We start from the raw sequence: 256162 nt of genomic DNA, 5'->3' as shown, positions 1-256162 counted from the left end.
TACTGATCCCTGTATGCGAAGTTGTCCCTTTGACGTGTGCCTGAAGTTAGACAGATGCCTTAGTCTTTTGTCGGGTCAAAGATATGGCGATTCCTTCAAATGTTCCTCTCTGTAAAATGTATCACATTCTTTTCAGTGCAGGATACCTTTTATTGTTGGAGTTTTACAAGCTGAAAAAAATAAAGTGTGGACACGTTCTGAAGGAAAATTTATATATATTTTCCACTGGAATAATGTGATGATAACTTTCCTGCACTCTTTAAAACAACTGGAAAAGCAGAGAGAAACTGGAAAAAGCTTCTATGGAAAGGTTCCTGTTGCCTGTGTGTTTAGACGATAATTCATTGTCACTATCGTAGTGCTGAAAATATATTGCATGATTTGTTATGAAGTAGTTACCATGCGTATGAGACTAACAAAATGTGAAGTAAACTAAAGTATTATTAATTGAATTGGGTCAATATTCAGTATATGAACATATGGGAGTACTGAAAAATAGACAGATCAGACAGAACATGAATTGGAAAAGAGAAGATTCACTACTCAAATTTTACTTTTCGCAAAATATTGTATTATGGCATTTTTGGGTACTACATGCAGTGAATGAAATCTGGGCCACGCTGGAGGGAAAGGGAATATTAAATTTTCTGTGGGACCTGGATTTTGTCCAATATGTACAGTATTTCAGAACAGAATGATCGATATTATCAGTTAATTAACTGAATTGGTTCAGGCTGGCCATGTCTCATGTCTCCTAAGCAATAAATGATTTGATGTTACACTGCTAAAAGATGAAGGTGCTTTACTATAGTTGATGCATATTCTTTCACTATTCTAATAATGAGAACCTGTAAGCCACTGGGAGAGTTAGAGCAGATAATAAGTGTAAAGCCAGGAAGCAAACAAATACAGTAGCACTATATCTGACCTAATTTGTTAAAAAAATCCACCAAAATATAAACCTTTTGAAAATACATAACTTCTGTAGAGTTTCAGCGGGTAACTTCATTGACTTTTTTGATGTATTTGTTGAACTGCTCATAGACTTTGTCCGCTGTGCTTATTATCTACAGGGCATTAATCCTGCTATATTATTCTCACAAGACAATTATTGCCATGAGGTGCAGAGTGTTTGCTGAGGTATCGGAGTAGAATATATAGCAATAAATATGACTTTCAAGTGCTCGGATTTGTTTTTTCCCTTAGAAAACAGTACGACGAGTTACTTACACTGGAAGGGAACGAAGTAAATTAACTGTCAGTTTTACAGCCCTGTGCTGGGACACGATCTCCACATACCTCAGTTATGAGAATCGGTGCCCTTCACATAAAAATGTCCCAAATAAAACCGTGTTATCTATGGCCAACTTTGGCCTGCTTTAAAAAAAAGAGAACGCTTCCTTCCAAATGAAAGTTTATGACACAGCTTTCCTTCTTCTTGTACCCTGCACGGAACAGCTCGCATGCAGACGCACAGCCGAGTTCACCGAAGCCGCGTTTTTCCGATGGAAAGGGCGCAGCGCTCCCCGCTCCCCTCGCACAGGCTCCGCTGCCTCTTCCCAGAGGTAATGGCTGGCAGCGGGGCGCGGGGCAGAGGCTCCGCGCTGCGCGTCTCCCCCCGCTCCTGAACCGAGCCGCCCTGCCGCCGCCCGCGCCCTGCAGCGCCGAGGGGGCTGCGAGAGGAAAACGCACCTTCCGCCCCGCCGCTGCAGCCGGGCGGCGCGGGGGCCGCGGAGCGCGCGCGGGGGGCGCGCGCCGACATTCCGATGCGGTGAGGCAGGCGCGGCCCGGCGCGCCCCCGCCACGGCCCCGGCCCCGGCCCGGCGGGCGCGCACGGCGATGGCGCTGGCCCGGCTCCCGCTGCGGGGGACGGCGCCGTTACTCAGCGGAGTGCGGGCGCGGAGCTGGGGCGCTTGGGCGGCGGCGCCCGTCGGCGGGAGGTAGGAGGAAGATCTTCCGCGGGTAGCTCCAGCTGGCAGCTGCCCAGCGAGGGGGGGGCGGCGCGCGGCCCGCGGCGGGACGGGACCCGGGGTGCGCTCTCGGGCTTCGGGGATCCCCTCTGCGGGCGCCGCCTGCTATTTAAGAGCAGTCGCTCGCACGCCGAGGCGAGGCGGTTGGGTGCGTACTTCAGGGGCACTACTGCCGGCAGGGTCACCCTCCAGCCTTGTGGGACCCTCAGTAGGTCAAACGTCGCCCGGAGCGAGCGGGGCGGCGGTGAGCAGCCGCCGCGGGCCACACACCCCCGCGAGGCGCCGGCAGGCGCGGTGCCGTTGCGCGGGGCGAGCGCCTCGCCCGCGGAGCGGCTGCAAAGCCCGCGGGAGCTTCCCCCCGCCGCGCCCACCTCGCCGCCGTGGCCGTGCGAGCGCGGGGCTGCCGTGGGACAGGACAAGGAGGAGCTGCCCGCGGTGGGCTCGCCCCTATCCCGCCTAGTCTCGTGTGCGGAGGACGATCTTGGCCACCCTGCCCGGCGGCAGCAACCCCCTTCCCGCCGCCGAGGAGGGGCGGTCCCGGGGGAACCCTCCCCGGCGGCCCCGAGGCTGAGTCACCGGCGGCGCTGCCCCGCGGCACCTCCCTCCCTCGGCCCGGCGGGGCGGTGCACGCCCGCAGCCCCCGCCCCGCCGCGGTAGGCGCTGGCTCTCTCCGCCGACCCGGGTAGCGGCGGCTGTGGAGCGCTGGCGAGCCGGGGGTGGCCCCGTCGCGCAGACCGCTCCGCCGCCGAGGCCCCGCCGCTGTTGGAGTCACCGGCCGGCCCGAGGAGGAGGAGGAGGAGGAAGAAGATGCTGGGGGGACGCTGAAAGGTGCGTCCCCTGCTCGCCCCCGCCCGCCTTCACGGGCCCCTTCCCCGGCTCGCGAGCGAGGCTGGCGCTTCCTCCAGGAGCTCCCAGGGGCAGGGCCTCGGCCCCGGCGGGGGGCTGCCCGCTTGCGGCTGTGCCCGGGGGCGGGCGGGGGCTCCGCTTTCGGCCATGTTCCTCAGCCCCGGGCCGCCGGCGGCAGGACCCGGTGGCCCCGCTGCCCGCCCCCTCCCCGCCTGACCTTTGCTTCGGGGCTCCCCTCTCCCTCTGGGAGGGTTCAAGAAAATCCCACATGGAACAGCAAATTGGTCTGGGTTAGTCACATTCTGTGAATTGTTACAAATTCATCCCTCACTTTCCCTGTTCTCTTTTTACTCATTGTGACTGTACAAACAGTTATTTTTTTTTTCTACATTAAAACCTGGCTAATCGTGGTCTGAAAAGAGCAGCGCAGCTCATGGGAGACGAGGCGTTGGAAGGAGCCTCTGGGTGTAAGCAGCAGGGGTGGCGGCATCTCTCTGTCCCCCCCACCCCGTGGGTCTCGGCGAGCCCTTCTTGGGGGCTCCAGGCACTCTTCACGGGCACTGCAGGCCTGGCGCCCAGGCACGAAGGGCGAATGCATTCCTTCCAGCTCCAGACTTCTCTTTGGCCTGCTCGGTGAAGTGTGGTTGAGTTACAAAGACTCTTGAGTCTGTAAACAGAGAAGTAGTTTCACTGAAGTGTTAGTAGGATCAGGACCGAAGTGGCTGGGTGCAGTGCTTCTCAGTTCTGCTGCACGCTCTTGGGATGCCACCAGCACAGGTGATACGGAGAAGAGCCTATACAGGTGGCTGCGAGCTAGGCTTCTGATGAAGTGTGAAAGCTGCGTAGAGTGGTAGGGAAATGCGTAAAGGATCAGCTGTACTTCAAGGGAACAGTCAAACGTGTTGCGTTTCATAGTGAGGCACTATGTGTGAAGTGAGAATTGGGCTTGCTGTTGTATTTATATGACAAAAATTTGCTAAATATTTCAATCCTGTATGCTTTATATATTTCTATATATAAAAGGGGAGAGAACCTCCCAATTACAAAATAAGCCATTTGGCAATTACTGCAAAGCAGTGACCATTATCTTGTTTAAGAAGTCATGCATTTCCAACTACAGATAATCATCTTTGATCCATGGTATCGCATCCTGTGAAAAGTAAATGGCAAACAACCAATGTTTGTGATCGTTACAAAACCAAAATGAAAAACACCTAAAGAAATCTGGGAGCAGTGAAATAAATGAGGTGAAACCAGAAACAGATGCAACATTTTGTGTATTAGGAAATGCTTCAGAGAGAAATGCCCAAGTAATGAAAGAGAATGTCCAGTCTGTGCATAAATTCACAAAGGATTACTAAAATCTTTCTTTCTTAGTCATCTAAATAGAATTTATTCATGTTCTGCCATATTAAGGTATTAATCTAGTATACTGTAATGAGTTCATTCCTATTTTCACACATGGCAAGAAGTTTGTTATTAAGACTTTGTGACTGCAGACCAGACAGTGCAGTGCAGTTCCTGTCCTCTCAATTCATGTTAATGTGATGCATCTTAACCAAAAAAAGTCTGGTGTTCAACCCAGAGTTGCAACAATTTAATAAGAAAAAAAAACAAAGTAAAACTTTTAAGTTCAAGAAACATGAAAGCCCTACTGCAGAATAAAAAAAAATTTGAAAACTGTATTTACTGGAAATCATAAAATAGGTTCATGAAAGAAGTGATAAGAAAATTTGAGGTTTGGGAGATTTGTAAAATGAGAAAAAGAAATTCTCTATATTTAGGTTATTCAGAAGAATGTTGTGAAACGATCTGAGCACTATTTGTAAGTACCTATGGAAGAGAGTATTTCTTGTATTGAAGGGCTGTTCTATTTAAGAGCAATATGAATATTAAGATCCAGTAACTAGAACCTGCACCTAAATCCCGTATAGAGGCAAGGCCTGTATTGAAAAGTGACAGTTGTAACTGTTCGAAGGACTGTGGTAAATTTATAGTGGTTGGGAACATTTAGCTCCAGTTAGCAGCTCTTCTTTTTTGGAGAAAAGCAGCTGTAATTTAGCAGTAGTTCTTGGATTTGAAACAGGAATTGGTTAAAGGAAGACTCGAGTTATAACGGAGGCAAAAAGCAACTAATCTGTTATTTCATTAGAAGTCTGTGATTTGCATAAGGATTTTTCATTAAACAGTAAAACTAACATTTTTTTAGTGATCAGCTTAATTTACCTGCACATTTACAAAAGTATTTCTTTTAGATTTTCTTCTTTTAAAACACTAAAGGCCGCACTTTGGAACAAAGGTTGTTGTTTTGTTTTCTGTTTGTACAGCACCTCCCGCAAAATTGGCTCATGACTCTGAGCCCTAAACCTTATAAATGACAATGACAGTGTTATTGGCAATAATTCACATCTTTTTTGTTTTATACGCTTTTCGAAAATACCAGTAAGTGAAACATTGGAACGAATAATGCAGCTCCAGCGTGGACAGACTTACTGTCACGCCTGTTTCCAATGCAGTCATTGGTGGTTTCATTTGAGTAATGGCTATCATTTGATTATGCAGACAGCAGGTTAATGGCTCTCTGTACCTTTAGTATGCAGTCTGATTACTTTTTAAAGAATACTTCTCATCATGGCTGTTTTAGAAAGCTATTAGCATGCTCACCTGAAGTCTGTGTTTTTCCTGTTAATTCTGTCCCTTCTTGAGCCTTCTTAATCTCATTTAGAAGAGAGTTATCGCATGTGCGCTTGAGGGCCTACATGACTGAGTACATACGATATGAGAGCAGTCCAGCTTACTCAGCATACTGCTTTATTTGTCTTGGCAAATGTATACCTATATCTGCTAGTGGATAGGGTTTCCATAGTCATGGTTCTGCCATGGTCATATTTCACTGTCTTGATTTTTTTTTTTTTTTTTTTTCAGCAAAGCATCCATCTACTGAAACGAGACATGTCTTTAAGAGCTGAGGAAAAAGTGGTGACAGTTTTTCTTTGCATTTCCTCTATTGGGAGCTCTAATATTTTTCTTCTGTTTTTGAGGCACAGCATTTTGGTCTTACTTGAAACAATGGAGTTAATTTGTAAATATGTCACTATGGGATCAAAGTCTGGTCCTCGGTGGTTTCATACACTGTCTTGCTGACATCTCTGTGCAAGCATTAATTAATGTCACTGATTTTAAACTAGGCCATCCACAATACTCTCTTCTTAACTGCTCAGTCATTTATAAATAATCCAGCATGTTCAAACAAAAGCTAGACGTGCCATCAGTTATCGAAAACTGGTAAGTTACAAGAACTAGAAGGAATGAGCTCAACTCTTCACTAGAATTATCCTTCTTCCAGAGCCCACTATATTTCTCCAATTTATCAAGTGTCAGTGATGGTGCCACAGGTAATACCAGCTCTTTCAGTGAATGAATGATTTAAAGTAGTGGGGACACACACCTTGTGGAATATGTGACATGCCCCCGGGAGCTGCCTTCTGCATTCTTTACATCCAAAACTCTTACGTACTCCAGCTTAACTTTCGTATGGAGACAGTGCAGGCTTGAGTCTTGTACAAGGAAGTGTATTCTGTAGGCCAGTATATTTACTGTAATATTTTACTCACAGTAGTCTGAGGCGTATCATAATAGTTTAAATAGGCTGTCAACTCTGGGATACTTTCTGTTCTACATTGCTATCAGGAAGTAGGATTTAATAATTTTTAACGACATTTTCAGTGGAGCCACTCATTAAAAAATATATTATTTTAAAATTATTGTAACATTTCATAAATAATTAAAAAATACACAGGTATTTTCAATGTTCTTGATGTTACTCATTTCAGTGTTTTAAATGAGTCACAAAAAATGGAAATGTTGAGTGCAAAGTTGAAGCTACCGTTTGAAAACATTTATTTTTGGCGTAATGGTTTTATTCTATTAGTATGCACAAGTGCTGCATAACTTGCATCTAATAATAGTGTGTTTTCTTAAACGGATGACTCTCCAGTTGCGTTGACCTTGCCTTGTGTAGTAGGACCTTGCTGTCTGCTGTTTCAGACAATGCTCTGATGTGAGACCTCTCCTCCCACAGTATTTGTTGCTGTCTGTGCTACAGCATACAGCAAGAATGCTGCTGCAGTGATCTCTGACATTTGAGATTTTTGTTACACTGCATCTTCTTTCTAACATTTTCATAATGCATTCCTTTACTCCAAATACAAAACTCTGTTGCTTGGATTAGGTTAATTTCTTTCTGTAGCAGTGCAAGTATCTTTCACCAGTATTTGGGGAAACCCAACTTGGTTTCCCTTTGGAATTTAGCAAGATAAAAAGGGGTCATGTAGCTGAGTAGCTACTGCTTTGTGTACTACCAACAATTCACATTAAAGAACAACCTGTAGACTTCCTCTTGAGGAATCTTCTTGATGTGAATGCCTCTTTTTTAATTCCTTTAGGGTTGCTACAGTTGTTTTGGATTAACGCTATGTACCAAATTGCAAGGGAAAAAGAAAACCCAGTGTTGTAATATCCAGACTGAATTGCCTTCTGAAGACAGTATTCTGCTTCTGGTCTAATTTTAGGTAATTGTCATACTCTGACATTTTTTCAAAGGTGTGTTTTCAACCTTAGTTATTGTTCAGTTTGGGCAAGTATGTTAAAATGCATTTATAATCATATTGTTTCATTGGTGGGAAGTAATTTCTAAGAATTGGTTAGTATTTTTCTAACTTGTGCTAGAAAAATTCACACTTCCACTGTCTTTCACATATAGCGGATGTTCTGTGAGCTTATGCATTGCTTATACTGAAAGCTGTGGGAAAATAATCTAATTGCAGGTATTTCTTGTGAAAGCTTCAAGTTTCTGTTCACTCTGTGCACCTGTTTTAGTTGAACAGGCTAATGGGAAGCAGTAAAAGTAGAGGAATATCTATCCAAGGCTGCAACCGGCTAGATTTCTGACTGCAGGAGAGGCTGACAAACAGGCTTCCTCCCAGTTTAGTTTGGTAATTCACATTTGCTCTTTAGCTACACTGTGGGCTGCTTTACTGTAACATCTTTAGTGGCAAAGGTGTCAAAGAGGACCAGGTAGATAGTGCTTCTTGGAGTCCTTTGTATTGTGATACTTCTGCATTTTTTAGATTAAAAATACTTCTTAACATGGCTCGCTTAGAGCCCCTGAAAATTTTCAGTGTAGCTGTTACTTCTGTGAATAGTCTGTTGTTTTCATTTTTCCCCCAAAGGATGAAGTGGACATATGGAAAGGCGAGCCTCTTCCATAATTACTTTTGCTTTGTTGTGATTGTACCTTTTTTTGTTTGTTTTTGCTTTTCTTAATAGTGAGTTTATGGAAGAGACAACAAAAATAGAAACAATAAAATCAAGCCATTGGACAGCTGCTTATGTTGGAAATATTTTAATCTTAATAACCACTCAATATGTTGCTGTTACTATTTATTTGAATATTCATCTGCTCATATTCTGTGCTTTAATTCAGCAAAGTATAAACAAGAAACTCCACTTCGGTGGTGGTGTTCACTCAGTAGACATAGAAATGAAATATGGAGAAAATTGTTATAAAAATGGGTGTTGCATATGTGTCATTAACTAAAACGTCCATAGCAATCCTATTTAGAAACATTTCCAATATCATTAGCCTGGGTAATTTAAATATGTAAGTCCAATTATGGGGCTTTTTTCTTTCTTTATTTTATTTTTGTGGGACAAATTTGTAAAGCAGCTATCACTATGTCATCATCTGTCACCGCGTAACAAGTTATACCTTCCAAATTAAATATACTATTCCTTTGAATAGTCTTGATACGTCTACCAGTATGTAATAGGTACACTTAATGGTTCAGTTCTGTGTGTTTGGCTTTGTTTTGCTTGTTTTCAGAAGAACTTTTCTTCTTGTAAGACATGGCTGGTGGAGGGCATTGCTGGAGGGTGGTAATTACTGCTCAGTGCTCCCTGCCCACCAGTAATTAATCCAGTTTTGAATTTTGCTCTTGCTGTAGGTGTTTTCCAGTTCCCCTCATTCTCCGTAGTGTTGAGTCTTGTGTCCTGTTACCCAGAGTTAGGTTGTAAGAGGGAGTGGTTGATACTTGGGGAGGGTGTTACCATTTTGTTCTTTGACGTCTTTGGTACTTTTTGTTTGGCATAACTGTGGTATGGTATTAGCATATTGCCAGTTGTTACCTGATACTGTAGTATGCAGAGTTACGGATTGCTTTCCACAAGAGAAAATTCAATGGTTGCATGCTTTGAGTGCTCTGCAGTATGAGTTTATGTGTATGGAAGCAAGGAACATCTCTATTTTCAGGGTGTGTTCCTGTCAAAGGTACTTGTCTCAGTGAGAATACCTTTATATTCCTGCAGACTGGACACCTGCAGAACCTACGTTATCAGCTGAAAGGGTCAATCAAATAAAAGGTTGACTCTGTGTTTACCCATATCAAATTCTACCCATCCAACAAGTGTATCACTGTTGCCTTTCATGAGCCAGTATTCAGTAGAACAGCTCAGTCATGCTTTCCCCCCAGTGTTACATGAAATCTGCAGTGTTTCTGAAAAAGGAGAATGACTGTAATTTCCTAAGAAGGGAAAAGTGCAGTTTTTTCTTTCCTAAGCATTAAAACTGCTCTGTCTGTACTCCTGACTCATATCTAAAAGCGGTTCTTTGCCTTCTATATCTTTGAAAATACCGGCTCTTTTAAGTATACCATGTCATAGAAACCTACAAACCTTTGCTACATTTTGGGTATATGTTTTATGTAATATGCCTCTGTTACAGATAAAATTATGAAATAGTTAACATAAAGATGTTGCCATGCAACTAATTTTAAAAATGTATAGCTGCATGTATAGTGTTACCTCATATTTGAAAGGTTGAGAGGTTTCCTAACTTTGGAAAAGTCATGATGTTGACTTTCTATAATTCTCCTCTTTTAAGGAACAGTAAATCTTGGATCTGTAGTATATGTCAGGGTATTTCTGGATAGATTCTTCTTGCCTCTATTGAAAATTATATTAGCTTAGCCCAAATCTGTGTGACATTGGCTGCCGTTGTTTTTATTCCATGTTGGCAGAAATATGATGTGTGTAAAAATACAGTTTTTGCTATCCAGTTGCCTTTTGGTCCCTTATTAAAACAGATTTCAGAGACTGTATTACAAGATTCTACTACATGGTTGAATTAACTTGCAGTATGAAACAGAAATGTTTATTGTTTTTTTTTTTTTTTACATGTGTGAAGTTGAAGGAGAAGGCTTTTTTTGTTTGTGATTTTTATTTTTTTTAAACCTAAGCCAAACTAGTCTTCTTGGTACTTAACCAGAAAACATTTGTAGATGAAGATCTAGAGTTTAAACTTGTTTGGGAATACAGCCGAGTCCCAAAATGCACTATTCAGTTGTTTCCATTGTCATCTAGCTTTCCTGAAATAAAATGAAAGTTAAGTATATAAATAGTAACCTGGTATCAGGATGTGGTCATTTAAAGTCTAGCTTTAGTGGCCAATTTTGTGTTAGAGAAAGAGTATCACTTTAATACTATTCTCTCATGTTTGTGTTAAGAAGATACTGTCAGCTACCAATCTAGTTACGCAGATAAAATTTTTTATGTCTAGTTATGGAAACATTTGGGATTTCCTATAAAGAAAGAATAATCTTCAAAGCATTAGTTTAGGGCCATGAGTAAAAGGGGTTTATGAGACTCTTAAATTATTAAATGCCTCTTTTTTTAGTGGATAGCTGAGTCTTTTCTTGGTCCAACAAATTATGAGCTATGGCAAATGTTTTATTTTTAACTAAATTTCTGTGTCACTCAATTATGAACATTTCTGGGAAGACGTTTTGCTTGTGATTATGTTCGTGCAGCAAGTTCTGAAACTCTGTCTTAAAACTTCTTATTTCTGTGTAATAGGAGATATAATGGCTTGAGGAGATTGGGGAAAATAGAAAGTCTTCATTAAATTTTTGTAGATTCATTTGTATAAAGGAATAGGAATTACTTGGAAATCAGAAACAATCTGAGATGTAAATGGTCCTTCCTAATTTTCCAAGATAAGGAAACACTAAAATTTCAGATTTCTTTGGTAGAATTATAAAAAAGAATGGGTAATATGTGATATTAATAAATTCATAATATCTACAATTGAAATCTATTTTCACTGGTTTTTCTAGTCATGCCAATAAAATCCATTCTGTGGGCATGCCAATGAACTGATTTTATTATGAAAACTGTGTTGTCCGCACTAACTGTTCAGTCCATCAAGTTCCAAACCCTCATTATCTTTCTTGTTCTATGATTAGTTTGGCTTAAAAGTAATAAATGTGGAACCTTCCTTTTTGTCTTAAAATTCTTAAGCCTTTATTGTTCCCATTTTCCTCTTGTTTTTATAACTAAACGGTCTGTTTTTAAAGCTGAGATTATGAGTAATTATATAGTGGTACAACTAGGGGCTTCAAGAAAAACAGTGCCTTTTCTGATTACATGACTGTAAGAGTTAGCAGTATGGTGAAGTCTGTTTAGAAATTAATTCTCCATACTATTTGAACTGTGATTCTAGATTTGCGAGCCAGGTTCGGTAGTGGTTTGTAGAAGTAAACAGTTCCCTAGACAGCAGGCTATAAAACAGGTCAGTGTTAAAATATGCAGTAACATCTTTCAAATGTCTGTATAGTATTGGACTACTATGCCTGCCTGAACCCGCTTTCAAGATTCAGATCATAACATCTGTTTGGAGTTTTGTAACCTGATAGGCATAGGAATGGCAGAGATGCGTAGACAGTAAAGGGCTTTCAGGAGGTCTTCACATCCACCCCTCCAGAAGAGGCAACTTTGCGTGTTCTCTTAAAATTTGCAAAAAAATCATTCTACTTTTGCCAAAAGTTTGCCTCCACGTTTGTGTCATGCCCTCATTTTGTTCCATATACTCTTCATTCAGTTGTGCAAGCTGATAATGAAAATGTTTAACAGTCAGTTGTCCTATTGGCTAGGTACATAAAGCTGTTATTGAGGCTAAAATTCCTGAGGACAAAAGATAATGTACTGCAGATATAATGGTACAGCACAGTGTTATCCTGTATAACAGCTTCCATGCACCCCTGAACTTCATCTCAACTGTATGCTTTATAGAAAGCTTCAGGGACTTCACTTAGGAGTTGGTGGGAGAGCTGTTAAAAATATTTGGGGAAGGCGTGTGCACAGATTTAAAGCAAGGCAAAATTGTTTGGTATAACAGTGTTGGAGCTATGATGGCCAGTAAAGTATCTGATCTCTACATGAACCACTATGCTCTAAACTCATGTGCCTTCCTCTGGCATGACATGGTGCTCTGGTTGTTTTTCTTTTGCTTTATAAAGCCATTTTCAGTCTTCTATCAGCTTGTCTCTGTTCCCTTGACTTCTGAGGACCTTATGAGAACAGCAGAAAGCCCCAAACAAAAAATAAAAAAACCCCACTTAATTTGGTGTTCTTTCTTGAATTTTCACTTACCAAAACTCTCCCAAACATTTCAGGTGCATTTGACTCGATGAAATCAATGGATAATTTTAAAAAACCTGATAGCCTCTGTCTGCTGGTTTCCCCGCCTTACCCATTTTGCTTACAGTAAAGCTCTATTCTGTTAGCAACCATATGCATCCCAATAAAGGTTTTAAAGTTTGAATTGAGACAGAGACTCTCTCAGCTCTTGGCCAGCGAATGTAAAAAAAGTTGGCCATGTAAAAAAAGTTCCCTCTACTTGCCAGAAAAGCATGAAAGCTGGGACCCTTCCTCTGTCAAAGAAAAAGGGAGGCTCGGATCTTTCCGTGTACAGATTTTTACAAGTATTGAGTGCCTGACCTACTGTTGGTAGGACTTGTCTGTCTGTTGCTTGCTAGATGTGGTCCAAAGCCCCCAGAAAAAGACCTCTAATCTACAGTGAACTTGTATAGTTTTTTTCTCTGATTATCAGTTTGACTGATAGTTTTTTCCCCTCTAGTTACAGTCTTAAATATATTAAAAAAAATTTCCACCTCTACAGTAGCACTTTTTTACACATGTGGCTTGCCTCTGTTTCTATTTCTACTAAATCTAAAGACCTCCTTGTTTAATTTTTTAAAATATTTCATGTACATATAAGTGTATAATTAAAAGAGCAGAGATGATATTGTCATCTAGTATTGTGCTATTTATTGTGTGTTTGGGTGCCTGGTCCTCTCCAATACAGGGCTTTAAAACTTTCAGTATTTAGATAATCTGACAATCCTTTGAATGATGTGTGACTACATAAAATAAAGTAAGAAAATTAAGTTAGGAGGGAAATTATCAGTAAAGTTTAGGCTCATTTTTAATATGTACTGGTACAGTTCTAAAATATTTAATTCATTATTGTCAAATAATGTCAAAACATTAAAAATCAGAATCTTGAGTTTAAAAGTAGTACAGTAATAATACCTATTGCACATTCTTCTTACCATAACTGTACCTAAGACTATATAGAGGTTACTATGTATTTTTTACATAGTGAGTGAATCATGAAAATCAAGTAAGTGTTTTGGTTTTTGTGGTTGTTATAGGCAATATTTATGCACACCTGAATTATGTACAACTATTATACAGTTATATAAAAAATGTACCCCTGACTGTTGGCTTTTTCTCTATAGTTATGGCCTATTTTCTGTACTGGGTATAGTCTGTATTTTTCAGAGAGGTCATATGTAAATTAAGAAGTGATGAAATGCATACATTCTATTTTCAAAAATATGTTGAAATGTTATAGTACTATTAGCATTATTACTTCCATAGTTTCTGCTTTTATAACAGCATTAGAATGCTTAAATAAAAACAGCCAGCATTAATGAACAGTTAATAAAGCCAGAAAACTATACAGACTCGACAAAGACCTTAGAGTGGGGAGTGTGCTGTCTGTTTCTAATTTAACCTGTTCTCAGATTACTCCCAGGAACTGTTTGAAGTTAAATCAAATACTTTGAGAGGTCTACAGTAGATTTTGCTTTTAAAGGTAGAGCTTGCCTTTCCTAAATTAAATTTCATTCTACTGATTTTATTTTTCTTAAAGGTAGTTAAAGGGGAAAGAAGTATTCAATAAATAATTTTTGATAGCTTTGGAAGTCAATAAAAAGATGTTTTGAATATATAGGGGGTCTGAATGTGACCCTGCTAAATTTACAGGAGCAAAAGAGCAGGTCTAAGGAGGCACTTAACAGTTTGCAAGATAAACTCATAGTAAAATAAGAGGACTACTGATTTAAAAAAAAAAAAAGAAAAAAAAAGCCCTAGAACTTAAGTGATGCCCGTTGATTTGGAAAGGACAGAAATGAAAAAGATCTGAAGGAGCAGGAGGTAACTGTTTTGAGGTGTGGCAGTGGCATGCCTAAGATGACAGATAAGCAATATTTAATTTGAAATCTCAAAGGACAGGTTAGTCTGCTTTCATTTACGTATGCTGGCTTTATATGGTGTTTCTTCATAGGTCATCTACTGTTATCCATGAACTTTATTCTAGATGCATAGGTACTTGGTTTTTTTTTTCCCCTCCTTACCTCTGTTATCACATGTGATGAGTTTCTTCCTTTTTGGCTTCCTAACAATCAGAAGGTGACTTATGGGAAAGCAACACCATCCACGTTAGAAACTCTGTAGTATTTTAACAAAGAACTTCATATAATATGCAAAATATTAGTTGGGAATAATGGAGAGCTTCAGACTGACTGTTGCACCTTGTGAGTACTGTTGCGGGTGAGGATACCCTCATTGAGTTATCATGTAAAAACACTTTATGTATCATCAATGAACTTGACCAGCTGTGGCATGCAGCTGATGTGCATTGCCTTACAAACTGTTTTGAAACATTACATAGGTTTTTGTTGCACGCAGAGCACTGTTCCTAGCATTGGTCCTTGCTTTGTTCAGAGCCGTGTAGTTTGCACACACCATTAGTTTTTACTGCCGCTTTGCGTCCTCCCTCAGGGATCTTTCCTCAGCGCTCGGCTGCCTGCTAAGGTCGTTGTTGAACGATCAGTCCTGCAGGTGAGCCTCCTGCATCTTAGCCTGCAGTTTTTTCCCTTCAGCAGGATGAAGTCAGTGTTGCCATCTTGCCCAAGAGAAGCCTGATTACAAGGCCTTGGGCTGCTCCTTATCTTTCAGTTTGCTGCCTCAATACTGCCCTGGTAGCGTTAGATTTAGCGTTTCGGAGTAACCTCCTTATCCCTGCTCTTGGCCTTGCTGGCGACATGCACAAGTCTATATTCACTGTGCTGTTTGGGTGTTGCTTGTTCCATTTCCTTGACGACTTTTTGTCGTTTGCGGTGAGAACGTGGTCATGGCTGACAGTGAGGCCAACGATCTCCCTCCCTCGTCGGGGAGCTGCAGCAGGAGACAGCGGGAGGACGAGCTGGGGGCTGAGGCTCTGCCATAGCCCACTCATCCCGAGAGCAGCACCAGCGGGTGAGTCGGGTCTGATGTCGATCTGATGAGTCTGTCCAGAAGGTCAGGAGCAGCAGAGGACAGGGCCTGGGCCCAGAGCTGCCAAGGACATAGCTCAGCCCTGGGCTGGGGGGACAATCCTCAGCTGAAATGGCTCCTAGGCCCATTGATGGGGGTTGCAGGTGGGGCCGTTTATGGCATTTAAGGACTTGGTGTCCTCGGGGCCCTGGCACTCCCTCTGACGGACATCTGCGATGATTCTGTTCTGGATTAAGATCGTGTATCGTGCTAGTTGCAGCATTGTTGTGTCGTTATCGTGCCCAAGTACGTTACAGAAAGTGGAATAGTTTCGTCGTCTTTAACTGTTACAGCAGAAATAACCTTGCGCGTTTCAGCATGTGTTCACTGGTTCGTTATCTTTTACAGGCCTTTTGTGGTTGTCGTCTTTGGCGTGTTTAGCTGTGGCACTGACTGTTTCCTCTCTGGTGCTTTCCCTTCTCCTCTGCTCAGTCGTAGGGTATACATACGCCGCCTCTCTTCCAGGACCTTTTTGAGCTAAATATAAGGCTATTAAGTAATGCGATAGCAGCAGGGGTGTACAATCAAATGGATGCAAACTAATGCTTAACTGAGAAAGTGTAGCCTATATACATAACAGTCATTTTTACAAAATATATGGCTGACGCATATGAATATTGGAACGTACCCTAAACATATCTAGTTTAGTGTAAAAAAACCCCAGCAAGATTCCCTAGTAGCGTTTTCAGATTTTAATGAAACATTGTTTTTTTGGGTACTAGCTGAGTTTCTGGTACATATTGCTGCTTATGTCAAAATAAAAAAAGGGTGTTCCAGAGAAGGAAGTGTCCCTTTCCAAATTACGACTGCATCTTTTTAGCCTGGTTTCTTATGGAAACGACTTTGCAAAGTCATACTGTGTATCTGTATGTCTTTTCTTCCAACTTTTAACTTGGCCTGTAGCAACAAGGTTTATTACAAAAGTGCAGATATCAAAGATGCTAAAGACTCAACAAATTTAATGCAAAAGTTACTCAGGTGCAGAAGAGAAATTCTGTAAATCGTCTGGCTGCGAAGTTGTTACTCTGAAAGTTCACACGTTAGCAGAGGCTCCATGCAGGAGAAAGTGCTTAGTAATACCCCAGCTGGAAGAAAAGCTTCAGTTGGAACTGGCGTCTCCATTATTCAGAATTCATTACTTCTAGATGTAACTGAGGTATATAATGCTTGATTATCATGTGTTTTGTTGTTTTTCAGTGTACCTTTAGGTACTGAATACTCTACATGGACATTAAATATCCTCTGAAATACTTGTCCATTAATTTTACCAACAACTTCCCTGTGTTAAAATTGCATTCCATCTATTTAGCTGAAAGAAGAGGAACTTTCTACTTTTCTACTCTACTAGAGTAGAAATGTAACAAACTTTGAACAAGTGATTGTTTGTGTTAGATAAGTAAAGGATTAGCTTTTGCCACACATTCTTATCCCAATTCACTATATTGTGAAGACTGAAGCAGACTAAAAATCTGGGATAAAGTCCCATCTTATCAAGGGAGCTGATTTTCATGTTTATAATACCAAATTCTTACTATTCTTGAAGCAAGGAGCTTGACCATAGTACCCAAGAGTGAGATGTTCTATGATGACTGCTTTTAAGTTGAACACTTGCTGAAGGTGTTATCCCGAAAGAAAGGGTACAGTCCAAATGCACAATAATAAGCCCCAGGTTCTAAACAGGAATCTCACAACTAGTCAGAAATGCTTAATGGACTACTTTCATAGAGGCTCTGAAAGGTAGCCAAGAAAAGCAAATAAATCTGCGTTCGCTCAGCAAGGATATAGACTTTCATTGCAATCATTTTAAAGATCCTCAAATAAAGGAATGCCTTAATATGTCATAATCATATATGGAGACATGCTATGTTGATCTTCAGGCATGTTTCTCCTTCAAGTAAGTTAAATTGTTGAAGAAATGCAAGTGGAGCTTAAGGAAAATGAAAGTTGCTGTGAACATACAGTTTTCTTTGTGTCTGGTTCCATTTATCTTAGAAGACATGACGGTATATTATAAAAGAAACCTCCTAATTTTGACCCTGGGTGTATTTCCATCCTATTTATTTACTGAATAAGATTGAATTACTAGTATTTATAGTGTGAATTACAGTGGTGCCTACAAGAGTTTTAAAATATTAGAACATTTAATTAAAAATGATCACTTAAAATTGATTATGTTGGTAATGACCTCTTAACACAGTAAATACCTTGCAAGATTGCAAAAAAAAAAAAAAAAAAAAATTTGCAGTTGTATAGTGACTTGCTGCTTGCAAATTTAATTCTGGCAAGAGCCAACACTGTAGAGATTACTTCATGGCTTAAATGAGTCAGATGTCTCCCAGAGGAAGATGAGGTTGATAAATCCATTGTAGGCAAAAAAATGAATGTAGTGGTGTTGTGCTGAGCAAATATTGTTTGCTGTATTTGAGTAGTACTGTTTTCATAGAATCATAGAATCATTAAGGTTGGAAAAGACCTTTAAGATCATCAAGTCCAACTGTCAACCCAACAGCACCATGCCCACTAAACCATATCCTGAAGTGCCATGTCTACATGTGTTTTGAAGACCTCTAGTGATGATGACTCCACCACTTCCCTGGGCAGCCTGTTCCAATGTTTGACCACTCTTTCAGTAAAGAAACTTTTCCTAATATCCAATCTAAACCTCCCCTGGCGCAGAGTGCTTAATATCTAGGAATGTTAGAACAGTAGTAGTAGTATAGAAATTGTTTCATGTGTTTTCAGGGATGCTTGATCAATAGTCTTCTGAAAACGACATCTTTCTCAAACAGATAATTAATTGCTCTCTAAGCAAAAAACCCTATTTTTTTTCTCCTGCAATCTCTATGAGGCATGATATAATATGCAGGTGAAATAGCAGATGTTCAAAAGAGAAAGTAAAAATAATAAGAGAAAAAATATTATGATTCCTGAATTAATGGTATGAATAGGTCAGCAGTGGTATACGAAGAAAATGTATTTTGAGAAAGTGCAAGAGTGGTGCAGTAACTTTGAAATATTTTTCTTTGCCTTTCTAGAAGTAAAGTGTAAGTACATAGATTGACAAATGACTGAACTCTTGTTCACATACAGATTAGCTTTTCATTTTTATTTGAAACGTACTGGGGTTTCAGACTTACTCTTGTTGCAGTTATGACAGCTGGGCAATAATATGTAAGTTATTACTCAAGTAATGTTTTTAATAGGACTGCCGTGGCTTAGCATAATGTGAATAAAAGTGTTAGCTTGGGTTTTACAGAAGATAAACTGTAGTGATGTATGTGCCTCTAACACACTATCAGACATTTTAATAGTCAGAAATATTTTTATTACAGGTTTGTTCTGTTCTCACCAGTGTGGCTAGAATTGTGCACAAAACCCCTCCACTTCTGCTTCTTCACTTCTGTTTGTGGGACTTGACTTAGAGCCCCGATCAGTAGAAGATCCTCCTGTTATTTTCTAACATTGGGAACACTGGGTGGCCTTAGTGAAGGAACTTACTGTGCTTTATCAACTGAGGAGAAGTGGCGTAAATTGGCTAAGGAGAAACCACATGAATGAAGATGGGTGTGTAGAATTTGAGAATTTCTTAAAGGATAAAACGAAGATACGAATGATGGCATTGAGTCCAGGGGAACCACAGCATCTTCAAAGGTGGACGAAGCCTTGAAATGGGATGATGGCTAAATTATTTCCCAGTTTGAAGCGGTAGGTGTTTCAGAGGATCTGAATGATTGGTTGATTGATTGTTGGTACTGAAATACACACAGAACGTATGGCAGTGCTGTGAATATGCTACTTGCTGTTCACTGCAGATCTGTACAAGATCCTCAGTGGGCCTGAGTGAGGCAATTTTGATCTTGTGGCAAGAGGGGTGCATTCCTAGGCTCAGATAATCCCCATATTAAATACTGAGCTAAGAGCTAGCAAGCCGGACACTTGCTCGGGGTTGAAAGAGACATACCTGTTATTTGCCCTTGTTTTTTGGTTTTGTGTCCAGTGCATATGTTCCTTCAAAGCAGTTCAGTTCAGGGCTGAACTGAAGTTAGAATGAAATTAGAAAAAAAAAATAGTTTGTACAGAAGCTGGAAAGGAGTATTGGGGTTTCCGGTGTTTTCACACTGAAAATGACACCCCCCTTTCCTTAGACTGGTAATCATGCAAAGGAGGAGGGCAATGAGGACCCTCTAATTGGTGTAGGGATCAGCTGTGGAAGGACAAATCAACATCTGCATAGTGTAAGTTATTGCCAGTCATTGCCAGAGGAAGATGTTAATAAACTTACTGCCCAGTTAAACCATGCCCCTTGCATCTTGTTTTTCATTTCTGCATGTTTGAGACAGGTTTCAGCTGCTGTTCAGTCACTTGATCTCACATTTGACTTCAAGGTGAAAAATTTTCAGTAGATTTTATGGATGGAAAAAATACGTATTTTTAATCCTGATGAATATAGTGAACATAAAATATTGAGGATGGTGTAGGGCGCATTGACCAAAGCTTTTCTGAACAAGTCTGCGAGATGACTAAATGAAAATGTGTTTGTAAAACTGTAGGAAAGTGGTCCTGCTCAGCTGATGCTGCTTAAGCTGTTAAAGAAGTCAGCTTTCTCATCTAGGCTTGCTTTCTGCCTTTTTTATCCTTTGTTTTTACAAGACACTTCAATTTTATCATAATAATTCTCACTGTTGATCAAAAAGGTTATTTAGTTTATTTTGCTTTACTGAATGGCATTTCATGGTTTTATTTGTTTGTTGAAGTATTTACAGTCTTTGTTTCATTTCTTCTAACAGTAATTCCTTACATTTTAATTCTTAAAGTTTTGCCTGGCTTATGATGCGTCTTCCCTGTTATGATTTCATCTGAATTCATCAATTTCCTGTAGTGAAAATGCAACCTTGTAAGAAAGTCGGAACTATATTGTTCCTTTTGAGGACATATTCTCTCTGTTTAGACAATCAGATACTCTTAAATCTGTGCAGCAGTTGCACTAGAGAAATTGTCATGATTAAAAATTGAAAGTGTGTGGTTAAGATATATGTAATTCTTTTATTAGCTTTACACAGATTTTGTCAAGTTTGTTTACTTCTGCCCTTTGAAGATTTTTGTTTTTAATTCTGTTGCGCTTCCTTTTCCTTTGAGTGTGAGACTCCAAAATCTTTTTCACTCATTTGAGACTGTTTTCATAGTTCTTCAAAAAAGTTCTCCAAAAGTTCTTGCCTTCTGCCCCAGTCCAATAGCAGTTTGCCCATGGAAACCACCAGTATGTGTTTTGTAATGTCACATATATGTCTGTCAATCCCCCTCATTCTCTGCACCTGTAATCTTGGCCCCTGCTGGGCATTCACCAAGTTCCCTGTGAAGCTCCCACAGCATCCTACACACTGAATTGCATTTGGCAGCTCTGGCAGCACGCAACTTCTGTAAATAATCCCCATCTTTACCATGAGACCTATCACCTACTTGCCCCCCATACAGTTGCTGCTTCTTCCCACAGTCCAACCAGCATCCTCAGATATTTATCTAATCATCTTTTCTTTGACAGCCTAGAGTTGAAAAGCTTTCTAACTTACCATATCATGTGACAGTTCTAATCCTTCATATGCCTTTCCTTAGATTAAATAATAGTGTAAATCTTAGCATACTGGTTTTTTTTTAGTCTGAAGCAGAATTCCTGCTGACTTCAAAAGGAAATTAGCTTGAGTAATGAATTACAGGTTAAGCTGGTACCATATTAATACATTTTTATAGTCTTTGATTATGTTGGATGCTTTATCTAGACTGTTGTAGACTTTAATCCCAGATGGCTGGGGAATAAGGAATTATTAGACATTATTAATACTAACTAGAATCAGCTTGCACTTTAAGTCTTAAAGTGTATGCAGCAGTGTAAAAAAAAAAAAAAAGTAGACAAATTAGTTTTGTGTCACGTGTTTTCAGACTTAATACATTTTGTGAATGTGTGTGCTGAAAGGTTACCAGATTGTTTATTTTCATTATTTGTTTGTCTTTGTTGGCTGACCTCTGCATCCAGGATGATTCACTCATGCTGGATCTAGTTTCTTATATTTCTACTTTCCTGTACTGATAGAAGGAGCACATTACATTTCTCACATAATTTAAGCCTTGTAAAATGAACCAGTGTAGTTATTAATGGATTTTATCAGCTAATCTATTGGCTTTAGAAAATGTCAGCATGTGTTGAGTACAGCTCAGGCTTAGCTGTCTACTTCACGTGCTTTTATATTCAGATTTAACTGAATATCAGTGAGTCAGTGTGTTTTGAGTTGAATGTGCAACAGGAAGAATGTGATTTTGAATAATGTTAGCATTGTTGTTATATGCAAATGCATGTATGTTTGTATGAGGATTTTATATGAGGATCTAGGCTTTGGCCACCCATATGCAGACAGGCAAGTAAGGGAAGCCACAGGGAGTGATAATTCTGCAATTTTACAGTAAGTTACAAAATACTGTTTTATTGTTTGAGCTTGTGAGTTTCACACTTGATAGCATTTATAACACTGTGTTAACGCACTTCATAACATGTCTAATGAATTCCAACAGTTTAAGGAATTTTCTGGGAACTGTGAATTGAAATCTGTTGATTACAGTGGAAAGCAGAGACTGAGAAGAGTGTAATGAGGGACATATGAAACCTTTGTCATCTGTTTGGCAGAGCTGCAGCTTCAGATATTTTTGTTGTCCATAGATCAGAGGCTCTGCCATCATGGTTTTTACTTGCTATTTAATGAGATTTTAGCATACTTCTACACTAGGTAACTTTTCTCTGAGTCTGTTACGTTCAGTGTGTGTTTAGACATAATAGCAAACATGATTTAAACTGAAGCTACTACTGAGACGTGTGGTCCCTAGCAGGCATTCCTAATATTTCCTTTTTGTGGAATATAGTGACCATGTGGCCACAAGGTGAGTCAATTCATTTGGATGAAAAGAACAGTTTCCTGACAAATCAGCCAGCTGAATCAACTTAGCTCTGTGGACTCATGATCTCTAGATGATGAGGTGGGGGAAATGGGGACTGAAGATCAAGAATGAGCGGAGGAGCGAGTCTGCCAGCTTTGGTGGCAGCTACCTGCTAGACTGACAAACTAGCTGAAACATCAAATTGCATTTGCAGATTGCAGAAATGTGTAAACCAATGTAAGCAGCATTTTCCTCCCTTCCCCATGCAGCTCATTTTCTCCCTTCCTTGTGCTGTTGTAGCACACGTTAGTGCAACCATATATGAACTTGATTGGGAAAATTATCTAGCTGTGAAGTAACTTGAGCAAAAAATTCTTGAGATGGATCAGTTCCCTATCACGTTGCAATGGTCATGAGAGTGTGGGAACAGCTGGACATAGACAGGGAGCTTCTTAAGCAGACATTACTCTTGATGAGATGGATTTCAAACATAGGCGTGGATAGATAGAGAAGAGTGATGCTGGTATAGAGAAATGGGCAGGCATGTAGCCTCTGGAGTTGAGGAGAGAGGTGACCAACAAAACCACTGATGGGGAAGATTTGAGATAAAGTTTCTAGAGCAACGAAAATGATCTGAGAGAAGCAGTTTGGAGAGGACGTGTGGACACACTTTGGCCTGAGAGGTGGGAGAATGATGTTGAAAGAAGGAGGATTGTGGAAGAGCAGTCCTGGCCTTGGAATGAGCTTTGTGGACAGAGTCTTGGATATAAATGGATCTCAGATTTTAGCAGCTTTCTGTTTACAGAAGCAAATCGATCATATGATTTTTTTTTTTTATTAAGTTCCTTCATAAAGAACAATGTAAAAAAATTCAAGTTAACATGCATGATCAGTTTTGTGATCTCACATTCATTGTGTGATCTTAAAGTTGTATAATGATGTTGTCTTTTTTGCCTTATGGAGTGATGTTGTTTTGTAAGAATTTAATTTGGCAACCAGTGTAATGAGGAGTATATTCCTTGCAATGACAGTCTGTTTCATTAATTTTTATTGCTGGCTTAGCAATATTACAGGGAGTGCATTTGTGAATATATTTTGGGGTTGTATTTTCATTGGATTGCCTGGAATTTTTCTGATGCCGACAGGAAAGATGAACCAGTAGAATGAGATGTTTTGATAGGTGAGAGAAATCCTTCAAAAATCAGTGCTGAAGACTATTACTAATACACGTATGTGTTTATACCTTTTACAAGGTTGATATAGCAACAAAGAAACTTAAGAGTAAGAGAACAAGAAAAAAACAGCTGCTTCGCCTTTTAGGTCCTCCCAGATCTTTCTCCTGTGATCACCATCATTGTATGTAGATTTGGACTCGAAGGCACAGAATGGTTGCCAGAAGAAATAAGATAGGAACATTTCTAGATAGATGAATTGCAGTTTTCTTCAAGTGTGTAGTGGCAAAAAGTTACATAAGCTGTTATCTGGGGAGTTGAAGAGGAAAGAGGACAGGGAAGAGGAATTGGAAATGGTAGAATAAGATAATTGCTGATGTACCTTCCTCTTTTGTGTCTGTGCTTAAGTATGGTGTTTTGCATTTTGTTTTTTTTTTTTTCTTTTTCTTAAAGTGAAATAGTTAAGATGGAAGAAAGTGAACTAAAATGAATTTCAGGGTGCAATTTAATGATGTAGGGACTATCAGGGAATACAGACTTAAAGAACTGCTTGGGTGTTGGTTTCTTGTTGTATCTCCTCTACAGTTGTGCTGTTGCAGTATTTTATAAGGTGCTCTGTGAACTGTCATGGTAACATGACCCCAGTTTAAGTTCTGTCCCTGCCACTCTATCCAACTACTGCAATCTCCTTCTGTACAACTCCTCTATGAACTGTAGCTTTATTTTCCTTTCTGGTGCTAAATCTGTCTCTCTTACACAGGATCTGAGTTTCCCATCTTCACTCTCCTCTGGCTGCTCTGGCATGCACATGCATTTTGTAATGCATGGAAAATGTAAAACTTGTGGCTCTTTGTCACTTTCCTTTGCGACCCTCCCTGATCTCTCTTCTGTTGTTAAAACAATAAAATTGAAATTTTAAATTGCAATTTTGTTTTTCATGCACTTACTGTATTTACTGTCTGAAGAAAGCATGCTGTTCATAGGCTAGCAAGCTTTTAAGCTCTGGATTTGTAGTGAAATGTAACTTTTCTTAAATTTGTTTTTCCTTTTTGATGAGCCTGCAGGAAAAATGATTCATGCAGTTACACTTTTGCATTTCATTGTGTGAGAAAATAGCATATCAAATATCCTGTTAACTAAAGAGTGTGTTTTATCTTTTGATTTATCCTTTTGGATGAAGATGAGTAATCAATAAAATGAAAGCTGACACTCTAGAATGATTTAAAATAAAGTTGTTAATCATAATTACTTGAGATGAATATAAAAATAATTTTACACTTCAAATTACTTTCACTATTAAGCTTTCTTGATTTTATGTTCCTCATCATTCCTAGTTATTTTATCAAGTACAGATGATTTAATTATTATGCTTAGCTAAACTGTATGAACCGAATTGAAGAAGGTAGTCCCTTCTGCTTATGTAGATAGTGCCTGGGTCAACATTTGATTGATCAGTTCAGTAACCTCTAGTTGTTCCACCTAGCCAGTGATTTGCCTCAGTTTCGTGGTATATTTTGCTACTGAAGTTTCGAAGTAATATTTTTTTGCTTGTTTCTATTGAACTATTCAACTGTTCTAGTAAACTTTGGATTTACTATAACTTTCTGCATTTTCCACATTTTTAATAATACACTTAATGTTTTTAAACAGAAAATATGGTAAATTGAAATATAAACATATATTTGTTTAATTCACCATGATTTATCTGTGTCTGTCTCTTATTCTTCTGTTTCTTTTGCTGAACTATCTGTAGCCTCTTATTTTCTGATTCCAATATTTACTTCTACCATGCTATTCTCCAGAAAGAAGCTGAGAATTAATGGCAAAGATGAAGGGCAGGTTAACTTTTCAGCTTAAGGCATATAAGTAAAGGGGTCAAAAAGATTATTGGTGATATTTCAGTCTTTCACCCTACTCTGCCTTCATGCTTTTTCAGTCATAAACTTTTTGGCAATAATACTGTTTTCTTCATGCTTGCACGGTAACAAAATAAAGTTTAATGAAAACAAAAAACCACATAACACCAAAACAATTGTATTTGTGATAGAGTTCAGTTCCTCACAGGAAAATACTGAATTTGAAAAGATGGTGTAGGTTTAAAAATTATTTTATTCTTCAAAATGTTTTAACTTATCCTGGCTATGAGTCAGAAAAATTTAGAAAAGACATCTCCTTACTTCTCTTTGTATGTATCTTGTATGTTCAATTTCAGTGTTACAGCTTCAGTAAAATTAGTTTTCTGCATTCATGTTGCTTTCCACAGTGAAGACAGCTATTTAAATATGTGGAATATGACTGTGATTTCCCCAGATTGTAAAGTGAGACTTTAAGACAGATTTAAATGTATATTTTGGAATTCTCTAGGTCTCAGTATAATTAACGTCTGTTGTTTTTTGTCCCTTCTCTTTACATAAAAAAAAATTCATTTTGTTGTAGTTGTGATGGTGGATTTTGTGCCGTGGATTCTGTTCGATATATTTTTTTTTTCTTTTCTTTACAGAAAACCAACTTTTTGGATGTCCTATGGGGAGATGTATCTTTGACATGGATTATGTGTTTGGTCCTCTTCTACGACCTGAGGCAATAGTGTGTGTGCTACATACGATAGAAGAATTGATTGTGGGAAGAGACAAGCAGAATGGCTATGTCACAATAAGAAGCTGGTTTAAAAGTGTTTGTATTTCGTGCCAGTAATCCAAAGGCTGGGAAAGCCTAGTAGCCCAACAGTCAAAGAATTACTTTGTTTTAAAACACAGTTCAAAAAGAACAATTAGTCAATGTATATTTTACCCTGCGTTCCCTGATTATTTAGTACTGAATCATTTATTACACTGAAATCATGGTGTGAGGATTGGTAGACAACATACATCTAGCAACTAAAGACTGTCAAGATGACCTCTGAGGAAGTGACAGCGTCTGTTCTTGTCTCTGTGGTACAGGGTAAAGTGATGCCTGCTCAGTCAGCTGGAGATGAAAATACTGAAAATGCTTTGGACACCAGTGTTATAAAAAGACATACTGCCAGTCCAGGAAGGCAAACCACACACGCTTTCTCATACTTACACAGACTTGAAGAAGAAAGTCTTCAGGGCTCAGTGCCCAAAATATTCTCTCTGGCAAAAGAACAACTGACTAATGACAATAGCAATGAAAACTTCTGGGAGAGGAACAGTTCCATCCCTGATTCAGTGGAATTTCTTAACATTAACTGCAACATTGTACAGAAAAACTACAAGAGCAATATCCCGTGCAGCCAGTTGTATAAATCTTGTGATCCTTTAGCAGGGAGGGAGGCATGCCTGGAAACTGGAATTCCTGTTTCACTGGAAAGAGCCATGCTTGCTGAAATTCAGTTGAAAATGAATGGACCTTCGTTAAGAAGCCAGACAGCAGTAAATAAGAGTGACAGCAATGATACTGATAAAGTGACCTTTTTTCACTTTCATTGTGCTAGTGAAAGGAATATATCAAAGGCTTTGTGCAGTCTACACAACGGCTTCATTTTGGATGACTGCTTGCATCCAGTAAGTGTTGGCGATGGTAACACTACTGGTTCCCCAGCCTGCACTTGCAGATTAATGCAGTTGACAAATAATTGTGAGAATGAAAATGGACAGCAGTTCTATGAACACACTTTAAGGGATAAATATTTATGTCTGGAAAGAGCACCACGTAAGGTAAAAGTGGCGTGCTCAGGTCACAACTTCTGTGGAAATAATTTTACTGGAAGAATGCCCTCAAAGCCTTTTCTGAGCCATTTTGAAGACTGTAATGATAACTGTGAAGAAGAGATGGAAGAGGATTTTTTTAGAAACAAAAAGGAGCGTTCTACTTTATTAATAAGGCGTTTCTGTAAAAATGATAAAGAGGTTAAAAAATCAGTTTATACTGGAACGAGAGCAATTGTTAGGACTTTACCTTCAGGGCACATAGGAACTGTTGCTTGGAATTATATTGAGCAAAGGAGAAACAACAGTGGCTTGAAGCTTTCTAGGATTACAACAGAACAGCCAGCTATAATTCAGTCCTTAATAAAACTGGAATTTAATTCCTTTCTTGAGAAGTCTTTGTGGTATGAGGTAAGCTTTTCATAGTGCTGTTTTTTATATTTTTTGTTTCATAGAAGTTTTGATACCCTGATGACCTTTTCATTCAAAAAAATACCTTTGACTAGTAAACACTTAGTAACACTGAATAGGATATTTCACTTAACCACATTGAACCTCATGTTGAACACTTGCTTTTTAGAAGAATGTGTTCTCATCCTTTAAAACTCATTTTGGTTTAAAATAGGCAGGGGCTAAAATGTATAATTTTACATCTGTATAAAATTTATATATACATATGTATGCATATACATATATAGCTATGTAAAATGTATATAGATACATATTTATACATAGATTTATGTATATTATTTACATATAAGAATGTAATATACATATAGAATATAAAAATACATACATCTTTAAAAGATACCTATATTTTAAAAAGAAAATTTATAAAATATGCACTTATATATGGAAAAGTATATAATACATATATAATTGAATATATATAGCATATATGTGTATTTAAACATTTGATGGATATATTAATGACATAATAATTCCATGGAATAAATTTTAGAAAATTATAAGTGGCAGTATTAGATCACAGTGAAAAAGTTTGTTGCTCTAAAAAAGGAAGCATAGTATTTTCCCCAAAGTTACCAATATTTATAATGCTTCTACACTTGTAAATAATTTTTTAAAAATTATGTAATAGTTGAGTAACATATATTAATGTGCTGATATTGCCCTGATTTGTATTCTCTTAAATTAGATAATACAAAAAATTTCTAAGTTTAGAATGAAATCATGAATGCATAAATTATTATTGTAGAAATGACATAGCACATCCTTAATAAATTATTTTAAGTAGTAAAAGATTTTCTGTGATGGTAGAAATGAAATAGTTTTCTGTGGAATCTATGGAAGAGATTTTGACCACAGATTCTCATGGATTCATCTGAAATGCGACTACTAAGAAAGAAAGGCCAGCAGGATGATCACAGCAAGAGAAACTCTTTCAAGAAGAGTAAGAGAAGAGAGGTTTACTGAGCTTAGCAAAAAAAGGAGTTGTAATTTTTCTCTGTTAAAATGTGTGAATAAGCTATAGGGAGGGGAAAATAAGCAAGGTAAAGGAGAGTGTGGTCAGATAAGGAATGCTCATAAACTAGTCCTGAATAGGACCAGTAGGTTGAAAACGAAGAAATTTCTAGCAGTTAGTGCTCAGACTCTGCAACAGCTTTCAGTAGGACTGAAATGAAGGACAACTTAGTTACTTTTATAGAATCATTTAAGTTGGAAAGGACCTTTAGGATCATTGAGTCCAACCGTGAAACTGATGAAATTAATTATATGAAGTTTTGTTAGTTTTCCAGATTCCAAAATTCCAGAATAATGGACTTGGTGGCTCAGGAGCTCCATGACAATTGTGCCCTCCAGAAATATCCTCTTATCCTTCTAGAAACTAGTATTTTTTCCATTTAAATAGTTGATTGAGGTCTAGCATAATTTTCATTTATAGAGGTATGAAAAGGGAAGGATGTGTTTAGGTTTCTTCAATGGGCATTTCCAATTTGACTTGAGTGCTCCTGTTTCACCAGGACTGTCGTGGTTTAGCCCCAGCCAGCAATTAAGCACCATGCAGCCGCTCGCTCACTCCCACCCTTTCCCAGTGGAATGGGGGAGAGAATCAGGAAGAACTCATGGGTTGAGATAAAAACAGTTTAATAGGACAGCAAGAGAGAAGAAAACAACAATGATAACAATAATAATACCGACAAAGGAATGTACAAGAACAAGTGATGCCTAATACAGCAATTGCTCACCACCCGGTGATCGATAGCCCATCCCCGAGCAGTGATTCCCGCCCCCCAGGTAACTCCAGTTTATGTACTGGGCATGACATTAAATGGTATGGAATATCCCCCTGGCCAGCCTGGGTCAGCTGTCCTGGCTGTGTCCCCTCCCAACTCTCCGTGCACCCCCAGTCTGCTCACTGGCAGCCCAGCCCGAGCAGCTGGACTGTCCTTGACTCCTTAGCAACAACTCAAAACATCAGCACCTTATCAACATTTTCTCATCCTGAATCCAAAACACAGCCTCACACGAGCATCTATGAAGAAAACCAACTCGATCCTGGCTGAAACCAGGACACACCACTGCTGCATAATACTGAATGTATAGCATTTTGGGGTGTGAGGGCCTTAATTTGAAGATTATTTTTTTTTTTGGTAGTACATATAGAAACTCAGAAATAAATGTAATAAATACTCACTGAATAATTATTTAAATAGGCAAAGTTCTGTCTACAAAAGATTAACAGGCACAGTAAAGTGTTCTGCACTATTACAATGCACAGAACGTTTTTCCATAGTCAGAAAAAGCTTGAAACCACGTTTGTAAGCCTTTCTTCTTCCAAATGGTGACTACAATTATTTTTCTTCTTATCAACCTCTGTATTTAATCTCTTTATGTATAATATGCATCAAGCTTTCTTAACATTATTTTTCTGTTATTTTAATGTCAAATATTATTTCTGCAATAATATTTCTATGTGTTTATGGCTTATATTATTATCATTATAGATGGTTTTTATGCAAACATAGAAATTAAGTCGGTGGATGTGACAAATACATGAACCTGTTCAACATATGCACTGGGTTAAAATAATTTAATGAATTAAGAGCATTTGTAGGAAGCTTTCATGCTAATGATCAAAGGAAGAAGGAGAAAGTAGTAAATGAATGTGGTAATTTGTTCTTTCTTTCCCCTTATCTCACCCTTTGAGCATGCATTCTGTTTGGAACAGCTAAGTGAACAGTAGTTCTGTTCTTCAAGGGGAAAAAAAAGTTGGAGAAATTAAGTTTTCATCGCAGTACTGGTGTAACAGGGAACAATAGAGACCTTTATGTTTTAAGTAGGAAAATGTGGGTCTCATTTGTGCATATCCCTTACATAAAAATTCTAGTGCTAATAAAGGAGAGGCACTGAACTGTTGTCTTGCTGAATATTTTTTTCTTTATTCTTTCCCTACATAGGAGGGTGAGACTGAGGCTTTGGATTATATAGAAAATACATGAATTTATGTATTTTTTAATGTGGCATGATTACTCTTTATAGATATTTTATATGCAGATTTAGACTCCTCTGCTGCAGATTTAATGTATGTGTTGTATGAAGAGAGGAGATTTTTATGCTGAAGATTTTTTTTCTAATTTTGCATGTAGTTTTTGCAGCTATGTACAGTGCAGTACTTACCCTTATCAGATGGATGTGTGTAACATGGCTGTTGCATCTGCTAATGAGAAATTTGCATGTCCGTGTCGGAACAGTGCAAGCCCCTCACATTGGTACACATTAAAACTGTAGCAAATGCAAAGAATTTGCCCCTTGAAACAAGTAATGAGCGTACCAGCTTTGGTGTTGGCTTTGCTTGGCCTGGCACTGCTTGGGTTCAGCTCAGCTGCATCATATTAGCAATCTGACTAATTACAAAAGCCAGAGCTTCTAGAATGATTGAACCATCTGTGTCTGTGAGATGTTAGGTTCACAGTGCTGAAGTACGCTGCTTTTTTTTCCTGATATGATGGTGTTCCTGCAGTATTTGTAATGTAATAGGACAAAAGTAGCCAGGTCCACCATAGACTGAGACACTAAATTTGAGCAGCTCACTAGATTAACCACGGAGTGATTCTCTCAAACCAGGTAAGTAACCTCAAGAGCTCCAGATGACAGCTGCAACAACACAGTTGCAGTGCTTAATAACTGAATTCTTTAGTTAAGCTTATTTTGTGGGTGTCAGTACCATCTTTGCTGTGTCATTACATTCCTGATACCAGTAGTTTGAGCTTTAAGAAGCAAGAATTCTGCTGGCTGGCTTAACTCTGCTAAGATAGAAGTTTGCACACTAATACATCTTCCATTCTTCATAGCTGCTAAGGTGCTACTGAAATGCCAAATACTAATATGGCAACAACTAAAAAACTTAATTGCCCCCACATGTGTTTCCAGATAGAATGATGATTTTATTACAGATTTATCTTGTAGGAGTGTTTCATAGTTAATTTAATGATTTGGTATAGTAGTTCAGCATCTGTTAGCATCAGGTATTTTTACATATGTTTTTATGATTCATGTGTAAAACCAATGCAATGTGAGGATTTTGATTATGCATGGCTAATGTAAAGAGTCTTATATTAATATTTATTGATTTCCATAAAGTTGAGCTATAGTCAATTGGTGGCTTCTGTTGACTAGCAGCTAAAGAGAGAAAAAAGATTTGGAGGTAAAAAATTTTTACTATCCTGTTTTATTAATCTTATATCTAAAATAGTAATCTTGGATAATATTTTAAAGAAACAGAGTCAGCTGCAAGTACTCTTCTGTTCACTTTTTTGTCTGATGGTATTTGTCAGAATTTTTTTTGTTTAGAGTTGGTTATTAATTCTGAATAAATTAAAAATTAAAATCAATATTTTGCAGTTAATATAAATGTTAATTTTAATTCTGAACCTATAGAGAGCTTGCTCTCTTCCACTCTCCTCTCCCCCCACCCTCGCTGGCAGAAGTGTATCAGCAGCTCAGTGTATCTTTATGTTGCATGCTTTTCTGGCATTTCTGAAAATAGAAATAGATTCAATATTTCACTGTCAGTCACAGAAATAACATCTGCTTTGACTGTTTTGACAACCAGTTGTACTAACTAAATACAGGAGCACTTTACATCAAATGCTAACGTATACTTATGTTTATGAACAAAGGAAGGGTTAGTAATTCTTTATGTTCAAAAGAACATTCTTTTGGTTGCTTTTCTCAGGTGTTGGGTTAATTGTAACATTTTACTGTCAATATTTTGTCAGAATGAATAGTATAACCCTCTTTTTTTATCTAGTAGTATCTTGGAGGATATACTTTTCTAGTGTATTCAAAATACAATTTATATAATGAAGAGGCCCTTGTTGATTCTTAAGAAGGGAAACAAAAACGTGAAAGCATCTGACTTTACCCTCTGTGCTAATGATGATGATAATAAGCATAGGAGTCCTTGTGCATGTGCTGTGTTTCACTCAGGTGATTGATCCGATTTGGCAGAACAGACACACAGCTTGTTGGAGTGGTCACATGAAATCACCTGGCAATAGGAATCTTATGAGTGAAGTTACTCTGCCATACTCTGAGCTCACAACCCACGAAGCAGGTGGTGCTTTCACTTCTCGGTTCTTTTTAATTGTTTCTGTAGGAATTTCAGGTCTAGATTTGCTGTGCTTTCATCTTTCTGTTAGGATTATGTGGTTTTCCCGCAGGTTTTTCCTTCTTGCTCCATATTTAAAAAGATTAAATTCTTTAAATGGACTTTTATTGTCTTCCCTCCCAGTTTTGCAAGCATACCTAAAATGTAACACTGCTCTTTATGCTACAGTTTGTGCTATACTTGTACTTTTATTTAAAAAAAAAAAAGGTGGTTTGCGATTCTATATTGTAGATTACATACAGATTTTGGGTTTGAGATTTTTTGTTTTTCCACTTCAAAATAAAATTTCTAGTCCAACACGCTGAAAGGATTTTACAGGGAAAAATGACATAAAGCAAATAATCTGTAAGTGGTTGGGGTTCTCCTCCACTGTAACAACATTTTTTTTGTCTGACTGTTCATGAGTATTGGGTTTATATTCCTATGTTAAAGTAGGTATGGATGAGCTGGTTTTTGTTATACCTGGACCCTGTGTTTCTTGTTTTTTTTGCATAAGAGTTGCAGTCTTTTGTTTAAAGCAAAAAGTTCATGAGCAAAATTGACTATTTGGAAAAAAAATCAGGGAACAAGAGAGAAGCCAAATAGGCATAAAATTATGTTTTCCCTTCAGTAAGAGCTGTAAAAATAAATTGAACTTCGTTAAATGAAGCTCTATACTTATATTTGCTTTGGGTTCAGTTACTCCAGTTTTAAAAGCTTGCTTTAAAAATAGAAAATTTACCCTCTCTCTGTGGAAGCAGTCAGTTTTATTACCATAATGTGTGAGAGAGTTAGAGATAAATCTCTTAATACTTTGTATTATTTTGTAGTTGCCTCATAGCTTTAACAATTTTTTGGCCAAATTATGAACAATAAGTTTTAGCTGTGAGCACACTTAGGTATTTAGAGCCAATAGTGTGGGAGTCTTGGCAAGAGCAGCATATTATGCCTTCAGTTTTTCCACATTTTCTGACTTTCCTTCAAGTGACTGTTCATTAACTGTAAAGAAGCATGAAGATCTGTTTTAGAAAATATCCCTGCAGCACATTAAAGAGTTCATTTCAGAGTGTTAGAGTTGGACAGTCTTCTAAATTCTTTTTCGGTTGAAACTAAGTTATCTACATTACCTATATGAACTGTTGAAAAGTTTGTGTTCTTTACTTTGGTATGAGTGAATAAAAACTGTGCTATATAAAGATAACTGTTGGTGAGTGAATAATTAAAATCTGAATTTATGAGCTTTCATATACATTTTAATTTATCTTGCTTTTCTACAATCTTTTAAGATCTTTTAAAAGAAAGTCTTCTAAAATGGAATAAGCTTGTGTTGACAATAATTGGTAGGCATCCATCTTATCAGTATGAAATTTCAAGAAGGACTTACAGGAAAAATCTCTGCTCTAAAATTATACTTGCCACAATATCTAAGGCATCCTCTATGAAATATGAGGCTATCTGGCTTTTTCTATTTGTGAAAAGGCATTTGGTATAGTATGGTTATGAGCCTCCGGTCATGAAGAATTTTGCTTGAAAATACAGACTGGTGACAGCTTAAAAGAAGGAATAACAATTGAACATAATACAGCTGTTAGGTACTGTCCAAATGCATATGAGCTGGAGTATCAAGGGACAGGAGAGCTCTGAGGGTGCTCGCACACCAACCAAAGCTAATTACATCAGTGCTGCAGTTGGAACCAGCATGACTCAGGGCAGTGTGACAGCGTACAGCTTTCATCAGGAATGTCAGAAGTGGGGCAGCCCTGGAAATATAAACATTCAGCCCTGGCATTTGTAACTACTTTCTACCTTTTTTTTATTTTAATGATTTCACTAGAAAATTATATAGTTAGAAGCTATTCTTCACCTGAGAAAGGAATTTATCAGACAGTGCTTGTGTTGTCCTGCAAATCGTGTGAAAGTATCAATTTTGTAATATTTTTAACTGCAACCAGGTATGATAATTTTTGAACTGGGATTGGAGATTCACTTTTGAGATGCACTCATCGATCCCCTAGCTGAGTATGAGAGAGAAAAATATGTTGGATTGGCTTTTGATCGTTCTTTCTTACAGATAATATTCTTGTCTTCCCACTTGTATGAAGTTCAGAAGAGACTTTTCATCTCTGGAATTTTAACACTTATTGTAAAAACTTAAGATTTCCTTAGTATAGCAATTACTCAGTGATGATACTTACAGATAAGTTTGCTGTCACAAGTTTCTTTTTGTCTTGAAGTCAGCACATGCACTTGTTGCAGGACTGAATAATCTAATTAACTCCTGTGAAAACAGAAGATTTTTCTTTCTTACTCTTCATGATTGTTTTTACTTTATTCTCCTGATACTGTAAAAATTGGTTTCAAGAAATCACAACAGATGTAGTCCTTCATTAATAAAGTGTGAGCAAAACAAAGGAAGTATTATTATTAGCTGCTTTAGTTTCATGTTACAGCAATCTTAGTTCTGAAAGTGCTTAGGAATTCCTTTCAAGTATTAGAGAATGGGTGAAATCCTGGTCATATTGTAATCTATTTAAAATCTCCTATTGGGATAATGTTACTTGGAAGGGGAAAAAGCAGCATGTACAAAACAGAGCTATTGGCTTCATGGGAACCATAACTTTACGTCAAACATTTTAATAGAGAGACATATGCCAAACTTAAAGCAGTTTTAAAACAATAGTTTTAAACTAAAAATATTGTCTATATAAATATGTACAATACATAATTCCGGTGGGATCACTAACTTGATATGTACACCTTCCTTCAGTATCCTTCAGTTGCATAAGCTGTTATGTTCATGTTACCACACTGCTTGGAAGCCCTTCTTCTGGACTTGAATCTGTTGTCCTAGCAGTTTTACAAACAAGTGATGATCTCATCTGTTCTATAGACTTAGAACCAAGCAGTTAGTGAGCTCACTCAGGTTTTGTGGAAGATAAACTTCTCCCAAACACTCTCCATATGCTGTGGATAAATTTTCTTTTATCTCAGCAGGCTTAGTAGCTGTGTGCTGCTCTGTAGTCTGCAGATGAGATATACCCTAGGTTTCCAGCAGGAAAAAAAAAAACCCCAACGTTTTCCTACCAGTTCTGACTGTTAATATTTGGTAATTTTAGAGTTATATGCATAAGAGCAAAGAAAAAACAGGGTTATTTTTCTTAATGTGTGTAGCCCATCAACACTGAAATACTTCTAGGTGAATAAAGGTCTGAATGATAATTCTAAGTAGTTTATCTTTCAGCAAAAACATAAGAATGTATCTGAGCTGTGGAGAATTGTTCTAAATGTGATTGTAAGTTGGATCGAGAAAAAGACTCCTGAGAGAAAACTGTCATCAGTCTGCTTTGTTTTAAATTAGGAATTTATCTTGAGTAACTTTGCAGACTTAGAGTGTCATGCTACAAACTCAAGGCCATTATAGTTCTGATCCTGTTCATATGTAAGATATTTCACTTTATATAAGCACATCACGGTTGCCATGGGAGCCATAACATTGGACTTCCTGTCTGTTGTTTACAATCTTGGGATTGCACTAGGTGGCTTGTGTATGTAAATGTATATGTTTTAAAGGGAAAAAATGTTATTTAATGAACATTCAGAATATTTCCCTTTTATGAAATTAACTTGTATTCTGGCTCACCTATGTATCCTTTTGAAACATACCTTACTTAAAATACAGCCCGGGAGAACTACAGGAGTGCAAGATCTTTTGCTATGTGAAGATTTCATGTCATCTAGTGATTTGCCATCAGCATAAAGGAGGCTTTGGTCTGTTAACACCAAGTCACTCAACAGATTGAGGCTGTAGAAAGCATAGGTAGAGGTTATCAACAAGCAGAAAATATAATATGGATCATATTTAAAACAGCAGTGTATTAATTTTCTTCTTTTCTGTCAGTCCAGAAATAAGAGGGTTTTTTCCTTCTTTTTTTTCCATTAACGAACAAGTTGGAGATGGACTTTTATAATAATTTGGATGCTTCCTTTGAGCAACAAAGGCTTTCATCTTTAGCAGGCATTTGTGAATCATTGCATATTTTGTTTAGCTTGCACAGTGTTTCTTTGCCATTGGTTTGGAAAAACTGCAAATCCAACCTTTGTAAATGATGATCAGTTTTGAGTAATTTTTCTTTGGTTTTGAACACATTTCTCATCACACTTTAGCTTTGACCAGCTGTTTCCTGTTTTTCTTCCCAGTAGTTTAGCTGCTGAGGAGATAAATGCCTCAGTGGTTTGTTTCAGAATTAAAATTACCTTTATAAAATTAAAAGGAAAATTTGGAAGATTAAAACAAATAAATTGGACACTATTACAAGTGAAGTTATGGTGAAATTCAGAAGATGCGTATTGTTTGCTGTACCTAGATCTTTCATAGATGACAAAGCTTTTGCTACACAGGGAGCTCTTTTGATACAAGAAAACTAATCCAGTATCAGAAACACCAGGGTGAAGCTTTGTGTGGGGAATTTGGGTGTGTATGACGGAATTTTTTAAGCAGTTCCAAGTTTTTGTGTTCATATGAGAATATTTTGATTTATCTGATCCATGGTCTATATAATGACCTGACCATTACATCATATTTGTCCCGTTCAAACTCCCCCCTGGTTTTTGGACTGATTTGGATAGAGGATATATTCATTTTTGTAGTCATACACCTATTTTGGAATTTTAGAACCGAGTTTGTGTATGTATTTTTTGCAGAATAAAGCAGAGTAGATTTACCAGGGAAGACAGGGAAGAGTTGGTGTATTACCTGTCTGTTAGGACTGGCTTGTGCAGTACACTTTGTTTCTTTTTGTTCATGGTGAACTTACTCCACATCCACACAGATAGCAGCTACATTTTGTCCTGGCTTGAGACATCTTTCTTCAGGACCTTTAAATGAGTTATTTACTAACCCAAAAGGTGTTTGCATAGATGATAGTGAAAATATTGCCCTCTATCTTCAGAATTGAGTTTGTCACTATGTAGGATTGTGGAAGAATCCCCTGTTGCCTCTTCTTTTTTCTACCCTAGAGTAGCAGGCTGCTCTGTGGAATCCAGCATCACCTGTCCCTTGCTCTGCTTTAGTCCTCCCTGTGACCTAAGTGGTCAGATCTGATTTAGTCTGCACCCTCTGGCATGATAGAAAGGCGCACAATCAGAGACAGTTGGTGGCATGTCAACTCCCATGGCCGGTGATCCTCCCTGGATTGAGGGCTTTAAATATTCCTTACCTGTTAGGACACTTAGTTTCCTATCATTGAGTAGCAGAGGAGGAGCTGGGGTTTTGACTGTGGTGAAGGTCCCAGCTCCAAAACCTTAGAGCATGCATTTGCTCCCCTGGACAAGGTTCTGTATCTCTCAACTATTTTTTATCTTTACCCATTTTTGTAGGCCTTATCCCATACCATTATTAGGGCCTTGCAGACTTCTACAAATGCCAGCCCTAACAGCATTTACCTCAGGGTATAGTCTAGCTGTTGCAGTTTGAAAAAGACTCACCCCTGCAGCTTGCACTGTCTTCATTTCCCTACGGCTTTTCCAGGCTCCTTTTCCCCAGGTTCCTTTTGGTGGATGACTCCAAGATCTGCTCTCTGTTTCTAGGCTTCCTGACATTGGAAGTCTCCATGGGGTTTCTCATTAAATTCTGTGAGGGGGAGTGTTACCCTCCCTTGCCTTGAAAACTCTAGTTTTTTCTAACTCCTCCTAACTAGTTTTGTTCTTTTTCTTCAAGCCTGTCAGTAGCTGTCTGTTCTTGTTCCCTAGTGCCATTCTTCAACTTACCTTCAGCTTGCTTAGTATTCCCTAGACTGGTGGTCTTTATGGAGCCTCCTTTATCCTTCAGTCTTATATAGAGAACATATATTTCCCTTTAGTTCTTTACTACTAGATAGTATTTTTTCATACTATTCACAATCTAAACTTCAGCCAAGTCTATTAGTTAAGGCTGAAGTTCCTTCTTCATGCAATTGTGTGGTCTTAGTGCAAACTCCTGCTTCTATTAGCCTTATGTCCAGCTTTTTTGTGCTCATACAAATTTAAAGGTGGCATCTGTACCATTTAGAAATACTGTATTTCAGTTTTAGGTTTTTTTTGTCCTCTTCCTTTCCATTTTTTTTTAAATTTTTTATTTCCAGTGAAGGTTAATAAACAGCATTTAAGCTTCGCTTTGGATGTCCGATATTCACGTGGTTGTAGTATTAGACTTTTAGACTGAAATTGGCTTTCCAAAAGAGCTGGTATTTTTGGCTGAAGCTAAATGGCCATTTCATCAAACTATCATAGAAAATGATAGTTTTCATTTTTCCTATTGTACTCATCAGGAAGAAAGTATTTGCTAACTAGTATTTATATTAGGCATTAATGACCGGATTCCTCTGATCATAGAATCATAGAATAGTTTGGGTTGGACGGGACCTTTAAAGGTCATCTAGTCCAACACCCCTGCAGTGGGCGGGGACATCTTCAACTGGATCAGGTTGCTCAGAGCCCTGTTTAGCCCTACTAAAAAGTCTGTCCCCATCTTTCTTCTAAGCCCCTTCAGGTACTGGAAGGCTGCAGTAAGGTCACCCTGGAGCCTTCTCTTCAGGCAGAACACTCCCAATTCTCTCGGCCTTTCTTCACAGGAGAGGTGCTCCATCCCTCTGATCCTTTTTGTGCCCCTCCTCTGGACCCGCTCCAACAGGTCCATGTCTTTCCTGTGCTGAGGGCTCCAGAGCTGGACACAGTACTCCAGGTGGGGTCTCACCAAAGTGGAGCAGAGGGGCAGAATCAGCTTCCTCAACCTGCTGGCCACGCTGCTTTTGATGCAGCCCAGGATACGGTTCGCCTTCTGGGCGTGAGCGCACGTTGCCGACTCGTGTCCAGCTTTTCATCCACCAGTACCCCCAGTACCTTCTTGGCAGCGCTGCTCTTGATCCCTTCATCTGCCAGCCTGTATTTGATACTGTATTGATTCTTGCTTAATTTAAATTTCTCCAGTCTGCATAGAAACACAAGGAAAACAACAGCCAAGATGAAAGCAGATTCTCAGGAAATAGCCATGTGGTTGTGACTCAGTGGATCCAAGAGAACAAAAACCAAAAAACCCTCTTTTTCATTAAGTAAAAGAAGTGGAAATTGGTTTAACAGTACTGGGCAGAGTTTGCTAATGAGATATGAAAGGTAGTTAACTGAAAGAACTAGTGAAAAGGAGCCAGAGTTCTATGAAAAACTTGGACAGAAAACAAAAAAGATAGTTGACAAAGAGTTCTTTGAGTTTTGGAACTTCAAAAAAAATGTAGAGAGTAAAAAACAACAACAAATCTTATTTCCAAACCTAACCAAAACTAAAGGTTTTGCTGTTTTTCTGTGGAACTAAGACATATGTAAACCAGTGCTAGTACTGTCATGATAGTTATGTACAAAGCTTGCACTTTAAAGTAGAATTTGGAGAGAGATAGTCATCATTTGATTTCTAAACCATTATGAACTGAGGTACTCTGGCAAGGCTTGGTGTGACAAGGCCAAGCATGTGTGGCAAGGTTCAGTAGTTAGGCTATTTTGCTAGCTTCTTGGATTTTTAATTAGATGTTGTTTTATAGTTTTGGTTTTTTTCTGGTAATATTTTCTACTATGGAAAGTATCTGCTGAAAATAACATGCTTTTTTAAAATGGTTGTTGGTTTTAAAAATTCAAATCTGCAAGCAGAGTTACTGAGTCTCAGGTTTGATAAAAAACAGTTTAAAATTCTGACCTGAAAAACAAATGAAATTAAATAATGAAATAGAATGAAACTTAATTTTGGAAAGCTTAGCATAACAAAGTTACTTAGAAGACTAAGATCAGGCATATAAAAAGAATCCAACACTGCTGTTGATCTCTTGAGTCTCTGTGCTTACCAGAGACTTAAAGACTTCCAACTCTCTCCCAGAGAGGAAGGGCAGAGTTCTCAAATTTATGTTGCTCATATATTACCATTATCACGGTAGCAGTAGTACTTAACATGTGCACATGCACAAAGAGTTGTTTGGTTGCTTAGGTGACATTTGTGTATCGTTAATGGTGTGTACACCACAGCTTGGAAACCCATGACTGAGTCCATGATTTGGCTGGATCAAATTTTGTAGTTTTTGACTGAGATGAGATTATTTGCTTCATGTTCTATTGATTAGATTAATGTTCTTAGACAGGGTTATTCTTCGCTACGTGAAGAACTGGCTGGACGGCCGAGCTCAGAGAGTCGTGGTGAATGGCATTAAATACAGTTGGTGGCCGGTCACAAGCGGTGTTCCCCAGGGCTCGGTTCTGGGGCCGGTCTTATTCAATATCTTTATTGATGATCTGGGTGAGGGGATCAAGTGCTCCCTCAGTAAGTTTGCAGATTACACCAAGTTGGGTGGGAGTGTTGATCTGCTGGAGGGTAGGAGGGATCTGGACAGGCTGGATTGATGGGTGGAGGTCAACTGTATGAGGTTCAATAAGGCCAAGTGCCGGGTCCTACACTTGGGTCACAACAACCCCATGCAACACTACAGGCTTGGGGAGGAGTGGCTGGAGAGCTGCCCGGTGGAAAGGGACCTGGGGGTGCTGGTTGACAGCTGGCTGAACATGAGCCAGCAGTGTGCCCAGGTGGCCAAGAAGGCCAACAGCGTCCTGGCCTGTATCAGGAATAGTGTGGCCAGCAGAAGTAGGGAAGTGATTGTGCCCCTGTACTCGGCACTGGTGAGGCCACACCTTGAATCCTGTGTTCAGTTTTGGGCCCCTCACTACAAGAAGGACGTTGAGGTGCTCAAGCATGTCCAAAGAAGGGCAACAAAGCTGGTGAGGGGTCTGGAGCACAAGTCTTATGAGGAGCAGCTGAGGGAGGAACTGGGCTTGTTCAGTCTGGAGAAGAGGAGGCTGAGGGGACACTTTATTGCTCTCTACAACTACGGTGAGGTGGGTGTTGGTCTCTTCTCCCAACTAACTAGCAATAGGACGAGAGGAAATGGCTTCAAGTTGTGACGGGAGGATTGTATTAGATATTAGGGAAAATTTCTTTACGGAGAGAGTGGTCAAGCATTGGAACAGGCTGCCCAGGGAGGTGGTGGAGTCACCATCACTGGAAGTGTTCAAAAAAATGTGTGGACGTGGCACTTCAGGACATGGTTTAGTGGGCATGGTGGTGTTGGGTTGATGGTTGGACTTGATGATATTAAAGGTCTTTTCCAACCTTAATGATTCTCTGTGTGTGTGATAAATACTGTGTTGGTCCAAATCTAAGACAATCTAGACCGAAGTTGATTTCATTTTTTGGAGAACGGAAGAAGTCGTTTTCATTTTAATTTCTTTTTAAGAATTACTTTTAATGTTAAGCTGCATAAGTATTGTATCATCATCATGTAGTCTAACTCATGCCTCTGCCCCAGCCATGTCCGTATTGTCCTGTTTCATTGCCTCCCTCTCCCCTGCCATACAGCCTGCAGTGTAGGTAACTTTCAACTTCAGATCTTAAACTGCTGCTGTCTTCACTGTTGTCCTCTTGTCAGGCATGCTGATTTCTTTCAACACTGCGAGGAGCCTGAGGGCATTTAAGCCTAGGGTCCAACCCCCCTGAAGCCTTGCTGACCTGGGCAGAGTTATTGCAGGGGCTCACTCACCCTCCACATTCACCATTTTATGCCCAGATTTGAAGTGGGGAGAAAGGAAACTCTCTTCATCCTGTTGTCATACCTGAGTTGCTTATCTCTTAGGCTTGTCCTGAATCACATCCTAGAGCTTCTGTCTGTGCTGTTTGTGCCTGTGTCAGCTCCAGCTGCTTGGGAGGGAATCCCACAGCTGTACCAGGGATCTGGAGCAGCCACAGCTGCTAGGTGAGCAGCGGCTGGACAGCACAGTATCCCTGCAGGACAGTAAAACAGGTTCAGGTTTTCCAGATATTTATTTCTGAAAAACCCCTTGCCATGTTGTTAGGCCAAAATGTTAAGACATTTATGTAGACATTAATCAAGACCCCTTAAGACTGGGAAACAACTTCTGAATGAATTGTCAAGGTTACCATTGTAGGAAAATAAGTAGTTTGGGGTCTATTTGCCTAGAATAGATTATCATTATTGTGTAACATTGAAAACTGTATTATTTTTTATTCTAGATATTTGCCTCATTTTGATTTTTTTTTTTTTTTCCCCCAGGAAGAAAGGTCCATAAAATTAAAAGTAGATTAAGTACGGACAAAGTTATTTACTGGAAATTTGAAACCACGCTGTTTTTAAGTCAGCAGAGTGTTGTTTCTGGTGAACGTTCTGCAGTTTTATTTTCTATACTTTCCTGATTTTTAGCTAATATATTATATAAGCAAGCAAGCCTTATAAGCAAGTCATTGATGCCAGTTTTTCTGTAGCACAAAACATACATTTATTGAAGAACATTATCTGATTTTCTCTTTCATCTGGTCTTCTGTAGTTAGAGGATCTCCTTATTAGTAGATCTGTTAACACACGTGGCCCAGCTGTTGATCCTCTGTGTTTATTCAAGACCTAGGTAAGAATGAAGGGAGTAAAAGAAATTCTATTTTGTGTTTCCTGCCTGAGTCAAATGTGATCGCAGGACTTGCTTGGGTCAGATGGCTCTAGGACCATGAGCCTTTGTAGATCCCTGGTTGAAAGGCTGGCCTATTTACTACTTGTTGCAAGTTGCAACTGTCCAGCCAGCTGTTGACATGATGTCTAACAGGTTCCTTTTAGCCGAATGCCATGGACAGGTGCAAATGATCTGACCGATACCAGTCAAAGAAAGCACGGAGGTTTCATCAGAGCTGGTCCCCCAAAGCAGGAGGGAGACGATGTGAGAAAACTTTGTTTATACAGTAATTCTCATTATGTTTTGAAGGTAGAATTCACACGTTAATACTATTCCAAAAAAGTTGTAGCCAAAATTTTAAAATACAGACATTTAAATTAGACACCAAAAATTTGTTATTAGTCTACTGGTTAAAACTACTATGATTTTAGAAATGTTGAATGCCTTGTATTTCCCATAATCAGACCAGCAACATTTAGAAGTCTTAGGCATTTATAGGTTTGATTTTAGGAGTCCAATTTGAATATTTGTGCCTAAATTCCACTGAAACACTCTCTGAAAGTGTTGACAAGTTTTCTTTCTCTTTGACTTCGGTATCTGTATAACTGTCATCACTGATTTCCACTTAGACCTGGGTTGCATACATATGTACATGCACACACACATACACATATATTTTCAGATCATAAGTAACTGAATATGTGATACGATACCCATAATGATAAAATCTTTGTCTTGCTTTAGTCCTTTTGACAATACAATTTCATTAGAGAGCCTGGACAAACTGTAGTGGTAGAAGAATCTTTACACTATATTTATACTGACCCATGTCTTGCAAGGATAGTTTTACAGGTATAACTTTACTCGTACAACTGTGTTATCATCTCCTTGCTAGGAGAGAAAAGGCTAAGGTTTCAAAACAGCTCATAGATGACTGTGGGTATTGTAAGTGTGGAAATTCATCAAGCTTTCTGTACCTTTATTACAGTACATAACTGTTCATTTGTTGAAACTGTATAAATTCTAAACTATTATTGAAATTTGTACATTAGAAGAAAAAGAAACAGGAAAAGTCTGATCTTAACCCATGCCACTGAAGTTTGACTATATTTGAAGCAAAATGTGAGGCATATGCCATCTGGTGGATAGAATTATTCATACAGTTTTATTGGTAATGGTATATTTAACAAGCATCTTCTATTAACATTTTTAATCCATTTCTTTTCAATGCTGCATTAGCACTTTTAATTTTCATTGGTGGATATTTCTTTAGTCAGAAGCAAAGAGAAAAAAAAATCTGAAAACTGAATTCAAGAAAAAAAGGAATTCCAGACTTGACTTTGGTGTGTAATCAGTGAACTGGATGCTTGGAAGAAAAACCCTAAAACCCAAATTGAAATTTTTTCCAATTTCAAGTATTAATTCTAAAAGTTTAAAAATGTGTGCCAATTAGTCAAAGATCTCTGGCACACCTTTCTTAAGCCCCTGCCATATCGCAAATTATGATCTGTTTGACATAGCCTTTGCAAAAAGACTGGATATTGCTCTTATGTCTGCACCGATGTGGCAGGTGAGACTGGAGCAGCCTTTCAAAGCCCGTAAGCTTATGTTGTACAGCAGCTTTCAGGTTCCTTTGCCTGCAGGTCAAAATTGGTTTTTGCCAGCCATTTGGGACACAGTTTCATCAAGTACTATTTTGTACAGAAAGTCGTGCTTTAAAAAATGTTAGACTGCTAGTAGATGTGAATATAGACATGACTTGTGTTATGTTAAAAACCTAAATTAGGCAGATACAGTAAAGAGTGTGGCCAGTATTAAATATTTTTCTTTTCATACAGTGGTGTCTTCAGTATATACATTTCAGGATAGTTTACAGAGTAGGCATAGCGTGGGATAGCAAGTGAAGCAGTCAATGTATATTGATTTTGATAGAGAATTTCTGTTATGTTGGTCTATAGTTTTTGTTCTTTGGTCTTTTAGTAGACATGGAGTAATCTAACATCCTGTTATCTACTGGAAGACTGATATTGCAGCTCCCTCATTTTTTCTTTAGACTGATCAAACCTAAGAAATTTATTATTTATGAACAACTTAGCATGTTAGAAAAGAATTTTAAAAAGTACTTCGTAATGTCTCTCATACTGTGATTTACTACAGATTGGATCAAATAAAAGCAAGTTTGTGCTTATAGTCTGAAAAGGAGTGAATTATTCAAATACATTGTAATCAATGCACGTGTGAAATGGAATTGTCATCACCATGTTCTGTCATCGTTCCATTAGCTAATGTAATGGCAATGAGAGAGGTGAAGTACAACACAATGGAAAAACCAGGTAATGCTTATTGCTTGCACATGCTCCTGGTTTCACAGAGCTGTTTCAGGTGTCTGCACTGTGCTGCACCACATTCCCAGCTGTGATGGTTTATTAGTTCAGTCATGGTACAGAAACAAGATGGAGATTTAATTGCACATGGAAACATTCATGGTTTGTTTTATTAGTGGAAGTAACTGTCTACTTTAGAAGTATTTTAAAAGATTCTTCTTGACAGTAAATTTACTTACAGTAGACTCAACAGACTTATTATATGTGACTACAAACTTCGTGGCTCTGTTATTCTTCTTGTGACTAATTTACTTCTCAACATTCAAAGATAAATAACATTTAAAAATCCAGAAGAGCAAGTGTTCACGTTATTTGCAAAAATTACAGTTGAGATGTTTTTGCACTGTAGTATAACAGACCTTCTTTCTGAACTAAGCTGCTTTGGCACTTTTCTCTGTCAAATATTTCATGAAGGAACAGCATGTACAAGCTCACCCCCCTTTTAACTGTTTCACTGGTTGGGAAGCACATGTGCAGTGGGGCATCGCTAAAATGGCTATAGGTTTATACTTCTTAACCGGGTCCTGTATTCTTTCAGAAATGTATGTATGCTACATTGGGAGTAAATTACCTGGTTTGTGCTATGAATCTTACTGTGTCTAAAATGTTTTATATGATTATTTACCCTCAAAAAGCCCACAGCACTTCAAAAGGTTCAACAAACACTGGTGTGTAAAGTTGCTTTGAAAAGATCATTTCCTGCCAATTTTTTAAGCATTTTCCACATGCTGCTCTTGTCTTCCCATGAAATGCTGAATGCCTCCTACCATATTATATTAAAAAAAAGTATTTTTCCCAATCTGATTGAATGATGGTCAGCCAAAGGAGAAGTACAAGTGAAATCTGGCCCAAAACAAGTCAAGAGGTTAAAAAGAAAGAGGGGGGATAGATATGTTTTCCTAGTATGGGGTGGGGGGAGGGAGTGTTTTCATGGTATTTAAAAGGTATTCAAGGATTCCTTCTGGCAATTTGTGGTGGAGCCCTCCTCCACTTTCATTAAAAAGCTGGGCAGAAGTTTTCTTGTTTTCATTTCCAACTTAAGAGCACACTTACGGAGGCAGGTCTTTTCCCACCCTATGGGACCAAGCAGAAGAGTTGGGTCTTTTCACAGGCTTTATGATGTCATATAGGTCAATTAGTGTAGTCTTTTTATTTAGAAGAATAAGATCCATGATGTGTATGTCAAACCTTATTTTTCTGAGATTTTTTTACCCCCTTTACCACCTTGGAAATCCTCACAAAATGATTTAAAGTTGGGGTTTGGTGTTCTACTGACTTTCTTCTACAAACCAGACAAAATAGTCTTTCCCTGAGGTGAATTTGCCCATCATGGAGCCAACCTCCCTGGCTTTTTATGCTTATATGGCTTGAACAGAGATGATATTTTCTCTTCGATAGTCTTATGTCATGACAGTTATGTTTCTATGAATATAAACAAAAAGATTTATTCTGAGCAATTATCTGAATATAAAAGATTTATTCAATTTGCTCTGTTCTGTTGCTTAAAATGTCCTCTGTGTTTACATATATATTTGAAAAACATTTAAAAATCTGTATTTATGAAAATGTTGCTCTTGGCAAAATGATGAAAAGAAACATTTTTTTCATTTAAAGAAGAGTGCAAACACTAAATAACATAGATTGTATAACAGAAAAATTTAAAATTACTTTTTTTTTTTCAATCTTCACTGCTATGCATTTCAAACAAGTTTAGGCTTTAAAATCGAAATGTTAAAAAAATGTTAGTCAAGCCTCAGTACAGCCTGTGAATTTCAAAAAACACTGGAATATCACTCCTTCAGGTCTTGAGTAGCAGATTTTTAAATGTTGGAGATCAGATTCCTTATTGGAGAAACCCGATTGCCCATTTTACTTTCTACTAACTGAGTAAGATTGTGGGTGAAGCTTTTTTGTTTGTTTGTACCATTGTCATGGCTATAGAAAACAATTTTCCTACCAGTAGGTGGAATCAGATGAAAATCTTAACTATTAAACACACTGTGTAGCTGTGTTTCCTGAACTCGCCAAAAGAAATCATTGGAGTAACTCCAGTTTTGAAGTTCACAAATAATAGCAGCTTTCTAAAAACCATTTAACTCAGAAAAATACAAATTAGGTTGATATAAAGTTAGCATTTATATTTAAGAATAGTATGGCTTTGATACTGGTTCTTTTGAAGAGCACTCCTGGGTGGATTAAAATGTTCTATTATTATATGATGTTTACCACTATCAGACTGTAATACTTTCTCCTGGATGTCTTCTTATAGTCATGTTCTGGTATTTTTGCATTGTCCGAGTGAAAGAAGATCCTGTTCTTTGTTAATATCCATAGCTGTCCAGTAGGCAGTTTCTTCTGGGCAACTTTTTTTTTCCATAGAAATGTAGAATTAAAAACTTCAGACTATGAATACTGGCCTATATGATGCAAAAAATAAGGCTGACAAAAATATATGAGCTTTGTAGACATTACTTTATAAAATCAGTCTGATTGTCTTTCTAATTTTTTAGAATTAGATTTATTTTCAGACTTCTTATAAAGAAAGTTGACGGTAGACTTTCTTTTCTGTATATGTCTCAGAAGCATTCATAAGAGGAAAAAAAGGAACAGGGAATTAAAATTTCCCAGTTACATTGTGTATATAAAGTTTCATCAGTGTTGAATTTTTGTTGGTTTTATGTATAATAATTACGATAACAGGATTGTCATATATTTGTATCTCCTCTGAGAAATCTGAGTTTGTGCACAAAACTCAGTCTAAGAGTGACTGATTCATACAGCAGTTTTTCTTTACCCAGCTCATAGAAATAGGTATGTAATCCCTTGGAAAAGTGAAGCAGTAGGCAAAGGTTTGTCTATCCTTGTAATTGTGGTAGTTGAGAGAGAGTTGTTCAGTGAAGAGGGAGATGCTGGAAGTTAGAAGTTACAGGTTTTCCTTCGGACTCTTCCTTTGATTAGTTCTTATTTTGGAGATGTTATTTACATACTTGTTTTCTCCCTTTCTGCTGTGTTTGTAAAACTGTAGTGGTATTGTGTAACTGATTTGAGGGTATAGTTTTCCATCCTCCTGGGCATTTTGGAAAGTAAAAGAAAAATTCACCTACCCAGTACTAGTAAAACTTTTCAATAAACTTTAGAAATAAAGAAATATACAGAAAAGAAAATGTTAAGATCTTTAGTGATAGACGTTTCCGGCAAGGCTTTAACACAGACTTTCCAGTTGGTCTTTCTCAGGTATAAAAAGTGCAAGCTAGGCTTCTGTCTGTTTTTCTGATTTCCTCTAAAATGGTCTCCTAAATTTTTATCTTCCTTCCTTCTTACCAGTAATTTTATGAGCTGGAGAGTTCCTATTTATGTTCTTGGAGGAAATAATTTTTCATGGGAATGTTTTCTCCTTTCACCAAGGAGGTTTCCAGGGGTGGTTTGGATCAAATCATTAAGAATATTTGTGATGAAAAGCATAAGTTACTGGAGTTCAAAACATAGCTCACACTTTTTCAGTGAAAGGACTGGAGTACTTAATGTATTGTAAATGCATGTCTTGGTACAGATACAGGTTCCAAAATGTCTAGGAAGCTAAAGCCCTTTGGGAGAAACCTACACAGACAAATTTCATAAAATGTATGTGGGAGAACTTGTAACACCAGGATTCTGCATTTGCGTTTTTCTGCTTTGCGACAGACTTGGCAAGCAGACCAAAGAGGATATGTTGGATGTTGTCTTAATTTTATTTTTTTTTTTTTTTCCCACCAAGCTGTACGCTGTAATACCATTCCTTGCAGGTATGTGCTCTCTCCAGTTCCATTCTTATGTAGAAGTAGAAAGCTAATGAGGTACGTATTTAATGATTTGTAGGAAATCTGGAGTTTGCTTCCATGGTATAGCTTAAATTTTCTCCTTTTTGCAGTGTCAAAGAATGTCACTGTGAAATTACAGCTCTTTTGGAATACTGGCTCTTAATTAAGAGGTCATACAATCAATCTTCTGCAGAGATCATTTGTTCTCTTTGGAAGGAGAACAAAGCTGAGTAATAGTGCACCTTCACCTTTTTGTCAAGAAAATCCTGCAGCTGGGGAGAATGTCATCTTCTGCTAAAGCAGGTTGCACCATTTATGCCTCATGTGCTGGCACAATAAACTGTAAACTGTCATCCCTCAGGCATTTTGTAGTGGTTTGTTTACCTAAAATTCCTTGACATTATTAAGAAAACATGGCTTTTCTTCCTTGGACTGGAAGAAAAACAAATAACAAAAAAGCTGTTGATGTGGGTTAGAGGGAACAACGTTGTTCATCTGTTGGATTCCCCAGATGAGTGGAGTCTCTTGTAAATACACTCATGTCCATATGTTGTGGCACTGAAAAATACAGAAAAAGTGTATTTGACAGGAAAAGCATTTGATTTTCTTGCTAACCCTCTGCTAAGAAGAGAGCAAGGATGCTGTACTTGTTGTGTGCCAAGGATGCTGTGCCTGACTGGTTTAAGCGTGTCAATGCTTACCTTGTGTCCTGCATGTGATGCTTGGAGTTCCTGATGAGATCTTAGAAACAACTCAGGCCTGAAAACTTAAATGAACATAGACTTGTCAGCCACCTTCTCCCAGTCTTTCCTCTTTTTTTTTGTGTAGGGAGGCACTTCAGGGTGCTGTGAATTTAGTTAGTTTCACAACCCTGTTTGTGTAGAAAAGAATATGTCCAGGACCATGGGGACATGATGATCTTAAATTCAACTGATAGAGAGCATTACTAAGCTATACATGGAATTTTGATAGTGTTTTGTTCTTAAGCATAAACCCTAAGTCCCCAAAGAGGAAAGAGAATTTCATTGTTTATCTGCCAGAAGTGCACTTAAATTGTATTTGAACAAATCTGTTAGAATTTTGTTTTGTTGGGACTGCCAAGAACAGATTGACTGTCTTGAAGTATTTCTTTGCATAGTGGATCATGCTGCACATTAAAGAAGCTTAAAAGAGCAAAGCAGTTTCTGTACTAGATGGTATCAGGGTTCATACTATTTGGATAATGACATGGTCATAGGTACTTAGAGTGAAGATTTTATTATGGACTCCAGGAGTTAGGAGTTTTCAGTTCAAATTATATCTTTTGTTCAGGTGCTTTGTTCTAAATTTTGAAAGAACACTTTTGCAGTGATTGTAGGACAGTAGCTATGAAAGAATGTGAACCTTAGAATCATAAAATAGTTTGGGTTGGAAGGGACCTTTAAAGATCATCTAGTCCAACCCCCCTGCAATGAGCAGAGACATCTTCACCTAGATCAGGTTGCTCAGAGCCCTGTCCAACCTGACCTGGGATGTTTCCAGGGATGGGGCATCTACCACCTCTCTGGGCAACCTGGGCCAGTGTTTCACCACCCACATTGGGAAAAATTTCTTCTTTATATCTAGTCTAAATCTGCCCTCTTTTAGTTGAAAGCCATTACCCCTTGTTCTGTCTCTACAGGGCCTGCTAACAAGTCTGTTCCCATCTTTCTTCTAAGCCCCTTCAGGTACTGGAAGGCTGCAGTAAGGTCACCCTGGAGCCTTCTCTTCTCCAGGCTGAACAACCCCAACTCTCTCAGTGTCTCCTTCACAGGAGAGGTGCTCCATCCCTCTGATCCTTTTCGTGCCTCTCCTCTGGACCCACACCAATAGGTCCATGTCTTTCCTGTGCTGAGGGCTCCAGAGCTGGACACAGTACTCCAGGTGGGGTCTCACCAGAGGGGAGTAGAGGGCAGCATATAATATGTAGGTAAAGGTACCGGTTTTAGAGCTGCTTAACGAAGTCCACTGCATATTTTTAAGCCATTGTTTTTTACTTTAGCCGTGTTTCTTATCAATTACCTTTTTTCAAAACCATTTTGCTAACGAATCATTAATGTGTCCTTTAAAATGTCCATGGATTTGAAAATGTCAATGCATTGTGAACTAAATGCCCATAGATGTTTGACAACAAACACCAGATTTACCTTGGAATAAATTCTCTTGCAGTTAAGAAAAGCAATTAAAACTACTTATCTGAACTTTATTATATTCCCTAGTTTGCTTAATTCAGAACGATTGTTGTTCCCCACTTTACAGTGGAAATAGAAGCTGCTGCTGTGACTGGAATGATTGTAGTTAAGATGGGCATCTTTTCATTAAAATCTCCCGTGTAAAAGTGGGGCTACCCGTTATGAAGAAAGTGGTTTCAATGAAATGAAGGAACAGGTTTGTCACGTAAGATGTCCACTTTCTAAATATTAGCAGGTAGAGCATCTGTAGACATTTCTGTTTCCAGTAAAACATTTGGCAGGCTAGCTAAGGAAGACTAGCTGGTTTTTGTAACTTGTAGTTGCAACACATGTCTAATGATGGGGGATTTCTTTGAAGAGCTAATCTGTGCTGCAGACCTCAGCGTGGTTAGAAGTGTATCCAACATGTTTTCTGTGGGTGAGGTATCTTTAAATATTTAGATGATAGTTTCTATCAAAGATTCTTGATTTTGACAGATGCTTTTCAACAGAATTAATCAGTGGCTAGAAAACAGAAAGCAGAGTGTGTGTACGTACTATGTTGGCATTCTACCTAGAAACACACTCATTATTTGGCTTAAAAGTAGCCAGAGAAGAGACTACAGCTATGCCTCTCACCGATTACCCACATGGATTCTCCTTCCAGCCTACTACTTCTGTTGCCCTTTTGATCAAATGTCATTGATTAATTCCTATTTCCAAATAATGTAATAAAGTTGGTGTATGTGGAAGAGGTGTTTACACTGTCTTTTTGTGCTTGGTAATTCCATGTAAAGACTTCTGTCAGTATTGATACCATAAAAAGGGGTTGACTTCTGGACACAAGGAAAAAAGAGCCAAATTTTAGAATATCCTGTAGTCATGCCTTGTCAGGGAAAATGTACTTTTGCTTGACAATAATAGGTAAGAAATTCTTTTTGGCTTCCAGCACTTGAGGAAATAAACCACAACTTAGTATTAGGGAATTTTGTGTACCAAGGCAGGTGTTACTATGTCAAGGCAATACCACAGAATCAGTGATTAAAGATAGACAAGTTATTTTTTCTAAAGAAGAGTTCTCCACAGGCAGCTGTGGTATGGCATTTCATTATTTTTAGTAAAAGTAAAGATTCTGTAGAAAAGTAGATACAATGTATTCTAGAAGGTCTTAGTCAACAAAAACATGCGTGTGAAATTGTCTTTGCTTCAGTTCTGGAACAGTGAGAAAACTACTGTAATGCCAGAGCCTGTAGTACTTAAAATGGCTGCAATATACTGCTCTTTGGAGCATTTAATGACAATGTGGTGTGAATTTTTGTAAAATTTTTTATAGACCTCAGCTGTTTCCTGCTATCTTTACATTACTTGCTAGATGACATGTTATATTTAATAATGATAGTCCCGATAAGTACTGTTTGTACAATAATATTAAAACATTTGTTACATTTTTCTTCAGAAATCATTGTATCTGTTTCCTGTGGATAGGAGAAGTCATGGTCAATGGTCTCTGCCATGTACCCTTTTTCTGTATTTGTTACTGTCTGTTAATTATTGTAAGAGGTCACAAGGAAGCTATCAGGTTTACCAATAGTTGGATGTTTTGCATGTTATTTACTTTTCCGACACTTTAGCATGCAACTGTAGTGTACCTTTTCGTGGTTTTTCTTCCATGTTATGTTTTCCATAAAGTCTTTAAAGACTGTATGGGCTGAGTCATGTTATTTAAAATAAGTTTTCAGAAGATAGCAACTGTCACATTTACTGCACAGTTTCTGCTACTCAGTGGCTTTCCTACTTTTACCTTTATCGTTATTACCTTTATCACACATTTCTTTTTCTTCCAAGACTCGTTACTCTCACCTATCGTTGATTTTCAATCAATGTTTGTCCACAGATGAAGTTATTCAAGAGCAGTATTGGAGGCTAAACTAAAGAGTAACAAGGCCCACTTCTGAGATAGTTACCCAGGTTACCAGATATGGATTTATTCAAGTTTATTTGAAGTGTGACCCACTTTAAGGAATCTGCCTGAGGAGTGTAAGGTCATGAAGACACAAAATAACCAGTGTGCTGTGGTACTTCCATGTTGGCTCCTTCATCTATACTTTAAACGAAAATGGATTTGTAAGGCTGCTTATTTCAGTTCCTGTACTAGGAAAAATTCTCTTTCATCCACTTTGTGATCCTCTGTGACCCTCTTAAGGTAGCATACAGTCACCCTTGGAATTTTTAGGTTTGCAAAAATTACTTGTGAAATAGGCCTTTCCTTTCTAAATTGTGCCCCCTTGTGAAGAAATGTGGTGGGTCAATAGAAAAGGACATTGCAGCGTTACAGCAGAGCAGTGTGCAACAACCTCAGCAGTATGCTTGGGAACTGTTTCAGGAGGACAGTAATTAGAAATAATCTTCTTGTGTTTATATAATTTGGCTCAAAGGTTTTTTTTCCTATTAATCTGTATATTTTCTGCAAGAATGTAATTGAATTAGCAGCTTAGAGATGAGAAATCTAACGTGGGAAGAATTATTTTACTTTTACCAGTCACCTACCAGTGACATTATTTTCTGTATTTCTAAATATATTTTAGAAATTCCTTAATTGCTAACATTGTAAAAGATTTTTTCTATAAATTCATATAATACGAGCAGTCTAAGGCAGTGCTTTCAGATAAATTTAGCATTGCATCATTTCATTTGCAGTAATGTAAACACAAAGTCCAGTATGTCAGCAAAATTAAATATTAAATATTTCAGATTTTATTATCTGTGTGACTGTGGTTAAACTAAAATGCTTATAGAGTTTTTATAATGAACAGATTTCCACTGACTATTGGAAAAGTCGACTTGTAGGAGCTGCAGAGGTGAGGCAGCACCATGTGAAATGCAGCGACGGGATTAAGATTTGGCAATGTACTTCTTTTCTCTCCAGGCTCTTAGGCAGTCTCTGTAGACGAGAACAGACTGTCATCTTGTATTGCTGAAAGCTAACTTGCAGTTTCTGCTTGTGTCTGCTTATTTCAATTTCTGTACAATTTTGTCATTTTTCCTACCAGTTGATATGATATGGATATGGTGAAACACAAAGGGAAAAGGTATGGTTCATATAATATAAAATATAAAAAAGTTTTTCTGACTGCAGGAATAACAGGAAGGCTTTCCTTCTTCAGAAAGAAGAATGTAATGCTGCAGAGAAGTATGTTCTTGATACATTGAGCAGGATATTTCTTACTGGAATGTGCTGCTTTTTTTGTCAGTACTTACCCTGCAGATGTAAACAATTAGTAATTTCTAAAAGTCTGTGGTGTTTAATTTTTATTTAAATTAGGCATACTGCATGTGAATGTTTACTAGCTTATTGTGTTTAATTGATTGTAAAGCCACTTACAGAAATTTAGTACTTAAAGTTATAAAACTTAGAGTAACTTCTGTCTACTTGTTTGCTTAATATTGGGTTCTACTTTATAAATAAAGTAATATAATTACAGGCTTTTCTTCTTCTTTGCTGTTTTGATGAAACACTTAGACACAGTTCATGAAGTCGGCATTAAGCCCCCTGATGAATACCTCACTGTTACTGTAAATTGATGAAGAAATATTGCATGTACAGCAAGGATTTATAGAAAATGCTTTATATTTTTTAGTAAAGTATATTGAAATCATAAAGTGAATATATAAGCTTTGTTTTTTTGAATATCCAGTAAGAATGTAAATGTAAGCAAATTGTGTACATACCACTTCACCCAGTGTAATCAATAGAAAAATATTCAGTAGAAATACAATCAGGATGACATTTGATTATTACATATGTTTTTATAAGTACTAAAAATGTATTTTCTCTTACTCTCCCATCATGTGTATGTGAAACTAAAATGACAGGCAGCTCACTACACAGTAGTGATGATAGTGAGAATTGTTTCCTTTTCTCAAATATATGTTATACTTTTACATAATCGAAAAAACTTGAAAATTGTGTAACGTTCAAGTGTACTGGACTAGTCTTCCAGTAAAGTACTATGTTTCAGGAATTTAAACTATGAACAGTGCTTTTGACTTGGCCCAAGCAGTTTGTTGTGTAGGTTGGTTAATGAAGAATCCAATACCTTCTTTTAAAAATAACATAATAATGTTCTTTTTTGTACATAAGCTCTGATGCTTAGTAAGAGTAAGTTGTGGTGGTTATACTTAATGAACACAAACTCTGTATCTCTGTGACAACTTGTCTCATTTTCACTTACATAGCAGGAGGAGTTTTACCTCTGATGCTTTTGTAGTTTAGTCTTGTAGCTTTACTATATTAAAAGCAAATAGGCCGAGAACCTTATGACAAAGCTTTGAGGTCTTCAGTAAAAGGCCAATATATGTACTCTTTTCTTTGTGCTGCTATGAAGTGATAAAAGGTAACTGAAGGTTGACACATTATGAATAGTATTAAAAGTCATGTATACTGTGATAATGTCTGTCAGCGTTTAGGCTGTGGGTCTTCTTTTCCAAGGAGCCAAATAAATGCATAGTAAGATAAAATTCCCGTTTTAAAGTGTGTACACAGTGATAAAAAAGGGGAGCTGTGGGATATACAGATATAACATTATTGAATGACCATACGGATAAGTAGCATGTATGTGAATATGGGCTTTCGCTGATGTATTAGTAAGTCCAGAGGAGTAATGCCCAGTGAAGAAAGTAAATACAACAGGTAGCCAGTCAGGAGATGAAAAAATAATGACTAGACTAAAATGTTAAATTACAGTCACATAAGTTTGTCAAGTACATATTGAGGGTGCAGAGTTATCAAAACCACCTTAACTTAGTTTATGGAATAGTATTTGTTTCCATCTTTACTACACTCTTCTCTCTTAATTTTTAGAGGCCTGTAACTCTTAAGAAGTGTTGTTTTTCTATCAGTTATTTTAATAATAGTAAACCAGTGCCCAAAATTTCCATCTTAAATTTTGATAACTCAACTTGCATCATTGCTTCATCTTTATTCATATGGTCTTTGATGGATAAATCTTCATAGGCAGGTTTCATTGTAGACAAATGTATTAGTACAGTTTGTAGAGTAACTTTTGGAATTTAAAGGCTCAGAATAGATTTTGGAAGTGCATGTCTCAGATGGAAATTACTTTTTTCACCACAGCAATGCCTTTTTCTATGTTAGTATTATAATATAATTATAATAGGTTTACATATTTTATGTAGATTTGGGGTTTGAGGAGACCTCTGTTATTAAAAGCATATGAAAACTTTACCTTCCATGGGAATAGATTGTCCTCGATATGCTACTGAGAAAATAAGGGTCTGGAAATTATCTCTGCTTGTTTTTTCTGTACTATGGTAAAGATCCATTAGATCTCTATAACCTTTATAAAGTACTTTTTTTTTGTCCCTGATGCCGCCTCAAGTTCTTATCGTAGCACTATTTGAACAAAAAAGGCTTTCTGCTTATTCTCAGAACAATGCTACTGTGACAAAAATGCCCTCTAAAGATCTTAACAGTGTACTTGTAAAATTTGAGTATTTGAGACTTCAGTAAAATGTTATGCCACTACTAGAGTTCTATGGAAACAAACAGTACTTTCAAGGTTTTTCTGTCCTGCTATGATAATTATTTAAAACGAGAAAGCAAACAACCATTTCTTGCTTGGGAGTTAACTGAAACATCCACTACAAATTTTTCTCCCTCAAGTAACGAATACTTTATTATCTACATGAAAACTTGGTGCAGTTAATTCAAAACAAATCTGTACTCAGTTCTCTGAAAGCTGTTGAAGGGCACTATTTCTCATTAAGATGAAGCTTTTGAAAAAGTTCAAATATTCTAAATTGGGCATGTGTAATTATGGATAAATGAGTCAAAGTTTTTTGTTTTGTTTTGTTTTTCCAAAACTAGTGTGATGGTATGAAGGAGAAGCTTATAACAGGAACCTAAGTTTTATCCTTCATTTTGAGAGGTTAAGCATATACATAGGTCACTTACGCATGTAATTCAGTGTAATATAATTGCAGTTTATAAAAATAATTGCACTGAGCAGAGTGGCTATGAATTTTGGTAAGGAAGCTGTTATATATACAAAGTTTAGTTGAAGCTAACGCTAAAGTAAAATAAATCTCATAGATGACTAAACTGTAGTCCCTGGGTCTGTAACAATCCCCAGAGAATAAGGAAAGTTAATTTAAAATATTTTTGTTCTTCTGGTCTTAAGCCAGATGCCTTAAATTCTGAAAATCAAGCCTCAAGTGACATTCCACTCCAGTGGGAAAGAAAGGAGAACATATACTCTGGTCCTGCAGAATCATCATCAACAATTAAAAAGTGTAGTTTAAATATTGAACTAATTCTTGCTCATTCCCACTCCCTTGTTCAATCACTCTCTTTTTCTTTCTCATTCTCTCTCACAAAACAAGCATATTTACTTTAAAAAAAAAAAAAATTCTTTTAACTGTGATGAAGCTATTAGAACTTTTGAAAATTGCAGAACATTAGATTATCTATTTCATGTATTTCAGGCAAGTAGAACTGAACTGGAAATACAATTAATGAATCATTGTCCTGTGTTTAGATCTTAGAATTGGCTTCCAAAATTCTATTTGGAGACAGCAAAATAAACTCCCCAATTTTAATGTACTCACAGTGTTACCATCGTTTCATCTTTTTAGCAGATTTGGATGAAACTCAAAAAACCCTTCCAGTAACAATTATTTCTGTAAATACAGTTTATTCTAGTGTATAGTTGTCTTAATAAAAGTATGGCTATTAGTGTATACTAGCTATCCACCATCAAAGTTATGTCACATACAAAATAAAAATATTGAATGTACTGTGTTCTGCAGGGCAGTTATTTAGTTTAAGGCAGCATTTGAACACACCAGCTGAAAACAAGGAAAAGAGGAAATGATTTCTTTAGGTCATTGCATTGTGTATTACCTGTTCATGCTGTCTTCTTACCTTAAACTCTCCTAAACTTTGGGTACTTTCTATAGATACAGCACAGTTTTCCTTAGCAGCTAATGACTAGAGAAGATGAATAGTGTTGAAGGTACTATGTTACCAACATCAGTAAAATTGCTTCATTGTACCGTACTGGATTATTGTGATTGCTAATTTTAGTTGAGAATTTTCTTCTAAAAATTTACAAGGTGGATTTTTTTTTTTAGGATTATAACTGAGTGTTCATTGTGAGCAACGATGAATGAAGACTCACTTCTTATCAGTAACTTAAGGTTAAATGTATCATTTAAAAATTAAGTTCAGAGTATCAGTACTCTCTTGTTACTTTGGGCAAGGAATGGTGCCTTTTCTATTTCTAGGTAATTAAAAAAAAAAGGTACAGTGGAAAATGCCCTTTATAGAACAAAGTTATTTTGTTTCATGAAATCATGTTCTGTAGCCTGACCTAAAAGCCTACTAAACAATTCAGACATGAAAACTCTGAGAATTTCCTGGCCTCTAAGTACTATCCAAAATAGTCTTATCATTATTCATGTGGCCCTATGAACCCAACAGCTGAAGTACAGGCAAACAAACAGGCATGGATTCAATGTCTACAAAATTAGAAAATGAGAACTAGATTTCCTGTGGTAAGGAAAATGCTCCAAGTTTTCTTTCATTAGCTATATGCCCTGGGTAAGATGCGCACATTTTACAGCTCTGGTAATATGCCTACTGATCTTTTACAACAATATCAATTACAATTATAATTGGTTATAAATGAAAAAATTTAGAGATACAGCAAGGTTCTGTTGCACTTTATGTAATACTTACGTTTCTGAACATAGATCTAACCTGTAGACTGTTTCTGCTATATTTGGAAAGATCTGCCTTTCAATATAAAACCACAATGTATAGTACAATCAAGTCCCAATATGAATCTTTCTTTGATACAAATAATAGTAGTGACTGTATAAACACAGTTTTATTACATGTACTCTGTCTTTGAGCTTTGACACGTTTAGTCTGAGCTCGAGACCTTCATAAGCAATTCTAAGCTGCTCCTTTAGTTGCAGGGATGCAACATCACACTGTGTAAAAACTGAATTAGCCAGTGCTGTGAACTTTAACACCTACCATTGATTATCTTTTGACTTCTAATATCAGAGAGACAGGAAAGGAATAGACTGTATGCTTTCTGCATCAGTTACGTAAGTATACATATTAAAATAATATTTAGAAAGAACAGGTAAAGCCAGAGTTTTGCAGAAGCAGTTATAGCTAACTTTGGCAAATAGATAAGATTGTAGAAAGAGGATGACAAACCAAATATTTAAGGGCTGGTGAGACATGGTCTTCAACAGCCATCATTTTCAGGTCTTCTGTTTGATTCTCTGTTTTTAAGATGGCCTTATTGATAGGAGATCTCTTAAGTTTTTTTTCTGTACTGTGGGTTACCCTTCAAACTTACTGTCAATTTGTAGTTCAGAAATATGTAACTAAGCTCATCTTTCAAAGTTGTTTAAATAATTAATTCGCATGTGTGGGGATGTAGTTATTTTTAAATGTGTGAGTTCTGTGGAAGTGTTTCCTCAAACGGGAAGGTTACCGTTGTTGGTAAGGCACAAAACCATACAGATTTCAGCCTGTATCTGATGTGTGTATGTGGGGTTGGTTGTTTGTTTCTTAGAGAAAATCTAGACTCACTATCACTCCCTATATAGAATAATAGTTGAAAAAAATAGACATGTGGGAAGGGGGCTGTTTAACTCCCTTGATGGGCCAGATGGTGGGTTCCTCTGCATTGAATGCTCGTCATTCACCTGTCTTGAATGCGTCCATCATACCGTCAGTGTTTCTGAAATGAAAAAGGTGAACATGCCTGTTTGAAACCTTTAATGACCTAATTAAAATAATTAATTTATGTCGACATTTGAAGAAAGTAAGCCTTTAAGGATGTATTAAATAGACTTTTTGGTGACTTCTATTAGTATTTCTTGCTATTTTTTACTTGCATTCAGAAAGCTCAGAGATCTCATTTTAGTAGTAGCATCCCATTACAGTTTGATGTTCCAAAGACACATAATGAAAGGTGGAATTTGCGATGAAAATGTGCATCTCTCTTGAGTTGGTATTATTCAATCATGGCACATTTAATATTCTGACTTCTAAGCGGTTTGACTGTGAATTATTTCAGTCTGCTTTCTGACATGGAGTTTTAATCCTACTTACTGTCTATTTTAGATAGTGTACTTAGCTACAGTAAAACTTCTATTCTCTATTGAAAAGACAACTAGTCTTTTTCTTGTTTTAAATCCTTTTTATAGCACACCTGAGAAGTTTTATATGAATGGAATCTTTGTTTTTCATCAGCAAGAGGTATCAAAAGTCATTATTAAAATACATTTTAAAAAGTAATATGATTTTAGAACAAAATTATGTATGGTGCTTATACTTTTATGTTAAAAACTCAATATACAATTTTGAAAGCTGATAACTGAAGAAATTCTAATCCATGTGATCAGATGTTCAACGACATGACCCACATCAGACTAGTAATACTCTCGTCTGCTCAGTAAATAAAGGTGTACATTAGCGTAGTAGTTATGTTTAGAATAGGTAGTTACTTTTAGAATAAAGTTGAAATAACACAGATGTTTGAATAGAATATTTTTATTTAGTTACTAAGACAGCATATTGTTTGTAAGTGAATTTGTTGATAAAAAATTTGGAGGAAGTAAATAAGCCCTCATTTAGAAAACAAAAAGACAATACTGGCTGCATGAAGATTTAACAAGAGTAGAACAGTTAACAGAAATGTAGCTCAGAATACTAAGTTGAGAAGTACTAGAAAAGTATAAAAATTATTATTTAAACTGAAGAAGTTAGCAAGAGAACTTAATAATCAAATAATTAATAACTATTAAGAAAAATATTTTTACACATATACTTTTGTGCCAACAGAAATATAAATAGCTGACCTGTCTGACCAGAAAGTGATATTTTTGGCCTTTTCTGGGTAAGATTACAGAAGTCTCTCTCACTGGCAAGGGCATTGCTTCACATTGCTGAAAAGTGATGTGATGAACTCCTATGTTATGTGTGGTGTCATCCTTTCATTTTCTCCTTAATCAGCTTGAAATTTCAAATATTTATGAACAATCTTTCAAATGACAGTTAATTGATGTCTTTTGTCAGTCTTTGTTTTGTATCTTAAGATGATTCTTCTTAGGAGTTAATTGGTTCTAAATTGTATTACCTGCCATGAGAAGTAACAAGCACTAATTCACTTTCCTTCTCCACCAGACTGACGATTCTTTAAAAGCAGGACTTTCAGCGGGTGGAGATGCTGTCGTAAATCTGTGCCCCATTTATATCACGTTGCTTTTTTTGTCTTCCAAATCTGTGAAGTCCGTCTTTCCTTTGGTAATGGCTTTTAAAATAATTAGTACCGATGCCTTACAGAAATGGACAATTAGTAAATAACAGCAACTCAAATCAAAAGTGAAAATGATGACTTGTTAGAAGTTTGGGCCTGCTGTTACGATTTCTTGTCATAAGTAAATCCAACTCTCAAATGTATTTGGTGTTTTAAAAACTGCATCATAATTTTCTTATGATCATGAATGAAAAAATTTCCCTACTAAAGACACTGGTTATATACTGGAACTGAATGGGGATGGTTGACATCATTTCTGAAAAATATTGAGTTACGTTTAAGGGTTGCCTCTGCAAGACGGTTTGATCCTCATTAAATTCAGTTTCTGCTCCTTGAAATGATCTCATCCTTAACAGGATGCAGTTCACAAGAAGTACCGGCTGGTGAGGTAGTGCACATTCTGTAATTGCCGTTGAAGCTGTAGAAAGTTCACAGAACATCAGTTAATGAATATTAATATTTGAGCACATCTGTGCTTGTTCACTCTTCTGACAACCTTCCAGCTGCCATCAGTACTGCTCCCTGTGTTACCAGGGTGAACTCATCCGTTGTCATGTGTGTCCTCTGCTGCTCTGTGCCATGTTGCCCAGCTACTACAACTTGCTGTGTAAAATTTGATACACAGCAAAAAAATGCTGTTGAGTAAGTGAGCATTATTGCTCTGTAGCTTGGTACTCTGTCTTGGCACTGTAAAGATCCCCATCTTCCTTATCGTTGAAGAGAGAGCAGAAGTTTGAAAAGCCTTTGAGAACAGACATTGCAACAAGCATATTGACAAGACAGTTGCTGGAAAGGAGACCAAAGGGGACAGGCCACTGCAGTGTTTTTATCTAAATTGTTAGAACCTGAAGCTCATTTATAGAAAAGCAAAGGAAAACACCTGGGCCTCCCACAGTGACCACAACACTAGTCATTATTAGAAAAGCCATGAGCCAATTAGAATTTGTTGTGAGGATGCTGGAACAAGCATTGACTCTTATGGTGAAGAGGTGTCTGAAGACCATTATTCCTTTCCTGTGATGTGTTCTTTCCTTCAGATGCGTAAGGGGACTGGGCAGACTCTGTCGCACGCACCTCATCTGCCAGTCATACACACCCTGCCCCAGGGAGGGAACTTCCTTTGGACTCAGTAGATTTATTCCTATTGTAAGGAGAAGGTGATAGTATATGCTAGACTGTATCTCGGCATTGTCGTCCCCCATCCCTCCCCTGCAGTTTCTGGGTGGTGAGGGCGTAAGATACGGTGTTTGATTTTACTCACTGCCTGCAACTGTAAATTATGCAAGCAGAGATCTTTTTTTTTAAAATCACAATCTTGTTAAATGCATTGAAAAAATGCACACGATGCAAACCGCCCTTCCCCCCCTTACGTAATTTTATTGTGTTTCCTTTCTTTCCTCTTTTACCTACTTCTTCTGTTGACTGCATTCAAAGCACCCCCAGTGCAGTGACTCAAAGTTCCTTCTGCCTCAGCTGTCTACTCAGCAATCTTCCCCTTTGTCTTTTCTGATGCTTCCATGCTGGTCTGCTGCTGCAGTAAACAGACCTTTCCATTTCTTGCGTTCCCAAAGTAGTTCCTGGTTTTCTTCTTTATAGTGTCCCAGACAAAAGACGAGCAACACCTGTGAACCGCACCACTCCAGTACTGGGCAAAATTGTAGTGGTATCGATTACTCTGTGATGTATTTTGAGCAAGGTGTCATCCCCCTGCTGACAACAGTATTCCTCGTATGTTACGAGGTATGCTTCAGATTGTACCATGGCACTGTATTCTCTTATTTTCTAGGCATTTTTTCAAATACAGAGCAGCATTTCACCAGTCCAGGGATATTTTAAGGGATTTTTCTATTACAAAAATTAGCATCTCGGCAGTCAAGATCTTCTCTTTAAGCACCATGTGAAAATATCTAGGGAGAGCAAGATATGAGCAAACTAAGATGTGGAGAACACTGTTAACCCCTGATGTTCTGAACAGTCTTTGCACAATTGCGTATATTTCACTGCAAATGTGTGTTTGTAGCTCCAGCTTTCTTGCTGATGAGTTGCTACTGCAGCTCTGAGATTACCTGCATACAGACCTCCCGAGGCTGTTCATTGTCATTCTGACATGCTGTAGTGGATGGTGGCCATGTCACACTGCGCCCAAACAGTCCTCTACTGTTCCATGAAATGCAAATGTGCACCAAATGTCTGTGTTTCCACAAAAGTTCCTTCAAGTGATGGCAGTTCCTTTTCTTCTGTTGGTAAAGCTGCAGGCAGACTAGATGACAAGTGCCGTTGCTGAAACCACTATCAATTCTGCTTTGCAGGGCAGTTGTTGGCTTGCAGAGCCAACTGAAGGGTGAAATTCAAATGCATCTCCAAAAACTGCTGAATAGGAAGGCCATCATGATATGTAACACTTTTTTTTTTTTTTTTTTTTTTTTAAGCTGGGATGGTTGTTAATACTTTAAGAATGTTGCCTGTTAGCCAAAAAAGATGGATCATGAGATGCTGGAAGAGGATTCGTGGGAATTTTTGAGTTTGACCCCAACTTGCAAAACTGCAGTTGCTTCCAGATAGCTGTGTCCGTATTTGCCACAGTGCACCTAGCGAGAAACTCTGCAATAGACTGTCATGAAAAACAAGAAATCAGAGAAGCTTGGGCTAGGTAGTGAATCTCACGCAAATTTGAGTGGCAGTACAATTTACTAAAGCTTGTGGATGACCATTGGTTATGATCTACTTCATCTTGAATAGTAGGTTAGGAATGGAATTTAATTAACCACAGATTTTATCCCTTGTCCTACTTGTGTTGTAAAATACTAAGACACGTAGCCAAAAATTTGATCCACTGTTCTGGTGTGTGCTTATTTGGTCACAGGCTGCTGAGTGCCACCAAGAAGATAATGTTCTAACAGTCTAAATGTCTAGCTTTTGTACTCAGAGTACTGAAAAATACTTACAAAAAGCTCAAATTAGCTGAGTTTCTCAAAAGCTTTTCTGAAGGCCTCACCAATTTGATTGCTAATGTGAACAAGACATGTCAGTGAACAGAGCTAAGAAATAGTCCTAGCAGACTTTTTCTCTTATGAAAGTCACGTAGGCATGGTGATCTTTGATAATCTTTGATCTTTTGAGTGCAGAACATTTACAGTGATAACACATTTGAACCCAATACTTTATCACCTCTAGTCTTTCCTGCTGTTATTTTTTTTATTTTTTAATTGTGATTTTGTAGCTGGAACCCTTGGAATCCATACTTAAGGTATAGTAACATGAAGCTTCTGTCCTGAAACAGATTAACTGTCCTGAAACACAGATGGTATAAAATTGTCTGAAATACGGTCAATTTATCCATTTGTTAAAAAAAAAAAAGTGTATGTATTTGCAATTTTGCCAAAGATTGGAGTTTTTGTAGGAGAAGTTTGAGTTGTAATGAAGTTGCATACAGACGTTCATTAACGTGTTGTTCAATATTAAATATTTTTTCTTTTAGGCATGTCTTTCATCTGCATGTTGTTGCAACTTAAGTAGAATGTTTTCCAAATTGTAATTGGTGACCTTAGCAGTAATGCTAGAAAATATGATACAACCATTTTTTCTGTAGCTTTCGAAGTTTTCTTTTATTGAAAGAGTTTTTTTCCCTTGCCTTTGCAAACATCCATCTGTACAGAACCTCATTTCCTGCTGTCATCCTAACCAAATTTTGTAGTGAATTTCTCTGCAGAGGTGCCTGAGCTTTATGAGAGCACAGAGAGGAAGCTGATGAAGGAAGCACTGTAACTAGATTCTGCAGTGCTGTAAGCAATAAGGATGCACAAGCAAGTAAGCCTTCTCAGAAATGGAGTCTCTGGCAAACACAGTGCTGAGAAATGGGTAATTTGTTTGGAGCCAGCTTAGGTCAGAAAGCTGCAGTGCTTTTCCTGAGCTGGGCTTCAAAGCACCATCCAAGTGTCTTTGTACCTGTAGTGTTTACTCAGGCTAGATAATTGTAAATGAAAACTGGAGAACTGACTGTACAAAATAGTGTGATTAAGTTCTATTTATGCACAGCAGGAATTATTTTTGAAAGTACGAGCTAGATTAAAAACAAGGTCAGTAAATATTCTGTATTGTCTTAGAAATCTGTATGAGTTCACATGACCTGACTTTAAATCCTAGATCAGTGGCAGACCTTTTTTCATAGATTGGTCTTATTTTCAGCATTTCTGCAGATCCCAATTGACAGTTGTTTGTTCCAACGTCTTTGAAAATCAAGTGGGTAGCAACTTAGCATTGTTCGGAGAGTAATTAAGTGACTGTTTTTTTCATGGTGAACTAGGTCATGGGATAAATGTTAAAAATAATTATGTTCAAAATGCCTTTTGCATTTGTACCTATAAGAAATGTTCCTGGACTATGGTCTTACTCCTGCTTAAACAGAATAAAGTTGGTTGGTATTTTGAGGTTAATTAGGTGAACAATTTTTCAGATGAGAATGTTGGGAAAAGTAATTTATTAATAGAAATTTAATTAGGACATTTGTTATTTCCACTTTTACAACAATACCATTTTTTCAAAAGGTGGCAATAGTAAGGAGAGTAGGAGAATATTTTTTCATTTTTGTTTAAAAAAAATGCTGACCCCACAACATCCATAGAAGAAACTGTCCAGTGGCAAGTGCTGGCTCTGGGTAGGCAATGTCTTTACAAAAAAGCATTTCTTAATCTATTCTGTGTTTGTACTTTAGCAATGATCTTGAAATGTTGTGGGCTAATCAGAGTGGGTATGGTCATAACCTGAATGAGATAAATCTTATGCAAGACCCTTCAGAAAATGATGTGACTATCGGCATCACCTTTTTTTTTTAATTTCATTAAATAAATGCTCCGAAGTGTGATGCTGGAGTGCCATTTTGGAAGATATGAAACTGAAGTATTGACTAACTATGCATTAACACCCGATTCTTTCCTTCTGAGCAAATTCTCATTCTGGTGTGTTTCCTCTTTCAGCCCCCTTCCCCTCCACCCAAGTTCACTTTACATTTACCTTGGACAAAAAGAAAGGAATTTTTTTCATAGCAGACTGCTGTTGTATTCCATGCTATAGATACTTGAATTACACTGTTGTGGAATAAATACAGGTAAAACCGATTGGATCGGTCCTTGGTCATGGCTTCCAAGAGATTACTGTTAGCTTCATTTGGTCTATATTAATGAGGGTTTTCTTCTGAAAAACCTGTAGTGCCAAAATGAAAAATCACCATCAGAATTTACTCATTTAAATGAAATTTTTCTTGGACAGACCAAATTTGGAAAGAGCAGCATTTCCTGTGGTGTTATTAATTGTGTTTAGGCTCATATGTTCTGTAAAACTTCAGTGTTTTCAAAGGAGATATTTAAGTGATCTTCAAGACATACCGTCCTGAGAGTTATTACTTGTTAATATACCGTTCTGGTTTACAGGCATTATATTGCTTTAAAAACTTGCAACAAATGAAGGCTTTGTGTCGCAGGAATGCTGCACATGGGCTGTCGGCAGCCCTCCGTAATAGAAACTCTGTAGGTAAACAGCCAGGAAATCAGACTGGAATGCATAGTACCAACTGAGTGTGTCTATATACATATACCTCGCCCCTCCCAACAACATTTCAGTGTTTCATTTTGATCGTCCAGGATATATCGATGGAGGTTTTTAGAAAGAGTATGGACAGAAACAATGCAATAAATTACTAAAGCCCCATTAGGGCCTATTTTCTGGTCTGTTGGTTTGGTTTTTTATAACATAGTAGCAATAAGCATATTTTTTTTATGGCTCTTCTTTACAATGGACATTTTGGGTACACATATTCTTTATTATTATAATAAAGTTAGCAAAATTATCCTGCTTCCTAATAACAGTAATCTTTAGTTGGTTCTTAATTCCAGTTTCTGGGTTTCATATGCGCCGAGCAGCTGCTAGGTGTGTAGCAAAGTGATTACATGCCCCCAGGTTCTAAGGTGAATACCTGAGGCAGAAAAAACATGAAAAGAGAAACACATAAAAGATTACAGTAAAAGGGAAGAGATACATGTAAGTTTAAGTGAGAAATCAGAATAATTATTTTTGTGAACTTCTATATCTAATATTTACAGTACAGCCGAAGCTGTGAACTCCAGCTTCATTTTGGGGGCATCTCTGTCATAAACTGTAGGGCTAAGAATGGCTGTGGTGTTCACGTTTCTGCCACCTGCAGTAATGTGTGTGGAGAAAAGGACATAATGCAATTTGCAACTGTTGTGATGACTAAACAGAAAAAAAGTTTATAAGAGAAAAGAGCACAATAGTTTCAAAGCCAGCATGAGTTACTTAATCTTTAAAAATAACTGTAAGAACATCTTAACAAAATACGTCTGTTGTCACTGTAAGAAAGTTTTATTGCTTGAAGGTTATCAATAAGTTAACTTGTAGATACCATTCTACGTTACCAGAAGCAAAACTGAGGTTTTTTAAAAGTAAAGTTTTGGTGATTTATTGCATACGTTATTAAAAGCTGAAAGATCTATTTTGTTTCCATTTATTTTCCAAATACAGACTTGGTTGTAAAACGACAAGGATGGAATTCTGCCTGAATTTAATCTTTATTTTAATGCTAATTTTCATTTTTGAGTTGGCGGGCATGTTTTTTTCTGTGGTCCTCTGGAAAATTTTTTGTTGCAAGTAATTTTTATATTCTTTTTACTTGCCATTAAAATCTGTCTAAAAAATAGAAGAAAGTAAAAATCCATCAAAGCCAGAGTATACTTTTATTGGAATAATGCTGCATTAGTATATGGAGTGACCCATTTCAGCTCATTTCTTATTTTAAAAGTATCACGGAAAAAAGAAAAGAAAAACTATTAGAATGTATGCTTTTATTGCCTAAAGTAAATCTTGAGGTGCTGTAGCTGCATATAAATTTTACTATTCACGTGTGCTCATTACAGTGGTATAGATAAGGAAGTTCACCTTTAAACCGCTTCCTGTAAGCATCAGTACTTTGCACCACTTAAAAAGAAATCTGAAGTACATTTAATATTGCAACACTTTTAGATCCAGATACTATCCTCAATTTCTAGTGAATTACTGCTTGATACGTAGTATGTAAGGTAGGACAGCATCAGACTGCAGATGGCTTTGAAATCTTTAATTTGATGTGGAAGGCCAGAGTGAATCAGGAGCGATACGCCCTTGTGAACCATTGTTTTTTGACAGGTAGCTGTCAGCTTAGTGCTGCATTTTACTCTTTTTGGTTCACATTCATTTTTAATTACAGTAATCATTCTTTGGTAGTGATACAGATCAATATAACTACATCTGCCAGAATGAACTGCAAGCCCTGGTTTGAAATCAACTTTTTGTCTTCTAGGCAAGATTAAGTTGCCCCAGCTGTCTGGTGCAATCTCACTGAAAGGTGATTTTCCCTATCAGTTACCTGAGGGATATGTTCCTAGCCTGATTGTTTCAGCTCTTTTTGGCGGCTGATAAGTATACACATTGTAAGTCTGTATTTTTTCATAACCTCATCTGTGTGCAGCAAAAGTAACACATTCAGAGCTTTAACACATCAAAACAAACAGTATTTGAAAATGTTATATGAAGCACAGAGTCTTTGGAGACAGCTAGTGCCCTGAAGTCTACTTTATACAAAAGAGATTAACACCATTATTCTATGTAAAATCTCTCCAGCAAAACACTGTCGCCTATTTCTGTCAACAAATGGTTTCTCTGCTTTGGCAGCTGAAAGAAATTTTAGTTGTGTAGGCAACAGAACATGCCTTTATAAGTTGCAGAACCCAATTTTAAAAATATTTTGGAAGGTAACTAACTGCAGTTTTGAGTAGTTAAATTATTTTCATTAACTAAATATTTTTTTTAAACAAGCTAAAAAGACTAATTATGTCTGCGACATGTAACACACTCATAACCCATGCATAAGGTAGGTTCACTATTTTACAGTACACCTTTTGGAAACGTGTGTCATACGCACATGCCACTGTTCTTGCAGACACCTGATTTAAGAGGTCTGAACATACCCTATCCGGATAATGTACACTGTAAGGGTAAATTTTCTTTCTGAACAAAGCTGTTGAGCAGTGTTCTTACTGAGAGTCTATGAGTCCATAAAACTGTTGTATACCAAAGGAAGGATAAAGAGGCTGAAGTAAAGGCTTAATACGTCTAGAAGCTTCAGACCAAATAGATTTTGGAAAATTTGCAGGAAGGGGAAACAAAAAGGTAGATACTATAGCATTTGGCTGTGTAATGAATCACAGAAGCCCTATTTCTCACGTTTGTATTGAGTTATATAAGTAGTAGTCACCATGTGAAAGATTTTTGTTTTAATTTTATGTTAATAAATGTCAGTGAACGTTTTCAAATAATTGAATTATATTGCTAGCTAATAAAGTTATATTATAACTTTATATTATATTATAAAGTTATATTATAACTTTATATTATATTATAAAGTTATATTATAACTTTATATTATATTATAAAGTTATATTATAACTTTATATTATATTATAATGTAAATATTATATATTGAGTAAAATTTTACTGTTTTCCCCAAGAAATTTTTAATACAAAAATTAAAGCTAAGAAATAGGTACTTTAATAAATATTGCATTGTATTTGATTTGCTGGTTTATGGCAAAAAATAAATAAGCAAACAATTTGCCAAAGTTTGAATTTAGTAGCTGAATCAAAGCTTCTGCTAGTCTCAATTTCTTTACCTGGATGAACGAATCACATCATCATTCACAACTTCTGCTGTAGAGGGTGAGATGGAAAAGGTGCTCGTGGGAGCGGGGCATTCGAACCCTCCTCACTTACATGACGAGGTAGATGCAGGTCTTAGGGCGGAAGTGGATGTGTGTGCAGATCCCGGGGCCGGGGGCCGCTTCCCTCCGTGGTTACATGGCTGGGCATGTATGTGTCCTGTGGTGAGGGAGCCGGTGCCTCTGACATGTGGCACGCACAGACTGTGCAAACAATTTCTTATCATTTGACTGAGCACATGCGAGCTTGGATCGTAGGGCTGGATGGGATTTCTGCCATTGGATGGATAGCTGTATTTTGTTCATATGTGGGGAAGGATGGCAACAAGAAACAAGCCATTAATCACAAAAACCAGTCATTAAGCCGTCAGCTTATGTCTTGTGCACATCTAAGGACTGATTGAGAACAACCCCATGAAAATTGTCTCAGCACCTGTCCTGGTAACGTTTATAATGACCTTTCCCTATGTTAATTCTTAGTTTGGTAGTTTACAATTTGTAATTACAAAGCACAGATCATTGAAACAAATTATTAATCAGTAAGTCAGCATACAAGAATGCAAAGAATCAAGTCTCTCCTTGTATATTAAATGAAAAGATTTCTTCCAGATTCTTGCTTTGATCATTAGACTCTTTTAAATAAGCAAACATTACTTAGTTGCTAAGCCACAGACTGAAGTTCATTAGCGTGTTAGCACAAATATTGGAAAAAGAGTATTAAACCAATATTAAATAGAGGACCTGTGCACAGGCTGGAAGTAATGCAATGAATGTGACACCAGAACATTTTGAAAGATTGCTCACGGTGATTAAAACCATTTCTGTTTGCAAAAACACGCCCCACACAGCAAGAAAAAGTCCAAACCCTGCATAGATCTGTGTTTCTGCTGCTGCTATCTGTAAGACTTTACTGAAAGTACAATAGATTTGATAGTCTTACAAATAATTTTGTGTATATTTTTTATTTGAAATGTTGACCAGATGTGTTGATGTGGCATTTTTTTGTCTAATGATGATCCTTAAAACTGATTTTCATTAGAATGCTTTTAACCATACATTGAAAGCCAGAATTTAAGTAGCCTGTTTGGGAACCCAACTCAAAATCTTCACAAGTCAGTTTTGGATTCACAGATATTTCAGGTCTAAAGTGCATTTTTGCAGAGGCTGTTGAGCTTTACAAGAAGTTATCCTAGTTTGGAATTTTTTGATGTTCAGTTTATTATCTTAACCAAATGAATTAACAGTTCATGCTTTTGCATTCTTCACAGATCTTCAATACAGTGAGAGAAGAAGGAGCAGAAGATATTTTTGAATATTTTCCTCATCTTCTGAGAAAGCTCCCAACATTTGGTACAGACTGCATATGCAAAGGTGATGGTTTCTGTGTAAAACCATGTGTAACAGGTGCTTACTGCCAATATCGTGCCACTTTACAGAGGACTGCACTCTCTGACTATATAACTGGTGCTTTACTAGAAGCAACTACATCGTTAGGAGCAAGAAGTGGTCTTTTAAATATCTTCGGAGGATCAACTGGAAGAACAATGCTTAAAGGTAACGAAGATACAATTTTTTGAACCCTGTCCATTTTAAGTATAGGGTGTATTGAAAAATATATAATACTATATAATATTCTGTAGTTTATATACTCTTGTATGAAGTTTACAGATAAAAAAGATGTTCATGTTTTCAAAGATTTTCCTTTGCAATCATTATGTGTCGTAATGACTAGCTACATTAGTTTAATAAAGTAAAAATGCATGCAAAACTGAAAAGATCCTTATTACAAAATAGACACCTTTTCAGTTCTTTTTGTCATCTTAACATTCCTGTCTGCATCCAAAGTTAATGCCTAAGCCTTGTTCTTAGGGTGTTGCTTTGTATAGTATTTCTCATTTACCAAGCACTCCTACTCATGGGCTGACTTGGTTCAGGACTTGAGAAAGGAGATATATTCTACTTGGTTATTGTTGTGATTATACAACTAGCTGTCAGCATAGCACTGTGTGGTAAGTATGTACAATTCGTTACTGATTTATTGTTGGTCTTCTCCCAAGATCCATCGTCTTTCTAGTATTGGATGCTTTCAAATAACATGGATATTGTCTATGTGGAAAATGCCTATTGGTGGCTGGATGTGATGTACTAACTTTCCATGCTGATCATCTTCGTATGCAATAAGAATATCATTATGTGATTTAGTTTGGTCAGTTTTGGAAGTTAAACAGGACAAATGCATTCCTGGTACAAATTTGTTGCATTAAAACAGGGTTTTGTACAGAATAGTAACTGCATTTTAAATTCATTTTTAATTAATTCCTAGAATATTTCCTAAGGTACTCAGGTGTTTGGGGATTTATCATCATCTGATGTACTGTAACAAAAGGATGTAGTATCTCAGTGGTACAGTTGTAGAATTGAAGCATGTGGGTATTGTGGCTTGCCCCAAATTTTACAGGAATATGGCAAAGTCAGTACAGAATTCTCAGTGTAGTTCCTTACCTACTGCAGATACTGACCTCATTTTTATGGACAAATAATGATATAGTTCGTGCTTGGATTAAGTTGTCTTATTTTTATCCTAAAGATTGGACCTTTCTAGTTTTAATTAGTCTCTCTTTTGGTGAATGAAATGGTAGAGAGAGGCACTAAAATAGTATAAGAACAACAGCTACAAATGGCAAACTGTAGTATCTGAGTGAATTTCAGCAGTATGTTGAGCAACATTACTAAGTTTCACATACCGTCATCATCTGTGAGAGACAGAGATAGGTATAGTACAATGTCCTATTTTGGTAGGGTTTTTCCTTTTTATTTTGTTTGGTTTTTATTTGTTCTGGGGAGATCAGTGCTTTAGAAAAATAAACATGTGCATTCCTGTGAGAACTCTGGAAAATAAGGTTAAAAGAACTTGAGTCATGTACTTCTGGTGCAGTGTGGTGGACCTTCTTCCTGCAGAGTGGCAGAGAGCACAGGGTTTTGATGTCCCAGCCCTGATCGAGACTCTAAGGATGTTCTGTCCCCTGAGTACAAACGTCAGGCTCCCATGGGCCATGTTGCTGCAGTGCCTGAAAAGCCCATCTGACAACTGTCATCATAGAGCTGCAGGCTCCAACTGCGTTCTGAAACTGGAAGCAGCAGCAGTAATTAGCTCAGGCTCACTGACATGCTAATATGGCTGTGTCTTTTTATAGAGCCTGAGCCAGTGACTGCACGTGTGCTCTGTGTACCGGCACACTTTGGACTAGTTTGGGTATCTCTGCAGTGCCTGTGTTGCATGGTGTATGCCTCTGTTGTTGTATTCTGAGCCCAAGAAAGTGAGACCTTAAAGAAAAAGCAAAGATCTTGAACTTGATTTGCAATTCCACAGACAACTTGTGGAGATGGTAGAGATTTGATTTACTGTAGCGGTCTAGGTGTGACTTCCTGCTGAGGAAGAGACGTGCGGCAGCTTTAGGATATTGAAGTTTTCTGGATGTGGAAGGTTCATGTTCAGGTATATCACAGTGATTTAATATATATGAGAAACTACAACGGTATTAGTAATAGAGTCCTCTCTAAAAACATTTACAGAGTGTTACTTGGCGATGTTATTAACTGAGACATTAGCATTAGCAAGGAACCCAGCAGTATTCTGAATTCAGAGCTGCAGTTATCATTCATGGGTGTGTACCTTTTAAGAAAAAAAATCACCCAGTCTGCAGATTGATCAAAAGGTTATGTTCATCTGTCCAACGTGCTCTCTTACTGCTGGATTTAACTTCAACTGTAAGCTGATCTCATCTAAACCCGAGAACTTTTAATTGATATCAATAACAACTCTGTTATCAAATGCAGTGGAGCATTTATCACAGGATACGGGATGTCATCGGAACATTTCACTTAATAGTTGTTTGGAGGTGTGGAAAAGGGAATATATTGATCCTGGTGTGGTTTAATAGCTGTGGTTTAACCCTGGTAGGCAGCTAAGCACCACGCTGCTGCTCACTTACTTCCTCCTCCTGCTGGGATGGGGCAAAGAATCGGGAGGGTAAAAGTGTGAAAATTCATGGATTGTGATGAAGAGAGTTTGATAGATAAAGCAAAAACCGTGCATGCAAGCAAAGCAAAACAAAGAATTCATTCACTACTTCCCATCAGCAGGCAGATGTTTCCAGGAAAGCAGGGCTTCGTCACATGTAATGGTTGCTTGGGAAGACAGATGCCATTCCTCCTCTTTCCCAGAGTTGTTATTGCTGAACATGTCATATGGTATGGGATATCCTTTTGGTCAGTTGGGGTGAGCTGTTCTCTCTATGCCCCCTCCCAGCTTCTGGGCACACCCAAACTACTTGCTTGCAGGGGCAGCATCAGAAACAGAAAAGGCCTGATGCTGTGTAAGCACTGTCCAGCAACAACTGAAACATCCCGGCGTTACCAACACTGTCGTGGTCGCAAATGCAAAACGTAGCACCATGCAAGCTACTATGAACAAAATTAACTCTGACCCAGCCAAAACAGGTACAACAGTGATTATTTCCATCAGCACTTGTGGTTTGTAGCCCTCCAGAAACAGTTCAAACTGTTGTGCATTTCATCAGGGCCCTACCAACCTTCTCTGCCAAGGCAGCAGTATATCTAACTTGAGTATCATGTGTTGCAGAGCGACCAGGGAGATGAAGATAAATATTTGCTTTGACAGTCAGAGGTTGTGAGTGCCCATATAGTAATTTCAGTGCTCTGCACTGCCCTGAATTAGTATCAGCAACAGGAAATTAGCATTATATCTTTTAGGTTGGGTTTCTTCATGTTGCTCAGCCTGTTGAAGAACAGAGGGAAGACCGCTTCTCTGATTTTGTTTCTACTGTTTTGATCAAGAATAGCACATGTTTCTGTGTTTCACAAGCTGTGACAGGACAGGTTTTCAAGTATTGGCTTGCTTCCACAAAAACTTCAAGCATAGGTTCTCAGGTCTTTGTATTTAATTTATTGATTTTAAAAATTTTTATATTGGAAACTGTCTTCCTTTAAAATTGTACTTGAAAAAGGATTTGCAGTGTAGGAAGATGTCATAGTACAATTGAAGGTCCAAGCATAAAGGTCCTGATGGAAGTGCAGGAGAGCATTGATGTAATGTTTGTTTCTTTCAGAAAGAAATAAATTATGGGTGTCTGGTTTGTGCAGGATAGTAGAGAGTTTGTGCTGTGTAGAGAGGCAACCTGTTGCTGAACTGGAGTAGTCCGATGATGAAGGGAAATCCCCTATAGTGGTTGGTTTGAAAACAATATAGGCAGCCCCAGCTAATAATCCTTCAAAATATGACCTTTCTGGTGATGGCACTAGCTGAGATTGTGGTAGTTTGAGCATCATCGCACCATACTTCGCTATACAGGAGTAGGCATGCCCAAAACCAGCAATTATACTGATCACTTGAAATAAATAAAAGGAACCACTAGCAAATGAAAATGTGAACACCAATAGCACTAACATAGGTGGAACTAGAAAGCATTATGAAAACAAAAGATTATATAAATTTATTTTAAAATACCTTCAAAAGTAATTTGCAATGTTATATAAGCATAAATAAAAGCATTGTTGCTATCTAGTTACTGTTCTGCCACTCAAAGTTGAACTTAAACTTCCATTGTGTCCTATAAATGTTGTAATACCTAAAAACATTGTAAATAAAAGCTGAAAGAAGTGGTAAATTATTATGAAGTAATTATAGTAGAACATTTTTGTAGTGGATCCAGTTTAACAGATCTTTACCTTGTAAAGATGCGCTACGTGAAGGTGCTATTGAAGACTTGCTGTATTGCATGTTACGACTTACAGTGTTAGACAATGACAAATACTCTTGTGTATTAGAGTAAAAGTTTACACATTGGAGACACTGAACTGATAGTAAGTGGCAATGCCAGCATCAACTTTTACCACTGTTCTCTTCTTCCTGAAGAAAATTCCTGTAAAAGAGGGGAACAATAAGGGCAAAGTCACCTTGGCCTACTATTGCCACAGAGTGCTTCATTTTATCAAATCATGTCCTGAGTTAGAGATCGCTAAATTGCCGTAGATATTTCTGTATGTATTATGCATTTCAGTTCAATGAGTTAATAGGACTTCATCAAAATGTTTACCTATAACATAGGCAGAATACAACTGTGTTTAAAACATGCTGTGATTAATATTTTAGTTTTTAATCCCTGTATACATTGTAATGTATTTTATTTAAACATATCATTACCTTTGTGCAGGCATTATGCAAATATATCATTAATTGTAAGATGATTCTATTTTGGGTGGGAGTGTTGATCTGCTGGAGGGTAGGAGGGCTCTGCAGAGGGATCTGGACAGGCTGGATCGATGGGCTGAGGTCAACCATATGAGTTTTAATAAGGCCAAGTGCCGGGTCCTGCACTTGGGTCACAACAACCCCATGCAACGCTACAGGCTTGGGGAGGAGTGGCTGGAGAGCTGCCTGGCGGAAAGGAACCTGGGGGTGCTGGTTGACAGCCGGCTGAACATGAGCCGGCAGTGTGTCCAGGTGGCCAAGAAGGCCAACAGCGTCCTGGCCTGGATCAGAAATAGTGTGGCCAGCAGGAGTAGGGAAGTGATTGTGCCCCTGTACTCGGCACTGGTGAGGCCGCACCTTGAATCCTGTGTTCAGTTTTGGGCCCCTCACTACAAGAAGGATGTTGAGGTGCTGGAGCGTGTCCAAAGAAGGGCAACAAAGCTGGTGAGGGGTCTGGAGCACAAGTCTTATGAGGAGCGGCTGAGGGAACTGGGGTTGTTTAGTCTGGAGAAGCGGAGGCTGAGGGGAGACCTCATCGCTCTCTACAACTGCCTGAAAGGGTGTTGTGGTGAGGTGGGTGTTGGTCTCTTCTCCCAACTAACTAGTGATAAGATGAGAGGAAATGGCCTCAAGTTGCGCCAGGGGAGATTTACACTCGATATTAGGAAAAATTTCTTCACTGAGAGGGTGGTCAAGCATTGGAACAGGCTGCCCAGGGAGGTGGTGGAGTCACCATCTCTGGAAGTGTTCAAAAAACGTGTGGATGTGGCGCTTCGGGACATGGTTTAGGGGACATGGTGGCGCTGGATTAATGGCTGGACTTGATGATCTTGAAGGTCCTTTCCAACCTTAGTGATTCTGTGATTCTGTTTGATTGAAAAATACGGATTATCTGGGTAATTCCAGTTTTATTTTGTAAAACAGTTGAGAGTAGGAGGGTTCTATATGCGCCTTCCTCTAAAATTACCAGTGACAAAAGATTTGAAGAAAAAAGTCTTTTAATAATGTATATGAAACAGATTTAGTTTAAATGAGTTATCTTGCAAGTAAACATAAAATTGTAGGCTTCCGTTTCCTGGCTTTTAAGACCTTTTTTCTTTTTTTTTTTTAAAATAAGTATAGTACTTTCTTTTCCAAATTAGGAAATGGCTTGGTCAAACCTTTTTTTCAGGGTTGGAGAATATTGTCTACTGACCATGTTCTTTTGGAAAATCTTTTCATGTGCTGTCACAGAAACATGACATGCTGGAGGAAGTAGAAACTTAACAGCTGTGTGACTGTACTGAAAGGAAAAGCTGAATAATCTACCTATGCAGTTTTGTCAGAGGGTGATAACTCTCTTGACAAAAAGTTTCCATCTGACCCTGAAAGGTAGCTTTTTTATTCTACTTGTAAAAATAATTATCATAAACAAGTTAGCTAATCTTTAGTGTTTTATTATGGAGTTCATTTATAGACTCAATGTAGTCATGTCATTAAATGCATGACTCTAAACTCTATAATATCACTTAACGAGCATGTGGCCAGGCAGCAGGTATAGAGCCTGGTTGCTTCCCTTCATGCCTTTTGGCTTTCTGGGAACTGCATTTTTAGTGCCTTTTTTTTTTTTTTTTAACTCGTTGGTACTCAAAATTACACCGAAGTACTTCACTCACATGAATTTTTTACTTATTTTTTCCTGAAATTGTGAAAATACATAAAAGTGTCCCTATTTTTTGTCTAGAGCATAATGACTTAACTGTTGTACCTTATCCAAAACATGTAAAACAGCCAGCAGAGCACAAAGCGCTCTTCCTACCCTCGCATCTAGTCACTGAAGACCTTTACTATTCAGACTGGGAATAGATGCTTTTCCAGAGGTGAAAGGCTCTCAGGGAAAGTGCTCAAAACTCTTCCTTTTCTCTTACCAATAAAAAAAAAATCTTGTTTGTACACCTATGTTGATCACTGGTACACCCGTATGAGGGAGTATGAAGTTTTTCTGGTAAGAAAGTCAAAAGCCATTTAGAAAGTTACAGCTCAGACCAATAACTTAAGTTCAGTCTAGAAGTAACTTTCTGTGCACTAGAAAACTGATGCACAGGAGACACAGTGGGTGGACTATTGAATTTCACACTGCATGATTTCTGAATTTCTCCAAGGGGCAGCCCATATACAGGTTGTGTTGCAGTATATCCAGTCTTGTGTCAAAGACATGTAACATGATATCAAGGTCCATGTCAAGTAGATATATTATCTTCCACCAGGTAAAACCATTCCTCAACTTTGCCACAAGTTAAGCTTCAGTACAGACATGAAACTGTGGACACAATTTAAACGGTTGTCAACTCTAGAGTAATTATTACTGCACTTGGAAAGATTTTCAAGACAGTTCTTAAAAAGCCTCAAAAGTGGAAGTGAATTTGTTTATTAAAACCAGTTTGTATCAGCTAGTCTTGAAAAGATCTCAAGGGCTGTCGGATTTATGTTTGGAGGACCTCTTCTGGACCAGACAGCATTCCACTACTTTTCCTTCAAAATGTTTGCAATTCCTGGAGATAAAGTTCAGCACTCTCTTGTATAATCCGTTTAAAGAGGAGCCAATTACTTCAGGGGGGAGTGTCCTTCATGATTTAAAAGGAAGAATTCTCAAAACCTTTATGCACTCTGTAGTTAGGGATTTTACATAATCTCTGCCCTGGAAATAGGGATCCTGCAAACAGAGTCCCTAATGCTGGGATAGGCTCTGGTTTTATGTCTCCCTAGCACTAAGCACATTGTGAGTTCTTCGTGTTCAGTCCTTCGGGAGTTATTTAGTGACCTGAGCAATGAACCTTACAGTCACAAGTAGTCCAACTCCAGGAAATAGTATTCTACGGTTTTGTTCGGTAGCTAGGGACCCTAAATGCTCTGAGTCCCCAAGGCTAAGATGGTCCTCTGGGCAGATCAGCTGCCAGTGTTGTTAGTGCCAGAGAAGGCTTCCAAACTTACCAGACCTCCGAAGCCAGAATTCCCAGTCACGTGGATCCAGGCCTGAGAGTCTTTAAAGACTCATGTAGGGCCTGCTCTGTAGGGGACTTATCTCTTGGGTCTGGAGCAGTGAGCCAGCAAGCCCTGCTCTCAGATGGCTCACGGAGCTGTCAGGCTCCCGACTGAGGAGCTGCGGCTCCGGTCCTGGTAGCACAGCGACAGTCTGAGAGTGGACTCCCGGGAACCACAGATGCCTGGCGTTCCCACAGCTGGTCAGTGACATTCACATCCTTGTCAGGATCTTTGTTACTGCAGAGAACATAATTTTCACGTATGAACACTGAAGACATTTCAGCTGCACTGTTTTAGCACCTCTGTATGTAACTCGGAATTTCTGGTTAGTAAGAAGTTTTGAGGATATGTTTCAATGGGAGTTGGATTGAAACCAGATTTCTTCCCATAGAAGGGAAATCCTGCTTCTCAGCCTGTTCTGTTTCTTACAAATTGATTGTTACAGAAGTTTGCTCATAGTTAGCAGGCCAGAACTTTCACTGGAATCATATTTAGAGACTCTGTCATTGTCACGGTTCATGTGGTGTTGACAATTTTTTTTACAGACAGTGGAAAAAAAGGTTTGGGTCTTTTTAAAAATCTTAAGGAAGGAACTAGGGTATGTGAAAATGTTTGTGCTTTGTATTTGATGCCTGTGTCCAGAGTCATGTCTGGAAAGAAACTTGTACCCTTCCTTCACAGCACCCCAACCCTTGAACCCCATTACGAAGATAACTTCTGTAGCTTTGTAATCTAAGAGAAACAAAAAAAAAGTGAAAAGAGGTGTCTGAGGATGGAGCAGACAGCAAACATTTCATATCAATATTCTTTTCACTTTAACATCCTTCAAAGCTGTTTAAGTCTGATGCCACTTTCTTAAGTGATACATACCAGACTATATCCTTGATTACTGTTGTTCATCTTCCAGAGAAAGGTTACTCAGAACTTGTTGAAAAGACAACAGTTTTTGACCAAGAACAGAAGGAAACTAATTTGTCATGAATGTGCAGGCAGACTATATTGATCTTGAGAAAACATACTTCATTCATCCTTCAGTATTCAGAGATTACCCTTTTCCTGTGGTCAGACTTTGCCAGCAGGAAAGATTGGGCAGCAAACAGGACCCACTGTAGTTTCTTGAACCCTTTGCACAAGGCTTATTGTTACAATATTGGGGAAATTCAGGATCCCTGAAGCCGGGGCAGTTGTCTGACAGCTATATGTCAGAAGTCATGGGCGATACAAGCTTTCTGTGCACAGATTGAGGAAGACCAGCGTGATTTAACTGGTCTGTGGTCTGCTTAACCTTTGGGCCCAAAGATTAAGACTAACGAGAGTGAGGGATAAAGCCACATGAGCTGAGATTAAGACCTGAAAAGATGAAATGTGTCTTGGGCTGAGAATCCAAGTTAAGAAGATGGGTCAGGCAACATACTATAGGAGAGGAAATCGAATCCAGGAGAGATGTAGATAATGTGTCCTGAGGCAAGGTTGTAGGTCAGGAAACCAAGGATTTCATGAGAGCCAGTTGGCTCCATGACGTAGATCAGGAAGACCAGGAACAAGTAGAGGTCATCTGGTCAGGGGCGGAATTAGGAGTGACATGGCAGGAAGCATAGATCAAGGCTGAGATGGCAGAAAGAAGGAGAAATATTTGGGATGACAGCTGTAGCCAATGGACACCTGGGACTGTCTGGAGCTGGCTATGATGATTGTCTGTGTAAACTGGCAGAAGGGAGAGATCACTGCAGTCAGTCTCCCAGACCTGTCACCAACTGGTCAGGCCTGGTTGCAGCCAGGTTGGTCACAGCAAGGGCAGTAAGAGAAGGATTTAAGGAGGATCGTTGCCAACATTAATTTAACAAAAACTTCCTTTAATCCAACATGTTTAATACATTGTAGGCACAAAGAATTAAGCTCTGCCAGCATAGCTTGTCTTGCCCTTACAGTCCTCTTTCTGGGTTCTGTAAGGTATATTACTGCAAGATGAAAAGGTACATAATTGATCCAGGCAATAGATTGAAGTTAACTAGTGTAAGTAATTGAAGTTAAAAAAAAAAAAATTCCATGTGTAAAATCGCTCCTTTGGACAAAATAGGTGTCATACTCATGTACATGTTTGTATGGATCTGGATATCCTAACCAGTACATGGAGATAAGCAGTTATGAAACAGAACTGAGTTTTGGATGGTTTTGTATAGGTTTTATTTCCAGTAATATTATGTGGTAGTTTGGTACACTGATGATCCTTTAACTAGTGTAGCTGAGTCTCTGCTTACAGCAATATTTTTGTTGGTAGTTGTTTCTACCGGCAGAAAAAGGAGTTTAATTCTTAGAATGAGTCTGACTGTGCTGTTAGAGCTTTGTTGTGAGGAAGGGAATGAAGGACATACTAATGTCTCTGGATGAAGGCTGAAAGAACAGATGTTTGTCCAAAGTGGTGGTAGTTTTTAAATCCAACTTTTAATTTCTTTATGAAGAATAATTAGTCTTCAGAAAAAATGAAATGGGATTCTAAGTGCAGATAGTTAATCCCTAAACTGCTTATTATTGTTTATTATTTTAAAGGTCTGAACATTTGTTTGAATGGGCCTTGTAAATGTAGTGTCCATGGGAACTTTTAAAGTGTAGAATGGAACTTTTTTGGTATGTTTATGTTAGCGTGTCAATCATAAGCAAAAAACCCCAAGGACCTCAAGCCTCAAGATGACTCAACAGTCATCTCTAAAGAGTCCCTTGAAGTTTTGTTTCTAGGAAACAAATTAGAAGAAAATCAACTTTTGTAGGATAATGCTGTTTTAGTTCTATGCAGACACTATTTTTTGGTTAAATTCTAAGATACACTGTACAGTTTTCTTTGTAGAATGAAGAACATTCTGGTTTTTTTCTTTAGGTTTTCAGATATTTGCTTTTACAATTACTGGAAAATTCTTTAGTATTGAGCCTATAATGATGAGAAATGTTTAATCTGATGGTTTGTTTTGTATTTTTATAGGGAGATGGCATTAATACAATTGATATTTATAAATAAAATTAACTTTAAAATTCTATGCTGTATCTCCCTGGGGGTCTTCATATTATCATATTTAACATGAATTCCTCAGAAATCTAAGCGTGCTAGTTTTCAGCTGGAAGTTGGGAGCAACCCTAAATTGTCATTCTTTCAATTAAGAAAGAATATGCTGGTATTGTCAATGAAAAAATAATGGTACATTGGCCAGGTTCCACGATGGCTCCTCCGGTAGAGGTTTTTCAGACAAGACGCATATTCACCGTATAAACAAAGTGACTCTAAGTGTACTGCTCGCATTCCAGTTCTGCACGGATTGCGCTCTCCGACTTCCTGGGGAAATGGAGAAAGGCTTCTTGTGGCAGTGTATTGTTTTTCAGTTTTGTGTACTCCAGCAAATTTCATAACTAACTTTTCACTGATGTAGTCCTGCTGCTTGTAAAAGTGATGTAAACTGTGTGTAGAGAAGTCTAAGGTTAGAATGAAGAAAAGAAGTGATAAAAATGCCAGAGCCTGATAGTAACGGCTGCTGGGATCAAGGCAGAGTTTTGGTGTCCACTTAGTTTATGAACACAGATACAGTCTGAAAGGCTATGCTGTCTTTTTAAGTCCCTCTATTTGTAATTTCTTTACGGTTAATCACACTCCTGGAAGCCTCAGGGAGATTTTCTTCTTTGCCTCTCAAAGAGACTTTTTTGGATTGTTGCCTAAGTCATAGCCCTTTGTCCCATTAAAGCTAATGCTATTGCCTTTTATTAGAGACGCTAGTGCAGAGTGCATAATAGCTGTAAAGGTAGGGCATTTGCTAATAAACCCAAGTCACGGTTTTTGTAATGCTTCAGCTGAAGTTTCCTAAAACAAAACTAACTCTGTTTATTACTCTTGGCCTGTTTAAACAACACTGATATAAATATAACTTCTACAAAAGCTTGGGTGTAGGCTAACTTATTTCTTAATATATTTAAATACAAAAATCCAACAGAATTTAAATCGCTCTTGTTTATAACTCTGCTGTCAAAATCAAATTCTTTTAGTCTTAGCAGGATGTATGCTCGTCCTTAATTTCTAAACTTCCTTCCATTCGAATCCCAGTGTTTCAGCTTTTATCTGGGGAGGTGGGTAACCTGACCTTTCAGTGAGCCAGCCAAATGCATGTCTTCTTCATGGCTTACACAAGGCATGTCAGTTATGCATTTTGCCACAGTTTGTAGCTTTAAACTGAGCAGCTGTTGCCTGACTGTTAGTTTGGACAAGTGCAGCGTGCAGACTTTCTGTGGTATTGGAAGTACCTGCTCTTCTGGCATTTTAGGAGGAATCTAGCATTCAATGAAAGACATGTTTGCTGGTAAGATTTGCATTTCTATGGCCCATAGTACACGGTTCTGATTATCTGTACAAAGATTGTCTGTACAAAGTGATATTTTTATTTCCAGAGTTAGACGTAGATTGAGTAGGGGTTTCCTAATCTAATGTTGGATCTACAATGTCTACATTTAATAACAGATCTTGAAGGACACTTAAAACTGTTGCTAGGTGGAAAATGAAGTAGGGATTTAATATAAATAATATGAAATATGAAGTCCTCTCTCAGTCTTAACTGTGTATTTTGTATTTCAACTTGTTCGACTTGGAATGCAATATAAATATTTATAACTAATTTAGGTATACTTAGCATTTATTCAGTTCACATTGCAACTATTTCAATATCAAATTATGTTGTGGGACATTCCTTTGTTTCTTACTATACCAAAATAATTGTTACAAAAAATGCTGGACTAAATATTGTCAGCTATAATAGAAGTTTTTAAAAGTACTAGAACCAGGTAATTATTTTTTCACTAAAGATTATAAATGACCCAGATGTTACAAGTTAGTAATGTATTTTTGTAATGTAAATTCACTTCTGCTTTTTTTCTTCAGCAAGCTTTTTGTTCTTGGATCTTCATTATACAAGTTTATAACTTGTAACCAATTTTTGGTTTGTGGATGCTTAAGGCAACTGATTTTTTTCCCTTTCTGAACAACACAAGTGCGTAGCAATATGTAAAATAAATGTTTTGCTACTAATTAGTCATACAAAACCACCTATGTTTACAGTTTTTTTAAACTGGCATGAGTAACTTGAATGAATGTTCATAATATTTTACCCTGTGAAAGGAATGTCTTTTATGTGCTAACCCTCCCATTTCCCTGATCTGACTGTTAGGTAAAGGCTGTGACAAACGTTGACCATTCAAAGAGACAGTATCCCATTGCTGTAGAAAGATTGTATTTGTTGTCAACACCTTTACTGTCACCTCAGTGATTTAGACAGCACAGACACACACCCCCCTTCCCCCCCCCGCCCCGGTATAAAGTGTATCTGAATTAATTGCAAAATCGTGGTGCTTTTAATCCCTTTCTTCAGTCAGTGATAACCAATCTGAGATACCTAGTAGGATTAGAAGAAATGGAGGGACAATGATTTTAGTTAATTTCAGAAATGTTAAAATTATAAATTCAGCTCAGACCCTGCCTTTGATAGGTTGATTTGTGATGTTTTTAGCTTTGATTTGAGGTAGAATGATGCAAACATTTTCTAGAAAATAAGCTGATATGAGAATTTTTGTTAGTGCATAGTTTGTTTAGTTTTTATTTATATTGACATAGTTTTCTGATGTTTAAGTGTTTGCTTTGGAAATAGTTGTTATGTCTAAAAATGCATTACTACACATTTTCATAATTCTGAAAAAAGTAAATTACTAGTGAGATATATCAAGCACAGATTGAAAATATTTTGCCTACAAAATGCCAAAAAAACAATAAAAGAAGTAGAAATACAATTTGGTGCTAAAAGTACCTTTAATTGCTTCTTGTGATTAATTTTAAGGGCTTTGCACAATTGTACAGCAACTAAATATTTTTATCCTTCATTTCCCATGGACTTGGTACAACAGATTTCATGCACATTTTCAGCTTTCTTCATAAATTTTTCAGATCTCCTAGAAAAGGGATAGATCTGATGCTGTTGCATTAGGTCTCCTCTCCTCCCACCCCCCAGTCACCATTTCAGTTTCTCTTTCCTCTGAGATTTGGAATAAAGCACAGATACATACCTTTCGACTTAACCATATTGCCACAGGCAGAAGTGGTGTCTTCTGAGAGCATTTTTTTCTTTGGGGGGGGGTGGGGTGGTGGGTGGAGGAAATTTCAATCTGGAAAAGCTATAGTTTTGTATGCCTTTTTCTATGTTAATGTTTGATTTGGAGAAGATTCGATCTGAAGTTGTTCACCTGTATTTGCTTGTTCAGAATTAAATTGCAAAGCTCTGCAAGGAAATTGAACAAAGATTTCTTTAACATGGGTATTTCCTTATAAAAGTGGAATTGTTATTGAAGTATCATAAATATGTATGACCTTTTCTAAAAATTCTGATAGGATTTTTTAAGTATAAATTTGCTCTTCTACTGAGTTTCCAGAAGTTTCAGATTGGAATTCAGAAGAATTCAGATTGGAAACATTGTTAGTCTTTGGGCCCCGATCCTGAAAATATCTATACCTAAAGCCATTAAACTACATGGTGTTTTTTTTTAACTACACTTTGTTTTGTCGAATATTTGTAGGTGATACTACTGTTTCCTACTACCTTGAGCTGTGGAACTGCAGCCACTGGAAATGTATTGAGACTTCTGCAAATCTTAGAAGGGCATAATGTGCCAGACATCCAGGTTTATTTTCATGCGCTCAACCATCATGAGCTGCACAAGGTCATGCTAGAATTTGTAGGTGAAAGACTTGATAGATCTTTTTAGAGATCTTTAAAACATCACTTTTATCACTGAATAAATTAAACAAAAATAGTGTTAACAAAAATCACAATAAACCATTATAGCATTAATAATTGAAACTAAGAAACCAGTGCAGTAACTAATTTGAACTTAAAAAGATCAAAAAATGGTTACTGTGGTAAGAAAAGAATGCTTTTGCCATGTTTGCTGAGAAGAGTAACATCATAGTAATTAGTTCTGGGTTTGTGTCAGTATAGGCACTTTCTTGATTGAGAATATGTAATTAATATTTTATGAACTTATTTGTGGTGTCATACATTAAAGCACCATGAAATAGTTTTGCTATTATTTAAGCTTAATAGTGTCTTCAATTGGAGAGAGAAAATTAACATTAAATGTAGAATTTTCTTCTAGGTTTCATATTCTGCTCTATAACTGCCATCAAGTAGAAGGGATCAAATTAAATCACTTAGTTCTTGGCCTAATAGGTAAAGGATTTCTGAATGTAAAACCTAAAAGCTATCTACAAACCATTCAAATATGTGCATGGAACACAAAAGATAAAGGGTGCTGGTTTTAGGTACTGGTTGTCCTGAAGATGGTGGTAGGATTTAGCAAACAAGCTTAGTGTTAGGAAGGAGAAAAATGCAGGTATTTTCTATAACCATATATGGAGTGATTTTCTTCAAAAAAGATAACAGGAAAAAACTAAAATATATTTAAAATTTCTGTATGCAGAGATACAACTAGAACTGTGTCTATAGCTAGGAATTCTGTTTGCTCCCAAAACCAAAAAATACTAGACTTTTTTTTTTCTTTTTTTTGGTGCAAAAGAAACAGCCAAACCCCTCAAACCTCAAAACTTCTTTTGAACATCAAGAGGAAAAAATAGTCTTGTTTTGTCTGTGGAATTATATGATTTAAAAAAGAACAAATATAGAACCGCTTCAGAATTAAAAGTTGATACTTTTTTATTTTGAGAATATTGTTTTTGCAAAAGCTATCAACTGATTCGTTGAAACATTTGGATACACTCAGTATAAATTCATCAACATTTTAATCAAACAAATATGAAATAAGAGAGATTTGCAGAGCAAATCTGCAGAGATTGGGCATTTAACATGCTCACTTTTGCAAAAATATGTTCTTGCTAAAAATACTTCTTTTTATGTATAAAATGTTATATCTTTTGAAAAATATAATTGCTTTCTTCATGTTTTCCATAAGCCAAGTAAAAAGCCTGAAAATGGTGGTTTTACATTTACATTTTATTTGACTTACAGCAGACTCTTGCAGACTACGTTCCTGCATATTTGAGCTCTCTCTCATATGATTGAAAGTTAAAGAACTGCAAGCATGTTGGGTGTCACAAACAAAACAAAGCCTCAATATTTGCATAGTTTGGAAATTCACTACATTTTTTTAAAAGGGAAACAAAATTGCCCTTGTTCCATTACTTTTGGCTGCCACAATGAATCCAAGTTCCAGCCACTTGTTTGATGGTAGAATAAGGTTAGTATTATAATATTTTATTTCTCAGTAATAGCTACAATAACAAAATTGAGTCATGAAGGTAACAGTTTTCTGATTCTACTGGGCAGAAAATTATATCACTTTTTATGTCAGCGTGGGAGGACTGGTGAGAAGCAGCCTGCAAAAAAGCACTTGCTGGTTACAGTGCATCACAGGCTGTCTGGGTTAAGTATGCCATGTTGTGGTAGTGTGTTTGTGTTTTGCTGGGAGGCAAAAATAAATTGGTTGTATGTAAAAGCCATGCAGTAGTCCTGTCAGTCTTGTCATTGCTGACTGTCCAGCTTCAAGCACTTTCTATAGAGGAAAGTTCAGGATATGCATGATAACTTTCAGATAGAGAATAATTACTGAAAGGAGAAAGTAAACAAACATCCTTTGTGTCTGCTGTGAGTGGGACAAAAAATGGCTCTGAACTCCAAACACCTCACCGTTGGTATTGTGATGGGGGATTTGACAGAGGAGGGGTCCAGTCAAATTGAAGAACTTCTTTTAAATGTCATTTGAAGAAAATGGACACACGAGATGTTGGCTGGCTAATTAGCAGGACAAAAGCAGCAAGGGTGGTGAGAAGAGACATGCATGTGGCTGAATGCAGAGGGACTAATTTCAGAAAGACCTTACATGAAAGTGAAGGCTTGAGAAGCAAAAAAAAGTTAAGTGATTGCATGGATGATGTCATATCAAATTTTAGGACAGGAGGGCAATAAGAACATGTTGTTTGGGAAAGTAAGACCCATAGAATTGTAAAGCCTAATGTCAATGGAGACTTCTAGCTATACTCTGACATCCTCTTAAGATGTCATTCACTTAAACCCAGTTGTCTATTTTAAGCTCAGTACCTGAAAGGGAGCTTTTGGAGGATGCCTTGGAACTGTCATCCACATGCACAGCTTTTTACACTGGTCAGTGACGCTCACAGTCAAAGAGGGGTGACTTATTTCTCATTTGAGTTTGTCTGTCATCAAGGACCAACTGTTTGCTCTTGTTATGCCTTTTTTCTGCTGAACTAAAGTCTAAAAACTGACGTATTTCCCTTGTTGGGGATGCTTACATAGGTACTACAGTCAAGTCACCTCTCAATTCTCACTTTGTTGAACAAAAGTTATGCATTTCTGATGTAAATCTCTCCCTCTAGGTCTCACTATTCAAGGCTGGAATAATTTTATAGCTCTCTTCTGCATGCTCTGTGGTTTGCCTGTGTCTTTGAAAACATTGAAGAGATACTGCGTTATTGGTATCATCAGTGATTTATGCAGGAGGACCTGTTTTTGCCACCTCCTTTTTTGCCACCGTCTCCTTCTAAAAACGCACAAAAAACATTTGTTGTTAGTGTCCCTTCTTATTTTTTCAGAACCGTTGCCTTTGGCAAAACAGAACTCCATTCCATACATGGGATCTGCATTTCTTATGTCTAGAATGCTTCCTATTTTCAAGAGATCTCAAATGTATACACTAATGTGACTACTTACTGCTTCACTACTAAAATGATACTTAATGGTTTGTAAGGTAAAATGCTAAAGTGCCATGTAACAATCCTGGAAGCATTTGGGTTGAAAGGGGCTGTGCTGTTCATTTAGTCCAACTCTGCTCAAAGTAAGGCTGATGTGTTTTATTTCCCAAATTGTTTTATTTTCTTATTACATGAACAATGCTGTTCACAAAGTTGGCCCTAATTCCAAAAGTTTAACAGGTAGCAGTGGCACCATGAGGAAGGGGAAGAGAGAGAACTATTAATTTTTACTATGTACTCTTAGAGAAGGAATTAGTTCCATTTAAAGTCATCAGACTAAGGGACGCATCTTAAAATCTGAGGAAGTAATCTCAGAAGGTACTAATTTTGAGTTTGTTTTTGGATAGCAAAATCATTAATTTTGAAAGTTTTCATGTTAGAAAGGGACTGCAAACACCTTTTCCAGTATAATCTGCTAAAGCTAATGACAAAGACACAATTCATTAAAAAGTCTTGTGACTGTTTAGAAGAGCTTTTATGTAGTGAGTGTATTAATCCTGTGAAAACCACGTGGAATAAATACTTTCATTTTTACAAGAAGATAACTAGTTACAACAGTATAATACATATAGCTATGCTCTGTTTGCTAACACAATCTTGTATTAACTGTATCTTTGTTAATTTAGCTTTACACTAATTCCCAAATGACATGAACTAAACAAAAACAATTATAGAAAATAATTGCTTATAGCAGGATTTAGTCTAGCAGAACTACAGCGGTTCACTAATGAGGCTGTAAAAAAGCTTGTATGGATAAATAAGTATTTAAAGCATTTATATTTTAGGTAGGAAGAAGTAAGTGATACTGAGGCAAGTTGTAGATGTTGAAATCTCTATTATGAAGTTAAGGTTGATTTAATACTTTGTGTAGTCTATTGGTTTACTTCTTTCAGCTTTTAGACATGTGCCTGCCCTGTTCTCTGCAGTTTGCTGTATTCCACTAATCCCTTCATGGCTTAATATCCTGAGTCATTGAAGAGATTTCAGTTCTAAATCATAGAGGCTCCTCCACTCTAATTTAAATACATCTGAAGGAAAGAAACAAAATCTTTTCAGCTTTGACTTCTTGGCAGTTCTTGTTATTGTGCTGAGTGCTTTTCATCAAGCTACATAATATTTTTGCTTTCTCAAGACTGTAGATTCTTTCTTGGACTTCTATTAAGTCAGTTTTATTAAGCGCACTAGCATTTCCATTGAGATAGATGCATGCTCTAGAACAGCTTTTGAGGGCATCAGCGAATTTCAGCAGGCAACTTAGTAGTTTGTTTGCTTTGTGTCTGTTGGCCTGTTTAAATCATAAGCCTTAAGTTCATAAGCCATTATTAAGAAGTGGTAAAAAAAAAAAATCACAATGTGTCTAACTGCTAGATCATGTTAAGAAATTGTTATTAATCTTATATTAAAAATTAAGAAAAAACATATTGAGAGATTAAGACATTCGCTGTAGTTTTTCAGGAAATCTGTCACATTCTCTGAGGCCAGGCCCATGCCATTTATTCTAAGACTCTACTGTTCAACAAATGATTAAGCTTGAAATATGTTTTTGTTGATTCTCCTAACAAATTTGCAGATCAATTTTTGCATAGTGATATATAGCTCTTGAAAGAGAGTTGATTGGTGTTTCATGTTCTGCTCTCCATTATGAGTGCTTTATATGAGTGAATACATGTAATTCAGTTCATTTGGAGCCGCTGAGAATCTTATGCATGTTTTGTTGATTGCCATAATATACATGAATTTAAGGATTTATTTAAATGAAAATTTTACAAATTCATATACAGTTGTACATTTATTCTGTCAGTAAGTTCGTTGCTTTCTGGTACATTTTCAAATGTTCTAGTTTATTCATACAGCTCTTTTTTTCACTTGGGTTTACCTTTTTGTAGAGGGGTAGCAAAAGTTTTAAGAATTTCTAATAAGCTTAATTTTAGGTCACACCCCTGTATTCCATGGAAGTTAAAAGATACTCTAGCATTTGCAGACTTACATATACAGGTGGATTTTCCTCTGTAGTAATTTTATATGTGTATTTATGAATATTTACCTGCACATGAACAGGGCACACTTGCTGACTTTTTTTCTGAGAGTATAGCAGAGAAGGCTGTTTTACTAGCTCTTTAAGACAGATGTACAGAAAGATTTAAAGAGTGTAAGACATTGCATTATGTATGACACATGGACGTTCAAACCAAATGGTATTGTGAAGTAAAATACTAGAATTTCATAGAAACTATCTTTTTACTAGGAAAAACATTTTTTTTGTTTAGTTACTTTTTTTGAATACTAATCATTTCTCCTGGAAAAGTATTTTAAATGTATGCTAAGAGCTTTAATGTCTTACAGAATACAAGTAGTTGTTTCACAAATAGAGATATCCTTTTGACCGGTTATATAATCACAAAGATTAATACATTTTCTTAATGTTTGCTGTGTTTCCATTTCCAGCCTTCTTGTCTGTTCTGTCAAGAAAAGTATTTGGCTTGATGAGTACTCTTTCTGTCATAGTTGGACATGTTGAATATGAGAATCTGTTGCTAAAACATGTATGCAAATTTTGCCTTTGACCTGACAAGTAACTAGCTCAGTGAGTTACATGTTAACCCAGCTAAACCGCTTCTTATATGTAATTTTACAATTTACACTAAATTCTCGTTGCCCTCAGTACATTCCGTGGATACCTGGTAGCTCACCTGGCCACGTCTGTACTGCCCGGCAGTTGTGGCTCCCACTGGAGTGGCGAGGTAGCTCTAGATGGCTAGATCCTTCAGCCATTGATATAGCCACTGAAATTAAGTGACCTTGCATTTCATGTCTTCTGTATGTCAGTGGAAGGACTTTGATCATAGTGACCTGGGTTTTGCTGAATATTATTTCACTTTTTCCTCTTAAAATGCCTCCCAACATCCTTTAAACTGGGCTTCTGGCATAATCCTTGTGATTCCAAAAATCTCGCTAAGAATAACTGCCTAGTAGCAATAGTTTCTTAAAAGAAATACTGGCATGCTATACTTATATAACATCACAAACATGACTTACTATGATGGGAAGTTGTAAAATCATGTTTATCCTTTATAAAAATAGTATATGAATTTCCTTTAGCTTCCCATCATCCTCCTCATGGGAAAAATGAACTTGTTAAGGATACTTGCTGTTATAACCCTTTTGAAATTTTTCTGGTAATTGGTGTAATTAGATGTTTGCACTAAAAGATACCTTTCAAAATTTTGAAATAGCATTTAAAAATGAGGAGTAGCTTCTTTGATTTAAGTTTGTAAACTCATTATGCAATTCTTTTTTTTTTTTACTCAGTAAATGTAGCCATGGTAATTGGTCTTTACCAAATAGGTATCATACTGCATTGGAAACTTGCATTCAAATTGCAGCTTAGGAAAAAATGTGAGCCTAGAGGTAGCTAAGAGGATTGCTGCTATTCTAGGCAGAGAGATTGGTTTTACTTTTCCCAAGTTAGAGGGGGAAGTAGTCTACACAAGAGCTGAATTACTTCCCTTCTGAAACAGCGCTATGGCAAAAAAACTAGATTTTTGCCTGTAGTTACAGGCTTTCCTTTTCTCAGGCTGGGTTCCTGGGTTGTAGTCTAACCCTACATGAAAATCTAATTTGACATTTTTTGTACATTTACGGTAATCTAGTTTTAATAGATACTACATATTCACCAGTCAGCTTGAAGAAAAGACTATGTCTTGGGGAATTAAAAATGAGCATACACTAATCCACCCCAAACTAAACAATAAACAAGTATTAGGAAAGCTGCCTGTGTTTTTCCTGCACTGGTCCCTTTGCATGTTGTGTATTGTAGTTTTATACATGAGACACTCTCCAGGTGTCTTTGGCTGCCTGTGTTGGCAGATGCTTTCCAAGGTTCCCACAGCTTTCAGCTAGCGTGCATTTCCAACTGCTTATAACTTTGATATTGCAGAATGTATGTGGAAGAAACATTACTGTGATATTTCTAAATTTTTCTTTTAAAGTATTTGTTAGGCAACAAACCCTTTGACTTGAGAGCACTCGCAGAACTCAGCCTGTGATACCATATTTCTCCGAGTAAAACCCATTTCTAGTTTGTTGTCTTCACTTTATATGCTTTTTTTATTGTTTTCATTATGCCTCTTCATCAAAACCAATAAATGTTGGAGACATTTATCAGTTATTAAAATAATTTTTAAGCTAAAGTATCTTTTATACTGCCTCCAAGTATAGTCCTTTAAAACATACATGCTTAACTCGATGACACTATGTCTGTGTAGTCCAACATTGCTTTTATGGTAGTTCATAAAAGTGCCTGTATTAATATTAGCTTTGAAGATAGTCCACATTTATCTCCAACTACAAGAAAAAAATAAAAATGATATATTGAATAAAAGTTTAACTCCAACCACAAGGAAAAAATGTAAATTACATATAGAATAGAATAGTTCAAAATAGTTCAGTTGGAAGGGACCTACAACAATTATCTGGTCCAACTGCAATAGTTGGACCTTAATTTCTTTTGATCCAAATTTAAAAGATTGTACCTGTGTTTATCTAGGAACATATATAAGGATTACAGCAAGGACATGGGCTCTGATTTTACTTCTGTGTTTTAGCATACTCTAAATAGGACACAGACAAAATAAGTATTTTGAATGCAGAAACCAAACCTGGGGTAGCACAGCTCTGGATGTGTCGGGTTGGAGATAGCTGACTGCCGTCACAGCACACTGTAGGACATGTGAGAAGAGCCATGCATCTGCTGGAAGGCATTCCCAATGGATATTGTGGCTGCAGCCAGGTTACCGCGTGGGTCATTAACTAAGACTGAAATTTCCAGGAGTTTTCTTGTCAGTTAACCCTGTATTCGTTTTCATGTCTTAAACATCCGCCTCTCTTTTTGACCAGTTCCAGTGAATACTCTTGTAGTATATCTTAAAATACTTGTATGCCATTTCTTTAATAATGAAGTGTAAGTGCTAAATGTTTGTGATTTAAGTCTCATCTTTGCCCTTCACACTGTTGTGAAACCCATTAATTTACTTCCAGTTCATAAGTCTTCTGCATTTTTGGCATCTCTTTTAAACATATGTGCCCTTGGATTATTAATTTATTCTTGTATGAGAGAGTTTTTTCATATTTTCCTCTACATAGAGAATTTTGAACTCAGAGGTAGAGTTACTGCATTGTAATAACTATTTCCTTATAGCAGTATAGAATTCACTATTCTTATTAACTCTTTGTTAAGTATCTTTCTAAACTCTGGTACTTTCTATAACAGCACTTTGAAAGGCTGTATTGTTCTTCCTGCTGTACACTGCTGACATGAATAATACAAAAATATTATCACAATAGTTTTGTGATGTTCCAGTATCTTTTTCTGACTGATGCCTTAGTATGTTATGCTACCTTCTCTGTTATGTCTTAGGGCATTTCTTTGTGTATGTTAAATTTACATTTTTGTTTAAATACAAATATATATCCTGGGACTGTTTTAATTTTAAAAAAAAAATCTAAAAATATTGGAGATCAAATTAAATTATAGCTGATATAATAGTTCTCCCATTCACAAAAAGTTCTCATCAGGGAATGTTCAGAGCACACAACAGAGTAACAGAACCCTCACCGAAGCCAAGTGGTGAAGGTGTAGGTTGAAGGGTTTCTGCTGCAGTTATGTGGATAAGAAGCTGAATTTGAGTTGTTCAAAGTGTAATATAAAAAAGGTGAATGAAGTTCCTTAGTAGATCACACAAAGGTATTTTGACTACAAGTGCATGATCAACAGTATTTGCTGTTAGTAGTTCTATTCTCTGTCCTTTTTTCTGTGAAATAATTATGTAGAGGACACATCTCAAAGAAACTAGTGTTATCACTGGATTCTGTTTAGGTAACTGTTCTGTTTAGGCTGAAGGCAGGCCAGAATGATGAAACCTCTGAATTGATCAAATATTTTTCAAGTTTTTTACATTCCTTTAAAATTATTTCATTGCTAAGCTTCAGGGCTTAAATGGGGAACATTTAATCAAGTGTTGTTGTTTTTACTGGATGTGACTTGGATTAATTTTGTTCCAATAGTCAGTAAGAATAATAACCAAAATACCTTAGGCGGCAGATGTGCCTCCTTTGGTTTATGTGGAAAATCTGGTAGCATCTTTCATGCACAGGTTTGTCTTTCATAGGAATATTCAAAAGGCAAGAATCATTAACCATAAAGACTGTACACTTATCAGATCTTACTTAATTCTCATGTTATTCCTTGACATAATTATACTTAAAATTAATTTCTCAATGTGGTGGGTTGACCCTGGCTGGACACCAGATACCCACCAAAGTGGCTCTATTACTCCCCTCCTCAGCTGGGCAGGGGAGAGAAAATATAACAAAAGGCTCGTGGGTCAAGATAAGGACAGGGAGAGATCACCCACCAATTACTGTCACGGGCAAAACAGACTCCACTTGAGGAAATTATCTGAATTTATTGCCAATCAAATCAGAGCAGGATAATGAGAAATAAAACCAAATCTTAAAACACCTTCTCCCCACCTCTCCCTTCTTCCCAGGCTCAACTTCATTCCCTATTTATCTCCCTCCTCCCCTCGAGTGGCACAGGGGGACGTTGTATCTGCTGCTCCTTCCTCCTCAGGGGGAGGACTCCTCACCCTCTGCCCCTGCTCCAGTGTGGGGTCACTTCCATGGGATGCTGTCCTTCAGGAACAGCCTGCTTCAGCCTGGGTCCCTCGTGGGGTCACGGCCTCCTTCAGGCATCCTCCTGCTCCGGCGTGGGGTCCTCCACGTGCTGCATGTGGAGATCTGCTCCACTGCGAACCTCCATGGGCTGCAGGGGCGCAGCCGGCCTCGCCACGGCCTTCACCCACCAGGAGCTGCTGGGGAACCTCTGTTCTGGGGCCTGGAGCCCCTCCTGCCCCTCCTGCTGCTCTGAGCTGGGGCTGCAGGGCTGTTTCCCCCACGCGCTCTCACTGCTCTCTCTGGCCGCAGATGCTGTTGTGCAGCAACTTTTCCCCTTCTTAACTCTGTTCCCCCAGAGGCGCTGCCAGCGTCGCTGACGGGCTCGGCCTCGGCCGGCGGCAGGTCGGTCTTGGAGCCGGCGGCATTGGCTCTGTTGGACACAGGGGAAGCTTCTGGCAGCTTCTCACGGAAGCCACCCGTGTAGCTCCCCGCCTACCACCACCAGAACCTTGCCAGACAAACCCAGTACGCTCAGACTGGCATCTAGCCTTCATCTTGAGCTGCTAACGTTAATGGCAGTTTTAGTATTTGCTTCACTCAGTATGATGCTGAAGCCATAGTGAGCATTCTTGTTGTTTTTACTTTAAAGGACTATATTTAATGATTGTTTTCCACAACGAAACAATTTTCATTTAAATAGTTTTTTAAATTTAGGCATTCCTATTCTCTGCAATATCTGGGTAGCTGGACAAGACGGGAACCGACATTCCTCTTTCCCCCCTGTCCATGAAGGGTCTCTTGTCACATGTGATCTGGCCTTCAGGGTGAGACCAAAATAAGAGAGGTGATGTTTATTCAAAATACATTTCTGAGGATCTTAAAGACAAAAATGCAATTTGCGTTTGTGCTTGTGGCAATTGTTAGAAGTTGTGCAGCCGAGGAGCGAACTGCAGCAGTTAATAATATAACTAAATGCAGGGGTTGCTGATGTGGAAGACCAGTGCCCTCAGGCTAGAAAGGAATGCTTCAAGGGTGAGGCTCTGAAATACTGAAAATATCTGTTGTTGCAGTTTTGCAGTTATTTACATTATGAATGCTATATTTTACTGCAACTACAGTTTGTGTAGTCTTTCAAATTTAAAAAGTTCCTAATGCAAAGAAAATATGAAAAAACAAGATGATGAGCCACTGCTTTAATGGATACCTAACTTTATATACATGTTATTTTTAACATCCTTGTCTTCCATAGGTATATACGTATTCTCAAATTACTTTCTTGTTTAACTTTTCTCCTGTTTTCACTGATTCATAACAGATTTGTTTTATTCTTCAAACTGAAAAATTACTTAGTTTCTACTTTATGTAAATGGAAAAAAAAAAATTTAATTTTGATCCATCTTGATCAAAATACTCAAATATTAGAACCTGATCTGAGATTCTTGAGCTCTGTTTAACTACTGGATATTTCTCTATTGCAGAGTTAACTCAAAGTTGTATGTGTTTTAATTTAATTTTGTTCTGTCAGTGCACAGAAACTCCAGCTTTGATTTTGGAAATGCTTTGTATCACTTTTTGTGGATGAGATTAAAGCATGGGTTCTGCTTTTGCTCAGGCAGTAACTTGTTCATTTTGCAGTGAGAGTTGTATAGTTCTTTTTCTAGAACACTTTTCTTCCAAAGTCAACTCATAAATCTTCACTTTTGACCATTTCTTTCTTATATGCTGGAATTTGTCTGATAATTTATTTAGCATTTGAACTTAACATTCCATGTCCAATGCTGTATTTATATCCAGTGTTTTAAAAGGTCTCGACTACAGATGCTGCATAGAGAATCCTTCTGCTGGTGTATTGCTTAAGTCAGGATTCTGGTAGACCACTGCTGTGTCAGGCTTTAGAAGAAGTAATTGTGAAATGTATATGAAAGTGGAAAATCTCTGAAAATATCTTTAGGAGATTGGCAAAGGAGAGGATTCATTAGATGGGATTTCATTGCAGGAAAATAATGAAAAACCTGAAAACAGTTTGACAGCAAGCATGGCGCTGTCATATTAACCTCTTCACAGCCTTTCCACATATCTGTTACACTGTGATATAAAGGTGTAGATTACATGTCAGCCCTTATTTCCCTTAGTTCCTTCACCCAGCCTTCACGATGATAGCTGCCTCTGAAGCAATAAAATCTTGAGTCTGCTCTTGCACAGCACAGGCTGCAGCATGCCACAGCAAGACAGGTGGCATGTTGGTATCAAACAATTTTTGAGATACAATTTTCATCCAGCCAATTGGATACTCACTGTCTATCTACCAAATTTGTAATTAAACCTTCTGGCAGGTGTTCTGAAATCAGGAGATAGTTTCATGAACTATAGCAATAGGTGATGGTCCCCTAAAATAGCAGGGCCCGCGTGGCTCATTGCCAAACATGTAGACTGGAAGCAATAAGGCTGCTTTCTGACTATGTGTGTAGATGGTGGATCTCCTCAGGCTTTTGGCAATACACACTGCTGATTCATCTCTCCTTGATGTCTATGAACATTTCTATGTTCAGCCAAACCTTGCATAACACTAGGTGCCCTTTGTAGCTGAGGTATCTGTTTGCTACCGTGGCAGCCTCAGGGTCATTTGTTAGGGCACTGCCTTCAAAGCCTATTATTTCAGGTGCAGAAGAAATTTGCCAATCGCTGGCTGGGGTTAACCCACAATATCACACTGATTCTTACACAGGTATTCTGGAGGCATTGCTAGTCGTCCTGTGTCTGCATGAGGATGCAGTCCCAGCTCTGTGCTAGTTGCCCTGAAATGGAAAGGAATCAGGGAATTGGCATCAAATGGGATAAATTTTGTTTTGAGATCTGTTACTGTTTTTGCAGTTGAAATTACAGTTAACAGTGCTACTAACTGTATCTTTTTTTCCAGTGAGAATACATCCAGAAGCAAAAGCAGTGGATCCATTTGTTAAGGACAGGTCTGTGATTGTTTCTATCAGCTGTAGCCAGTACCAGCCAAACTGCATACAGAGCAGGAAATGGTTGGTTAAATGTGTTGACAGTATATGGTAATTCAGAGATGAGCAGCCAAGTTCTTCTTTTGTACGCTGCAAAGCATTTCCGTGAATGACTCAGGCTAGTGGAGTGGTAAAGGCCATGGGATACACTGCCAGAAATCTGAGCAGCAATGTAGATGTAATTACACAGGGCAGTGTATATCTGTACACTGTGGATGATGGGAGGCAGGCATGGCAGTCTCAGATGTGGAGAACTCACGGTGATACTTTAAATTCCTTCCATATATTATGTCAGTGCTCATATATGTCGTTTACAGCCAGGATCTTCTGAATCCAACCACAAACAGAGTTTAAATAGGTTTTCAAGTTCATACTTATGGGTAGGAATGTCTGAAAAATTTAAGGATTGCTATGTAATTGTTAATTTAAAGTTAATATATTAACAAATTCTTCATGTTGATCTTCTTTAACTCAACTTTAAAATCTGAATGAATGTTTTTCTGTGCATAGGTTTTACTCTGTGAGAGCGTTTATCACAGAATCATTAAGGTTGGAAAAGACCTTTAATATCATCAAGTCCAACCATCAACCCAACACCACCATGTCCACTAAACCATGTCCCGAAGTGCCACGTCCACACATTTTTTGAACACTTCCAGTGATGGTGACTCCACCACCTCCCTGGGCAGCCTGTTCCACTGCTTGACCACTCTCTCCGTAAAGAAATTTTTCCTAATATCTAATCCAAACCTCCCCTGTCGCAACTTAAGGCCATTTCCTCTCGTCCTATTGCTAGTTACTTGGGAGAAGAGACCAACACCCACCTCACCACAACCCCCTTTCAGGTAGTTGTAGGGAGTGATAAGGTCTCCCCTCAGCCTCCTCTTCTCCAGACTGAACACCCCCAGTTCCCTCAGCCGCTCCTCATAAGACTTGTGCTCCAGACCCCTCACCAGCTTTGTTGCCCTTCTTTGGACACGCTCGAGCACATCAACATCCTTCTTGTAGTGAGGGGCCCAAAACTGAACACAGGATTCGAGGTGCAGCCTCAGCAGTGCCGAGTACAGGGGTACAATCACTTCCCTACTCCTGCTGGCCACGCTATTTCTGATCCAGGCCAGGACGCTGTTGGCCTTCTTGGCCACCTGGGCACACTGCCGGCTCATGTTCAACCTGGGACCAGCACCTCCAGGTCCCTTTCCGCCGGGCAGCTCTCCAGCCACTCCTCCCCAAGCCTGTAGCGTTGCATGGGGTTGTTGTGACCCAAGTGCAGGACCCAGCACTTGGCCTTGTTGAACCTCATACAGTTGACCTCAGCCCATCGATGAGCCTGTCCAGATCCCTCTGCAGAGCCCTCCTACCCTCCAGCAGATCAACACTCCCACCCAACTTGGTGTCATCTCCAAACTTACTGAGGGAGCACTCAATCCCCTCATCCAGGTCATCAGTAAAGATATTGAACAAGACCAGCCCCAGAACCGAGCCCTGAGGAACACCGCTTGTGACTGGCTGCCAGCTGGATTTAACACCATTCACCATAACTCTCTGAGCTCGGCCATCCAGCCAGTTCCTCACCCAGCGAAGAGTAAACCCCTCCAAGCCACAAGTCGCCAGTTTCTCCAGGAGAAGGCCGTGGGAGATGCTGTCAAAAGTCCAGGTAGACAACATCCACAGCCTTTCCCTCATCCACTAGGTGGATCACCCAGTCATAGAAGGAGATCAGGTTGGTCAAGCAGGACCTGCCTTTCATGAACCCATGCTGGCTGGGCCTGATCCCTTGGTTGTCCTGCACATGCCTTGTGACAGCCTTCAGGATGAACCGCTCCATAACCTTCCCCAGTACAGAGGTCAGGCTGTCAGGCCTGTAGTTCCTGGGATCCTCCTTCCAGCCTTTCTTGTAGATGGGCGTCACATTGGCAAGCCTGCAGTCATCTGGGACCTCCCCTGTTAACCAGGACTGCTCATAAATGATGGAGGGTGGCTTGGCAAGCTCCTCTGCCAGCTCCCTCAGTACTCTTGGGTGGATCCCATCAGGCCCCATAGACTTGTGGGTATTCAGGTGGCATAGCAGGTCCTTAACTGTTTCCTGCTGGATTATGGGGAGTTTATTGTGCTCTCCATCCCCATCTTCCAGCTCAGGGAGCTGAATACCCTGCGGATACCTGGTCTGGCTTATCCACGATTTTCATAGTAAAACATTCCCCATGCCTATACATCTTAACCATCCGAAGTATGTAATTTGTTTAGTGAACTTAAATTTGGTTTAAGTCAGAAATTATGTAGGCAGGTTATATCTCTAACTATACAGTACTTTTCGTTTTTCTCTGTGATTTCATTTGCCTGATGCTATAATTGCAAAAGATAGAAAAGAGTGCATAGTTCAGTCTGGTTTTCAAAACTGAACCCATTGCCATTTCCTAAAGCAAGAAGTTATTTTAGGATTAAGTGGTGGTTGTTACAAGCACTCCACATCTTTCTGTTTGCTGAATTCCACTATGACGGTCAATTCATTAGTCATGATTTTGTGGTATATAATTGTAATTTAATCCAATTATACCTCAACATGATTGCTGCCTTTTTTCCTAAACCCTCTCCAGAGGTTTCATAACTCTATTCAACAGGAAAATTTCAGCATCAATAGAAATATCTGTGTGTTATAGTTTTGTAGTGATCTATTTCCAGCAAAATTCTGTTCTACAGGTGATTTTTCATTTTTCTTTTTTCTTTTGTACTGCAGAAACTATTGTTCTTTTCACCTGGCCCATTGTGATGACTTGCTGGTGCTTCACCAGAGAAGATCACCTTCTCCAATATCTTGCTATTACCATGATCAAATTAAACTCAAAGCAGGCATTCTCAAACTAGTTGTGAAGTTTGCTGTTTCTATTCCAAACCTGAAAAGGTCTTGTGCCCCCAGAGTGTGTTTGTAATATTACTTGGTCTGATAAAAGGTTATTTTCCATACAGACCCTGGCTAAATTCATGTTCTTTTCCTCAAGTCATTATCTGTGAATCTTCCTTTGCTCAGAGTGTTATCTTCTGCTTACTGATGCTCAGGTCATAGTGAATGCCAATTTTATTTAGTGCAAATGTCCTGTAGCTCCAGAGCTCTCCTGCTAATAACTTACAGTGCATGCTGATATGCAATTTTGAGGTAGTTCATATTGCTGGACTTAGGGATATGGAGAAAGAGCATGTGCTGCTTCTGATTCTTTGATTACTTGACTCATAAGTAAATCTGAAGAAGAAATGGGATCTATTAATTTCAGTGGTTTCTACAGTGAAATTAAACTTAAACATGATCCTGCTCTTTGTCAAGCTTCCCACTGAGTTTAATATGAGGCCCTTTGATACTGGAGTGAATTGTTTGCAGTCAAAATTGATAATGGTGAATTCCTGCTCGTTAAGAGAGAGAGAGAGAGATGTTTTTAATTATACATAAGAGGAACAGGAAATTAAGAAAAGCTTGTTGGTTTGGTTATTATGGTACTGAGATATGTTGCATCCAAGGGAGAGCAAACCAATGCTATCCCTAGTTATGCTGATCTGAAGCTGGTGTTCAATGAAAGTGTCACATATTACATATATGTGTCTTCTGTTTGGGGGAGTTTTTTATTGTATTTTTTCTCTTTTTTGAACAGAACACTTCTGTGTTATAGATATTGACAGTTGTTCACCTGTGGCTCTTTTTCGATTTTTTTTTTTCCCATGGTATGCTTTTATTTCCTCACTGTAAACATAATCCATATGTTCTTTTAAAGCATACAAACAATTTGGATGATGTCTGTAGCATGACTTGTTAAAAAGGCTTCTATTATAATTCATTTATTGCATTACCATTTAATACTAGCTGAGAAAAATAATACCCTAAGATTTTTGTGTAATTTCAGTCACAGTAGTATAATTCCATGGAAGCAAAGTCTGTTATCAAAAAAGCAGCTGAGTTATAACGTGTTATAATAGGTCAAATAATTACTTTCATTCTTGCAGCTATTGAAATCTCTTCTCTGCTTTAGAACACAGAGTTTGTCATAATCACAGCATCTTCCCCCCAGTAGCCTTCTAGAGAGTGAGCACTTTTTAGTGATTGTAATTTTCACTTCACTGCTTTCAAACTTCTATTTTTTGAATGTAGAGAGAGAATACTTTTTTTCCTCAAAGGAAGTGTAGAAAGAAAAGCAGCCTAGAAATAAAACTAAGACAAATCTGGTTATCTCATTTATCAATTCATCAAACTTTGTTGAAAGTCAATTTTAATCTTTTTGGCAGGTTTACTCTTTTGAGATTGTGCTCATTTAAAAAATACGCTGGCTTTTCCCTGGGTGTACTCCCATATGCATAGCGAATTCCTACAAGTATCAAATGTGAGAGGAGTTGTGTATGAATTGGGATGAAAGTAATTCTGTACCACTGTCCTTACTTGGTCACAATTCACATGGAAAGTGATGTGATTTTATCAAAGTACAAATTGCATGGTTGGCAACTGTAATTTTACGCAGGATTACCGCTTCTGACATTGATGTGATTACAGTCAGGGCTGTATTTATTTTCCTTCTGTCTTTGTATGAATTCCGCTTACTTTGCTCAAACCCAATCCTGCATTTCTGCTTAGAGAAAATTGATGGCAACAGCCCAAAACTTATATCATATTGTGTATTAATAAATTATCGGTGTGCATGATGAAATAAAATAGCACCTTTTAATTTTAGCTTTACAAGAAATAATGTTAACGTACAGATAATTTTGCTTTTATTGTTAGGACATATCACATATGCCACATAACTACTATGTTTAGTAGAACATACAAATGTGGAAAAATTTTATGAATTATTACAGTTAATTAACACAAGCCTTCTAGCAGTATTTTTCATGGTTTTATTTATGAAAGTTTCTGTGCATTTTTCTTTAAAGTGAATCCCCTGTTTTTCATATCAAAAGATACTGAATCAACCTCTTGCTAATATAGCAAACACAAACATAATACAGTTCAACTGCGAAAAAGACCAGAAAAAAAGTTTTTCAAGACTGCCTTGAAGCTTTTTTGTATACGCACAAAAATGCACACAGTTTTTATATACTTATACTTGAAATTAATTTTTTCAGTATTGCTTTTATAGACCCTATACATATACAATATGTATATGTATATGCTCATTTATGACGAGCATAGGCTGAGTAATATATCCTGAAGCAGGTATTTTCTTTTCTCCCATTCTTATATCGATTATTCTTTTGTTAGAGACAATGAAACCTTTTTGTTCCCAGGCATATCAGCAATGATTAAGTCAATGCCTGACTCTTTTTTTTTTTTTTTTTTAAAGGTAGGCAGAGGTTATCTTGTTTTGATTAATAAAAGCAGTGCCTGCTATTTAAAAGTTTATCTGCTTCAACTGTTTATCAGAAGGATAAGCAAAGCTATCAATGCCAGCTTTAGACAACTTGCAAATGAATACTCAGGGTCCTCATTTTCTTCTACTAGTTAATGCTAAAACTTGATGTGGTAGAGCACAAAGAATAATACCATTTACTGCAGCAGCAGTTAATTTTAGTGAGTATTGTATCCTGCCTTAACTCTTAACAAAATCTACTGTGATTTTGGCCTGAAATCAGTTCTGTTCTGCAAATTGATCTGAGGACCTGGTCTTTCTTTGAAGCACAGAAAGATATGGTCTATTTTCTGAAGAACATAAAATGACAACACAAAGCTAGAGGGCTTGTAGATGAGACAGGTTAGGGAGTTTTATAGCAGAACCAGTGAAGTGCAGATCAAGTCCTGGCATGAAAAATTATAAAAGTCATAGACACGAAAAGAGACAAAAAAATAGTCTAGAAAAAAGACTAGCTTAGTACAGGCAAATAAAGAGAAAGAAAAAGGAGTAGACTTTTGTGCAGAGTGTAAATCATGGAGGGTGGTGAAGCTGAGAATCAGGATCCTGGATTTTCTGTGATAAAACACAGAAGACTGGAATGCAGAAAGATAAAAAATCAGAATCTGGAGAGATGAAATATGTCAACAACTAAGACTTGCAAAGATGTGAATTATGGATGAAAGAAATATTTATAGGTGTAGAAATAGTCAACAGAAATAAGTTGTATTTCAACTTCATCAGTATTTATATCCATACTTTAGTCATGACCTTTGAGCCTTTATAATTCTGTTTGGTCTGTGTGCCTCTCCTTGGATTGTCAGCTGCACTCTTGCTGCAGCAGCTTGTTCCATGGACTCTCACATTAAAGACACAGCACTTGCTTGGTTCTTCCAGTTTAATGGAGAACTGAGAAATGCTAGTTTGAAATTAATTTTTTTTGAATCAGGAAGAGTTTTATTTATTTTTTATCTTTTTCCAAATCTAGCAATGCCAGTGGCTGATCTTGTTTAGCCTGTGACTTGACTCACCTTGCCTTAGCTTCCACAAAAAGATTTTCTTTTTGATATCTTCATTTTTCTGTTAGAATGAAGCTGGCTTGTGAAGCCTTCGTTACGGAAGATCATGTTTTCATTAAAGGTAGTTACATTAAAGGCTTTCAAAATCCCTGCATTAGCTTTCTGCTGGATTTGATCAATGGGCAGCCAGTCTAGTGAAATAAAAATCAAATATGATATTCTTAGTAGCTTCTGGTGGTCTGGAGATACACTGTGGAGCCACCTTCTTACCTTCTCTGGTCACTGAGACAATGTGGACTGTAGATCTGTTGAAAATGTGACTGTGAGCAGGTTTTGTAGTTGATATTGTAATGGGGAAGGTGAATTATTGAGAATGCACCCCTAAATCTCATCAGCAAGCAGTGCATTGGGGAAGAGCTCATCTTCGCATTGTCCATACTACTTGTCGTTGCTGCGTTACGTGATCACCTGCAGCCAAGCCATGATCTGAGCTGTCTGGTCCAACTGTCCTTTCCTGACCTCAGTGTCCTCTCCAGAGCCTCGATGCCACTGACAGCCTGTTAGCAACTGGGATGTGTTAGTTGCCTCCTGGGAGCGCATCTTCTGGTGGAGTTTCACCTGAAAAGGATCCACTTTGTGTGCTCCAAGACTGTAAACCAACGCAGTAGGTGAGGATGTTTGGCAGCCTGTACACCCTCGGTTTCAGCAGTGAGGCACAGGAGAGGCTTCTACAGGCTCTACTTTCTCTTCCTTCTCCTATCCGGCAGGGCGCCTCGTATTTCCCAGGAAAATCTTTGAGTAAGAAGAGCTGTCGTGCATGGGGACCAGCGAGGCACTGTGACTTCTAGGGAGCAGATGGATAGTAGTGGATGTTGGCGTCATGCCTCCCGTATCTTCCTCTTTCTGAGATAACGCTGGTTGTGACAGTGAAAGTTCAGTCCGTATATGCAAAGCACTATGCAAATATACAATCCCTGTAATACAAAATGAACGTTATATTTTGCATTGTTTTTATTTTGGCATAAGCTTATGTTCTGTTGCAAAGTCAAGAACAATGCAAATGAGCTTTAAGAGCTTTTTCTTATTAAACTTTTCAGAATTGTCCCACAGAGATTGAAGTAGAAAACAGAACTGGAGTCTCATGTAGAATCAAAGCAAACAAGACTGAAAGGAAGCCCAGAAGCAAACTGTGCTTCACCTGCTCCACAAAACAGGATCAACATGTCAACATGGTGTTCTTAACTGTCTTTTTTCCCCCCCTATCTTTCTTGCAGGAGTTTCAGTGACTGAGATTTCTTGATTGATATCTGCAGATATTGTACAGCACTACACTATCCTTGAAGTTACAGCTGTTCCCCACTATGTAACCAGGATATTGCTTGTGGCATTACTTTTTTCCTTGCCAGTCTAGATAAAGAAACAATTACTCTTTGGCTCTTTCTGAAGCCTTTTATGTATTTCAAAATCTCTCCACACGTTCTGTTAACCCAAAGGCTTTATTTAGGGCTGCTATAATTTATCTTTTGACTTTTAGTAGACTATATTAAAAAAGGCAATTTCTGTCTTTTTAACTTCCCACTGGTTGACAATACAGTTTCTGTAAAATGAATGTAACAAGGGAAGCCTCATGTAGCATATTTTATGTTTATTATAAGAGAATGAATTTTAATCAGTCATTATGAACTTGGGTTTTTTTTAGAGAACAGAAAGGTTATTTGTTCCCTCTATGAAATAAGAGTTTATTGGTATAAAAAAGAAAAGTAAAAGATAGATCTGGAGTGTACCTCCAATACGTGTGCAAAAAACCTCTAAAGATGTTTTGTTAAGCAATGCAAAAAAATAAGCTCCTTTTCCTGTGAAGAAAAAAGAGTACAGAGTATACTACTATGACTTTTTATGCATTTAAGTAATTCTTTAAAAATTACTGGTCAGAGAACCCATTCTAAACTTATCTAGTCAGAAGACTCATGCTCACTGTTTTGGAATCATTGTGTTGATGTTTCAGGCTTCCCACATGGTCTTACAAAGCTTGGCCTCTTCCTTCTTAGGAAAAGTTTTGTTTTTCAAGGGACATCACTGCTAGGATATTATAAAACTGCTATGAATGCTTTGTACTCCCAAATATATGCATTTTCGCAGAGGAATGAAAAAATGTTTTATAACTTTGGACTTCTAGTTTCACAATGCAGTGAGCTCAGGTAAACTGTATCTTATAGCAAGATGAATATGAAGAAAATTGCTGACCCACATGGGTTTTAGGTGATCGTTATACATTATTTCTTGTGGCAGCAGAGTCCTGATGCCCCAGTCAAGGCCTCAAACCCCTTTGTACTGGAGACTCTAACATGGAGGCAAAATAGAGCCACACCCTGCCCAATGATCCTTTTATTTGAAGTTTTGATAAGGCTGCAGGTGATGGAAGCAGGTGTTTGGGTACATCAGGAAGCAAGCACGTTTTGGCAAGTAGCTTAAGAATCTCGGAAGCCCCAGTTACCAGCTAGCTAGCTAATACCAGATACAGAGAAATGCAGAAAGAACTCAACTAAAAGAATTTATTAGGTTGTTTAAAGATAGCTAGGATATGGTATACTGCTGAATAAATGAATGAACAGTTTAATGGAACAAAAAGAACAAGTTGCCTTGCTTTTGCATAGCCCAGTCCAAGAGTTAAAGATGAAACCCAATAAATTTTTTATTTGTTTTGTTTTAGAACGTCAAGCGTGTACATCTATGACTGGCTCCAGCGTCCTTCCCTCCAACGTGGCTGGTATCAGCAAAGAGCTGATCGAACTGCAGCACCTCATCCAGTTCCCAGAGGAGGTTGCCAGCATTCTGACCGAGCAGGAGCAGGAGCTCTACCGGAAAGTCTTACCCATTGACTACCTCTGCTTTTTAACCAGGGATTTGGGTAATGCTGAATGTCAAAGCAAGCTGACGTCTATTAAAGCTTCCATATCTGCCACTATTCTTTCTTCCCCAAATGGTGAACGTAATGCTGTAGAAGATCTTGTGACAAGGTTTAATGAGGTAAGACAAAACTTTTAAATTACTTTTCTTAAGGGTTATTACCTGATTTGTGGGTTAGTTATTTCCTTTATCTCTCAGAGCTGAATTTAGCTGTAATGACAAATTTTTAAAACATAAGTTAAGATGACCAGGGGATTTAGCTAAATAACTTCCACTGAATTTAATAGGAGTTATGTGACCGATTTGCTCAGTGAGTTTGGAAAACTGCAACCTAAGTTTTTCTTGCACATTGTAAAGTAAACAGGAAGAAAAAAATTACAGACTTGTATTTCTTTGTATAGTGACAGTATGGGGTATACTTTCAGTCAGTTTATTATTTTGTTCAGGAGCTGGAGTTTTATTTATTTGGTTTGGATTTTTGTAGACTAAGCATGATCTTAGGAGTCAGCACAGAAGTATTATAAACTAGAAGTTTCTGTATTCTGTATAATATAACTACACTCATCTGCACTATTTATTTATTTATTTAATCTCTGTGTGTGTCTTGAATGTTGTTATACAAAGAAATGTCATGTAGCATGACACATTTCCATAAGCCAAAGCATGAGTTCTTTACTAAGATTTTATTTTATTTTTAGTAAGGTGATCTTCTGATGAGTTTAATAAAAAATTGATCAATGATTGAGAAAATTGTGGAAAAAATCCACACCAAAAACCTCAAGCTAAAGTCAAACAAACAAACAAAAAACCCTAAATAAAACCTCAGGTTTTAGCTGCAGAAAACTAGAACAATTTCTTTCTTCCTTTTTTGTGTGAACCATATGCGGTGTTAGTTCCTAGTTTCATGGAAGTGGAATAAAACTAAGATAGTGTTGACTTATGCTCTTTTAATTTGTTACCCACTGCATTCTTACGCTTTAGTAAGAGATGAAAATTGTGCAGGTATCAAAAGGAGAGCACAAAATTAAGTAGGTAGAGAAGAATATGTATTAAGGTGAGCTTCCTGCTTCCTGGGCAAATAAGAATCAGTGACTGAATATTTAGCATGTATCAGTGTGTTCCTGTTTCTTGCATGCTATTGAGATTTAGGAACTAAAGTAGTGTAAATATGTTGGCTTCTCCCACCTAATTCTATTACAGGAATATAAATAAGATATGCCTCTACAACATTCAGTCTTTATACAGAGCCTCAAAATTGTTTAAATTAGCTCTAGTTACTGTATTTAGGAAAGTACTGTGGCTGGTGCGTAGCTGGAGAGGAATCTGGCTCCTGACCCAGCCAGGGTCCTCCTTCCTGCGGTGTTTCTCTTGCGGCGATTACCGTGGTGAGGGCAGTGGGGAAAAAGGTGAGGTGGTCAAGCTCTAGTATGACTGGTGAGGCACAATGCCAGTGCAGTTTGTTAGGACATTTTGCAGTTAGCTGTACAAATTAGATTGGCCATCGTGTGTTTTGACACTGAACAGTTACAGGATTGAAGAGTAAGTAGGTAGTGAAGAAGTCGTGTCAGAAATGACTGAGACTATTCCATATCAGTGAGAATTTTAACATTAAAGTTGCCTTTTTTTAAAATAGTCGCCATTATCTTTTAGTGTTAGAGGTTTGTGACTTTGCAATTTTTGTAGTCTAGCATTACTTGTTTGGTAATGCTACAGGGTAATTTTTCATGTAATTTTAATTAATTCCTGAATACCCGGTGCAAAGATTATATAATATTTAGTGCAGAGGATTATTTTAAGTATAATCCGGAATAACTTTTTTAAAACATAGATGTTAGATGTTTAAACTGAGTTATTGTACAGTATTTACTGCTTCCAATAAATCACTGTTTTGCTATCTGCTTTATCTTATGGTGGAGTATATCAGTTGCCATAGCCAATCACAAGCGTGAACTTCCAAAATGTCTTTGTTTATAAATGGCAAGAAAATTCTTGTGCGAAGAGTCATGCTTTTGTTGGCAAACATCAGTGAGCACTTGCAGATTTTTTTTGGCATTGCCTATAGAAATACTGAAGTGTATTTATAATGTGGGAGCCAGCATGACTTTCAGGATGGAAGGCTTCTGATACATAATGGGAAAAAAATTGTTTCATGCCATTGTTCTGTTAAATGAACAACTATAGTATATAGAGGATTTTTCATAAATCAATATGCTTTTTAGTAATTTTTCTGACACTTACTGCATATTAATGAGGAACACTTTATAATGCTTCTTTAAAATGACAGTCAACAAATGCTGTTTTGTTACATAAAGGAACCTCTTTAATAGAAAAAATACTGGCATTTTAGATTGAATTCTGTCAAAAAATACTGACATTCGTAGATTGAATGAGGAGTATTATAAAATAAATTAATTATTAAAATAATGAGGATTAAAATATTTTCAAATTATTAAAATATCTTTTAAAAAATGAGTTGAAGTGAAAAGTAGGGGAAAAAAATGGTCTTATTGAGGTAAATTTTACTAGTCGTATTTACTGTTTAAGTTTCAGTAACTCCAGAAACCCCCGTTCATGACTGAAGTTGCAAACCCCCATTGACTGCAGAGAGCAAGATCAAGCGGGTGGGAAACGTCACATGATTCCCTTATGCTTTAAATATGTTTGCTGTTAAAAAACTGTTGTTTTCTATATGTGAATGATTTAAATATTGTTACTAGCAAGATATGTCAAGTATGATCTCTTCTAATCATTTGTTTAAACCTTTCTATTTACTATTGGTTAGCATTGCTTAATACGAATTACAGTATTTAGACCTCAATGGGGTCTTAAGGGTATAGGAAAGACTTACACAGGAGAGGATGCTTATGGTGAGTGGTCAGCCTTAAGCGCTGGGCATGGAAATGGTCTATGAGGAATTGCAGAACTGAATCAGAAATCAGTTGCCCTCTGCAGTAAGTAAAATTGGTACTTGAAGACAATTAACACAGCTGAATGCTGTTTAGCTGCACAAAAAAAACCCCAAAGCTGCTGTTATTTTTCCTACACAATTATCATTTGTGGAAAAGCGTAGCAGTGGGCATACTGTCTAGCATTGGATGAAGCCTGTACTGTGCGTTTTTTTGCTGGGTAGTATGTTTTGAGCTAAAGTGCTGGAAGTGATTCAGTGTTCACATTAATGCTGATGATCCATCAGGAACACTTCCTAAAATTTTTTTTTCAGTAGAAAGGCAAGATGAGAGTAGCTGGAGCATTTGCCAACTTCAGTGTTTCATTGTATCTGTAGCTTGTTTTAACATTTTGAGAGTCTTGCAAGATTTCTGAAAATTATTTGGTCTCTTAATTTGACAATGGAAATACATTTTTGTCAAATACTCTTGTTCTGAGATCACAGCGTTGTGAGCCTGACGAGAGGAGCTGAAAAGTGTAAAAAAGGATTTTAAAAATTTCAGAAACCAAGTTAAGAAGCGTAGAGGGAGAAATCTGCATCACAAGTAACTTAACACACAAGGAGAAAAGTTGTGGTTGGGCCTTACACCAGAGGGACGTTGCATTGGAGAGGGGTGGGTGAGCCCATTACTTGGCTAGCCAGGTATTAACTAGTATCTCAGTGTTACCGAGTGACAGTGCAAAAAATAAGTAGTGATAGGTGGTATAAATGTAGTTTATACCTTGCCTGATAGTTTGTTTTTTTTTTTTTTTTTTTTTAAAGGAGCTGTAGTCCTGCTTTAAAGGTAAAGGCAAGGTAACCAACTTGACTGTTTAGGAGAGCTCCTTTGTTACTCTCTTTGTGGCAAGGTTTCCACAGCCTGCTTACACCTTGTGTGAAGAGCCACCCAATTTGTTTTTAACCTGCAGCAATCTGAACATAGTTGGTCATAATGTGAGTGTCTGCTCGGGGTGTCAGTGGACTGAGTCCTCTTGTATTATGGAAGAGGCACAACTTGTTTACCTCTGGGAGCTGTGATAACCACTCACCTTGCCCTGTTTTGTGAGTGCTTTGACCTTAAACTTAGGGGTACAGCAAGGAACTGTATCCCAGTTTGCAGCTGGAGATACCTTTATTTGTCAGATACTGGATGAAACTAGTAACTGAGTGGCTTTTGTTTCTGATATATGAAGATCTTCAAAAAATAAACAACAAAGGCTGGAGAAATAGATTACCTTTATTAATATTCATGAAAGATGGAAATTATAGCACTCTAGACCCTCTTTGTGTATACATTGTTTCTTTTCATTGTCAAGAATGATAGGGGAAAAAAACTATAGTATTGTAAGTAGCGTAGAAACATGAAAGGTGGATAGTACGGATGAAAGCTACAGCCAAGCACTCCACAAATTGTAGCACAGACATGCAACTGTCAAATCCTGCGCGGCCGAGGCTGGGAAACAGAAACTGCCTTTGTTTAAGACAGCGTGGTTATAGCTTAGACCTGACATACGGTTACTAGAGGGGATTCAGGCATTATGTATTTCCCTGTGTCTTTTCTTGTCCTGGGTTTCTAAGTATCAGTTTATTCCCTGTTGTGTTAATCAAGGTGGCTGCCATGACAAGGAGCTTGAACACCCAATGACTTGTTTCAGAAATGCCTTGTGAGAAAGGTCAGTCATGAATGATCTGCTTGAAGCCCACAAAATGGAATGGAATACATTTTTGGATTGTATTTCATTTGTATTTTAAAACTTCTGGGTCATTCCAGCTTTCAAGTCTGTACAGAAATTCGCAGGGAAATACAATATTCAGAGGAAAATAAGAATCTCATAATCTGCTAATGTTGCAGATTGTCTGCAGGATTTACTGCCTCTGATGGAGTTTTCAGACAGATGGAAGTTCATATGACACATAGCCCAGTCACTAAAGATCTGTAACGTTTACATGTATAGACATGTATTTTCAGGCTTCACTTCCCGAGAGATACTATAGAAAGATGATAGTCGTGGTGGAGACTGCCACTGAAGTTTAAATAACTTCTATAATGCTGCTATAGAAAGCCTGGTCACTACTGTTTAAGAAACTGAAGTTAAATTTCAAAATAATCAAAGAATTAGAGGACTTTTCAACATGTGGAGTAGATGCAGTAGACTTGAAAAAGGAAAGGTTAGAACTGCTGGATAACCACAGAAGGGTGAGAGGTGCAGACAAAAGGTATTACCGAATCACTATGATTACATACTATAGTGCAGAAAGAATATAGATTACTATGTAATCATTATCAGGTATCTAATGAGGAACAGAACAGAACTGAGAGAAATTATACCTTGCTCCTAATGGATTTGAAGTACACATATTTCAGAATTAATGAAAATGAATAAATAGGTTTGCTTAGGAAGAAATGCATCCTGGTGTTCTGCAGTTAGCAAGGTGCTAATTCCCATGTAAAGAACAGATCCAATCAATCACTTGTTGGAGAAATAGTGTGGCGTCAAACACTGAAAACCAAACAACGAATTTTGTTAGATTCAGAAAAAAGGAGAGAAAATTATATTGCGTTCACCTGCATATATAGCTCTTCTAGGCAATACATGCACTATCGTAGACATCTAAGTGTGGCTGAATTTGAAACGTTATTTATTTGGAATGTTCTTTTATAATACTATGATTTAAACACCGCTTTTTTCAGTTGTTCCTTAATCCTGAAGTTTAGATCAAATTTAACAAATATACAAAGTCCAAGGAGAAGTTAAGTTACTAAAAGGAAAAAGTTTAACTGCTCTGCTTTTACACACGAGATATGTTCCTAAACTTTCATTGATCCAGTGGTCGTTCTAATTTTCTAGGATGGCAGACTGTAATCTCAGCTGTCATAAAGTTTCTGTGTTTTGACCCCTTGTCTCTGTACTGTATAGAAAAACTTAACAACAATTCTTTGTAATATTTCAGAAGACATTTACAGGAGAAACTGAAAACCTGAAAAGCAATTTTGTTTTTTACTTAATGTATTGTAGGAGAACTGGGCACTAGAATGAATGAATCCTGTTGTTTTTTCTCTCGCTTTCTTCTTGCAACAGCCTGAGGTTTCAAATGGTGCCTGAGAAAGGGAATGATATTTCTGTCCCTTTAAACTATTTGACTTGAAATTCTGTTTGTATTATACGTTTTGTTCCTATGGGTTGTCTGTTTCCTTACCTGTTAGTATCAGTAGTTCTGTTACTTTATAAATGGTTTGAAGAAAACATTGTTTCAGATACTCTGAAGGCATTTGGTTCAAATTTTCAACAGCAGGTGACTAAATAAGATTTTTATGAAATAAGTTTGCTCCAATTCTGGTTTTATTGCCAAAAGACAGTAAGGGAACATTTTTTAAAACGACGGACTTTTCCTGTATTTTTAAAAAGTGTATAGCTCCAAACTTGGAAGTGTTGCAATATAGGAATTAATATCTCTCTAAACCTTTTTCAGGTAGAGAAGAATCTTTCTGTATATTTAAAGGATGCATAGTATCCTTATGTAAACAAAGATAAATATATTGCTAAGCCAGATGTTACATGTGCCAGTTTATAGCATGTACCTTTGATTCAGTAATTAATTCAGATTTAAAGGAGTGGAAGAAGGGAATCTACCTGTAGATATTTCAAATATTCTTACATGGTTTAGCTTTTAGCTTTTTTTTTTTTTTTTACTGTGCTAGCAGAATTTAAGCTGTATTGTAGCCTGTGCCACAGATAATTAAAGAAGTCTTTTTGCTATTTGCTTTTTATTTATTGTGAAGATTTTGGGCTAAACGCATTCAGTATCACCAGCTATAAATAAAGCCCATAGTCTTTAAAAGTTTGATTAAAACTGTAGTTACATGTTAGTGGAAACTTGGGCACAACATGTACTCATCGGCAAGACATAGCTGATATTTCATTTGCTTATACTAATATCAAATTGATCGTAGAGTCTTGTAAGAGCAAGGCAGTGGATCAAACTAAAGACAGATATTCTTTCCAGTTACTAAATATAATTAAAAGCTGATTGTGAACTAGTGGCTAGCATGGGAGGAGGAGAGTGAAATATAGAAACATCTAGCTTTGCAAAACTATTGGCTTTTGGATTCTCTAAGAGTGTGCACATGTAGTAGTAGTAGTAGTATATTTTCCTGCTCTGATATAGCACTGACTAGCAGAAGGTTAGTTTTCATGGATGTATAAGAACTGTGGGAGGAAGCTATTAAAGGAGATTCTGCAGTGTTAGCACAGCCCTGGTAGCTGGGAAGAGATTAGGAAAACGGACCCTGAGAACTGTAACAATGTACTTTTTTCCATCTCTCCTTGTTGCCTGCTGTGCCTTTCTCTTCTTCATTTATTTCTTTTCTCTGATTCCTGTGTCGTAGTACGAGTTTGCCCTGCTTCTTTAGCTCGAGTGCCATGTGGTCCTTACCTTACCATACCTTTATGATGTGCCACAGTCTTCTTGGGTGCCTGTTCCTTTTTCTGTATCTTTACCCTCCCAGACTCTTGCACATTTATGGTTTTTACTCCCAGCTGCTCTTCTGCCTCTCGCCAGCAAAGCAACCACAGAAACACAAGTTCAATGTACATGTTGTAAACATTTTAAATAATTTCAAGCGTTGCTTTATATAAACATGAAAAGTGTCTCTTGTAACTTGATCTTTCTGGCCACAGCTTCAAGTAAAAGAAAAGAAAAGCAATAAAAACTTAAAACAAAACGAATCATTTAATTTTCCACGCTGAGGTATGCGTACAAAGCAATTGTGATGTCTTAGATTGAAAGTTGCACCAGATTGAAAAATCATTCAAACAGCTGTCTGAAGGTAGTCCCACCATGGAACTGAAAATGCAAAGTAAATAAAAAGTTCAATATATAAGGTGATTTTTTAGAAAGAATGAATTGGCAAAAAGTAACTGAGAAGGGAAAAATGGTTGAACTGTTCCAGTATAGCACTGCTACTGGGGTGGTTTCATCATTCACTAAGTCATTCTTATATTCAGTAAAGTTAATTAAAAATACGGCTATTTAGTACACTAAATGATAATGGTAGTTTTATTTTTAATGGTTTAAATTTGTAAGTTTTCTTCATTGTTCATTCAAAACACAAATTTAAACCCTCACTAGCAAAACAGAGACATATCATTTTACTGAATAATGGAATGTAAATAAATACTGCGCTCTGTCTCTTAGTTCAGCATTTTTTTGCAATGCCTAAATGGGTTTGCATAATACTTTTAAAAAGATTGTGTTTGTACAAATATCAAACTGTTTCCAGTCCTTGTTTGGAATAGTATTTAATCAGATTTAAAATGGTAAATGTTCTTTGTAAGGTTATATAATTTCACTCAAGCATGTAAAGTGAACCATCTGTTCATAAGATAATGTAATTTAAAATACTCAGATTTAAAAAATGCATCTGAAAATTATGTTGCATATTATACCAAAAGCAGAAAAATTTTAATTATGAAACTTTAGTGAAACCCATGTAAAATAAATTGTGGAGTAACAGGGCACGGACTCTGGCGGGGTTTCAGGCCAAAGACCTTTATTGCTACAAGTGACTGCTTTTTATGCAGTTACAGCTCTTTCACGTGCCACAAAATACGTGCTGGTTGGTTACCACACACAGTCCACGCACTTCTCCACAGTCAGGGTTCGCTGCCTGCAGGTGTCCACGCGCTCCTTTACTTCCTCTTAGCTGTTTACCACAGCTCCTTCTCCTCAAGGCTGAGCCCTGCAGGTGTCCAGCTGTTTCCCAGCTTCTCAGTGCCACAGCTCCTTCTCCTCAAGGCCGAGCTGTGCAGATATCCAGCTGTTTACCAGCTTCTCAATGCCACAGCTCCTTCTCCTTAAGGTCGAGCCCTTGCAGGGTGATCCCAACATCTCCCCCTTTTTGTTTATCTATAAACAAAACCTGATGGATCATTCACAACCCGAGGACTGTGAGGCAGATGGACCATCTGTACATTCTTGTATCGTCCTGTGCCACGAACTCAGCCCAGCAGTCGGTAGGTGCCAGCTTTACGTGGGCGTCCCCACAGAGGCAACGGTGGCCTTGCCGTACACCGGCCCACTGCCCTTCGGGAAATCCCGGTATTTACACCTTTGCAGAGGAACGAGTTTCGACACACGTGGCCAGTGAGTGTCGGAACACGCCTCGGTTGTCACCTTTTAACACAGGGAGCCTATGGCGCATGCACCCGCTGGCCAGACATGCTGCACGCGCCACAGCCATCCCGTCTATTGGTTCGTAGGCTTTGTTCACACGGCATCTTACCATAATCCAGCAGTCACATATCAACTATGCTTAAATCAATAGCAGAACGTTACAAGGCCAACAATTCTAGCTGTACTACTCCTAGCAATGGAAACTACTCCTAGTGATGGAAAAAGCGCCTGCATGAAGCTATGAAAACCAATATTATATCTTACCAAAGGATTTGTAGTTATAGAGCGCTTTGCCCTATAAGCTTTCCATGTTTCTCTCATGATACTGCTAATTTCAGTGTGATTTACCCATACATTTTCTTTTGGCTGAGGTGGCATCCAGATTGCGATGACACCTGATAGTGTCAAGATGTGTCCGACGATGACGATGGTGACTGTTTCACCCATGGTTTTACCCATTTTGTGGGTACCCAACGAGTTCCAGAATCTGTAATGACACAAGCATAACCTCGTCCCCAGGTTAGCAGTTGAAAAGGTCCTTCCCACATATTCTTTTCCAAATTTTTAACTTTTACTTGCACATTTTGTGTTAACTCAAACAGACTTCCTGTCATTCCTTTTACATGTTTCTCCTTCTGCTAGACAGAAATAATTTAACACATATAAGGCTTTATTCAAATGTTCTTGGGGTGGTATGGTAGCCTCTCCCCTTTTTTGTTTTTGCAATAAACACTTCAGGGAATGATTCATTCGTTCAACAATAGCTTGTCCAGTTGGGGAATGCGGTATTCCAGTAACATGCGTCACTCCCCATTGAGCAAAAAAACTTTGAGTTGACTGGGCTACATAACAAGGACCATTATCGGTTTTAATTTGTAGGGGTATACCATGTGCTGCGAATGCAGCTCGCAAATGCTTTTGTACATATCTACTAGTTTCTCCTGTTTGTGCAGTGGCCCAAACTATTGCAGAATAGAAATCAATTGAAACATGAACATATTTAAATCTTCCAAAGTCTTGATAACAGATTCAACAATGGTGTCATTTCTACATTTGTTATTCCACAAATACTACGAATCCAATTCAAATCTCCCACTAATTTTTTAACATCGTTCAATGTTCTGATTTCGGTTCTTAACATCATATTCTGTGAATTTTTTTTTTTTTTTTTTTTTAAGGAATTACAAATACAAGTGTATTCCATGGACTTGTAGTGGGTTTAGTATGTTTCTTTTCTAATTGCTCTTTTCCTAGTTCCTGTAGCTTAGCGACCTTTTCTTGAGATAGCGGCCATTGATCCACCCAAACCGGTGTATCAGTTTTCCATGTCAATTTGTGTGTTAGTCGCTCCTCAATGGCTGCTCCACAAAATGTTCAGGAGTGCTACTTAGAACACAACTCATTTGTCCCAAAACGTCTCTCCCTAGCCAATTGATTGGGATGGGAGCTACATATGGTTTTAGTGTTACTGTATACCCATCTGGGCTCTTACATTGCAAGAGTACTGAACTTTGCATGGTATTAGAGATACCTCCGACCCCAAGCAACCCATGGCTGGATTATGTGTTGGCCAGGTTGCAGGCCAGTCCCTGCTGGAAATAATGGTTACATCTGCTCCTGTATCTATTAGCATATGACAACTCCATTCTTTTGGATCTGCTTTGTTGTTGCAAAAAGTCTTTTTTGAGGTAAGTTGTCGTTGCCCTATTTTGAGCGCCCAAAAAACTTCTGGCAGATTGCAAGTTACCCAAAATTCTCTATCCCCCAACTCTGTTACACCGTATACACCGTGGGGAGAGCGTCTTATTGAAATATACTCTTTGATTCCCTGCAAAAGAAATGATACATTTGTGACAATAATTACAACGACATAGAACAAACCCACAACACCATTTTACAAATATGGCATATTGAAGTTCCTGCTCTTGAACATCCAGGGAGTGCTGCTGAAACAGTCAATGAGCCGTCATTCCCCTTACAAAAGAGTGAAAGCATCAGCTGGCGGTACATCGGAGTTGACTGCGTCCGTGGGATGTGTGACAGGATCTTCTGGTCTTACTGCCGGCTGTACCGACCTGGCCGGTACCCACTTCGCTCCGTCCCCTTCTCCTCTGCCAAGGCCTCTTGTCTCATGCCTCGCCGATGTTGGGCAGGGTTGTATCTTGACTTGGGGGAAGGATCGCCCGAGGCAGCCCCCTCCTGTTGCGGCACGGGCGACCAGCGCTCAGGTTCTGGGTCAGGAGACGGGGGCCAAGGAGGACTCGCCACCTCTGTTGGTTGCGTTAGCAGGGGGCGGGGGGGGGGCAGGCGGGGGGTCGCTCGTTCTTATCATCCCCAGCTCGGCCTTCCTTCTTTCCCAAGGCTGTGGCAGTGGCAGCTCCTGCTGCCGCCGCGGCCCGCTCTGATTTTATCGCCTTTATAGAGTCTCTGACTAATCGCCAGGTTGTTAACACTTTCGCAGCCGTATGATCCTCTTTAGAGGCTGCCTCAAACACCAATTTCCCTGCTTTCTCCCAGGTAGGTAACTCAAAAGCTGTTGCAGAGTCTGCTGCTAGCCCCTGGCTCTTCAAAACAGTCTCCAATAGCAAGCGCCACGTTGTTGCTAGCTCCGCTGCTTGCCCATCTCCTTTCGAGACTCACCCCATGGATCTTTCACATGGGCACACAGGGGAACACTGAGTACATTGTTCTGGGCAACGTTGTCCCGTCTTGCCCTCACATACATCATCGCAGATCTGTTTCTCTGACTTATCTAATGCAGCTGGTTCACCCGGTGCATCCGGCACCTCAGGAGGTGCAGTCGGAGTCACTGAAGGTCCTGGACCCTCTGACTCGGTTAAAAAGGGATTGGTTGAAGGCGGTTTAACAGCCTCCTCCATATCAGCTGCAGCTTTTCTCTCTGCCTTTAAGGCTTTTAATGTGGTTAATATCAACTTCCATGCCGTCACTAACTCTGCAGCGGTTTTATCACCATTCCCAATATGTTCCTATAACATTTTTCCTATCTCCTCCCACGTCTCTGCCTTAAACGCCACAGACGGATCGGGGAGGGTACCCTTTTTGGCACCAAATTAGAAGCCTTCTAATTGTATATTCATCATATTTCAGTCCTCTCTTAGAGACCATATGCGGCAGGAGTCTGACCATCGCCCCTTCTTCATGCAATGCGTTCTGCCTTTAGTTCTTTTAATGTCTCTAGGATCAACCTCCAGAGCATCGTAAATTTTATACTGTCTTTGTTGCCTGTGCTGACTTGATTCCTCAGTGCTGGACCAATTCCTTCCCAAATCGGGATCTCAAAAGCCTCATTTACTGAGGGAATTAGTCCTTTTTGCCGCGCCCATACCAATAATCTTTTTAGGCCGGCTTCCTCATACTGTACACCTCTCTTAGAGAGGATTAGTTGGAGGAGCTTAACCACTGCTTCTTCCTCTTTTGTTAGCGTGGACCCCATCTCTTCCCCAGCCGCTCACCTGATCAGTGCGAGATTCCAACAGTTTCTTCGGTTGCACTAGCGACTTCCAGGCACCGGGGCAGTGCCTGCTACGGCTGCCTTCCGCACCCCCTTTGCTGTCTCTTCTGCTCCGGGAAGCATTGACGAGAGGGTCCTGGTTCGGGCGCCATTTGTGGAGTAACAGGGCACAGACTCTGGCGGGGTTTCAGGCCAAAAACCTTTATTGCTACAAGTGACTGCTTTTTATGCAGTTACAGCTCTTTCACACGCCACAAGATATGTCCTGGTTGGTTACCACACACAGTCCACGCACTTCTCCACAGTCAGGATTCGCTGCCTGCAGGTGTCCACGCGCTCCTTTACTTCCTCTTAGCTGTTTACCACAGCTCCTTCTCTTCAAGGCTGAGCCCTGCAGGTGTCCAGCTGTTTCCCAGCTTCTCAATGCCACAGCTCCTTCTCCTTAAGGTCGAGCCCTTGCAGGGTGATCCCAACAATAAATCAATTCTGTGTTATATACTGTGATCCTTATATTCATCAGTATGCACTGATGGATTTGCGCACAATTAGCAATGCAAAGGAACTCGTGGCAGCCAGCTATCAGCGCTAATGCTGCATACTGCTAGTGTTTTTGAAAGCCTCATAAATATGAATCTGTTCCATATTATTTATAAAAATAATATCCCTCAGCAACACTTTTACTTTGTGGAAAGACTTTGTAATGTTGTGAAAGATTGATTTAATTTTTGTTTTTTTAGAGAGAGAGAAATCACAGTACACTGATATACTAAGAATTTTGCTTTTAAACAAGATAATGTATGTTTTTCCCTCTTGCCATAAATACTGCGTGATATCTGATGAGGGTTATTGTTTTACATGGATTATTCATGTTCTTCAGATTTTACTTAGATTTCTTGATTTTATCAAACAAAATCAGTAAAACCAGAATGGCTTGATTAAATGGGTTATAAATTGTCATGCTTATCCCTTGGATACCTGAAAAATCAAATCCTCGTTTTGTATTCAGAGACTTCTCATACACATACTTTATTTCATCAGTATTAAAATTGCTTGCTTTCTTGCTCCAGTGTAGGCAGTAGTTAAATCAGCTACAATTTATTACAGAAAGATATCTGTGGCTAATTTTTATATCTTAGGTGTTAGAGAGTAATCTTACTTTCTAGTAAGCCAAAAGATTTTATATTACTTGCTGACAATGGTAAGTGTTAAACTTCAGGTAGACAGCTGTGTTTGCTAATTTCACCTCTGAAAGCTGCATCTCTCAAGTATTATGAAGTCCCGAAAAAATGTAATATAAAAATAGAATACATCATTTCTTCCATGTAGCATCACTCTCTGAAGTATGTAGCTTGGGAATTGCTGTAAAAGCCTTAAGAGCTAGGGAAAAGAGTGTAAAGCAGTACAAATGACAAAGCAGTGGGCTTCACAGGTGGAGATTCTTAGCTTCTTCCATTAATGCCACTTTTCCATTTACATTCTTATAAAAGATAAACAATAATTCCCAGTTTAAAAAATTGCAAAATACACTCTCTAGCAGCTATATAAAGGATAGTAAATAATTTAATAGATATATGAATTATTGTAATCTTGAATATTAGAAGACTAAAAGAAGAAAAGGAATGAAGTACATCCATGGCAAATTTAAGGATACCATTAATAATCCAACATGCATTTTGCACTGTTCCATCCTGTGTACTGCATGGAGCAGGATTCACATAGATTAAATGGTAAACAGGCCGGTAGTTTACACTTGTAGAGACTTGAACGTCATGTGCCATACCTTGAGGATCAAGTTCCATCATGGGTGTCTCTCTTACATTCTTTGTATTCTATTAGTAAAAGCAGCTGAGCATCAGTAATGTGCTATATCCTGACCCCAGCAAATTGGGAAATTTTGGACTGCATATAGATATGACTTTAAATCAGTGGTAGTTTAGTGATTAGGCAGTCAAAAACATAGTCTTCTATTACCTTTTTAATGATTGATATAGATTTCCCCTGTTTAAAAGTTTAGAGTGGGTTTGTTTATTTGTCATTAATAAAATGCTACAAGTTTTTAAAAAATGTATTCCTACTATTAATTCTGGCAGTTGAGTTATAGGAATGTTTCTGTCTGTCTAATTGTCTTCAAAAAAGAAAAAGAAAAGAAAAAGGAGTTCTGAAAATCAGAACAGATACCTTTGGAGCCTTCTGGGAATGTGATGTCCTGAAAAGGGAAAGTTTGTCTATCTTAAATAAAGGTCTATCATTGCTACAGTTGTGAAAAATTCCAAGTAAAGTAAGTTGAAACACTGAATGAGACTCAGTCACTGACTTAAAAATTATCATGGTACATTTGAATATAACACTGAGTTATAATATGCCTTTCCCAAATGCATTAGAAATATTTAACTTGAATTTATTTGAAAACTTTGATCAAATAAGGATAAGCCTAAAAACCTTTTAAAAGAAGTTTATTGAAAAGAATAGATTTTAGTGCAGTTAAAATAGTAAGAGGTGATTTAAAGATAATAATAAAAAAAAAAAATTACACAGATCTTTATGTACTACTGTGCTTGAGGTCATTGCTCAGCTACAAACTGCATTGCCTGGACATCTGATGCAGATCCTCTGTGCTCAGACTAAGATTTGGAGGAGGCTCCTGTACCTGTGAAAATTTCCAAATGAGGCTACTCTACAATAAATCTGAAATTAATTTGGCACAATGTTGTCAGTGCTTCTCTGTGTTATGTCACCAGAAAATATTTATATCGTAGCTAAGTATCTATTTGATTTGATTTTGTTTGTTTACTACTTAATATTAGTGTGCAGTAATCCTGAAGGGCACTCATTTTTACCCATCTGAATGAAGAGACAGATGTTATTATAAAGTTGAGTGGATCGTGTTTCAATTTATGACTTTTCTTGTGTCTTGCAATCACGTGGATTATAGTAATGAAGCCAGGATACATTTTCTCATACTTTTCGGACTCATCAGCAGTGCAGCGGAAATCTAATTATAGGTTTGCTGCGATTATTTCTGTTCTGTAGGGACTTCAAAATGAGTTACATAAACAGAACTATCTAAGTCGAGTGTGAAAAAAAAGTAAACTAAGGAAATAATGATTAATATGTCGATGTGCAGATTGCGATCTTATGTTAAAGTGATACCTAACACAAAAACTTGGTCCAAAAAGCGTTACTGCCTATGCTGAGGAATACTCGCAACGTGTTCTGATCTTCTTGGCAAGGCTACTACTGCACACTCTTTTTGGCTGGGGTGTGCTGTCTCTGGTCCCGGCACTAGCTAGTTCAGGCAGCGCCAGAGCTGCGAAGCCCTCGTGCTGCTGTAGTGGCAGCCTGATAACTAGGCAGCTGCCTACCTGATGGTACTTCATCCTCGGGTTAGGTGCTCCTCAGGTGTGGTGCATCTGGGGAGGGAGCTCAGCAAGCCATCCAGGAATGAACTGCTGGAGGAGGAGGTGCTGTTCTGTATCCAGCTGGCTGAAGTGTCCAGAAGTCACTGCCTGATTCCGGCCAGGATTGGAGCCTCCCTTTGCTTTGTTCACCCTGCTGGAAACACCTCTTGGAGGTAGAGATCACACCTGATTTTATTGACAGAGAAACTGTGCACTCCAGAATACAGCCTGTGCTCCTTGCTTGCTGAAGTGCAAACCCCAGGGTTTTCAATTCAACTTCCAGGTGATTTCCATTGTCACCAATACATGCATACATTTATGGAGTTGTCCTCTGCTTTTCTTTCATGTGAGGTGCATCTAGCTCAGATGTACACAGACATCTGAGGAATCCCAATTCTGAATTTCATTTGAATGAAGATCTTGAAAAGTTTGTTATTTCTTGAACACATCTGTGCAGAGGAAGCTTTATGCATCCCGGACAGCAAAAATGTAGTATATGCATTATCGGGTATTTCGGGGATCCAGGGGCAGCTGTAGGGTCATTTGAGAAGGTCGGTGATTCCTATGGAGGCATTCCTTTGAGGATGTACTCTGGACTGTTCATATATTTATCAATAAATCACAACATTCATGAGTATGTTTCCCGAGTATTGTTTAATAAGTTTATATTTTAATTAATAAAAAGTTTCCGCTAAGTTGTCAAACATGGTGTTTCCTGAGGATCGGAGTCCTTTCAACTTACTGACATTTAAGTGTTTATGTGTCGTTCATTTTGGCTATGGCCATTATGAATAATCGTCTCAAATTACTGCTATACCCTAGCTATTTCAGTATGTGTTTATTTAGAATACTGTTCTTAATGATCCAAGTTCTTGGATCCATCAGTTCAATCTGTCTGGGCAGAATAAAATCTTCAGGGAGTTCAGAGCTGGGAAGTGACCTGAGTCAGCAGAAGTTCAGCTTTGATTTTCTGCTCCTTTAAAGCCTACCGATTCAACCAGATCTTCCACCTTCAAAACTTTTGTGAGCAAAATCCTCTATGGCATTTTAGGTGGATAACTGATAGTTTCACTTATTAATTCTGTGTTTGTTCCCTCCCTGGGCTCCAGGACCACATCTAATTTTGGGGAAGTGCCCCCTCAGCTCTGTTGACTGAATTCTCTTCCCTTTCCAGCTGTCGTCACTAAAAAAACTAGAAGTAGAAAAGTTTTGCAGATGTTAGGCACAGCACTCAGCAATAATCTCGCTGAATGAAATTAGATGGCCTTTGTTCACAGCTCCTTTCCTCTGTTCTCTCCTTTCTGACAGTACTGTTGCATTTTAATCATCCCTGTTCTAGTCTAAGACTGATAAAACCTTCCAAGAAACCAGTTTTGGGGTACCAGGCTATTATGCTTTTAGAGAAGCCCATAATCCCCCTTTCAGGGGGTTGTATGATGCATTCAGATTAATCAACCAACAGTTGTTGGTTGTAATTAGTCTGAGTAATTAATAGAAAAACTTTATGGAGACCTTATGCTGTTCAGAACCACCAGAAAGGTCAATTTATACTCCTGGCTACTGCTAGATGTGACAGAAAAGTTGAAACAGTCTGTAGCACATGTTTCATTCCTAAGTTCATCAACACATAAAACACATTAATCAAACTATCATTACCACACTTGGTATTTCATACTAAAAAAATACTGGGTTTTTTTGTGAGATTGCATGTTTAACATTTGCATTCCCTAACAGAGCCATTTCTGGAAAATGGGAATAATATCCAAAAACAATATGAAATTTTGTTCCAGCATACACAAACAAATCTATGCCAACCTTGAATCATAGATTTAACTGGTTTGTTTCACAATTTCTGATATTTTTGTGCATTTTATTTATTACTTCTGTTTTTGCCCTTGTTTGACCCCTGTATCATGTAGTGTCTGGTTTTTTTGTATTTTTCCATACCTTCGTGCTCTTCAGGTATGCACTGCTTAGCTGATTCAGTTTTTATATTTTAGGAATAACCAGCTGAGCACTTCAAAAAAAATCTCAGCTAACTTCAAGTTCTCATTCAGAGCTGGTGCAGCGATTAGATATAGCTTGTATAGGGCAGCCAATATGAATAGTTTTTATTTATTTATTTTTGTATTGTGACCTCTACAGTGACAGTACATTAAGGCTGTGTTTGGGAAATCTTCTTGAGCATGTTTACATGTACGACATTGGACTCTGGTACTTGTTCTACCTTTGTTGAAAGCTCTGTACCTGTTATCTGCTCCTACTCTATTCTTACATGTTAGTTATAAAAACATACAGTAATTACAGGAACAGTAGTTAACCTGTTTTCTTTAGATTAGCACTAGACTTGAAGCGGGTTTCTTCTAGCTCTTGTGTTCCATACCCAAGCTGTTCAGTGAGGGGCAGAGCAGGTAGAATGCTGTTTCTTAATGGGTCCGTTGTCTCCTGATTCTCATGTCTCAATTAGAGCATTCCCATCCCTGTACTGTGCACTCCCAAGGATGTCCTCACCACATGAAAGACAGAATGATTTTATAACCTCATTTTTTCAGTCTTAAAAATGTGATTTTTTTTTTTTTGTACACATATACATTGCTTATATTGGAGCTATGACTTGTCTTCTCATCTGCACATTTCTGATTTGTTGTTCTTGATTGATTTGCACATCAGAAAGATTAAATAATAACTTAGATTTTTAATTTTCTTTGACTGTTCTCCCTCAGGAGTGAGAGGCTCAGAACACTGTGTCTGTATAGACTTGCATAAATGGAAGCTCTGTATATTTTTAGTGGATTTTTTTCCTGTTACTACTAATGCATTTACATTTTATTTCCCATGCTTGTTGTTTTAAATAAAAAGACTATGCCCCTTGAGGTGTGAACATTTTCTAATTTTTATAAGCCTCTCCCTCACACTGGTATTGTCTGTAAACACTTGAATCCTTCAGGGCCAAAGAATGGAACTTAGTGTCAGTAAACAAATCACATTTATTGCTTCCTAAGTGTTTACACAATGACAAAAATCAAGCCCCTAGGGAATCACATTGTAAAAAGGAACAATTGGTTTAAATTAGGTTTCCATGTGAAATACAATTACTTTTTATGGATGTTGTGGGAACATAAACTGGAAAGAAAATCTGCACCCTGATAAAAGGAAGGTTTGATTTTTATTTGTTTAATTACAAACAGAATCATATATTAAGTTAGTTTCTGATTCTGGCATTAATTAATCACTGAACGGAAGTTGGCAGTATGGTCACACTGGGAAGGTGGAGGTTTTTTTGTTTTTCTTCATTTGTGATCTTGCAAATAGATAATGTGAATTACTTTAAATGTTCAGTGCATATATGAATTAGCAAATTTGTACAAACTAACAGGTTTGTGAAATTTAAATTTCAATTTATCAACTTTAACTGTCTGTGTTGTAAGAACAAGGGTTATTCAGTGTGAGGCTGAGATTTGTAAGCTATGTTAGAATTTACACTGCAGATCTCTTTGGCAACTTTAGAAATCAGTGCTACCTTAAGCTATCCATTTTCTTCCGTGGCCTGAATGCATATTCAGAATATCATATTTTAAGATACGTTAGTTTTTTGTTTAATATAAGTATTTCTAGGTTAGTTAATGATTTAACTGTTGTAATATGAGTATGTCCACATGTAAGGTGTGATTGCAATGCATATGTGATTTGGCCGTGAGTGTGTAAGTAGAATTTTGACTGACAGCCTCCTGACGGAAGGAAACAAAAACCCCCCACATAACCCATCAAGTATGCATGAATGCTCCAAGTGACATTGCTTTGGCTAACTGTACCATCCGTTTTATTTTACAAGGTGAGCTCCTGGGTTACCTGGCTGATCCTGACTGCAGGTTCTATGGAGGAGAAACGAGAAGTCTTCTCATATTTAGTACATGTGGCAAAATGCTGCTGGAATATGGGCAACTACAATGCTGTAATGGAATTTCTGGCAGGACTGAGGTACTGGCAACTCTTTTTTTAAATGGCTTTTCAGTGATAGATTACACTTCAGCTTCTGTTAAGCAGATGTCTCTGGAGAACAATGGACTAAACAGAAATCCGTGGCTAAATCACATCATCTCACCCTGCGACTTTCTAGTAATCCCTTTTGGAAAAATGAAGCATGCTAAAAGCTGTGTTTTTTTCCAAATGCTCTGGAGACAGGTTTTCCTGGTACATGCTAAGTATGTTACATTAGGAAACATAGGGGATTTTTTTAAACAGAATTTTTTTAAATATGAAAAGAAGGTGGGAAAGCAGTTGTGGTTTATCTGTAATCAGCTAAAACTAATGTAACTTGGGGTTGGAGTTTCCAGAACTCAAGTGAAACACAATTGTAGCAGTGTTCTAAAAGGGTCAGTAATTGTAAAAAAAAAAAAAAAAACAACCCACCCAACCCCAAACAACAAAAAACCCCAACAAAACCAACCAAACAGCTAAACCTCTTTTTTTAACCCCTCCAATTTACTTGCACTGACTGATGTTGGTATCTCATGCCATCATGGTCTACAGTGTGTCCAGGAGGAGGACAGAGTGTGGGGCTAAAGGCAGTTCGTTGCTAGCTTTCCTACAGAATTGCAGGCTCGCGCAGGGCTGGGTGAGCAGGGAAGCGGTGCCTTTGCACCGGCGGTTCAGAGCGCCGCAAATTGGACTGAGCAGGGAAGAGTTAAGATCAGATTTCCCATCTCTTAGCTCTGACCCTCTGTGTATGTGTGTTTGTGTAACAAAGCTTTAAAGTGTTTGTATTGTTACTCTTTGTGGTTTAGTAAGGATTCTCCTTGAGCTATTTGTTTACATTTTTGGTATATAAAACACATTTGAAACACTCAGGGAGTCTTTTTGAGCAGAATGCATCCACAGTCTCCAAGCCATGTAAGCAGTGAGGGAAAATGTAAAGCAAATTAAGGGCTGAATTTTCTCTCTAATGCATCTGCACAGCACAAGGGAAAGAGGAGAGGAAGGCTAGTGCTGATTAGCAGCATTTCCTGGACAGGGACTTAAATTGGGGTTAAGGACTTTCTACTGTTGGCATTTCTACAGATCTTTCGGTATGTCTGAGGCTAGGGGTGGGTAGAAAGGCCATACCGTTGCACAGATGTACAGCTCAGAAGGGGAGAGACCTCCCAGCGGTACTCGCAGTCCTCAGGGAGCATCAGGAGCTATTTCTGTTTGAAATCAAAGGTTCTTTTCATCTACAGCACTGCGTTGGTGCCTGGGAGCTGGGACATAGTCCTGGTTTCTTTATTTCCATGAAAAGAACTAATTTATTTTGTGAGTGAAATGGGGAAAAAAATCAATGTAAATAATTTTAAATAAATTTAGTTAAAAAAAAACCTTTTGCTAAGTTTATGGATTGTTCATAATACAACTAAAGGAATTTGAAATAAACTGTCTGGTTTATCTTCATGCCATTTCCTTAATCTTTTCTTATTTCTTCCCAGGCCCTTAAAAATTTAAGGCAGTGACACAATGAAAAAACTAGAAAGTCTGCTTGTGTGTCCTGCAGCTGGGCTTTTATTAAAATATCAACTGTTACTCCAGTAGATCAGATTGCGTGTTTATGCTTTTTAGTTTTGTTTTTTAATAATTCAAAAGGGGGAAAATGATCTGCCAAGCAGCGTTTTCGTAAAAATAATGACCTTTATTTCATTCATACATTTTGTAACAATGATAAATTCCTCTATTACATATATGCTGTGAGTGTTGAACTTGAATGTAAATTTGGTTTAAATTTTTTAAATAAATGTTGTAATCTCTTTTTGCAATAGGTCAAGAAAAGTTTTAAAAATGTGGCAATTTATGGACCAGTCTGATATTGAAACCATGCGAAGTCTGAAAGATGCTATGGCACAACATGAGTCATCATCTGAATACAGGAAAGTGGTCAACCGGGCACTCAATATTCCAGGCTGTAAAGTCGTTCCTTTCTGTGGTGTATTTTTAAAAGAGCTGTGTGAAGTTTTGGATGGAGCATCAAGCCTCATCAGACTCTGTCCGCGATATAACTCCCAGGATGAAACATTAGAGGTAAATGAGGTTGATGTTCTAACAGGTTATGTTCAAAGCCATGCAGTGCTTTATGTTGTTTATTATTTTACACCAAGGCATCATCTAATTAAACTTTTCTAAACCAGACTGTTACCAGACTGTTCAGTTACATGGACCTCAATTTAATTCCCATATAGCAATTTAGACGTAGTTGTTTATACATAGTTTAGTATTGGAATACTGGGAAATTAAAGTCAGTACCAAAGGATTATGTTTATACTTTGGGTAAAGTAAGCATGTAAATCCTTAAAGATGTTAACTATTTTCTCTTAAATGCTTTGACCTTCCACTTAACTCACTGGTAATTGGAAAGTTTTCAGTTCCTTAAAAATGGAATTCAGAAGCTCAGTGGATCAAGCTTTTCCGCTATGAAAAGAAGCAATTCCTTTGAGTTTTATCATTTTGGTTTTAAAAGAAAAATGCCCCTGTTACATGAAAAGATCAACACTGAGCTTTTAAAAAGTTTGCAGGAGTTACTGTAACTTATGTTACTTGATTTATGCAGTGATTTGGTCTGTTTATGATTGGAAGTAGGTACAAAATCCTACTAGAAGCCAATAGGAAATACATGCTAAGTATTCTTAATTCTTGTAAACAATTTCTTCAGTGAGAAGTAGATGACAGAATTTTCTATTTATTACTGTACTAATCTTTTAGATATCTCTAGTTTGTTTCAGATTATAATGGACAAGATAATTTCTTGCAACGAGTAGGCCAAGATGGTTTAAATAATCCAGAAAAAGAATCAACAGCAAACAATATCTTTCAAACTATTCGGAGCTGCAATCGCAGTTTGGAATCTGAAGAGGGTGAAGATAATTTAAGCGAAGGGAGCGATTCAAGAAAAAACTCTTTGAAGGACAAAAACCGGTACCAGTAGGTCTTATTTTATTTTCTATTGTCACCTGTATGTTTCATGTTTTTTATTTTTAATTTCCTTTTACCAAGGCTCACTTTTACAAATGAGGGTGACTTTAACATCTTCCCTTTTATTTATCCTCTTCCAATTCAGAATTTCCCCCCCTGGATTTACGCTAAGTATCTGATACTCAAATGCTTGGAAACTCTCTGTATAGTTATATTTTCCCTCATGATGTAATTACTTCCTCTCATGATAAGGGTAAATCCTTTTCGTCTTACACATAGAGCTTTAAAAATCCACAGTTACGATTACAATTTTGATCTGTGGTGACAGGAATAGCACCAGGACATATCTGTTATCAGAGTTCAGAACATTATATTCTGCACACTCGGTCAGTGTTCTGCCCCTTTCAAAATAAAGGTTATTTATTATCCTTCAAAGGACCTCTTCTTTTAAGGACATGTTCATTTGAGGCTTTTAAATTATGTCCAGAAAACATTTGTAAGTCAGTACACATTTTGAATTTTCAGGTTGCTGTAGTCCTGCTATTTTGCATGGAAGTTTACTTAATTGTGCCCCATGTAGAAGCCCAGTGTTCAGTAATCTCAGATTTTCACTTTGAAGACCTGGTATATTCTGTACTATTTACCAGAAAGAAATATGGTAAATGGAAAGGTTAAGATATCACTTGATCTCCTAGAATGTTGTTTTGTAGTTGAAGTTGCAGCCCATACAGATATAGGTGAGTCAGCTTTAACCAAGTAGCCATGTTAGAGTAACTTCAAATTAAGAATTGTACTGTTCAGTGGTGAAGTGCTGTAAAATTACGTGAGGGCTTGCATAAAAGAGCATGCTTAGGTCACTGCTTGAGGTGTTTTCTTGATAATATGTATCAGAAATACCCATATGTTCAGAAGTATCCAACATATTTCAGCTACTTACATGTAAAATCTAATAAGTGACTGCCTGAGAAGGAACTACCATCTTCCTGTTTTAAATGCATTTATTTCATTAACATGCATTTCTAAATTTCATTTCAGATAAATAATCATTATTTCCTGAAAGAATGGTTTCTAATAGAATTATTCACATCTGGCTTTAGTTGCTTCTGGGAAGTGGAGTAGTAGATTAAGCCAAGAAAGACAGTCCCACTTCTCTGTCCATTTATGTTGTCTCTTGACTTACTTCAAATGCTTTCTTCCAGGAATTATTTTATTTATTAATTATAAAAAATTATTTTATAATTTTTTTATAATAATATGCTTTAAAATGAGTTTGCAACTCACAGTCACAATCAACATTCCACGTGGATGATCAAAGTAGAATTTCAACATAAAAGAACAATATGGAGAAAATGAAGTTCTCTGTGTTTATGAAATCAGTTCTTGGTAAATTAGTTACTTATGCTTTATATTTAATTAATAATCTATATTTAAATAATTAAGAGTAGAACTCACTAGATTATTTAAAGTAGGAATTAAATGCAGAAAACACCCTAACATGACACTGAAATGAAAGTTTAAAATATAAATGAACAAAAGTGCAGGTAGGTAATCAAAGTTATGTTTCCTGATTCAGACTACTAACTACTCAGTTATTAGTATCTGTAGTTCTGGTGCAGCCGGTACTGATTTTAACAGCATAATGACTTGTAGAAAAATACTTCTGAAAGTATTAATTTGGTTCAAGTACCTTATAAACTTTAGAAATTCTTTATTCACCTGCCATATTTTTCCTGAGCATTCGGAGAGCTGGGTGAGGCAGAGGACCAAATTGCTGCAGAGGCAGAAGGGCCATACTCTGTTGTCGCACTTGTACTGAGGCTGCGATGTTTGGTTTCTTTTTAATACTATGGACAACTAAAGAGTCCTAAGGAAGAAACTTGGGTATCTCTCTTGTGAGACCTAAGTCATACTTGCATACAACGTTACAAAATCCAAATTATGTAATAATTATGTGTAACCTGATAATTGTAGTTTTTCGGTCATAAAGGCAGAAAAATACACTGTACAACATGTTTCTCATTGCTTTAAAATTGCAAGGAAAATTTTCAATTGGTTTGCCTTTTGCTGATTTGGATTAGTATTGCAGAACATGAACCCAGCAAAGCTGATAGGTTAGTTTGATTTGAAGAAAATGAAAGACATCTAATAAAAACAGTGGGTAGTGGGTATAATTACTTTCCCAGTTGTGTTAGCAAATAAACTCTATCACTTTGTAATCAGTGACCTGTTTAATCACCCTGAATTTCTGTACATGCCAGATAAATATCAAACTTTAATTTTTATTAGAACTCTGTCTTGACAGTTCTCAAATAAATAAAGGTAGGTAGGAGAAGACAAAAAATTTCAAGTGTGAAATACAGGTTTTGTAGAATGGTTAATCAGATGACCTATTAAGACAATCTAAACTTTGATGCATCGCTTTATTAGCCTGATCTCCTCTTCACTTGTAAACTTTCCTAATTACAGGAAATACTTTTCAAAGTAAGAGGGGAAAACCTCAAGTTTTTTCCTGTTTGTATCCCATGTAATTTTCCCCTCTAAAACCACAGTCTGTTTTAAGGTTTCCTTTATCCTTTGTTTCCATTTCCTTGCATCTCAGTGCAGCCCATGTAAAGAAAGCTGATTCAAACCGAGCTCTGTAAGTGTCTTCTCAATAATTGATAGCTGTGTTGCTTTTGGCAGCTCATGTCAGAGGTTATGTTTCTGTGTATGGTTACACGTGTGTGCTTGGCTTACCTGCGTCTTGTACATTTTAATCTGCAGCATGCCGGTATTATCAAATATGAAATAAGGCATAAAAAAAGCTCTGCCATTTCTATCTCCACTACATTCGAGTCCCCCAGCCATGCACATCTAGTCTCAGAATACTTTTTCTGGCATTTTTGCAGACTTATTTGGTTGTTTTGAGGGCATGGGGGAGAAAAAGCTGCTTTAGTTGTTTGTTTAATTTGAAAATCTTAATCTTGTATAATACAAGTAGATATTTTAATGTACATGTGTCCGGTAAGACTCTGGTAAGACAGTTTATTCCAGCTTAGTTACAATGCATGACCTTTATTTTTAGGAAGATTTAAGGAAATAGAGCTGCAGTTAAGGCTGATACAGTTATTCTTCCTTTGTTTGTCAGCCTCCTCACCACAATCAATAAATCCTTAGCCTGCTGGCCACTTTTAGCTAAATTTGGCAGGGAGGTAGAGGTCTCACTGATTAATAAATTCATAAAGGAATCATTAGAATTGATGTATGGAATAGGGAAAAGGTCAAATTAATTAGTGCCCCGGGGAGAGAAGAGTTTGAGGAGGAGCTAATGGTTATCTGTGCTGTTTAGCTTAGGGAGATGGTGTATGTGGCTTGGAACCAGTCACAAGATGAATCGTCCTTTGCTCAGCTGGCAGGACATGGGGAGGAGCTGAGAATACCCTGGTGATATGAAAGAAAAGCACTGAGGGTACTAGAACAAGATGCCTTGAAGAATATTCAGAGGAAGGCGGTTTGCATTTTATTGGCCAAATATCCTTAGGAAAATGTGCTTCGTTAGTTCTGCTGTAACCGGAACAGTTTGCCTTTTTTTATGTTCATTAAAGCAGTATCAAAATATTGAACATTTGTTCCTTCATACATGCTAGAAGCTTCTGTAGGGAAGAAATTATATTTAAATTACCTCATTTATTAGTTCACTATTGTTGCTCTGTGTCTACTGTTTCTAATATATTAAATATACTATATAAAATATTTCAAAAAATTTTGTTGCATGTTAATATTTTGCTTAAGTAAAATTAAATTTTCTAACGCAAAGCATCCGATAAAATTCTTGCTGCGTTCTTCGGAGGAAGGCATGTGTTTTACCCACTGTTTTACAAGTGTTAATCAGAGAATTATATAATGTGAAAGGTCTGCACATTAAATCAATAATAGAACAGAGATTAGAATTCATGTCTTCAATCCACTAGATCCTGCTACAAGTTTACACATATGATACTTGATATTTCAACTGAAGAAATCTTACACTGTGGATTTAGAAACTGGAATAACTTGGCTTTAAGAGCCAAACTGAAGTTTTTCATTGTTAATGTAATGTTTGGAAAGTTCTATGAAAATATAATTATATTGTTACAGGAGTTATAATTGTAGCAGCATCTGTTAATTAATTCAAAATTGCAGTAACATAAATTGTACTGTAAAGACTACAGATGTTCCTGTAGGTCCAAATTATATAGTGACAACAGTATTCTTTTTATTTAAATTCCAGCAGAAAAAATACTCATCAATCACAGCATAAATCAGCACATGTATCACTAAATGTAAGTCTCTTATCTTTGTTTACTTACAGATTTATAATTGGAGATCTTTCAGATTCTGAAAGTGATATATTTGAGCAGTTGAAGGAGTGGGACACAAATTCAACAGAAGAGCAACAAAAGGCTTTCTGCCACGGGATAGAACTCATTCCCTGGTACGTGTTATCTATTAGGGCTGATGTCCATCAGTTCATGCAACAAGGGGCAACCGTCATTCATTATGACCAGGAGACACATCTCTCAGCGCGTTGCTTTCTTCAACTTCAGCCTGACAATAGTACTTTGACTTGGACAAAACCCACAACGGTTTGCCCTGCAAATGCCAAGGCAAAATTGAGTGTGCTGGGTAATACTGCTGAGCTGGGTAAATACCAGTTTTTTGGTAATACTGGACTCGTGGAAGGTTTTTTGGACTTGTTTTCAGCCAAGGCTGTATACATGGGACACTCTGGCATTGATATGCACACTGTGTGTGTTCAAAACAAACTTTGTAATATGTCCCTTGAAGAAAATGGTATAACACTACTTTATGGACTTCAGACTACTGATAATAAGTTGCTGCACTTTGTTGCTCCAAAATATACTGCCAGAATGCTATATGATGGATTGCTGGAATTGACTAAAGCTGTAAGAAAAATGAGGAGATTCCCTGATCAAAGACTACAGTGGCTACGGAAACAGTATGTCAGCCTTTACCAGGTAAAAGATGCTGTGATTTTTGTATAAAAAAAATTCAAAGATGACAACAACTTCATGTAATGCAATTAGTTTCTATTATAAGTAAGCTAATATTAAAAATGAGTGCCAAATCTCCAACTTTGTAACACAGCTTAAGTCAGTAAGATCTGATTCTCTACATAATGTTCTGTCAGACCTTGCATGTTTTCAATACACGGAAGTTAAATCTTTTTTTATTATGAAGCTCTTCATATGTTTGGAGTTTTGGAATAAGTATTTTATTAAATAAAAAGCAATGACTGTACTAGAAAAGGGTGCTGAGTGATGAGAGTTGGGGCCAAAAAAACCCCAAAATAGCAAATAAAATATCCCTTTGCTATTCATGCAGTAATTAAAAATTGCCTCCTCTTGATGTTTTGTCTTTCATTGGTTCCTTAGAGATGTGTCTATTATTGATTAAGAAAATGTGTCTGTTCTTATTCTCCTTGTTTTGTTAACACTGAGAATTTTTGTAGGAGGATGGAAGGTTTGAAGGCCCAACCTTGGCTCAGGCTGTTGAACTGTTTGGAGGCAGACGATGGAGTGCAAGAAACACAAGCACGGGAACTCTCACCAAAACCACTGAGAAACCTAGTGTACAGAGAAACAACACTTTGGGAATAAGCACCGCTAAGAAAAAGAAGAAAGTACTCTTGAGGGTAGAATATTTTGCTATTCAAATATTTTGTTTCTTACCTGTCTGATTTGTTTCCTTCCTACAGTTACTGTGTATTCTGCATCAGAGAAAAAGGGTTAGATGATAATTTTAAAACTGTTTATTGCAGTTTCAGGTTTATTGTTTTCCATTAGTTTGGGTTTCTTTTCTCACGCTTTAAGCATTCTCAAGAAATGTGGGCACTAGGGCTAGCAGAAGGGGACAGAATCTTGTTGAGAGCTTTAGGTGCTACCTCAGTATAAATGTAAAATATTGGTAATAATACAAATATTAATGTGCAAAGTGATGTTTGGAGGCTGCTGTCAGTTTCTTTGCTCCTTTTGTTTTCATGTTCCCAAAAACATCACCACAGTTATTCCGCCTCAAGTTAGCATGCAGTTTTATTTTACATGGCTGACAGGAGTACTGGACTTTGTCTGGCAGTCTCTTTTCCTGGACTCAGCCACGTTCAGCAGTAGTCAGAAGAGAGGAAAATGCAGGGCGTAGAAGCTCAATGCTATCCACATGTTCTAGTGGGCAGGTAGGGAAGATCCTCAAATGACAAGATCCGTACTGTTTAGGGCTCCTGTGCACCAGGGAATAGTGTAAACCCAGCTGCACCACTTTACAGAGGCATGATCATTGTCACCTTCTATGTGATGTCAAACTGAGGTAACACCTAATGGTCCCATGCTTCTTTATGTACCCTGTTTAAGTTGTCTCTTTCTTACTGGTATCGGCCTTACAGGAGTGTGTTTCCTGAGGAATAGCTGATTTATATCATGGTTTTGTTACAAATTGCACTGATAAAGAATGGGAAAGGTAGTGTTTTCAGGCTGTTTATTATGGTGCTTATTATTTCTAGGGTGAAAGTGGAGAGGCCACTGATGATGAAATGGCAAGTCGGAAGGCAAAAAGCTGTAAGGAGTATCGTAATAGAAGTGGTTCGGATCCTCAAGATATTGATGAACAGGAAGAACCAGGTAGACGTATAGCTTTAGTACTTCAGTCCCTCAGGGTTTTGCTCAAAGTCTTTTTATACAGACATTCTTCATGGTGTTAAAAATACATTTATGATATAAAACTACTTTTGCAGTTGAAACTCCAAATGCTATAAACTTCTAAATTCCTGTAGTTGTGATTTTTCTTTCATTTAGTTTCAATAGCACTTCCTTTCCATTCAGATGAAATGGGTATATAAGTGTTGTTCAGAATGTATCTTTTTGACTCTCTTGGGACAAAACCAGAACCCTTTACTACACATTAATGAATTATGACATAAGTCTCTTGGACAAAAGCATTTTTATTGGGCCACCCAGATGTTCTAATTGTGCTGCAAACTTTTGTTTTCTCCATAGATCAAAATATTATTATTAATGCTTCTCTATCTAACAACCTGCCATCAAGAAGAGCTCACTCTCTGACAGCATCTGGATCTCCTAATTTAGGAGCTACAACATCTTCACCAGCAAGACCAGTCTCCTCTCCTGTAATGTCTTCAAGCAAGAGTCAGTCTAGGTAAGGAGAAAATCAATGTTGTGATTTAAAAAGAAAAAAAGTTACTGTTAATTATTATCAAATGTGGGTTTTGTGCCAAACTGACGAAGTCTGACAAAAACAATGCCAGAAATATCATTGGCCTTTTGATAGACATCTAAAACATTGTAGAACAACATAGGACATTTAAACTGAAATACCATGAATCTGAGGATGGCTTTGTAGCAAGTCCCTGAGCAGCATGCTTCAGTTTGTCTGTTACAGAAGCAGATTGGAATGCTGTTCCAAAACTACACAAATACAGAGTTTAACGCTTTCTCTGTATCTTCTCCAAAACATAGTTATAGATATCTTCTATATACTGAAAATCAGCACAAAAAGGTTATAGATGTGTGAACTGAAGTTCTGAAGTTTCTCAGCATAAGTCATTTCTACCTGGGGGAGTCTTAACTTTTACTGACATTCCTGGTGATGATTGCAGTACCGTCTCGGGGAATTGGAGGGACAGATTTGAAATCTTTCTCTTACAGGTCTCTTCTTGAACATTCATCCTTTTTGTGCCACTTAGGCAGTGCAAAAGGTCATGCTGTGGTCGTGCAGTGACATAGTACACTAACGTATTAATTCTATAAATGATAATAATGGTGGTGGTGGTAGTAGTTGTAGTAATAAGAATATAACGATGATAATATGTCACGAATGTGGATAGTACTTTATATCATACAAGACGACAGTCACAACGGAGGCCTTCCCATGCCTTTTAACAGAATGAATACTGAGGTATGTTTATGAGTATGAATCTTGGCATTTCCAGGACAGCAATGGTAAATAATGGAAGAGATTACTGCTGCTGGTAGAACATTATTTTTGAAGAGACATGTCTTGTGTAATGGTTTATGTTGTGTATTTCTTAGGGATTTTTTACACTTAAAACAGTTGGGTTTGGCAATAGATGTGAGTAGCAGAGCCACCTGTGGACATCTGTGGTTGGCTGCCTCTCCTTTTAACACTGCTTTCTGAAACTCTTACTATGCTCTTTGCTTTTTGTTCTTCACTGTCATTCACAACCATGGGGTGAACATGTCAGACTAGGATTTATCTCTGTAAGACTTTTTTTTTTAAGGATTGAACAGCTTTCTTTTACGTTAAACTGAAGAAATACTGCTTTACTACCTCTGGAAAATGCTTCTCTGTTTTGCAAATCTGCTTTTTGCTTTTATGCCAAAATTGTTGTTGTTCGCTAAATGAGATTAAAAGGCTCAACAGAAAAAGCTGAACGGAGAACTCACGTTCCCGCGGGAAGGACAGCTAATGGTCTCTTAAATCCTCTCAGTCCTGGGTTTCTGTACAGATCCCTGTGCAGCTTAGCACTGTGGGCCTCCCCGAGTTATGACAGGTTTTCCCTGGCAAAGTTGTGTGGAAATTCCACAGCAGCGCTTAGTAGAGCTTTCCTCAGCTTGATATGACCCTTCTTGCTAGAATTTGCTTAGGATACAGCTGTATGGCTGTTTCATCTGTCCTGAGAAAATCTTCCTCAGAACAGATTTACATGTTTTATCCACTACCTTGACCCTATTTTCAGGTGCCTTTAAGAGACTTGGAGCACTTGAAAGAGTTTTGTTCTTGGTATTTGCCCTTTGGACCCTTGATAGGTCTGAATTGTGCTTGCCAGTTTTCATGTGTGTGGACACTTCACATGTGCTAAAAGAAAGAAGTATCTGTAGTGCTTCAACTGTGGTAAGTAAGTCTAAGCTATCAAATAGTTGGCTCCCTGCTTTTGCTGCGAAGTCCTGTGATCATCCACGCTGTATGCGTATTGATTCACTCCTGGGGTGTCTTTTAGAGTAAACCAGCTGGTTGCCTCCAAGATAGAATTTAGGTGCAGTTCTGGGAATATTTGCTCCAGAGACTTCTGGAGGTAGTGTGGATGGAGAGCTTCGTCTCAAACCGTCTACAATATACTCTTACAGGACACACTCCCAGCAAGGGGTGTACCTTCAGGCAATCCACCCACAGCCATAGCATGTCCTGTTGCTTTGTGTTACATTAAATAAATGGCAGCCTGTCAAGAAATAACATATGCCACAGCTTATTTCAGCCACTTCAGATAGAACACACACCAAAAATTTAAATTATGTCTTAGAGACAGGCAAGCGCCATGGGGGACCAAACCAGACCTGAGCCAATTGCTGGGCAGTGCAGAGCAATGTGAACTTGAGTCTTTCTGTCCCCCTTGGAAAAAGTGGCAGGATGGATGCCTTTAGCAGCATTGATATGACTGACAGAGGAGCAGACTGGGGCAGTGGTCCACAAGCTGTGGATGTATAGACTGCAGGCAGTGCAATATTCTTCCTGGAAGCTGCTGCTCTTAACAGCGGTGATACACAAGCAAAGTAAGTTTGGGAGCCCACACAGGCTGGACAAACATCGTTTGTTTCTTCGTGCTCCATTTTTGTTGGTAATTCTGCAGTCTCATAAAAATCAAGTTCTATACTTAGTTACACCCAACCAGTTTTGTCAGTAACATAACTAAGATAAATGAAGCATTCATTTTCCAAAGTAACAGAAAGTTGGAATGTCCTAGATAATGAAATAACCTAGGAAATACAGGATCCACTGGGAGTGCTGGTACACATTTGTATGGTTCTGCACAGATTAGAGCCAACAGAGTTTATTAATTCAGATTAGCATCTGGATTTAGACACAAACACTGACAAGGCTTCATAGTTGGAGGCAGTGTTGGACATGAGCTGGTTGTGCATGTTAGGTGAGTGCATGATCCCTCACAGAACCGAGAGCGGGGAGCAGAGGGTCCCAGCCTTTGCAGCACAGAAAGCTGAGCTGGTAATGATTGTTAGCTGCAGTGTAGCAGCTAGGAGGAGGAAAGCAAGAGAGATTTCTAGTTCTTTTTCTCTTTCCATATAATATGTGAATTAACTTTACCTGACCAGTAAATGAGATTGTCTTCACCAAGTGATAAGTGCTAAATAAAATAAGATTTCTTAAAGTGAAATAAAAATCTAAATATAATGATAGCAATTTAAAAAGAGGAGGACCTGGCTATCTTTGTTGTACATTTTAAATAATAGTAATTCTTACAGGTAGAGAATGAAAAATGGTATTTTTACATATATGACTCTCAGCCTTAATATTGCTGACCTCCTTACAAATAATTCACGTTGAGAAAAAAATCCTAGTGTGAGCCACATGTGCAGATAATTTCCAAACACAGGTAGTCTGCAGCTGTCTTCTGTCATTCTTCAAAGCAGATGTTCATCCAGCAAATTCCCAAGTTCTTTGGAAATCTAGTGCCACCTGTAAGGTGGAGGAAGCAGGGGAAGGGTAGTAATGCCACTGGGAAACAGATAACAGGATATGGGAAATTAGAGATGGGGGCTTTTTTGCAAAGAGAGAGTAAACTGCCTCCCTCATTAGCTGTATACAGGTATAATCCAGACTGCTTCTAATTACAGTTTTGGTTGTTGATAGTAGTGGGGTTTTCTTGGGGGTTTTGGCTTTTTTTTAACAACCTGTATTTATAACCCACACGATTTTTAACCCGAACAATTGTGGAAGACACCCTTCATGTGATCAGATCCAGTGAAATGCAGAGCATTATAATCTGCTGCTGATCTTCCATTTGGTACTTTATAGTTCCAGTTTGTTTTCTGGAGTCAAGAGACTTTCGTCATCATGGTTTATTTTTCTTGTCTGATAAAAATGTTAGGAATTATTTTAGCCAGAAAGTTATATGCAGTATGTCAGTACTTGCCATAGTGCTGTCAAACAAATTGAACATTATCAGTTAAAGTAGATGGTATTTTTTAATACTTTTTATCACATTCTCTTTTCAATTGCATGCATACATCCCAGGCCAGGAGTGAATTGAGGAATCTGATCTAGCATATTTATGTAAAATGTTGCCTGTTTGCAGCAGGTGACTGCAAATGTCTTTACAAACACTGGACAACAAGCTGGTCCTGTTTTCCCATTGCAGCTGTTGGAACTATTTGTACTGAACTTGACGGCAGAATTCATAGATTAATGGATTTGTAGATTTGAACATTGCAAAGCAATAAAGTCTGACACATGGTCACTAAGCCTGGCATTTTGAAACAAATACTGTGACTTCTGGAGTTAGTTATAGTTTAAACTAGATAGTTCTTTGTATTTGTGCTGGCTGCTTAGATCCCTCCGTTTTCAGGATGCTGGTGGATCCCATTCCTGCAGTGTGTGTTCAGTGGTGTTTAGGCCCAGGAAGGGGCTCAAGAGCTTGGCCCATCATTGCAAATTAGTATATGAAATTCACTGTGAGCTTGTTCATGCTGCTCAAGGGATAGTTCAAGTCAGGGCCTAACTACACTTACTAGTGTAAATCCTGTAGTAGCCTGAAGATTTTGGGATGTGGCTTTTGGAAATGTACCAGTTCTGCTTCAAAAACTTTGTTCAGGTGCACAACTTACGTTAACTATTGCAGTTACAAAGAAATTGGCTGGGCTTGGTATTACTTAAGTCAACTGAAATAATTAGCACCAAACACCTAGTTGTTTCTGTGATCATTTTCTGCCTTTGCCCTCAAGAAATTCCAGTCTGTTTTCCTTCATTCAGCCCACAAAGCTGACAGGAGGAGATCATTAGAACCTCATTTCTAGAAGGAAATGGTCTCCAGGGGCTACTGTTCAAGCCTAAAAGAAGAAGGGCTTGACCTGTTTTTGAGGTATCTGATGATACTTCCCAAGAATAGCTGGGATTATCCGGGGAACCCATGGGCTGGGAAACAATGAGGGTTGAGTGCCTGGAAAGGGGAAGGGTTGTGCTTCTTAAAATCTGCACCTTTAATGCTCCCAGATATAAGAAAACCCAGGTGCATAAGAAAAATATTTGTTTTTCTTGTGTATCCAGTCAGAATATTACTATTTTATTTTAACAGCCTTAAGGAATTCTTCCTCCATTCTATTTTTCCCTTAGCAAATCTTCAACAAACCTCCTAAACAGCCTGGGCTACAAGAATACTGGCATTGTTTTCTTTAAAGGGAAGATGAGAATGCTTTCATTTGTGCCATTTGCGTCAGGCCCTTTTGCACATGGAAGAGTGTTAAATAGCATGCATATACATTCTCAATTCTGACAAAGCCTGAAGTTGTCTTCAGCAGAAAGAATAGATGCTCTAAGACAAGATGGTACAAGCTGTCGTTATGGGTCTTAGAAGATACTGCTTTATTTGCTTCTTTCAGATATTGGTAATAAATGTATTAAGGAGAGTTAATAAAGTATAAACACAAGTAAAGTGTTAATGCAATATTGCATAATATTTCAATAAGTAGAATTTTAATGTGACCAAACTACAGCAGTCTCTTTCTGACTTAGCACATGGAGCAGCAGTAGCTGGCACGGCCGCGTTAAAGGAGGAATGAAGGGGTTTCAGAACTTCATGGTGTCTGACAGTAACATGACATTTGTTGAATTTGTAGAGCTCTTCAAATCTTTCAGGTAAGATACATTTTTATTCTGTACTGATCTCATTCATCCAAGTTTATAAAAGGGCAAAAATTGAACTTTTCAACTCTTTTTGCAGTGTCCGTAGCCGCAAGGATCTGAAAGACCTTTTCGATGTCTATGCTGTGCCTTGCAATCGATCTGGTTTAGAGCCTGCTCCACTTTACACTAATTTGAAGATTGATGAAAATAGCAGTGGATTCCAGCCTGATTTAGGTTTGTTAAAGAGGAAAATACAGCCTCTTTAGACTTGTTAGACTGCTCAACAGCTTCAGTTACTGGTATTAAGGAAAAGCGTCTGTCCGTCTCATAAAGAGCTATCAATTGTAAGATTTAAGTAGAAGATTGCTGCCATACCTCCACTAATACCCAGTTAGCAGGGTGTTAAGACAAGTTCTATGTTCAGAAACGAAGGGGAGAAAAGTGTTCCTGCTTCAAATTAGCCAGATACATTTGTAACTGGTATAGCAGAGGCATAAAACTTGTTGCTGAGCGGCTGAGCCCAACGCAGGGATCTGTATCTGGTTGCAGGGGGTCTGGAAGGGCTAAAACACTGAGCAAATGTAGGGAGGAGAAATGAGGGGGCTGTGCTCTCCATCTCATTTGATTGGTGTTTTCCTATCTGGTTTCCTAGTAGATCTGCTTTATGTGGGACAAGGGGGAAGGAAACCTCTGTCCTCCTTTACGTTCCACAGTTACCATAATCTAAGTCTGGAGCTTTGCCTGCATTTGTACTCTTTCTTGTATTAGTGAGTAGAAACAAGATGGTTTTGTTCTAATTTACTATGTAAGTGCTAAAATATTCAACCAGATATTCATGTATATTATATATTACATTATATTCTACACAAGTAATATAGCCTATTTTTCTTTTTTCTTTTAAGATTTGTTGACTAGGAATGTTTCAGACCTTGGTTTGTTCATTAAGAGCAGGCAACAACTGTCAGACAACCAGAGGCAAATATCTGATGCTATTGCTGCTGCCAGTATCGTAACCAATGGTACTGGAGTTGAAAGCACATCGCTGGGAATATTTGGAGTGGGAATCCAGCAGCTGAATGACTTCCTAGTGAATTCCCAAGGAGAACACTGCACCTATGATGAAATCCTCAGTATTATCCAGGTCTGCAACACAAACAACTTGCAATTCCTTTTACTTGAACTCTTGTTTCTTTTCCCCACTAGCGTTGTCCGCCTTGTAGTCAGAATAACATATTTGTGTGGATATCTCCTTTCACACTGATGTTGTCATTACAGTTTACTTGAATTTAAAATTTAATACCATCTTTATTCTGGGCTATAAAATTCTGCAGATGTCTGTAAATATGTGCATAAATAGAAAAAAAAATCATGCAATTTCCAGAGTAAACATGGACATTTTATTCCCTTATGTACAATGGCTGAAGTGGTTAGAAAGTACGTAGACATTTTTTAATTCCTTCAAACATGCATAATTAATATACTCCAAAATTAAGCCCCCACTTAGCAGTTAACAAAGGCTAAAAATTGTGTATTTCAACTATCAAGATGTAATATAAAATTGCAACGTTTAAAAGACAGAAATTATAAAGAAACATCAAGTTGCCATACCACAAATCTTTAATTCAGGATGGTGGTGTGTTCTGTTTAAGCAGAATAGATAGGCGAAGGATGTCTGATTACAGATCCTTTTTAATTTCAGCTTAAGTGCTGACTCTGCTTTGAACAGGCGGTTGGATTAGATGACGTCCCAATATCCTTTCCAACCTGAATGATTTACCATTATGAGTTTAGTGCGCTTGTTTAGTGATTTGTAAAACAAGCATGAGCAGACTTGCAGGCGCCTCGTTACTTCAGTCACAAAAAGACTGGTTTTAGATACTAACTGGTTAGTTCAGTGAGCAGGCTACACTATGAAAATATGAAAAAGCCGTATTTCTAAGAATTGTTATTATTTATCTCTTATATTTCTTCCTCTTTATAGAAATTTGAACCCAGTGTTAATATGTGCCAGCAGGGGCTGCTATCTTTTGAAGGATTTGCAAGGTAATTATTTATGTGTTAATTTATCAATATATATACACACACACGTATATATAAAAAAAGATGACACCAGTGTACTGATGTTTGTATGACAGTCACAAAATACTCAGCACAGCATAAAATTTCCTCACATCTTCTCACCTCTAGATTTTTGATGGATAAAGACAACTTTGCCTCCAAAAATGATGAGTCACAAGAGAATGCTGAGGACTTGCACTTTCCACTGTCGTATTACTACATAGAATCTTCACACAATACTTACCTTACAGGCCATCAGCTTAAAGGGGAGTCTTCAGTCGAGCTCTACAGCCAGGTATGCAGGATTGGATCATTGTGTAGTTTTCAACATGTACTTGTTTGTTTAACTGGCAAGTCGCAGAAACATGACCTTTGTGCTTTGAAAATCTAAATGTCCTCAACCCCTGCTTGCAAAACGTTGGAAAACATGATGTGTGGGAAAGCTGCCTGTAAGCACAGTTGTGCTCAAATGCCTTTTCTAAAGCAAAAAAATTGGTTTAGTTTGAGATTCATAGCATTTAGACACCAGTCGGTCTGACCCAACCTACTAAAATTAGACTTTCCCACAGGAAAGACTGATCTAATATTTTAGTTCATTCAGATGTCAAAAACTGTACATTGCACTGCAAAGACAAATTTCAAATGGAACTATAACTTCTGAAAACACTACTTCTAGGAATATTCTGCGGTTTTTTAGACTTTATGCCTGACTGGTGGTGAACAGGAAAAGAACTATTTCTCCCTAGGGCTTTCGGTTCTGTGTTTGTTTGTGTGTATATATATATTTGTGTGTCTATGTATTTACCAAATGCTAGAGAAAGCATTAAACTTCCTGTGAGTAGTGTTTTCATTGCTCTCCATGTTAATGACTCACGATTGAGACAGGCTCATCTGGCGTCCCATGAGCTGCTTCTCCTGGAGTTGTAAGACAGAGGGGTGAGGCTGTGTTAGTAAAGCCCAAAAAACATGATTGCATCAAACAATGCAATTGCAAAGGAGGTTCCTGTAGTAGCACTGCACAGGGTAATGTGAGTATTGTGTTTATAATCGATGGGAAGTGAGATAGAACTCAGCTGGCTCCAAAATTTGCATGATGCAGAAAAGCTTCTTCCTGTCCCTCAAGTAGTCGTCACCAGAAGAGACAGGGCACTTTGTTCTGGCTCGGTGTGTCTGGCTGTCACAGAAGTGGTGGTGTTCCAGCTACGGACACAACTGCCTGAAATGTAATTATTCAGGTTTTGAATAGGAGAAATGATTTCCTCTTTATTCATGAATGTTTTTGGTGGAAATGGTTTTGATTGTCGAGATCTTTGTTTTCAGTAAAGTATTTAATTGTAATACAGGTAACTCTTTCAATGATAGGCATGCTGAATAGTGACAGCAATAATAAGCTGGGCTGCTAACAGATGGGTTAGATTATCTTTCCCTCCATCCTTCCTCTTTGCTTTCTTCAGTGGTTTTCTAGCAAGTAGGGCTTTCTAAAATAAATAACTTAATAAATAAAAAATGGATGGATGGATGTAAATTAGCTTAATATCATTAAATATGATGGCCTGGCACATTTCCATTCTAACTATCCTCAAGAAAGTTGTTCAGAAGACATTATTTTTGGACCTTCTTCTATTTAAAAAGCTAACAACAAAGAACCAGCAAACAAACTGCAGACGCTGTGCCCATAAACTGTCACGGTAGCACCCTGGAATAAATTGCTGTGTTGCTTTACAGCTGCTTTTGCAGGTAGAAACATGGAAATGTTTCTCTCCCTCAGAACATTAAGCTATATATTAAGAACCACTTTCTGCAAGCAGATTCCATGTGTCCTGTCAGATACCATGAATTTCAAAGCTTTTTGGTACTTCTCCTAAGAACATAAATGCTTTCTTAATTTTTGCACTCTTTCTCAACCTAGGGAATGCAGTTAGCTGGGGACTGTAGGTTCTGTGGGCTATGTTTACTCCACAGAGATTGCTCTTTCCAGCACTTTTGCTGAATCGCTGGGCTTTCATTTAGGTCTGCAATGTCTGTCTTCTGCTTTGATGGCATGAGACTGTGGCTTATACGTGTTTACACTGCTCAATTGCATTGCAGGTCCTTTTACAAGGCTGCAGAAGTGTAGAATTAGACTGCTGGGATGGCGATGATGGCATGCCTATCATTTATCATGGACACACTCTAACTACCAAGATCTCTTTTAAGGTATGCTGGTAATTGCATATAGAAACAAAAAATGAGAAGAAAATCAGTAACTTCTCCTCTAATTAAGGAAAAAATTTGCCTGCTACAGAAGTACAAATCCTAATGGGCTAAATCCCAGTAGAATATGAACTATGGACTATGTCAGACATGGACTCCTCAGTTATAAACATCAAGCTTTCCAAATTAGTTTTTGTAGCATGTGTGCTGTAATTTTCTGTCTTTTTATTGTCAGCGTAACTACCATAAGTAGCTGTTACCACTTCTGTTGTAACAAGATGCTAGGTTGATCTGCAGGAGCTTGTTTTGAAAGCAAATTGTGGATTCTTTCTTCTTAGAGGGGAAAACATGCCTTCCTTTCTCCCCTTCCAACTAACAGTAAGTTAACTGAATGCTGCAAAATAATCACATGTTCTTTCAATGACCTTTCTTTCTCACAGGAGGTGGTTGAAGCTATTGATCGCAATGCATTTATCACCTCCGACATGCCAATTATCATATCAATAGAAAACCACTGTTCATTGCCTCAGCAACGCAAGATGGCTGAAATTTTCAAGGTAGGCCATAAGTTGTGGTAAACTATTCTAAGCACGTGCCTTGGGATTCTCCATAATATATCACATGTTTTCAATATTTCAGAATGTATTTGGAGATAAGCTGGTAACAAAGTTTTTATTTGAGAGTGACTTTTCTGATGACCCCATGCTTCCTTCACCTGGACAACTGAAGAGAAAAATCCTGCTTAAAAACAAGAAGCTGAAAGCCCATCAAACACCAGTGGATATATTGAAACAAAAGGTAAAGTCCTTCCTTAATAGCAAGCAGTGAGACCTAACTTTTGTTAGAAATAATTCCTTTGTGTTTGGAGTTTTTGCCATTCCAAAATGCAGCAGAATAATCTAATGCATATTCATGCTTGGAAGACTCATAGTGGATTGCAACACTTTCAAATAAATAGATGAAACATGTAGTGAAGTATTGATACAGCATAACAAAATTTTAGTGTCTTTTAGTTTTATAATACCTCATGATATTATAGTTAGCACCACATGTCCTATGTGACAAATATAAATGAAGTTTCACTCTGAGGCTATCACATTTTCTACTCGTGTTTGTTGAGAAATAGTGATATGCATTGAGTATGTGTGTATATATACAGTCTATAATAATTTTTAGTAGAATTCTGCTTTGTTTCTTTTTTCATATTCAAGCTAGGCAAATAATCTCTTTCTTACTTCCTTTTTGGGGGGACTCTGCTATTCAAGTAGTGCTTTTATCTATATGAGTATTTTTTTAAATTAATGTTTCTAAAAATTAGGGTTGCATCTCTGGTGGCCTCAATTTAATAATGTCTGTGGTTAGTCAGCAATTAGATTGAATCCTTGAAAACTAATTGCTTTTACCCAAAATGTAAACACAATTGAATTAAATTGAATTCTTGTATCAGAGTAAGTACTGGTTGCACCAGTATACGGACATTCTCCATCTTTCAAAAAACTTTTAAACTGTTTCCAAAACAGCATACTTAGACTGGAAAAAGGCGGTCTTGCTCTGAAAAGTGGACATTTTCCCATAATTAGTTGGATTTCATATTATTGGCTCTTTTTCTACCAATACAAGTTTTCTGTATATTCAAACCCTTAAAATGATATTTTACTTTGACCTTAACAGTCTTGCTTATTTCTATTATATATATTCATATAAATATTTATATTTTGTATAAATAAAATAAGATGCAAACAGTGATGAAAACTCTTTTGGTTTTTAAAAATACTTACCAATAATGTAATAAGTGGTTCTGTTGCTGTAGGCTCACCAGCTGGCGCATATGCAAGCACAGGCCAGCAACGGTGCTAGCAACCCCACACCTACCAATGAAGAAGAAGAAGATGAAGAGGATGAATATGACTATGACTATGAATCTCTCTCCGATGGTAACAATATTTATTTATCTATTTATTTATTACAGTGCTGTTAGAACTGTAGCAATAAGGCATGTAAATATTCTAGTTCAGGAATGATGTAGGTAAGTTGATCTTTCTCTGTGAGAGGAAAATGTACTAAATGTCCTTGGTGGCACTTTGGTGCAGTCGTCTATAATACTGTGAAAATAATTTGACTATGTAGACGACTTGAGTGTGACTTTAACTCCAATCATTAGGTGATTTAACTATGCAGTGTATGCTAAATTGTAGTGTTTATAAATTATATTTTATATCACTTATATTACGCAAAATGATTGTGTTCGTAGTGTACTGTATCTACATTTGCCTGTATGGTCTTTCCTAAGGAGTTTAGACACCTGAAAGCTCAAGGTTCACAACAGGGTTAGCCCCTGCATGACTTCCATTAAATTGACCTAAGATGCAGATTGTCCAAAGTCCTCCTTGGTGACTGTCTAATCCCAGAGACCCTTGAAATACCTATTTTAGTTACCCTTTCAGCATCAGCTGTTCACTTTATGCGTAAAGATAGAGAAGCCGCTGAGTCCCTGGCTTGTTCAATAAAGATGGCTTTATTAAAGCTTTAGCTGCTCAGTGAAAAAGTGGCAAGGCATGCTGTAGTGACTTGCCTTGTAAGTTAATGTGCTGTCTATGCTTCAGCTATCCTAGCCTTCAGGAACTGGCAGTTTAGCATAAATCTGCCTTTACGGCCAGTTTATAGATTGCATATAATGATTGGCATGCTAGAAGTGATAACAAATACTGCCGTTAGTAACTTCTACTACTTACTTAGCTCTCCAGTTCAGTCAGACCCATTTGATTTAACTACAGATGAAAGAGAGAATGTGCCAGACCGAGGCAGCTGAGCTGAAGTCATGCATCTTGTTTTGCTTCTCTTGCTGCAGGGCTGGTAGGTTCTGGTAAAGCAAACAGCTGGAGTCAGAAACATTTAATCCTCTCAAGTTTTGTCAAAGGACATTTGCCAAAACCCCAATGCATGGATTGAACAAGCTGGATGCATCTAAATGGGTTACTCACTATTTTTCATTGGTAATTTTTGGACAATATATCAAAGTAGATCACAGCACGTTTACCCAATGAGACAGCAGTGATGGTACAAGTGATAGCAAGGTCTTTCAGTAGTTAAATCCTGCACCATTGTTAAACTTCATAAATGGGTCACAAAACTGACCAAAGGGACAAAAAAGTTACAGATGCACTTCAGTATAGATAAACATAAAGTAATACATTTAAGGGAAAAAACTTAAACCTTGCTTACGTGATTCTAAACTCAACAATGGCAGTTACAGTGTGGGAGATCATGGAATTATTGAAAGTTCTCTGAAATCCTCAGCTTGGTGTGCAGTGATAGCCAAAAGATGAGGATCCATCAGGAACAGTATTGAAAACAAAACATCTTTTTGCTTCAATATAAAACCTTAATGTCCCACAACTTGAGTTCTCTGTCCAGTTCTTGCCTCCATATCTCAAGAAGGATATGGTGAAGTTAAGGAAGTTAGAGAGAAGGGCAACTGAAAAAACAAAGGGAGTGTGGTGGTGGTCTTGCACAAGTCTGAAAAGGTTGGAATTCTCCAGCTGGTAGAGGAGAGAACTGAGGGGTGAATTTGAAGCAGGCTTACTAAATCATTAAGTGGTAGATAAGAGGGATACAGAACTGTTACTCCTGAGATCTAAGAGGTGCTCAGTAAAACAAGCGGAATATAAGTCTAAAACAGGTTAAATAAAGTATTACTTTGTGCAGCTGTTGGTAAACTTCTGGAATTTGCTGCCACAGGAGACTGCGGAGGCAAACGGTATCAGCAGATTGAAAAAAAGGATTGGACAAATTCATGAGCGGGTTTATAAGCAAATGTTATAGGTAGAAATGTATGGTCCAGCATCCCTGTATTCAGCAATTATGGATGTTTGGGATGGTACAAGCGAAGTGGACCATGACTAGTGGCTGGATGCTCTCTTTAAACAGCATTTCCCCTTGCCACTGTCACAAAGAGAATGCTGAGTTAGATGGACCATTGGTCTGACACAGTTAGGCATGTTCTCCTAGGTAAGGTACTTCACTCATGGAACCTTTAAGTCTAATGGGTACCTGCTTAAGTTCTAGGTACTATGTTCAGGGAAGATGTAAGGCTTGCGCATGCCCTGCAGCACAGGACTTCTTTCCAGCTGGTCTCTTATTTACATTACTTGCTTCTGTGTTAATGATTTAAAAATAGTCACAAAACTAAGGACTGGACACTGCTTGTGGGTCAGCAGTATTGTTTATACTAATAGGAAAATATATGAGTTTGCTGCTGGTGTTGTCTTCAGTTGCATTTTGCTAGAAAGTTGGCCTAACTGGATACTTGAGAATACTCCTTGTGTAGGACAGGGTGGAGCTAGTGTAGATATAAATTGCACTGAAAAAATTAGATCTTTGTTAACACACTTGCCAGGAAAATATTGCAAGCTAGCTGCAGTAAGTGCAGTAAGTTTGAGCAATGTTCTAGTTAAGAGAAGGTTTGAGAAATCTGAAGCTAGCAAGAAACATTCACACCTTCTGATATAAAAAGGAATCTGCAGCATGGTTTACTGCTTTATTACAATGATCGTTCTTTGGGATCTTTAATTACGTTAATAATCTGGCAAAACTAATCTAAATAATGGTCTGTAAACTTTCTAAAAGATTTTCAGTTTTATTTTCCTTACTGATACATTAGGTTTATATAAGGCTAATAGTTTTACAACTGACACTTAATTTTCATTTCTCTGGCTGTAATTCTTAATTTCCTTTACTCTTATTCCCTCTCTGACTCTGTTTCCCTGTAGCTGATGTCCTTAATGCTTCGCCTGCTCCTAACAGCCAGGAAGGTAAAGGCCATTTGGTTGAGCATTTTAACTGCATGAAGTCAGCACTGCATCTCCAGCCTGTTAAATGTGACAGTGTGAATATATGGTTTCCACTTCATATTAAAAATGCAATCAAGATATTTTTTAATGTCATTTGTTAACTGGTCAGGAGCTGTTAGAAGGCTGCATGTGTGACACTGGTTATGCATAAAAAGAATATGGGCAAAGCATCAAGAATATCAGGAATGAGATAAAAGCATTCCTTTTGTGACAGTTACAATATTTTGGTCCAGAAAGACCAAATTAGTAGGTGCATTATTCTCTTGATAAATACGTAGCTTTGAAGAGGGATTTCTGTAGATGTAAAAAATATTTGTTCATGGTGAATGTAAGGAGAGGAAAGACAAAACTTTCTGTACAAAGACGTGTACATGTTTGATTTGGTTAATTGTGTTTGGACTTGAGCAATTCTTTGTTGTTCAGGAATATCGGTGGTTTTCAGATAGCAAGCTTAATTCATTAGATGATTTTGTTTTAAGCATCTTCTGAGCACAAAAGGATGGGCTTTTAAAGAAGTGCGACATATTAACCAAAGCTGAGCATTAAATTTTTAAAGTACAAAATTACTACTAAAAGAGAATGCTTTGACCAGTAAATGCATTATTTTGGCAACTGGTTATTCAGAGAAGATTCACAGCATTGTCCACAAATACTGTTAATTCAAATTAAATTTCCAGTTGAAATTGTTTGGCTTTATGTTTATTGAAATCCCATTAATTTTTAGATAACATTCTTGAAGACCGACCTGAGAATAAATTATCAAGTGATAAACTGCAGTTTGAATATAATGAAGAGACTGCCAAACGAATAAAGAAGGCTGATTGTGCTACGTACAATAATAAAGGAAAGGTAGTTCTGCTTTTTCCCTCTTTCTTCTCAGCCACACTTTGATATATAACCAGCTTCAAAAGGATTTGAGCAGTTTAGGTAACCAAGACATCAGATGGCAAATGCTCTTTAATGAAGACAAATAGTAGAAAGCATGGAAACACACCAGAGAAAATAGATTAAATAGAGCAAACACTCAGCATACTGTTCAAGAAAGGTCCTCAGAGGTTATTGCATATACAGGTTGTTTGGCTGAAAATTTTAACTGTCATTGCTGACAACAAAAGACTTCATTGAAGCTAAATCCAGAAGTTTATTTAGATATCAGATTTCCACTAACATCAATGGAACTGAAGATTTCATCTGAATCTTCAGCAACTGTTGTGTGTATATAAATCACTTTAACATATTGCACTATGATATCAATTCGCCACATTACTTTTTATTAAATCCTCTGACAACTGAACCACTGCATTGCTGTTTAGTAAATTGTAGTTTCTTCTGAACACAGATGTTTTTGTCTAAATTTTTGTAGAACTGACTCTGAGGCCTTTGCACGCTGTTCCAATATCAGTAACAGGTATTGATGCATAAACCTGCACACAGAGGTCTGTTAGGTGAAGACAGCAAACCATATAGGAAGAAAGACATAAAGAATTTTAAGGACATAAGATATGCAAGAGTACTTTCACATTTAGTAATTTTATTATTATATGTTCCTGGAATTGCCACTTAGGTGTACGATATGGAGCTGGGTGAAGAATTCTATCTTCCGCAAAATAAGAAGGAAAGCAGGCAGATAGCCCCAGAGCTATCAGATCTTGTCATTTACTGTCAAGCTGTAAAGTTCCCTGGTAAGTACACTGCCCTGTTTTATTGCTTTAAGCTTTCTAATTCTTAAGAGACATTATGTTTATGTTTTGAATCAGTTAGTACAAGCGCTTTCAAATTGAAGTAGTGGAGGAGCTTTTTTTCTTGATGATTTGGTAGACTACACAATGATAGCTTCTGGCTGAGAAGTAGTATAGATAAATTATGTAAAGACATACTGTTTGTCATATTAAAATGTTCACAAAAGTGAAATTTGCCAGTCTTCAAAACTTAGACAACTGCTTCATTGCCAAATGACAGATGACAGAAAGCTTTATCTTAAGAGCTCTGAGTTTCCATGTAAGGACATACTGAATTAGGAAGGAAAATTTTCTTCGTACCTTGCAGAGTGAGCTTGTCACGTTTCTTTAAATGACTTCAGTTTTCATGTTTCACCTTCGCCTGCAGCTGCATCTTCTGTTCTTTCCTAAGTGGATAGGAGCGGAGCCATTTGAGGGGGGTAAAGGAGCCTTTTCATCGCGTGGGTGAGGACAGCTGATTACACACACACTCTTTAGGGAAGGGGTTAAGGAAATAGGAGGGTCGTCTTTTGTACAGTAGGAAGAATAATGTTTGCAGAGAAGGAGAGGGAGTCACTGAAGAGGAGATCACTGATAGTAACTTGTTCAGTACTGAGACATGAGGTTGAGTGTGTTTTGGCTAATACTGTGTATATAAATAGTTTTAAATTGAGAATTTATTGTTTATTGATGTGTTTAATGTTTTGAATGAAAAATCTGGTTTTTAATGGGATGGTTCTCTCTGGAAAAGTTAGCAATTCTGCCAAATCATGATCTTATACAAATAGAACTATAATCAGATCAGAGAAGCTAACCAAACATAAAATAGTGTCAAATAGGCAAGATAAACATGCTGAAAAATGGAGACACCTTCTTTTACAATCTTCTATAACTTTAAGAATTATAGGTGTCACTTGTAAAAATAATAACTTCTAAAAATTAAAATCTGATACTCTTTTTAATGAAATCTGCCATGAGATATCTTTCAAATAAAATATTTTCTTTTGAAGAATGATATTCAAGATTAAACAGAGAGAGTTTAAGTTGTTCCAAGCATTTTGACACACAAAAAAGTTCTGATGTTCTAAGAAAACTTCAAAATATTTCATTTTTTAATGTTATTTCAGTTATAAAAGAAATACCTGCTTTTCTTATTGGATTTCTTCCTCTTGCTTTAAAGAGGGCGAGAATAGAACAATTAAGAAAATTAGTTCCTTTCACAGATGAACACATGAAGCTGTAGAAATTAGTTTTCCAGCAAACTTTGTCTCCTTTGAGACAAATACTGCCTACTCTGCAAGACATGTAGACTTCCATGGCCACCACGCTACTGATTGGATTCCTCTGCTCAGCTGGAGGGCACAGACATGGTGCACTGCAATACCCCAATATTGTCCATTAATAGTGAGACCAGGCTGGTACATCCGTGACTATGTAGCTCTATTGACTGGGTTCCTACCCAACTCAGAAATGAGAGAGTTTGGGAAATGGGGAGGGCAGAATTCATGTCAGTGTTTTATCAATGGTGTAAATACTTCATTTCTCCTGTCTTCATATATTTCTATTCTGTGTTTACAGTTGCCTATGTCCCCGAATGTTAATCACTGATTTGTGACTATAAAAAAGGACAAGGACCATTACGTTCACCTATCCTAGCCTCCTGAGTAACACAGACTTCCTTAAATGCTCCCTGGTCAAAACAGAATTTATCATGTGGAGAAAATAACATTTCTTGCTTATAAAATCTCTGGTAACAAGGAACACACCACAGCTCTTGTTGTTTCAGTGGTTCTTGACCCTTACAAATCCTTGCTTAGCTTCAATTTCTGTTTGTTGGATATCATTATACCATTATCTAAGAGGGTGAAGGTCTGTTCTTTTGGGTCACTCAAGATGAGGGTAGTGAAGCATACTTGAGCATAGTACTGCTGTAACCCACTGACACATGGCTTGTTGCCTTGGTGCTGAGGATCCTTACACAATGAGTAGAGAAAGTTGAGTACATAAAAACAGGATTTGTGCAATCAAGTGCAGAGAGCAGGGAGTCACCTGAGCTAACTAGCAGGAAATTCAGTCGCCGTCTCCATTGTATCAGACTATCTGCCCCTATGGTATCGCTTTTCAAGAAATTAAAGTGAACATAATAAAGGGCACCCTACATAAAAAAGTACCATAAATTCTTTTTCAGGATCTGCAAACCTGCAGACTAACTGAGTGTTGGTCTGAAACACATGGTGAGAAGATGAGAATTAACCTGTTACTTTAGCATGGTTAGAATAAGAAGGGCAGGGAAGTTTGCCATCCTCTGGATTAAAAATCTAAAAGCAGTAAAGCAGTGTGGTTATATCTAACATGAGCGACAGGCACTAAATTCTGTAACTCCAAGGATATAGCATAGGGGTTTTAGGGAAATACAAAACATTTACTCTGTCATTATGGTAGTATGACTGGATCTATGTGCAATGTGGTGGGATCTAAGATGGTCCTGCTTTGACCAGAGGGTTGGACCAGACGACTTCTAGATGCTTGCCAACCTCCATTATTTTATGAATTTATGATTCTAAGAATAGGTGATGCTATATTTTGGAGTCACGTTTAAATTGGAGTGGAAAATGGAGTTTTTCTCTGATTGGAGGCGTGTCACGTGCAAAGCACGGCCATGGGAAAGGCTGAAGGAAAACTCCCAGCTGCAGCTTGCCCTGTGGCCATCACACTGGGTTCAGTTAACCGTGGTGTTCTGCATTACGCTCTGGTGATTTATGAGGTTAGCCTGTTTCCTCAGTGACTGTCTCCACAACAGGATTTTGAAACCTGGATCTCGCTTGCCAGATCCATTTGATCCATTGAAAACTGGGATTAAATAGTGCTTGGAAGCACACAGTGCATAACTTCTCATTCTTCTAGTCAGTCCATATTCTTTCATCTCAGCTTCTACCATCTTCTGTGGTTTATGGGTATGCTTTGGCTCAAAGAGAAAGTACATCTCCAATGCTGAAAATATTTGTGTATATCCTAGATTTTACTAACCCGAGCAGTTGCATTGAAACTATCAGCATAATTTTACTGAGTACATGTAGACATGCTGTAAAGATTGAGAGATGAAAATTTACAGCTGTGGACAGACTTCAGTAGAGTTCAGTGTATCCTCTTTGTGATTTACATTTGTAGTTGAAATATTACTGTTAAGTCCAGAACTCTCTTTAGGCAGGTGTGAATTGATGTGAGCTCATAAGGGTCATTTTATGAGTCACAGTTAGGCAAATAACAGTGTCTTTGGTCTCCGAGAGCGTCCCTCACCTCACTGCTGTGGGTGTCAGAATAACTATCGTGCGTTTTGACTTACTTTAATTTTGGTCTGCTGTGTGCTTTCTCCAAGTCAACAGAAAGAAACTGACCTTAAACGGAATTAAGTTTGTTTACTTCCCTGGGATTTAGATCATGATTTTAATGATTATTTTGCTAGAATACATATGTTTCAATAATAGCTACACTAGAGCTTTCCAGCTCCACTTATAGTACGTATTTGCCATTAAATGCTTAATGGATTTTGCACACCTACCATAATTCCCATCATTGAAATGCAAGTTCTAAACAGAAGAAGATAACTCTGAAAACATCTCAAGGTTAAACTGTTTAACCAACAGCATTTGAGCTTTTTACTTTACGTTATATCTTTAAATCATATTCTTGCATTTATTTAATTATGTACATATTATATCCCAGATGAATTCCATTATATTCACTAAGGTACAGATTTATTGCTTCTGTAGACAGGATTTTTTTTTTTTAATTGTTCTAAGGTTGAATACATTGGGACTGTTACTGTAGAATTTTTTAGTATTCATTAGGACCATTTGGTAATTTGAGATAGAGCCACTACATTCATCAAGCCAAAAAGTAAAATAGAGAAAAGCAATATCACAGAGAGATAACTGTATATTGTATTGCTTCAGGTAAGTTTTTATATATGTTTTATATATATATATATAAACATACATAATATATAACAACATACATCATATATACACATATAAAGGCATGTATGTATGTAAAGATGTTAAGTTGTGGAGAAAAATACACTGCTTGCCCTGTGTACTATATAACAGGAGTATTCATGCCTTCAAAAATAATGTAAAATATGATGGAAAATGTCCTGCCCTCTTGGTCATGTTTTTTGGCTCATTTATTTTACATTTATGGGAACAGGCTTGTCAACTCTAAACCCATCTGGCTCTAGCAGAGGAAAAGAAAGAAAAAGCAGGAAGTCCATTTTTGGCAACAATCCTGGCAGGCTGAGCCCTGGGGAGTCAGCTACTCTTGCCAAAGCATCTGGAAAAGGTAAAGTTAGCATCTTCTTTCACCAGTCACATGGAATGACTCTGTAATCCAACAAATGTACCAGACCAAGTCGTTAAAGATCAAATACTTCGCAATGTGTATGGTGTTGAACTTTGGAATGGTTTTTCGTTAGCACAGCAGCTATTACAGTAACACTGTTATAACTGAAGTGTCGAGTGTGGAATGTTAAAATAGCATTACTTGGTCAGGAATACGAAGACCCTAATTCATAAATGATTCAAATGTAACATACATTTTAAGCCATGTATCTTAAAGTTTGTGTTTTAAAAAGTATGAATGAATATTTTCGAAGAACAAATGGAAGGCAGAACTGTTGGGCTGGATCCAGAAAAGGATTTTTAGTGTCTGAAGTAGGGTTTAGTTGCCTACAATTCAGCCAAGTCCAAATGTGTAATGGTGCAAACTCCTGTGTTCCACCTTGGAGGTATTTAGACTCTGCAGGTGATTCAATTTGTGAACTTGGAAATTGTACTTCTGCATATGACCAGATGTAAATAAATACAAAGAAAGTACAGAAAAGGTTCTGAAGCAGGGATGAGATCCAGATTCCCTGCCTTGTTAGGTGAATGCCATAAACAGAAAGTTATACAATTGTACCCTTTCTTGTACTCATTTTCTGGCTCAAGGAATGTTGCATTTCTTTCAGCCCAAGGGCACGGCTGCAGCAGACAGGTTAGATTCCCTTCGAGAGGCCAGTGTCCTAAAAATGAAGATGTCTCATGCCTAATTCTGAAGGACATAAGTATTTTGCTGGCTTTGTCCCCTAACTTATGGCACTCTGTAGACTGCCTGTTCGGAGACTTAGCAGATGGGTTTCAATTTTGCCTGCCTTCCTCCTGTAAAATTTATAAATGAGAAGAATGGAATTTTATTCTATTATTCTATTCAGGCAAATGTCAATTAAGTATTTATTTATGAAAATAGTTGTTAGCACATCTAATCACAGTATCATTTCAATACTTAAACATTATGTTCCCTCTCATGGATTGTTCTTACTGTATAAGCAGGAATGTCACACTCATACTGAGTAGTGTCATTTTCCAGGATCACCTTTTTCTACCATAACCGAAGTATGAACACATACTTCACTAGAAAACATTGAGTTCTTGGAAGTCTCTGGATCTGCAGCTGTAACTTGAAGGTACTGTTTATTTTCCAGGTCCTTTCGATGTGATGCGGCAGACCTGGGAAGATCCTTGCTCTCCTTACAACTCTCCAGCTTCTCTCAGTGCTATCATAAGGACGCCCAAGTGCTACCACATCTCCTCCCTGAACGAGAACGCTGCCAAGCGGCTGTGCAGGCGATACTCTCAGAAGCTGATCCAGCACACTACCTGTCAACTCCTGAGGACCTACCCTGCTGCCACACGCATTGACTCCTCAAATCCCCATCCACTGATCTTCTGGCTCCATGGTGTACAGCTCGTGGCTCTTAACTACCAAACAGATGGTATGGGTACACGAACGCACATTTTAATACATTTTAAATGTTAAGTAAGTCCTTAAACTGTGAATTTGTATTTGACATTTGCTTTTACCTGCTATCATGAGGGGACGTACATGTCTGTGTGCCCCAGCACAAGCAGTTTCATACCATGACAATGTGGTCCTTGAGAGTAGCAATCCCAGAGTTTATGCCAATGCAGCAGATCTCCTGATAGCACAGAAGTGCCTGGACAGCAACACCTTCCATTTTTATTTTTATTTTATTGCCGAAGGTTGGGTTTTTTCCCCAGTTCAAGTAGCTGTTACCTTTTTCCAATTATTTCAAGTATAAAAAAGTACTGAACTATTTTTTACTTAGAAGTGCTGCCTTGGATGCTGGTTTAATGTTGATCAAAACTTTTTTGGGCCATTTTCTATCCTATCTTGTGTTCCTTCACCAAGCTACGCAGTCAATGCTTTTTCATTCTGCAGTTCAGGGCAAATACCTAGAAACTTCTCAGAGAATACGTGCAGGCAAGCCCTACAGTTGGATAAAGACAACAGAAAGGTATAGAAAAGAATGAACTGTTCTTACAGTTTTGTAGAATTAAGTATAGGATAGACTGGATACATAAATTACAGCTATCTCTGAAAAGCAAAAATGAATTGATAGTACACAATTACAATTAAAAAAAAGATACTTAAAATATGTCTTTGTCTTCACTGTTAGTTTTTCCATTGTACCATTTCTCTTTGTCAGTTTTGGCTGCCTTCCTTTCACAGATCTTCCTCTGCAACTTAATGCAGCGATGTTTGAGGCTAATGGTGGCTGTGGATATGTTTTGAAACCTCCTGTTCTGTGGGATAAAAATTGTTCAATGTACCAGCAGTTTTGTCCGTTAGAAAGAGATCTTGATAATAAGGAGCCGGCTATATATTCTTTAACAGTAAGTACATTAAAAGGAAATTTCATACAGCCAAACAGATAGAAGCAGACAACATTTAACTCAGTCTTTAACCAGCATTACAGTCATGCTTCTGTATGAAAAGATTGAAACTTTCATTGTTGCTTGTACTTCTGAAGGTCAGCATAACTAAAAGAAATTGGAGAGGGAAGGAGCAAATAACTGTCTTCATTTTATTTTATTGGCTGGTTTGTATCCATAGTTACTTTCACTGTTTCCTTCACAATATTTGTTGAAACCCAGTCCTGAAAGCATTTTCCCCGGGACTACACAACTGTGTAAAATTATACATGGGCCTGGATGTTTCACACGTTTGCGAACACTTGAGAAGCTACACAAAAAGCCATTATGAAAAGCTGTACTGAATCTTAAAAAAAATGTTTTTTAAAAGTTATATAATAAAATATATCATTCATGGATTTATGGCCAAAATAATGTATTCTAAGAAGCTAGTCCCTTCCACTAAGTGTTTCAGAAAAGTGAGATTCATAGGAATCAAAATTCCCCCAGCTGCGGTAATTGCACACCTAATTCTTGTGCTGTGTATGCCAAAGCAAGCCAGAGGTCAGTGCCATTACCCCACAGTAACGAAGAGGAAAAGTTGATCCTTTTTGACTATGTTACTGGTACATTCTTTCTGGATTAACTTTCAGATGCCTTGAATGGTTACACTCGTGATGTGTAGTGTATTTTTTTCAGAGGAAAGATACCATAGCAAGGGCATGGGGTGGGGCTGAAGCAGCTCTGCTGCTGAAATTACTGCCCTGGCAATTACAAAAGTAGGGGAGCGCTGTAATTAAATCAGCATGTTAACAAACTGTGCAGTGCGCTAAACAATATTTAGCTCAGAATCGTGACAATAGAAGAATTACTCCACTAATCGGTTTCTCTGTGTACTCCTTGGCTTCAGATTGTGTCTGGACAGAACGTCTGCCCCAGTAACAGCACGGGCAGTCCCTGCATCGAAATCGATGTGCTGGGGATGCCTCTGGACAGCTGCCATTTCCGGACGAAGCCCATTCATCGCAACACTCTCAACCCCATGTGGAACGAACAGTTCCTCTTCCGGGTTCACTTTGAAGATTTGGTCTTTCTTCGGTTCGCAGTTGTTGAAAATAACAGCTCGGCTGTGACAGCTCAGAGAATCATTCCTCTAAAAGCTCTAAAAAGAGGTACAGTATAGTTTGTAGTGACACCCTATGCCAAAATGGTCCAGGAGATTTCTGGACTGAATCCTGCCACAGGGATATTTTTAATCAGCCGATGGCATTTTTGTAGAGATGACGGGGAGCAAATACCAGACCACAGCTTTGCCCTGGCAGTGTGATGCTGGGACTCCCTGGGAGCTGGAGGCTTCCCCAATGACTTGTAAAAGGTCCGCGATTGTGCTGTTGCAGAGGCTGCGGCATCTTGTACGCAGTGGCTCCGATCCTGAGCTGTAGCTGTGGGGTTGCGTTCACCGTGAGCCTTGCTGCTCCCTTAGGAAGCACGGAGTGGTTTCGCTCCCTGCCTTGTCCTTTGCCCGAGAAACTGCTGTAACTGGTGGTCACGGGGCAGGGGGGAACTGCACTTCTTGCAGCCATGGCTGGAGGAGAGGTGAAGAAAGGGTGAAAAAAGGTGAGAGAGAGAGATGAGGAAGCATCATTAATTCTGTGACACCTGGGAGAGGGAATTTCCATATTGCCAACAGCTCTTCAGCAGAGTGGTGAAAATACTTTCACATTCGCTTCGTGCCACTGTAATACCACACAACAGTCTTAGCATATGAGATCTGGCCATAGACGTGCATTTTCCCCGTGAGAATTTGTCTTTGTTTCATTCATGTTCTAATATTTAGCTATTTCATGTATGAATATATTGAATATTAGAGCAAAACAAAGGTGGTAGGCAGCTACATGAGCCACTCAGCAGTGCATAGCATTTAGGTTACACTGTTGTACAGACCAAGAGTGTTAATGCAGTGTTATTACAGTGCGTTAAATCCTATAGGTGTGACAAATCGTATCTATAAATATAGCAAATGTGAGTTTTCCATTTACGAGATTTGTGTGCTAGGATGTGGCAAAGTACTTACCAAAGGGTTTTTTCTGTTCAGGCTATAGACATGTCCAGCTCCATAACCTGCACAATGAAGCATTAGAAATTTCTAGTTTGTTCGTAAACAGTCGGAGAATGGAAGAAAGTCCCTCTGGAAACACTCTGCCTGCATCTACGGTAATTTAATATTTTTTTGTGAATGCCACATATTCTTGTCTTAATGGCTACTGTGGTCTGAAGACTTCTAGAACCAGACTGTTGAAAGATGTTAGGCCTTAAACCTGCACATTTTTCAGAAGTACCTCGATGCCTAATTCTTTTGGGCTTTGGTGGAAGTAAGGGTCTCCCACCTGGCTGAAACTGTGGGAGGGTAAATCTTTACAGAGTCTGGCTATTTAGGTGTAGCACGAGAACTCCTGTGCTGGAGAAGGACTGTGGTTGAGCAGTAAGGTTCAGAGCTGCCTCCCTTTATGCATGAATCATAAGCAATGGGACAAAAAAAGAAAGATGCAAATTACCACCAACTTTGGAATAATGAGAGTAAAATTTAATTCTATTACAGGAAGAGATGGAGTCTGTATTTGCATAAATACGTACACATTTATATATGGGGGGGCACATCTACATGCTTATGTGTACAGATATTTGCACATACACATACAGATGTGTGTATAATATATAAAACACAGTATGGATGGATGTGTTGTTGTTTAGTTTAAATAGCCCTTAATGTTAGGTTACCTGGGCTACTTGTGCTTTAGTAACTTTAAGCATGTATATTATCATTTTGCTGGTTCCTGAAGTGTTACATAAAACCTCCCGAGCTACTGTGTGTGCAGCAGATGTGTTGCAGAGGTTATCCTCCTGTGAATACGTGCCGAACGCATATCTTGCTGAATTACTAGGGCAGAAAGGAAGAACAGAAATGGTTTGGAGGGTAAAACAAAGCTGTAGATTTTCATCCAGTAATTCATATGCTCAATTCAAATAGTCTGAGCTCCACCAGAATGCAGACAGTGAGTGATGGAGGTCTACCCTTTGTTCAGTGGGAGTTTATGTACTCTTACTGGAAGGCTTCCTTCTTCTTCTTTAACTTTAGCTTCAAGGTATGCTGGGGTCTTTTGGGGCCTTAGTTTCTTGGTTTTTTTTTTTAAATGCCTTGATCTGTAGTGTAAGAGCCATGGAGTAGCTGGATAGCTTTGTTCTGTTAAGGTCCTTACAACTTGTGTGTACAGTTTCTTTTAAGTGACCTAAAAATAACATGCCTGTGTGAAAACATTCAGTAACCTGTTGAATGTTGTCTGAACAGTTGTTTAGCATGGGGGAAAAGAAAGCTGCTGTGACTCACAAAGTGACAATTCATGGAGTTCCAGGCCCAGAGCCTTTCACTGTTTTTAATGTAAGTGGGGGGACCACAGCTGCACAGCTTCTCCATCAGGTAAGCTGCCTGCTGAATTGCAGGCTCTAGCTGCAAGAATCCACACTATCATCATTCTGGACGTTCACCTCCCTGCATTTCTCACATGCAGGGTCATTGTAGTTCATTCATCACAGCAAGGAGGTGCTTTAGAAATGTATTACTGTGGAATTGCAAACACAGAGTATCAATCATCAATGAAATTTTCTCAAATGTTGGCTTCAGAGAATGGTTTTATAATCTTAGAACACACTCCCTATTAGTATTTTAATATTTGGGCATATGCAGACGAGAAAAACAATCTTTCTGACCAACAGAGGCAGTGGGCTGTCCTTACAACATGGGCAAACATTTCTGCGCAATTCTTTGAACTTAAGCACCATAGGAATACAGAGTAAAAGTTAGAGGGCTAAGTTCATGAGTAGAAAACCCAGTTAACTCAACAGGGATTGTTATTCTAGCAGTGGGAAAAGACTGTACTGTCCTGGGATTATGAATAAATTGTCTGGCCAGCCAAACAGGACAGAAATAAGCCTAAATAGTACTGCCTTGTCTGGAATAGCTGAACTGCTTTGGCTAGGCTAAAGAGAACAGTACATTACCCTGGAGTAAAATATCTGAATAATAAATAGCACATCAGAAATCTTGCCCACACTATCAGAATAGTTATTGATTCTTAAAGCTGCTTTATTCATTCTCATTTATACTAATTATGTAGTGTTTATATTTAGCATTCTAATTGCTGTGTGTTTATTGTGGTCTGTCTTAGCTCTTGGCTACCACAAAAGACACCGAGTCATGTGCTGCAGACTATTTTCTGATGGAAGAGAAAAGTTTTATATCTAAAGAGAAGAGTGAATGCAGAAAACCACCATTTCAGAGAGTAATTGGTCCTGAAGAAGGCCTAGTGCAGCTTTTGAACAGTTGGTTCCCAGAAGAAGGATATGTTGGAAGGATTATCTTTAAAACCCGAGAGGAAGTAAGTCTGTTTTAGATAAATTGTTATTTACAAAGGTCGCTAAAAATAGCTGTTAGGACCAGGAAACAAAAGGGTGCAGTATTTGTTTCACTGCTTGGTGAGTAATGTCAATGTACATCGTTTAAAAACAAATACAACCCTTGATTGAGCACAGCTAGACTTTATACACCTGTGCAACACTAACTTGACTTCACTTCTAGGATTAGCTATGTGGCATTTCATCATCATTGCTTACTCAACAGTTCAGTGCCACTAGCTTACTGCTTTGGCTGATAGTTCTAATTTAATGTAAATCTAGATTTTTATACGATAGATTAATATAAAGAAAGGAGGAGAATAGTTAATACCAAAGGATCATAGATAACAGAACTCTAGACTACAATTATCAATCAGTTTAGATGTCAGCAACTTCTTCTCTGTTCAGAAAAATTAGAAAGGATTTTAATACTAAAGAACTCTCAAAATCTCAAAGGATGGTTAAATTAGCAATGGTAGCCTAAAGTAATGAAAAAGGTGATTTAATTTAAAGGAGGAGGATGGAGTGATTACTTCACTTTAACCTATGAGCAAATCATCCACAGCTTGAAAATATGCTAGTGCTCAGGCTTGTGAGAGAGAAACAAAAAAGCAGGAGAAAGACACTCAACGATCTCATTTTCAGAGGCACTTTCTTTGGTCAGGTCAGCATATAATAATGCTTGCTTAGCCTGAACAGAGCAATGTGTCTACATGTATATTTATATACACAGATTTTACACAAATGACAGAGAGCCTCCTTTAAAATGAAAAAATACATTTTTAACTGATTATTTTGACACAACTTTTGAAAAGATTAAATTTGAGAAATTACCATTGTATTACACAGGTCAATGTTTTGTTTTCCTTTACTTGTAATATTTGGAGGAAAAATTACTAGGTAGAAATTTGCTTGTGGAAACAGTAGCCTACGTACTTAATCCATCTGACTGCAACACTGATTTTTTAAGTGTATGCAACCACAAATGTGTAACTGCCAAACCCCATTCTTTCAGAAAACGGGCTAAAATCTGAGCGTAAGTGAAAATTATGCTGTAGTTTTGTCCTGGGATACTAGTACCTCAAACATTATCTATGATTTTCGAGCCCTTCTGCAGACAGCAGCCTCCAATCTTGGAGCTAGAAATGAAGCTGCAAATCTGTATGTAAAAACCAGGAGAGAGTCCACTTGTAGGGTGTGATACGCAGCCCATGCTTACAGCTTACAAATCCAAGCTACGTTACAAGGGGCTGGAGAGAAAAGCATTACCTGAGAGAAGGTGCAGAAAGAAATTCTGTCTAAAATCTGCAGTAGTCATAGAGCCTGAAAAAGGACAGCGAAGCAGCCTTCCTCACTCAGTCGTCTTGCTCTCTGAATTCTTTTGGCTTTAGTGCAGGGACAAGGAGAGAAAAGGATGCTTTCCACCATCTCTCATCTTAATGCCACCGCTACATGACAGAACATAATTTTGCATACATAAGGAAATACTAAGTGATCATTTTTGCCTAATGTGGTACTATGCATATGTCTCCATTCCTTGTCTACTATGAAGGGCATTTCAGACACTGACACAGGTATTACATACCAGTGCTAAACAGTGGCTTGTCTTACACAGAAGACTTGCATTTAATGAAATGGAGCTGGGCCAACAGTCTCCAATTTTCACGTGATAAAAAAACCAGCTATTAAGTTACCTCTATGAAGTAAATGCATTTGGCTCTCCTTTTTTCCACAGAATTTAAATGAGAGAAACGTCTTTCAAGAAGCAAAGGAGGATGCAGCCATCAGCTCTGAGGATGACAGTTTCTTTGTTCAGGTACACGATGTCTCCCCAGAGCAACCGCGCACCGTCATCAAAGCTCCCCGCTTTAGCACAGCTCAGGACGTCATACAGCAGGTAAGCAGCCTGTGTCCATGTAGCACGTCTCTAATGTGTAGGGTGGAGGTTGGTTTCACACAAGATAAGGTGGGGTTTGTTCTCAGCACTAGCTGAGGAATTGGTTTAGGAACTTGAACCTGAGGGAATGCCTTCTTTTTTATCTTTTTTTCTGCTTTTAAACAGACTCTTTGCAAAGCCAAATACTCCTACAGCATTTTGAGCAATCCAAATCCAAGTGATTATGTGCTCTTGGAAGAGGTGACAAAAGAGCCAGCAAACAAAAAGTCCTCAACATCTAAACCATCTCAGAGGATTCTCTCTGATCAGGAGTGTGTGTTTCAGGCCCAAAGCAAGTGGAAAGGAGCAGGAAAATTTATCCTTAAACTCAAAGAACAGGTTCAGGTAACTTTGCAGCAGGTTTATATATGGTGTATGATCAGCTTAACAGGAATCTGCTTTCAATGGGAGGGAGAAACAACTGGCATGAGGCTGGGTGGGGAGAAGAGACTACAGCAAAAAGCAGACTCCTCTTTTCTCCACACCTCCCTTTTTTCTTTGCAAAAATGCATCAGTCAGTCAGTTAGATCCAGCCTGCAACTCCCATGACAACCTTTATCTTTTGCTACCAGCTTTCCATTTTTCAAAATCTTCTGGCTGTGCTTGCCCTGCTCCCCATCATAGTAAAGCAGGACTATTCAAATGGGCAGAACTTAAAAACTACTGCCATACAGTCCCCTTTATTCCTGGCCCACTGAGAAAGTCGTTCTGTTGCTTTACCTCAGGCTTTGGAAAATGGAATGAATTACTTGCCTGCTGGGAGAAGGAGCTGTGTTCTACTTCCCAGCAGATGCCATCAAGCCACAGCAGTTGTTGCTTTAAAGTAATTGACTCATAAGCACAGATTTTCATACAAGTTTATAGCAAATTTGCTAACCGTATCTTTGATAATGGATAATTTTCAATGACTTTATTCAGAACAACCGGAAGAATGTGCTTGGTTGTGAAAGCACAGCTGCACTGAATTTCAAAAGGGAGGCCTGCTTAGAAATGTATTATAATATTAATTCCGTATTTCACAGCTAAAAACAGCCTGTTAAACCACTTCTATGATCTGATTTCTTTTTTTTTTTCTTTACAGGCAGCACGAGATGACAAAAGAAAAGGCATTTCCTTTACCAGTGAACTCAAGAAGTTAACCAAGTCAAGTAAGCAGTATCGGGGATTCATATCGCCACCTCTGCAGGTCTTGCCGGACAGTCCACAGAGCAAGGACGAAAGGTCTGCGTGCAGTTTGACTTTTAGTGACATTACGGAGTAGTAACCACCACTGCCTATGGCACGGTCTGTTCAGGTACGAGATACTGATTCTAAATCCGAGTAATCATTTAATACATGATTTACAGAGCATTATTTTCAAAGCTGTCGTCAGTTAAACCACAGTGAGGTAACAAGGGACTGGACAGAAAGATCCAGAAAAGCCTTAGACATCAGTGTGCATAGGCACGGTAAGATCAGATCAGTAAGGTCTCCAGTTATTTATTATGGCATTTGCTGCAGTAGATCAGAATGGTGTGAAGACTGGAGTTTCACCCACTTTCTCTGCAGACTTAAAATACAATACCAAAATGTTGTATCCTGGCTGGTTTTATAGTAACCTACTAACTGTGCTTAATTAATGATGTCCTATTACTCTCTTGCTCTGGGACAAAGTAAATAGAAGGATCCAGGAGAGCTTTTGTCATTTTTTATTACATGCATATAATAAAATTACTGAGATTGATGATCTCCTTTTTAGCTAAAACAAGTTTATAGTGTTAATTTCTCTCTGTGGCAATGTTTAAACATTTTTACTATCCTTTCTGTATCTCTTAAATTTCTCCCATCTTGCTTGACTTAAAACAACAAATGAAATACACAATTTCAGACTGTCCCATTTATATGAAGATAATACCTGTAACTTGTCCACCGCCATACACTAACCAGATATTTGCACAGTGCTCCTACAGCACTGAGATGTCATCTGAGAAGTTACAGCTCATTGTAAATAAAGAGAAATCAATGCTGATAATCCCAACTCTCACATATGGCCAATGTAAGATTACATTTCCTTTCCACATGCACCTAATTATTAAAGCATTATTTGACATGCACTGTCATACTACTGCTAAATCATTATATTAACAGAATACAAATGATATTTTCATTTACGAAAGATTTCAAATATGAAGGGACAATACCTTATTGCTAGGCTACTATAAAACCCCTAAATCATCAAAACAATCCGACTTCAACAAAAGCAAAGTAAATTGTGGAAAGATCCCAGTCACATTCCTACTTCTTTTGCATTTGTTCTTTCATTTTTTTTGAAAACTGGAATTTATATCACTGAATCCTTCTGCAGTGCTGTTGAAGGAACCTGCTGCAGTCTGAACTGGTCAGCAATTGTGTGCCCTGCGCTACAGATGCTTAATCCAGGCAATGCTGCTGCATTAACATCGAGAATCTGGGAATCCTACATGGGATGTCATAGATTGAAAAGATGCCTGTCAGCTATTGGAAGATTCTCCTCTTCCTCTACCTTCACATCTACAAATTCTCGATAGGCGGATGAAGAAGTTTTCTTGGGACTGTATGTTGTAAGCAAATACCTGTCTTTGCCCTCCTTTTAAAAAAAAAAAAAAAAATTTAGATAGTTGCCTCTAGGCAAACTGAAAGCAAAGAACCAGAGTGTTCTTTTAGGTGTATTATATTAAAATAATGCACTTTTACCTGAAGATTTCTGTTAAACACTGTGTTAAGTGATTGTAAAGAGATTTAAATATACTGTAACTTCTTTAGCATATCTGTTTAACTTTGATGAATATACACAAAATGCTCAAATTATTTATGGTTTATCTACTTTAACAAAATAATGTACTATAGCTAAATACACCTACCTGGTAGTGATACTTTGACAAGAAACATTTTCTTCCTGTAAGTTTTAGTTTTCCAGGCTTGTGTTTAAAGAAAGAATATTTATTATCATGTTCCAAAGTACATGCCCTTGTATAATATATTTATCATACACTACTTTTTAGAAAATGCAGAATTTTTACCCCTCTCTGGATTTGAAGGAAAAAATATTTTAATTTTTCTGGATATTTCTTTTCAGCACAAGACATTTAATAACCAAAACTGACCAAACTCAAACCAATACATTCATAAATGTAATGAACATTTAAAAATTTTGAATTCAAAGTACATTTTTCCATACAGTCAGGAAATGTCTTTTTACTTGTCTGTTAAACCCAGAGAGTATAAAGAACTCTTACACTATAATTCTTGACATTTTTGTTTACATAGAAACACTGTTGTAAAGTTTTATGTTTGCTGAATTCATCTTTTGATATTTAACTAACTTAGTTGTGGTTGTCTTTTTTCCCTCCATGGGCGTTATTAATGTGCTTAGTTAAAACAATCCATACCAACTTAGAGGGGCGCAAATGAAACAATGGCTGAAATCAGTCATCCCTTTGATTTCCCACATGAAGTGTATCTGTGGTGAATGAATTGCTCTGCACACGTTTTGTCTCCCTGGAGCAATCCCTAAACAAAGCATTTCAGTTCCCTAGTGTGACTAAATCAAGAAATCCATGACCATAGGGAATGATTCATGCACTCCGTTCTTCCACATCAGCTTTAACGCTACTGCTCCTAAGAGAGAAGCTGCATCAGGCAAAGGACAAAACAGCAGTGTAAAATGAGGTTCACTTCTGATTGATAGTGCAAGGACGAAAGGCAAAAAAGTTACAGGCAGTAGTCCCGTGACAGCCCCCACCCCCCCAATAATTAGAAAATGAAATAAAAGAAAGCAAAGTCATTAACTAACTGGCACATAAATGAGCAGACAGAACCTCCACTCTGTCACCAGAAGCATGAAGTCTTTCATTACACACTATGGAAAATTCCTATGAAGTAGCCGTTACCAAACCCCAAAGTGCCCTCTTGAGGTCACTTCCAGCTTTCAGAAAAAATAATCACAGACACACAAAAAAGTCAAATGTCCCTGTGGCCTCTCCTCCCAGCAGCCGTGCACTTCCCATTCCTTATCTTCAGTGCTGATGTAGCAAACCAGCATATTGCAATTCAGCAATCATTAATTAAAACCCCCCAGCTCAGCCTCTGCACTCGTGTATTACTAATTCTAACTACGTCGCCTGCCCCTGTAAGAATGAGGTTTGCTCACCCCATAGTTTGCTTTAGAGGACTTTGGAATTACTGGGAAATACTTACATCAACCTACTGCACAATTCAGCTAATGCAACTCTCTCTTTTTTCAACTGCAATTTTTCATGTAACTTCTGCTAATACAGTAATTTTCTAGCTGTGGGAATAGTTTATTATTAAAAGTATCTTCCTCATGAATCAAGGTCTAAAGCTGCTTTTGCTGCTGTTTATCCCAGTGGAAGAACAGAAAAAGATTTGTCTTTCTATTTAACACACCCCAACTTCATAGGCAGGTAGACATTATACTGTTCCAGTATTTTCATTCATGTACATATATCAACCACTTAATTTCAAGTTTAAGTATTGGTAAACATGAGAGTAAACTTTTGCTGGTGAAATGTGGTACATTTTGGGGTGAAGCTGGAAAGGAATACAGTATCCTTCCATTTGTGTTGGTTCCAAATATCCTAATGACAATACAACACCACTTGAAGCATTAAACCGGGGATTTTTTGTTAATTTTTGTGAAAGCCCGGTTAAACAGATTTCATGTGCTGAGTTATTATTCTAATAGGAAAGTTTATTCTGCTTAGCCACAGATTTTATTTCTGCAGGAATACCTGTCCACGCATTCCTATGACAAGACTGACAAAATAACTTTGTCCCTTTCTGTGCTTTTGGCTGGGTGTGGACACCAATTAGGAAAATACATTCATTTTAACATTACAAACTATTTACAGGAAGCAGCTTTCAGGATAGTTTGAAAGAAAGGAACGTAAACAATCAACACCTTCCAGAAACATGCAGTCTCTGAGTGGTAGCAGGCCTCACGCTGAACAGTTCACAGGTGGAAATCTCACACTCTGTTGCCTATTGGCAAAAAATACAGAAGAATTTTATTCTATACTATTTTAAAACCACTGTTACTTTTCTACCAATAATGTCTCACATTATCCTTGCATAGCACATGCTGCTTGCAGTGGTGTGACTGCATGGGACAAAAGCAAGCAGCCACGGATCCTGGCCATGCTGCAGGACTGCTCAGTTTGCAGGAACTGGGGCATGCCAGGAGGTACTTCCAATCGCCTGGAGGGGTTCCTGTTTCTAGCTTCCTGAGCCCAATTTTAGCAGTTAGAAGAATAAACAATACTATGTCAGTTTTAATTTTTAAAACCTAGTCACATTATTTTTATTGCTACAAATATTACTAGATGAAGTATCTCAATAGCTGTCTTTAGAAAGCCATCTGCTTTTAGAAATCACGTGCTTTCAAGAATTAGACTTTAACATGGAAATACCTAAATATTTCACGAGTACATTCTCTCACATTCATAGTTTGCTTTTTTTAAGAGAAGAACTTGCTGGTAGCTTTACATTTCAGTGAAAGGTTGAGTCTGCAGCTTCTGAAACAGAACTGTCCATTCTGCTTTGGCTCTCTGAATGCTTCAGCTAACATTTGGGTTTTAATCACTGGCTGTTACTAGTCCACTACAAAACTCAGTTTTCTTTTAGGTAGCCCACTAAATGTAACAACAGTGGCTTTTTTCCTGCCTGTGCTAATTATTTTGTAACTTCAATAGTGATAGACATTTGGCAGAGTTAGCAAATTAAACACAAAAATAAATAGCAGTAAATAGATTTCACTCCAAAACATGTATAGAATATTTCAGAACGAATTGGTTGTACAGTTGTCTTTCTCTGCTTTTTAAAGCATGTCAAAGTATTCTGACAGTGCAACATCACTATTGTGCCAGTCTTTATATTGTTTGGAAACTACATAAAATGAACGATTTTGAAAAGTGATTTTTCCACCTGGACTATTTTCTCTCTGCTGACTTGAAGAATAAACTTGTATTTGTATATGTTGTAAAAAATAAATGGTTTAAGATGTTGACTCTTTGCTTTTGCCCTCCTGAACTAAAAAAGTACTGGCAAATGGCCCCCTTGGAATTTTCAGAATTTAAATCACATCAGTATTTGCAGTCACTTAACAACTAAAGAACTACTCAAAAGCTATGGGAATGGCAACCTTAACAGACAGACAGAAACACATATACTGCCATCAGTATTATCTAGGCGGTTTTGTAATCTACACAGCAAAACATGTATTTTCTAATCCATTAATAGATAAATGTCTAGTCCAACAATGTTTCTGAATTTATATTTGACTACTTGAAATTTGGTGAACTGGTCTGATTAATACTAAAAACATATTAAAATAAAAATAAATTACTTATAAAAGTATCTAAGAACCATCAATGGGGATAAAGGACTAAACACCCTAGAGAAAGAGAAATATTTTCTGAGTATTTTAAGGAGATTAACGACTTGAACAAAAGCTTTGCAAAACTTACAGCTTGTATCATTATCCCATCACAGACTAAACACTACAAAATGCATTAGCTGCCAGCCAGGGAAAGCCCACCACACTCCCCTGTAGAATGGCATTCACATAAAGCCAATACTCACTTTTAAGTTATTTCATGTATTTTACTTACTGTTTGCAAAGCCAGCATGCAGCTGAAAATGGATTCCAAAACAAAACCAGCCAATAACTAATAGTTGGGAAAGGGGGAGAAAATTACTTCCAAGATAAAAAGAAAAAAAAAAATTTCAATTCTTACCTTCAATTTGTCCAGTACAGAGAGCAATGGTTTATTGAAGACAGTGTAGTACAGCATTCGATCATGATGATAGTTCAGAACTGGAATTCAGTAATCTCAATTGGACAGTACCAAGATTTCATCAAAGGAAAAAAACCCACCAAATGCAAAATCATTTCAAGACAAGATAAATGGTTAGGAGACATCAGAAGAAAAACAATAAAAATACAACACATACTCCAAATCTCTAGGTATCTTAAACATCAGATAAGTCAATACTATATTAAATTTCCAAAATATTTATTAATCAATATAGTGATTTCTCAGAAACACACGTCTACATTCTATTGTAAAAAATAGAAAAATCTATAAACAAAAATAGTATAATGCACGATTGCAAACAATTTTAAAATTACCTGGCTTTGTACCTTTTTTTAGTTATCAATGTGACTGTTCATTGTGGTTCTCAAGCCCCAAGGACGTGGGCTCGGTGGTTAGGTGGAAAGGCCTCGTACTGTGTGAGAAACTGCTGTTAAGATTTTTCACGTGTTTCTATATTCAAACAAAAGCCTACTTCAATTCCTTTAATGATGAGTGAAATTTCTTTCAGCCAACCTTTCTCCATAATTAAGCCAACTGAACACAATTGATAGATACATTTATGACAAAGATGATTCCTTCAGGTGTTTAGCAAAATCCAAGGGTTTGTGAACAACAGTCTCATTGATGTGTTGTTGAAGACGTTTGTTTAGCTCTTCATCTATAAATGAATCCATTTGTGAGAATGTATCCTGAAAATTACAAAATATTAGTTGCATTACTAAACAAGGCCAGTATGTGTTTTCCATTCAGTTAGCAGTCCTGTTTCTCTCCCATGCCCCTGGTCACCTCCTAGACCAGAACTATGGAATGGGCAGCTCACGTCTATCTGGTCTGCCAGTAAATTTCACTTGGCCAGCAACAAAGCAAAGTCTCAGGCAGTCCAGCATAAGCTTTTGGTGAGGACTGTTTGTTTTTTTTGTAAACTGGGCTTCAGAAGAATCCCTGCTACACATAGCCACAGCTTCCAGCTCTGAAGGCACTTAATATACTGCTTCCTGTTTAACACACATTAAAAAAAATAAATCAAACATCTCTGATCAAAAGGCCAGTGAAAGCAACGATGCTACAGCAGAGCTTGAGAGTCAGAAAGGACTGCCCCGACCCTGCCTCACGAGATCCCTTCTGGCTGCAGCCAGACCTGGAGCCCTCCACTCTTGCCTGGTGCTCAGATGAGGAAACTCATGCACATGACTTACACCTCCCTGCCACAGTCTTGACACTCACAGCGTCAAGTACTTTGTGCACTCAAGGACAAATGAGATCCTCTCTTTAGTGGAGCATAGGGAAAGAAAACTCCAATTCAGAGCTTCTGTCAACAGGGGGGAGGTGCTGACAGACAGGCAGCATGGCACAGAGACAAATATGCAGGACAGATAAGGTAAAACTTAAGATACTGCCAAAATGTGTTAAATTAACCAAACAGCCAGAAAATAAGCAAGACCCCAAGTTCCCAGTTATGTCCATTATAACCACCTATGAACGGTTCGTCCCCTCTTGTTATCTTCCTCTTTGTTTCTGTTACCTTAAAGAGCTTGTGCATTTCCTTATTCAAGCACTACACAATCTCTCTCCTATCTCCTGTTCCCAGCCTTGTTCTGTCAGAGCTGCTAACGTAACACCATGGCAGGACAGACATGTCAACATGTCATTTTAAAAGGACAGAATAATTAAGTACAAATACATTTTAGTAAGTTGTTTCTCTAAAATGGAAAAAATATTTTGCTCTCAAGGCTTTAACTGACATTACTGAGTTACAAATTGGAGGCACTAACCAGGTTAATAGGTTATAATGTTTTCATTAGGAAGAAAGAAAATTAGTTATCCCTTTTTAAAGGGCATAGCACTCACTGGACATTTAACAGAGGCTGGGATCTGGAACACATCTAGTGCTGAGGATCTAGAAAGTGTTCACCCATTTCTCCTCTTTATACATTAGCTCTTTGTTCCCTTCAAATTTACACTTTAAAGCTATAAACTGATACTAGTGGGGATCAGTAGCCTTCTATGTACTGAATCAAAGGCTCTGGAAACCAGCTGTCCTGCCAACTACCCACACTGGGGAAAGAGCTGGCTTTTTATTACTGCTTTTTGAAGAAACATTAGTTCATCATTACAGAAGAGGGACAAGAAATCTGCACTGAGCCACTGCAAAGTGCAAAAGCTAAGTGAAATAACAGATACCACATTCATCTTGCTACATTAACTGATGCTACGGGAGGTGAAACTATTCACATAGCCTTTCCTCCTTCATAGTCACTGCTATCTTATGCCAGTAAAAAAAATGCTTGACACAGAGTACAGAAACCAGAAAGCCAAACTAAGTGTGCTAATTCCTGGGCACTGCATAGTGAACCAGCAGATACAGGTCACACTGGTATATCACATGGTTAAAAAAGGACAGAGAGAGATGAGATGGTACCTTTCTTCTGGGTGTCACTGATGCAACAGGAGGATTAAAAGTCATTCCTCTCATACTGTACGCCTCAAAAAGTTCTGTAGCAGGCCTATAGCAAAAACCACAGTGAGAGAAAAATGGAATTGGATACATTTCCAAATACTGTATCACCAAACCAAGAGCAGCTTCTCCCACACACACGCCATTCACACCCTCCACCATGTTTTAAGAGAACTCCTCAGAATAATGAGCATCACCTGGAAAAGACTGGAAGCCAACAGCTGGGGAGCAATGCAAGTAAATCCAGTAAAATGTGTCTAAGTACTCAGCTGGGGACAGAAGAAATGGGAGACAAGAAAACCATTCTGTTGGCTTGCTAGTGCTCCAAGCAGTCACTGCTTGCCCCGTACACATTTGAAAAAGTAAAAAAAAGTGGATAGAGGTTACCTAGCTGATACACTCTGCCTGAATTTCCAACAGTTCCTTACCAAAGTGTTTTATGAAAACTAAGCAGCCATGGGAGAACAGGGAAGACCATCGCATGGGAAAAGAACTGGTTAGAAGACAGGAAACCAGATGACAGAAGTCTAGGGTCAATTTTTTGCAAAGGCAAAAGGCAGGAAGAAACTAAGGATTTCTTCGAAAGAAGAAGAAAAGGCAGGACTTCTACAAGGTCTGTGTCAGGACCCGTGCTTTTCAACACACTCAAAGATCAGCTGGGGAGTACTAAGTTATCTGTGGTAGGAAGAATGAGCTGCCTGTGAAGACCTGCAGATAAGACTGCAGGAACTTGTCAGTACGATGGCAAATGAAATTGGGGGGAGGGGAACATAGAGAAAAGCAATCTCAATATCACATAAAACCAATAGGCTCTTGAGCTGACCACTATTGCTTAAGGAAAAAAACAGTTGTTGTGACAGATACTTTCATGGAATTGTGACCTTAATGCTGTTTGGAGTTGGAAAGAAGCAGAGAGCAGAACAGAAAATAGTTACATCAGTGTATAAATCCACAGATCACCCATGTCTCAAATATTGTGTCCGAGTCTCTGATCTCCTCATCTTGAGATAGTTGAATTGGTAAAAGTTCAGGAACAGGCAACAAACATGATGAACAATATGGAACAGCTCCTGCCTGGGCCAGATCCCTTCAGCCAGAAGAGATGGTAGACAGAGGAACAATATGATAAAGGTCTACCAAGTCAGGTGAGGCACAGAAAGAACGTATTAGAGCAGACTGTTCATTTCACCTCCCAGGGCAAGAACCAGGGACTGTTAAATGATGCATGCTGGCACCAGGTTCAAAACAAAACAAGGTAGGTCTTAATGTAATGAGCTATGGACTCATGGAGCCCTTACCAAACAACGCTGTATTTGCAAAATGTGTGCTTTAGTTCAAGGGACACTGAACGTTTTTGAAAACAATTCCATGAAGAGGTACTAAACAGAGAATGGTGTCAGGTTCAGGAAAGCCACCAAGCTGAAACCAGTTGGAGGCAAGGACACTGCTTAGAGCATGGGTCTTATATGCTTGCCCTGTTTTGACTCTTCCTCTTCCAGCCACTGCTGAAGACAGGATGCTGAACTAGATCCTTAGTCCGAACCAGGATGGCTGTTCTTGCATTTTAACATACTATGGACCTTACATGGCAACTTGGACAGCCATGGTTCCGTGATCCTGATCTATACTCAGATCAGGGCTGCTAATACAGGTATTTTGCTCCTGTGGGAAGAAAGCACACTGCACTTTGAGAATTTTACCCTTGTCACAGCCTGGCAACAAGCCTCAAAAGAAAAAAGAAAGAGGCAGACAACATTTTGTTACTGGCAGAAGAACAAAGAAAGTGAGTTTGAAAAACAGAACCTTTTAATTTTATGGATAATTATTTTTAGGGATTCCTTTAATAAAATGTGAGCAACAGCTACTTTTCAGGGCACTGTTTTTAAAAATAGAACTCTTTGATAACTCACCTTTGGCTCAAATCAAGTGAAAGAGCTCCCGAGCCTTCAGTTGGAGCTCCAACAATAAGGTGAGCTGCAAATTTCTGCACGGTTGGATGATAATGTCTCTGAAAGAAAGGAAGAAAAAAAAGGCAGTAGACTGATGGACAAGGGATAATGTATTTATCTATGGATCCTTGCAGTTTTGTCCATTTCAATAAGATAGAAGGTTCTGCTTTTGTTTTAGATACAGAAACTGCGCACCCCAAAAATTAGTCAGTTTCTGGGGGTAAGGGAATGAGAACATCCAGTCATACATTTATTCACTAGTATGTCATGATGTGAGCATAACTCTCCACAGTTAATCTAACTCCTACTCCCAGACAGCAGGACAAAGGGCAGAGGAAGCCCTTCCCAAGCCCCAAACTCTAAACCCTGACACATCAAGGTGTTCAGTCACTCCCTAGAGAAGGGCTGGACTGCAGGGGAAAACAGATTGAAAAAGCCTCCAAAAGGAGTCTTACTAGGCAACCTGCAGTGAGATCAAGTGTGGTACTAACGTACAGGATGTGTACCATCCCCTTTTGAGCTCATTCCTTCCCTATGCCACTGTGCTGTTCTTCCTCTTTGTATGGCACAGGCTTATGTAGGTCAGATTTGATTGATAAGCCTGCAGACCTCTGTTCTCTGTTTGTGTAAAGCATATAAACATTTAGCAGCTATTTATTGTGGACTTTTACTTCTCAAATCACTCAGTGACTCACTAACCTGCAGTAAATGCAGCTCCCACAGAGCTGTGTTCTGAGCATTGCAATGCTCTGGTTCCTCTAGTTCTGGGAGGTAAACTCCACTGCCTTGAGATTCATTGTCTAGTAAGAGGTCCATCTTTGGGAATGTCTACAACACACAAAAAAAGGACTGAGTTGCTTATATTACACATACAGTTGTAACGGTTAAGTCCGGAGTTCATTCCATGGTATCCAGTCTCAACAGCATTTAAGGATACTCTCTTTTCATCATTCTTTCTTAAGACGCTTCAAAATAATTTGCATAAAATCAATTTGTCAAAAAATTCACTAACCAGTAAGCTAAAAATTCCAACAAGTAAAACTTACTTGCATTAATACCCTGTTTGTTGCCAAGATCCCAACGCCAGAGTTTGGAAGTACATGAAGAGCAAGTGTGGAAAGTCGCTTTAGGAAAGCAAGAGCTCGTTGCTGGGAAACTTGCTTTCTCCGCTTGGCAAACATGACATCCAGGCACTGGAGCACAATCCCTATATCATCGTTGGTACCACCTCAAAAGCAGAATTTCATATGAAGAGTACATAGCCATTTCAAGGAACACACAGCTAAATATCTGCTATTGACTGTATGCTGGAACCTGAGAAATAGCATGAAAGCTAAGAGGTTTAAATACAGCACTAATGGGATACAGCCACAGGCATTCATCCTTTTTTCATACAAATAGTCCAGCTTTGAACAGAAAAAAAATGTATCATTGTTTCTGTGCTCCTAAGAAAATATTTGTTCCATCAAACATAAACATTAAACATTAAGAAGAGTTAAGTGTTTTAACCCTAAGTGCATAAACATGAACATTAAACATTAAAAGGAGTTAAGTGTTTTAACCCTAAGTGCATTCATTATATCATCTTTTATAAATTGTTAAATGGTGCAAAGATTTAGTCTTTCACCCATTCAGAATTGTAGAATGTTTTTTCTCAATCTATGAAGTTAATCTCAAACTTTATATTTTTTCATAAACTATTCAGCTTCTCAGAATTATTAGAAGATTTAGATTAGAAAATTAGAACAGAATTATAAAAATCAGAAATATAAACCAGAAGATTTTAGAAAACAGAATTTAAACTGAAACTGTTTTTTAAATTGTATTAGAAAAAAAAATAGAGATTTTTTTTTTTCTCTATTAGAGAAAGAATTAGAGAAAAAAATAGAGTTTTTCAATTGCCACCAAAAGAAACAATTATAAGGAAGTAAAAAAACTTAAACTGAGGACAGGGTAAATGCTTATCCAAGATCACATACTCAGCATTCCCTAATGAAGTGACATGATTAGAACCTGCTATTGCAGTAGTGCAATGTGCAACTTGAGAATAAAGTAGATTAAAACAGGCAGTACTCTTTTCAGAACTCAGGTATCTTAAAACTAGTTTATTAACATTATATGGCTATCACATTGGCTATGACACCAAACAAGCAGAATAAACACTATCTAGGTAAACACTGAATCTGGAGTTACCTGCATGTAGGCTGAAGAGTGTCTTGTAAAGATGTGTGTAGAATTTCATCGGATCAATGTTAAGAACATCACCTATTAACATAATCCCAAATAAATACATTTACTCCATTAATTTATCAGACAATATTAAAAGATGCTTGTTTTTAAAGATCTCTTACCTTGACCAGAGAGTATATGAAAAGCACTGAGAATGCAGTGAAGACTCTCACGATAGCTTAAACCCTAAGAATACAAAACTGATTAAGCACCCAAAAAACCATAATTTAAAGAAAAGTGTAGTAAAAGTAAGCTCAACTTACCCCAGATGCAATGAGAGAATGAAGAACAATCAACAGGTCATCAAAAAATTCCACATTTATGAGATGAGCAAACCTTGAATCAAAGAGATACTTATTTTTAAGCTACAGAATTTAACTGCAAACTCTGTTCAAAGTATTTTGAATTGCCAAAATTCAGACCTTAAAGCTGAGCTAAATCAAATAGATAACATCTATATCTTCACATAGCTTCCCTATAGCACTAGAGACTTGCTCTAGTAATCAGACAAAATAATGGAATCACATCACACCCTGCTGGGTTTGCATTACATCAACTCTATGATGGGAAATCTGACATCACATTGAAGTGTTTTTAGAAGTAGGTGAAAACTTCAGCATAGAAATAAAAGAATTTCAACAAATTTGTCAGGGACAGTCTTCTCTTGCTGCTTATAAATCCCTTTCAAAGTCAAAAATCCCTTTATGTCTTTTCTAACACACACAGAAGAAGGTGGCCCCAATTCTTACTTTGCAAGACCTTCTAGCACAGCTGGCAAAAGTGGAGACTTCTGAGCTTTCTTCAAGATTCTAAAGTATGTTACAAATACAATATTCAAGGTCTCCGTGTGCTGAAGGAAAGAAAACAAAATAAAGTACTTAAGCATGGAAAACAGACATTTCTACTTCACTTAAACTCAACTGAAAACGTTTCTCTCTGTCCAAGCCTGTACTCAGTCCTTCTGAATCAGTCCTGGCACTGCCATCTCTGCTCTTCTTATGCCAAAAAGCTCAAGTCCTGCTCTCCTGCCCCTTACTCTGTCCCCTCACACTCTTCTAGCTAAACAGCCTCTCTTCCACTCAGTCCATGCTAGCCACACTCCTCCTTTGACTAAGGGCCACTCTGAGAGGCTGTTACATGGTATCACATGGAAGAGGGCACCTGGAGGACATATGTCTATGGATTCAAATACCTTTTTGTGCAGAGAACAGAAGGAAATAGGAATGGCTAAGTTGGTTTTCCTGGGTAAACTGAGAGGGCTTGGTTTACTAAAACCTAGACCTCTGGCACAGGCAAACATGTTTGTAAGCTGCCAACATTATCGAGAGGTGTGGAATGCTGACAGGCTGGGATGGGGGGGGAGACACTTGGTTACAAAAGGGTTAGGAGCTGCTACTTTGCAAAAATAGGAAAATAATCTACATTACTTACCAGCTTCAGTTTTTTTTCTTTGCTTTCTGATGCTTCTGCTTCCAAGAGTTCTCGTTCCAGTTTCTCTTCTGCTTTCCTCCACTGAAAACATACAGTTGATTTAAGATAACAGATTAAATGTTTCCAACCAGCCTGCATATCCAGGTTCCAAAGATACCCAGAAAACAACCTTCCATGCTTGGCGAGTTGCTTAAGGGTAACCAACTTAGATATATTCCTTCCTATCAGAAACAACCAAAGGCATTATCAACACCAGAAAGAGAAAAAAAATTGGGAAGATAATTAAATTCCCCGTAGAACCTCATAAATGTTCAAGTAAAACGCCAACACTAATCACTGATGCTGTGAGTTAACAATGGCAACAGAAGTGCAATCAGTGCTAGAACAAACTGCTCCATAAAGTCACTGAAGTAGTACAAGAGAAAGCACATCTCATACCTTTCTTTGCATTCTTGAAAGATGTTTTCTTTTCTCTTTATAAGTCATGAACTTTTTCTTGGGTGCAATGTCTTCAGAATCTTTCTGTAATTCTACTTCCTTTATTCTTAAGTGAAGAAACACTTTTAACACCTATTGTAAAATCAAATAAATATAATGAAAGGAGGAACGGAGAGGTTGAGAAATCCTGAATGAATTCCAGCTAGTGGGTTTTGCTAGTGAAAGGTTCTTCTGTTTACTCCCTTTCTGTTCCTTCGCACCTGTATCTCTCATCTCTGCTCCCAGTTCCTTCTCCAGCGCTGTCCATTTCTATCCATTTCTCCACTTGACTCTCACTTCAATTGTCCCTGCCTGACTTAACCCATGTCTCTGTCAGGATCTGCTCTCCTCCTTCGAGTCTCCTTCCCCTGCCCCATCTCTCTCTCTCTAACCCTCTGGCTCAGCACCCTCCTAAGCTGCCTGTGTTCTGACAGAGTGAGGAAATCCTGCTTGTCTGTAGCCAGCAGCTGCACTAACTTTAAGTTTCAGATTTTTTTAAACCATTGGCAGATGAAAATTGCGTAGCACAACAGAAAGACTCTTACCTCAGGCCTGACATCGTAATTTCTACCCCTCACGAGGCCAGAAATGACCTTAACTACACCGAGTGAAGCATAGCCCAACTTGTCTTGTTTAAAGAGCTTCTTAACTGCCTCAAAGCACAGTTCAGAAATCTGAAAAGTGAATTCAAACAAATCCTTCTGTAAAGCCAAGTCCATGACAACAGCTTAATGCTAATATTGATGGTATTTACTAATTAGGAAGTGGACACAGCCTGTAAAATAGCAAAAAGATATGGCTACAAGATCTGGATATTGTGGAATAAAGCTCAGAAATAGATTATTTTTCATGCAAAACAAGAACTCTTTCCCTAATCAGAAAATCACTTACCATTTTTGATGCATCATTCATGAGCGGAACAATGAGAACAATAATGTTGTTGTGGAAGTTAAAGTGGGGTAGGGCCACAAGCAGCTCACACAGACACTTCACTGCAATCTCTGCTAGACCTTTATATGCTTTTAATGAGATGACATTACTTTTCTTCAACTTCCTTTGTTTCCAATCTGCACAAAATATTATTTTTATCAATTACTGTTTGGAATGTAGGGGAGCTTCTAAATATTTACATTTTTAGTTATTGCAGGCATTCTCCTGCATACTTCATTCAAGTACTATTTCAAAGACAGCAAGTAGCATTCAATCAGAGGAGGTAAACTGTGATGCCACAAACAATTTTGCATTTACTACAAAAAATGGGAAATGTTGACTGTACCTTTAATTGTTTGTTCCAGATTTTCCAAGTAAAATTTATACTGGCTTACAAGGCCTTCTTCAAATTCTCTCAGTTTCTGAGTTTCTTTTTTAACCTGTAAACATAACACAAATGTAATTTTATTTGGAGAGCTAAAGCCTGAAATTAGCCGGGGGGGGGGGGGGGAAGTAGTTTTAAAACGAATATCAGATATCTAAATAGTTTTTTCTTCTAGACAGACATTTCTTGAAATGTATTAAAAATAAAATATTTCTATGTATTTTTATACATGTTCTTGTGCTCAGAAGGCCTTTTCCAACTAGGTCTATTTCATTTATAGTGACTGAAATGAAATTTGTAGCTGGACGTTATTTTAAAGCCGTGACTCTAAACTGCACTACCTATATTCAAGAAAGCTTCTAAAGAATTGGTTAAAAACAAGCTCCAGAAAACAAGTTACTCTGCAGTTGTTCAGCCAATTATTGAACACATTTCAAAAAAATTTGTGCCAGTTAGGTGACAATGTTGCATAATTTGCTTTCTTTCTAGTTCCCTTCAGTGTGACAAAAAACACTGTCTTATTCCAAGGTTTATGATGAAAGTCACATGGGTTTAGTGTACTACCTTCATGTACTATTTTTTCCCCTCCATTACCATCAGCATGCCACCTACTTATTGAAGGAAGTACATTAAGAATTTAAGGTTCAAAACAAAGACCTCTGCCCCTGACAGTGTCACAGTTTCAGGATTTCCACAAGTACCTATGTATTTGCCACCCTTTGCTCAAAAGTATAAATCCATATTAAACAAGTCAGTATTAGTATTTGGCATAACTTAACAAATTCTGAACTACTCACAATACTTTATAAAGAAATCTGATATTTCACCTTGGTAGCCTTTTCTGCTTCAGTCAGAGGCCGAATTTTGTAAGAAGGCACAATATCTTTGAATATCTCCATCAAAGAAACCATGACCAGCTTCCGAACAATCACAGCCACATTAGGATCCTGTTCCATCAACATGGCACGCAGCTCCTTCAACTTTTTAATCTGGTTAAGAAAAGAGGCAGACAAAGTCAGCTGAAGATCAGCCACAAACCAATGTATAAGCACAATGTACATTTCAGCAACAGTTTGCCACAAGAAACCTGCCTCATTCTTAAACACTAGAAAGAGAAATCAGTTAACTCCGCAGTTACTCAGACTCTGCTTTGCAATGCATGAAGGGACACGGAATGCTAGATATCCCAACAAAATTTTTATCTTGGGAACATTCAAACTACCCTGCTATTACAAACTTACACAGAATAATAGATAATTACTAGCATATCCTGAAACATTGAGAACTATCAGATACAACCCTCAAATCAGAGCTTAAATTAAGGGTCACGCTTAAGGAGCGATGTAGTTTGGACAAGAAATACCAAAGGCAGTGTTATTCCTAAAACCACAAGTATTCAGAGGGACAAATTACTCCTGAACAGAGCAGACTCACCTGGATCTTCACCTGATTCAAATCCTTTGTACTAACTTACAGCAGCGGTTTCACCGCTTACTACGCCGTGAGAAGTGATACAACACTGACCTTTTTCCTTGTTCTACTCATGTATTTTTCTGCTTTTGCTATCATTTGGTCACTTCAGATCTTTATTTATTGACTTACTGAAAACACAGGTACACATACATGCATGTTAAGTGAATGCTACCTACATTGTTGTCTGGCTCAGAGAGTATGGCCGATGCTAAGGCAGCTATGTGCATCTTCCTTTGCTGCAGCTTTTGTCTCCTTTGAGCAGCCATTTCCTCAGGAGTGAGAACAGGCACAGGCTCTTCATTAAAGTCTAGCACAAGGTGTGAGAGTTGGAAAGGAGGGTCACTATGGAAGCTGCTTAAGAAATACCGTATTGCAAACTACAGTTCTAGAGACTGCATTTCAGACAGATACTGCGATAACCCCACACATGAGTAACACGTGCAGTTCCACAGTAAAAGAAGCTTTAAGAATGACCTTGCTAGAGCTTACATTAACCCAGGGATTACTTTTTGCTCCACTCCAAAATCTTATGCTTGCAAAAAGAAATGGACCAAGTGTTTTTGAATCTGCAAATGCTATTCCCTAAGTACAGTGGGAACATATGAGCTCAACATATGACCCCAACTGTGCCAAGAAACTGCAGTTGTCTGCAATTTGCAGCAAATTATTCACCACTCACTTTTTCTTTTAAAAATACAATTGTTTTATTTGCATTTTCTGAGTATTCTTTTGCTACAAGTCCTTCCTCAACTTCAGATTGTATTTACAGAATAATGACCCAAAAGTGTGACTCTTAACTGGATAGCAAACTGCAAATCAAATCTGAATTTCCTGGTGTTCTGATGTTTTAAGTAAAAAATTTCAAAGACAAAGACAGACACTCAAAAACCTACACAAGTCTATGCCCTGAACTCCATTCCAAAATTATCTCAGAGTAATGAAACTAGAACCACAGCATGTATTCTTTAAGACAGACCAAGATTTCCCTTCTCGCTAGCAAAGATGACACAACTGATACAAGGAACTTCATGCAAACACCAGTTCCAGGTGAAAATCAAAATAATTTTAAAGAAAGAGATTCTGAAGCCAGCTGTTCCTCAGGTTCTGGGAACCTAAGGGGTAAGAAAGCAAGCTCCAAATCACTGTTATGCTTTGGGGCCAACATGGTAATGAACATAGTCAAAAACACCCTAAACAAAATACACTTACACTACAAACTTCCTTAGGGAACAGCAAAGTACTTTTCAGATATGTCAGTGACTTGGAAAAAAACCAAAAAGAAACCAACAAAAAGCAAACATGATGTTTTATTACCCTCTGCTTCATCCATCTCTTCTGTATCCTCTTCTTCATCCCGTGCAACATTGAGAACTGCAAAAATAGAGTGTTTATTGTCAAGCACATAATAAGCACTGTGGAATTTTAAAAGAATAAGTTATATACATCTTGGCTACTATACTGATTCCGGAATCTGTGTCTTACCTGGCTTTTCCATAGTTTGGGGAATAATGCCACCTTTGTCTTTGATGGGGAGCAGATGAATAAGTTCTTTTTCTGGCTCAGTCTGCATGCATCTTGGCACCTTCTCATATTTGTCAATCACGCTTTCATGTTTTCGTTTTTTGACGTGAACAGGTTCACTGAAAAATACAAGGCAAACTAAATGAATTAGCCATCTAATTAGACATGAACCATGTATGACAATATACTAGCTGGATTAAGTGTCCGCACTTAGAAAAATAAATAATAGCTGATCTTATTAAGTGGAATGTTTGAGTGTGTTCACCACTGACAACACCAGTCACCACTCAATCAAACAATGTCAATGTGGATCTGTATAGGATCTTTTTATTCAGGATGATAACAGTGCTTAGCATCTCCTTTTTATAGGAAACTAAATGTGAAATGAGCAAAGACAAAATGAGATTAGTTCATCTGGCAGGTCAGCCAGCCAACTTGATGACTTTTGAAATGTTCGCATATGAGTGTAAACACACATATGCATGCAAAATGCTTGCATTGATTTTGAAATTACCAAAAAAGAAAAAAAAAAAAAGTGTAACCTCTTATAGTACAGGCACACTATGAAGTCTGTCATCCGTTTACCTTATAAAAAAACTAAAAGACACGGATGAAGAATCACACTGTTGAAGCCACATGGTCTGTCTTGTAACAGGAACATTGCTTTCGTTCTTGTAAGGGGCAGAGTTTCAGCTATAGACATCTGAAAGACTCTGAAAGTTCTGGGCTCAGAGACTGGTAGGCTTCAGAAAGTAAAAATCGCTTGTATGAGAAGTAGTTTTTCACCCCAGAGTCTACCCAGATTCCCTGCACACAAGACACAAGTCACCCTATGCATGCATTGTAAGGACAGTGCACCAGCCTTGGCCTCGCTGTCCCTGTGCGGGTCAGATCTTTCCTGTGTATCCAAATCCTACTCAACAAGCACAGGCACTCTACACGTCTGCGACTGATCTATTCAGCATGAAGAAAATACAGCTGCTGTGAAAACAAGGGAAATTCTGGGTGATACAAGACATCTGGAAACGATCAGTACTAGCTGATGGGTTTTGAGATGGCACTGTTCCCATTTGTGTAGCGGTAAGGGACTCAGGGACCCTTCAAAGCAAGGCAACAGTGAACAAAACAGATGAAGCTTGTAAAGGCAAATATCCTTCAGAAATATGATTTCAGCCCTAAAATATTAAAAATTTTGGAAAAGATTAAGTAAAATACAAAGATGCAAACCAGAAACTACTAAGATCTCAGCACAGCCTGTCTCTCACCTAGGCCCAAGTGCTGTTTTGCCTGTCTCCCTCCCCACTGTGCTCCCCTACTGCCCGAACCCTGGCAGGGCTCACTAAAAACTTAACCCTGAGCAGTCTTGCCATGAAGTACTCCACCAGCAAGCAAGCAGGACTAGGACCCTCTCACTGGACAAACAGTCCCGCGTCTTCCTTAAGATGTCCCACACCCTTGCTCTCCCCTCCCCTGCCTTGACCTCCCAGGGGACGTGATAACAAGTGGGTCAGTGCACATTTTTATTTATCCCTACTCCATGTTAACTTTTACCACTACTATCACTTTTCTGCTCTGCTTACTGGGAAAGCCTGTGTCACACCCCACTCTTCAAGGATAACAGAAATGATGCAGCGTGGTGCACCACCCTTTCACAGGATATATTCCTAACCTGCACAGAAGTATGTAAGAATAGAAGTATTTAGTCTATGCTAATATGAACACATAACTTGTAAGTGAGGTAATATTTGACAAGTTCTTAAGAGCTATTATAGCTGATCAGAGTAAAGCACATTAAAAAGGCAAACACTCCAATTTAAGGGAACACTATGAAAGGAGCTAAAAGCGAGAAACACTAAAAGAGGTAAAAGAGCAACTAATTCCATTGTGTTTTTCCACCATTCTAAAAACGTCTTGTCATAATGAATGCAAGACACATAGAACTGCATCTTGCAAAATGTCACTAAATAAAAACACACAATAAATTTTGAGTTTTGCAAGACTTTAAACCTGTGTGACACCCAATAGGTTTGGAAAGAGGGGAAAGTGATAAAGCAAAATTTTTTTAATTCAAGAACTTGCAATGTGGCTACAAGAGATCATACAGTAGAGTACAGCGCAACTGCAACTTTGGAAATAAAATGCCATTTACTACTTGCCTTAGACACTAGATTAAATTATTAATTAGTAACTATAATCAGCATTAACAAATTAATTTGTACCGGAACTAGCAAAAAAAAAAAAAAGCTAGAAAAATGCTCTCTCTTCTTGAAAACAAGAAAAAATGCTTTTTGCTCATTTCTACATTTAGTCTGAAACAACTGCTCCAGAACTAAAGAAAACTGAAGTCTACAGGGAAAATTAAAACCACCCTACAGCAGCTAGGCATACAGTGTCTTTTCACACTTATCAAAAAAGACAAGTTAATATTTTCAAACAATCATGTAAACAGACTAGTCTGTAGAAGTGTATTTGTAAACACTTACAATTCTCTAACACCTTGCTCCAGAAAACTAATAACAAATTTTTTGTATGAATGTTTTAGTGTTGCATATGTTTACAGACATAGCTTCCAGAACCTTTTTTATTTTTTTACAGCAATTTACAATGCAATATGGAAAGTACAGTGGCCCAAAATCCAGGGAACATCCTGAATACTCTCTCTCTTAAAAAAAAAAAAGACTGTATACAAATGAAAGCATTTCTTTCATTTTGAGGAACACTACTCATCTCATAGCCAGGGACCTCATGGGAAGGAACACTATGCAGAAACAGTAACCTGAAGGTCAGGCAAAGCAGATGAATGTACTGATACACATCAAGACATTAATACTGAATGTGCTGACAGGCTAAGGAAACACTAAACTGGAACTGCAAAGAAACACCAGACTGAAAGTGACCTCCTGATATATGTACTTCATTATATATTAATTACATATTAACCACAGAAAGCTGAATTAGTACAAAAAATAGACATCACAACAACACTCACTTAGAAGAAAGATCTCTGGTTAAAAAGGATGCTTTTTGAGCCAAATCCTCCATTAATTTTAAGTCATCTTCATCCATCATGTCCAGTGGAAGAGCATCTTCTTCCTCTTCTTCCTGTTTTTCAGCTATTTTAAAAGATGATGTGTACAGATTAAGATCCTGTACATATATTCAAACTTGAAAACCTAACACTGCCTACACCTGTGAGACCATTTTACACCCTACTTCCACCTGGAGCTCATCAGCCCTCATGCATGTGTTTTGTGTTATCCCAGAAAACTGCCCCTTTATTGTAACAGCCAGTAATGATTAGAGCAAACACATTTCTACCACCTCCAACTGTCAGAACTTGTTGCCAGAATGGCTACATTTTATATTTTTCATAACTCTCTCCTTCCTTCCTTTAAACAAGAACAGCCATTATTTGTAGATAGAAAATGAAATGTTTTTGTGATACATAATTTTACAACATGAAGCAGCAGGATATTTAGTAACCGGCGTACCTTTTCGCTTACGAAAATAACTGAGCAAACACTTACCAACTTGTTTTTTCTTGCATTCTTCCAGTGGAAAAGGTTTTCTAGAGATAGCATCTCTGACAGCCTCCCTTAGCTTCTTTTGTTCTTTACGATACTTCTTAGCAGCACTCTGCTGCTTGTACTGTTTATTCTTTAATTTGTTGTCAAGTTTTATTTTACTAGTTCTCAGTAACTTGCGAAAGCTTGGAACTCGTTTTGTGTTTTTTCTCTAGGAAACAAACAGAAAACTACAAGTAACTGGCATGTTCATGGCCTTTATGACATTTATTTCACCGTTTCAGATTTCATTCGTATTTCCATCAGTGCTGAACAACTTGTTTCTTTCAAATAGCCTCGCCAGTTAGCTCCAAATTTACCATGTTACATTTTTTAAGAGACCTGCGAAGAATGCTTTACAGAAACATTCTTTGTCAACTTTTTGATTAAACCATATATCCATCACTTTCAGACACATGAACACTCCCAAGTATGATACACAGATTGTTATGGCACAGTTCTTTGCCCTATGTGCTCCCAAGCACTCTGTCTCCTCCCTTCAGGATGTCGTTCTTCCGCAACACAGGGTAAGGTATGAGGGACCTCAGGGTACCTTAAGGTACTGGTACAAGGCCACAGCCTCAGGCAAAGGTCCGCCTGCAGCACACCTCCCGGCGCTGAGCTTCGGGGGTATCCCTTTGGTAAGGGGACAAGTGGCTGGACCAGTGTGAGGCTCCTCAAATCTGGAATTTTTGCCAGCTCACCTTTGAGCTTCCCTTTTTAGATTTGACTATCGGGAAAGCACTGAAGAGACCGAAGCAACACTGGCACTTGCCCCTGTGCCACACACGCCACGCTGAGCTGGAACAGCTACAGACGGCGAGGCCCCTGCCTTGAAGTCGGCTCGGACTCTGCTTTTCCTCTCCTGCTGCCACCCCACAGCGCGAGTGCCTGCGAGCAGGACACGCCGCAGACCCTCCTGCTCTCTATTAAGACCCCGACGCCACGCTCCTCCGTAAAACGACCAACGGTCACTCACTGCTTCTTCCACGCTTTAGTTTTGGCAAAATCACCTTCGAGCGGTGAGAGACGAAGGTGTATTTTGCCGGGAACCCGCCGCTGAAGGGCGCACCCGCCCTCCGAGGCTCGGAGTTTCGTCGTTTCCCACAGCAGCACCGGACAAACCCGCTCGTCCCGAACGGAGGCGGAGCCGGGGCGGGAAAGCAGCCGCCTCCCGAGCAACCCGCGGCGGAGGCCTAGAGGCCGCCCCCCGCTCCGCCAGGCCGCCGCCGTGTCAGCGCAGCCAGGCACGCCCGGTGGCAGCACACGGGGCAGCGGGAGGCTGGGGCACCGCTCTTCCCCGTCCCGCCCAGCCCCGTAGCCCCCCCTCCCCCCACACACACACCCCCCCACCCACCAGCTGCCCCTCCGCCGCAGCGTCCTACCGGCTTCATGGCGGCGGCCCGGAGCGCGTGCAGTGGCGGCGACGCACAGCGGAAGTGGCGGGTAGGGGCGAGGCCTAGCCGAGCCCCGCCCCCCCGCGCGCCCGCAGCCACAGCGGCACCTGGCGGCGGAAGGCGGCAGCCGCTGGTGAGGGACAGAGGGGCGCCTGGTATTCATGCGGTGCTCCCACTTCATCGATAAATCAATCTTTTATTTGAGCGCTCCACCCTCTGCCCCGCCGCATAACACTCCCTCCGGGAGCAGCGTATCAAAAAGATGCCGAGCCTCAGAAAGAGCAAAGCTAACCTCACAGCTCTCCACCTCAGCAACTGAAGGAGGCCAGAAATCCAGGTAGCAGCAGTGTGGTTACCCGGTGCAGGAACCAGCTCTCCGCTTGCACCAGTACAGCACGGCCTTTGAGACACGCTCGTGCCCTCCTTAGCAACAAGTTATGGAGGAAGCGAAAAGAACCACGGCACACTTCTGCTGTAAGTTTTATTTACACAGGAATTGTTACTAGTGGTCTGAAAGGAAGGCTTGATCCTTCTATTTACAGTTATATACAGATTTATAGTTGAAAAGTAAGAAAACTGTACAAGATAACACAAAAATATAAGACAAATTGGATCCAATTAAAGTAGTGAGTACATAAGTTAAGAAAAATCTTGACATTTAAATTTCAAATTGTAATGTTATGAGTAGCATATATGTAGTTTTTAAACCAGATAGATAGCAATGTAAGTTACACCACACTAAATCTTTACCCCAATTATGTAGACTCTGCTTTTAAACACCAGACAACTGGAAGCCGCCTGCACTTAAAAATACATAATGGCAATTTTGACTTGATTTCCACAGAGGAACCAGTTACAAAAACCCACATGTAAAGACTTTATTTACATTAAATATTAGCAAAAATGGACCAAGAGAGTGCAAGTGTTCCTCACCTGCAGTGCTATCCATTTTAAAATTTCCATCCCCTACAGTCACAAGTTGTTGTACAGCATCTTCAAGAATAGGAAGTGTTTGAAAATATCTGCCATGATACATACAATATGACCTTATGTCTCACAGTTAAAAGATGTTGAAGAATTAAGTATCACTAAACCAGATGCTTTTTGGATTTCAGTATTGCACACTAATAAAAGATAGTTTCAAAAACAACTCTGTGCCTGCTTTATTCCAAAGTGTTAAAAGTGGCTGCTCCTTTGACAAAACGAAGCCTGCTGATAGCTTTGTCAGTTTCTAGTGTTCACCATTACATACAAGTATTTCTTAGTTGGAAATGGCTCAACAAAATAAAACTTCTGATGGCAAAACCCTTTCACAGAATACCTACTCCATTTTTAATAAGCTGCACAACCAATACACCAAAACAAATGCTTAATACCACTCAATTTGAAAGCTGTACACTCTAAAAATAATAGCCCTGATCTTACCACTGTTTAAAATTCAGGTGATTTTTGCTCTAACAGGTTTGGGCACAATAATTCCACAGTTCCTGAGTTAATTACATTTGCCCAGACTGAAGAATGAAGCTGCAACTTAAAACAACAAAAAACCAAACAAGTAAATAAGACAATACCCCTTCCCAAATTTTAGCCGTCTTGCACACAAACATACCAAACCACCTTATTTGGTCCTCAATATTTTCAAATGGTTAATTTTGGAGGTAATATTTGTACCAAAGCATTTGGTTTGGATAGCAGTTCTAGGGCCTTAAGATTTAGCATTTCCCTCACCCCCGCCTCCCCAAAAGTGCCTTTGTGGTATCTGTAAAAAATGTTATGTCTCAAAATTATTTTTTTTTAAGTACCAACAGAAGTTATTACAAATGTTTATTGCATTGAGCTGATTCTTTTAAAGTATTAAATATGAACCCCCCCACTTCTCAGTTTCATAGGTTTTAGTATTCTGTGTGAAAACAAATCTTCCCACGACAAAAGCTAATACTGGCAAAAGGGTGAAGATTTCATCAGTTCATTACTCCACTGAGAGCCGTGTTGTTTTTCCACCTCATTTTCACATTTTCTATAGTGCTTTTTCACATAGAAGTGATGTGAAAACTCCTTTGTCATCAAGTGGTTTTCCACATTTTTGATTGACCTCAACATTACGACAATTAGCTTTTCAGTGCTGGGCTATGGTTCTTTTCCCCTTCTTTGTTGTCCTTCATCAGTGAGGCAAACACCTGGAAAAGTAATTATCTAATGAATATAAAAAAGCCAGTCTTGTAAAAAAAGATCAATATTAACCACCACAATATTAGCATGGAGATTAATTTCTAGAATGAGACACTAGAAAGGAAGCACCCATTGCTCAGAAGTCAGACATGCAGCATAAAGTAGTCTTAATGAGAATTGCCCCATGTACTCATGTGCCAGCATGTCTGTTTTGATATGTATCTCTCCAAGAAAAAACTCACCTACCTGTGCCCATTTTTTATTACTATTCTGCATCTGAATAGCTGCAATACAACTAAAAAGCTTTTCTGATGTAATGTCTTCTGGGAGTTTTGTTAGAAACTGTGCTATATGAATGAAGTCCATCTGTAAGAGAATATCTTCATATAACCGAAGGATTCCTAGTCCTGTCCTAAACAAAAATTCTTCTCCATCTCTACAGAAAACATCCCAGACACGACAGGCCAGATCAAGTGGTAATGACTTGCTGTAGAGTGTAAAAATCCTACAATTGAGAAAAAACACAGTTATAACCTTAACCTATTTCAGAAAGATGAAAATACAACTTCCTTTAAATTCCAGTTATGTTAGCTGAGAGTGAGCAGATAACAAGTTATTTCACATGTTCTTATTTCTTCCTGTATTTCAAAGATCCACAAGTCCCCAGTTTTTGAAGTCAGAGGTCCCACTCTGAAACTCATCTCTTCATGCTACAGGAAATCCTTCATTTGAAAGCCACCTCCTTTAGGAAGCTCTGGCTAGAGAAGTTACAAACATCTTTACACTCAAACAAGGTGTAATATACAAATAAGAACTTAAGCAACAAAGATCTTAATTGTGTAACTTAACCCTTAAGCCATACAGTTTAACAGCTCTGTTCACCACTCATTTTCCAAACTAAATCTAAAGCCACAAATCACCTCAATGGAAGGCTACATCCCACTGTAGCTAATGTACTAATGAGAATTCCGTAACTACACTTCCGTGATACATTTTGAATTTCTATTCACATTAAAAATCACCAAAACCTAAAGACAGCCGCTGTTCTGTTCTTAATGGGAAGAGTCCAATTGCATTTCTTACTGCAAAGTTTATTTTTAAAAAGCATTCATTATACATGGGCAGAGTGTTAAGTCAGCTGTATGTACCATATTGTAGAACCCCTCCCACAAATTTGTAGTGGTTCCTTTGATACAAAGCAGAATGTTCTCTGTTTCCCCATTATTCCTATTGGGAAGTGGTTCGGGAACCTCAGAACACTCCTTACCGCAGACTACCATAACCTCTTCTACCCTCCCTTTATAAGAGGAGCGCACTCTATCTCAAAGCCATCTTCGGATGGCATTCTGTATTTGACAGCACTATACACACTTCAAGGATGTTTGCATTCCTGCCTCCCATTACAGGCACATAACGTAGTTTGGTACTCTGCTCTAGAGCATTCATTACTTCAAAATGTTCATTGTATTTCCAAGTTTATACCCTTTCCCAAACCAGGTCCTAAATTTCATCCTCCTTCTGCTTTAAAGTCTATACTCCTATATTCATACTTTCTTCAGTACCTGATTATGTTCATTTCATTAAGTCACTTACAATCAGTCATAAGACAACTACAGTGTAGTAACCTCTTCTCCTTGACTCACATTACCCATAGCTGACCCCTTACCTGCAGCAACAAGAAGATGAGACACACAGGAGTCCTGTGTGTCTTGTTTTCTGTCTGAATAAATATCACTCCTAATCCTAGTTCATAAAGTTTGAAACCTGCCAAAGGATTTGCAGTCACCCAAAACAGTTCACCATGATTTCATCACAAGACCTAGGAACCTGAGGTACACAAGCATCTACCGAATGCCCCACGCCCTTTTTTTTAATGCTGTATGTCTATTGCTGAAAAACCTATAGCAAAATGGAAAATGTTCCAACAGTTGTAGGGTTAGGTTTGCTATGTTCTCTATACTCACCAGTCTATCAAATATATGTCTGGAGTAAGACTGTATGATTTGAAATGAAGAAACAATTTGGGAAGATTTTCTTCAAAGAATACTTCAAAGGCTGCAAAGTATTTCAGCATCTGTATAGATAGTAAAGCACCTTGTAAGCAGTCATCAAAAGAATGTTTAGTTGTAAAATAACACAAACCCCACCAAGAATTGAGGATGTCAACATAGCACAATGTGACTACTTAGGATAAGTACAACAATTAAGTGTGTCTAGAGGAAAAATCAAAACAGTAGAATGTGTTCTACAGATTAGTATTTGGTATTCTCAATTTTGTAACCACAGGTTAGAGTTCTCCATTATTCAACAGCACAAAAAGGAAGTCCTCAATAAATCAATTATGCTTCGAGTCAAAAGAATGTTATGGTTCAAAACCAGAAAATTCTGTGCATACCATGCTGTGATCCACACGGAAAAAGGCCAGCTGGCATGGCTTGTTTAGAAGGTTAGCAAAGGCAATGAAAGCATCTGCCTCTTCCAGATTCAGAATGAGCACAGCAGCGATGAAGGACATCCCTTGTACCTTCAAGTGGGAAAAGCATCAGGCAAATATAGGTGAGTAGGTTCAGTACATCTTATAACTTTCGAAATGCAAATATTCACAGTCTGCAATATATCAAATACCATTGCATAACATTTCCAGATGAACACAAACAATATGAATAAATAATTTTTATGCATGCAGTCAATTTGATTTCAGCAAGACATAGTATTTCTTCTGATGCTGGTTTTAGGTGCTTGATGGAAGTGCTGAGAGGTCTCATGACCACAAGTCCTTGGGACTTGGAATGGAGGAAAGTTAAAACCACACAGGCTGGAGGCAGAGCTCATAAGAGACAAAACTTGGCCTTAAATTCATTGTTAAACTATGGAAAAGCAGACAGGGAGAAAAACCCTCACATATGGGATAGTTTAGACCCAGACAGATATGCTGGAATTGAGACAAAATTCTGTTTCAGAACAGTCAATACGTATCTTTCCACTTGCCAAACAGTATTTGTTCACATACATAAGATTACTTCTAAGTGGTTAGCTACAATGCAAGTTTACATTTTTCCATGACTACTCTCAAAAACACTTAAGCCTGCAATAAAAGTGAAGAGCATTATGCTTGTAGCTGTTAACTGATGATCTGAATACTCATTATACTAAAAATAATTTTACCAATTTCAACTGCTGTTTCTAGGCATTTATGCTGCCTGCTCCTCACTTAAAAAATGCAGTCAGTACCTTAACCAACTAGGGAGAAAAGTATTGATATACATCAAGAACAGTCCAACAGCCTTCCATTTTTGTGGGATAGTTGGGTGTGGAAATAAGATTACACTAAATTTACTGCCATATTAACATTAAAAAAAAAAAAGTATGATCAGAAATATCCAGGGTAGCTGTGATCACATAGCTCAGAGATATTCTGGTTGGTTGGTTGGTTTGGGGTGTTTTTGACAGTTTTTTGATGGGTTTTGGTTTTTCTTTCTAAACACAGTAATGTGTGCAAACAACCTTATCTTCACTGATCTCAGATGGAGCAATTAATCTTTGACAACAAGACACCAATAAGGAGTTTCTGGATTCTGGGATGTGGGGTAGTGAAGCAGAGTATCACTACGGAAATGGTAGCAGTGGGAGCAACACTAGGACAGAACAGGCCGAGTGCTTACTAGAAGTCCACCAGCAGGTTTTTTTTCCTGTAGATACTCTAGGTCTGTCAGAACTATAATGGCCTTGTGAACACATCCGTTTAAAACTTTCCATGCAAGCCATCCTATGTATACTCATCCTTGGCATTCAGTCCATTTTCAGGTATTTAATTATCTCTAAGAATTAGCATCATTGTAACTGCTATGAAATGAGTAGGTGCCAAAGTTTAATTTTTTTTTTTTAAGTGCTAGCAGCATAAAGTTTAGAGAACCTACTTATTTAATACATTCTAAATCATCACATTTCAAGCTTCTTTGCTGCGTTATAAACATTTTACAATAAATACTTACATATCCCACATCTGGTCTGTAACATGTATATGCTCCTAAAACACTATGCAGCAGATCATGATAAGGACCACCCTAATACAAGGGGAGAGGGGAGGGAGGAAAAGAAAAAAGAAAGTTTTTCAAAACCACTTTATAAATACAGGAAGGTAACAAGCCAGAATAAAATAAGAAGCAAATAAGCCAGTGAACTATTGCTTCATTCACAGCTAGAATAATACCAGTTTTTACTCCAAGCATTACCATGTATGCTTTTGAAATGTTAAAGGAAAAGTAACAGACCAATAATACAATGAAATAATTAAGTGGAAGTCAGTACATAATGGAAAATGGAAATATATGGTACACATCCAGGGTTGTTTTTCCCTTTTGAGAGACAGTGGATGTTTTAATTCTTAGTAACACAAGTTACTGTATATAAAATACATGCGTTTTTGCAATCCATGTGTATGCATACATTATATCTATATAAAAAAACACAAAGCCTGAAAATGTGTAGTGAAACGCATGAAGATTTCTGTAGAAGCAGTGAGAGTATTCTAATTTTTGCATGTAAGTAATTTCATAAACATTAATAAGAACTGCATGCAATTTTTCCAGGAGAAAAAGCCTTATAGTCTGTCATTTACAAATGTCCAGACAAGACGCTTTTGTAGGTGTCCTACTTCAATCTCATTTAAAAAAAAAACACAACAAAACACACCACTATTTGCTGTTGTATGTAGAAAAGAACCAATTTTGCTTTTGTTATTTGTTTTGTACAAACAGCTTCTAAAAACTATTCCGTATTTAGCTATCTAGGTTTCTTTTCTTGTTTCAGAACTTTAAAGTTGTCATAACTAAAGTTAAAGAACTCTCACCTTCTGGAAAATATATAGGGATGGAAATGTGCGTGATATATCCAACTTAATTAGCTCCAGACTGGCCTCACGATCAGCAACAGATGCACCTGCATCTGCAAGCAAAACCAACACTCATTAAAACTGATAGATAATTCTACAGACTTCAGAATAAAACTGCCACAGGCACATAAGGACTCTTAGGATCTAAGGAAAAAAGTTACCTCATTCTAATTCCTGGAGTATACTTCTACAGTGCTATACTTCAAGAGCTAAAGCTGTCCACTGATACCTGGTATATGCCATCAACTCCAAAAAGTGAGAGAAACTATCAGTAATTACTACCTCTGTCTACTCACTCTTCTTCAAGTCATACACCTTTACACCATTCAGACTTAAATCCAAAAGGTTACCTTTTACTTTACTGTATAACACCCTATCCAGGCCCAAGCTGGCCTTGTATTCACTAGAATTTGAACTCTGACCAGCCCAGTCCTCAAAACTCTGTTTTCTTTCTTATCTTCTACTGTGACTGCAGTTACTGAGTCTGTGCAGGAACACAGAGAGCACTGCTCCTGGTCTAATGGTATGTCACTTTTCAATTTTTTCTTTCCTAATTGGCTCATTTGGTGACTCATTTCAATCAGTAGCATTGAAATATACTCTGTACACTGGAGTAAAAAAAAAAAAGATTGATTGCATCATTATCACAATAAACCATCACTCTTCACCTGCAGAGTTGAGCATGTTACTTTTGAAGTCATGCTTTTCTCATGTCCCACTTTTACTGCAGGTAGCTAAAACATACAGAGAGGCTTCACTGAACTTTCCAGAATTGGCCACATAGTTATGATCTGCAGTAGTTAACATGACTTCTGAGCTCTCATTAGCCTCATATTTTTTTGTATCCTTAGGAGTGGCATTCTTCAAACAGCAGGAAAGCAAGCAGCATTCACTCACAAACCTCCAGAAGAAATTCAGCTGGCCCTTGAGCTCTCTATCCTATCTTCTACACAGGGACATGATGCAAATACTAGTGATCGCGAGGAAAAAACATGTAGCACCTTGGGAAAAGGCTCTTTCAGAGAGCTTACTCCACTCAAGAGCTATCTGGGAAGTGGAAGATTGCAGAATTTGATGAATAGGCTAAACGGAATGTTCTCTGCTGAAAGCAGCATTTTCTTCCAGTCCTCCTAAAACTATGATAGTTGCATTCAGGAGCGAGTGGGACTGCTGCAGGCTGTGTTAGGGGAATTTGGGAGAAAGGCAATTATTATTACAGAGAATACATACACATCTAAAATTAAAAGTTCAAGAGCTGCTGCTTAATCCTTCCCTTCTCTTTCAAAAGGAACAGGCATTATATTTGAGATTATTTCATTTGGGACTTACTCATCAATTTACAGAACCAGAGAGTAGTTTGGGTTGGAAGGGACCTTTCAAGGTCATCTACTCCAAACCCCTGTGCAAGAAGCAGGGACATCTTCAACTAGATCAGGTTGCCCAGAGCCCTGTCCAACCTAACCTTGAAAGTTTCCAGGGATGGGGCACTTATCACCTCTCTGGGCAACCTGTGCCAGCGTTTCGCCACCCTATATGTAAAAAATTTCTTCCTTATCTCTCGTCTAAACCTAGCCTCCTTCAGTTTAAAACTGTTACCCCTTGTCCTATCGCAACAGGCCCTGCTAAGAAGTCTGTCCCCATCTTCCTTCTAAGCCTCCTTTAAGTACTGAAAGGCTGCAATAAAGGTCTCCATAGAGCCTTCTCCTCTCCAGGCTGAATTTAGAGTGATTCCCAAAGAAGATGAGAATCTACAACACAGAGCACAAGAAACTCTGGATTTACACAAGAAATTCAGTTCTGTGGACTCCAAAAGAGAGGATTCACTGGGGGTCTTTTGAGCAGATCTGACCAGGAACACATCTTTTGATGAATGTCTTGTCTTCAAGATACAAAAAGATATTTTTCATGCTTTAATTTTTATCTGCCAAAAGTGTTAAAAATATTTGAACAGAAAAAAACCCTCAGAACTACAAGTATGTTAAACGAGGCTAAAATAATTGATCTTCTAGACTTTGCTACCAAAGGTTAGTAACAAGCACAGTGGATTGGCTTGCTTTTCAACCAGAGATGAAAATCCTATTACTTTAAAGTTCTCCCTCATTACTACATTTCCCAGAACATCTGACACAATCAAAACAGACCCTTCCCCCTTTCATTCCCACCTACTACCTTTCCAAAATAAACAAATTACCTAAGCTTTCCCCACACTCAGCCCACACCCCCACAACACAAGAACAAAGAAACCACCACCCCACAAACCAAGGGGCATTGCAAACATGTTTTCCAAGGATAAGCATATTTAGGGTACACACAGAATTTTTTGTAAACAGTTTGCCTCAAGACAAGCTTCATTTGAGTCACAGAGGTACCCTAAGGAAGACCCAAATAATTCACAAAGTAGCCAGTTAGTCAGAACTGGCGATGGCAAGTGCAAACAAAAGAGTACTTCTTGCATTACAATGGCATTTTCTTTCCCAAAAGAGACCAACTCCAAAAAACAGTTATTTCATAGCAGCTGGTACTGACAGTATCACATAAGACAGCATTTTAAAAAGTAACTGTTACCAGCACAAGGAGTTAATGTTTGTAACAAGGATCTAGCCACCATTAAAAACATCATTGACGCTATTTTTAACAGAAAGAATACCCACAGTAGACAGCAATATGCCAGTGATAAAACTCCACTATACATACAAGTATGCTAACATCCCCAAATAGATTTGTGAGGAAAGGCCATCTGGGCAGCCAAGAAAACCCAAGTGGGATCCAAAATGTATAATGTTACACATTCTTCACCCCTCAGTTCCACAATCAAAAACCAGAGTGTAATTTTCTTTCCCAAAACTGTGGAAGGGATACCAATGTAAGAACCATCTAAGCAGAGCTAAGCAATAGCACATACTGTAATCTCGTTTCCCATTTCTTCTTTTTGTATTTCATCTCAAATTTTCATGAGAGCTTAGTCCTGGTATTTCAGGAATCCATATGAAAACGCATTAATTTGAAAGTGAACTACAACATGCAAAATTTTAATGTACCTTTTATTGATATAGTAAATACTGTTAAGCCCCTCACTCACCGACTTGTTATAAGAAAGCCAACATTTAAGTAGGGAATGACTCAGAGCACTTTTAACATGTATTATTAATGCTGCAATTGCAGTTGAACTTGTGAGGCTTTCTGGGTTTGTAAAAGTGAACAGGAGGCTGTCCAGCATTCAGGAAATCTCACCTTCTACGTCATTCTCAGAACTTGTCTCACTGAAGCTTTTCCATCGTTCCTTAGCTCTTGACAAGAAGATTTCATAAAGTTCTGCAAGAAAACAAAAACAAAAGCAACAACAAAAAAGGAAGACATAAGTAAGAAAAGCACCAATCCAAAACAAAACCACACTAAGTATTCTTGGCTTTGGTTTTGTTGCTTGGTTTTGTCTTAACCACTAGGCACAGGGAGAGGGAAGAATCTATTAACTGGTTACCACTAACCACTGGAGTACCACTATACAGTTTTATAGTGTGCACTGTATTATGCTTTCTTCTGTGGTAAATGTGCAAATTACAAGAGGGAAATAATGTCTTAAATAATTCAGATTTTTTTTTGAGTGGGTTAGAACACTTCCAGTTCATCAAAATCATTAGTTATGAAATAAAGCAATTTCCCTTTCCACTCCTTTAAGGAAACTTTCTACAAATTCTCAATTTTAAACATAAAAAAATCATTTTTGGGGGGAGCATGACCTTAGCTCTTACATGACTAAAGTGTTTTCATAAGCAGTTTTTGAACATTGTTTCCATAATTTACGAGGCTATGATACCTAGTTATAAAAAACACCTGTTCCTAAGGTTGTGAAATACAGTTCTTCAAAAAGAAAACACACTCTTATTTATACTTTTTTTTAACAAAAGTTTAATTTTTTTCTTTGAAAATAGCCAACTTAATTTTGCACTAAAACATAATCTGTTAAGGCATACCAGGAGTGATATTTAATTCGTTTCCCACAGCTAGACTCCAAACCTTCCCACGTACACTCGGGGGTAATCCTTGCCACCACAGCTCTCGAACTCTTCGGGTAGCACGCCTAGGATAGGGAAGCAGGGAGGGGAAAAAAAAAAACAAAAACAAACCACAAGCCACAAAAACAAAGACACATATTGTACATCTTGTTTTCTAAAATCATTGGGCAACTTACAAGCAAAATAACATACTACTTCCCAAGTCAATATTTAAGGATCTCTGCTTATGCTAAAGCCCCATTAAAAAAAACCCAAAACATTAAGCTCCCAGAAAGCATACACTTCATGTGGCTCTGTAGTGCCTCTCACTATATTATGGCAACAAAAACTGACTTCTTGACAAAACAGAAAGGAAAAGGAAAATAAGGTATGTGGTGCCTCTGTTTCCAGAGGAGAAACAAGCCAGGCTTGCCTCATTGACACAACAGAACTTTACTTACATGCCTTCCCAGTTAGGTAGTATTTCATTGACCCAGATCACCATAGCACTAGCAATATTCTCTTCTTGCTTGAAACGCTCTCTCATTATTTTTTTCCTTTTATGTGCTTCTTTAATTTCTGTTAGGCATAACATGTTAATAATCCTGTATTAGTGTATATAAATTATTAAGTTAATTATTAAGATGTTTTCTAATTATTTAGATGTCTGAAAGAGATCAAGGGTAAGTTACAGTTGCACACGAGCTAGCCGGTGCCATTTCTGTTGATTGTAGGTGTATTTCTCAGGAAATTGTTTAATTTAATCTGTCTTTAAGTTATTCAAATACACAGTGATTTAGACAAACAAAAATCTGGCTAGAAAACTTGTAGCACTTCTGCAATACACAGAATGACTAAAAAGCAAGCACATCATCAGCGCTGCTTTTCCGGTAATGAATTTCACACTATGTTCTACCTAAACCTTACTTATTACTTAGACTAATCAGCAATAATTATACATAAAATTATTACTCAAAAGTGCAATTCTACATCTGTTTTAAAATTATTCAAATTTTAATGAAACCTCCAACTAGAAGGATTACGTATTTTCTTTTCTGGAAAAAGGACCTCAAGATCTGAGACAAAGCCACAATGCTGAACAAGAGAAGAATATTCTGCCTTCTGTTAAAAAAAGGATCATTTTTCGATCTCTCTTATTAAAAAGGCTAAAAGGAGGACAGAGCAGGACTATCTTGACATCATGAAGAACCACTGTGAAATTGCAAGTCATTTTCTATTTACACATGCATTAGACACAAAGCATGCCATCCCTGGTAAACTGATAAGGCTGACGAGCTTTGTTAAGTTTTTACTGAAGCTTTGTGTGTGTGGCAATAGTTAATTTGATGAATACCAGGGCACACATACTAAAACGCTACACATGGCTGACCCTCCAAACATGGACCACAGATCACACCTTACAAGATGCACACCACAAGGGAAGAGTGAAATGAATGTCCAATGCCTTGGATTTCTTATGACATCTTTCAGACTAAGCTGCCACAGATCCACAGAGGCTCAGTCAGTTCAGAAGCTTAGATCTCCGACAACAGCCCAAGTAAAACATGCAGCACAGATTCTTAAAATAGCTTATTCCCTCAATATGAGGCACAAGACTACAGAAGTCCTTTCAACAACTATTCATAGATGGACACAATACCAGATGCTACAGATACGTTTCATTTAAAAAAAACCAAACAGATCTAGTGGGAGTAGGAAAGTTCATGCAGGTACAGCTGGTTGGAAAAAACCCCAAAGTTTTCATCTGTCTTCACATTGGAATTGATCTCAAATTCCTGAAAAAACAGATCTTTAAGCAGTCAGCTGTATTATACTTTGCCTCTCAGTGGCAACTGCAGCAACACAGCTTGAAAAAGGAGTCCAAGTACCCAGAAAGTTTCTGGCTGATCACATTACACAAGTAGTTTTTTTTTAAAAAAAAAAAAAAAATCAAGTTCCTACTTAAAAAAATCAAAGAAAAAGTTAAACTGACTTCTGAACCTAGTTATGTTCACTGTGGTAGAATAAGAAAACAATTTGCTAATTGAGTTCTATTTTATCATCTGGTACATATGCACACAGAGTTTAACCTAGATATTAAACAAGGTTGTTCTTTACAGTACCTACTAGCCTACAAGCCAGAAATTACTTTATTTTTGCTGCACAGTTAAGAAGAATTATAGTGATTATTGGCAGTTAACATACCTCGTTTTTTTGCCTCTGCCACCATTTCATCATATTCTTGTCGGTGACGTAAAGCCTCCTCCACTGATTTGGCAGGAAGATTTCTGAAAACAATTTGTTCCTGAATTCAATACACACAGATGATGTTCTGAACCATTTTGAAACAGGTTTTAATTTGGCTTCTCTCTAAGGTGAGCTTTGGGGTTGTGACACTACCAGTGTTTCAGTAACAGCAGTAGAGAACTACCAGATGTTTACTACTTCTGATTATTAGTTCTCCTAGAGCTTCCCCCAACACAGGATTATTAAATTTGTTGAACATCTGGAATGATGCTTGAAGTTTGCACGAAGTGACAAAAGGGAAATATTGATATTCCATATAGTTATTTATTGCAATGCATTTCTGCACATGCAGATTTTAATAATTAAATATACCTGCATATTGATACTCCACTCGCTCATACGAAATCCATGATGATGCATTTTCATTAAAAGGTAAAGGTTTTTATTCACCATAGCTTGCCCTTTAAAACTCCCACAAAAGAAGATAGGTTTACCAAAAGAAGAAAGGGTAGATCTCCATTTATGTCAGTGTTAAAGCTAAGGAAGCTTGCTGCAGTGCTATGAGTTCACCAGCTTAAAATGCATTTGGTTTTTGGCTGCGTAGTGATCCCCTAATTGCCAAACACACACTTCCTTTTGACCAAGCAGACTCATTCCAAAACAAATCAGAACACAATGTTTGGTCTCAGTCTCTTACCTAATCTCTAGTCTACTTCGGTTCAAAATAAACAGAAGACAGTTTTGTCATTTTAATATGCAAAAAAGAAGTTTTCCGTCTCCTCTTATACAAGCAGAAAGATCACTTTATTAATATTTCCAATGAAAGCGAGAGTAGAATATAATTTCAAGGATGAGACTGTGGCAACACATTACACACTTGGGATGGCACTCCCATTTGAAACAAGTAGAAGTGTCACTTGTAAAAACATACTTACGTCAGTTTATGAATTGTGATATTTTGAAGGTACAGAAAAGCATCAGCGAACCAGTTACTGCATATCTTACTCTCCACCATACAACACAGAAATAATGCATTTACAAAAAATGTAATCATAGCAATCCACACCTCCAGTCAGGATATTTCTGTCTTAACACTGAATGAGCTTATATACCACTAGAGAGAATATCAAAGGAAACGCTGTATATTCTATTTTTCATTTCTTAACTGGCACTGATAAGAGCAAACATTTAACAGTGCCATCACAAGCTTTCTCAAGGAGCAATTTGAAAGCTTTGCTCCATTTGCTTTCCTCACAGCATATATTCCTAGACAGCAGGTCCTCCTCTTTACTTCAAATTGATGAAGACTCTATAGCTGAAAATATTGACCATTTTATTACTCATTTTTCATTACTATTCTTATTTGTACCTAATGCAGTTTTTTTGTTGCATCTTCATCTGCTGCTTCCTTGCCTTCAGCTGTAGTATGAAGGAGCCACAAAAACGTAACTGGAACAGGGGCAAGGGAACAGTTCCAGTGAACATCATCTTGGTACCAACAAAGGATTTAATTGTAGTTGCCAGATACAAAATTAGCATTCAGCATTTGTGACGGGAAGGCATTTCTTGTGTTGCAAAGGCAATTCTTACCACTCATGCTGTTACCTACCTAATACTTTTTCCTTTTTTTTTTCCTTTTATAAAGGACTCTTCTGGTAGGCCAAGTCCAGGTTTGCTGAAGCAACAACTGCCATTGTTAAGTCTTCCTGACTGGTCTAGGAAATTAAGTTTCCAGAATGGGGGAAGGAGAAGGGAATGCACACTGAGATGGCAGGTAAGAAAACCATAAAAGTCCTCAAGAATTTTCCTGATTAAGGATGCCCAAACACTGTCGCAGGCAGCTGTGATACACAGTAGGATAACAGACTGGTGGCTCCATTACAGCGAAAAAGAATTCCTCATATAGACTATAATATACTTAAAAGGTTCTTCTGGAGGTATTTGTTAGTCTATTACCTGGGATGGAATAATCCAATGATACTTTCATGTAAAACTTGTGAAGTTTAGCTCATCAGAAGCATATCTAACAAATTCAGTCATCATCAGTTCCACTGCAGAATCGTACTTACGCTGGTCGATCCTCCAGAATCAAAGCAGTAGTTGAAAGTGGTTCAAATTCAATATTTTTACGTCTTGCTGATGGGGGTGGAGGTTTATACATTCTTCCTGTCCGTGCTTCATATTCCTAAACAACATTATTGATAAAAATTAAATTTCAACTTTCAGTCTCACTTCTAATTAATAAGCATAATATTTAATAAGCATTAAACAAGTAAAAATGTTAAAATATATAATTATTAAGTTATTAAATAACTTAAGACAGCAAGGCACTAACATTACAAGTTGAAATTGTTTATAGCGAGACAGCGCAGCTTTCCAGGACTGCTAAGTAAAGATCAATGAGAAAGCAGTTTCTTGTATCAACTTAATCTTTGATCTATTCTAGTTCAATACTACTATTGAGTACCCAAGGATCAGTTACAGTTAGGAAATCTGCATAATCTTCCCAAACTAATTAGTGTGCAACTATATTTAGGTAATCTGCGGAGTTGACAACAAAACCCAACCAAACAACAATAAAAACCACTAAGCAAGAACATGTGTCTCTTCTCATTTCTTTCCTTTTGGTTCTAGCCACCTTGAGAGATCTGGTACCCTTCACATTTCTGAAGCCTTTAGCAAGACAATCAAACACACATTATCCAGAACTACCTACACTATACTCGATGACAATATAACAATATTTATCAATACACGTCTGTCTCGCACAATTTCTTTCTCAAAGGTTAAAACATGCAATCTACTTAGAAAGAAATATTTAAGAGTCTTTAATACACAGAAGATTCTGGAGAAGAAAGAATCCCATCCCCTTTTCCACAGAGCAACTCAACAAAACAGAAATATGAGACAGTCTTTAGGAAAAAGGCTAGACAGAGCCAGATGAAAACTTCAAATCTCACGTTCCATCTTTTTTAGCCTCTGTAAATAAAAATTTACTGCCACGTTACTGGGAAACCCATTCTTATGATCCAGCAAAACATAAAAGGTTATTTGTGAGAAGACTTTCAACTTAGCCCCAAACCAAGTTAGCTTGTGGCTTCACACTCTCCTTAGGCATGAAGGCTAAACACTAGTTTCTCTGCAAGTTTTCCACATGCTGGATTTCAAACACAGAATACTAAGAGATGAAAAATCATCTTTTTAAGAGAAGAAATCCAAGGCACTTTAGTAATGTACTTTCACGGATCACACAGCTATTCTCAAGCACAGACAAGTGAGCTGTAACTTGTAAAAGCTTTTTTTTTTTCCTCTAAAGACAGTTTGTTCTTGTACATCTGTTGCTTTGATAATTGTGTAAGTAAATTCAGTCTCAGATTAACCAAAGAAAATCTTATGTTTAAGTCACCAAAAATAAAAAATTCATCAATGACTAATTAGGTCATGTGTCTTCCCAAACATAAGTCTTCTCTAGAAACCACCCACAAATGAATCTCACACCTAATACACAGCTTCTTGTACACATTAGTTCTGCCACGGAGAAACAGAGGGCTTTACTCATTCAGTATTTATTGGTAGCATTATAGAAACAGAGCTGACAACTTTAAAGCTATTATACAGCTTAAAAGTTCAGTACACAGTTGAAGTCCATAAAGTTAAATGAGAAAAGACCCCTTACAAATGTGACAATGCTGCCTCAGACTTCCAGAGAAGACACAGTGTTTGCCTAACACGAAGGTGGCCTAAAGCTTTCTGCTCAACAGCCTCCTTACCTGACCCATTTTAATGACCTCTAACAAAATTTCTGTTCTTCCACATTAAGCATAACACATTAAATGATCCAAAAAGTATAACCTCAATGAAGTCATGTTAATCTTGTCTCAAGAGGACATTATCACAAAATCATTGAGGTTGGAAGGCACCTCTGGAGATCATCTAATCCGGCCTTCCTGCCCAAAGCAGGATCAACTATGGCACGTTGCACAGGACCTTGTTCAGCCAGATTTTTAATATCACCAAGGATGGAGACTCCACTCTTGCTAGACAGAGGCTACAGCACCCAGTATTCCCAAGTGGTTTCCCACCCAAGTACTAACCAGGCCCAACCTATTAGCTTCAGAGATCAGAGGAGGTCAGGTATGTTCACAGTAGTAAGGCCATATGCATTATATGCCACTATAGTTTTCAGATTCTGAGGAGTTATCTGGACTTCCTGCCCTCTTCTTTTTCTTTGTGGGAGTCAGAACAATAGTTTAACTGATGAGAAAAGGTGATTGCACCTCCACAAAACATGCCAAAGAATGGTTTTGAAACATTCTCAAGATCTTTTCAAGTGGCTTCCACCGCACTCCACACTCCCCAAGTGTTCATCTATCCTTGCAGCTATCTACCTTTTAACCACTGTATCATACTCTGCCCCGTGGCAGCATACCAAATACCTCATTTTATTAGCACCCTGGAAAGACAGGCACAAACCACCAGGCAACCACCCTATTATTTCAACTAGAGGAGAAGCTATGTTGCTTTTCTGTCTTCAAGAAAAGCTCAAATACTCACCTTGTAAAGAAAGAGCGAGCAACTGTTTGCTATCATCATTTATACATACATTCACACTAAAACCCTATCATCATTTATACATACATTCACACTAAAACCCTATCATCATTTATACATACATTCACACTAAAACCCTACTGCTTTGTAAACACAGTAACTTAAAAGTTATTAGCCAACTGTTCTTAAATAGAAATATTTAGAACTAAGTTGTAAGTCACTGGCCAAGAACAGTGGTTATACAAATTTCCTGGAACATATTCCTCTCCTGAAGGGTAATTCCCAAGACAACTTTTGACTGAAAATAATATGCATCCAACATCATTTGCCACATTCAAACAAGTATCTTGAACATCTGGATATATAGGATTGGTAAAGTTCTGTTGTAATTCACACAAGCATGAGAAAAATCATAGAACCAACATTCACTGTATGAATGAATATACATATCCTTAAGCCTAAAATTATTTCATTCCACTTGAAACCATAGAGACATTATAGGCATTCCTGTCACGCTTTATACCTCAGGCTACCCCAGCATATCCTTAAGTTAGGAACGCATCTTGTGATAGTGCCTGGAGGTCAGCATCCATGCTGCAGTACAGTAGCAATGCCATCCCTCATATTTGTGGTAGAAGTTCTGATTTACTTTCACACTTTGTAACAGAAGCCACAAGATCAAGTTCTTTTGGTGGTCAGCGGTGAGGAAGTTCAAACGGTAAGAACCTTTTCAACAATCTTACATACCCAATTTGTAAGCAGGTTAAATAAAAAAAAGTATTGCAAGATGGACATTAGAAATGAAGTCACTCTCACCTTTTTATTACAAGCACCACATTTGAATGGTGCTAGTGCTTCTGGCTATCGTACATGCTAAGAGCTGATACACTATTTCCAAAGCAACAGAGAAAGAAAAGGAAGAAAAAAATCTTCAACAGGAATTTCCACAAAAGGCGAACTCATCACCCAACTGTGTTTCTGGAAGTAAGTACACTTTATGAACAGTTGGGTTTTGGAGGAAAAAACCACATACACAGAGAGGGAAAACTGTAAGCGTTACTAGAAAGAGTCAAAGCAGACACCAAGATAGCTTCAAGCTCAAACTGTTATGGCTGCACACTCCTCGAGATGAAATGCGTTCCACAATGGAAGATGCTTCTTCCTGAAGAAGCCTGTGCTTTAGGAAACTTATTTGAAGATTAGATCCCAGAACCATCAGACAGGCACGGAACTCACTAGTTTGTGCAACTAAAATATCCATTTTTTTCTGGAATGTTTTGTATGACTAGATGCAAAGAATCCAGTAGCCTTAACCATGCATTTGATGCAGAATCTAAAATTCCTGGCATGGGATAAAAAGCTTGAGCTGACACAGAATTTCACTTCAAAAGATGTGAGCTAATACTCCTCTTTAACAAGGTAAAAATACAATTTAGAGTCAAATGTCTTGTCAAATGTTTAACATACAGGGCATGTTGACACCTAAGATTCAGGACTATATAAGACCTGTTTATGCAAAAAAAGAAAATTTTTAAGTGTGACATGTATGTGTTCAATAGTTTAGGGAATGTTGTTAAAAAATTCTTTATTGCAGCACATCTGGTATTTATTAAAAGATATGGAACATTTTGCAATCCCAAGATAGATAAAGAAAAACAAATCTCAGCTTTAATAGAAAGTAAGAATAGTTATCTCCTTATTAAAGGTGGAACTGCATCCTCTCATTGACTACCAATAACAAACCTGTTAACAGGCTAAAAGCATGTTTTTCCTGAAAAACACCGTGACAATATATTTAAGAGCACTTTGATATGTGGAAGGACTTGATTTTCCAGTATTTATTCCTACAGAAATATAGATAAGCCTATTAATATACAGACAGGTAACACATAAATGGGGCTGGGAAAAAAAGTCTTTCACTTATAAACTGCTTTTGTGCTTAAGAAGATAAAGATATCCCAAACTGTAACTTCTTTACCAAAAAAACAAACCAACAAAAAACCCTGGTGTTTTAAACAAATGAAAAACTAATAAACCTGCACAGGTCTTTATTGCCTGCACCTTTTTGATAGCTACATGGAAAGCACATGAAACTGCAGCTTCTTTCATCCTCCCTCAGAAGAACCATATAGGACAGCTAGACCAGAGCTACTTTAGACATCTCTAAACAGTACTGGATTGCACTGTGTAACATATGAGTAACTGCCCATAGCTGCTTCTTCCAGCATCTAAGCAAACTGACTTACAGAAAGGAAAACCAGCTGCATCACAGCATTCCAAAAGCATGACTTTGGGTATGCTTGTGGGGATAAAGTATTTAAGTGTGCACACAATGATTCAATTTTAGAAGACAAACTTGCATCTACAGTGTCCAAACTATAAAGCTTTAAAGGTATAAATATTGACCATGAAATTTAACATGCATCTTGCTGGGCTAAGTTTTGGTTTATCTAGGATCCAACAACAAAAGCTGACCTGCTGGAAATGAGTGATAAAAGCCTTGGATTACAAGGAGCGTTAAAGTCCTCACAGTCCTGAAAGTACCAATTATACAGAATAAGCACCATGGATCCAATTATGTTTTATGTATGCTGGATGAGAAAGTGACCTGGTAGGCAACACTGAATTGACTTTCACTACCTGAAGGACTGCCTCTAAAGTAGATGTCAAGACATACTAATTAAACAAAGCATATACCCTGTGTATGACAGTTTCTTTTAACATGCTTTACTCCCCTAAAATTCTAAGCCTGATACTGAAACAGGTTTTATTCAGTCATGACTTCTGTTGAGGAAACAATGGGGACTGGCATATATTCTGCAAGTAGTTTTAAACCCCTCTCCCTTCTACCCACACGTGTGAGTCTGTGGAGCAAGTGGGCCTCTTAAAAACCATCTATATGATTATTTTCACAATGTTGTACAGCTAACTGGAAATGTCATCAGAAAGATTATTTCCCTTCATTTCAAGCAGAGTTGATCATCCAAGAACAGAAGCATTAATAGAATTGCTTTATTAAAACTAATAGAAAATTTATGTAAGAAGAATTTCTGCTAATGCATAAGGATTCCCTCCAATGTCATCGTGTGTGTCCCAGGTTAAGTGTTAAAATTGCTGAGCCCAAACCAGTTACAAGGTGATTAAAAACAAAGAAGTGCTTACAGCAAGAATAGATGTCACTGAAAAATTATGAGAGTCAGTCATGAACCAGGCATCCTCCCAGAACTAAGGATGCCAGATGCTATCAGGACAGACAGAACAGTACATTCTTTCCTAACTTGCAGGTGATATAAGAATAACTTATATTGAAGGAGGGAAAAATACTAATCCTCACATAATACAACAGAACAACCAAACACTGAAGAACTTCTAGTAGGTCAACCTTCCAAAGTAATGCCATCTATCCTCAATTGTTCATCTAAATATCCAACTGAGGAAAAAATAAAGTAACAAGTTGCATCAAGTTTCATCTTTTGTTGTTTACAAAAAAGCATGGAGCCAGGGGCTTCTGGGCCCACTAAAGAAGAGCCAAGAGTGGCTGGACCATGTAACATGAACCGCAAGCATCACGTATCAACTAGCAGTTCCATTACTGCTCTATTTCACAAAGCCAGAGTAACAGATCCACAGAACTAAAAAACTAACTTGTGCTATTCCTGTTTAATGTAGAGTGTGGAACTACATAAAAGGTTTTCAGTGTAACAGGCATGTGTATCGGACCAATTTCAGAAGTATATCAGTCACATCAAATAGAAGACATAATAGCATATAACAAAAGTTTCAATAGCTACACTTTTCTAGGTTTCCAATTTCGTATTGGAAATAGTGATTAAAAGCACCTGGAGTTCTGAAGTGCTGCTGTTAATAGCTTGTGTCACTTAGTGATGGGGAAAAAAAAAAGATTCTAGGATATCCATTTTCAAAGCTAATAAAAGGTGTTCAAAAATATTAGAAATTAAGCCTTTTAACAACTTTTACCATTAAGCAAGAAGGCACAGCAAACATCGAAAGTAAATTACTGTCAAGCTCTAGCATTACCTATTTCCTGCTATTCAAGAACATGCAATATAAACAATAATAAACAATAATACTCTTATCACTTTAAGTTGTTAGTGAGATTCATGTGTGAGGTTTATTTATTTTACTAATGGTATCTAATGAGTTGATGGTTAGTTCCATAAAATATTCATGCTAGAGCGAAAATGTGATGTTTGTTCTATTTTAATGAGCGCTACATAGTCCCATGCATGGCATTGAATACAACTAAAAAAACATATATTAAATTTCATACCCCTGTGTTTAATAGACTGAGAGCAGATATTGACGCGAGACTGCCAGAACTGTCATCCTAATGAGAAAAACAGAAGCAAAGCCTTAGTGAATAAATGAAGAAAAAGACCATTACAATATAGCAACATGCAAGCCAAAATTTAAATTCACATGTAGACTATTTATACTCTACATTTGAAGAGTACACGGTTGTTCCTCCCTCTCCAGCCTTCAAAACAAAACATGTACAAAGGCTTCCCCGTTGCACAAGATATGTATAGATGTCCGTTGGACTATTTTTCTGTTTTTATTAAAGTTTTCTACGATCAGCACCTTTGCCTGAAGGGAGATCTCTTTCCATGGAACTTCACGCGCGTGACAAATGGCGTTCCCGGACATACTGTCTCTCCCTAGGCCACATCACCCATAAAAGTTACGCTTACTTAAACACTAGCCTTGGAAGATATACTGTTAAAAGAACAAAACATTGTCTATAGGCTGACACAAGGAAACAGAAACTGCTCTGAAAATTGACATTGAAGGCCTTGCTTTCATTCAGCTCATCTTAGATCATGTCTCTCACCCAACTAGATCTTTACCTATATGCTAATTAGCTTTAAAGCTTAAAATGAATACTCGAGAATACTATTTGCGCTGTGGAGAAAGGGAACAGAAACATAACTGGACTTTGATAAGCATCTGACAAGAAAAATACTAGGGTAGCTTTCAAACAGAGCTTCCACATTCAGTGTTTGGGGTTTGCTATTTAGTATCAGAGGGTGGAAGGTGATATTAAATAGCACGGTGACTTAGAGCAGGCCTTTAAGTCCTCACCGTCCCTCCACCATGTTATAATTAGTATTTCTAAACTGAAAGCTCAAAAGTGGACTTACACCTCACCCTCACTGGTGAGCTGATGAGAACTAAGATACATTTCTAAGGCTTTGAAACAGTCACTTAAATAAAAAGGAAGATTCTAAGCAGCAATCTGAAACCCCTCGTACCACACTGGAGCACGGCAATCAGGCAAAAGCATGGAGACTCTACAGCCACAGCTCTGCAGGTTTCCATTCAAAAATCAAAGCTGGTTTTCTAATGGAAAAGCCAAGCTTAGACACACCCATTGCTTTTAAGCATTGGATTACAGCACCTGGAAAAAGGAAAATAGGCTTTTAATCATGCCTTCAACATTATTTCTGAACATATCTGCAGTGTTCTTATACCATGCATACCCAAGACTAATAAAAAGCATTTTAAAGCCTTCCTTCTCCCTTGCCATATTATTTTCTCCTTTTCAGTACTGAAGTATCATGCCAGCCTCAGAAGGATAAGGGTTATATAAAAAACAAAACACCACACTTTAAGAATGTCCACGAAAGACAGCACTTTCACCACCTGAATCAGAAGAGTTCGTATCAGCAGAGTCAACACCTCTGTGGTATTTTCACAATATTAGTCCCATGCTTGCCGTAGAGATACTCCCCTGAAGATACATTTGTGCCACCAACACAGCACTGACATCGAGAGAAGATCTCCTTGATAAGTTTTCCTCGTACCAGGGCTTACCCAGTTGCTTCCACTAGGAGCTGAACTGTATTTTACGTCCTTTATGCAAACAAAAGGAGAGGCACTTGTCTCACTGAGGTCCTACCACTTTCATTACCATTTTACTGACATGATAATCATTGCAAAAGTCTAAAACACTGGGGAATGTCTTTAAAAGACTTCAACATCACACTTAGTTTTACCTCTAGCATAGCATTTTACTGACTACATGCATGACTAGAAAGATGATGGATGTTTCTGGAGAATCTGACCACTACATCGTCTTACAAACAAAATCATCACAGCTTTCTGACTGCTGCTAGTAGATGAACTGTTATTCAGGTGTCATATGTCCCTTGCAAGACGCAATACCCCCATTTATTGTCTGTCCTGGTTTCAAGGCGGTTTGTTACCAACGTATTTCCACCTGCATCTGCTAAACAGGCAGAAGTCTTGCCTGTCTCTTCTCTCCAGTAGTAGTGCAAGATGATCCAACATGACCTCTATCTAGATAACTCTCTGCTTAAGAGCTGCTCCTCTGAAAAAGCATCTAGCACTGTATTTACCTACTTTCAGATATTCAAATCCTTAGATTTGTTGGCAAACGTGCCATATACACTTTTTAAGCACTGGGAGCTTTGTGCATTGTTAAACTGAAACAATGAAGATTGGAGAGAAGGGTTAATATTGCAAGTTAGAAGGTCTGAGTTGTATGGAAACCGATTCGAAATGCGTCTGTTCCTCTGGAGAGAGGCCTCTGACAATTCTTGTCCCTGGGAGACCATGGGAGTTGTGCTGATTCAGTGAATGCAATTTCTCCATTAGAATTCAGACTGGAGATAACATCATCAGAAAAATATGCAAGTGAAGACACTGTTTTTTAGCCCTCAAGTACAGTATTTTACTTTTTTTAAAGATTCCAGAGCCACCCAAAAATAGTATTTTCAGAGGTTGGTTGTAGCACAGTGACACAGTCATCAAAATCAAAATTAGTATTTAACAGACTGTCTAAAATTAATACCTTCCATTTTGTACACAAGGTGACAGCTTTTGAAAAAGATGGCTTTACTTCAGTTCTTAATAAGCAATCATTTCTAAAACACTGCAAACTTTTCATGATATGTCAGATTTGAATAGAAAAGCTTCGCCCCCCTTTATTTAAGGCCGTCACTGACAGTACTTTGTTAAAACTGCTGATAAAGTGAATTTGGTGTATGTTTTACTTTTCTTTTTCTCGTGATGTGTATTTCCATGTTTTGAGTTTACTTTAATTTGGGCATATTAGGGAAAAAATCACCATGCTGCTTTAAGCAAATTAATAGAAAGTGTTCAAGACTGCTTTAATAAAATGCAAGAGCTAAGTGTAATTGCTTGATATTCAACATCACTTTGATCATAGATTAAAAGCACTTTTCTTTAACCGTAAGCACAAAAAAATGAAATTGAGATTGCATTTTTACATAGAACTTACACTTCAGTCAAGACACACCAAAATGTTACACATCAGCCCACAAGTCAGTTACTGCTTTAAGTACTTCTGCATTAAAATGTTTCAGCAGTGTAATTTAAAGCAGATTTCTGTACAGACTGAAAAGAATTTACCAGACTGATCACTAATGACCATATACATGTTATAATAGCCAGTTTTATTAGCTGCATTTCATGAAAAAAGGCACACTTCCTAAAACCATCAAATGCATTGGACATTTACAGTCCTAAGGAGTTGCTATTTTCCCTTTTTGAAAAAGAGTGAAGGAAGGAAGCCCAGAGGAGGGAGATGTCCAGCAAAAGAGTTGGCCTCAGTCACATCCTGCTTGGGCAGCTCTAAATCCAAGGAGAGCCGAGCATGCCAGCAGCTGCGAGCAGGGAGACGCAGCTGCCAAGAACTTCCACCCTCTGACCCAGCTAGAGCATCTTGCCCAGAGCAAGCAGAAGGCAGCACAGCTGCAGGGGACTCTGCCATTGCCCCAGCCAGGCAAACCCCGCAGGCTGCTTTTCAACAAAAACGCTTATCTTCTCCTGCATATGCTAAGAAACTTGCCCAAGAAACTTACAAAGTTTCTTATTATGTACAGTAATATTCCTGACACAGTCTCCAAAAGGCAGAGCTGGCTAGCATCATTGTCTGAAAAACGTCTGAAACAGTATCCCAAGTTAAGTTTCCAGATTTTCTTGGAAGTTATTCAAGGTATTAGAATCACTACCTGACTTCTCTGTAGAGGCATATATAGCAATGTCTAGCTGGTAGACAGTGACTGGGAGCCACAAGCATTCATTTAAATGTAATTATCAATTTACTACATAATCCTTAACAAAACAAAGATAACACAGGAGGCAGCTTCCATCAGCCAGGAAGGAAACGGGGCATGGGAGCTCTATCACCCTTTTGACTATAGATCTACAATGATGAAATTTTTTTCTTGTTTTACTAATAGGAAAGTCCTTTAAGCTTTGCAATATTTCCGTAAAGCTTTGATATAGGTATTTATCCCTACCCAAAAGACTTCCTCCTTCTATTAGTTATGAAGCTTTTCCTGTCATGAGTTAATTTTTCCTGCAAAAGGGCTTCTTAAGATCTCATTTTTCATCTGAAGGATGCTGACTCAGTAATGAGTTCCTTCACCAAAGGTTTATTTGCACCCTCCCAAAGCTAGCCACTGGCAATAGTAAAGTCACAGAACTTTGTGTTCAACCATGGAGAATGCCACAGCTGTTCAGGAATGGCAAGGTTTGTTGCTAATAATAAACTACTGTGAACTCCCTCACAGACAGCTTGCCTACAGCTTAAGCCCATTCCACTTGTGTAGTCTTACACCTAGAGGCTCAGTTTACAAAAGCTGGTAAACAGTGAGTAGCCATTGTTCTGACCACGGATTGCTAAAAAAATTGTGAAAAAATGTGGGGTTTATATTTCAGATCACACTTAATCCCTTGACTTCAATTTAGAAAGTCAACGTGGAAGTTTGTGGAGACACTCTGTGTAGGATATTACAGAATCACTGAATCATTAAGGTTGGAAAAGACCTCTGAGATCATCAAGTCCAACCATCAACACAACACCACCATGCCCACTAAACCATGTCCCGAAGTGCCACGTCCACATGTTTTTTGAACACTTCCAGTGATGGTGACTCCACCACCTCCCTAGGCAGCCTGTTCCAATGTTTGACCACTCTCTCAGTAAAGAATTTTTCCCTAATATCTAGTCCAAACTTCCCCTGCATATGAAGCATTCTGCCAGGTTCACAGAATTACTTGTGAACAGAACATATTAAGCTTTAATCAAATTTCTGTCAACTTCTTAAAGGCCTCATAACTGCATTCTTGCCTATATTCTCCTCACTCGCATCTCATGCATAGTGAGGAATTTAGGGACTTCAGTCAGCCATTCAAAAGTGAAGATAGTATTTTCCACTGATCTTCAATAACCAAGTGCACCTATATTCATTCTAACCCATCACCAGCTTAGCAAATTTGAACATTTTTGAGAAACAAAACGGTTGGCTTTTCTTCAAAGGCATATGCACAAGGAGCTATATTGTAAATTCTAAACACACATACAAGACATTTGACATATGTTAAATATGGAGACATTAGTGTCATCTCTCAATTTAAGAATCAAATTTTCTCAGGTATTGTAAATCTAAGTCTGTGCAGTATACCGTCAATCTGGATCCCCCTTTGATAACTGTGTATCTTAGCTCATGGTGATTTATCTAAAGACCATGCATCCTTTAGCTAAATAAAAAGCTAAAAATATTAGCTATTACAGACACATTACTCAAAATTATATAAATCCAATAGTGACCCTAATCTGGCAACCATTATAACACACACCACATGACTAGTGGCTAGGACCAACTCAATCACATTTAAAGACAATACAGTCACTGAGGGATAGCAGGATAAGAAAATAAGACTGTTTCTGCAGATTATGACTTGGTCTCCAGAACAAGTATCTTCATTACTTCTTCAGGAAGCAGATGACTGGTAGCACACTCTCCATAACTCAGGATGGGAAAGACATCTGGATTTTTACCGCAGTATTTTCATAGCACAAGGCCAGCAGCATTCATCTGCAAGTAAACTAAGAACACACACCTTCTCCCACCCAAAAAGGGAAACCATTTAAATAAGGAAAATTGTATTTGAAAATGTTGATAAAGCATTCAGGTTACTTCAGAGTAAGTCATAGAATCATAGAACAGTTTGGGTTGGAAGGGACCTTTAAAAGGCCACCTAGTCCAACCCACAAGATTATAGAAAAAGCAATCTCATCATTTTCCTACAACATTTTATTGTGTGACAAGTCCCATTACATTGAAGTCCTTCAAAAAGAACCTCTTGTTTTTTACTTTAGTTGCTCGCAAAAGGCCCTCTTCACCACGAAGCTCTTTCTAAAAGATGGCTGAACACTGCTTCATTCACAGCCATCTGCACCTGCCAAACACATCAGCTTACATGGAATTTAAGAAAGGAGACAGAGAAAGCAGCTCACAAGAGATTCAAGCTACTGTTTTCACCAACACAAGGGACATTCACATTTCTTATGTCAACAAATCTTTCAGTTTCAGGCTCACACATTAACATTAATTTAACCATACATTACCAATTGCTCATCTTTAAAGACGATGCCATTTTATTATTATTTTAGCAAATTACAGACAGATTCCACAGGAATGAATATATGGAAGCGCAACTTTGTATCAGAGGAAGGAAAAAAAAAAATCAGAATTACCTTTCTGTAGTACCCCAGTAACTCCAAAACAAGTTCAACTTACAGTACTATTTTGAAACAAAAATACCTTGAGTAAGATTAAAAGTCTAAATGAAACAAGATTACATGTTTCAGAATTCTATGCAATTTGTCATAAGTTACCCAGATAGTAAGTCTTCCAGGCAAGGACGACTATGGAAAGATGAGTTAGATAAAAACAAACAAAAAACACAAGTTTTTTTAACACTAGAATATCCAAGAATGCTTTAAGAGGATAAATTTTACTAGATTAATATCTAGTTTGAAGAAAAACTGAGTACCTAAGTATGACTATGGTTTTATTGCACAAAATAGGCAAAAGTAACTCAGAACTGAACTTCATAAAGGAAGCCTAGAGTATTGCACAATCACTTTACCATTAACATAACTGTAGCATATTATGTTAAATAAGGCAAAGTTTCACACGAAATTAGTACAAGTTCTGATGTGTTGACCAAAACCGTTTAAATGCTTTTTGAACATGTATCATCTTTTTATAAGCACCGAGATGCACTGAAGAATATACAAGATTATCATAAAACTCAAACTCCTTTGCAGTAACTACTATTCTTTAGATAAAGCCCTAAAAGAGTCTTCCCAGAGCACTCCATCGTTGTATAGTAACAGTGTGGAGGCAACAGCAGACAACTGCAATATCTATGCATTAATTTTTACAAGTTTTCCACCTAAAGTTGTGTGATGTTTACTCACCTGCTGAATAATTTTGGAATCTTTTGGAAGATTTTCCCTGGGTGGGACTTTTCCAAACAACTTCCAGCCAGGAGCACTTTGGACAGCAGGTTTGAGCTCCTTTGTCCTTTTAGTGAAAAAGTTTCTGAAAAGAGAGGAGGGTTTTCTTTTTGTTTATTATAAGCATATAAACAGATGGTATTTCTACTCACATTTCTTTAAACCAAGTTCACCACCGTAGAGATTGCTCAGCAGTGTGCATTTAACTTTATCTTGTACTTTAAAATAATTACTTGAAGTGGAGCAGCTTTCATTACAGGTGCTTTGATGCTAATATTTGTACTTAACACTCAGTTTTACCTCTGAATTCTAAGCTACTTTATGTAATATCAGAGCTTTTTTAATAATACAGAACACTTAAATATAAGTTAGCAGCATACAACAGCTCTGACTTTTGTTTGGGGTTTGTTTTAGCATATCTTATGGAGCTATTTGGCAGCTGTAAAGAAAACAGCTGGAAATCACTGCGTAACTTACACATTTAAAAAACAGATTGTGAACTGTTACTGCTACTAACATTTTCTGCAATCTTCACACCTTCAACTTTCATAACATGGACTAGAAAACCAGGGAACATGCACACAGCATTGGTTTAACCTTAGATAACCTTTGCCAGTGCCTAAAGCAATGACACTCAAGCAGGCAGAGGACTGCATTGCTCTTTTAATTCTCAGAAAGCCAACCATCACAAGACCGTATTAGCAACCAGTTGTCAAGATACACGGCTGTACTATTTGACTCTGATCACAAGCTCCCACAGAGCCTGCTATGTATGAGTGCTTTGAAAATGAAAGAAGTGTTTTTATTCTGAATATTGGAAAGTTACTTTCCAGAAACATATAAAAACCAGAGAGGAATTAGAAGTTCGGTAATCTGTAAGGTTACTTCTCAGGATGGTTACAAGCTGACCTCTGAGCAAACAGAATATGGAGCACTTGTATTGGAAGACGTTTTTGTGCAGTGCTAACTAGCTAACCTTGTACTTTCACGCTCTTCCTCTGGAAAGCGGATTTATTCTTCACTTACAGCATTTGCTGTATTTTAAAATACATTTCCTGCTCAAACTGAATGCATTCACGTTTGCTGCTCTTAAATTCCAGCACTATCAGGGTCTCTGACCATGCAGCATAGTTTTACAATTAGGAACTGTTAGTGTTTGTAAGACATTGTATAGCTTTCAGACACAAACTTTTTCAGTTCCCAGAATGTTTTTTGTGTTACTTGGGAAACTAACAAGTAACTAACATTTTTGTGCCTGTCACAAAAATCCCTTCTGTGCAAGTTTGCACAAATGGACTCTACAGATACTGGTGTTTAGTGGAAGATCTAGCCACCAGAAAACAGCAAGCTGGAGAGCAGAAGCAGAAGCTGCTGAAGTGTGAAAGTCTCCCAGGAATCTGTAAATTTGAGACTAGAGGTCCTGTGGAATCCAGGAGAACCAAGAAACTCAGAACACCAAGACTCTGCTCAGTCTCTCCAAGGCCACCAGCACACACTACCATCAACAACAGCTTGTTAAAAAAAAAAAAAAAAGGAAAGAGACTGCATTCAAGCAAGCAGCAGCTGCTATAGACAGGCAGGGAGTATGGGATTACACACACACCTAATGAATGAGATAGTGCCCTGAGACTTTTTTTTTTTTTTTTTTTTTTTAACGCCCACATGGAAGCTGCTGGTGCATCACTACACTCTTCCACTTCTGTGGAGGTCTCCCAGCTGTTGTTCCAGCCCACTAAGCAAGTAAGCATGTTTGGGAATCATCGCTTGCACTGTATGAATACCTGCTATTAATGGAATCAAGCTGTTGCTATTGATAATAGCTTAATTAATACAAGGTGTTCTAGTAAGCATTATTTGTGATCCATGCATCTCACAACTCTGCCTCCATCACGGAAACCTGCAATATCTTAGTCCATACCTGTGGAAGCAAAGTAAGCACCCAGAACACAAACTAGCAGTTTTGGACACATGACTTGGAAGGAAGGGCTGACAAAAAAGCCAAGTCATGATACCAACATTTTTAAAAGACACTGTCCTCAGTCAATCCCAGGATGGTGTACCATTAGTGAAATGAACAGGTCCATCCATAAAAGAAAAAGATGCAAAAGGTGTGCTTACGTAAATAGCAAAGGCTCATTTCAAAAGTACAGGACACCTTTCACAGACCTCTTTCATTGTCTTGTCCTTGGCAATTCTTTGAATACTCCCTTTCCCTCCTGAAGACAAAGTATTCTAAAGACCAACATGTCCCTAAATGCTACACTACAGCTTTGTCCTTAAATCTGTAACTACTGCAGCAGCTGTATTTGAAACTGAATTGGAGGAGATTTTTTTTTCCCAAAAGCAGGTATGCAGGAATATACATTCTGGAGTACCATTCTTGAAATACGAAATAGCTCATGCGTCCTGACTTCGTGGATAGCAATCATCACCTGGTCTCTGCACACAGTACGGAATTCCACCAGGATTACCTGGCAGTTCAGCTCCGTTGCTTCTAGCACTTGCGGAAGCTGAAAAGATGTACGTCTTTAACATTGACGGCAACCTGTAACTGTATCAAAGCTATTTTATGATTAACCAGGAAGCTGGCAGATTTAAAAAGGAAAAAATGCGTAAACACACAGAAGGTTTTAACTAGTATTTCTGTACAAGAGATTTTAGGTATGCTCATGGCTCTTAAAAGACTTGTTTTTTAAACCATCCAGAACGTAGTTCCCACCGTAATGCAACTTGGGGATTTTTTTAGTATTCTTTGGTGTAGTGAATTAAGCAAAGGCTTGTTTCACTTTTTATGAAAGCACAAGTGAAAATACACAATTTTACATTTATTGAGCAGATATTCATTGAAGTCTGTTTCTTGTGAAGGCAAAAAGCTGGTCAAACTTTATATCCTGTCAGAATAAACCTCGCATAGGAATTCTAATCCAAGAGAAACTAATGGAAGGTTTACAAATAAGCTTTACTGAAGATGGAAAGACACTTTTAAGACACTGTTCTGGCAGCTAGAAGTATCACATCTGATGTGTTGTTGACAACAGTAAAGCCTTACAACAGCCCTGTTAAGGAACAGCATCTGTGAATGCTTACAAATTGCATTCACTGAATCGCAGGAAGTGTACTAGATTTGATATTTGTTGCTGCTTAGAATATGTATGAGCTTCACAGATCCCAGGAAAAGTCATCCATTGAGATGGACTGAAAAGACATTAGCATTTTGGTACAGAATCTCAAAATCCATTTGAAAACATCAAAATTCCTTAAAAAGAAGCTTACACTTTAGAACTGAATAATGCTTTCTGTTGAAAGGACCTCTGGGATTCAAGTATTAAATTAGTTCACTGAATTAAGCTCTGGTTTACAAAAGCCCAGAGGAAAAGTTGCAAGTTTTTTTTTGCCTGCTAGTTTTATATAACTACACTGCAATGTCTATTAACACTCTCAAACACTCCCAAGTGACGCTCAAAAATGTTTCAGTAGGTGCACTGAAGAGCTTGAAAAGCAACAGGAGCACCACACAGTAAGAAGCCATTACTGGCACATACCAAGACATCTACTCCTAACATCGTTCATCGTTTGGATTATACCATACAAAAGCCTACAGGCTCTCACAGTCACACAACCACAACAGCTGTAGTAACAGCTACACGTGGCAGTTTTCTTCCTCATTTAACAACAGTGCTTCACCTATTCCTGCCTGTGCCCACAGCACTCTGTGCAAGAGTTTCACGACACTGACAGTACAGTAATTCAAAGATGTTAACCATTTCCACGGGTGGCATTGCTGTGATGTTCTAGTAATGCAATTGCTTGTTTCCACTCTGCTTTTGCTTTTCAAATCACCTTTTTGTTGCTGTTTAAGATATATTAGTGAAGTCTAAACGCAGTTAGAATTAAGTCTCAGAAGGGGACAGATGGAACTTGGTATTTTAATGGAATTTTTTTGTTTACTTTGGGGTTCTGGCTCCCTCTGCCTCCCCCCCAAAATCTGAACACAAAACGTTTTCCCTCTTTGAGCCAGCTATATGTGCCAGCTGAAGAGGATGACAGATTTCCAAGTTTTTGAGGAAGTTACGGGAAAAATACCAGCGACAATTACTTCACGCTTGATCTTAAATTTCATCCAATGTCAGACTAGAAACTGGGCTGCCATATTTGCACAACAGCCACTAAGAAAGCTGAATTGCTTTGAATAGCAGCAACCATGAATATCAGCAGGTAGGAAAGTCACCAGGCTAGACATACCTAGAGGTGGAGTGCTAAGTCATCTTGTGGTAGTCTTCTGTTTGACCAAAAAAGTCAAACTCAAATCTAGTTTCAAGCTAGATGTCATTTTACTACAGTTCTTTCAATGAAGATCACACATGGATCTTCCCTTTCTACAACTCCACTGTGTGCCACTAACAACAGGCTATGTGTATTTTGCTGCTTTGTGCATCCCAAAAAAACCTGAAGTTTCTTTCCTTCCCGCTCCAAACGCACATCCTTGGGTTTCCAGTCTTAACTTTGGGCCTCAAAGGAGACTGCCAGAAAAATATCTCTGATGATTCAGAGCTCTGATGTTATTGATATAGTACTATATTACTGGAAGCAATCAACTTCATTTACTTCCCCTTTTTCCCCTAAAACTCCCATTTGAGTCCAGCATCCTTAACAATAACACCTGAAAACAGCATTCACAAGCTGGTATTTGCCTTTAGTCCTTAGCTTTAAAACAAGATACAGATCATGACTCATGTCTCCATTCCCTCCATAAAGCTGTAACCTGTAGCCTTTAAACCCATCCATTCAACACTGGTGGAAGTGCCAGACTCGGCTTGGAATGCTACGGGACTGAAGGAAGTCATTCTGTAGCACAGCTCTTCTAACCTGGCAGAGAAGTGGGAGCATGAGTTGTGCTAGAATCAGAGGAAAGAGAAAATAGTAGTTTAGAAATCTGTGAAATGCAATTTAGTTGCAAGATGGCAAGCTAAAATGCAGTCCTGGTGTGTATGGCTTACTCTGAATTGTTAAAGTACTTTTAAGGGGATTGCCTAGAAAGCCATCCTAACTATTTAGCCAGTGAGTCTAGTAATGCTGTTTCAATCCGATTTTTGAGATGCATAGCAAACTCAGAGATAATTAGTCAGCCAAAGCAGACAGGTGTCCTAATAGGAATTTGCCTCTTCTGCATCTAAGGAAAGGTTGCAGCATCATTCTACTTCTTACTACCTGTTAAGAGAACCAAGTCCTTAGAACTCCACCTCCAGACCCAAGCTTGACCTGTTCTGTTGCTTTTAGTTATTAGTTATCTATATACAAATTTCCAGTGCAGAGGAAGGTTGGATCTTACACCTGAGCCATTTAAGATGAGTATCAGTATGAAGCGTATTAAAATGAGCCCACCTTTCTCCAATTTGTTAATCCCACTCTATGAAAAATGGCAAAAATCAGGTGGTGTCAACTAGAGACAAGGAGATGGTCTCAGAAGAGAGCATAAAACACGTGATCATTATTAGTGTCACACCTGAGCAACCAAGCATGCTTCACTACAGTTCACTTTAATATACCAACAAACCTAATTCAAAATGCTGCACCATGTCAGAAATAAAAAACTGGGGGCATCCCTGGAAAGCAATCCTTGTAAAAACTTGAAGCATGGCATGAAAGAAACAATTTTTTTCAAATAAAATATTCAGAATTTGGAGTTATCTTAGAAATAAGTGAATACTGTGTTTAAATCTTGATCCTGAAAGCTAGGCCACTATTCTCTAATTTATTTCCCTTGCAAGGCAACTTTGACATTGCTCAAAATGTTTACTCACTGATCTACAAATAAAATAGTTCCAACAAGTGACCTCAGGTTATATTAGAGTACTGAAAATTACTTTTTTTTTAGAAAAAAAAGTTACTGTTAAAACATTTTTCTGACTTTTACTTTACACACGTCATCTGATTTACTGTCATTTTCAATCAACAACCATTTCTTCTCATTGCATCCACCTTTCAAGATCTATGATAACCAGGAAGCACTGAGGAATCAAGCTTTGAAAGCCACAAGAACTGACAAAGGAAAGGTTGATTATATTTTCCTTTTTTATTAAGCATCTGTTATTAGACGCTGCATAAGATGGCTGTCTCATGTTAAATCCAGGGAAGCAAGACACAAAAAGGAAGGAATCAGCATCACATCAAGAGCATCCTCACTCTATCCTATATAGCTTTTCCTTCCAGAATCACAAAGGCTGAGGGGGGAATCCAGCATGGAATTAATGCTACAAATGAGCACCGAGTTGGACAAAAAACAGTCTAGGTTTTCTGTTTGTTTTAAATATCATTACAAAAATGCAGTTAAAAACCCTGGAAGTTGCATCTGTCTGCAATAACTAAAGCACATTAAAAATCCATTGATTCCCACAAAACCTCAGAATTTGTAAAAGGAATATGAAGAAACAAAACTCATTAAAAACTGTTTATGTATTACAATACAATGGATTTTGAATCTCCAGGAAGATTAGAGCTCTGCTGCTGCACACAGCCTGTTCTTGCTCCATCCCCATGCTTATTTTTAAATAAGCTTCCTAGGCACACAAAATCAGTCTATGGTTGAAATTTGCATTAGCCGATAGAGAGACTGATAAGGAAACTACTTATTCTTTATCCAGAAAGCTGTATCAGGGAGGATTTTGAAGATGTATGTCCCAGGAATTGTTTTAGATGCATTTTTACAGGTATAGCATTAAAGAATCATTCTGACTTAAAACCATACTTTCAGAACAGTCTGCACAAATTTTGAAGACCCCTGCAAGCCTGTGATTCCATATTTCTTCATGGCTATAACTAAGTACATAACAAGAATTATTGCATTCCCACTGGCGGGTTTACCATATGTAAAACGCAAAAGCTGCTTAAGAACACAACAGAATTTTTCTTCATACTCAAGTCTTGTCCACTTTCTTAAGGCCTTATGCACAGCAGTTTGGAAATAACAGCAGAAAAACATTGCTTGATTATAGCCAATTAGCTCCCCTGCTTTAAACAAGACTTTTCGATAATTTACATACAAAACCAAACATAACTTAACTCTAAGCATAAATAATGAACCCTTAAAAGGAAATAAAACCTTTTTGGTTAGCCACTTAAAAAGCTTGCAGAGCAACAAAAGTAGGGTTCTATTTCTACATTTTAAACTGTTTATATACAGTAGACCACTTGTAGGAATTCATAGCGAAGTGTCCAAAGTGTTACAGTCTATGTTCAAAGTGTGCACAGTAATTATTTCTTAGACCAATGGATAGTGTGTCCCTGTTATTTTATATTTTAATTATATGACATTGTCCAGGAGCGATTTGCTCACTCGCACGTGCTCCAAAGTGTTTTCTCACATTATTAATTATGGCTGGAAAAATGACATGAACATAAAAATATTAAGGGCATAAAAAGAGAGCTTATGTCTACTTTCCAAATATACTTTTCAACTCATCCTTTACTCTCACATTTCAACCTTAATTTGCAAGTTAACATGCAAGTGTTTTTAGTTTTAGTTTAAAATTCTTAACATGGAGATTTAGAACATGTTTAGAATTTATTGAAATAAAAAAATGTAGAAATGTGTAATAACTTAGAATAACACCAGCCCATTTTGATTCAATACATTTATACAGTTGGTCTGAGCACAAGTTTCCAAGCTCTGCCCTATGTCACAGAAGAGGTGACCCAACTGATTTTACAGTTCACATATTCCACTACCTACAAGGAGAAGCTAGACACCACCTTCTGTTTAAATTTTGTTACCCCCAAACACAGATCTATTACAGGATGTTTCTAGTTTCAGCACCTTTTAGCAGTACAAAGATCTCTCTCTCTCTCCACACCAAGATAACCCAAAGAGCATCCCAAACCACCCTCTCCAAAGGAACTTCAATGTTTGTATCTGTAATACTCTAAAACTGCAGTCTTAAGTGCTATACTTTGTGGTTTCCCCCTCCTCCCCCCAAAAAATTAAAATAAGGAAACCAAAAAACCCTAACCAGGAGAACATGCATCTTCAGCAAGACCAAGCTTGCAGTATTTTTTTTTATTTTTTTTTAAATTAAACTATGACATTTCCATTGATATTACTGGTCAACTAAGTCTTGGCTACAACTAGGTATACCTGAAATCTAATGAACTGTCAAGGAGTAGCTGCTAAGGATTGAGGAGTAGAGAAGAAGGAGGTTTCCAGCCTCTTAGAGAGGACACAAGGATTAACAGAACTATTATGGAACTGCACTGAAGAGACTAAATTAGATGAACCCTATTGCTCAAGCTCCTACTTGATACCAGTCCCAAAGTGTCTTTACAAACTCTGCTGGCAAAACAGTTTTACTGCAGGTACACAAACACTTGGGAAGTTTTAAGAGTTGCAAGCATTTAATGATACCACAGAACACTCTGTACGGAACACTAACTGGTAAACAGTATTTTAACGCTCTACATTATACTCTTAACAAAGAACTGTTGCACAGGTCAGCTTTACAAACAGGCTCAAGCGTTCCAAAACATATGTACACAAGCAGACACATATGCAGGGTGACAGACATGGTTACATTTCAGAATGTTCAAGTACAAAAAGAGTAAAGGAAGATAATCAGTGTGGTCTCACCTTTACTTTTCAGAGTGAACTACCAAAACAGAGCTCTATGCCAAACTATTCTATCAGCTTCATATTTAATCAGGTAGTTCAGCAGCTATTTTGACACTACACCAAACACTATGGCCAATCTTCTGTAATAATAACCAAATATCACTTGCCCACAGAATCTAAACCAAAGTCCTAGATCGCAGCTGCAACAAGTGGAGAATTTCTACAAGCTGACTACAGATGTTCTGCTATTTCTTGCATGGCCAGGAATATATACTCCAACAAAGCCACAGCTGGTTAACCAGCAACACACTCTACGCAAAACAATGCTAGAGGAATAAGACCCCTTCCTCCCACACACACACATAATGGCTGAGCTGTTTCAGCTCCGCTAAGGGGAAGCCCATTTCTCTTCCTTGCACACCAGTCATGTCCTACACTCCCTTCTTCTGCATTGATTCTAAGACTCTCCATACCTTGCAAGTCAATTCAACTCACTAATCCCACAGAACACCATCCACATTTTTTTCACTCCCCAGCTTAATGAGCTACAGCAGCTCACAGAGGATCAAATAAATACCAGAAGCAGGGAAGAGACATTCCCTTTGTTTCCTGACAATGGCAAATTCTTCAATCGGCTCACCAAGGTATCTCACGAAGGCACAGCCTAATGAAGAAACTACCCAAAACTGTTCTAGTAGTAACTCACTCCCAGTTAAGGCGAAAGTCATCAGCTTTATCAGGGCAGTCACTATACCTACAGCCCAAATGTTTCCGGACGAGATACTTTTTCAAGACAAAGGTGAGAAATAGTTCCAGCCTTTGACACGACCTGCAAGTCTGTGAACTGTAGTTCAAACACAGGGAAGAGTTTTAGTTTGAAGAATGTCCCAAGAGTTGGCAATGCTTACTACTCTGACCAGCCTGGTTAAACCTCATTTAACATTCTTCCCTTCTGCTCCCAGAGTGCCTGTCGACTACTTAACTGTGTAATGTAGTACTACAAAGTACTACTGTACTACTTTTATAGCCACTCAGTGGATCAGGTTTCTGCTGTGGTTAGCAATTCACAATATATTTTATGTCACTGCTTCAGTGATAAATTACAGAAATACTACAAAAGGCAAAAATCCATTCTTGATCTGCTAGAGAGCTGATATTAATATGCAAGAGCCTGATTCCTTTCAGTTTTGCCTGACGGCTTTGTATTTTACCAAAGCAAGGAAGAAATTGCCCAATCTACCATCCAGCTGCCTACAGAATTTGAGCAACAGCAAGCAACTTGCAAAACCCCTGAAGTTTACAACAAAAAGCTAGAATCATAGAATCATTTAGGTTGGAAAAGACCTTCAAGATCAAACCCAGCCATTAACCTAGCACTGCCAAGTCCACCACTAAACCACGTCCCTAAGCACCATGTCTACACAACTTTTAAGTACCCCCAGGGATGGTGACTCAACCACTTCCCTGGCCAGCCTGTTCCAGTGCTTGATAACCCTTTCAGTGAAGAAATTTTTCCTAATATCCCATCTAAACCTCCGCTGGCACAACTTCAGGCCATTTCTTGTAGTCCTATCACTTGTTACCTGGGAAAAGGATGGAGAAAAACTGCAAAGAGCTTCCTCCCATAGGCTAAAGGTATTCTTCTCAGTCGGGGGAAAGGAATTTATAAGAACACCAGTCTGAGTGTTTGGCTGTCAGAAGTTCTGGAAGAATAAACTCATCTATGTCCATCAAAACTAGTTTTCTACTAATTGAAGTCATAAGTTCACCCATACAACATCCATCCGCCTCTCACACTGCTACCCCAGTGCTGGGCCAGAAGCAATATGCTCTGCAGGTGGTTCACACAGCTGACTGGTTTCTGCAAATAGAGCCAAATTAGCAGTGTCTCTCTTTTGCAGGCTCTCCTTATGCTCAGCCTTCATTCAAAACCCTGTAGGATTTTTATATTCGAGTCCTCTCAGTCTCGGAGATGTTTGACTGAACCTGGCTAACAGGCTGCAGTCTTAGAGAGATCAGGCACTAACTGCCTAAGCTTCATTTCCTTAGAAAGCAGTAATAAAAAGGCCGAGAAGAACAGCACAGTCTGAGGCTGAGAAGCTTAAAGCAATGCCTACCACCCAGTCTTACAGACCTAGTCCCTTCCCAGACGAAAAACAAACAAGATCAGTAAGGGATAAAAAAAAGGACAGGCTTCATATCATAAACATCTCAGCAGTTCCCAGAAACTAAAAGAGAAGAATAACAATTTTTGCATCCATGTGAATGAAATGTGAGCAAAATCCTTAAACTCCTTTTTTTATTCTTAAACCATCAAGACAAAATAGCCTAATGAATAACTGAACAGCCAGAAGAGCAAAAGCATAAAACTATCATTTTCTTAGAGGCCAGCTGTGATTAAAGTGAACTCCTTTGGTGGTTGTTTTCCATGTAAAACATTCTCCTTTTAGTCATAGCCTATTCAGAAGAGAGGTCCTATTCACTTTGTCACACTACTCTCAATATATTGAGTCTGTAAGAAATTCTGTGACACAAAATAAGCTGAACAGACCAAGGAATGAAAAAGGCCTTCTGTGAAATGAAGGGGAGAGAAGATTCAGGTTAAGTTTAAATGCCTCTAAGTGAAACAAGCTGTGACTCCAACCATTTGTTGCACACTAAACAGCAACTTCAGCTGTTTGGCTTGAAAAAAAAACAAACCACACACAAATCCCCCAAAAACTACAGCATTAGTTTAATGAGAACTTATTTCAGGGAAAAAAAATCCTGTTAAGAATCTAAGGCTCCCAGTGCAAATATCTGTACCAACATAGAATATGACACTGCCTACCAAGGAGAGCAGAGAAATTACTAGTAATACTTTGGGTAGTTCAAATTGATGAAGATTATACGTATGGCTCTAAGGTCTTAAAAATTACATCTATTTTAGTCAGGTTTTTTGGGGGGCAGGGGCAGGCACAACACAGGCTGCAGACAGAAGTTGGAGCAATAGAACAATCTGATACCTATCCAGAGTTAAATCAGTGTATGATTCTTCCACTTGTGCACCTGAAATTTAACTTTGGTTTGCTATTCAACAGACATACTAGCCAAAATAACATGGGTGCACAGCAGCTTACATACTTATGGTGAAACACCCATTGCTAGTGGTTTTCAGAAATACAAAACTCTTTAAAACCTATACATCATGAGGCCTGGGAGTGAAACTTTCTCGAACAGGCATTTTCAACTCCTAGACCTTGAGGACTTGCTCATTTTTGTAGCTGCTTGGAACTGGCTCACTAATAAAAACAAGGCTACTGCCATACAGATTTAATTTTCTACAGTGGGATCTGCATCTGTGAGAGAAACTTTAAATGCGCAGACTATTTCCTTGACTTTTTTATGAATAAAAAGTTTGTATAATTTGGGTTAAATTTCCCATTTACACAGTCATTAAAAAGCTGGGAGCCAAAAAAAAAAAAATGCTGAGCATTCATCTTCAAAGTTTGCTACAGTTTGTTTTACTTTGGAATTACCCTTACTTAAGTTGTCATCATATTTGTTATTCATATGACTGAAAGCCAGGAACTGGCAAACATGTCAACACAACTTCATAAATAAATCATCCTTAGCAAACAGTGAATGAAGAATCTACAGAGAAGCTTCTCATTTTGATCATATGAATGCTTTTTCCTGTTTATATCAAGTTAATTATGTCTCTAACTCAGGAAAAGAGAATACTGTTTGAAGTCAGTCACAGATTTGGGTCCAGGTGCTCTTGCCTACTTTTTCCTGTCAGCTTTAATTCAAATCAATTATAAGTATCTGCTTGTCCACTTAAGTTACAAGATTGCTTAGAGAAAGCAAAAAACTAGGTCTGACAAAGACAGAAGGGTGAAGGGTGCCCTCACAATTTCTGGGGGGAAGCTTTGTTGTATTCCCTTAGCTCTTCTCTCCAATTATCTTTCCAATATACTGTCAGTGTATTTCCTTGACCCATTAGGAGCACTCTGTACCTTCCCCCCCCGCCCTCCCCTTATCTGACAGGAGGAAAGACAACCCCAAAATCAAATGCACAAGCTTTTCACGGTATCAGCCAGCATGAACTGAACAAGATATAGGTACAGTCAACACAGGAATATAAATTAAGCATTGTGAAGTGTCCTCATCAGTATGTTCTTTGATCTTTACAAAAACAGAAGATTCAGATGATCTGTCGCAACTAGGTCAGCTCATTCCCCATTTGACTCATTTTTGACCAAAACCCCACAAAACAGATTATCCCTCATAGATGCACAGTACATACCCTGAAGTTTCATGTCGATTTATGAAACAGAAAAACTCTGTATACCAAAAGAAACATTGATTTTGGTATTAAACATTGACAAGATGCAACTGTAGACTATATGGCTATATAGTTCACGTGCCACTTAGTAATGTCTCTAGATCTGTAGTTTATATTTCAATTTACTACTATGTACACACATAACAATACTCAGGGAAGTGAACCTCTTTGCAACCCTCTACATTCTCTGTCAAGGACATCTGTAGGAGCAAGAAGATTAGCAGCTTTTGAAGAACCACCTACTTACTGAATCACAGAACTGTGTTTATAAAGAGGGAGAGAAAGAGGTGAGCTTCAGTGATTTCAGTTCTTTGTTCCTACAAATACTGACTCCCTTCAACTTTCTATCATCTCCATGAGTGAAGATTTTTCAAAATTTCTGGACAATAAGCACCACCGTTCTGGGTGAGGAAGGAAGGATGAAACTAAAGAGTTTTTATAAGCATGTGTGCACCAACCACCATATATGCTTACAACCCCTTACATCTATTGCTCACAGCACATACTAAAGACCTACAAGAAGCGGCAGTTATGAATTAAGCTTGTTGCGATTTTATCAGGAAAACTTGTTAGATGAATTCTGGAGAACAAGTATTGGGAAAAATGGTGCTTTACTACAACAAAGTAAGTATTACTGCTGTTGTCAACAGCAAGTATTGAATCCAGGAATAAGAAACTTTGCCAACGACCAGATACCTAAATTTATCTAGTAAATACACAATTCAGAAGGGAATGTATCTAACACAAGCTGAGAAGATGCCTGGTACATACATGTAGAACTATGAAGCATAATTCATCTTTGAAAGAGGTTCAGAATCACCGTGACTTTCTCTCAGCCCTGGAATACTCACTGCTGCTTGCTCTTTTTGGCTCACTGTTCTGCTCTGTATGTGCTGCTTTGGAGGGATAACGTACACTGCAATCCAGGTAATCATCATGGCTTTAATTCAACTGTCCATGCAACATTCCTGTTCACTGAACCATTCTGTACCCAACAGCAATCCACTGGGGCTACCCAAAAGTGATCCAATAACCTAGGAACAGAGTGTTGCACTGGTAAGCTGCTATGTCAGACCACAAACCATAAGAACAGTGCCTATAGATGACTGTATCATGAATCATACACAGGAATACAAAGCAGTGACAGGTGACTTTCAAGAAGCCACTCAATGCTCTGATCATAACAGTAGCACAGTGGAGACAAGTGACCATAGTCATGCAATTTTCCTTGCCACAGCACTCTACTCCACATACCTCTGATTTACTTGAGGCATCCCACTTCACATGCTGGGAGAAAAAAAGAGGTAGAACAAAGACAGCAAACACGATTATTTTTCAGTTAAAAGTTGTTAGCATTGATTTGACAGGCTTAATAATTTGGCACAAATACAACTTAAGATCGCAGGGCCAAATATTACACCTAATACTTACCTGAAAAAAAAGCTTTAATCATTGATGTAAACTTTCACATGATCTTAAACAAAAATTATTACTGACAACCTACAGGGAACAGCCACTCTTCCTGTCGCAGAGCTCAGGTAAGATGCTGCGTTGACAGCTGCTCGCCTTTTCCCCTACCTCACCTTATCAGTTTCTCCTCCGGTTCAGTGAAATAAAGACAGACAATTAATACAGATGATTTCAAAGACCTACAGAGCAGGCCAGTCTGATAACTGAAGAGATGGGAACAAGCACCTGTAAACAGCAGCCTCCTAGCCCAGATCTGCCATGACCGAACAGTTCGTCTGACTGGGCAATTACAATGATGAAGTTTTCATGCTGAAGGCAGCAGGACTTCCCCCTTGCTTTCTCTTGTTTTTTAAATAACAGCAAGAAAAGTCCACCTTTTAAAAGAACTTCCATATAGATACAGCTATTAGAAAAAACAATGGGAGCTACCAAATTTTAGACAGGTTGTGAACTAGACGGAGAGCATCACAAGTGTGAAACATCCTATACAAGATGCTCCAGACTGACGAACTACCTGTGCTTAGCACATCCAGTAGCTTTTCTCGTACACTGTGGGAGCAGGTACACATTCTGACAACACACAAATGAGTTGTTCCCTCTTTGCAGGTGCTTTTGATAGAACGTGGCCACCTGGTACAACTTAAACTTTGGGGAGAAACGTTGATAGCTCTGTGCTCATTCAAAAATTCAAGCAACCATCTGCTGAGAAGCTTCACAAGGAGGTATAGTTGCTACCAACATTCAATCACAGGACAGTTTTTAACAATTTGAGTCCTCATCACTGAGAGCCAAGGTATTTATCTTTCCAAGAACTGCAGAACAATCCACTCACAATGGCAACTGTCAGTTTTGAATTAATCTGAGCAGTTTAAAAAAAGTGAGAAGTCTAAGCTCTTAAAGTATCAGAAATAGTTCAGAAGACAAGAACTACTCAAATGATAAAAAGCAAGTTTTATTACCACTTTTCCAAGCAATGGAGACTACAAACTCTAGTGTTGCTGTATCTAGAGACAAATCTATCAAGGAAGAGAAGTTCGTGGGTTTTTAAAAAAAAAAAAAAAAAAAATCAGTAAAAGTGGTTTTTATTAGTAGATGTCTTTTTGGCTGCTTAGATGAAATCAGCTGTAACTAAAACACTTCTAAGAACATAGAGTCAGAGCTGAACGTCAAGCTCTGAAGCCAATATTGCTCACCAGGCAAAATGTACAAGAGTCACAGACAGCTGGGCCAGTCAGGGGCTATGAAATTGGGTCTCTGGCGAATACTTTTTTTCACTGATGTGTCAGCACTATAGCTTTTGCTGGGATAGAAGCAATTACTTTTTTCCATGTAGTACCCAAGCTTTCACTGAAAACAGCAAACAGTGTATACTGACAACTTGTACTGCACACCAAGTTCAGTCTTTTCTATCAGAAAAAGTCTCCAGAATTTCATTAAGCTATCGTTCTGGGGCAAAAAGCAACAAGTACGATTGTTCCTGGTCAAAGTGTTCAAGTAATGAGGCAAAGGGGAGGTAATACACTGCAGTCCATGTACCATGGGAGAAAAAAGAAAGGCTATGGGAGTGGAGAATACTAGTAGGAAATAGTGGGAATAGAGGGACATCTCTCAACCTATCCTTGAAACCAAGCGGAGGCATCAAACTTACCCTACAGTTGACACTATCCATATCTTCAGATAGGAATCCACCTCTCGGTTTCCTGAGGGTTGGCAGGAAGAGCCTATTTCTCAGTTTGGGATCCTGCCTCAAGACCAAACCTCTCCTCTTCTACATCAATTCTTCACTTAATAGATTTAATGTTATTCTTTCTTCTCAAAACATTGAGAGACCCACTGTACTATCACTATAGTGACTGTCACACAGTAACTAAAACCCACGGGGTTTGGAGAATAAAAACTGTTAGAAAATTGGAAATTAAACTCCTCCCCTTTAAACATAAGTAATATAGAAAAAGAAATTTCAGCATCTCCTGTGCAGCACGTTAAAGAGTGAGTGATGCCACAGAATGCTCAGGCAATAAAGCTTGAGGTCCTAAAGTTTTTGGTTTTGTACTGGAAACTTAACAGAAGCCAAATAAATCTGTGCACAAACCCTAGTGCTTGAAACTTTCCACACCACACTTTGCAGTAAGTAAACCGTGTCTACACTATCAACAAGCTGCAAAAGGTTTATGAGCCTTTCCAACTTCCAAGACCATTCCCAGAATCACCCGAAAGTATCTTCCAATACCAACAATTTCCACCTTATTCCCCAAGCAGTTTGATCAGTACCACTGTGTTCATTCAGACAGTAAAACGCTCTGGCCCACGAAGTGAATCCCAGTTTGAAGCCCACGTAGTTTGCAGCAGCAGGGGTACCTCTAGTGCCTGACCCTCGCACACACCGCAAAGCCTCTCCTGCTGCACCAACATTCACTCGGTGGCAAAAGGGCCCGTCGGGGTTGGACTCGCTCATCGCCTGGCCAGCAGCCTCGCCACTGCTGACGCCGACACACGGTCCTTCGGACAACCCTACCACCCCCCGTGAACCGGCCCGGCAGACATTCACCCGCGCCCCGCGGGGCAGCACCCCCACCCCAGCTCAAGGCCGGGCTCTGCCGGGGGCGCCAACGCCGCCCGCTACTTTACCTGCTGAAGAACTCGGCAAAGCTGCTGCCGGCGCCGGCGATCCCCGCCCGCCGGGCCCTCTCCGCCGGCTCCTGCGGCGGCGCCGAGGCCGCGGGCGCCGTCCCTCCGTGGGGCAGGTGCTCCGGGGCGCTGCGGCGGCGGCTCACCTCGTAGGTGTTGCGGGAATTCAGGTTCACGTCCGTGAAGCCGAGGGGCGCCGGGGGCCGGGCAGCGGGCTCCGCCCTGCCCCGGGAGGTCCGCACGCCGGGGGCGGCCTGCGCCCGGCTGCCGCCGTCGTCCCCCGGGCCGAGGGGCAGCGGGGGGCTGCCGGCGGCCGCCGCCCCTCCGCGCCGCTCCACCTCGCTCCGCAGCCGGCAGCTCCGCAGCGGCTCTTCCAAGGCAGTTCCCGCGGGGACGCCGCCGCCCGGGCCGGGCGGGCAGAGGAGGAAGCCCCCGTTCTGCAGCTTCGCTTCCTCCTCCCCCGGCACCGGCTCATCCCGCCCCGGCTCGGCCTGTCCTGCCCGAGGGGGCGGCGAAGGCGGCGGCTCCTCCGGCGGCGGCAGCAGCAGGAAGCCGACGTCCCCGTTGGTCATCCTGCTGCGGGGGCCCACAGCGTAGGCGGCCCCATTGGCGGGCTTCTCCGGGCAGCGCTTCCCACCCGCCGCGGCGGCGGGGCCGAGCGCCGCCAGGTACCGCTGCAGCAGCCGCTCCTGCCCCGGCCCGCCGCTCCTCCGGCTCAAGTCCCGGCTCCCATCCCGCTCCCCGTCCTCCTCCTCCTCCGCCTCCTCCGCCGCCGCCGCCACCTCCTGCCGGCCCGCGGGAAGCACAGCTGCGCTGCCCGGAGCTCCGGCATCGTCCGGCCCCACCATTTGCCGTCGCGGAGCCCCGGGGATGCCAGCGGCGCAGCGGGGCGGGGGCGCGGCCCCCCCGGCGCGGCGGGGGCCGAGGGGGGCGGGGCGCGCGCGTTCCTCCGCACCGGCGGCGCCGCGAGCGCTGGCAGCCGGCGCCGCTCACCGCGTCGGACAGCGGCCTCGGCGGGAGGGGGGCAGTGGGCCCGGCTCACGCAGGCGCGCGGCGCCGGCGGCGGCCCTTCCCCCCGGAAAGTCACCATAGAGAGGCAGGGCAGGAAGAGCGCGCCCGCCCTCCCCGGCGCAACTCACTTCCGGGATCATAGAGATGCCAACTAGACAGGATCTTCCCCGCCAGAGAGGTGCCTCGGAGGCCGCTCCCCACCCCCATCACTCCCCTCCCGCTACCGTATTCCAGCTAAAGGCTCGCCGCGCGCAGCATCTACCGCATTCCTCCAGCATGCCGCGCCCCGGCACAGCCCAGCGGCGGGCAGCCTCCTCCCTCACTGTAGCCGAGCTAACACCCGCCGCCTGCCCACTCGTGCTAGGATTAAACAAGTCTGCAGCACCCTCCGGCTGCCCCGGCACCCCCGCAGGCTTCGGACACGCCGCTTCCACCCGCGTCGAGGGTCGGTAGCCGGGCAGAAGCCTTGCACAAAGGCGGCCCGCGGTCACCTGCCCCGGCCCCGCGCTCCCACGGACCACCCCGGCGCCCTGCCCGGCAAGGCCGCACACGGGGCACCGCACCCCGCCCCGCAGCCCCAGGGCGGCCGTGGCAGAGGGCACCTGGGCGTAGGGAGGGGACCCGCAGGGCGCTCGGTAGTTTCACTTTTGACCTTTTTTTTTTGAAGGAACAGCAATAATAAAGAGACGGGCTCTGAGGAGAACAGCGGAGGACCCGCGGAGACCCGGCACCGCTTTCCCCGCGGCGGCGGCGCTACCCGCGCACCCGCGGCAGAGCGCTCAGCCTACGGGCGGCACCAGCAGCCGCGGGGACGGGGCGGGCAGGGCGACGCCCGGGCCTACCTGCGGCTCCTTTTTGGGGGAGATGGGACGTACTTGAACTTTTCGGGGGGGAAGGACAGAGGGAGAAAACAGAAATAGGATGGGCGCTTTGAAATCATGGGGTGAATCCTCTCCAGAGGAGTGATGGGCTCTCACGGCTCCTCAGGCGAACACGGGGGTGGTGGATGGAGCACGCGTAGGAGGGCAGGTGTCAGCACCCGTGTTTCCTGCCACATCCCTCAGAAGAAAAAACAAGCTGTTACAGTCCCTTCAGCCTAGCTGAGGAAGCACAGCCAAAAGTCACAGGCAAAAGAAAGGGCAAAGCGGCCTCAAGTCCCCGGAGAAGCAGTAACACCATAGGCCCCATGCAAGGTCTAGTAGGCCACCACTCATCCTAGGCAAGCGGCAAAGGTAGCACCTCAGCCCAACAGGTTATCTTTGTATTCCTACAGTAAATACTCACAGCTGATAACAAGGGAGATACCATTCTCTTGGAAGTCCTTGGCCAGAGAAGCCCTCCATTTGGTATCTCTACCATCAAAGGTCCTGCAGTACCTCAGAGGTCCTTGCTTTTAAAGGCAGGCAAGCGGGGCATGCCCAGAGAGAAGGGCCTCACCCACCACATGGAAATGGGGAAGGAAAAGCCATCCTCTTCTAATGTTTTTTTTCTTCAAGAACTGTGGGCATTTTAGAAAGAAAGGTTTAAACTGTGAATCTTCATCCAAATAAAAAGTTGATGCATTTCGTTGTGTTATGACTTCTTGTCAGGACTTTACAATATAAAGCCTTCAGGGCTTTGCTTTAGTAAAGAAATAAACAAAAAAAAATTAAGTTTGTGGGGTTTTTCCCATTCTTGTCATCTTGTAACTATACTTTTGAGGTCAGATGTGCAACACTGAGTATTTTACACCAGTGTTGCACATCTTGCTTTAAAAAGCAAATCTGATCTCACCCCTTTTGACCTGAGGAGCTGGCAAATACTTGGGATCTCAGAGGTTGGAGAAGAAACAAATCTAATTTTGGCGGTTTTTTTGCCTTGCCTATCTTGATAGCAGGTGTGCAGCCTCATCCAGCTACAGCTGTGCCAGATAAAGGATCATTGGCCTCAGTTGCTTGCAAAAATGCACAGTAAAGGTTGCCAGGATTACCTATCCTTTGGATACGCCAGCTTAACTGCTTCCGGGAGCAATTTGTAGGCTACTTTGGTCAAAACAAAATGAAGTAGCAAAATGAACTGATTAGCAAAAATGAACTAATTAAGCTTTTTTGTTAACTAAAGCTTTTTATTAAGCTTTTTGCTGAAACTAAGTTGGTAGGTTTTCTGTTCTCCACTGTGATCCAGGTCATCTCAAACACGTGGGGTCTGATCACGGTGGCTGCTGAGTGAACATACATCCCGGGTCCTATAGCAGCTTTTTGTGCAAGGAGACTATGCAACTCATGTGCAGCATATGTGATGGATCCTCTTTCAGACTATGGGTCTGGGCAGGTGGCTCATCCATCCACCTTGCACTTCTGTTGTAATTTAGTTAAACTGATGCAGCAAGCAGAATATCCCAAAGACTACTTGAATAGTCAGCAGCCACACAGAGGGTAGATACTGTATCTTCAACTGTAATTAAAAAAAAAAAAAAAAAGAGTCACAGAATCATAAAATGGTTTAGGTTGGAAGGGACCTTAAATATCATCTAGTTCCAACCGCCCTGCCATGGGTAGGGACACCTTCCACTAGACAGGTTGCTCAAAGCCCCATCCAGCCTGGCCTTGAACACTTCCAGGGATGGGGCATGCACAGCTTCTCTGGGCAACTTATTCCAGTGCCTCACCAGCCTCATAGTGAAGAATTTCTTCCTTATACCTAATCTAAATTTACCCTCTTTCAGTTTAAAGCCATTAGCCCTTGTCCTATCACTATGTGCCCTCATGAAAAGTCCCTCTCCAGCTTTCTTGTGGGCTCCCTTCAGGTACTGGAAGGCTGCTATAAGGCTATAAGGTCTCCCTGGAGCCTTCTCTTCTCCAGGCTGAACAACCCCAACCCTCTCAGCCTGTCTTCATAGGAGAGGTGCTCCAGCCTCTGATCATCTTTGTGGCCCTCCTCTGGACTCACTCCAACAGTCTTGGTATTGTTCTACCCATCTTAAATTGGTGACTTCATACACTGTAAGAAGGGATCAACAGTGATTTCACTTAATATCTACTTAGTCATCGTTACCCTGAATAATGTCATATAAAGTGAGTTGTTGTGAAAACACAGCAGCACTCTATACCTTGCAAGTAAGGAAGTGATGGATGCAGTGTGAATCCATAAAGTATAAATTATCCAGGAGCTCATTCTACACCATGACAAAATGAGAGATATATCTGCCTTTACTAGTGAGGATTTTAGGTTTAAGGAAACACTCAGAAATCCATAGCGTGTTTGTGCTCATTTTCAACAAAGTGTTCACTGTTTACTTGGGATGCTGTATGGCAGTGTCACTCTTGAATAGACACCTTTGATTTAATTAATGCAGAACCTGCAAAACAGTACCAGATGTTAAACAAACTAAGCAAAAGGAAGACTGGCACTGAGATTGTTACACAAGATTGGCTTATGGTGAACTTACTTCAGTCAGTGCAGCTGGGTTAGTTGGTAATTATGCCAGGGATGCCAAAGGATAGCAGGTTGTTTTGCACAAAATAAAACCACTTGGTTCATGACATTAGCATTGATTTCCACCGCTAGGACTTGATAGACAGGCAGATTATTTTTTTATATGTATATATTTATATATATATTTTTTATATATATAAAAAACAGATTTCCAAATAATATTATGGATTTTAAATCACTCCTGTAGGATGGAGTTTAGAGCTCAAGAAGGATTTTGAAGCTGTGTATTGTTTTTTCCAGAAATGCTCAATCCTGAGGAATACTTCAATGAACTAAAGAATTAAAGATGTGATTAGCAGGGATATGTATGATACAGTTCACACATAGCTGATAATGAAACAGCTTTCAGCCAAGTATCTGAAAGTCAAGGCAATAATTCACAGAAACGTGCATGCTCGCCTGGGCAACTAGTTTCATGTTGGAAGGTCATTCTGATTTGAATGAGGAAGGATGAACAGGTAATCTGGAATCTCTGAGGGTTTTCAGCAATCCACAGGGAAGAAGTGGGGACTAAACAGCAGATAGGTGGTTATAAAATCCAGGAATTTTAAGAGCAGGGTTTCTGAAAGGATTAGGAGTGAAAGAACACATTTTGAGCCTTGCAAGAGTGCAGTCCTGTGTTACGATTATTACAGCAGATCTGTGAAATGATCTGGTTCAGAAAATCAAAATGCCACATCATTTCACTGATTCATTTTAGGGCAAGGCCCCACAAACAACTGAATCACCACAAGTGAAAGAAAGTTAAACTGTGGCTGGAGGTTGGGAATGACTGGCTGAGTGGAAACCTCTTATCTTCACCTTGACATTGAAGAAATTACAACATGGGATTCTACCCTAACCACACCATATAGTAACTGAGCTGTTGCCTGATACTGCTAAAAATTACATTATTTAGACTATAGTCTATAGTATCCAATATTTTAGACATATTCACATGAGAAATAGCTTAATTTAATAGTGAAAAGAAAATAGCTGCTTAGTTGAATATTGTGAATAGCTTATTAGGCAGTGATTTTGTATTGCCCTCAAGCTGATTAGGGCAATTTGCATGTAATAAGATCCTTTGTGCTCCTGGCTCTCTAAGGTGACCCTTACAAAAGAGACAATTTTACCAACTAAGATTCTGTGAAAAAAGAGTGAGTCACCTTACTTAAACGTGAAGCTGAGTTCTTTTTCTTTTGCTAAAAACTTTTCTGCAGTAACAAAGCCTCTAGCTCAATTTATAAAGTATCTCAGCTGTGGAGAAGATACTCCCGGTATTCGGGATGACAGAAAGTAGATAGCAGTATCTTTTCTACCTTAGAAGGCTGTCAGCCCTGAGTGCTATGCCAGTTTTGGGGTGATAGCAAGAGAAACAGGAGATAAATGAGAGGAATCTGGCTCGTTTGTTCTCGCTGTTCCTCACTGAAAGAGAAAGCAAGCAATCTTCACTGGATTCGTTCTTTTATGTTACAAGCAGCACGTACAACTTTCAGCTAAACAAGTCCTCACTGAGACAGTGTACAAATAAATAATGCACGTAGACTTTGCTCCAAAGAGTTTACAATTAAAATACCGTGTAAGGAACAACGTAAGGCTTTTTCACTGCTCAAGGTTTGCATGAACTGCAACCCTGCCCCTTGCTCCAGAGGTTTATAGCGTGCTGCGGTGACCCAGACTTGATGCCTGAGAGAGGCAGCCTTCGTGGGTGTTAAACACACCGGCAGCAGAGAACTAGACCTGTCTGCATCCTTGACTGGTTTTGACATCTGACCTTTCAGTACCGTCCCTCATTAGGCATCGCCCCAGTCTGTAGCTGCAACCCTTTCAAAGGTCTGAACACTTAGGAAATGTCACACATCTCTGATATAATTGGCACAATTCTAGGTCATCAGTTTCACCTCTGGTTTCCATTCTGATCTGTGTTGCCCCATCCAGTTCTGGATTTTAGCGATACAGACCGCTTTTTACTCCCAAGTTTAAAGCATAAGGAATATCTTGCAATAATATAAGCAAGGCAATTGTTCTCAAGGAGGCTGTGAATCACCGGCAAAGGATCTAATCTTGCAAACATTTATGACAAGGTGTACTGTGAGCAGTGCTCAAAACACATGGTTGTGAGCCCTGCGTACTTTGGTGTGTGGTGCTTGCAGAACTAAGACTCGCACAACGCTATTGGCAGCGTGGAGAGTATCGCAAGGCGTTCATTCAGGAACAAGAACCTGTTGCTGAAATGCAGAATGTCGTGGTCTGATTTCCCCACCAAACTGACATCTCTGTGGGGCCTCAGGACTAGTATGAAATTTTAAAAACCTCAGACATTTAACACCTTGAGCAAAAGTATCTAGTAGTTAAGTTCAAAGGCCTGTCAGGACTGATCTCTACCACAAAAAACAAAAAAGGGCTGTGACTACAGTTCTCTTGGCCATCATTTTAGCACAGTGAATTTAGATCACAAAGCCTGCAAACTAATATTACCATAAACGTTCTTAGTTTGCGATAGCACTCTATGTTTACCTAGACTGATCATCAGGTGCTGGTAGAGTCTTTTCAAGAGCATGCCTTTGCCATAAACCAGGAACCATATTTCCTCTTTGGAGCCAGATAGCTGAGATTTTTTGGACTAGCCCTCGCATTAACATATCTCAGTACAAGTGCCAGCCAGCTGTGATATTGAATAAGACTTGAGAAAGCTGATCTAAGAAAAGTAAATATCTAAGTCTTTTCTTATGCTACTTTGGAAAGAACATCTTTGCACCCTAGGAATAGCAGTTCGAACTTTTAATACAATGCCTTCTGGAAAAAATCTCATCAGAGAGTATAGCTACCAATTAACTAAGATGTTCAGACACATGAAGTTTGGCAGACTCCCGCACACTGCAAGCTTCTCCTTAGCGCACTCCCAGTTGTGCTGCACTCCTAGAATTAAACTACACTGCTTGTGGATCAAACATGCTGTATGCCTGTATTAAGAGAATTCAGCTTGTGGTGCTTTGCTAGTGTACGCTTATGCTTGCTGTGGTGCAGACAGTGCCAAAACCCGCCGGAGCGCTGCGGTGGGGTAAGCTGTATTTGCCATTGCCAGGGGCTAGAAGGCTTTCCAGGTTATTGACAGTCACTGCAAGGCTCCTTCCGTGTAACCATGCTGCCCACTGCCAGACTGGTCTATGTAGATGACATACCGATGTAAAGACTCCTGTTACCCTCTGGAGATCACCGTCATGATACTGAGAAGTTAAAGGCTTACATATCCCGATATTCCTGGTTAAATGCCACCAGACCCGTAGGGACAGAGTTAGTTACCTAGAAATCACCCTTACTTGAAAACAGGTTAAGATAATAACAAATGGAAATATTTATCACCACATCCAAACCAGATATGTAATTACACTGATTCTTAATAGAACAAAGGAGAGAAATGAAGAAAAAAAATATTATCTGCTTCTGCTATGATCCAAAAGGATTTTTGATTTTTTTTAATTTTCTTCTTTTTATCCAGCAATAACACACTTACCTAATCCACAGGCTCTGTCCGTCTGCTTGCCAGAAACCTCAGGTTGTTCTCACAGAGACTGTGAGTTTTCTCTTCCTTTTTGTTCAGACCCACCCTTTGGGATCCACCACAGGAGTAGATGCAAGCTGGCAGAGAGCAGACACGGATAAAGCAGAAGAAAAGGAAAAAACAAGGGTAAACAAGCAACACAGGATCTCACATTCTGCAACCTGGGATCCTCACTCACTCAGGCAGTAATGCTGTGTTGTTAGTGGAGGCATATTTTGGGGATGAAATTAAAGGGGAGTTGCTGTAATGAAGCAGAGATCTGAGCCCTTTTCTCCCTTTCCTGGGAATATTTTGGCCAGCTAGCCTCCATGGGAGTTGTTTGGGGTTTTGTTTTGTTTTTTAGCACCAACAACAGCTCTTCCTTTATTTCTTTCATCCACTAATTAGTCCCATTTTGAATTACTTCTATTCAGCCTCAACCTTTTCCTGTTTCCAGGCAGGATATCAGCATGGTCCTTAGCCTACAGCAGTAAATATTTTGTGGGAGCTCATTCAACTGCATGGACTCTACTTTGCACTTTTCCTACCAAAATTTATTGCCCCATGCAATGACAGTGTTTTATAAGTTTTTTGTTTACTTTTCTAAAGTTAATGTGTAGTTGATAAAGATTTGTAATCCTCCTCCATGGTAATTACAACCTTATCACAAATTCCTGTCTCAGTCTTGTGTTGTTTGCTTGCTGTGTCACTAATACTAATAAAGTCACTTCTACGGCTGATAAAATATAAGCAGCAAAAAATAATGTATTCTTGGGATTTTTCCTTTTAATTTTTGCCACGTGATATTGGATATGTATTCTTTAAAAAAAAAAAAAAAAGAAGTATTGTAATGGACATTGGGGGCTATAAGAAGAGGACTCTATCTTTGCATTCCCCAAACACATTATCTTTGTTTTGTAAGCTAAATCATATTAACTTTTTAAGAATAATCTAATTGATCTGATTTTGTGCTGCCCTGAATCTACAGGTGCTTTGTGTATATATATACACACAGCATGGGTGTAAAATTATTGCTGAGGCTGAGCATCAGGTCCTGGGCACTCTCAAATTCTGTCCACTAAATTTAGTGGCAAGAGAAGTCCACTAAGAAAAACAGATGAAACTTGAAAGAGTCTGTCCTCCTGAATTCAGTGGGAACTGAACTGGGCTTAGGACCACTTGCAGATGAAATCTCTTAATTGACTTTTATAACAAAGTATTTTCTTGAGAGATGACCAGCATAGAAGCTTTCAAATCTTTCATGGAAAGTTGAAGAAATTGTCACAGGGTGTATAAGAGCAAATGGTAGAAAGAGTGACCAGTTTTTCAGTGCAATGTTGGTGTGAACAGACCTTCCTCTGTCCCAGCTCCTGGTCGTGCATTCACCTTCCTAACCCTGCCTGCTGTGATGCCATCTCAGCTGTTTGTGTGGCAATGCAATCAGACTGAGAAACTGATATGGCTGAAAATGAACTTAATTTTTCTGCCATGTTACTTTACAGCCCTAGCAGTTCTGTTGGTTTCACAGCACATGAAGTTGGGTGATGCAGACACATGAATAAATAGCTGGAAGCAGGAGTTGCCTACCTCAGTTTACAAAGTGCTGCTTGTGAATGCTGAACCAGGTCCTAAATAGTAGTACACAAGATTTTACCCTTAAAAGAACAGGTCTCCCTTATCTTGGGCAAACAGAATGACAGGGAGTGGTTGGAAAGGGTAAGGTTCAATTTACTGCTCTATGTTTAAGCTGCGCTGAACTGGTAGACAGTCCCTTGGGAAATGCTGCAGCCAGGCACATCCAGTACGACTGGGGCTAATCACAGGCAGTGCGAAAGGGGAGAAACTTCTTAAGTGTATTATTTAAGGCCATTTGTTAAGTATGTTTACTAAGAAATGTTTGTCTATTTACAAAAATCAACATTCAGCACCATGGATGGATAGGAATGAGGAAAATGAGAAAAAAAAAATGAGGCATATATTTACTATGCAGAAATACCACCTTCCAGTTATGCAGTGTTGCATCCTACACGTATCCTGAGCTATTTTCCAGACAGCACTGAAAGCTTGTGTTGCTGAGTTATTCTATACGGGTTTTTATGCTCATCAGCGTGTGTCCCAACCCAGCAGTGCATTAAGTAACGGCTGTATGTGCAGCCATTAGACAATTGCTATGTCTGAATTAGTGGGACAGTGGAACACTTCTCATTCCTCAGTTCCAGGGCTATAACTCATTTCATCCTGCCTCAATATTAAGAGCTAATCATACATCATGGCTCCACTTCTCCATGCAGCAGTTTCCATAGATAGAAAGCCAAGGAAAGACTGAAAGGGACCAGGCCCCTGGTCTAAGTGGTTGGGCTGTCTCATGGGATGTATCTGTCATGCAATCAAGATGTAACCGGTGCAGCTAATATTTGTCACGGTTCTACCACAGGGAAAGAAGCACATCCTACAGACAAGAACTTTTGATTATCTGTTTTGCATTCCAACACAAATTTGCTCAGCTTTTGCTAGAGAAGAAACATGGAGCACCAGGCGGCAGGGCGTGTGAGGTGCTGGAACTCCTGGGGCAAAGATTGCAATTCAGCAGCTCCTGCAGGATGACTTTTTTTCTGACCAGAGACAGTTCCCACATAGTTATTAATCTTTACTGTGAACGCTTTATGTGTGGCCTTTACCAGCATGAGGTCTGGGAAAGCCTTAAAGAACAAGAACTTGAATCTGAACGAATTTCCAAAGTAGCCAGTGTAAGCTGTGGAGACCTTATCTGTTGTGCCCACATATCTGCAAGTGTCCTTGAACATCAATGCCCAGTTACTTTAAATTATGCAGTCCAGCCATGAGCTTGCAGTAAGTGGGTAAATTAGGCTTGCCATTGCTTGCCAGTATGGGCTAATAACCTAGCTAAGATAACAGAAAGTTCGTGCTGTCAAATGAGTGTTTGAGAGGAATCCAAAGACTGTTCTAAAATACAGGTTGGATAGATTGTAGGGATGTGGGATCTTCAAAGAAAGAAGAATGAATGTAGGGTTGTGACGCCTTCAAAAGGCTTTTAGCTGCCTCCTGGCATCACTTCTGCCTTGCTTACATCCTGCGTACCTAATTGTTGTTATTCCTCAAACCCAGGTTATCCAAGCACGAAGCCTGACTGGTGGCGGTGGCGTGGTCATCTCTTCAGGACAGAAACCATTGCGCATCGTCTCTGTGTTGTCTGACTGTGTAGTCCAACCGGTTCTGATAGTGGCTGCATGCAGACTTTTAACAAGACGAGAGATTGAAATGGTCCTTGTGAAAGACTAAAATTCAGTGGCTGTCATGTCTCACATCTGCCGGGTGCTAGAAAGCTTTCTGGCTTGCTGACAGGCTGTTTCACTAGATCTCTAAAATAAGCAAACACAAAACAAAAAGTAATGCTGTGGCTGTCTGAAACTCTTTAAAGTCAAATAATCTTGAGTGGAGATTAAATTGCACTTCTTAATGCTGAGTGCTGAGCACTGTCCCTTATACACAGAAATTCCATTTGCAGTCAACCCTTTGAAAATATCACACATCTCTCAAAAAGCTATTTACACATTATGGTGACATGGGCAAAAAAGTAAGGAAAACTTACATTGATTTTATGAATAATTAAAATTTTCATATCCTGAAGCAAACCAAAGCGATACGTTCCCAACTTAGCGGATAACTTTTTGTTGGAAGTGGAGCACAAATTAGTAATTTCTATAGGAATCTGAATATGATTTGGCAATAGTTCTGCCACATCAGTCAGTAAGAGGGGATTTCAAAAAATTTTCATTCCGCAAAGTGCTGTGTGTGCCCTCTATTGGAAGCATATGATGGATTGCATTTTTTGAACTTAATGTTTGTTTTATAAAGGCAACGACAGTCAATGAAGCATTTGTATCCTTAAATATCCAGAGGAAAAGCATACATTTTGAAATAGTCAACGGGTCTTATTATAGACGGGTTTTCACATTACTATTATCTTGATTACTCTAGATTAAACGCTGGTTAAAATAACATAGGTACTGATTACTATAGCGATGTAATGTATTTTGCATTTCTGTTTAAAAAGCAAAATCTGAACGCTCCTCACCGTGCCCTGCCTCTCTGGAAAAAGGCAGCCACTGTCATAAAACCCATGGGCACGTTGCTCTGTTCCGCAGAGAAAATGCTGGCTTTTGTGCTGCGCAACTCAAAAATACAGCTCGTGTGTAAGAGGGAAAAGACCGCACTAAAACCACCCTCCCGCCTCCTGAACTACGGGCTGTGTCGGGAGCCAGCCCAGCCCCCACGTCACTGCGGGCAGCTCGTGTGCCGCTTTGCGTCACAGGGGCGCGTCACGGCTGCCGGCGGACGCTGCCCGGCATCGGCATAGGCAGGAGCACTGTCCCAGGGCTGCCTGGGCCTTGCAGCTGCTGGCTTAACCTTCCGGATTTGGGGCTGTAGCTAAACGTCACACTGGGCATTTCATCCCTGCCCAGGTTGGGAAGGGGACCCGCTCAAAGGTATTTGAAGGTGCTGAATAAAAAATCGTAGTGTTCGGTCACGGGCCCCCTCCCAGGAAGGCGCAAGGCAGCGGGCCAGGGGCGAGGAATTGCCAGCCCTGCCCTCGGATCTGAAGTGCTGTGGTGGACGCAGCGAACTGCGGCTGGGATGGGGAGGGACGAGCCGGGGGAGCTGAGAAAAGGTAAGCCGCTGAGAACACCAAACGGGGAAGAACCCAGAGGCTCCCTTATGCTACTTCTGAAGAATGATGGAAGGAATAATGTCTTGGTAAAAGAAAACAACATGGTGAGCTTACGAGTGTGATATCAACACGGAACTTCCCTGGAGAACGGTCTGAATTACCGAAGCTGGTCAGAAAAGTGCCATCACCAAAGGTGACCTGTTGGAAACATGCAGCACAGGATGCTCAAAAGACGGATTGTGCCTTTAAGCTGAGCCTTACCCATCAGATTAAAATAAAGGACAAAGACTCCTTTTAGCACTGTCTGTGGCGAAATATGAGCATGATTTTTCTATTTAGTAATAAGACGTCACGTGTTTCTTGGCACAAGACTGAACTAATTTGTTTGATGTTTTGAAGGAAAAAGTCTAGAAATGTTAAATTCCTTTATGTGTATTTATCGCTAACAGAAAAGATTAAAGAAATTTGAAGTAAGATAGCTCAGGTTAAATGCACAGTTATGAAATGTTGCTTTGCAAAGCAAACATTTTTGAATTAGTTCTCTTTCATGCTGTTCACATTAAAGTTGCAATTCAAATGACAGTTGATTGGACATCCTACACTGCTTCAGTCTTCGTGTATTTATTTTTATAGTTTTAAAATGAATTTTTATATCTACTTATTATTTAAAAAAAAAAGTTTATCACTTAAATATACCTTGTACTTTTTTGTTATTTACAGTATATATTATTTAGAGTAGTCATATGCTAGTCACATTAATTATATTTGAAATGGTAGACTTCCATAAAATGACAAAACTAATAAAAATGCTAAGATAAGGGAATAGTGAAGGAGGCAGAATCTTTACATTAGTGCTAGCCGTTGCTTAAGGAAACCACAGAGACATTCAAACAGATGTGTACCTCTGAATACCAGGAAAACAGTTTGGCAAAACCCCAATGTGGCTAAATGATGAATGCCCAGCAATAGCTAAGCCAAAGTGCAGTCCTTTTGAATTCTGGGGTCCAGCTCCAAAACTAACTACTGAAAACAGCATCAGGAATAGTAAACTACAGCAGACAACAGGGATACGAAAGGAGTTAGAAGGGTTGGTATGGCCCTAAATGGGTCTGTGCATGGCTCTGCAGGGAATAATCAAAGAAGATTTAGGCAGTCCTGGGAAGGACAATGTTGTCGTCTTCAGTTCTAAACTGGAGAACGTGATGGGAAGACAGCTACCCTTGACCTAATCTTTCCTAGTAGTGAAAATAAAGCATACTCTCAGACAGAAGAGTAGCTATAAGATAAATTCAAGCAATCCTATAATTTTAAAAGCATAGGAGTCATTGTGTCTAGGTGGCACATATGCACATAGATCCATATGCAGCTTTTGCGTGAGACCTGGAGGGTCAAAATAGTGCACCTGTATTTAAATTATAACTCTACAATGCCATCTCCAGGCATTCCCAATGACAGGGGTTTATTCAAGACATTGGATTGAATCGGAGAGCTCAGTAGACTCTCAACCAAATGCCTCGATATCTGCTAGAAGCCACTGTCAGGCCCCTAACTAACGTGCACAATCTCTACACTGAGGAAACTCTATAAATATCTGAACTTTCAGGTCCAGATATTCTTGTGTATACTTCCTAGATATGTCCTGACCCAGCCACAATGAGAGACTCCAGTGTGTGCTAACCCAGTCATTCCCTGGGCGTGCTGGTGTCCACAGGAAGGAAACTCAGGTACAACAGCAGGAAGGGAGCCAGGACATGCTCTAATGAAGTTCCTGATCTGGATGAGGATGTTGGAGCATGCTGCGATGCACACCTACAGCTCAATTTACGTGGAGCCTGAGTGACCCAGTAAGTATAAGAACATAGAACCACTTTGTTTAGATGACAAAAACCAGATACACAGATAGTGCAGAGACCCTGCATCTAGTCAATTTGTCTACCACACTACAATACAACACCTGATTCATTGCTGATCTGATCAGCAAAGTTTCTGCAAAGAAACATCACCTCTTGCTGAACTGGTATAATATAGTGTCTTGATTTTGTCAAAATAGCAACAAGGAAGAACTGATGGCAATTATTCTTGGACATTTAAAATTCCTTAGATATTATCTTTCATGAAAGATTACTTAAAAAAAAAAGAAATTTTTATCTCTCAAGGAAATCTGTTTAGCTGCTTAGTGGTCCAAACACGCAAGAGGTAGCGTCTTCACTGCTGAGTACCCATTACATGGTGATATGAGCAAGTGTTGTGGAAAAGCTGTTTACCTGTAGTTACTGTTGTCCTAAAACCCTGACACAGGAAATCCCAGTTGCGAATAGGGACTGTCTTCTAATTTAGATCATATGAAAGCATCCCAGCATCCCCACAGACTGGTATTCCTAAGCCATCATATAGTGATTCTTGGAGGGCTTTTCCAAAACGTGAATGTGACATCTCTGGCCTTTATATCTGGGAGAGAAGCCAGGCACTTTTACCAGAAAAGTAAGTTAGTTAGATACTATATCACTATATCAAGGATTCCTCCTTACTTTAAAGGTATTCCAAACTCAAGAGCTGATTTACTAAACAACTCCTAGTGAGTTTAAGAACCACTTTAAGAACCATATTAACTTCAAATGATGTGAAGAGCTACAGTGGACTCTGCATTGGACATCACACATTCAGATTATTTCTATGAAGCCTGAACAGACTAAACATGCTTTTGATACTTAGCTGTTGATTTAGTTATTCTTTCTTTAACTTGTCTAGACAGTTTCTGAAACAATGAATTATTCAGTGACTTCCAGCTCTATCATACAGCTAATCCACATCTCTGTAATAAAAAGGTCATTTATTTTCAACAGTAAATGCTGGATTTGCTATACAAATAGATTAGCGGTCTCAGTATATGATCGAGTTCACAAAACTCACATAACATTGAAAACATGAATACAATATTTAAAGCCAAGTTTATAAGTATACACACACATATATGTACACATATATGTACAAAATCAAATAGATTCTTTAGCTGTACAGAAATAGATAGATAGATGGACAGGAGGATAGATAGGTAGGTGGCTAGATAAATAATTTTAGATAATTTAAGATAATTAATAATTTAGATAATTTTTAGGTTTCAGATGTAATGTCATTGCCTTTGATGATATTTTCTTCCAGGATATGTAAAATCAATCCCCAAAAGTAGCTGTAAAGATAATCACAAAACCCAGTTTAGTCTGATTCACATACTATCGATGTTTTTTCAGACCGCAAGGAAGACATCTTATTCAGAGCATCATTTTACCAGTACCTCGATACATCTTTACACAGTGTGATCACGTTCCATTAAATGATACTACTTCATAAAGTTGGTTATAATAGTGCTCCCCCACTTGGACAAGATCTCAAAATATAATAGACTATTTAATTAACCACTGTTGACATTATCTTCTTCTCATAAAGCAGTAATGATTAGCACTGGATAAACGTGGCTGAAATCTGCAGTCGCTGTCTTTATGAGACCGTGCAACGTCAGTGAGACTTGGCGTTCGTCCGCACGCAGCTTGCAAGCACAGTGTGGACCCTGTCATGGACCTGCTGGTGGCTAATGCTCCCCAGCAGCCTGCAGCATGACGGCACAGGACATGAGAACTGTGGTGCCCTTCCAAGAGGGGGTGAAATGGCATGTCCTGTTGGAGCACCGAGTTTTAACCTGCTTCAACGGTCCAGCCAGCTAGCACAGTAGGGACCGACACGGAGGCACGAGCTCCGAATGCAGTCATAGTAAACCATCAAAGGCTTAATTTCTGAATCAGATCTCCTCAAGCATAATATGTGCTATAAATATGTGAGCACTGAGTCTAGGATGAGATAGTTTTGCAAGGGAAAAGTAAGTCAAGGAAAGGGGAGGGAGAAGGAAACTGATTTTGGTTTCTTATATAGGTCTGCTGAACCAGGCTTCCTTCTTTCTCTTCTTGGAGAGAGACAGATTTTGAATACAGTGACTGCACTTAAGAAACATCCAATATAGAGACATTATATACATTGCAGTATGTTGTACGTATATTCTCTAGGTAAGTTTTTTTTTTTCACAGGTGGAATGAGCTTGCAAATATTCTGGCTTCACAAGAGACCATTTTATCCCGTCCATTAATATATTTTACATTATTTTTCTCAGACCTTTCCTATTCTATCCCAAGGAAAATTAATTCAAGAAATAGCTACAGGCCTTAAAATCAAAGTTTACAGCATTTTCAACTCACTGCACCCACTGATTTTTACACAGCTTTGTGTTTTCCCCCATGCCTGTCTTTCCACCCTCTCTGATACGCTTACTCTTCGCCACGCTCAATAT

General features: G+C 38.6%; 3 protein-coding genes across 3 annotated transcripts; 1 reads left to right on the top strand and 2 right to left on the bottom strand.

Annotated features, from left to right (window-relative positions):
* Positions 1–25958: 25958 nt before the first annotated feature.
* Positions 25959–169528, top strand: PLCE1 (phospholipase C epsilon 1; the record flags this gene model as incomplete). The annotated part of the gene is given in 33 exon segments (XM_082002451.1): positions 25959–25991; positions 25994–26059; positions 26347–27486; positions 71972–72257; positions 108570–108886; positions 128569–128714; positions 130523–130781; positions 131470–131678; positions 136000–136666; positions 137161–137343; positions 138205–138322; positions 138698–138857; positions 144204–144326; positions 144412–144548; positions 145217–145455; positions 146296–146357; positions 146502–146667; positions 148461–148568; positions 149006–149122; positions 149205–149363; positions 150376–150499; positions 154140–154264; positions 154980–155097; positions 159340–159471; positions 160652–160942; positions 161701–161864; positions 162793–163054; positions 163978–164096; positions 165229–165357; positions 166106–166315; positions 168067–168228; positions 168394–168612; positions 169349–169528. Coding segments are annotated over 33 exon segments (6930 nt in total).
* A 6150-nt stretch (positions 169529–175678) lies between these two features.
* NOC3L (NOC3 like DNA replication regulator) lies at positions 175679–192928 on the bottom strand (the record flags this gene model as incomplete). The annotated part of the gene is made up of 21 exons (XM_082001974.1): positions 175679–175810; positions 177541–177625; positions 179487–179584; positions 180225–180353; positions 180572–180753; positions 181719–181790; positions 181877–181940; positions 182018–182090; positions 182504–182604; positions 183186–183266; positions 183624–183755; positions 184208–184336; positions 184554–184729; positions 184939–185032; positions 185805–185966; positions 186627–186757; positions 187765–187821; positions 187933–188090; positions 190961–191084; positions 191499–191706; positions 192920–192928. 21 exons carry the CDS (start codon positions 192926–192928, stop codon positions 175679–175681), a joined length of 2397 nt encoding a protein of 798 aa, XP_081858100.1.
* Positions 192929–195039: 2111 nt separating this feature from the next.
* On the bottom strand, positions 195040–240003 carry TBC1D12 (TBC1 domain family member 12; the record flags this gene model as incomplete). Its single annotated transcript, XM_082002024.1, has 14 exons — positions 239129–240003; positions 222063–222186; positions 215073–215129; positions 208300–208415; positions 206189–206271; positions 204445–204562; positions 203963–204069; positions 203223–203303; positions 199950–200044; positions 199093–199164; positions 197496–197624; positions 197065–197174; positions 195347–195605; positions 195040–195108 (listed from the first exon to the last, which is right to left on the bottom strand). The coding sequence occupies exons 1-14, from the start codon at positions 239974–239976 to the stop codon at positions 195040–195042; spliced, it is 2268 nt and encodes a 755-aa protein (XP_081858150.1). The 5' UTR covers positions 239977–240003.
* Positions 240004–256162: the final 16159 nt, after the last annotated feature.

Source organism: Phaethon aethereus (genome assembly GCF_964289735.1).
Source record: "Phaethon aethereus genome assembly, chromosome: 7".
Lineage (NCBI taxonomy): Eukaryota > Metazoa > Chordata > Aves > Phaethontiformes > Phaethontidae > Phaethon > Phaethon aethereus.
The sequence above is the reverse complement of the archived record's forward strand: the minus strand, read 5'-3'. Positions and strand labels throughout refer to the sequence as shown.